The sequence below is a fragment of the Myotis myotis genome, unplaced genomic scaffold (assembly GCF_014108235.1).
Source record: "Myotis myotis isolate mMyoMyo1 unplaced genomic scaffold, mMyoMyo1.p scaffold_m19_p_8, whole genome shotgun sequence".
Classification (NCBI taxonomy): domain Eukaryota; kingdom Metazoa; phylum Chordata; class Mammalia; order Chiroptera; family Vespertilionidae; genus Myotis; species Myotis myotis.
In genome coordinates, this window is record NW_023416390.1 from 17,957,085 (window position 1) to 18,194,237 (window position 237,153).

At 37.8% G+C, this 237,153-nt stretch overlaps 2 protein-coding genes and 2 long non-coding RNA genes across 16 annotated transcripts; 1 reads left to right on the forward strand and 3 right to left on the reverse strand.

The window, feature by feature from the left end:
• Positions 1-33,272: 33,272 nt before the first annotated feature.
• IKZF2 (IKAROS family zinc finger 2) lies at positions 33,273-183,170 on the reverse strand. 13 transcript variants are annotated; one of them, XM_036320763.1, is made up of 9 exons: positions 182,867-183,005; positions 180,815-180,881; positions 179,201-179,249; positions 178,266-178,370; positions 84,003-84,191; positions 77,659-77,826; positions 52,597-52,734; positions 44,326-44,469; positions 33,273-41,637 (listed from the first exon to the last, which is right to left on the reverse strand). In XM_036320763.1, exons 2-9 carry the CDS (start codon positions 180,815-180,817, stop codon positions 40,913-40,915), a joined length of 1,521 nt encoding a protein of 506 aa, XP_036176656.1. In that variant the 5' UTR covers positions 180,818-180,881; positions 182,867-183,005; the 3' UTR covers positions 33,273-40,912. The 13 variants fall into 13 exon arrangements, with proteins under 13 accessions (XP_036176656.1, XP_036176649.1, XP_036176655.1 ...); XM_036320756.1 differs by having other exon boundaries at positions 83,925-84,191; XM_036320762.1 differs by having other exon boundaries at positions 178,266-178,373.
• LOC118662157 lies at positions 131,103-158,156 on the reverse strand. Its single transcript, XR_004969605.1, has 2 exons — positions 157,322-158,156; positions 131,103-131,889 (listed from the first exon to the last, which is right to left on the reverse strand). It is a non-coding gene; the product is annotated as an uncharacterized LOC118662157 (long non-coding RNA).
• Positions 182,572-186,658, forward strand: LOC118662158. The gene is made up of 2 exons (XR_004969606.1): positions 182,572-182,782; positions 186,472-186,658. It is a non-coding gene; the product is annotated as an uncharacterized LOC118662158 (long non-coding RNA).
• A 27,331-nt stretch (positions 186,659-213,989) lies between these two features.
• LOC118661482 (40S ribosomal protein S8-like) lies at positions 213,990-214,796 on the reverse strand. The gene has a single exon (XM_036319582.1). The coding sequence runs from the start codon at positions 214,794-214,796 to the stop codon at positions 214,074-214,076; it is 723 nt and encodes a 240-aa protein (XP_036175475.1). The 3' UTR covers positions 213,990-214,073.
• Positions 214,797-237,153: the final 22,357 nt, after the last annotated feature.

The window sequence follows — 237,153 nt, forward strand, 5'->3', positions numbered from 1 at the left end:
TCCTTTAGGATAAAAGGGTTAATTCCAAGCAGCTTATATGTATATGTATAGTACTCCTTTCATTCTGTTTTGCTTGCAAATTGTCAGCAGCAATTTGCAATTTGTTTACAAATATGTCCCCTCCTCCCTCAAAGCTGATACCAGTCTCAATCACGCCTGTACATGCTAAGTATTTTCTGTTTATTCCTGAGCTCCACCCAACGTGTTCATTTTCCTCATTACTCAAGGTTTAGAAAAAGTTGACTCACGTCAGTACCGCACCTCCTACATTGACCACAATAACTTCAAGACAATAGGATAGAAGTCTGTTCTCTATAGAAGAACCGGGAATTGCTCTTCGCCTTCCTGAGTTTGTCCTAATCTGTGTCACACTTAATAAGTTAACAACTGAATTTCTTTGTGGTTTATGTTACCACTGAGAATATGCTTCATTTTGCTTGGACAGTGGTATATGGAGACCCTAATTTTCTCCAGTCTTAGCAGAGGAGACAAAATACTCTTCAGTGATCTATTTACTCCAAACTAATTGTCATCACTGAAGTAGAAATTCATATTCAATTATCTGTTTGGGTCTCTTTAGGGAATAAAATGCAAACTTTTAACTAAAGTTTAACTATTCAATATTTAGAAAATTAGAACCAGGTGTCCTCTATTTGAAAATACACCAAAAAGCTAAATAAAGCAAATATTACATCTCTATCTTTTTTTGTGGTTGCTATTTTTTGTTTTAAATATATTTTTATTGATTTCAGAGAGGAAGGGAGAGGGAGAGAGAGAGACAGAAACATCAATACTGAGAGAGAATTATTGATTGGTTGCCTCCTGCATGTCCCCTATTGAGGATTGAACCTTCAGTCCACAGTCTGACACTGTCCACTGAGCCAAGCAGGCTAGGGCCCTCTCTTTATCTTTTATCCTTATAAGGTAAGCTTGTGAAGAAAAGACCCCAGTGGAACCTTCTTGTATGCTAATAAGTGAACAGGAAGAGACTCATCAGGTAACGTTAGCCAGAAGGCCAAATAAGCAGGTGGGCTCAAATGTATTTTTATTTGGGATTTAACTCTTAAGTTCTTTAGTTGTCTACCTGCGATTAAAATATTTAGAATGATATATGTAGTCATTGTTAATGAACCATGTTGGAACTTGAATTCTCCTCCAGCTGCTACCTCTTTAAAAATCAAGTTAAATATGTCTTTGCTCCCTTCCCCTTTCTTTAATTATCAAAGACATACAGAACCATTATCCCATCTCTATATGTCATATTTAGCAGTAATTTACATTTTTGTCAATATATTCCACTTTGACTTTTGGTGAAGTCAGAAACTGCTATAAAAGGTAGTATGCTCATCCACAGCATAGACATTTTCCCAGACAAACTCTATTTAATTTAAGAACCATCAGTTTTTCAAACCAGCAGCAATACCCTGACATTTAAAAAACAAACAAATGAAACAAAAAACAGTGGCAAGAACACCCCCCCCCCCCCCCCCCCCCCGCCCCGGCCGCTGTAGCCAAGATCCAGTGGTAAAGGGCTTAAGTCCAGAATGATCTTTAACTGGGGAGGACAAATACGTGTTTCCTTGAGCTAATATAATGGAAATGGAAGAGAGGAACTACCTTTAAATACTGAAGGTTAATTCATACACATAACAGAAACAAAAGTATAAAGGTGATGGAAATGAATTAAACCTTGTGTAGGTTGCTAGGGGGAAAAAAATGAAAAGGAAAACAGGAAGAAAGAAAGACAAGGGCTAACATAGAAGATATCAAGATATTGTGAAGCTTCTAACTTCAGGACTCATCTCCATGCCATTTAACCACACTGTAGGGGAGAGCATGCAGCTTCCAAGTTCATCCTTCTGCCCCTCAGGCGCACATCCCTGAATTCCAAGGCCACAGTCCTCACCATCCTCCCGTCTTTCCTATGTGTTGTCAGCACCTTTGCTTAAACAAAATGAGGGGCTAAATCCTGAAACAGACCCTCCTATCCCCAAATACCCACCTCCATCTCAAATGTTCTTTTCTATAGACTGTTTTCCTAGGATTTATTGTGTATCATAAAGAGGAGAACATAATGTGTGTGGTTTTTTTTCTTCTAAATTTAGATGCTTCATATTTATTGTGGGAACTTGGACATGAAGTGAAGAATAATCTCTAGGCTTGTTACAGATTCAATCCATGGCTCTGTTGGCTGCCTCTTTGTTGTTATTTAAGATGGAAAATACTAAATGCATGGGATCTTTTTAGTTTGGTAAACCGAAGAATTGAGTACACTACATCTGTTTTTAGATCTCAACCCCAATTCTGTCCTCTTTTCTCCTCTTGGGATCTCAGCTAGAAAACTCTCTGCCCCCTCCTCTCTCCTTTACACTTGCCTGGGAGTGTCTAGCAGTGTGCTGCTTTCCTCAGGGGCATTTGCATGTTAACCCCTGCATCCAGTTCTGCATTGTAAAGCCTTTTCCCTAAGACATTTCAGTTATTGCATCATGTTAACTTAAGAGACTGGCTCTGACAGTAAACTTCCTTCATTGAGTCTAAGATAGAGGAAGTGGTGGTGGAGGGTGATTTTTGCCCTCATCCCCACCTTCTCTTTTGCATTGGAGGCAACGCAAGAGGCTGCTCCCAGGGCCCGTGCTGCACACCCAGCTGCAGGACGTATAGATAACAACGGAACTTGGGGCTGGTTTGAAAGTCTTCTGGTCAAAACTGAGACATGGAACTCGTGATGAACAAGCAGGATTGTATTCTGCTTCTAAAGCAGGCCTCACCCTTCTCCTTTTCCCAAAATTTTTATTGAATTTATTGAGGTGACATTGGTTACTAAAATTATATGTTTCAAGCGTACAATTCTATAATACATCATGTTCATGTTCACCACCCAAAGTTTACTCTCCTTCTGTCATCATTTATCATCCTTTTGCCCTCTTCTAACTACCCCCGCCCCAGGCCTTGCCTCTCTTTTCTCCCTGTCTGGTACCCATGGTCATTCAGATTCTGAAGCAGCTGGGAAAGATGTGGAATATGTGTATGTCCTACCAGGCTGGTGATGCAGAGGTCATGAGCTAGTGTAAGGAACAGAAATTGCCTTTTCCTTTAGACCAATTCAGGAAAAACTCTACAGGCCACTTCAACAATTCAATATGAGAATCGCTTCATTTGGTCTTTTGTGAGAGTAGGTGTAGTCACTCAACTTAGATGACTTATTTAATGTCAGTAACAAGAATGGGAGCCACTTTCAGTTACCAGCATGTCAGTGTTTGTCATTATATGGGGCAGTTTTCTAATTGCCTACAGAAAATAGGTCCTCGATCACATGGAAAAGTCAGGAAGTTTGCAAACCTGAGTCAGGAGTTGCTCATTATTGCCCCGCAATCTGATCCTCTTGAAGGAAGTCATTCAAAAACCCAGAACAATCAATGTCAGTATTTCTATGAAGGGAGAACTCGTTCCTTTGGAAGTGAGGACAGAGTGCTTCAAGCTTGAGTCATGTGAGAAAAGTAGAAATTGAGGATGTGAACCTAACATTTAGTTTCTGACATGAGGGTAGATGTCAAGATTATCTCATTCAACCTCCCAGATTTTACAGACAAGGAACCAGATCGGTTACATAACTTCTCGAGGCATTTCTTGGCAAGTGCCTGGGAGTCAGACAACCTCAGTGTGATGACGGGCTCCAGCATTTTTCACTGGTCGGGCAGTAAGCATGTTTACCCCTCTTTGCCATATTTTTCTGCCTACAGAGTTGGGATGATTTGTTGCAAGGAATACACGAATCTACTCATATATACAAACCACTGAAATCAGTACTTGCTGCTAATCTGCACTTAAAAAAAAATGATAAACTCTTTGTGCAACTCTCCTTTTTGAGAGGCATTTTAGTTTTTCCTCGTGTCTTTTAGAATCATCTAAAGAATATAGAGATGTCTTCCATGGGTACAACATTCCTGAAAGAAAGAACACTGCTATAAATTTTAGAATTAAAATGTAAAACAAATAATATTAGTTCTTGTTTGAAATTTCAGTGGGTCTTTAGCATGAACTTAGACTTGAAAATGCAGTAACTCAGCATATTGGACAAGCATTTCAGATCTGGCTAAGCCTGGAGGAATGGGAAAAAAGGAAATGAGTTAGCCTCCCCATTCAGAGATAACACCTCCCCACCCTGCTCTTAACTCAGACAGCTCTGCACTTTGAGAAGAAGAGGACAAGGGATAAAAGGAAAGATAAAAAAAATACGACTTTTTTTTTTTTTTTTTTTTTTTTTTTAATCCCTGCCTTTCTTAGAATTCGTCTTTCCATGAATGTCTTCCTTTCTCTTTCTAGGTCCCTGACAATCATTCAGTGCCAAGCGCTTCAGAAAAATTTCCCAAGGTCCCACCCTACAGTCGCCTCTTAGTCTCATAAAGTTCTGGCATTTGTTGTCATTCCATTTGTTTGAACATTAATCCCAAGCTACATTCTGAGAACTCCTCTGCCGCTTTAATATTTTGCAATTACGTTTCCCATGTTAATATTTTGTTTCCCAAGTACATTGTAAGTAGAGTTAAGTTTTTTCTCTTTTAATTAGTTGACCAAAGAAAGAAGAGGAAAGGTAAGGCTGAAAAAGAAAGTAAACAAGGTCACTCAGAAGAATTTGCCAGAACAACTCAAATACCAGCTTTGCTCCACAAGCCCCACCCCAAAACTAAGCAGGATGGAATGGCCTAAGCACAGTCATAACAAAGCTCAGTAAATATTAAGCTTGTCTTGGAATATTGCAATAGATTCCTAACTAATCTTTTTACCTCCAGTCTCTCCTGTCCAATACATTCCCCACACGAAGGTTCAAATGATCTTAACCTATGTTAGGCACTCAATAACCAGTTGTTTTGCTGAATTGATTAAGCGTATATTTTATGCAAAGAAAGACAGATACCTTGGTGATTCAAATGGTTATATCAATCATATGCTGTAATAAGAAGGTGAAACTTTGACAATTTAAAGAGTAAGAAACTCAATTTGGAAAACAAGGTTTGAGTATGAAGTATGTAGTTTGCTCTAAATTCATCAGTATGACTGCAGAGTAGAGCATGTTTTTTATTCATAGCCAAATAATAATTATTTATCTATCTACACTATCCTATATACAACATACAATTAATTGTGTTACTGGAATTATACTGATGTTAGGAACTGTAATTCAGGAAATATTAGACATTACATAGATGCATTCCATCAATCAACAAGTAGATACTCAGTACCTACTACATTCCACACACCAAGACTGGAAAAAATGCAACAGGAGCTAAACAAATACTGGGGTGTTGTGAGAGCCTTGCTTTTTGTTAACTATGAAAAACTAAATGCTTACAGGTAAAAACCATACCTGTGGCATTAGTCAGGGTCCAAGCACAAAACGGATGGCATATTTGAGCTAGGAAGGTTTGAGAAGAGTATCATGTCCCTCTTATGAGCTGGAAGAAAGGAGACACAGGGCCAGTGCGGTGCACTAGTCCCAGAGCCCATAACCTGAGGGGCAATGGGCAGAGGGGGAGTTCTGGAACCTGGAGACAAACAGGGTGTTCAAGAAGAGGCAGCAGGGCAGAGCTGAAACCTGGGAAACCCCGTGGGGCTGGGACCTGAGTCATCCATATCCCCTCCCTCTCAGCATCCCTGCACCCTCCTGTTGAGAAGTCAGAGAAGGCGGCTCACTGATGGGGCCCACACACCTCAGCCTCCCAGGCCACAGCCAGTGCGGAGAATGGAGCAGAGACCCCGAGGGGACGTTATTCAGCTCTCCTTTAATACCTTATCATAAAACGGACAAAGGGTGAAGAGGAACGAACTACCCTAGTCCTTGTGGCTCAGTTGCTTGGGCATCACTCCAGGCACCGAAAGGTTGCCGGTTTGATTCCCTGTCAGGGCACATGTCCTGGTTGCTGGCTCAGTTCCTGGTGGGGGGCGTGCAGGAGGCAGCCGATCGATGTGCTCTCACATCAATGTTTCTCTCTCCCCCTCTCCCTCACTTAATAAAAATCAATACAAATATTTAAAAAAAGAGTACAAACTGGTAGTTACAGAGTAGTCAGGGGATTGTAAAGTATAGCATTGGGAATATTGTCAATAATATTGTATTAACTCCATATGGTGCCAGGTGGATACTGGAAATATCAGGGGAGGGGGAACGCTTTATAAAGTATACAATTGTCTAACCACTAGGCACCCTGAAGCCAATACAAAATAATATCAAGTGAAAACTTTAATTGAAAAATAAAATTTACATTAGAAATACTTTTTACCATAAGTATCTATGCAGCCAGTATGGGTTGGTGGGCAGCACAAACTCTTGAATGAGCAATTTAGAATAAGCACTTTTTAAAAACAGCACAATAATATTCTACTAAGATTCCTAAGGCAAGGTGCCAAAGAAGCTGTCAGCGTCCATGCTATTTATGGAAAATGGAAAATTAAGGAAGCACAAGGAAAAAGATCAATTCCAACTTGGTTTGGGTAAAACTTCTACTTTCAGCCATATATATGAATTGCTTACCATTTATGCCTAATTGTGTCATTAAGTGGTGAGGTCCTGGTGTGGAGGGTAGGGCAGGCTAGGAGTGCTCAATGGGGGGAAAGGGGACATGTGTAATACTTTCAACAATAAAGGTTTTAAAAAAGAAAACATGTGTCAAATTAACTTTAAATACCAACTTTGTAATGTTCATTTTATACAATTAGCTCAGTACAAGTTTAGGCAGTTTTTATAGGTTTTGACTCACGTAGGATATTTTCCTCTCTTTTCCCTCAACGACAGTATTTGCTTCAATGATATTCTGCCCAATCACATAGTCTCTAGAGTCCTAGGAAAGGAATACAACATGTTTTTGGTGGCAGATCCTCTAGCAGTAATAGGACTTAATTTAGTCGTGCCTAGAGCTAACCCAAAGCCCAGGATTGGGTTATCAACTAATTCTAGCCATGATAGAGTGCAAGGAAAGGTTCATGCCAGACCCTTTATAGCTCTGAAGTCATAGGACTCAGTATGCAGCTAACTGCCACCAGGAGGATCAGATGGGCAAGGGGTGTGCTATCTTTAGCAGATGTATCCTGATCACCAAGACCACATTCCCTTTCGCACTTGAACTAATGCTTGATAGTAGCTTCAAACTGGAACTAATTCTTGATGATAGCATAAAACTGATCCACGCTCAAACACCAGTGATTAAGGTTATCGTGATGTGTTCGCGGTGCATATTTGCATTTCCAGTAATGACTCAGAGGCCTTATTACCGAGTCTGTGCTCTCACTCTAAGGATTTATCACACATTTTATTCTTTTACCTTGATGAATTGCAAAGAGATATAGTCCACAAATTCTAGATCCTTTAACTTGCCAGGCAGCAAATGCCTAAAATGTACATCAAGTTGTTCTAAAAAGGCACAGTTCAATTATATCAAAATGCCATAATTCAGCAGTGGGCCTAATGCTATAATTAAAGTATTTCAAGGTACTATGTGGTATGCATTTAAAGGATTAATTTGCTTTAAAGAGAGGTTCCCTTTGATCCCAGAGAACAGTTGAGTTCCGATCCTTCACTCTGGTTCAGGCTCTTACACTCACAAATTTAAAAGTGTGAGCATATGCTGGGACATGAGCCATATTTCAGACCCTCACAAAATATCAAGAACTTGAGGAGTCCACTCCTCCTTAGGGATTCAACTGCTGGGATCACAGAACTCCTCACAGTTACTATCCCCTCCTCCAGAGCTTCAGTTGTAATAAGAAGGGAGAATGGTTGTAGTAAGTCTTCATATGCATCAAGAGAGAAAGCAACATGGTGACATGGAGAAAGGCCAACTGTTTGCATTGACACTTCATCCTTGTGTGCCGATGTGTTGCCTGACCTTTAGACAGTTTGCCACTGTTGTTTGGAGAGTCCTGCTAAATTAATCACGTAAAGGTCAACAGGCATTAATTGACCCTCAATGGAAGACAAATGACAGAAGACAAATGACAGCTTGGGGTATTATTTTATGGGTTCAGAACACTTACTATGTAATAGTATAAGAAATATAACTACCCTATATGGCTTGCCTGGTTTCTATTGAATATTTAAATCCAACTGGTTATTTCATTCTTTGAACAACCACGGAAGGTAAACAGTATAGCCACTATGTAGATGTAGATGAGGCAACGAGAATAATGGAAACAAAAATATGTACCCATGTGATAGCATATCTAGGAGGAAGAGGCTGATTGGAGACCAAGTCTGTCTAGTTCTAAAGTTCATATCCCTTCCACTCTCTGTAGGCCGCAGCAATGCCTTTCAGACATCCAGTAATGGCTGTGTTTTTCCTCCATGGAGATTTCCCCATCACCTTGTACATATACACCCACAGTTTATCCCAGACTGTTTTCCTGCCCTCTGTTCCTTCTAAAACATCTGACTCAGAGTAATCTTCCTGAAGTAGCAAGGCACTGAGGTTAATGAAGTAGAAGCATTATGATGTCACATGGGACAGTGACCTAAGGGCTATGGTCAGTAGATTACAGCCTGAATAGGTCACATTTTGGGGGGTCAGAGGTGATGATTAATATAATGTCTTCTTTTATTGAGATCAATTTGAAGAAATGTCAGAAAGTTCAGTCATTCATGTTTTCTAAGAAATCTGCCAGCAAAAAAAATATTTTCTCTCTCCAAGCTTAAAATAATGCACGTAGGTGCTCTGTAACCCCTCATTGTGGAGGGCTGTCAGGAGTTAACAATTACAGATTTCTTTCCAAGGCTCACTCTGGCACCTGTGCCTTAGATCCAGTCACTTCCAAATTCCTCTAGGAACTTGTTTCCACATGTTTTACCTTCATCTCTAGAATCTTCAGTTTTCTTCTTCATTCCCCTTTTATTTTTTTTCTGCCTTCAAACTTCACCCAAAAAAACTGAGTTTGTACTGCTGTCCCTTCCAGCTACTGTCTCGTTTCTCTCATTCTCATGTGCTGGCTTTTAAAACAAGTAGTTTCAATGCGCTACTGTCCTCCTTGCTTCATGCAACCTCCCTTTGGGCTCTGACATTCTGGCTTCCACACCACTACCATGTGAGGCTCAGTGATGTCCTTGTTGCCAAGTTCATTGGACAGTCTTCATCCCTGCTATAGCTGTGTCATGTTGTTCTAACTGCTCACTCCTCTTTCAAACACCGGCTTTATTCTTGGTTTCCTCTTGTCTCTTCCTACAGCTTTCAGTAGCTATCTGTCCTATTTCCCTTGTGTTGTTTTTTGTTTTTACATTTATTTTCTTCTATTTTAGAGCTTCTGTATAGTGGTGACTTAATGAGTTCATTAATCTTTTTGGCAGCTTTATTAAGATATAATTGATGTGCAATAAATGGAACACATGTAAAGTGTTCAACTTGATGTTTTGATATATGTAAACTAGAGGCCCAATGCACGAAATTTGTGCAAGAGTAGGCCTTCCTTCCCCCCAGCTGCCAGCACCAGCTTCCCTACAGCACCCAGGACCCAGGCTTCGCTCACATCCCCAGCTTCACCCGGAAGGTCGTCTGGAAGGATGTCTGGTCTAATAAGCATATTACACTTTTATTATTATATCATCACAACAGAGTGAACATTTCCATCATCCCCAAAAGACCTCTCATGACCCTTGTGATCACTCTCTTCTCTCTCTCCTCTAATCGCCACCCACTTCATCCCTAAGCAATAATTAAGAGTGAAGTGCATACATCACATGGTAGTATATTTACCTTTTAGAAAACTAGTAAACTGTCCTCCAAAGTGCAGTACATTTTACATTCCCACCAGCAGTGCATGAGTTTCAGCTCCTCCACACCCTTCCTAACACTTGCTATGGTCAGCATTTTAATTGTAACTATTCTAATGTATGTGAATTAGTATCTCATTGTAGTTTTAATTTGCATCTTTCTAATGAATAATGATGTTGAAAATCTTTTCATGCTTTTGCTATCTATATATCTTCTTTGGTGATGTGTCAATTTTACCTTTACCAGATTTTTAAAATTGTTTTTGTTTTCTTATGTTGAGTTTGAGAATCCTTTATTTATTCTGGATAAACGTCCTTTATCAGATATATGATTTTCCAATACTATTCTTCCAGTTTGTGACTTTATTCTTTAGAATTTCTTCCAAAAATTTTTTAATTTTGATGAACTCCAATTTATCAATGTTTTTTTTTTTTTTTTTTTTTTTTTTCCTGCTGGGTCATGCTTTGGTGTTGTAGCTAAGAAATCTTTGCTTAACCCAAAATAAAAATATTTTGTTTCTCTTTGGAAATTTTAATTTTAAATGTTACACCTAGGTCTGTGGTCCAATTTTTAGTTAAATTTTTTACTTAATATGTGAGGTATGAGTCAATGGTCATTTTGTGGCATATGGAATTTCAACTGTTCCAGCATCATTTGTCAAAAAGACTATCCTTTCATCATTGAAATGCCCTAGTAATTAAGTAAAAATCAGTTGCTTGTATGTGTATGGATTTCTTTCCATTTAATTGCATTTGGCTTTCTTTCTATTTAATTGCGTTGCCTTATTTGTCTATTCTTACAGCAATATCACAGCATCTTCACTAATGTAGCTTTATAATAAATCTGGAAATCAGGTACAGTTAGCTTCCAACTTTGTTCTTCTTCTCCTTCCTTTTAAAATTCCCCAACTGTGGCTATTCCTGTTGGTACTATTGTTGGCTTGAACTTTTATCTCTAAATGTGACTAGCATTAATGAATTCTGGAAACTTTCTCACAATTTCCATAAACACTTTTTTTTTTTTTTTTTTTTTTTTTTGCTAAAGCCTCTAAAAAAAAGCAGAACTACTACTAGGCTTAGCTTCTCCTTTGAGTTCTAGGCCTGTAGCTCTTCCAGTTTACAGACAACTATAGTAGAAATCTGGTTTCTTCACGCTCGGAACTTCTCATCTGACAGTCCTCATGAATTATCCCTCCCAGTGTCATATGTTAGCCCCTCCATGATTCTTCTCCTGTCACTCAAATATGAAACTTCATCTTTGACTTAGCTCTGTCCTACTTTCCTAATCTAATAAATCACCATACACTGGCCTTTTTTTTTCATTCAAAATATATTTCATGAATCATATCAAGTATCTTCTCAGACCACAATGGTATAAAACTGGAAATCAATTATAAGAAAGAAAAACTAAAAAATGCACAAACACATGGAGGCTACGTAAGATGTAACGAAATAATACATGGGTTAACAATGAGAGCGAGGAAAAAATTGAAAGATACCTTGATACAAAAGAGGATGAAAACACAGCAACATAAAATCTATGGGACACAGCAAAAGCAGTTCTAAGAGGGAAATTCATAGTCTACAACAAGAAACAAGAAAAATGTCTAAGAATCTAATTTACACTTAAAATAACTATGAAAAAGAGCAACAAACAAAGCACAGAGTAAGTAGAACAACAAACAAAGCTCAGAGTAAGTATATACAATAGAATCATATTTGGCCATAAAAATAATGAAATCTTACCATTTGCAACAGCATAGATGGACCTAGAGGTTATTATGCTAAGTGAAATAAGTCAGAGAAAGAAAAATACAATAAGATTTCACTTACAGCTGGGCTGGTGCTGCTTAGTGGTTGAGCATCGACCTGTGAACCAGGAGGTTATGGTTTGATTCCCAGTCAGGGCACATGCCCGGGTTGTGTGCTTGATCTCCAGTGTAGGGCATGCAGAAGGCAGTTGATCAATGTTCTATCTCTCCCTCCATCTCCCTTCCTCTCTGAAATCAATAAAAAAATTCACTTATATGTATAATCTATAGGGCAAAATAAATGAACAAACAAAATAGAAATGAACTCATAGATACAGAGACCGGGCTGATGGTAGTCACAGGGGATGGGATTGGGGGACTGGATGAAAAAGGTGAAGGGATTAAGGGGTTCAAATTGGTAGTTACAAAACAGTCATGGTGATGTCAATAATATGGTAATAACTATGCATGGTGACAAGTGGGTACTTGAAATATTGAGGGGACCACATTGCAAAGAATATGATTATTTAACCACTATGCTGAATACCTGAAACTAATATAAAATAATATTGAATGTAAACTATATAAAAATTATATATATATGGTTCATGCATGGTTTCTCTTCTCCATTCTCACAGTTAATGCATAGTCCCATTGCCTGAATGACTGACTGAAAGCCCAGCTGACATCCCACTTCCAGACTCGTCCTGCCCCAAGCCATTTTCTCAGACTTATCTTTCTAAAGCAAATTTGTTCTTGAGTCAAACACCTACCCAGAAGTTTCCTTTTCTAGCTTTCTTTCCACTTAACTTTCTACTTTTAACTTATTCCTGTCTAACTGGTTTTCTTTTCTTTTTCTTTTTATTTTTTGGTACTCTCATTTACAAATAAAATTGGCTAGTTTTTTAGAAAGTATTTTCTAAGTAGAAGGGGATTTTAAGTTACATTCATTTAAAGATTTTGTAGAAATGCTTTGAAAAACAGAAACTATCACAGAATTTGATTCCTGGTGCTACTGCTCTATTTATAAACTGTCTTTCATTAGACTAAAAGACACCTGACCATTTGATCATGGATAATTTTATTTTTTAAACATGCCCCTTGCCCTATAGTCATATGAGAACCTACTATTGGTTAAACAATAACAAAAAAAGGTCTAATAAAAAGCATCTCATGTCTCTAAGACAAGAAGCAGACAAGTGGTGACTAGTGTTCTGTAGCAATGAGGACAGATTCCTGTGACTGGAAGCAACTAAAGGAGACTTTTCGAAGTGAAAGGTTACTAACGATCCCCTTTCTTCATTTAAAAGTTCAACAAATGTAGTTAAGCTCAACTTAGTAAATGCCCAATTACTCTTTAGATTTCCCAGCCCTAATGGAAAGTCATGGAAGAGTAACATTTATCATAGTTGAAACGAAGCTTAAAAGTTTACTTTCTTCTGATATTTTGTTGAAGTGCTGAGAAATAAAATGTTTTCATAAGTATGATTCTCCTTTAAGAAAAGTAATATTTGATTATCAATTATTTTGAGAATAAAAGAAACATTAGAAACTTGTTTGTGGATACAGAGGCACATGAATGAAAAATGTACCCTTTCCTTGTTTCAATAACGTAGCATCCTGACCATGAAATCATTAATGTTATCAAAATGCCATCTTGCTTAGGGAAGAATATCACAGTTGGTTATTCTGGCAAAAAATTATCAAGTCTCTAAAGGCAGGTATTTATCTTTTTCCTGTTAGCACCTAACAAAATACTTTATACATGGTAAGCATACAATATGTATTTTAACATTTGAATTCAATGATACTTCCCTCCCAATATTAATAATATTGACACAGCTAAAAAAAAACCAAACAAACCTGGCTTTAAAGGCTCAATTAAATTCCTAATATGCTTGAAGAACATGAAAAATGAAAAGAGGCAGTATGTTTCCAGATCTGACCTTTTCTAAACTAAGACCTAAATCAGAGCAGCTCACCTTTGAGATAATTTTCTGATGTGTAATGTAGATATTTTATAAAGATTAAAAAGTGAAAATTAAGAAAAAGGAACCATCAGCATAGTCGAAGTAGTAGAATGACTTTCTTCCAAGATTTGCGAGTTCTTTTGGAGAGACTCCCAAGTTTTCAAGGACAGGCAGGTTCAGGTACTTGAGTCCGTGTGGGGTAAAGGTGTCATCGCCAGAACACGGTGCTTACAACACTGCGGCCCTGTATAACCTCCCACAGTGCAACTCCACAATTATTTCACACTAGAAGAACTGAGTTTCCTAGAATTCTCAGGAAGAGAAGGATACTAGCTTTTTTCTTTTTTTTTCTTCTTTCCACTTCATGTATAGAAAAAAAATAAAGGTCAAGAAGGGTAGTGCCCAGTTCAATTCACCTAGCAAGCTGGCCCAAACATCACCTGACTACTCCAGATCTATACTGCATTAACTTTCACCTGCTCAGGAAAGAGCAGGGAAGTGCAATGCTTTGTTTGGATGAAAACACAGGAATTCAGGTAAGCCAAACCAAACAGCTTAGCCAAGATGATTCAGCTTAATAGGTAAGACTCGGGCAGACAAATGGGGGGAAAAGGAAAGTAGAAAAATACCCCCACCAACTCTGCTATTCCTCTGACAATCCAACCCCCCTTCGCCAAAAAATCAACAGGAAATGTGAACTGAAATATAGATGAGATGATGTAGAGTAGGAAGAGTAAAGGTTGAAAAAGAGAGGCTTGGAGATAAATTAAATTATATGTTGTCTATGCAACCTAATTTCTGGTCATTTTAGAAAGAGAATTTGAACATGAAGAGGTTTGAACAGACTTTAAAAGGAACAGAGGGGACATAAGAGAGAGAAATTGTCCATTTAAGCATGTTTTTCCCCCAGTCCGTATTGCTCATCTGAAAACAAGAAGTAGAGCAGGTCAGGAAAGGGGTTATGGTTAACACTGCAAGATGAGAGATAAGCAGCCAGGCAGTTAGAAGCCAAAGCATTTTATCTAGAAGAGCAGGTCTGGCCTTGTTTCCATCTTGATAAGAATTAGATTGGAGAGCTTGTTTGTCTATAGACTAGGATGGGGTGACCGAGCTGAAGAAAGGGGACAGGGAAGGTGGGGGGCTTAGTTATGGAGTTGTGGCAAACCACTAATGTAGTGATAAATCCCTCGTGTGTGTTAAATATCCACCTGAACTTTGAAATTGTTAGACTTGACTGTTTAGATAACATGGCTGTGTTTCTTTCAAATATGGAGACAGATATCTAGAGAGTTTAGGTGACCTGGAAAGGCTTATTATCTTGGGCTAAAATTTTAACACAGTGACTAACTGGTTGGGTCACTGATTCAAAACTTGAAGCAAGTTACATCTGAACTTAACTCCTCTTTAAATGCTACCTTGAACTTATATTCTGAAGCACACTATATTCTGAGTTTCTTTTTAAAGTTGTTTTCATTCCACTTCAAGTCCTTTTTTATTTAAACAAATTATAATTATAGGAAATTCTACTTTCATCCTGCACTAATTTGATGATATAAATGGTTCAGACACAATTTTTAAAAAATATAATTATGAAGGCCCTGGCTGGGTAGTTCCATTGGTTAGAGTGTCGTCCTGATATGTCAAGGTTGCAGGTTCCATCTCTGGTCAGGGCACATACAAGAATCAACTAATGAATAAATGAAACAAGCAATCGATGTTTCTCTCTCTCATCAATCAATTAAAAAAACAAAAAATTAAATATAATTTTTAAAATTTACAAATTTCTAAGGTCACCAAGTTTTATTCTCGGTATTCTTGGATGAGAACCATGGCTGCAGGTTTTTCTGAGATTTTATTATTACTTTTAATATCTCAATCCAGCATACAAACCAAGAAATCAGAAATTCAAAATTATATAATTTAAAAAAAATAGGCCTTCAGAAGTATTTTAGTGGCTAATTGAAATGATTTTAATTGTATTAGGTTTATTGTGCTCATGACATTAATTGCTTAAGATGAGTTTCCTGACTATGTAAGATGGTTAGCACAGGAGGATGAATTATAGGACGGATATAATTTACAAACTGTTTAGAATCTATACTCTCTGAGAGATAAAGCAGAACATTTGTAGCCCAAGTGGTTAGATACAAAAACAAGTTTTTATAAATGGCAGGTGGGAAGAAGGATCTTAAAGCAATTTTTCCTTTCTTATCTTAGCTACTTTACAGATCGTCTGGTAACTTGGGTCTTATCTTCTCTGGTCCTGAGGCAGTCCCTATAGATAATTAGCTCTGGACACTGCCCTGACCACCAGGAACATAGTCCAGAATGCTCTACTAAAGACTTTTTCCTAGAATGCTTGCTATTTAAATTTTTCTTTTAGTTCTTGACCTTGGTGACTCAGTAGAGTTGAGTTGGTAGTCAAGTCTGAGGCTGGGAACAATTTTGATGGTGATAATAACAGTAGTAGTAATAATAGCAGTAGTAATAATAACAGGCCTCATTTATAGGAAGCCTCCCGGGTGTTGCAGGACTCTGGTAAGCATTTTATATATGCTGTTTCTACATTGGTTATAATATACTTTAGCTACTAAGCCCCTACTCTACTTCCTTTCATAGACAAGATTTACCAAAGAATAATTATCACTTGCTATTCTATATCCTGACCTCTAGCATGCTTTCAATTATTTTTCTTAAAAATAATTTCTCTCTCTCTCTCTCTCTCTCTCTCTCTCTCTCTCTCTCTCTCTCTCTCTCTCTCCCTCTCTCTTTAGCAGGGGTGGGAACTTCTTTTCTGCCAAGGGCCATTTGGATATTTATAATATATGCGAGCCATACAAAACTATCAACCTAAAAATTAGCCTGCCATATTTGGTCAAATTTTTAATTAACTCACTCCTAATGCCTTGGCAGGGCCAGACCAAATGATCCCCACCCTTGTTCTAGAGAGTCATTCCATTCAGCTGGTTTATAACTTTTTTCTAATGAAAATCTGTTACTATCTTTCCATAATGTTAAATAGTTAACTACACAATTTTTCTTGGTTGCATGCTATCACAAGGCATGAATGCATAAGTTGTTTTAATCAATCTTACCACTGAATATTGATTATTTTTGTCTGTATTTCACAAATTCTCAATATAAATACTTTATAGCATTAGCTCACTTAATTCTTATAAAACATAATTAGGCTGTCATAACATTATTGATAATAGTAAATTGTTTTACTATTTTATAGCTAAAGAAACTGAGGCACAGAGAGGTTAAGTACCTTGCTTAAGGTCACAGAGCTAGTAAATGGCAGATTGCAACTCAGGTTGTCTGACTCTGGAGTGAGTGCTCTTAGCTACTGAGATATGGTTGCTATCATAAGCAATGCTGCCATGAATGCCTCCATTTCTCATTTTTCCTTAGAAAAATCCCTGGGATGAAAATGCTGGCTTTTCAAATGCCTTGCCAATTGACCATCAAAGCACTGATACTTTCCTTTCCCACAAGTTGTATATTTCCAGGCCATAGAGCAGGGGTGGGAATGCCCAGCCTGGGGGCCATATCAGACCTGAGAACTCACTTGGGCTGGCCCTGCTAAGGCATTAAGGGTGAGTTAATTAAATGTTTGACCAAATATAGCAGGCTGATTTTTAAGTTGATAATTCTGTATGGCCTGCAAATGATGTTATAAATATCTATATGTCCCTTGGCAGAAGAAAGGTTCCCCACCCCTGCCATAGGCAATACCGGTGTTAAAATTTAAAATTAAATTTCATGCTGTTTTAACTTGTATTTCTTATTCACAGTCCTCTTAACCTAGTGGACTTTTTCAGCCATCTTCCTTGCAACCATGGAAGCAGAGATGACTTGAGTACGCCAGAGCATTTGGTACTTTTGATCACTTCCTTCTCATGCTTCCCAACTCTCTCCTGATTCAGTGGGATTCACTCTGACCTCTTGCCTTCTAACTTGTATTGCACTGATACCTCTCTGACCTCCTTTTTAATTTAGTGTTTCTTTGCTCTCCACTTGTTTCCCCTCTCATGTTACCGTTTCCTCTATTCCCATGACTTGAACTATTTAAATGCTAATGCCTCAAAAAACTATCCCCTCCCAGGCACCTCCCCTAAATTCTAGACTTATATATGTAACTATTAGACATCTTCACCAGGGGTATTCTCCAGGCTTTTAAAAACAGAAAACGTTTAAAATGGAACTCACTATTTCCCCCTAAATGTGCTCATTTTATATTTACCACCATAATTTTATTTTTACCATCATATACAACCTAACAACTAAGGTAAGATTCATTCTAGACTTGGATGCAGTAAAGGGTGATGATGAATAGTAATGACTGTGAATCAGGTAACTCTAGGTTTGAACCTTTCCTATGCACCTTAAAATGTGGATGAGCTTGGGAAATTGCTTGAATGCTCTAATCTCCAGTTTCATTGTTTACAAAACGGGGGTGAAAATACCTGCTTTGCCAGGTTGTTGAGAAGAGTAAAGGGGATGATGTAGTGTTCTCATTGGAGTTCCTGATATTCTCAAAGCATTTAATGCAGAGGATTGCTAGTTTGGGGGATCATGTCTCATCCCTCACCTCAATCAGTTTCTGAATGCTGTTGCTTCTAACTCTGCAAGGTTGCCCCAATGTCCTTTCTCTCTTTACATCCCTACTGATCATGCCTAATTAGGATCTAGTCATCTCTGCTTCCATGGTTGCAATTTTCTCTAACTTCATGATCCTCAGTTCCCCCCTGACATCATCAGGATGGATGATGTTCACATGTGAGTCACTCCCTCAGGCATAGTCAATGTTAAGTAAAATTCCAGAGGTTTAATAACTCTGCCTCTTTCTTTCCCATGCCGCTAGAAAACACACTGGAATAAAAGTAAGAGTGACATTATTGAAGAGGTAAACTTGAATCTGCTCCAACTTATGTTTTTAAGTCTCGTGTAAATTTGGGTTCCTTATTTTTAGTAGCACATTGCTTGGAGTACATCTCTGTGCCACTGCATCCTGGTCGAAAGCTTTGTGTTAACCGGCATCCATTGCCAGTTGTCTCACTCCACGCTAATCCAATCCTCCTCACTATTGGCAAAGTGAGCTTGTTTCTATTATGGAGATTTTTACCACTTGCCCAGTATCTTTGATGGGACAAAGTTCAACCTCTTTTAGTATGGCATCCAAGGCCTTCTTCAGGCATTTTTCTTTCTATACTTCACCTTAAAACAGCATGATAATGTAATTTTCATTTCCCCTTTTCCATCTCCCTCTCCATCTTCATCCCACTATAGTCTGCCCTTTGGCTCCAGACGCACCCCTGAGTGTGCCCTTCATCCTGGGACCCATGACCTACATTCTGCTAAATCTACTGCGCATTCTTCACTCAGCAGCAATGGATAATCTGAACACTCTCCTTCCTCCTAATTCTTTAGTTGCACCTTTTAAAACACACTTTTGGCTCCTTGTTTCCTGCCCATACTTCAACATTTTCCTCCAGCACTCTCTCCTATGCACTTTTCTTTTCCTCTCTTGTTCTTCTGTTCTTTCTGTATATTTTACTAGCTTGGGGAGGTTATCTCTCTGCTTTATGGTTCCAATTACTATCTGTATGCACACGCCAACAAAGCCTCAATGTCTAAGCCTTTCCTCTTTCCTGAGCCCTATCTATCCAATTGCTCACAGAACTTTTCCCACCTGATGGTGTTGTGACATCTGCACAGTGTTTTCAGAAGGGACTTCATCCTCCCCCATCCTCCCCAACCAAGCTTTTTCTTATTAAAGTCGCACATTTCTACAAATGGCACCACCCACCCAATATCTTAAACCAGAAATCTAGGAGAATCTATATTTGACCGCCTTTACTATTTTTGACCCCTAAATTTCAACCAGTTAGCCTATCTTGTTGATTATACCTCACAAACATCTCTAAAATCTGCCACATCTCCAGATCCATTACTACCACCTTAATCCAGGTTGCCATTATTTTACTTAAGAGTAATTTATCTCCTTCCTCTAACTTTGCTCCTCACCAATCCATTCTCCACGGGCAACTAGTTATTTTACCTTAATCCAAATCTGTTAAGATAGCCCCTAATTTAAAAAAGCCTTCAAGGTAAAGTTCTGACTTAACCTGATTTATAAGGCTCTCCAATACATGGGTCTGGTCCCATCTACCAGTCCACACTGCTTGCCATGTCCACTCTCACCACCCTATGATCCAGCTACATTGGACTTTATCCAGGACCTCAGGTCTCTCTTGTCCCTGTTTTGCCTGCATGGCATGCTCTTCTGTCCCTATTCCCTTTCTTTCCTAGGCTTACTCCCACTTCAGAGTTCCTATTCTCTAAGATTGATTAGTCTTCCTACTATAGATTTCTAAGATCCCAGTACTTTCCATATCATTACATCTAACTTTATTAGAAACTCTTACTTATATGATCATAATAATTAGAGTACATTAAAATTGATATAAAAATGTTACCTACATTCCTTAAACATTAATTTTAATCCAATACATTTATTTATATTTTTAAATATTTATTGTTGAAAGTATTACATATGTCCCCTTTACCCCCATTGACCTCTCCCAGCCTGCCCCTGCCCCAGGCCTTCACCGTCCTATTGTCTGGGTTATGTATATATGCATACAAGTTCATTGGTTGCATTCTTCCTACCCACTCACCCTCCTCTGCCTTTCCTCTGAGATTTGACAGTCTGTTCAGTGCTTCTATGTCTTCAGTTCAAATAACAATACCCCAATATATTTAAATACACAATTGTTAGCTTTTTTAAAAAAATGTATGGCTATGGCCTTAAATTTGGAGATGGGTTCATTGAAGATCCATCAGTCTTTCTTTACCATAATGCACTGTGTGTAAATTCTAGTTTCACTTTATTTAAAGTGGAATGAAAACTAAAAAAATAAAATGCAAACCATCTATATGTAGAATTTTCCGGATTATTAAGAATTTTTTTCTGGGACATCTCTGGTAGTAGCTCCTATATGTAATTTTGATAGAAACATTTTTAAAGACTCTCCTTTACTAAGTCTTTCTAATATATTCAACTTAATTTTCAAAGAAACAACTCTTTCATTTTGTACTCTATTTTATTAAATTATGTAAGCAATATTTAATTATTATATGGTTATAGTAATAACTTAACTGTCATAAGTTTGGGCATAAACACAACCAATTCTTGGCAAGCGTGCAACTCACCCAGTGAGAGGAGAAGTGTGTAGGCTTACTGAAGTGTAGCCTACTGGCTGTGAGGTTTCACTCAGTTCTGAATATTTCTTTCTTTCTTTCTTCTTCTTCTTCTTTCTTTCTTTCTTTCTTTCTTTCTTTCTTTCTTTCTTTCTTTCTTTCTTTCTTCTTCTTTCCTTCCTTCCTTCCTTCCTTCCTTCCTTCCTTCCTTCCTTCCTTCCTTCCTTCCTTCCTTCCTTCCTTCCTTCCTTCCTCCCTCTCTTTCTTTCTTTCTTTCTTTCTTTCTTTCTTTCTTTCTTTCTTTCTTTCTTCTTTCTTTCTTTCTTCTTCCTTCCTTCCTTCCTTCCTTCCTTCCTTCCTTCCTTCCTTCCTTCCTTCCTTCCTTCCTTCCTTCCTTCTTTCCTTCTTTCTTTCTTTCTTTCTTTCTTTCTTTCTTTCTTTCTTTCTTTCTTTCTTTCTTTCGGTTAATTTTCACCAGAAAATATTTTTTCCATTGATTTTTTTTTTTGAGAGCGGGTACAAGAGAAGGAGGGAGAAGGGGGAGAGAGAAAAAACATCATCAATGTGAGAGAGACGCGTTGATTGGTTGCCTCCTGTCTGGGTCTGGGGATGAAACTGTAACCCAGGTATGTGCCCCTGACTTGGAATTACCCATGAGACCCATTGGTGCTTGGGGCCCGAGCTCTGGCCATTTACTACACTGGCCAGGGCTGAGCTCTGAATAGTAATCAGTTTGTTTTGCAGAGGAAATAGGTAGTATTGGTTAATTTGCCAAGTTAGTTAAGTGGAGAACTGTCAAGGGTATTCTGTTAACTTTGTTCTCTCTTCCACATTGATTCTCATCATTGAAGACAGAAGAAGCATGCATGTCTTAAAAAGGACCATCTCTCTTTTTATTCACCACTGCATTCTCCACCATGTGTTAGGCACACAATAAATATTTGCTGAAGGACTGAACATATTCTTAAATATGTAGACAGTCTACCCCTCCTACTCTGTTCTTCCTCCATGACAGCTTTAGTGTCAACTGCTATAAACAGCCTGACTCTCCTGAGGGATCTCTCCATACTCCAAAGGAAAATGCTTAACTTCCCTTTTTCTGCTGCACTGTACTCTACACCTGCTGCCAGTATACCACTTTAAAGTGCTCCTACTAACACTCCTTTCTGTTTCTCTTTAATCCATTGCATATGAATGAATGAAGGCAGGAAATCATTTTTATTTGTATAGTTTGTGTTTAACATATGAATGGCATATGCTATTTGTCCAAGGAAATGAATTAATAAATAACGAATAAATAAAATAGCTCTTCCATGTAGATATTCTTGTCACCATGTAGATGAGGAAACTGAGGCCAGTAAGTCTAAGTATCTTACGTAATATTACATAGTAAATAAATCTTGGGGTCTCCGTGGTCTGTGGACCCAACTATATTATGTCTCCTTCAATCATCTGGTAAGATAAAACCTCTTTGAGTAATGGAACTAAAGCATTTCCTGGCTCCAATCAATTCTTACTTGCCAGCCATTTGTGAATATTAATATTTTCTCTGCTTGATGTTTCATAGACTCAAGTAAACAGCAAGAAGGAAGGGCAGATGAAGAATGCTTAGGAAAAAGGATACAAACCTGAGTAATAGGTTTGAATTAGAGGAATGAGGAGGCTGAGGTGGGACAGAGATTGTATAAAGCATACCAGACCCAAGTGTATAGATTTGCCCTATGGCAATACTTAACTCGTAGAATGAGAACATTTGTACAAATTGCCATGCCGTTCCTCTCAGCGGAGGATACAGTATTTCCCCTATGTGGTTTGGGAAGGCTTCCTCACGTAGATTGGTTCCAAGTGGTATCCCAAATGGTAGGGAAAAATTTAGCACAGTGTTTGCAAAAAGGGATTTAATCTGCAGGCTGAATGGCCAGTGATATTGAAGGACCTGACACAAATAAAAACTAGGTAAATTGTGAGGGTGGGCAGAGTGCAGAAAGAGCCATTGACATATTGTAGTGAGCAGTGGAGAACCTCCGTAGAGTCAAGAGAAGAACAGAACATCTTTTTATGAATGTTTTTCCTTGACATCCAACTCCATACCACAGACCCTTACAATCATCTTTGATTTTGTCCAAATAAGACTTATTTATTACACATATTAGTTCTACATAAACTGTATCTCATGCAAATGTATTTGATCCCAAACTAATAACTTCATATTTTAGAAAATTCAGACTTAAAAATCAATTTCCCAATTTTTTTTAACATTTCTATAACTGATTTTCTTTCTGCATGCTTAATAATGTAGAGGTTCAACTTTTTAGGTTTCACCACAAATTAATTCTGTTCCATCTGATGAACACACACCCAGGATATACTATTATCCTTCCTGCTTATACTTATCTTTAGTTTTGTCTGGCAAAGATATATGTCCCTGTGGTCACTGTATTTAATATCATCTCCATAGCATCATCTCTTTTATTGCTCTTGACTAGTCAAAATTCCCTTAACCTACAAGCAAGATAGGTGAGTGGTCTCTCACTTTACCAACTCCTGACTCACTTATATCATTTTACCACAAATTTTCTCCTCCTAAAACAAAATTGGCTATCTTCACTTACAAATAAAAATACAAAATCATCTGAAAACACTAAATATAACTATTATTTCAATATACTTTTAAAAATCTTCATGTCTGAATACTGGTCTGTCACTTGTTAACTTTGTAGATTTAAGCAAGCGACTATATCTTTTTAAGTCTCTTGTTACCCGTTTTTAGTAAATGGGGTTGACAATGGCAACTGTATCATGTGACTGTTTTGAAGATGACATAAGGAAAACATGGAAATCACCTCAGTGACTGTTATATGCTGTTTATGAATATAAAAGGGTAGCAGTGGTCATAATTATATAGTTGATGGATCATAAATCTGCTACTGAGCCCATAATGTACCTATAAAAACTGAGGTACACTATAAATATAAAATACAAACTGAATTTCAAAAACTTTATGAAAAATGAAGAAGGTGAAATGTATCATAAAATATTATATGCTTACATGTTGAAATGATAATAGTTTAGATATACTGGATTAAATAAAATACATTCAAATTAATTTCACTTGTTTAATGTGGCTATTAATTACATTTGTAGCTTAAATTTGTGGCATATATGACATTTCTATTGCTATAATGATAATCGCAAACTCATAAATGGGTTTAATTTTACTTAAAAGTCCTGTCCTACCCTTTCTATTTCAGGTGAAATGTCACTCACAATGAACTTTTTTTAAAAAAAATAATTTTTATTTCTTAAAGTATTACAAAGAGTATTACATATGTCTCCTTTTACTCCCCCTGCTTAACATTCCCGCGGCCTCCCCTACCCCCCAGTGTCTTGTGTCCATTGGTTATTCTTATATGCATGCATATAAGTCCTTCAGTTGATCTCTTAACACCCCCCCCCCCAAAAAAAAAAAACCCTCCCCAGGCTTCCCACTGTAGTTTGACAGTCTGTTCAATGCTGTTCTGCCTATGCATCTATTTTTGTTCATCAGTTTATATTGGTCTTTATTATCCGTTTCAACCTCACCGGGGCTGTTTCGACCTCACCGGGGCCGTTTCGGCCTGAACTTTTATTATTATTTACAATGTATATACCTTTAAAATGTTTTTGAAACCTTATATTATAAGATATATAGAAGATTATATCTTAGGACTATAGATTTTAAATGATTGATCAATAAACTATAATTTGAAATTCTTCTGATATCATATTTATCAAATGCCCTCCTTATATAGCCTATGAAAATAACATTTAAGATTTACTTGGTCATCATAGATATTTATATACCCAATAAATTGTGGCTAACTGAAATCTGCATAATAATAAGTGGGAAAACTTAGTTTATTTTATGACAAGGCATGCAGGTTACCAGAAGACCAGTAATTAAACTTGTGGTTAAAATGTGGTCCCAGGGAAGCCTATGTAAGTAAAAGAGATTCTCTAAAAGCTGTGTCAAGATATAGGGCTGTCCTATGACTGTACATCCTGCCTCTTTGTGTGACCTTGAGCTTCATCTGACTATGATGAGGCCCCAGTCCTGTCATGTGATTAACTAGTTGTGAAGAAAAAAGGCTCATATAAATAAATTCACAAGAAGATTGTAGTGCAGGCCTCAGTTTCTGTAAATAGAGGTGCTCTCCAATATCCTCTAGCTCAAAATAAGATGATACTACATGGCATATTGAAATGAGTGTGAAGAGACACCTACTTTTACATATGTATGCCACAAATTTTTAAAGAATAATTTTAAATATTACCCTGCCTTATAGATCACAAAGAGAATCAAGAAGCTCTTCAAATGCCCATGAGAGAAGAGACAGAAGACTAAACCACCATCCCCCAGCTCAGCGGCGGTACATGGGGCCTCACTCTCTGGCCAAGCAGTGCTCTCTGCTCTCTGTTTCTCTTTCTTAGACACATTCAAATTCAGAGGAACTGAAAATTGAAGTTCATTTCCCTTGAAATCCCTGTCACACAATTTCAACCTAACTTTATAGTTGCCTTTTAAAAACTTCCCAATAAAATTTCCAAAAACTCTTGCAAATACCACCTTTATTATGAGGTCATTCTTGGTCCCTAAGCCATCTCCCACTGCGATCCCCCAGGTTATCTGTACCTTTGTTTTGACGCTTGGTGATGGCTTTTCTTTATAGGCACTTTTATACTTCTATATAGTTTTATTTCTTCTACTGTTTTGTGCTTTCCTTGATAGAGTTCTTTTTATACTTTACACTTTACCCACTGTATATGAGTGTGTGTATATATATTTTTAAAATGAAATGTAAGTTTATATCCCTCTCCTGATATTAACCCAGTGTCTCCAATTTCCTATCAGACATCTCCACTTGAATGCCATACTGGTATTTCACACTCAACATGTTCAATATATTCCTCATCTCTGTACCCCTCAAATCTATTTCGCCCCCTGAGGTCAGTAAATGGCAGCATCATACATCTACTTTTCCAACTCAGAAACTAGGATATCACCCTTATATATCCCTCTCCCTTACTACCTATCTACAATCAATCGATAGTCCAGCATATTCTACCTTTTAAATACCTTTGGAATCTAACCACTTCTCTCCATTTCCAGACCCACTACCGTAGAACCATTCACCCTTATCTTTTTCCTGTATTTACTGAAGCAGCTTCTACCTCCAGTCTGCATCCCACCAAATCAATTCCATAGCACTTAGCAAAGTGGCTGCATGAACTCGGCATTGTTGTCCCTTAAATTATGGATTATTTTACCAGTGAATACTGGCACAGGAACCAAACATGTAGAGAGAGATAGTATGGAAAGTGGACCAATTTTTAATTTTGGAAACTAAATAATCTGCACATTCTATCCTCTTAAAGTCTCATCCTATAGGCTAATTCTGCAGACATTTGCTTAAACTTCTCCAAGGATACAAAGTGGCATTGCCAAGAATCCCAGAATAAATTAATGTTCACTGGGCCAGAATCCTAGAATGAAAATGTGAATATGTTGTTTCATACTTGTTTTTTTTTTTATTCTTCTAGTATTATTTACCAAGGTATTTCTCCAGGGCCCTTAATAGAAAACACAAATATACCTGTTCACCCTTCAAATGATAACAATTTACTCCACTTAGTTAGACAGAATCAGGCTTAAATTTAGGTTTTAAATTGTGTATGTTCTTTCATAACTAAATCTTCTAAAACTCTCTTTAATATTATTCAATAAAATGATCAACGATATTTTTCAGGCTCAGACTCATGTCGGCGTATTTTAGTTGCTGTGTCATAAATGAGGTGCTCCTGCATATAAATCAGACCTGCTTTGTGCATTGTGGTAAATGGGGTGGGATAAGTCATTCATTCAGACTGCCATTCGGACAGCCAGTGATGTAGCTGTCCTTGTTCTCCAAATTAGTTGTATCATGGAGTTCTGCCATAATAGCTGGACAAATGGGATGAATTCAGATCTCACTGAATAAAACAAATTCAGAAGCTGAAGCTCTCTTCTCTTCCCAGACTATTGCATTTATAATTTACATGGTCTCAACTAGTGAAAATAAGTCTAACTTAAAAATAAGAAAAGTCGCCGAAACCGGTTTGGCTCAGTGGATAGAGCGTCGGCCTGCGGACTCAAGGGTCCCAGGTTTGATTACAGAGCGTCGGCCTGCGGACTCAAGGGTCCCAGGTTCGATTCCGGTTAAGGGCATGTCCCTTGGTTGCGGGCACATCCCCAGTGTGGGGTGTGCGGGAGGCAGATCGACGTTTCTAATTCTCTATCCTTCTCCCTTCCTCTCTGTAAAAAATCAATAAAACATATTTTTTAAAAAATAAGAAAAGTAGAAAAAGTTTTTGCTTCTGAAAAATACAAGGGATATTTATAACTCCACATTCAGGGAACTAAAGAACAAATAGCAGATAAACAGGAACCAGAGACTACAGATTTAAAATGTAGCAAGTGATTACATTTTATTAGTTGCACTTTAACCCTGTGCTGGTGTAGGTCATACTCACTGTCCAATAGCAGGTTGACCGACCGCCATTGCTGACATGTGATGGCTTCAGTGCGCTGAGTTTCCATGGGGTACTAAGATTGCCCAAAGCTACTTATATATAAACTTCTATGTGGTGACTCATAATTGTAGTTGGGTTATACACACATTGGAAACATGGCTGGCAAAGCCTACTGATATTAATGAGCCATATATCACAGAAAGGAAAACACATATCCCTCATTATGTGGGTCATTTTTGCTGCCTATATTTTTGAATTGGTCTGATTGCGCCATGTTTTTCAAGTCTGATACAAGAGAATAACATAACTAATCCCAAGCATATTGCAACCAAAGAACTTGTATGCATATACGCATAAGCCATGGACACAGACAATAGGGGGTGAAGGCCTGGGGTGGGGGAGGGGGCATGTTAGAAGGGGTCCATGGGAGGAAAAGGGGGACATCTGTAATACTTTTAACAATAAAGATTTTTTTTTAAAAAAAAACATACTTCATCTTAAGAAAAGAAACCACAGCATTAAGATATTTCACATTGATGGAATGATATGTTAGTAAATTTTCACATAGCCCCAAAGCCACCACACCATATCAAGTTCTTTAATGGTAAATTTTCTGTAGGTTAGAAATTGTGAGCCACGATAAATTAATCTAAGACAGTGATTTTGAACCTTTTTCATCTCATGGCACGCATAAACTAATTACAAAAATGCTGCTGCACACCAAAAATATATTTTTTGCCAATGTAATAAAAAAAATGAGGTATAATTTTGATTCATTCACACCAGAGGACTATTGCTGTGCTGGTTGTTGGCACTTTTTACTTGACAATCTAAGAGAAAGAGGTCAGTGCCCCTGACTCAATAGTCATGTATTGCATGTTTAAAAATTCTCACCAGTTGAAAATGCTCTAGGAAGAATTCAAAATACATTAGCATAAATGAGTATTTTATTAAAGCAAAGAGATATCATATTGAGTATGATAGCTAGTCTCTCATGATGATGATTAATATTTTTTTAAAAAGCCAAACACATTTTTATAATTAAGGCAGAACATGTTTTAAGCATACTATTATTTAAATAGATAACATTGTGTCCATTTTAGAGTTTCTATTAAGAGACATTATACCATACAGTTATCTTTGTTTCAAAAGAATTAGGCCATGACCCACTTCATATCTCAAAGACCCAGGAAAGCTACTAGAATTCTTCTTGGCGAATGAAGTGATGTTGTCCCTTCCCCCAGGCCTGAAGCAGAGCTGTTCCATGCTCATTATGTGATCAAGTGACCACGGTTCTCAGCTATAATCAGACTTGTCAAAACACTGAAGAAGAAAGCAGAAGACTCTGGTAGCCTGGAAAAGGCATCAGCAGTACTGTATAGCCAAACTACCTTTTGTTAGGATGACTACAAAGTGATTTGGCTAAGAGTTTGGAAAAACATGAGTCATTTGCTGTCCCAGTTTTTCTTTTTTCCCTTGAGTGTTATCAAATGATAGTAATATCTACGCATGTTACAATCTGATATAAATAAATACATAAATAAATAAACAAACAAACAAACAAACAAACAAACAAACAGTGAAGGAAGGTGGGGCAGGGTTACAAAGAATAGACTGTGTGAAGGCCAAAATACCAGGTTACTTACATTGTTGAAGTAAGACAAGGAGAATATGATGGCCGGCGTAACTTACAGCACCCATCCCTGAAGACTGGGGGGACTTGTCAGGTCAAAGCCAAGAAATTCCAAATAGTTGTACATGTCTCAGTCCTAAGGGTAGACAACATGAGGTCAGAGTTTATTATAAACATATCACTTCACAATGGATAGAGTTGGGGCTGTGGGTTAAACTTGAAAATGCCCTTATGATACAGAAATAACAGTAAAAAGGTAAGTTAGTCCTGGTTTAAGCACGTAAGAAGAATAAGCGTACTGTCCAGGCCGCTCACTGAATTTGGAAGATATAATAAAATGACAACTTATCATTGTGAACATTTGGGATATCATGTCCAGAGCTTCCAGTACTGATAACTTCATATTACTCATGATGAGTCAGCTCAAGGTTTTGAAATAGAAAGGAATCAGAAAACAAAGTATAAACCCTGGAAATTACATTCTGCAGTAAGAAAAGAAATGAGTATGGGAATACAGATAAAGTGTTTTAGAAACGAGTAAAGAATTCCATCAATTCTGAAGGAAATATTTTGAAAAATCTGAAGTCCACACTTAGTTAAATCAAGTATAAAAAAGGAGTCTTTAGAAGATCTAGCTAGAATAACTTATCTATTTCTTAAAATTTCTGTAGAAAAACTTACAGCGGGAAGGCTGAGGAGTGTTGGGGGGTGGGAGGGGGGAGTAAGAGATCAACCGAAGGACTTGTATGCATGCATATAAGCATAACCAATGGACATAAGACACTGGGGGGTAGGGGAGGCTGGGGGAATGTCAAGGGGGAAAAAAAGGAGACATATGTAATACTCTTTGTAATACTTTAAGCAATAAAACAAAATTAAAAAAAAGAAAAACTTTAATTCCAGGTGATTTTTGCCTTGCTACTTAATGTTATATTTCTCATCCTTCCTGATTATGTAAATTCGTTTGTTGATTTGGGATCACTCTGCTTAAAAATTAGAATAAGCAAAACATTACTTATAAGTTATGTCTCTGAAACATTATTTTTTGTTATCCACTGCTTTATAATGTTTGCTGTCTCAGCGTGTTCAGCTACTATAACAAAATACCACAGGCTAGGCAGCTTGTAAACAACAGGAATTTATTTCTCACAGTTCTGGAGGCTGGAAGTCCAAGTTCAAGAGGCCATCAGGGTCATGTTCTGGTGAAGGTCCTCATGCTGGTTCATACTAGTAGCTGCTGTCTTCTCTCTGTCAAAGGTGGAGGGAACCAGGCAGCTCTGTGGGGTCTGTTTTATAAAGGCGTTAATCCCATTTATGAGGGCTCCATGCTCACAACCTACGCACCACCGAAGGCCCCGCCACCCAAGATCATCAAATTGGCATTCAGATTCCGACACATGAATTTGGGTGTGGGGGATGCAAACATTCAGACAAGAGATTTGCTGGTCCCCTGTAATAATGTGGCGTGTCAATCAAATGCTGAATACACGCCTTTAGACAATAAAACACTGGGCTAAGCATATTTGGACTTAGATTCTAGTCCCAGCCTTTTCGCTTACTTGTGGTGTTCCTGAACAAAATCACAACCAGCCTGAACCTGTTTCCTTATCAATAAAATAAAGTATCAGATATGCTACACATCCCATGAGAATTTTGAGAGTGAATTAGATAAAGCCAGTAACAATTGTGCTGACTTGTAAAGTACCCGTGAAAAAGGGCAGAGTTGAAACTCACATTTATGTTTTGGTTGCATTAAATTGCTTGTATTGAAAGAGACTGGATTTCAAATTAGTCCGTCAGAATTGTGACAGGGTGAAGAAGAACAGATAGCAAGTGGTACAACAGGTATGTAGAAAAGGGGAGGGGGAGGAGTAAAAACGGTTGATGTGGACACAGATGAGGAGGGGGTGAGAAGGGAGATGGAAAGAAATGTAGATGAGTTACATGATATGAGAAAAAAAAAAGAGAAGGAAAAATAGGGAAGAAAAGAAGGCCACTCATTCTGAGACTGGGATATTTCACTTCCAAGATATGGACCCACTTTTACTGCTTAAGTAGCCAACCACCCTAGGTCCTCTTCCCTATTTTTGAATGGGGGATGTTAGAGTTGGAAACTTCTCCACATTTACAAGAGCTATCTTGGCCATAGCCTTTTAAGTTTTTAAATCTACCAACCCAGGGCACTGACATACTGTGAATTTTTAAACTCCTACTCCACCATCAAGGTATTCCATGAAGCACTCCCAGTGCACACAGCTGATTCTGTCCCAGTCTCCATGAGTTAAGGTAAAAAGATAACACTGAATGGCTCTTTAGTTATAAGCTCATCTAGGACCCAGGAGAGCCCAACACACACACCCTTACCTTACTTCCTTTTTAACCCTCCGTTCTTCCTGAAGCACTTAAAAATCTTGCTTCTTTGCGTATGCTTCATTTGGTCAGATGATCAGAGTCCTACAGCTCTTTTAAGGGATTTTAGATTAGAACAACTGAACACCAATATGGGCAGAATCTATTTTTACTATTTGTTTTTAAAATATTTTTATTGATTTCAGAGAAGAAGGGAGAAGGAGCAAGAGATAGAAACATCACTAATGAGAGAATTAATCGGCTGCCTCCGGCATGCCCCCCACAATGGGGATGGAACCGGCAACCTTGGGCATGTTCTTTAACTGGGAATCTAACCATGACCTCCTGGTTCAGAGATCAATGTTCAACCACTGAGCCATGCCTGCAGGGCTTTTGTTTTTTGAGGGATCTGTCCTGTGCCTGACAAAATTTTAAGTTAGAGGCAGCGGGTCTGATCCAAGAATATTCTAGGACGATAGAGCAATAGTAAGGACAAAAAGAAAAAAGCTAATGTTTCCTTTTCTCAGACTGGGCTTATTTTTCCTAAGATCTCCCCCTACTTTTGCCCATTTTTTTTTTATGTGTGGATTATGGACACTCTATCTTCTTTGTTAATTCCTCCTATTTCCCTTAGGCTTGTTTATGGAAGAACTGTCCCTGCCCCCCTCAGTTTTTGTGTCCAATAGGAGAAAAGCAGCAACATTAAGTTTCATCAGTTGTATCCTAATTTGTACTTTAGTGAGAAGTTAAAAAATCATACTGGGAACTATTAGTAGGGATATTAACAAAACATGAGATTTTGTTGGACGTTTAATAGGTCCATCTTAGAAACCCCTATAGTAAGAGGTAGAGTTGCTAAAATATTAAATGAATTGCCTTCACCAGGTGTCTCACATACCAAGGACAGCCCTGTGACTTGAGCACATTGATAAAAAGTCTAACAATCATATCAAGATTTCAATTATCCCATTTCTCTGACCCTACTACAATAGAAGAGTCAAGAACATATGGCATGTTTTTTTTAACAACTTTATTTTGCTCTTGTCAATATTATAAACCAAGAAAGTTTGATAAATATTTCTTGCTGATCTTGAAAAGATCCCTCATAAAATACTAGAGAGTAATTTATTAAGCTCATCTCTTTTTTTTTTTTTTGGTTTTGTTAGTTCCTTTGTTTGCAGTTTCCCCCCACATGTTAATATTTTGAATTAAAGATGGTCAGTGAAGTAAAATTTCATTTGAATTTGTAGTATTTTTATTCTGTGTGGCTTGTAGAAGTGAAATTATTAGAAAATGTGATAAAGATCCAAGAAATTCTGTGAATACTTATTGATGAAGAAAAATTCTAACAGCTTTCTCAAATGTGATGGTAGACTTACGTAAAATTGGCATGGGATAAGCAAATAGCTAAAGCTAAAGGAAGTGAGTTTGCAAATCCTAAGTGCCCTTTTACAAACTTTTCATGTTAAAACAAACTTCCTTTGTAAAATCTGAAGTGAATATCATGACTCGCATAATTGTAGTATAACGAAGCAGGACAGACAACCACCTTTTTGCCAGTGTGATTCAACAATCTCTGTGACTTACACTTTAATCTTGGTCTGAACCTAAGAAATGCTGGTTTCTAATATGGATAGTGAATGTTACGTGGACTGCTTGTGTAATTCACTGTGTACTTTGGAGCAAGTCACAACTATCTTCCCTCAGGTCTCACTTTTTTTCTTCTATAAGTAAGGGATGGACCTGTTAGATTTGTTTAAGGGTAAAATAAGATATAAACTTTCTGAAGAGGTGAGAGATGTCATCCTTAACAAATCATGGAACCAACAACTGAACACCCATATGGGCAGAACCACTTGGTTCTCTGCTGTGGTGGGCTGCATAGTAATGATGGGGGCTGCTGAGATCACACGTATCCAAATCTCTGAGTCAGGCAATGTGACACACACACTCACAATGGCCATGATAACACCAACAAGCCAGATGCCAGTGAACATTTTAATCTTCTGCATATGCAAGATGTTTGTGAATAGAATTTTCACCAGAAAGTTTTTATAGCAAACTTTTATGCCAGAAGTTTATTTTATTGGTAAAATATTAAATAATATACAGAATTAAAAACTGCACTTACACTTCTGAGAAGAAATAAATCTTGGACAAATTATATGCTTGTTCCTGAGATTCCCTAAATTTATTCCAGTAGCTGTGCACTCAGACAGTACAAACCTTTATAATATAATCCTTTTCACAAAGTATTACAAAGTTTCTGCAGCTTTTTAGTGGTACACACATACAGACACACACTCACACATGCATATACAACACTCATACACATATACACGGTACCCACATACATATGCAGAACATGTATGTGTGTGCATTAAAAACAAAGAAAATACAAGTCCCATAATTTAATCTGCAGTGATGTCGGAGGTCTCCAAATTGGTGTGTAGCAGACTGCCTTGTCACACAGCTGCAAAGCCTGTCTCAGTATTTCCCATAGTAAACCTCATTTTCTGAGGTATGGTAATTGAGCCTTAAAAAAACTACATTACACTGAGCAAACCTGACATACAAGGTCTGGAATTTCAATTTTACATATATATTTATATATATTTCTTTTTTAAACAATAGCTTTATTTTCCCAAATTATTAGTTTGAAAAAAAATGAGGTTTACTGGTTTGACCTATTTTTATTTGTATTTTTTTTTTTTGCCTCTACAACTCAAAATATCCTAGAAACTGTCAAGCAATTAGTTTTTAAAGTAGTCTAATTACCTTTGGTATTGTTAAAGAAAAAAAATCTAAAATGGCCAAGACATATACTGTACAAATGCAGTAACTGCCTTTAAGAGAAATGCCAAAGAAATGTCATCTTTTAACAAAATATGTATTTACATTACAGCAGTTTCACTACAGGGACACAGGTGTAAAAAAAGAAAACCAACAAATGGCATATAAATATGTATGATACGAAAAATACTTCTTACTTAAATTTGTATGAAAACAGGAGTGCTCCAAATATTTCTTAAAAATTTTCTCCAATAAGTGATAGGCAAGTGTTTAAAATGGAGCGAAGTGCTTTGCTTTTATTTTAAAGTTCATTTTCAAAAGGAGAAAATCGAAATAAAAAATATTAGGTTTTTAATTTAAAACATCAAGCAAGGGCCTAAGAAGAAAGTTCAGTCAACTTGAGGACACACTTCTCAGGCAAAAGAGTTCTAATTTCAATGGGAATTTAGCCTAAATTACATGCCATGAGATTAGATCAATGGTTTGTATATCCTCTGATTTTTTTTTTTTTTGACTAAGGAGTGTTTTTCTCTTTGCTTTTTGTGTCCTTTGACTAAAATACCATGGTTTTCAAGGGTTTCTTTTTTCATTAACTAAAGAAAGAATAGTTCAGAAAACAAACAAACAAAATAACCATAGTTTTTAAGACTTTAAGGAGAGTATTGCACTTGTACAGAAAGAAAAGAAAAATATCTTTTAAACTAAAAGCAGAAGCAATCATCCTAGAATTGCAAATAACACATGGTCTAAAAGGTCTGACTAGTAAGAGCAAATGTGGAGCCTGGAGTGTCCCCTCTAAACCTGGAATAACATTAGAGTACTGTTAAAGCATTTTCTCCCAACTGGGAAAGAGTTAAGACTTTTGCTTTAAATTTTTAACATCTTCCTAAATATTTGCAAAAATTGTTTCACCTCTCATAATACACACTTTCGAAGAAAAACCAAATTAGAACACAAAATTCAACAAAAAAAGGAAGGCAAACATACTATATGATGATTACATAATCTCTGAAGTCATATTTTAGGTATCCAATATTTGAAAGGGAAAGTAACACAAAGATTATATATCTTACCATTTTTATCTCAACTACTTTTTTAAAATATAAAACTACACTTGAGTATAAAAATATGTCAGCAGATTATACAGCCAACAGAAATCACGCACAAAAGAATTAAGACTTAAGAGACCCATGAATTAGAAATAGGATTTGAGCTAATCTTCAAACTAGTAGGGGGAAAAGAAAAGAGAGGCAGAGACATCCAAAGACAATGATGGAAGCGATATGGACAGAGAAGAAAAAGGGTGGAGGACAGCAGACAAAATTTAAGAAGAGACAACAAAGAGAATTTGTTACACAGGAAGGGGACATGATTTATGTTCAAAATCTGAGGGTGCTTGGCAGTCATTTTTTTTTTTTTAATCACAGTTTCAGAAATGGAACTACTTAAAAAAATAAACACAAAAGAATAAAACAACAAAAACAAAACCCAGAATCCTTCCCTTATTACAGTGTATTCAATGTTTTAAATTCATTTCCAGTAAATTAAATTAAGTAGAATCCTGATAAGTGCATAGAAGGGGATTCAGTGACCTCCACTCATCAGAGAAGCTTTTCTTACTAGGTGTCACTTGAGGTAATTTGAAGGCCCAATTGACTGCAAACTGGCTTGTCTGTACCTATATGAAATTATATGCCATACTTTCCATGGTTTAGCAGAGGGCCCCTACATTTTATGTTATTCACAATAAAAAGGACATCATAGAAAACTAGTCATTCACATACTATTCTCTGTATGGGATAAAGGTTATTTCACAACACATTTATACAGAAAATATACAAATGCAATGTTACGGAAGAAAAACCCCATAAACAGAATTAAGAACTTATTTCTAAGAGGGCATGTGAAAAATATCCACAAACTTACAGTACAGCAAGAAAAAACTAAAAAGCCAGAAATAGAATGTTACATGAAAACCTTGTGGAAATTTCAAAATTTTAGGTTTCTGCAAAAAATGTAAAAATAGTTAAGGTGTCATTATTTGGCCTAGCAATACACCATGAGAAAAGAAACACTAGCATATCACAGCTTCTTGGTCATATGACATTTGCTTTGTATAACAAGCAGTTTATTATTACTATTTTTATTATTTTTTAAAAGCTGTCATATCCTTGCATTCCTTGCAAGTAATACACAACCATGGTAGGAAACCATTTGAGATTATGCTTTGGAGAATAGCAGTGTGATCTGACTGTTCAGTTTTGTTTTGTTCAAGGAGAATTAATTACCTGCTTCTTTACATTATTTCATTAAACATTAACAGATTAGAAGACTGAGGTTCTAAGACTACCACAATGCTAGTCCTTAGATGAAATTCCAAACAATACTCTGTTTTATTGAGCAAAAATCCCACTAATAATGCCTTGCATGATATCAGAACTTATTTTTTTCCTTAAACAAAACAAAACACATACCATAATGCAATTCACAGCTAAAACTTCCATCTACCTTATATTTTACCAGCATAGCCTTGTAATGGCATTCAGAAATACTATTTAACTAAAAAGACAAAATCTGGTTTCAAAGTTTTCTTTGAGTTTGCACAGATGAGCTGAAAGTCTCTGTATTGAAAATTCTTCTAACAGTGTTGGCCTAAAAACGTGAAGATAAATTATATAGTGCTCAATTTTAAGTGATTTTTAAAAATACATAGTAAAAGTGTTGTAGAGGTACAACAGCTAATCAACACTCTCTAAATGCATTTTAAAAAGGCACCAATATAAAAAATTTTGTTAAGTATTTAATACATTAAATTAAGGATCTTAAGAGACCAGTTACTGTATATTTTAATTATTTTGCAGAAACTGGAGGTTTAAAAACATTTCTAAGATAACTTTCCTATATACAAACTATAATTTCTCTGCCACTCTTTTTTTCCTGTGCATTTGGGGAATTCCTGTTTTAGAATAGTCTTAATAAAATAGTATTTGCTACAATAATACATCGAATGTAAGTAAAGATGACCACAAATGTAACATCCCTTTTTGTAAAAATGAACAATTTAAAGTTGAAAAATAACACAGCCAGTACCTTATAATCTAAGTTCTGTCTTGAAACTAAGGCCATACAGATTTTTGTTTGTATTTTCGCAGCCTTTTCTTTTTCTACTTTAATGAATGATTTTGGAGATAAAATGAGTTAACAGTGGAAAATAAATAAACCAATTTTCATTGAAATGCCTTCACTGGTATAAAACTTGTGACATATTAAAATATCATAAAGACTTCAGAGTGGTTGTGTGAGGTGTACAACACACACACAAAACAATACCAAAATCACTAAAATTCTCTTGTTTTTGTCCATCTGTCATTTACATAGCAGTTGGGGTGGGTTTTTTTGTTTTTTTTTTGTATCTTCCTATCCAAAAGTAATTTGTTTCCTTCTCTTTGGAGATTATATAAAATCAGCTTAAATTCTCTACTTTTTTTTGACTGTTTTGATTTCTTCTGAAATAGATAGTTGCAACTTTCAATAGTTGCCAAATAGTCCTAGCGACACACTAGCTACTTCTTTAATATTTCTTAATACAATCTGGTAAGAAGAAAGCTCAGGCATTAACAGTAGTTAGCTCTCTATATGCTCTTGCAACACAGCTGACCACTCTAATTGCTTCTTTTTATGCATTTTCTTTGAAAGACTGTATGTGTGTACACATAATTGTTTGTATGTATGTAGGAGATACCCTCCACTTTGTAGCCAAATCTAAATCCTGCTCTCTTATTCTCCCATTTTGTCCCTCTAGAATATCCTCAACGGAATGTTTCAGCAACTCGAAATCGCTTCCGATCTGCTGATTGGTCACTTCCACTGTTGTAAAAAGCCAGGGTAGAATAGCTTTTTAAGTGATTGACCACCAATAGAGAGAGGCTGCAGATTTCTCCAGCAAGAGTTGGAGAGAAAATTCTCGGCAAAATTAGGGCAATGCAATATGATGAATTTCTGAATTTTTGCCAACATGGAAAACACAGAAACTAACCCATTTTTGTGCCCCTTAAATACTCTGTATTGTAAAATCTCAGCTGAATAAACTGGGCATAAAACTGTTCTATAAAACTTGACTTATTTGGTGTCTGACCCCCATACTTATTTCTAGGTGCTACCACCTTATTTCCTTTAGTGAAGAAGAGGCATGCAAATATAGCCATCCAGATTCCCCAGAAAGTACCGTGTCCACAGAAATTCTTCCTAAACCTACACACTGGAATCGACCTTGTCCTCATTTGTCCCAGCCACACCCTGAGCCATCTTTACCTCTTTCTGTTCCTCAGATCACGAGGCTAAGAAAGTACAAGCACACACTTGTAGCAAATGCACTTGCATAAGTACCAAGTCCCTTCGATAAAATTGATCCCTAAAAAGATAAAATCAGAAAAGGAGAGTGCATGAGTCCTGTCTTCATGGGGCACTACACAACTCTTTAGATCCTCCTAAATTCAGTTTCAGCCCAGGGCAGGTACATCATTGTTCACACATTTTTTTTTTTTTTTAAATCGGAAGCAGGAAGAATATTGAGACAATGCCAGCAGAAATTCACACACAGCCAAAGTTATGAACATACTGACTGCCGTCCAAATGTTTCTTTAAATTGCGGTGAAACACAAAATCACTAATTTAAATGATTTACCTACCACCGAAAGGCAACAACGAAATCTCAATTACTTATGATTAGTTAGGGTGGAGGGGGGAGGGTCTCAAAGACATGCGTTAGCTTTGAAGGAGCTGTATATTAATGCACCAATGTACCAAAGCATGCAAGAGAAAATAAAATGACAGTTGACATCCTATTTAAAACATTTCACATCTCTGTTTTGGTGCCTTTCTTAGATTTAAGGAAACAGTTTGGACATTTCTCCAAGAATAATTACAGCAGGGGCTAGTAAAAGAGAGCCGAGTGGGGACCATTTCGCTTGGCTCTGGCTGTCGGTGCTCAGAAGTTGCTTAAATAAGCAGATGGTAAACCAGCAAATGAGCAAACAGCTGCATCGAGACCAGAGGTGCTTATCTGTCCATCGCTCTCTAGTCTTGCTAATTCTCACATCATTCTGTATTAAGAAACATCGTTTCTGCATTCTATTTAATGGTGTTTTTTTAAAGCAGCTATCAGGGACTGCTAACTGAATGTCAGTCTTCATAAATGGTTCTCAGAGGATCCAGTCACCTGCAGGCTTGCCCTCTCTGAACACGAGCAGCGAGTTCTGCCTCTAAGTGTGCCCCCCAGATGACCTGAAGCAACCTCACCAGGCTGCTTTCCTCGAATGCTGTAGGACTGCAAAGAACAGACAGAGCACCCACACACGTGACATTAAAGTCTGCGCGTGGACTACGGTGACCTGTATTGATTAAAGGAAGAGAAATTCTGTACTAAGGAGCTGAGATGCATTTCTGACAAGGACTTATACAGAGTTGAAGATTTTTGAGACCGAAAAAGTGCTGGACACAGTCACTTTCACTTGGAGGTGCTGTCACATCCTATACTCTGAGAATAAAGCTTTTAGTTTGTAAAAATAAGCTTTTTGTTTGTTTGTTTGATCTATAGTCCAATGTATAAGAGACACAGAAGTTCCCTTTCCCTGCATCAAAAGTGGTAGATGTTATTATTGAAGAAATACTAGAATAAATAGCCCTAGTTCCATAACCTTTGGGGTTTCAAGTTACACATTCAGATCAAATCGGGAATTGCTCCAAGGAGAGTTTGAAAGACACAGCCTATAGTAAGGTATATAAGGTTTGCTGCTGGAGGAGTAAAAGATGAATGGACTATGGACAGAACACTGGGCGGTCACAGCTTGAAAAACACAAGTGAAAAGAGAAATATACCAGAAAAGGGATTTGAGTGAGTTTTTTCCCCCTACTGTTAGCCTAATTATATTTTTTTCTGCTGACTGGTTAACACTGATTAAATGCTGATAAAGTGACAATCGTAAGCACACTTTTAGCAACAAATATGTATACTATGCGGCCATCACATTACAACGTTAAAAGAAAACTCCCCAAACAAATTTATGAAAGTAGAGGTCCCTTCTGGAAACTACAGACTGCCTCTTAGCCACTCTTAGACCATATGTTATTCTGAAAACTAGATAAAAATACTATTCATTAAAGGTGTTAAAAGTAAGGCTGCCAGGGTGTCTATAAAATGCCAGTCATCAAAACTATGGAAAAACAGTGCTTAAGTTTAGAAAAATAAGATCCTAGGACCTCGGATGTATTGGAGGTGTCCTTAACTAGCTGTAGTTTAAAAGTTTTGCTATATGGTACAGTGTAACATACTGTGTTATAAATTCCATAGGGGAAGTAAACATAGAACCCACGACAACAACCCACCCAAGGAGTTATCACTGAAAGTAACAATGTGTTTCTGTTCCATGATCTCTAAAGGAAAAACAAAACAGTTTACAATTTAAAACAATTTTTTCTTTGAAGCATTAAATTACTTATACCATTTTAAACTGTGAAAGTCCCACCCAGAAAACTAAACTTTCCTGCCTTCAATCACAATCCTGAACATCAGTGGCAAATCAGAATCTCTTAGGTGAATCTATAGGAATCAATCGATTTTTTTTCAAAGCACGATATGCCTTATATCTATGCATGGCAGAAAAGAACTGCTCTTAAAATCCCACAAAACAAGCCAAGTAATCAAGATCCCCTGTCCCTGTCCCTTCTGTTTCTTCCTAATTGTAATTAGGCAGAGCAAAGACACTGCGTCCACAAAATAAGAATTAATGACAGTAATAATATTAAAAAAAAAAAGGTATGTCAACATCTTAGGGAAGGTGGGACTGTAAGTGCAGTATTTCTTCATGTGCAGTTTGTTACTTCATAGGGGTCCCCTTTGGAATGAAAAGGCCTAGTGGAATGTGTGCTCCCCTCGAACAATGTGTGATGAAAACTCGTAACGGTCCTGGCTCCTGTAGCCACAGATGTTGCATTCCAGTGGGTCCCGGTAGCCATGGCAACCCATGTGAATGGTGTACATGACATGGTCTAGGAAAAGGACGCGGCAGTGCTCACACTTGAAGGCCCTAATCTGTTCTCCTTCTCCATTGAAGACTTTGTAGATGTCCTTCAGAGAGCCCTTGGGGGCCTTGGTGGTATCCAAAGCCTTGACATCCTCCTTCATGTAGGCTGGGCTTTGTTTCCTCTTGGGATTTAAGGCAGGGTTTCCTTGGTAGGACTGGTGGTCATTGTGGCTGCTTTCTGAGTCAGTAGAATCCAGGCAGCTATTGCTGGGGGAGGCCTCTCTTTCCTGGGGTCGACTCTTTGGTCTGATGAGAGAGATGGGGCCATCCATGTTGTTCTCATGACTGTCGGAGGTTTCCCTGCTAATGGGTCTTTCTATCCTGTTTGGATGATAGACCTGAGAATAAGCTGAGCTCATCACTGGGGCCACCTCAGCGATTGTGCTTGGCGGGTGCTGCATCAGCGGGTGAAGGGCCTCGGCTCCAAGGTAGGTGATTGCATTGTTGATGGCTTGGTCCATCATATGAGACTGCATCAGCTCAGCCTCCTTCTCATATGTTAAGTTCATATCAAAGTGAATGTCTGGGTAGCTGAATCGCATGAGCTTTTCCCCTGAAAGAGGGAGGGGAAGAAAAGCAACAAGGAAAAAAAAGGGACACAATAAAATTAGTGGTTGGGTTAAAAATATAAAAGTACAAAGCTAACTAATCAAATCCGTGTTCCACAATATGGTATATCTTATTCTTTAGACCAAGTATGTAGGCTCTTTAATTCTGCTGAGATTCAAAGACACTCTAAACCTGCAAAGGGGAGTAGTAATAAAAATGTCACAAGCCATTTGTATTTGTTCTAATGCCATCGTGAAAATGTGTCCAGCCTGAGAAGTATAATTGAGTGTTTAATCTTATTTTAATTCAATATTAAGATTTCCACTTGTCTAGAGCTCAGCAAATATAGGAGAAAGAAAAAATACCAGGTGAAAATAAGTTGGAGACTATGCTTGTTTTTGCATATTTTAAACATCAGTGACCAAATCACAAAGATAAAAAAAAACCCAAAAAACCTAGACTGATCTGGTTATAAAATCTGTCACCTCACTATTGTATAGGGTTAATTTGGTTGATTTAGCTATATGTTAAAAAAACAATTTTTTTTGTTAATCCTCACTTGAGAATATTTTTTTCAATGAATTTTAGGGAAAGTGGAAGAGAAAGGGAAAGACAGAGAGAAACACTGATGTGAGGGAAACACATCAATTGGTTGCCTCCTTCATGAGCCCTGACCAGGGCCCAAGCCAGGTAAAGGCCTGCAACCAAGGTACATGCCCTTGATCAGAATTGAACTTGGGACCCTTTGGTCTGCAGGCCAATGCTCTATCCACTGAGCCAAACTGGCTAGGGCATGAGATCAGTTATTCATATATTTATTGTGACACCAATTTGTAAAGCTGTGAGATTTTCCCCAAAAGTACTAGCAGTTATGTAGATATGGCTTCACTAGACAGTGTGATTTTACCAGGAGGAGGAGATAGAAGAACAACACATCAGGAGAGTCAAGAATATTGGCAAAAGAGTAGAAAAAGCGATGAGCCATGGAATTGAATCTGGATAAGAGAGGAGACTAACATATATGCAGAAAGCTCAGGGATCACTGGCTGAGAGGGCTTGGCAAGGTCAAAGAACAGTATGGAACTGAGGGACATAATAGAAAGGAATTTACATTAAGTGTGGAATGATGAAATCTTCATTTCAGATATGGAAACAGTTAGTAGGCAATTGCTATCTATTACTACTAAGGCAGACTCTAAATAAAGAAAAAAAGCCCATCAAATTCCTAATAAAAATCTGAAGTCATTACTTTAGAATCAAAATGTAAATTAAAAAACCTGTCCCTCTTTTCTAAGGAATGTAATAAAATCAAATTGAGACTAGCATTTCTAAGTCATAAAAAAAGAAAATGTTTTAAAAAGCAGAGCTAAATAAATTCAGAAGACAGAAAAAATAGTAACGTATTTCATATTTTCCCAACTACACTAGTGTCTAGTTGAGATATAGGCTTTTAATGGACATCCATCAAATCAGTCAATTTTAAAAATAGATGAACTTCCATTTAAATAAAGAGAAAGAGACAGAAAGGAAAGTCCCTGAGAGCCCATGGCAGGCCTCTGAATATACTCTCAAGGGCTTCACATCGACCTACTATGAACCGTGGTACTTAGGGCTACCCTCAGCCTTCTCTCAATAAGCTTTATCATTAATCTCTCCAGCTTCCTTAAGGCGATATTTTGGTGATTAGTTAGTTTTTCAGTTTTGGAGTGAAAGGAAACCTTCACTGTTCTTATTGGAGTCACAGAATTTTATTACCCTTTCCTCCCTGAAATAACCAAGATTTTCTGCCAATCGCCATTCAACTCACATAAGATATTCCACAATGATTTTTACAATAGAATGTGAGAATCCATTAGAGTATTTTTTATTTCTTCTAATTTCTACCCCGTATAAGGTTTATAAAAATAGATATTACGTATACAATCTATGACAATTCTTCACTTTGAATCTCTATTATTTACACGGTCTTTAAAAATTAGATGCTTTTTGTATCCTCAGAGATATTTTATGACTTACAATATGCGGAATGATGCCAACTCTGAGCACATCAAAGAATATTTATGGGCATGGAAATGTAAAGGGAAGCCTAATACATCATTTAATCTTTTCAGTTCAAAATCATAGGCTGGGTGAAAACAAAGATCCAAATATGAAACATCTTGAACGTAGGTTGCTGCATTATTTTTCTAGTGCAAAATTAAAATAACAAGAGAGGTTTCTTTTTATCCTAGATCAAATACTAAACACATTAGCATCATGTACAGAAAACAGTTTAAAGACCTGGTGCTAAAGAAAATTTTAAAATGCAATGCAAAACTGGCTAACAGCCTACATCATTTCCCTGAAACATTATTTTTAATTTAAATGAACATTTTATTTTTACATGCTGTGTCAATTTATATATCACTTCATTTTGAGACAGCAATTTACTACTATCAGTCTTTCCTTTGTTTCTCTTTCTTCAGCTCATATACTTAAGTGTGAGTGTGTGTGTGTGTGTTTGTGTGTGTGTGTGCACACATAAGTATGATACACGTGGAGTGGCATAAAGTAGAAAAGAATAATGGAGAAAAGAGACTAATGTTTATTTCATGAACGGAAATACAGCATATATACTTCCAATACATGGGAACATGTCTTTGCCCATTAAAAATCACCTTTTTAAAGAAATAAAAGCATTTGTAATGCTTACCCACAAACTTTTGTGGAGTGGAGCTTTTACGTTTTCCCATATTCCCCGTGAGCTTCTCTATGACAGCAGGTCTCTCAAAAGGCACCAGAGAAATATTGTTGTCCATAATAGGCTCTTGTTCCTTACAATCTTCTATAGGAGGTACTATATAAAACCATACAAAAATGCAATCTCATAATTTCTTCAACACTTTAAAGGTACAAAGCTGAATTTGCCATCTCACCATGTGTTATACAAACATAAGCTGGTAGGCTTGAGCAGAAGCAAGTAGAAAGGTAACCTCCAGTGTTCAAGTCCCCGGTAGTTTTACTCTCACACACAGAGGATTTCTTTTTATCTGAGTCTCTCTCAGATCAATAGCATAAACTGTTGCCACTTTTATGGGTGGCAAACATGTTCATCTTGCTTCTCATCTTATGCCCCTGAAAGTGTTTTTAACAGTGATTAAAATCAATACTACTTTAAGACTGCACTATTCTCAAGGCTTTTGGAGTTTATTTTTGTAAAACAATTTAAGTCCACTCGTTTGCAGAAAGACTTCAACAGACACACAGAATAACAGCACAATATCTGACCAGGTGTTTTGTTTTTCATCCATGTATTTTCTTGTAACAATTTTTCTATTTGATGAGCCGAGTGAGCTGGTGGCCCCATTGAGCCTCCTGAAGGAGATTCCATTCTGAACGTGCCGACTAAGCTGGCTGCTTCATGAACGTAATTTATTTTATCAAGAGATCTTCAGCAGGATAAAAGAATCTATTTCCAAACTGGCATATTTGCTCACTGAACTGCTCTAATGTATTTGGCATAAGCTTTCCAATGCTGCTCCCTCTTCATCCCATTCCGTTAGTTGCTATGGGCTAATATACTAGCTCCGTGGTCGGCAAACTGCGGCTCGCGAGCCACATGCGGCTCTTTGGCCCCTTGAGTGTGGCTCTTCCTAAGCCTTAGGAGGACCATAATTAAGTTGATAACAATGTACCTACCTATATAGTTTAAGTTTAAAAAAATTTGGCTCTCAAAAGAACTTTCAATCATTGTACTGTTGATATTTGGCTCTGTTGACTAACGAGTTTGCCGACCACTGTCTAGCTCATAGGTTATACATTGACATGCATAGTGTAGACCAGTGGTTCTCAACCTTCTGGCCCTTTAAATACAGTTCCTCATGTTGTGACCCAACCATACAATTATTTTCGTTGCTACTTCATAACTGTAATGTTGCTACTGTTATGAATCGTAATGTAAATATCTGATATGCAGGATGGTCTTAGGCAACCCCTGTGAAAGGGACATTCGACCACCAAAGGGGCCGCAACCCACAGATTGAGAACCACTGGTGTAGACAAAGAACTTGTAAAAGTTGGTTTTGAATAAAAATATTGTCAAAAAACATTTAACCAAGGACAGATTTAACTAGGTAACATCTGAGGACAGACTGAGATCAGCTGATTAAAACCATGTTCATAGGAAAGACCATAACTTATTGCTTCTTGATTACTGTTGATTTCTCCAGTTGTATCTGTGCCAATACTTTTTGGAAACCACAGGGTTTCATATCTTAGGATATCATTACTTGTTCAGCATGCTCTGTATAGTGATTTATTCTGCTCCTTGCATTTGCAAAGGATAGTTCACTGTGCGAAACACAATGCATTCTCATTTATAAGGGCGGAAGCTAAAATAAAGTGAGAAAGCAAGAGATGAAAGTTAAGAAAATCCAGTGCACAATTCAGGTGACCTAGTTAATAAGCAATATAGGTTGCATATTTTGAAAAAAATGAAAAACAGCATCATAAAATTGTTTTTCCTAAATTGGATATGTTTAAAGAGATCAACATTCAATCTAAAGTTTGGGATTAACCTAATGTAGTCTGGTAGATAGGCCAGAAAATTTTAATCTTAATTCTCTGTTTCATAACAGATCCTCCAGTTACTGATGACAAGGGATTCTAGAATTATTGGATGTTAATTTGGAAAAAAATATTCCAAGAACAGATTCAGAAACAAGGAAATGCTTTGATCATTTGTTATACTGATATAATTAATAATATTACCAGGTGGAAAAAGTATGTCCTACATTATGTATGTCCTATCTTAGAAAAAACTAAAATTAAAAAAGAAAAAAAGAACTTAAAAAGTAAAGCAAAGAGAGGATTCAAATAAGGGGGTACAGGAGGATGGAATGGCAGTGGTGATGTAGTGGGGAACCATGCAATTAGATGCAGATTATTGTCAAAATCTTAACTTGTTTTGGGTGGATTCTCAGGCACTTACTATATTATTTAAAAAGTACCTATAGACCAAATAACTATAAATCAAAGATGAAAATATGTCACAGACCAAGATCCCAAATTAAATAAGAAAAGAAAAAAAAAAGTTTGTTGTAAATTTTGCTAAAAAACGGCAAAACTGGTTAACAGGGTTTGTCCCAAAATTGAATATACTAATTAGTTTTGAAATGAGTAGTCTAAAACTTAGCAGTTTTGCTCTAAGTCTCACCTTGAATTTTCATATTTGCACACATTTAACATTCAAAACGAAACCTGGGTGTGGGAACTGTCCCACACCACATCCACCTCAATTCAGATGATTTGTCCCAAGTTCAATGAAGCTCATGTGAACTGAAAACAATGACTTTGGCAGAGCTCTGGTCTAAATTGTGCGTTGCAAAAGTCCTTTACAGATCAGATGTTGATCCTGTTTCTTCCATATTAACAACAACAATAACAACAAGAGCTGACGTGTTAAGGATTTGCATTTAATAAATTCATTTAATGCTTTCAATACCCCCTGAGATACAACTGCCTTCTCCATTTTACAGGTGGGAAAACAAAGACCCAGATATGATGGTATTCCCTCAGAGTCTACATCTAGTTAGTAAGGAATACAGTATATGAGTTGAACCTAAATGGTCTAGTTCCAGGGATTGGGCTCTTAGCCACTATGCTGTAGTATTCTTTTTAGGCATAATTTGAATTTTGACTTTATATAAACAAGATTGACATATTTTTATGGTCTGCCATTGGGGAAATATCTGATACATTTTCTCAATTATGTGACTAACCTGAACTTTTTGCTTTCACGAATCTGTGCAACTCATCAAAATGTTTCTGGATACACAGGGTGGTGGGCAAAAGTAGGTTTACACTTGTGAGTATGTTTAGTTAACTCAATGATGTGTTACTCCCATAATGAGACATTCATCTAGGCTATGAAGATACTAATATGCTAACTTCATTTGTTGGAGCAAACTTCATAACCAAATATCTTCTTTAGAGTTATTTTTAAAGATATAACCAGAAAAAAAGTAGATTTATACTTGCATTATTTTATTATCTCATCTCCTTGATTAACCATAAAAATAGAACCATGGTACTCCCAACACAGACCTACTGTATTGAACCATCCACTTAAATTTCAAACTCCAAGAATACACAATCTGAGAGACCTAGATTAGGTCATGTGTCCATCCCGTGACCAGAAGCAGGCCCGGCCCCCAGACCGACAGTCCTGCCATGGCTTCCTACAATGAGAGTTCTCTAAAGGGAAATGAAAGTCTTGTTATCAAAAGAAGAAGGAAGGTATGTAGGGCAGGCAAAAACAACAGATGTCTTCTATAGTCTCACATATTTTCTCCATGTTGTTGAAGCTAAAACAAACTTTTCAGTTATCTGAGTTATTTTCTTGAGAACATTGGACAGTGCTAATACTTGCTTTGGCTTCTGTCAAATCACTCTTTCCATTTTCAAGCCTTCTGCTCTTACTCATCTTCATGCCTTTTATTTTTTTTAATTTTTTTATTCCTGATGTGTTCTTGGCCTTCTAGATGTCTCACTATATTCTTAGCTATATAATTTATAAAACTTGTTACTTTAGGCTACTATCTATATAATGATGGCTCCCACAACTTTATTTCCTACCCACCCACATCAACGATGAGAGAAAATCACTGAATGACTGCCTCCTGCACATCCCCTCCTGGGGATCGAGCCTGCAACCCAAGCACGTGCCCTTGACTGGAATTGAACCTGGGACACTTCGGTCCACAGGCCAAGGCTCTATCCAGTGAGCCAAGCCAGATAGGGCTTTCTCCAGATCTTGATATACATGCATATATCAAGAATATATATACATATACATATACCTATACCTAATATATATATATCTATACATACAATATTTGACTTCTTCTTAGATTCACTTGGCTATCTCTAATAGGTACTTAAAGGATAATGTGTTGAAAAACTGAAATCTCCATTTCCATCCCCAAACTTTCTCTTATTTCTCTAATTTCCAACTCTGTGAATCGCACTGCTACCTACCTGATCATCCATGCTAGATAATTGTGGCAGATTCTAGATTTCTTCCTTTCACCCAGTCTCCTCTTTCCTACCAGCTCTCCATAAATATGGAGAAAGAGGAGAGGGAGAGAGAGGGAGAGAGAGAGGGGGGGAGGGGAGGGAGAGGGAAAGGGAGGGGGGGGAGAGAGAGAGAGAGAGAGAGAGAGAGAGAGAGAGAGAACGAATCAAGTGTTTAAGATTAAACATCTACAGTTGCTCCCAATTACCTGAATTTTCTGGATATTGCAGGCCTCTAAGCACAACTAATCAGTAGATTGTTGTAATGGCCCACTTGCTTCTATGTCAACTCTTCTGATCTATCTCCCATATTTCCAGCAATAAAATTTTAATGTACTAATGTTTTTTTTTAGGATAAATTACAATTCTTCACTTAGTACAGAGGCCCTTGATTCCCTGTTCATAGCCTCAATCTCTTAGCCTTACCACCCTCCAATGCTTCTTGCCCTTACACACTAGGCTCTGATTATACATGGCTGCTTCTAGGTCCGTAACCTACCCTGCTGTTCTACATTTCTATGTCTTCACACATGCTGTTCTTTCTGCATGAAACACCCTCCTCCACTTATTCAGCTGTCTATATCTCCTTTCAAAAGTCCGCTCGAACATAACTTTCCCTAGAAATTCCTCTTGGATACCCAGAGGTGTGCCCTCATAATGCTTATCACAGTGTTCTCACTGTAGGTTTACAGGTCAAATCCTTCCAAGTGTTTGTAAATGACCTTAGGGTAGAAACTGCTTTTTATTTGACTTTGTATCTGTAGTACCTTTTATGATATGAGACAAATATACTAGTCAATGGGATGTTTCCTAAGTGACTTAATGAAGGAAATGTTACCCAATGAAAATAGGGTGAAAAAATATACTAGAAGGTTTACAGGTTCCAAGTATGTCTCCATACTTGCAATAAAGAAATTCTCTTTACCAAATCATCCAAACCATACATTTAAAAAGCTATATTTTTTTCTTTAAAGTCAACTATCTTTCCAGTTTACACTTCCATTTTTGTCTTTGGGCAAGGGGAACACTAAATTATATACTTTGATTTTTAAAGCTTTTTCTTCATGCTGAATAGACTTGCAAAATGAGCATAAAATAACTTTCAAATAAGATAATGTGCCATAAAAAATTCATTATTATATTTATTTTAAAAATTATGTTATTATTTTTCCCTTTCCATCAAACTAAATAACTTTTTTATTCTACCTGCTGAATATGTATTCAGTGTTTCGCCCTGTCCTCATCTCCTGCTACTGCCTATTCCTCTTCTCTGTCGCATTCTCACTTCCCGTCTCTCCTAACATGCCAGTAAGGCATCCATCCTATATGCGACCTGGGTGCCATTTTTCTTTAGAAGACTCAAATGAAGTTAAAGAATGCTGCTCTGATTTCGGACACTTTCTCGCTAGGAGAGCCAACATGGGAAGAACATGTTCTGGGAAAGAGAGGCTAGGAAATATAACTATGCCAGATATGAAAATAAAAGAATAGTAATTAATTTCAAGGAGCTAACGGCAACCATAAGTATAGCAACTGCCATATATACCACAAGAAGACAAAAAAATAGAGAAGATGTAACAAGATAGTAAGAGAGGGAAGGGTGTACAAATGATTTCATTGTGGCTCTGTTTAAAAGGAGACACATGCCAAGCAAAGCCTATGAGACAAGGTTCATGATGAACTCTAGCAGCATTCACCCGTATTTTTCTCTCCTATGGCATTTATTAATTCCTACTTCATACATTCAATTCTCCACCAAGTATGCTAACAATTATTATTACAATACACCTAGAAAAAGTACCACAGCAAATGTAATTAATGTAACCTTAGGTGGTGAAGTCAATATCCAATATTGAACAAATATTTGGGTCTATAAATGATATCGACACCTCTCCCTCCCCCCTCCTCCTTGGCTTTGCCCCTGGTCTTCCCAGCACCTGAGGGTCTCCCTCAGCCCTCCCTCCCTTCCCCAGTCAGTTTCAGAGCCACCTGCAAAGGGCCTTTGCCATGAAGACATAAGCAAGCTGGAAAGTGGGGCTGATGCTGAGGCTGCAGCTGCTTAGAAAAAAGTCTTTCCCCTTCCCAAAACACACCTGCTCAAACTGCTCATCAGCACTTACTCTGTAACTGGTTAATCGGCCAACAGATAGTTAAATGCCGACTATATTTATGTATACCGATCTCTCTATAACAATATAAAGTCTTCTGGAGAGATCCCCTCTCATTCAGATGTGCATGCGACCTTGAGTTGCATAAATAACTATGATCAGAAAAGTGAATTAATAGAATCACTAATCCAATTAAATGTCAAAACTGAAATAAGAGACCATTAAATGGCGAAAGTAGTAGAGCATAAGGTGTCTTTGGAAATCTGTGGCAAGCTTTGGCATGGCCAAGCCTCTATAAGCTATCCTGCCTCAAGCCACCTCTATAACCAATACTTCAAACAGAAATAGCGTGCTTCGTAGGCAAATGAAACCTCCAATGCCAAAATTAATGCCAGTAAGTAACATAACTTTAAAGGGGATTGAACATTTACTACTTCTTAATATTTAATGCTCAGAAATGTACTAGTAAAAAGAACTATTTATTGGGTGTTTATTGCACACCCAATAACATTTAATTCTCATGCCAATCCGATGAGTAACACACTCAGACACCACATAGCCAGACCAGGTTTGCTGGACTCACACCTCTTTAACCTCTTTGCTCTGGAACCTATGCTACCCTCATAAGCCCAGGTAATCCAAGCTTACAATATCAAATTTGACAAGACTTAAAACAGAGAGGTTTTAAATTGTTTTAGTTAATAATGATAACAATATAATAAAAAATGGACTGGCAACCATGCACAGAACTAAATCTGATCCTTTATATTATATAAACTAGCCTCAGTGCAAAGACATGCTTCAATTATTCACGATAACAAAATGTTTTAACTAAAAAGAATTCCCAACAACATATAATCACTAACTATCCAATAAACAGTTTCATAGTATTCACCATATAAAACAAACAAAAAACACACAAATAACCTTAGGGCTATCTATAAATCACTCAATAAATATTTATACTTTAAAGGTGACTATAGTAATCTTCAATTATTCTGTTTAATATTGGCCAAATCTTTTTATATAACAGATATAAAAATACCAATAAGTTAAGATTTGTATATGTTCCTGTATGGATAATAGGATAAAAAATATAATTAATAGGACAAAACAAGATGCCTCCAAATCTAAAGAAGTGAACTTAATAACTTCCTTGTGTAAGGCTGATTTACTCACATGAATTTTAGAGTTATTAACTGATAAATCTTAGAGACTGCCTTCCATCTGCCACTGTGTATTCTGGAGACCAGGAGGACTTGCTTGGGTTTTGATTTCTGTGCATGGAAGTAGTGCCTAATTTTGATCTAGTCTGTGCCCCACACTTGCAGAAAGAAAATCAATAATTTCCAAGATAATTCACAAGACATTTTGGAGAAAATTCCAATTATATCAACAATCACTTACCTAAGAGAAATGTGCACATAGCTAATTACATCTTTCAGGAAGCCTGTAGACTTATGAGGGACCATCTCTAGCTATTTGAATAAATAATACCTTCCTTTGGTGTCTTCAAGGTCACCTGCCATTATTATGTTAATTCAAACACTTGTTATGAGAACTAATTGGGGAGTATGACAAAAATTCAATATAGTTTGTTTGCAAAGAGTCTGTCCTGAAGCTCAAGTCTTTTCAAATGCTTAAGAAGAGAACGCCATACAAAGCTAATGTGATCTAAAATTGTTTTAAACAAAGTAAGGTTTGTTTCCTTCATGCTGAAGGGTAGACAACTCTTTAACCCATACAAAACTCTAAGAGCAGTAGAGAGGAGTATGAGCATTGTGAATGCCAGTTCTACCCACCGTGGTGACTCATGACCTGGCCCGCAGCCTCCATGCTGACATTCTGGAGATAGTTGTGGCAGCGTTCCTTGTGCTCCTCCAGTGAACTGCGCTGCTTGTAGCTTCGTCCACAGTAGTTGCACTTGTGAGGTTTACCCACTGCGAAGAGACGACGAGATTAGTGTGAGGCCGGTCTCCTCCAAAGCAAAATTAATAGCTAACTTCTGGTGGTGTGGAGGGAGCGTTTAGAGGCTTTTCAGACTTAAATCTCTTCCTCCTCCACACTCTTAGATAATAAAATCTCCACGAAGACTAAAAGACAGAAAGAAGATAAGGCGGATCGTGCCTTCGGCGATAGGGGAAAGACTGAATCAAATTCATGCTCTGACTGTATGCTACATGATCAGTCTTCAAATTATCTGACTCTAACACTAACAGTGACTCTTACACAATTCTCTCAGCTTTGACTCATTCACAAGACAAATCAGGAATGCCCTAGATACATGACGAGAATTATCTTTTATTTTACTTTATTTTTTTGGGGGTGGTGGTGGTAAGGAGAGAGAATCTTACTGAAGAAAACTAGAATGTGACAACTCAAAATGTCATTGTTTAATGAGAAAATTATTCATGGGTACCAAGAAGACTAAAAGGAATTCAAGTGATGAGAAAAAGTACAGATAAAAGCAAGGTTTCTCTTTTCTTTCCACCTTGGTAATAGCTATTCACACATGCAAAACTTTACAGCAGATAAAGCATATTCTCCCACATCACCACTGTTCTTATGTTACCAAGAATTAACCTACTAGGCGCTTTCGGTCGGGATTAACAATAAGCACGGAAGCCCTCACACGGTTGGTTATACAATGATAGTAAGTAATGTTTTCCAACACACTTCACATTCAGGAAGTAACTTATTTCCTAATAGCCGGAGAGCCGTATTTCAGTATACCTGGTAAAATACTGTGATGACCACTTAAAAATAAACAAAAACACTTTACAATATTGATTAAGAAGAAAAAAACACATTTATGGAAAGAGGCATGTTTTAATGTATGACTATTCACCTGGATGTCACAGAGCACTTTGATTTTCGGTTTTGAATAGTAAGGGGTGGGGGGGACATATGCCCCCAGGTGGTCTGTGCCTCGGCCTTCCGGCCTTCCGTAGTACAGGCTGAGTCAGGTCAGGAGCGCTCTTTGACTCCCATAGCAGTTGCTTTGTTTTGCCCCCACGACACTCCTTTTCATGGCCAAATAGATCATTCCTGGGTCCAGCCACCTTAACGCACCAACGCTAGACACTGGTTATAAGTGGGGTTAAGATACTGTAACAAGGCAAGATATTCATAGGTAGATAGAAGTTGCACTGTGCTGATTTTTGTTTTAAACAAAGCCTTTAGATTGCATTTGAGATACACATAAACTAAACTAAGTTGTTTCATTATTATACTTTTTTTGGTAAACTATCTGAAATAAACAAGAGTTTCTAAGGCATGATTACTCATTTCTAAAAAAGACTAGCCAAAGTAACTTCTATTATTCAGAACCGAGGATTTCTGAGAAGTGGAAACCAGGTAGCTGTGTATATCGTGAAGAATTGGTATCACTGTGTAAGAGCTATTAAAAAATACTAGAAAACGCTTTCAGTAAAAAAATATTTCATGCAAATAATACAAATATATCTACATGTAATTATATTCCAAGACAAGGGGCTACACATAACAAATTGCCTTTGTTTGCTGTAACTAATACTCAGCTTTGGGTTCTTTAGTGCTGTTTCTTTAGAAATAAGTGAGGGATTTGTATGGAGAAAGTCTATCAAGCAATTAATATTTATTAGGCATATGCACTGAAATTAGTTGTCCACTATAAACTATTCTGTCATCTTATCCTTCCTCTTCATTATTCCTCTCGCACTGCATCCTATGACACCCGTGTTCCTGTGAACAGAACCTTCTATGCTTCCCCTTATTTATATGAGCAAACTTGATACCTTCTCAACTTAACTAAAATGTACTTCCTTTTTACTCCCCCTGGCTCACAATCCTCTATAAACTCCCAATATACCCGACAAGGAGAAAAAGATGACACTTTATACTGCTCTCAAGACTCACTTTATTACTCCCCTCATGTCTGAGGTCTACCCGTTTGCTTTACTTCATCTCCTCCCATTTTGTCTTGGGCTTTAAAATGTCTCTCTTGTGCTAGCCGGTTTGGCTCAGTGGATAGAGTGTCAGCCTGTAGACCAAAGGGTCCAGGGTTCAATTTCAGTCAAGGGCACATACATTGGTTGCAGGCTCCTCCCTGGTCCAGGCCTTGGTCAGAGTGTGTGCAGGAGGCAACCAATTGATGTGTTTCTCTCACATCGATATTTCTCTCTGTCTTTCCCTCTCTCCCTAAAAATCAATGGGAAAACATCCTCAGGTGAGGATTAAAAAAACCAAAACACACAAACTAAAACATCACTCTTGTCTGGCCAGCATGGTTCAGTGGTTGAGCATGGACTGATGAACCAGGAGGTCATGGTTCCATTCCTGGTCAGGGTACATGCCCAGGTTGCGAGTTCGATCCCCGGTATGAGACGTACCGGAGGCAGCCGATCAATGATCCTCTTTAACCATTGTTGTTTCTCTCTCTCTCTCCCGCTCTCCCTTCTTCTCTGAAATCAATAGAGGTATATTTAAAAATAAATCAAACATCTCTCATTCCTCTTCATCCCATTTTTGTTCTTGTTGAGTCCAAGGAATGAGAGCAAACTTTTCTAAAAACAGTAACCCCACGTTTCCTAATACTTCAACTGCACCCCACTCCAGCAATCCCCGTACCGGGTGACATGTTGGACTCTGACAGCCCATAACTATTTTACCTGCAGATTTGCTTTGGAAATGCTCCACCTTTCCCCTCTCATTTGCTATGCACTGATGAAGAGCTTACTGTGCACCAACACTGTGATGAGGCTGGGTTGTAAAATGGAGAACAAATCTCAAGGTGGCTATCCTCATGCAACTGACAGCTGGCTGAGGGAGGCGGGCATTTAGAAAATACACAATATATGACAAATTGCGGTAGATTCTGCAGAACAAGAGAATGCTGTGCTGGTCTAACATCAGGAACTTAATTTAGTCTGCGAAGGCTGCGCAGGGAGGTCTTCCTGAGGTAGGAGCATTTAGGCTGATAACTGAAGAACAAGCAGAAGCGAGATAGTGGGGGGAAGAGGGTGGAGTGGAGGAGAGGCCGTGTTTCAGAATTTCCCGGAACTGCCTTCATCTCTTTCTATTTGCTCTCACATTTTTAGCGCCTTCAAAGTCTAGATCATGCCCTGACAGGTCTTTTGAACACTATTTTCAAACATCATTAAGGATCCCGGCCAAATCTAATGGCACTACTACCTCCACAAGACCATTTCCTGTCATCTCTTTGATATTTCTTAAAAATCATGTCCATGAAAATATGTTTAGTATTTATTCTCTACATATGATGAGTTTATCAGTGCAATGCTTACTTATAAACTTATGAATTAACATGTAAACATGTATACTAATTGAAGAGGACCAGTATTTTGCTACTTTCATTTTTATAAATATTATTATACATTCTCCCCATCTGTAACATCTTCATTCAGATATTACCGAAGCATTTTAAAAAGTCACCAATAGCCCGAATCACTAAGTAGAGTGGACTTGAATCAATTCTAAGTCTGCCTAATTTCTTGGTCCTTATAAACTTGTGTGTGTCTTGAATCTCCTGTTTTAGTTAGTGTCTGGGATCAGATGTCATGGGCTTCTCAACCTCTTCCTTCTGGGTGTCCCCAAAAATGCATACACACACTTTGAATAATTATAAAGGCAGTGTTTATTAAAGTACCTTTCATTTTCAACACTGAGCTATCAGCTGTTAAAGTGTGTATACATATTTGGGGGACACCCTGGATATGAATCTCTAGATTTTGTTTCCAGTAGTCTCTTTTCCCTGGAGATCAACCCTTGTTACTGTGAAACATCCACATTATGCCTGGAATAATTTCCCATAGTTGTAAGCTCCCACTTGTCATTTAAACCTTTTTAAAAATGATCGTGGTGACCCCGAAGACATAGTTCTCTCCTCAGTGTTTTCACAGCATTCTGTTCATGCTCTGTTGATACATATGCTAATTACTTTGTAATTATCCATTGGGCAACTATTTATTTCCCTGATCCAAACAATGAGCTCTCATAGGCACATGGGTCATGTTTTATCCAACTGGGAATTGATAGTGCTTATGACAGTTATTAAACATAGGAGATACTCAATATGTATTTGCTGAATGACTGAACTTGAAACTCCAAATACCTTCTAAGTACTGCCTCATAAATATTCCTCTGAAATCTAAAATTCCACATATCCATTTTAAAATTGTCTTTATTGATGTATAATTTACATAGAATAAAATCCACCCACTTGAAGTGTATTTTCAAGGAGTTTAGAGTGTATAGTTGTGTAACCACCACCACAACTAAAATATAGAACCTTTCTATCACTCTATAAAAAAATCTCTCTCGCTCCTTTGCACCAATTCCCTTCCCCACACTCAGTCCATGGCAACCCCAGTTCTGCTTCTGTCACTACAGTTTTGCCTTTTAGGGATTTCACATAAACTGAATCAGGCAGTATGTAGTACTTTGTGTCTGGCTTGCTTCGCGCAACATAATGATTTTGAGATTCATCCATGGTGTTGCACGTATTGATAGTTGGTTACTCTTTCATTGCTGAGCAGTATTTCATCAAACGGATATACCACAGTTTGCTTATTTATTCATTAGCGTGGGTTGATTCTTGTTTATGGCTATTAGGAATAAAGCTTCTATTAACATTTGCAGGCAAGCCTGTGTTTTCATTTCTTTCAATTGCGGGGTCATATGGTAGGTATCTGATTAACTTCATAACGAACTGCCTGTTTTCCTAAATGGCTATATCACTGTGCATCTCCTCAAGAAATATGTATATTAGAGTTAACAATATTCCAACATGGCATTGCCAATCTTTGTATTTTATTTTACCTGTTCCAGCAGGTATATAGTAATACAAAATGGTGTTTTTGTGTTGTCCTAATATCTCATGAGACTAATCGTTTGCCATTCACATTTCACGTATTTTATTTGGTGAATTATCTGTTCAAATCTTTTGCCTTTTTTACTATGATATTTCTAATTTTATTATTAAGTTTCAAGAGTTCTTTACTTATTCTACATACAAGTCTTTCATTAGGTATATACTTTGCAAATAGTTTCTATTAAGTGTGTTTTGCTTTTTTATTTTTGAGTTTCTGTTTTAATTTTGAATAAGTCCAATTTACCAATATTTTCTTCAGTGTTTTGTCTTTCTTTGTGCTCTATGCAAGAGACCTTTGACTAACCAAATGTCAGGATATTTTCCTCCTTTGTTTTCTTCTAGAAGTTGTATGTTTAGCTCTTATATTTAGGTCTCTGACTCATTTCAACTTAATTTTTGTATATTATGTAAGGTAAAGTCGATTGTTCTAGCTCCTTTTATAGAAATTATCTTTTTTTCTTTAAATTATCTCAGTGCCTTTGTTGAAAATCAATTGATCATATATTTTTGCATATATTTCTGGACTCTCCATCCCACTTCATTAATCTCTATGTGTATTCTTTACCACAAAGTAGTCTTACAGTTAGTCCTCGTAAGTAATGTAGTCATCCAACTTTGTTTTTTTCCCCAAAATTATTTTGGCTATTTTAGGTCTTTTGTACTGCCAAAAAGTTTTTTGAATCTGTCAATTTCTACAAAAATGGCTGGCTGCTACGATTTTTATTGGGATTACACTGAACCAATAGGCCAAAATTCAGGATAATTAACATCTTAATAGTACTGAATTGTTTAAATAATGATCATGCTATTATTACAACATTCATTTAGGCCTTCTTTAATTTTTCTCAGCAGTTTTAAATTTTTTCTTACATATACAGAAATAAATATAAAGCTATTCAGAGTATTTCTATTTGAGGAAGCATCAATGATTTCTATGTTTCAATGAATTCCTATAGTATACTTCCAATGGTTACAGGTGTTTCAGTGATGCCCCATTTTCATTTCTGATATCGGTAAACTGACTGTTCCTTATTAGTATTGATTAATCCTGTCTAGAGGTTTATCCATTTTATTGAACTTTTCACAGATTCAGTTTTTTATTTCATTGTTTTTTTTCTATTATTTTGTCCTCTCTTACATTGACCTCAGCCTTTATCATTCTTATTTTACACACTCTAGATTAAATTTGCTTTCCTTTTGTAATTTCTTAAGAAGGGGGCTTAGTTAATTAGTTTGAGATCTCTGTTTTTCTAATTAAACACTTAATACTACACATTTCCATCCAAATACCACTTCTATTTTCATGTTCATGTTTTCCTTTATATTCTTAAACATATGGAGTATATTTACAATAGCTGTTTTATCAACTTTGTGTGCTATTTTCATCATTTGGTAATTTCTAGGTCTGTGTCTATTGACTTATTTTTTTGCTGATTATGGGTAATATTTTCCACCTTCTTTGCATATTTGTTAATTTTTAAATGAGATTCTGGATATTGTGAATTTTACTTCAGTGGGTTCTAAATTTCTTTAATTTGTTGTATCTCTTTAAAGTGTATTTTTTCTGCTATGCTGTTACATTTCTTGCAATCATTTTGATCCTTTTGATATTTGCTTTTATGCTTTAAGACAGATCCAGAGCATGCTTTAATATAAAGGTTAATTTAGCCCCAGTACTAAGATAATAACTTCTGAAGACTTTACTCGATGCCCTACATGTTACAAAATCTTTCCATACTGGCTGGTGATAATTAACTATTCCTAGTCCTGCACAAACTCCAGGAATTGTTTGACCTTATGCTTTCTGGTGTTTCTTTTCCTAAGCAGTTTCCTCATACATGTAAGTACATAACTGCCTTGCGAAAGACTTAAGGGGCACTCTGCAAAACTCCGGAGCTTTTTCTGTGCAGCTACTTCCTGTCTGATACTCTGCCTCCCACTCTCTAAGCAGATAGGTCTCCCTGGATTCCTCAAGTCAGCAAGACTGCCTCCTCTGTTTGGGTTTGCTGGTCCTGAACTGTGGCCTGGAAACTGCCTCCCAGAAGGAAGCTGGGGGTCATCATAGAACTCACCAGCTTTGCTTTCTTCTCTCCTGGGTCACAGTCCCACAGTGGCTATTGTTCGATGTCTAAATGTCACTGAATATACTTTGTCTGGTATTCTAGTTGTTCAAGGCAGGAGGGTTAATCTGATCCCAAATATTTCATTATGATTGGAAGCAAAAGCTATATTGTTTAATTATTTAATACCAAGAAAGTCACACTAAATTTGTAAGTTATCCACACAGTTCAGGTAACTGAAATAAAGTTTCTTAAAAATAGAATTCTAAGAATATGTAACACTAAAGATTCTAAGACATAGAAGATAACAGGGTCAGGGTTCCCAATTATCTCAAAGTTAACTTACAGTCTCTTCTTTGACATATTGTACCTCACAAAATCCAACATCTGAACCCCACTAAAAAAGGAAGAACTACCAGCATAATCTGTCAGAGATGTAGTTGCAGATTGCTGACCTGAGTAATGAATTGTACATTGAAGATGACATAAAGAAAATGTGACAATCCTGAAGACTATTCAATTAAAAAGATTTGCTAGCATTAACTAGGATTATCTCCATCCGTCATTATAAGGAATTAAAAAATATGAAATACCTGCCCCTATACGCCTAAGAACTCCATATACCTACCCAAAAGGAAAAATATATTTAAAAAGCCATAAAGAATTTTAAAGTAGGAATGTTTACCATAAATTCATAGGGAGTTATGAAGATAAATAGCACAACCATGTCTTGTTCACTTATATTTTCTTGAAATATTTGACTTCAAGAGTTATCCTAGTGAAACCTACAAAACAAATTACAATTGCACTAATATCGGTGGTAAATGTTTTATCCTTTATATAGATATATAAAGCACATCTATATAAAGACAATATATTTACCATTTACATATTTACCGTAACACATATAGAATCAGCAACAGAGCAGTATACATATATCACATTCATTTTCCTTTAGTACCATTAAATGCACTCACTTTCCTTTATATACTTACTAGAAGCCCAATGCATGAAAATTCATGCACTGGGTGGGGGGGGGGGGGGCACAATGCAGGTCCCTCAGCCCGGCCTGCACCTGCCGGGAGCCGGTCCATGCTTGCTGTTTCAAGGGACCTGGCATATATGGCATACTGTTCTTAATATGTTTGCTCACCTTCTTGGCACTATGTGTTTTAACCAAGGTCTCTGAGAAAGGTTGTTTCCCCAGGTAGGGATTTTCCCCTGAAGTTAGGGAGGGAATAAAACCTCTTAACTAAGTGCCAGGCGGGTAGTTAATCACTTTAACTACAAACAATCATGCTTAAGCTACAAATCTTTACTCCCTGGAATGGAGATAAGAAATGCCCTAACCTTTGTAATAGAAATTGACAGGATTAAAATCAACTGGTATAAATACGGATGTAACAAGACAATAAACAGCAGAACTTCGCTGAAGATCCAGACCAGAACTTGGCTGGAGATCCTGGCTAGAGATCCTGGCTAGGCTGCTGATCAACTGAACGCTATCTCCGTGTCATTCCTTCTTCGCCAACTCCGTCCACACCTTTGGGGACCCCTGGACCTGCTGGGGTAGGACCCCAGCATGCACCCTCTTGGGGAATGGGCCTAAGCTGCAGTCTGGCCTCCCTCTGTGGGGAGGCAACCGGCGACCGGGCAGGCCTGAGCCCCTGCAAGTGGCCGCCCCTCCTCCCCCACCACCAACACTGGGGGCCTCCCTCTGAGGGAAGTGACCCTGGTGGACTGATCTGGGGATGGTGCTGGCTAGTGAGTGGCCAGCCCTGCTCACTCCCCCAGGCTCCTCCACCGCTGGTCGCCAGCTGGTCACCACCACCCCGATTGCCATCCCCTCCCTATGCCCACTGGCATGTGCCTTGGCTGGCCTGGTGCCACCTGCTTGCCAGCCCTGCCCCTGCCAACTGGTCGTTCCACCATTTGGTTGATTTGCATATTATGCTTTTATTATATAGGATAATGCAAAAAATGGAAACTTGGATATCTGATAGTACTTGGCAGTTGCTTACAGAATTATAAATTAATCTGAAGAAAGATGAGCACTGAAATGTGTAAACGACATTTAACTTTTTGCTGTTTTTAGTACCCATAAGTCATACTTTGTCTTGAGTTAGTGATCTGTTGTTTTATTGTATGAACCCACTATATAATTTTGATGTTCTTGACCACTATTGTTATACTGCTGCCTCAAAAAAGGTTTTGCCAATTCATATTCATCCCATTAGCATTCACCACCTTCTAACACACTACACAATTTACTTACTTATTATGTTTGCTGTTGATTGCCTATCTCCCTTCATTAGAATGTAAGTTCTATAGAGCAGGATCTTTTTTCCCCTCACTGCTATATCTCAAGTGCCTAGAAAAATGCCTGGCATGAAGATACTCAAGAAATATGTGTTGAGTGAATAAATGTCGCTTCATTACTAGAGCTTTTTCAGGCTTCTCCACCTGGTACCAAGAATTTTCAACTGGAAGAGGCCATCACCCATGGATGCTATGCCTACTTTCCAGGAGTGAGTGAAAAGAGCACTTGGAGTTACATCTAAATTCACACAAAAAATACCCAAATGTATTATTTATTTTTTGTGATTCGCAAACTTGGAAAATATGCATGAGCTGACCTTATAGAAATGAGAACAGCTCAGTGACTTTCTTCCCTTTCCTACTATGGAATTTTTTTAGAACAAGTACATTATACCATAAGACCTGCCTCATTCAATTAATCAACATTTTTTTTTATTAACGAATATGTGCCAAGCACCATTCAAGGAGTTGGGGAGTACATTAATAATACAGAGGAGGCCCACATTTCATGGAGCCTACATTAGAATGGTAGGGGTTAGGGGGTGACAGGGTAGAGACAAGCAACAGATGCATGGACAAGGAGCCATGATAACCGCAGATTGGGATGGAAGCTTTACAAGACCTTATGATAGGACCAGAAAGCCCTAGCCAATTTGGCTCAGTGGATAGAGCATCAGCCTACGAATTAAGGGTCCCAGGTTTGATTTTGGTCAGGGCATAAAGCTCAGTTGTAGGCTCAATCCCCAGCCCTGGTTGAGGTGCATGCAGGAGTATGCAGGAGGCAACCGATTGATGTGTCTCTCTCTTACATGGATGTTTCTCTCTGTGTCTCTCCCTTCCCTTCCACTCTCTCTAAAAACATCAATGGAAAATATCCTCTGGTGAGGATAAAAAAAAAAGAGTCAGGAAAATAGTAACTTAGAGAATGGTTTATAGAAGGACACTATCTCCAAGGAGATGGCATTTAAAGCAAATATCTGAAGGATAAGGAGGCAATCATGACAAACACTGGGGAAAGAGCTGAAGGGAAATACTTTTAGGATCATGAGTGCAAGATCCCAAGGGTTGGCAAAGAATAAAAGAACCTGGGTGGCAAAGAAAGCAGAGTGAGGGTAGAGTGGTATATGACTGGACAGGTGAGCAGAACTTCCATTGGCCATGATAAACAGTTCGATGTTTTTCATGAGAGTGATGGAAAGCCATTAAGATATTTTAAGAGGAGGAACCACATTTTATTTATTTATTTATCCTCACCTGAGGATATTTTTCCATTGATTTTTAGAGAGAGTGGAAGAGAGAGAGAAAGGCAGAGAGAAATATGGATGTGAGAGAAACACATCGATTGGTTGCCTCCTTCACGAGCCCTGACTAGGACCCACGCCAGGGAGGAACCTGCAACTGTGCATGTCCTTGACCAGAGTCAAACCCAGGACCCTTCCATCTGCAGGCTGACGCTCTATTCACTGAGCCAAACCAGCTAGGGTAGAACCACATGTTTTAAAATGGGTTTTTAAATAACTTTCTGGCAGCTATATAATGAATAAATTGGAAAGTAAGAGTATGGTGACTGACAGCACAGGCTATAGAGTCAGGCAAAGCGGAGTTTATATCACAGCTTTTCCTGAGTATATTGGAAATTGTATATAATACACATATATGGTTATAATAGAAAGTTTTACTCTATCAGAGCATAATTTTTAAAAAGTACTCTCACAAGGATAATTCATACTACTCTTTTTAGTTTTTATTTTATTCTAAATTTCTATATGTGATCAAGCATTATGGCACATTTGTATATTTGAGCATGATATGATCTTTAGTTTTATTATTCTGAGCACTTGTGTGTGTATGCGCGCGCGCATGTGTTTAAAATCTAATCCAAATAATACATTGTTGGAACAATATAAACAAAGAAATGAGGTGAAAATATAATCTATATATATAAAACCCTAATATGCAAATAGACCAAACAGCGAAACAACTGAACAACCGAACCGGTCACTATGACATGCGCTGACCACCAGAGAGTGTGCACGGAACATGGTGGGCGTCAGCAGTAGGTGGCAGAGCATGGAACATGGTGGGCACTGGCTGTGGCAGGATGGTGGAGCAGGTGAGGGGGGGCACCAGACCAAGGCAGGGTGCCAGTTGCTGTCATTGAGCCAAGCCTCTGGTGGTTACTGAAAATTCTTTTCTCCCACATACCGTGGTCCCGCCCGGCGCTTGCACCTACTGCCAGGGCTCACACCTGCTGCAGGTGCTGGAGCCACAGTTTGCACCCACTGCTGGTGCCCAGTGCTGGCCCCGACTGCTCAGCGCTGTCAGTGGGTGCAAGCCGCGGCTACTGGCCCCGATTGTCCCTCAGGGCTTCTCCACCTCCCCCTGCTCCTGAGGGGCGATCAGAGCTGGCAGCCACCGCTTGCATCCACTGCTGGCGCCGACCCTGCTTGTAGCTGGTGCCAGAGCTGCTTGCACCCACTGCTGGCGCCTGGTGCCGGTCCTGATCACTCAGTGCCTTCAGTGGGTGCAAGCGGCTGCTGGCCCCGATCATCTCTGAGGGCTTTTCCACCTGTCCCTGCTCCTGAGGGGTGATCAGGGCAGCCACCGCCACTTGCACCTGCTGACAGCGCTGGCCCTGCTTGCACCTGCTGCTGGTGCTGGCCCCAATGGCTCTGCACCTTCAGTGTGTGGGAGCAGCGGCTGAGGTGGGGGCTGCCAGCAGACAGGGGACTGAGGGCCTCGGCGGGAGGGGCTGGGCAGGGGTGAAGAGGATGGGCCGAGATCTGCCCCTGTGCCCACTGCAGCCTCGCAGTCCACAGTTCCTTTCAAGGTGCACAAATTCATGCACTGGGCCCCTAGTAACCTTAATAAGATAAAGATTTAAATATAGGACCATACACATAATATTTAAAACTCTAGGTTGTGGATATGTTAGGTACCACTTTCCTCTTTTAATCTGCTTTAAAAATAGTGCTTGTCACAGAACAAGGGACTATTAAGTGTTAGCCATTAACTTTTATTTTTATAATGAATTGAAATTTATCATCTACTAGAAAATACATATAACCACCACTGACCTCCACTAATATTAAAAAACTAACTTTCTAGTTAATGCAAACATGTTCAACTGAAAGCATCCACAGATTCATCATTCATTCAATTGATACAGCATAAGGGATGTTGATGCAAAATATAATAAGATCTCTTATTTCAAAATGCTGGATTTAGGATCTTTCATTATCTATTTGCTTATTATCATAATATTTCTGCACAATGTAAAGGGATACCACTCTGATAGATATATACACCTTAAATAAAAATTTAATTTCTCTCTATATATTTTATATTCTTATAATGAATGATATGGGTTTTTATGTACCTCCCTTGTATGACTTTCTAACACTTGGGAGTTTACTTACAAGATCTGGCAAGATAGTACAGGTTGTGGATGAACAGGTTTCCTTGACTCACATACAAGGATCAAGTAGGGAAACAGGAGGGTGGAGGTTAGCTCACCCCCATCCCCCACCACAAAAACCAGTATGATGTGCCCTTTTGGACACTGAGTGAGTAATGAAGTTGGCATGCTGCCCTTCCACTTCTGACCTAGAGTTTCAAAGAAGCCAGGCCCGCAGGCTCAGCGATGTGAAAGGGAAAATGTGAACTGGCCACAAGTTCAGACTGTCCACCCCAACACCCACGTAGGGTGTAAAACAGTGACAGCCAACTTGGGAATGAGAACCATGTCTGCAGAAGACTGAGGAGGAGGAGAAACAGGGCCACGATTCTTGCCCTTTTCTTTAGAACTCGTGAGAACAGGAAAAAGTAAGGACGAAAGTTTCCAGCAGTAACCTGATCTAATGAATGTAGCCAAAAGTGAAGAGCTACCTCAGATGAATACATGTTACAGAAGAAAGGCTTACCTTCAGTAACTCCTTCTAGAAATAAGTGTCTGAAATTTGAAGGAGTTTGACTACTGTTATTGAAAAAAATTCCATTTAAAATATACTACCATATGTTATTTTAAAGTTTTAATTTTTTAAATAAGGAACATAGGGTAGACTGTAAAATGATTATTTGTTTGGGAAAAAAATAAAGTGTTCTACTGGGTGCAAATCCCATGGGTTGTTTTACTTGTTGACCTGACTGACAGTGGCTCTTCCCTTCTGATCACAGTCCAATGGCAGGGCCTTAAGTGTGAGCTTTAAGAGTCAGGAATGAAGATACTAATTCCATTTCCTCTCTTCGGTATTTATTGCAAAGCATATAGAGAAGGCACCATGGGCATCTATTGGGACTCGAAGGGTGAAATCAGCATAGCACAGTTATGTAAATCATGTGTGCAACTAACACAGCTCGTGTAATTATCAGTGTAATCCACTTCCAGGAAGCAAAGGAGAGGGTAGAGGGTGGGGCAAGTTCACACTTGGGAGATCATCCAGAAAGTGGGCCAGGTGCCAGGTCTACAATCAGGTGAGAACAGTTCCTTCCCCTGGGAAGCCTACACTTAATGCACCATCACTATCATGAATGACTTGCACTAGATTCAATTTCTGAACCTGCATCATATAATCCAGTATGTCTATCACTATACACTGGCCCATGAATTAGTTATTTTTTAAGTGGATCTCTTTGGCAAATCTGGTAGAAAAGTCAAGGAGATCAGGTTTTAAAATACTATCAATATGAATATAACTGATGATAATCTTTTGGCCAAATACCTAATTTTCAGACATTTTTTTTTTTTGCTCCCCACTCATTTCACAAAATAATCAGTACTGTTAGTATCTAGAACCTGTAGTAATTTCATGTTATACAAATAATTTTGTATGTAATATAAACTAAAGGTACTTTTTAATGTACTTTTATTCTGGCCAGCTCCTTAAAAAATAAAGTGAAGTGAACCTTGAAGGATGGGGGAAAAATCTATGAGAAAGATGAAAGAGTAGAAGGCAAAAGTAGAGACAAGAAGGAAGATAATTTAAATAAAACAAGATGGAAAGAGGGGGTGTTAGGAAACAAGAGTGAGTGATTACAAATGCTCCATGCACTTTAGAACACCTTTTAGTTTAATGGAATTCCTGATCAGCATCAGTCAGCAACTTAAGGAAGCGAAGTGGCTGTGGTAGTGAAGCTTTAGTAAGAAGCCACAGTATATTTGAGGGTACTTCATTCTCATGAGGAATTAACAGACTTGCCCACATGAGACTTAAAACTAAAACATTTGCCATTAAATTGCTTCTTTAACAATGTAGTCAAAGATTGGTCCTTTCTCAATCCCAGTTAGATGCTACTTTTAACTTTATTTTCAAGAAATTTGAATATGAGGTGAAAGCTATCTCTTCTTACTGGCTTCCTTAAGAGCATGTAGTTTATACTTTTAAAATGCCTGTTGGTTGAACATTCTACTAAAAGTGAACATCCACTCAAGGGGAGGTGAGTCATAATATTTTATTTTATGGTTAAGGGCATAAGTGAACAAGGCAAACTAGGGTTTAAAATAAAATGGAAACTTTTAAGTGAGTTTGCAGCAGTGCACTATTTAACTGACACATTTTTTAAAGAATCAATATTAGCAACAAATACAAGCAATCAATATTTCTGAGCTCTTTTTTATGGATAAAATAAAGTCCTTGGAATTATAGGGTCTTGAAAAATAAAAAGACAGTCCTTATAAAGAGAACTAAAAATGAACAATGAGTAGAGAGTTGTTGTTTTAACAGATGGACATTTACGTGGTACATCTGGCCCAGTCCCTTTTTATAGGACAAAATAGCTTTAAACCAACAATCAGACATACAGAACAAACTTCTTACGCCGAGAACTATCAAACACTGCACAGGTTATAAAGCAGTGTTGTAAAATTCAACATTCCTGAGGTGTTTGAAAATAAACTAGATATTTGTTCAGAAATGTAGACTTAGTGACCCTAAGTCAAGAAAGTTCCTCAAGTATACTCCAGGGTTTTCTGATACAGACACAGAGTCCTGCACACCATGATGTTCCAGTCAATGATGGGCCACATGTATGACTTAAGATTATAATGGAGCTGAAAAATTCCAATCACCTAGTGATGTAGCGACCGTCATTTTGCAGTGCAATGCATTCCTCACAGGTTTGATGTGGTGTAAATGAACGTGTGCTGCCAGTGGTATAAAAGGATGGACATAAATTTAGAGGTAGGCTATACCTTCTAGGTTTGTGGAAGTGCACTCTGTGATGTTCGCACAACTCCTCAATGGCCTAATGACACATTTCTCAGGATGCATCCCTTGTTGTTAAGCAGCACAAGACTGTATAAGATAAACTATTTTTACAAAGTATTTATTTTTAAGTGACATCCAAATAAAAAATTACATCATGTACCAGTTTCATGGAAAGTAAAGGTTTTACTTTGAATTTTATAGCAAATCTTATTAAAAACAGGAAGCAATTCTTATTTTCTTAAAATGAGATAAACAAAAATATATATGAAAAAAATTCCTGAACTGAACTGCTTATGCAAGGATATTTTATTTATATACTAGAGGCCCAGTGCACAAAATTCGTGCATTCGAGGGGGTCCCTCAGCCCGGCCTGCACACTCTCCCAGTCCGGGAGCCCTCAGGGGAATGTCCGACTGATGGCTCTGTGCTCGCCAGCTGTGAGCCTGGCTCAGGGCTTCTGGCTGAGTGGCGCTCCCCCTTGGGAGCACACTGACCACCAGGGGGCAGCTCCTGCTTTGTTCGTCTGTGCCCTGGTGGTCAGTGTGCATCATAGGGACCGGTTGTTCTGCTATTTGGTCAATTTGCATATTAGCCTTTTATTATATAGGATCTTAGTACAATATATTAGTGATAAAACAAACAAGCATCTTAAAAGTATGCCAGTGTTAAGGAATATTTGGTTTTTGTTGAATATGAGACAATGAACAAATTTCTCTGAAGCATTAGGACTTTTCATTTTTAAATGTTTCTAAAAGATTTCATTTTTATGCAATACTCTTTTTTTTATAATAATCTGAATCCAGTACAATTCAATGACCACAACTGAATTTTAGATATGGCATAACAACATTTGAAACTGTGTGAGAAGCATACTTACTGTTTCTTTTTATAATGTACACAAAGGAATTTATAACACATGTATATTATGTAAATTTTCATATATTAAAAATACATACTCATCTATGCTGTTTTAAATATTGAATTTGGGCACAGCATTAGTATATGTGAGAAAAACCTGAAATGCTAATTAGGAAGAAATATTCAATTCTAGTTCTTCCTAGATTTAAAAGATAAGGAGTGTGTTAATATTGCTTTGATTAATAGGAGTCCAGGGCTGCATGGAAAAACCATGTCCCCAGTGCACTGCGTATAATGAAGACAAAAGGAATACCATATCATATGAAGCAAACTAATCCAACTTTTAGGAATGAAAAAACTATAGTTACTTGTTAAACTAAAAATCTAAGAGACAAAACTTATTGAAAATCATTTTTAGCAGGCACACTGATTCAATGATTCATCATTAAAACCTCTAAAATACTATGCTAGGTTATAAATTTATATAAAGCAAATTAGATGATTTGTGTTGTAAATCTTAAGATTAAGGAACAGAGAGTTTAAAATAGACACCAGTACATTTTACTTTCTCACAGCCTTATATAATGTACAAAGTTGGGACATGTTTATAAAAGTGTAGTTTATTTTCTCACCAGACTAAAATTCTCCAGCAGATATACTGTTGATGATACATTTCAATTCTTTATTTCTCTTGCCTTTCCCTCTCCTCCCACTCTCTCTTAAAATGTCATTTAAATTTCACATATAAAAAAATCTTTTTTCCCTCTTTCTCAGCCATTTATTTTGTTCTGAGTGTTGCAAAGGAGAAAGAAGGTTGCAATTTCCAGGTATGTTTAAATTTAGCCAACACAATTGCAATATAACAAAGGAATTCTAATAAAATGCCAAGCATCAAGACAAATAAATAGCTCTAAATAACCTATAAGAAATGAAAATACTTTAAAAATCAAATACTGATGATCATTGTACAAATAAAACAGATTGTATCATTTTATATTTTTTATTTCCTGAAGGGAAAATATTACAGAATTAAGATACAGCCAAGCCATAACCAAAGCTGGAAAGGTTACGATATCTTCCGTCATGATAGTAAAGAAATGGGGAATAAAATATAGGAGTTGTTGTCAGGAATTATCTGCTACTGAAAAAAATCATCTGCTATTGGTTTGATATATTTCCAGAAATAATAAAATTATACTCTTAAAAATTATTGCCAGAAAACAAACTTTTCCATGGCAAATACTGGGACATACTATCAAAGATTGTTTGCTCTTTGAAGGCCTCTGCTTTATTATTTGTAAAATTGGGCTTCCTTTCAAAATTTAAAAATGTTATCAATGAAAATCTAAAACATGCAAACAAATCAAGTAATCAAGATTTGTACACTTAAACCCATTTTCTATGAGAGAAGGAAAATTCAACACTGTTTTATACTTCTGTTGGTTTTCAACAAGACAAAGGGAGCCTTAACCATTTATTAAAAGGGAATATATTTTGAGTGAACAAACTATGCCTGGAACCACAAGTGGAAAATCAGAAACTCTCTGTATCAAGGAATCTCTTAGATTTAGGTTAGCAGATAGTAGTGGAGAAATCATATTGGCCCTGGGAAGATCATCTGAAAACATCGACTTATTACGTGTAAAGCAAATCTATTTTAAAAGCTAAAACAAACTACAGCGGATAAAAAAGTGGGGCATGGGGACTACTCTCTTTAAGGTTTGCTCACAGAGACTGATCAGCAAAGTCATGGGGGAAAAGATAATACATTGTATTAGCGTCATATAATATTAGTTGCACAGGGAGATTAAAGATTAAATTAAGTGATTTCTCAAAGTCACAGAGCTCATTTGCAGCGAGCCCATTCTACAGCCTAGAAGTCAACATCTTGACTTCCAGATAGTACTTTTTGTTTCTTTACCATTTGAGTTGATTAAATCGAGTTAGAGTTTTATAGAATAAGCATGGAGCTGTTATTTATCCTGTAGCATAAAGTTCAGAATTTGGAGTGTGAATCCAGGCTCTGCCTGCATGACCTATGAAACAGGAGTAGTAATAGCGAGAATCTCTCTTGACAGATGTCTCTCCATTCCCTTTGAGAAGCACAAAGATGGGGGGCCTGAGACACTGATTTCCTGACGCTCAGAGGCGCCTCTGTGGTGTGCCCACATAAATACTTCAGGCAGTTGAACTGGATACTAAGGGTCGGTCATGATTCTACCCACACCTATTCATGCCAGCTGAATCTGTTATTACAATTATGTTAATTATTAAAATATCCATATTCTGATAAAATAAGTATAAAAAGAAAGTTATTTCTATAAAAACTAATTTTATCACTTTAGAAAGATTCAATAAAGGTGAGTTGATAAAAACAAGTACTAAAAGACTTGGAGGTGGGCAAAGATAATAAAAAAAATTATATAGAATGCCATATATTTTTTTTTCTAAGTGTCTTCTTATTGTTAAACTGGTAAGTATAAAATCTTATAGAAACTTAAGTGCACATCAACTCTGGGCTAATTGATACCAACCTACCAGATGTAAAATTTTCAAATCTAAAATACAGGTTACAGAGATGCAGTAATAATACTATACAACACCGTAGCTAAATAAAACGAAATAATGAACCAGTGAACAGTCATTACCCATAGTAAGGGGGGTAGAGAAAAATACCTTCTACTAATAATAATATTCACAAAAAGTTAAAATCATTACATTACACTTAGTACTCTATACTAGCTATTTTAAGCACTAGTTCTTAAAGTTGAGTAAACCTGTGGCATATTCTCTGTCTTGCCTCCATAGCGATTTTCACTCTTCTTTGCTCTGCTCTGCTCCTGCAGAAAGCTCATTTCTATTGGATCCTTCAATGGGATCCTTTGTCCTCTGGCTTTTGTTTAGGGTCAGTTAATGTGAGGCATCAGCAAGAGTTAATGTGGAAAGAGTGAGGCTAAGGTGTTTATTCCTCAGTCACAGGTTAACAGATGTGCACTCCCCTATTGAAGGTCAGTGTTCAGGACGTGTCCTACCTCGCTTAATTCCAGGGACCTCTCTATTCCCTTGCCTTTTCAGACATGGGGCTGCTATTTACTTCCTGCTATTGCTAGCCTCAGAGCGCTTCAACCAGCCCTTGTTGGTTTCCTTTATGCCTAACCATTCTCTTGTAAATATTAGTCCTTTCAAGGATGTCTTCAAATTTTTCCCATTTGAGTGTCTGGCTGCTTTGCTGTCAGAACCCTGATTGATAGCTTTGGGTAGCAGGAGTGGCCCAAGGCCAAAGTCCATCAAAATGACAGTCTGCCAGTGGGTGGTTTAGGTTTGAAGAGAACACGATGGTCTCCTTACCAGGGAAATAATAGAATCCTGGTACATAAGTCTAGGTATGTGTTGGCAGCATGATTACTCAGATTACCACTGGTGGTGGCATGGCATGCAGTACAGGGGCAAGGCAAAGCATTAGGTGCTGTGGCCTTCACTTGTTGAAGTGTGAAGATTGTAGTGTGGCATAACTACGATGACCCTAAGAAAAATATAGAGGAGAAAAGAACAAAACGAAGGCCTTGAATGCTCAAATCAGACCAGAGGTAAAATATCAGAAAGTTTCTCAGTCAGCTCTAAGCCCCTATTTACTTAAGCCTCAGGGCAAATAAAGCTGCAGGTCAACTCCAGAATCTGATTTGAAAGCTTACGGAATTGCCATGCTAAATAAAATGGATAGAACCAATACCACTGGTCTTGGTAATGAGATACTGATAGGGAAAGGGTGGAACAGGGGATGGTACCATCTGACCAAATACTGAGGGACTTACTCCTATTACCTCTCTTAACCCCAGGCTCACAACAAGTCAGATCCTAATATAGCCAAAAACTAAAGCATGATCCATAAGATGATGGCCTATACACTGAAGATTTAGGAAACTCCTCTGATTTGTATCAGCAGGAGTCTAGCTAGCATGTAAGGGAATGCCATGGATTGATTCTAAGGGTTTTATACCAAGAAGGTGAACTAAGATGCTAGATCAGGCCAAACCAATCAAAAGATGAGCATTCATCTGGGATTTGGGATTCAGCATATTGCCTTGAGCAGGTGGGAGTGACTGATTAATTGATCCTTGATTCAATGATGGCTTACATAGAAAAATGTTGAAATGCCAAAATTTTCCTGGCAGACCAAACTGGAAGAAGTCCAAAAGCTCAAGTAAGTAAGAATATTGAAAAGGATCTATTATGAATCATCCTGCTCAGCCTGTCCTTTACCATATCCCTGGAAGGGCATGTGGGACACTCCCTTCACCAAATAATTACCTGGGTGAGGAAAGAACCTGCATGCTTGAAAAGCTGGATGGTAACCGTCTTCTCTGGCTGGAGAGAACAGCAATAGATGTGCAAATAGATCTGGGCACCCTGATTTAAATGTGCAGGGGTGGGCAAATGTAGGTTTTCAGATGTCCAGATGGAAAAAGGTACCCAGGTTCTGATTATTACAACAGCTTTATTAACTGTTTCCCATACTCACAACTGTAAACCTACTTTTGGCAACCCCTGTATTTAATTTAAGCAAAGCGATTTCGGCATGTGGCACCAGTATATTTAGGTGTGTAATAGCCATGTGTGGCTGGTGGCTAACACATCGGAGAGCATAGCCCGAGAACTACCACATCTCCCAAGGAAGTCACTAAAACTGAAAGGTTGGGGTGGCGATCCCTACCATATACCCATGGAAGCTGTGTTTTTAGGCTAATGTGAGACCTAGATGGTTCTGTGGGTGGATGCAGACTTAATCACCTCACGAATGCCAACTGCAAGTGCATTTCTAGGTGTAGTATCTTCACTGGATCATACTAAAATAGCCCCTGACACCAGGTATGAAGGTATGAACAATTTTTCAAAAAAATAATTCCTTATCAACAAAGATAATCGGAAGCAGTTTGCCTTCACATTGCAGGAGCAGCATACTTTCACTATCTTACCTGAAGGTCAGGTCAACTCTCCTCTCTTTGTCATAATATAGTCCACAGAAATCTTGTTCATCTTGACATCCCACAGAACATCAAGCTGGAACATTACATTCATGGTGTTATACTGATTGGACTTGATGAGCAGGAAGTAGTAAATACCTAAGATACCTGAATGAGATATATGCTAGAGGGTAGGAGATAATCTCCGTTAAAAGTTCAGAGACTTGTCGCCTTGGTGAAATGGTACGGGCCCGGTGGTCTGGACGTGTTGGAATGGATCCTCTATAGCAAATGACAAATTGCGGCATCTCGCATGTGTCATCATGAAGAAGGCGCAAACCTGGCACTCTCTTGGATTTTGGAAAAATAAATTCCACATTGGATACGCTGCTCTGAGGCATGTACCAGGAATTCACGGGGCTGTTGGTGTTGAGAGAGGACTGGGGCAGGAAAAGGATCTGCAGCATACCTCTGCTGTGAGGAAAGCTGCCCTATACCTTTGGCTCTAAGCTCCAGCAATGCAATGACTTTTTCGAAATGGCTGTGGCTTTAAAACATCTCTGTCATTAGGAGTATGAAAGTACAGAGTTTTTTTAAAGTAAAGACATGGAATCTTGTATCAATAACTATTCTTATTTTAAGAACTCCTCCTATCTTAGTACTGGACTCTGTTTAAGACTGAGAGTACTGGGCCACTAGACTCTAAAAGACTACGTGGCACAAACTACACAAAATGAACCAGGTGTTATCTGACTCAATACAACATTGAATCGGAGGTACATAAGAGCATTTCGTTGTTAAATGAAACTGGGACCATGCAGGTTTGGGAAGCCAGGTGTATTTCATGAGCAATAGCCCAGGTGTCCCTGATACCTGCTACTACTGCTTCACAATCTCTCCTCAAGCCACATGTATGGCTTCATGGGGTGTCTTTAGAGCCAAGTAAAAATGGAGGATGATACTGTGAATCTAGTTTGTGAATGGATTTCATGGTATTTGGTATGAGCTGTGACCACTGTATCACAGGCCCACGAAAGGGGGCTAGCCCTGAAAGACCATAGTGACAGGATATTTCCCTAGCAGAATTTCAGACTGTGCACTTTGCATGGAAGGAGATAAATCAGAGGTAATGATACATGGTATGGTCACGGACTTGGAAGAACAAGACTGGAAAATTGGTGATAGAAGGTCTGGGGGAATTTTGTGTGAATAAACCTCTCAGAATTGGTACAAAGTGGGACGACCTGCCCTATGTGAATTCTCTCTAGAAGGTATCCACTGTGCAGAAGGCTCTTAGTAATCTTGACAAGAGTATCTGATGGGTGACCCAAACCAATCAGACAATCTATTTTGTGAATGTCGATCAGACTCTTTACCTAGCTACTCTTGTGCCTGTACAAAGTGGCAGGACCATCAGTGTTGTGAACTTCTAGAAACAAGGTTTGGGTCACCCATCAGATAATGAAACCTGTCCAGCCCAGGTGCTAAAAAAGGGTGAGGAAAAGATAGAATTGGTACTGGAAGAACACTATGATGATCAACTTGAGCTTTCTGACTATTTAGAAGCATGGACTTTAGCAGTTTTGCTTCAGGTTTCCTCTATTATGAAAAGCATTGGTGATGACTAATATTTTAGAGTCCAGTCGGAAGATGACTGAATTATAATACCCCTTGATGATGCAGTAACATCACTCCATTAAACTCTCTTTTATTAGCCAGTTGGAGTATGCTATAAGTATAGCTGCAAAAATGATGCCTTGATATAGCAACATCAACATGATTGTAGTTAGTGAAACCACAGTTCTGGTTTCTTTGGAACCTCAAAGTAGCAATATATTTATTTGTAAATACAGAGTTTCACAGAAACAGCTTCAACTTATACACACAAACTTTACAATTACACAGAACCATGTAAATAATGTTAAGGGTCTGGCCTGGCCCAAGCTAATGAGTGGCCTATTTCTGGAGTGACATCTTTCCCTCCCCTCACTTTATCACCCACCAACCAGGTGCATCAGATGGACCATGCCTAATTTGCATAAATAAGCTAAGTGCAGATGCCCAGCTCAGTCTAACACAAAAAACAAGATGACTTGAGTTGTGAGACACCAGCTACAGGGATAGAGTTGTTAATAGAACAAACATGAAATCAAGGAAACAGGAATTGAGATGAATATTGAATGTCTTCCAGAGGTGTCTCCAGGCATCAAACCTTCTGAGAATATAGCACATGCCAGGTAAAGAAACATGTGTACACTAAACCACAGTATTAAAAGCAACACAATTTTATAAAGAATAAAACAGGTGTTTAAAATTATTTTTGCTTCAATTTCATGCAATAGATATGTTCATGAAAAGCTATGTCTTATATAACCCTTGGTCAACTTAACAACAGTTTAATAAGCCAGAATATGTGGCTAGCTTAAGAAAATAACTCAAGTCTTAAAAATATTTCCATAAAGAATATTTATAATAAAAATACCACTTTAAGATATAGTTTTCATAGCATAATTTCAAAATAAAATAAAAGTGTCATAGTGGAAATAAGTGATTTACTTTGAGTCAGGAGGAAACTAAAATATATAAAGTATGTTGTTTTAATGTTTGCATTAATTTAATTTTTCTATAGCTGCCCAACTTTGAGTTAATATCTAAATAGTTTTACATATTTCAGACACATGTTAAAAAACTAGGTAAAGCCTGAAGACTTAACAGGAAAAAATGTAAAGAAAGATAATACAAACATTACCTCACAATCCACAGCATTCTCTAATACAATTTGTCAAAGTAGATGAAAATATCACTTCCATCTTATCTTTATATTAAAATTAAATTTTAATATGTCACTAGGGATAGAAGGAGCATCTAAAACTTACTTGAGAGTATCTATACTAATTTTTCACCTTTAACTTCTTGGTTATGGCAATTCATGCTAATAGTCAAATGAGATTCATTCAGATTTCTAAGCATTCCTTTCCTACAGAACTACATTCTAGCATTTAAAAAAAATAAAATTTCTTCAAGATTTTTAATGCTGATTTATGAAGTCGAGAAAAGTTCTAGAGAACATCCAATGACTATAGTTTGAGAGATAAACAGGAGCTAACAGGAAATAAAATATACTCCAATAGCCAATTTTCTAATGAGCACAGTTTCAAGTTTAAAAATAGCAATATTTGACTTCCCACTGAGGCCCCCCAGCCTGGGTGTTGTAATCAGAAAAAAAAAAAAAATCAGAACTTTCATCTCTTTTCTGATAACATCAGCATGTAACTATAACATTTCACATTATCCTGGATTAACCATAATTATTGTGTTAATAATTATAAAATTGAAAAATTATTGAAAACTTGTGTAACAGCTGTTTTTTTACTTTGGCGACTTAAAATAAGAGACTTCAGTTAACAGTGCTCCTTTTAGTCAATTCTATAAGAAGGGCAAGATTTATCAGTTATTCAATGCACACTAATAACAATACTGTCTGGGTCATTGCTAGCTATGGACCAAAGCTGTAAGTTACTCTGCATTATTTATGGCCCTCTCCTGAAGTCTGTTTTTGCTTTCTTCTCAAAGAGCTGCTGACACTTACCAGAGTGGGTCCTGAGGTGTCCTGTGAGGGCGTCCCTTCTTCTACACGCATAGCTACAGAAAGGACATTTGAAGGGCTTCTCTCCAGAGTGTAGCTTTATGTGTCTCAGAAGATTGCCCTTCTGAGTAAAAGAAGCTCCACACTGGTTACAGTGGAAGGGCCGTTCACCTGCGGGAAGGAAAAGAGAAGAGAAAGGTCAGGCAGGTTATGTGCAAGTGACTAATTCGCCATATACTGTTAGCTAGAGCCAGTCCCCATGCAGAGAATATTCATCTCCCTTCTGAGCCTTCTAAACTCTTACCTCCCTAAAGTCTCAAACTTTAGGTCAAGTGTCCCCCTTCATATAACCTTTACAGGATTTCTGTCATTGACTCAAAAGAATAACAGTCATGGGATTGACAACTGGTTGAACAACTAGGTGTCATCACTTTATTGATGTTACTGGTCGTTTTACATAGACTATGTCAGTCCTCATAAGGACATAACCAGGCATTTTAAAATTTACAAATGAAGAAACTAAAGTGCAAGAATCAAAGTATCTGATGAGAGTCACAGAGCTAATAAGTACTCCAGCTGATAACTGAATCTCGGTCAGTGTGACTATATCTTGCTCTCTTTACTGTACCACGCTTTCTTTAAAAATCACATCAGTTTTGAATTGCAAGCCATCTTTAGTCTACTCTCTCCTTTAGCTGATCATTTTCTTAACGGGGGACAAGAGACTTGCAGTGAATGAACCAGGTTACGAAGCTCATTACCACAAAATCTCCAAAGATAGCTCAGGTCTCTCAATTCTCCTACTCACTAACAGTAAAAGCTTTGGCAAAACTTCCTCACATAATGAGAGCAAGTCCAAGAAAATTATTCATTCAGACATTTCTTATCTATTCTCTTTCTATTATGAAAATCATTTGTTTGATAGGAGTCTTTTATTCTATTACTGATATTGCTATAAGACCATTTAAGCCGTAATTATCAGTTCAGTCTGTTACCATCAACTGGCTGTCATCAATGTCATCAAACATAAAGACATAAAGTTGATGAAGTAAAAGGGGCAAGTGGATCAAACTCGTATCATTAATTAAACCATGAAGAAAATGTTATTTTAATACCATTATTTTAAGCTTGTCTATTTTCTAAAGATATACATAAAACATACACATTAATACATAAAAGTATAACTACATCATATTAAAGCTCAAAGTTTAGAATAAAATTAAAAAAAAACTCCTTTTGGATAAACTGGGCCATTTCTGTGGTTGAAGTTAGATAATGATTAAAATTTTAATAGTTAAAAAATTTTTTGAACTGAATCATCATGTTTCATAACTTTAACTGAAACATTCATAATAATAAAACCTCAACATTTGGGGATGCCTTTAACATAATGCAAATTGTGATTCTTTTAATTTAAATCATCTAGAAAGCATAAAAAATAAACTGGCCCTTTCTAGCAGCTGCCACTGAACATTCTATCATACAGATTTTATATAAATGCTAAAGATACCGAGAAATTGATAGATCAAGTCTATCTTGAATTCATAGTACCTGCTCATTTTGAAATTTAATAAAATGTATACCAAAAATGTGTAATCTGTGGCTGTGTGTAGCAAGGGTTAAGGTTTTTTCTTAAGAATTCTGGAGATCTGATGAGCTATGTTTACAAAATGTCCTATACTGCTGCATTAGGTTAAAAAAGCTAAAGTTGCCTTATATTTAATTTTAGTTACCTTTTTTATTCATTTGCTAAAACTAACAAATTCAATCAACACTAAATAGAGTTTAAAAGAGAAATACTTGACCTAAAACCTCTCATATGCAGTCTTAAAAAATAGTCAACAATTTAAATCTAATTTGGTAATACTTGTTTATTTTACACACACACATGCACACACTTGCACACACACATATAAACTTAACTTGATTCCTTGATACTTTTTTCAATTGAATGGCATTCTACAATTTTTTAAAACCAGGGTTTTCTATTACCCACCCCTACCATGGAATCATAATAAAAAGGTAGAAGGAGGCACTTGCTTCATGAAGTTAACTTTTCAGACAGTAGGAAAATAGCAAATTATTTTAAATCATATTTTTTACTCCAAATATTTCATTTTTACATTTGAAAGCTGTCTATGTAGAATTTCCCAAGCAAGTAACAAATCAGTATGCGATAACTTTAAAATTAATTAAATTAGGGTGGTGAACAAAAACATCAGAAATCATGTTTGCCTTTGGACAACACTCCACGAGCATGTTAATTAAATTTTTCTTAAAGCCACCTACAATTGAAGTATTTTTAAATCCTGATTTTAGAGATTTAAATTGATCATTTACTATCATGCTTATTGAAAAACTAAAAATAATATGGTAACTGTTTTCAAAATAATTTTTAAATTCATCTAATTGAGTTCACGGGTCTTAAAGCAGGGTTATTTAGTTTTGTTTTTTTTTTTAAGATTTTAAAATTTATTTTTAGAGAGAGAGGTGGGGAGAGGGAGAAGAAGAGAGAGAGAGAAATACTGATATGAGAGCAAAACATCCATTGGTTGCCTCCGGCACAATCCCTACTAGGGATCTAGTCTGCAACCCAGGCAGGCACCCTGACTGGGAATTGAACCAGAAACTTTGGTTAACGGGACAGTGCCCAACCAACTGAGCCACACCAGCCTTAAAGGAGTAGGAGAAACAAAAAGCGACCTAGGCATATCGGGAAATACCGCCATATTGCTGAGTGCGTAAGGCTTAGTGTGGAGGTGTTTGCTATGCTCCCACAGCCATGAGAAGTGAAGAAAGAGGCATCATGAAAGTGAGTAGTCATGCTCCCATTTGGGATAAGAGGGAAGAGGCAATGTCAATAATGCACACTGATTTCAATCACATGAACCTTTGAGGAATACAGATCTGTTTTACATGAATTATCTTGATTTTCTTTTTAATTATCGGATACTAATCATCCTGCATGTGGTTACAAAAGTCTGGATGAACAACTCGGGATCCATTCTGGGTCCATTCTCATTATGTTTTGTTTTTGTTTTTAATCTACTGATCTATTCAAGGACCATATTTAGTTATTCACTGGATGAAGTTATCATTCTTATGGAATAGATTATATTTCAATATTTTAGGTACTTTCATAAATATATTTCTAGTTCTCTGTTTAAATATTCAATTAAACTGCAAGTGTACATGCATCGATTTGCTTTGGTGCATCAAAGACAGAGGGTGTTCCTGTGTTGTATGGCACAATAACCCATGAATATGAAAAATCAGCACCTGGAGACAGGGCCTTAGAGCAGGAGAAGGGCTCCACGAAGCTGCAATGCACAAAATATTGTGCGGAAAACTTGAAGGTACAAAGATGAGAGCACTTTCCCGCAAAGAGGGGCAAGATGAAAGATATTCTGTATTTATAATGCTTACATGAGAACATGTTTATGCATGAATTTATTTACTGCCCCTACTTCTTTTCTTCTCCTTATATTCCCAATGAAGAGTGCCTGGTGTATCCGATGACAATATTACCTGATTACCTACTACAGTAGAAATGCCAAAGAAATAACACCAACCCATTAATAAGATATTGGAATTGGCACTTTAATAGAGCATGAAAGAGAAAGAAGTGAATTTGATCTGGTGCTCCATGTCATTTACTGAGTTGGGTGGTTGTATCTTTTTTCACTATCAATTTTGTATTAGATGTTTTATAAGCTAAAACACAGAAACATATGTTTCCCAAAAGCTGTATAAAGATTTAAGGCAGTACATGTTACACTAGCGCCAAATTATTGGTAAGAGGTAGACGTTCTAAAATGAATATAGTTGTTTGTGGTATCAAGGGGAAAACCTTTGGTGAATTGCTAGATTTTGACTGCATTTTTTTCAATCAACTTTAAATTAAAGACATTCAAGTAGACATTCTATTCTAGTACTAAAATGGAATAGAAAATGTCATGACCCACTCGGATGCATAAACCGGGTCAGCAGAAATACAAACAAAAAGAACTATTTTACAAATATATCATAATTTCAAGGTCAACAATGGGGCAGGTATCCCAGGCTCCTCCATGAATGACTATTACTTTAACAAAACCTTCCCTGTCTCAGGAAAGTGTAAGAAGTTTTACAGTACTCTGATAAACATTCATTAACAGTGAAAGTTCATACAATTGCAGAGTACTTTAAACGGTTTATTTAGTCCATTCTCCTTGCCTTTTCTAGCTGAGTGAATCTCCTATTTCTAGGACTTGTGGAAATCTACATAACTATTTAGAAACATTATCCAAGTCAATTAGAAGATTTCAGAATCAAAATAACTCTACTACAGCAGTAAATATCAAATGGACAGAATAGGTATGTAATTATTACTGTTAACAAACCCAACAATCATCATGAAAATCACTGCAGAAGTGAAACATTGATTAACCTACATTTTCAAGAGAGCATATTCTGCGAATTTTAACTCAGACCATAAAAGATTTATTAAAACTTTCCAAAAAAATGATTTTAGTATCCTTTTCAGTCTTAAAATGAACACTATAGGCAATTTAACTGAAAATTCCTTATGTGGGGTTTTGTTTTGTTTCTATATTGCTAGAAATTTGAATGAGTGTCATGTTCTTAAACATGATCAATCTGAGATAATGAATCCATTATAACTTTGTGCAACTCGTCTTTTAGAACTGCAGTTAGAATTATTTCATGAGCATAGAAGGTAAGTGGACCCATTATTTTATAGACTTTCCCTTTTTTATCTTATCAAATATGGAATCCAAGCTTGATCTTTTAATTTTTCCATGAGATTTTTTTTAATTAAAGGGAAAAAAAACATGTGCCCTAATAATATAAATATTACTATAAAATTTTAAAGATAAATATTTAAAATATAATGATATTTGAAGGAAAATTCAAAACAAAACATAATGTAAAAATGTTACTGTCTGTATGTTTGGAACAATCTTAAATCCTTATAAAGTTGATGATATTAACCTAACACTGATTTTAACATTTTAAATTCTCACTATAATTAAAAAATATCAGACATATTATAGTAGTACTTTAACATAAAATGTAGGCATCCTGATATACCAAGCATTGTATATTTGAACAAAACCACTCTGGGCATCACGAAACCTTGGCTCTGGCCTCATAATGCCGTTAACTACATGAGGGATAATGGATAAGTCACAACTGTTTTGGGCTTCAGTTTCTTCCTGTGTAAATGAGAGGTTTAGACTAAAAACTTCAATGTACCTTGTATCTATCATGTTTTAAGCACCTACAAGTGATTTACAAATCAGTATTTTAAATCAATTTTTTTATTATAATTTATCTCTCTTCTAGAAGACTGTCATATTTAAAGTTCTGATTGTATTAGTTATTGGTATTTTATTAAATAATACTAGTTTGCCTTATAGTTAAAGCTATCATTACCTTTAAGTAAATTTTTATGTGAATTGGAAACTTTTCTTAAGAGTCAACTATCTGCCACAATCACATTTCTGTGTTTTTTGTTGTTGTTGTATTTTTGCCAAAAGATTTGAAGAAATTTCAATAAGGCCTTTTCATTTGGCTGGTGTTTCACAATACTCAAAACTCTAAAAGTATATATTAAATTAATCTAAGGTCTTTTTCCTCATCCTATTTCACAATTACAGATTCCTACCTCCACACCCACCACCCTTAACTATACTCACCCTACATATTTCCTTGTAGGATTTATGGTAAAAAAAATAACATGAAGTTGGTAAAATCCTCAAACTGGGGAAAATAAATATCTGCCTACTATAGTGACCCATGGTATGCAAAGATTGATTGGAAATTGTATTCCAAGAAATTAATTAGATAATGTGAAAATGATCTGCCCCTATATAAATGCATGAATACCATTTTAGAGTATCAACTCTTTGCTAGCAAACTGTATTACCTGCCCATGGGTATGGCAAAAATGTATAGAAATACAAAAAGATTAAGTTACACAATGAAATTCTCCTCTACCTTTTGAACCCTTATCATATTATTGCTATATTAAGAACTGTGGAAACTGAATCCCAAACTTCTTTTCTGATATGCTATTCAGATTTGAAGGCTGGAAGTCAAGACCCAGGCTACTCTCTGCTGCTTTTCAGCAATCCAATACTAGCGGAATTCTGAAAAGGTAGTTTCACCATTGCCACCCCTGAATAAAAAGGAAAGAGAATAGATGTCAGGTAATATCAACATCAGATGTCACAGGCAGTCATCAGGGTATTCTTTCAGCTGCTTACCAGTGTGACTCCTTTTATGTACCATAAGCACATTGGGCCCAATGCAAACCATGCCACAGACGTCACATTTCAGTTTACCATTCGGAAGCCGGATTCCTCCCTCGCCTTGAAGCTCCTGGACTTTCCTGTTGTCGGCCACCTCGCTGCTCTCAATTAGGGGTTCTTCTAGGCTGCTACCCTCATCATGGCCCCTGATCTCGTCTTCGCGGCTCAGGGGTTTCCTGTCACATTCTTCATCACTCTGCATTTCTAGCTTTACTGAATTTGCTGTAATTTAAAGAGAAGCAAGAAGATATTTTAGATACATGTTATGTGTTGTCACCTACTTCTCTCTCCTACCTACTTCCATTCTATTACCATGGTTGGAAATGCTGTATTAAGTAGAATACAATCCATCACCAATGCAATGTTAGCACACACCGTACTCTATGATATTTTCATAAAGCTTTGGCATGAAAGTGAAGATGGCTCAGGAAAGCTCTAAGAGTCCAGAATGACACTTTATTTCTGCACACATTTCTTTCTCTTTTTAAAAAATTTAAGTGTATTGGGGTGACACTGGTTAATAAGATTACATAGGTTTCAAATATATAATTCTCTGATACATAATCTGTACATCGCATTTTGTGCCTACCACCCAAAGTCTAACCTTCTTCCGTCACCATACATTTGACCCCGTTACCCTTTTGTATCCCTGATTCTTCTTTCCTCTTAGAACCACCATATTATTGTTTGTGTCTATAAGTTTTCATTTGTTTGTTTTTCTTGTTTATTTGTTGCTTTCAGTTTTAGATTCCACATATGAATGAAATAAGTTTTATACTTTTAAAGCAAGTTTCTAAATAATTCTGATATTGGCTGTTGAGTATGTCATTAAGGCTCCTGAGACTGAGGTAGGATAATGGAAAAGATTAGATACTGTTTAATCCACTGAGACATACCTCTTCTTAATTTAACAATCATTACACACACACACACACACACACACACACACACACACACACACACACACACAATCTTCATGGTCTGTGTTTCACATCTGAGTACTTGTGTAAATCTGCTTGTGAACTGAGCAAGAGAAACAACTCAGGATATTAATCCAGCAAATGTCTTAGACATATGAAGGCACACTGTCAAGGCCAATACCCTAAAATCAGACTAAACACATACATTCAGTTAAGACCTGTGTAAATGTGGTGTAGAGTACACAGACCTCACATGCTCTTAAGCTACTCTGCTTTTTTTTTTCCTATATGAAAAAATTTCTCCATGGAACACATTAGCCTGCAAATCAAAGTGTTCCAACTTGAAAATGTGCACACTGAAAAGCAATGAATGACAGAAATGGCATCGCCTGCATGTACACACTTGTGACTGTTAAGAAATGCAATGCCTTCTGTTTGCTGGGTTTGGATCACCCCACAGAAAAGTTGGAATTTTGTTAGCATGGCCCTCATTCTGGAATGCTGACAGAGTCTTTTCACAGAGCAGAAGCAAGATTTAAATAAATACCAGTTATTTATCTAGTAATCTTGAACATTTCTTAAGAAATCATATCCAAGTTACTGAGCAAAACAAATCATTTGGTATTACTTGAATAGAGGAAATCTTTTCACAAAAAGGAAGTTTTCTGCACTGTAATTATTTTCTTAGAGAAACCACACATTCTGTGATTTGTCATTAGTACTGATGATGGGTAGTGCTATCAAATGGCTCCTCCCCTGTTCTCTACTCAGGACTCCCCTACAACTAGAGGTGGACTGGCACACCCAGGAGATCACTGGATTTAGTCAGGAAAACGTGGCTCTAGCACTGGCTTTGACCTTTAATAGCAGTGTAATCTTGAATTAATTATTTAACCTTTGAATCTTATGTCTTTTGTTTGCAAAGACAAGATAAATTCAGACTACAGAATAAAGTTTGAACAGAATGGTTGAGCTATTCAGACTCTGGGTCCTGTAACCTGGATTTGAACACTAGCAATGTCACTTAGTTCAAGGAGTGACAACTTTTGCAAGTTACTTAGTTCTCTCCGTCCTCTGTTAAGCTGGGATGATAGTGGTACTCACTTCCTAGTACTGATATGAGCATTCAATGAGTAAATATACTAGTAAAAATGGGCTTGGCTGTTGTTTTTCTCTGGACAGTGTTCTATTCCAAGAGGTTTTGTGCAGATTAATTAACTTATAGGATGTAAAACTACACTGAGGTCTAAAAGGGATATATATATATATATAGCCTTTCCGGCCCATGTCTAATAGAAAATCTACTATGTTGACTTTTACCCTATTTACAAATTAGTTCTACTTTACTGATTTTTCAGAAGAATAGGGACAATATTTTATCCACCTTAATATCCCCAACAAAATCAAGAAAGTTGTGGCATATAGGAGGTATTTCAGACAGTATTCAGTTAGGTGTTTTACTTAATTTGATTAAAAATTTCTTTCTTTTTACTTGTTTTATATGTTTATAGAAACCATGAACATAGGAAGAAAATGTAAACATAAAGAATAAAAAATGAAGTCCCTTTTTACCCATCCTTTAGTTCCAGTCTAAATGCAACCATTATCCTCATTTTCTGATTCAGTATTATGTATACATGTGTGAATGTACAGTCTCTTTCGTAAAAAATCAGAATGTATAATTCACGTCATTTTAAGTTTGCTTTTTTCATTTAACAATATCTTTTTAATATTCCCCATATTAGTACTCAGAAACCTACATTATTCTTTTTCAATACCTACATTTATTAGTTACAAATGCAATTTATTCATCTGCATTCTATCAATAGAAATGTAAGATTATTGCTTATTAATTACTGTTATAGATATTATTGTATAATACCTATAGGATCTAGCAATCTGATAAATAACCATTGGCATTTTTACTCTAGTAGTTAATCTGCATTTTTTATTATGAGTTGTGCAACTTTTCCTATGTTTAAATTTTGGTGTCATTGTTTTTAGAACTATTAAAGTTCTTGGCCCATTTTTCTAGGTTGTCAGCCTTATCTGACTGTATTTAAATGCTATATATACTAAGAACTTAGCTCTGTTTGATATGTCTTGAAAATATTTTGGCTCATCTTTTTACTCAAGGGTATATTTTAGCATGTATGCTAATTGTAAATTTTGAATTTTTAGGGTTTCAATTATGGCTTCTGGATTCTATATCCTGCTTTAATAGGTTTTTTCATACTCCAATAAATTCTTCTATGATACCTTTTTCTGATTAGTGCAAAACATTATTTGGTTACCATATGTAATCCCATATTTTACTCATAATTGTCATTTAAAGAAAAAACAGAAGAAAACAAATGAAGAGTATGAGTTTATATAGCCTTACTTCATATACCAACCTATGAACAAACTTCCCATAATTCATTTTAAGTGATATATTAAAGATTACAAATGTCACAGAATTGGCATCATTTATATTTCTGAACTAGTCAACATCTGATAAGATGTATTTAATGAGTATAAAGTCTATCAGCATTCCAGTTCACAAACTGAAGAAATGTATATCTTAAGGAATAGCTTTTGAATCTAAAACTATGGGCTTTTTAAAATTTCAAAACAACATATAATTATTAAGAATATGACTTGAGGCCCTGGCCAGATAACTCAGTTGATTAGAGTATCATTTGGATACACCAAAGTTGTAGGTTCGAGCTCCAGTTAGGGCACATACAGAATCAACCAATTAATGCATAAATAAGTGGAACAACAAATCAATATCTGTCTGTCTATCTCTGTTTCTCTCTCAGATAAAAAAAATGAAAATATATGACTTGATCTTACATTAAATTATCGTATTTTCCCTAATGAAAATACTAAAATATGAACACCATTATATAATATCAAACCTAAGTAAAAATGTCATTTTAAAAATTATTGGATATTATACTTAGGATTTTTTTTATCAACAGAATAAACTTGAAATGAATATTCAAAAAAGTATATATTTGCTGGAACTGAAATAGAGGAAATGGGAAGCTATAGTCATCTTTAACAATGTTATACTCTAAGAAACTATACATTTATCAAGTATGAATGTACACACTATTGCTGTATTATATCGTAAATCAATAAACTGAAACATTATTTTCTATTGATTTTAGAGAGTGAGGAAGGGGGGGGAGAGAGAGAGAGAGAGAGAGAGAGAGAGAGAGAGAGGAGAACATTGATCAATTGCCTCTAAGCACCCTGAACCCTCCACCTAGGTATGTGCCCAGACAGGGAATCAGACCCACAACTTTTTGGTGGACAGGCTGACGTTCAAACCACTGAGCACACTGGCCAGGGCAGGACTGCAACATATTTTTATATATGCATCTCATATATTAAAGTTTGCATAGATATGGTGGCCTATGTACAAACAAAATCCCATCCTAATTAAATTTCAACCCATCTCTCTAAAATTAGGTTGAAATTCTAGGATAAAAAAGAATTAATTAAAGTAGTCTTTCAATTTTAACAATGAAATAGAAAGAAACGTTCCCTATGCAAAGAATATAAAAGAAATTTTGGCACAATTTATTTTTAATACTTAAGATGTTTCTGATTAAAGCAGAGAACCTATATTTTAACTAATGATTAGATTCAAGTGCTTGGTAAACTTAAGTATACTCTAAACTATAATTTATATATTCATACAAGAGTTTTATTATGATTTTTATAGCTATAATATATAAACCTGTTATAATAATTAGTCATTATGTAATCATTAAGTACATTAACTATGAAACCTTTGAAATTAAATTCTTACTCTTCATTATATGGTATTTCTTTTATAATTTGGTAAAAAAGGAAGACATTTTCATAACTGGGCTAATGTCTATAAAGATTAAAACTTATTAGTGTGAGTGAAATTACAAATCTCCATCCTAAGATTTATTTTTAAGTTTGTTTCCTTAATATGAAATGAAAAATGTAAAATTCAGGTATATCTGTGGGAATTTACAGTTATTTTGTACTATCAAGCTATACAGCTTAATAAAAACAACAAATTATTAGAGTGAAAAGAAAATAAGATTTTAATTAAATAATCAATTTGTTATCCATAGTATATCAATATTTAAATATTTTCAAAATAAAGTAAAGATTGTTAATATAGGTATCTTTTCCCTTAACTTAAAGGAGATATGGCTTACAGTTTGAAACAAAAGTTCTTTTAAAACAAAGGATCATTAATTTTACAGCATTTATAATCAAGAAAATGTTAAGTAATTGTTATATTGATTTTTTAGTAGATTTAAGAGGTTTGTGAACAAGTGGAAAGAATAATAGTGAATAGAAAGATGTTATGATCAATTTTTCATAGAACAAGCTTTGAATATATTTCAGGATAAAAAGTTTTACATACATATTGGTACAAAAAATTTCTTCTTAATGAAAAAACTTTTATGAATTAAAGTTTCCTCCCGCCTCTGTTTATGCTTTCAAAATACTATTCGTAAACATTAGAAATAGCATATAGATGCCATAGAAACACGTAGTTTAATTATTTCCATTTACAAATGAGCATTACCAATGCTGAGAAGTAAAAAGAAACTTAGAAGCTCTTGTTTTGAGTGACTCTCACATCAAACTATTTTCAATTTAAAAGTTTCCTCAGTAGCCATAGTGGGTTCTCAGACTCAAAGGATTCACAATAATCATAGTTTCGAGATACATGATACTGAATGGGTAAAGTTACACTAGACTTGCCTTTAATTCACTATTATGGTATTAAATAAAGAGATAACGCAATAAAGGTATTTAAACAGGCAAACAGATATACATCGCTGTAAAAAAATGAGCTAAGAGTGTGGAAACCAAATGGTGAAAAAATGTTATTTTGTGAAGCTGTTAAAAACAAATTATTTTAATTCAGTCTACTTTTATTGTTGTCATTCTTAATCCTCACCCAAGGATATTTTTCTATTGATTTTTAGAAAGAGTGGAAAAGAGAGGGAAAGACAGAGAGAAACATATATGTAAGAGAGACACATTGATTGGTTGCCTCCTGCAGGAGCCCAGACCAGGGCCCAGGCTGGGGAGGAGCCTGCAACCGAGGTATGTGTCCTTGACCAGAATCAAACCCTGGACCCTTTGGTCCGCAGGCCGACGCTCTGCCCACTGAGCCAAACCAGCTAGGGCTAATTCAGTTTACATTTTAATGAAAATTGTATTTATTATTATTATACTTGGAAAAATAATTTAAAACCCAAATGTATACCATTTTAAAATAAAACGAAAAATAAAATATATAATGTTGTTGAATACAGTCATAGACCTCACACTTGTAAAAGTCGTCTACCTCAACCAATAAGCAACAAAGACCCAAACTGAATTTGCTTAATAAATATCGGCTGGCTCGGTGATTTTTAAAGCCCCTGCTGCTCCTGTAATACTTTGCTGTGATTAAGAAGGTTGAAGGCAAAAAGCTGAAGATTACATTAAATAAGGAATCCATATTAACAGGATAGTATATACGCAGGTAAAGGTCATAACACAATTCATGAATAAGAAGAGTACAGGAAATATTTCAATAACATATATAATTTGGTTACATCATAAATTTATTGACCTGAACAGTACTTAAAAGTAAAACGATTTTTCCTTAGAAATTTGGCATTTACTCCTTTTACTCTATACCTTCACCAAGTTATCTATCTATGTGCTACAGCAAAGATTTTGCAATGTCTGTCAAATGATGTCATCAAATAATGAAAGTCTTAACTTCTATGATTTGGGAGGAAAAGGTAATTTTTATATGCATGATAAAATACAGTCAATTAATTCTAAGTGATCAAACTAAAGGAATAAATTCTAGCCTCATCCTTAGCATTTGGTTTTCATAGATAACCTTATCATTTCTAAATGTCAAGTATTATAAATATCATAGTAACCAGATCCTAAAATATCATTATTAAAATATTTTTAATATCTAAACTAAACTTTCTACAACTTGAAATTTTATTTTTAGTATGACTTGATTCTTTTAACCCTTAAACAGACTATTCAAATTTCCTAGCCAAGAGAATAATACAAAAGTATTATGATTTGTTTGTTATATTAAAAGGATGCAATATTGATTAATCTTATAGAATATAAAAAAGGCTTTCTAGATTAGTTATTATCAATTTAGTGATTTATTTTTGTGTAGTTTCCAAAATAGTTTATTTTTTAATTTTTAAAGGGAATTAATAAAATATTGGTTTCACAGTACTGAATAAAAGATAACTGAAATACCATTCTTTACTTACCAAATTGTGTGTGTGTGTGTGGGGGGGGGGTGGGATGGGGGGAAGGGGATCTTTCAGGTGTGATGTTTAAGTGGACTTTTATTTGCTTGGTTTCTGTTGTGTGAGAATTCAAGAGGACACTTACGGGTAGTTATTACTTACCAGCATCAATTTCTCCCTGTCTATGTCAGATACTTGAAATGGTTTTATACACACTAACTGAATCAATATGTCTATCTAATAATCTGTTGAAGTTGCTTCTAAGCTAATATATCTTTCTCTCATTTAAACTTTCAAAACAGAAACACTAAACATGATGAAATCCATGTTAACAGCCAGCAGCTGTTTAAATAATGTGTTAGAAAAACAAACTGCCTTCAAAACTCTTACGGAAAACACAATCATTTACTAAGAACTTATGGACAGTCTAAACAATTAGAACAAAATCGCCACAACCAGAACTATTTTAAGATATGTGCGGTTTTTTTAATTTCCTCAAATTTCACACAATATAAAACCTTTATTTAACTGTGAATAAAGAAATAAATGGGCAAGTCTCGCAAAATGGCTCTATCACAACATCCTTGACATTTTCATTTTATAAATGGTTGCACAAGTCCAGACACTGACTGTTACTGAACTGCAGTTGAGCCACTTGTGGGTAGCATTCTACGTCTGTACATCACCTCGCCTCACCTCATCTATTTCCTCTCCACTCTCTTCTCTCTCCAGTGTAGTTAGATCATGTATTTTTAAAACCCATTAGAAAAGCTAGATTAAGAGAGTGCTGATTTCTGAAATACTATCATTATTCTGAGAACAGTGTAGAAAGTTGCCCTGAACCTAAAGGCAGGATACCAGGGTCTTGACCTCTTATTCTACCACTTAACTCAGTAAGGAACTTGGGAAATTTATTTTGACTTAGCTGCATCATCTAATATATGAAAAATAACAATTGATGTTCCTAAAAATATTAGGTTAGATAAAATAGTCTTTTCACACTAAGGATTTAGAATCCTAATAATAATAACAGTGATAATAGAAAATAGCAAATTATATTATTACTAGAGGCCTGGTGCACAAAAATTTGTGCACTCGGGGGGGAGGGAGGGTTCCTCAGCCCGGCCTGCGCCCTCTCGCAGTCTGGGACCCCTCGGGAGATAACGACCTGCTGGCTTAGGCCTGCTCCCCGGTGTCAGAGGGCAGGCCCAATCCCTAGGTGCAGCCCCTGGTCCAGCTCAGAGCAGGGCCGATTGGGGAGTTGGGGTGCCGCACCCTGTCATGCACAGAGCAGGGTGGATTGGGAGGTTGCGATGCCACCCTCAGTCACGCTCAGGGTAGGGCCAATTGGGGGGTTGGGGCACCGCCCCCTGTCACATTCAAGGCAGGGGCGATGGGGAGGTTGCAGCGCCACCCCCTGTCACGCAGAGAGCAGGGCCAATCAGGGGTTTGGGGCGCTGCCCCCTGTCACACACAGAGCAGGGCTGATCAGGGGCTTGGGGAGCTCCCCTATGTCACTCACAGAGCAGGGCCCATCAGGGGGTTGGGGAGCTCCCCCCTGTCACGCACAGAGCAGGGCCGATAGGGGAGTTGGGGCACCGCCCCCTGTCACACACAGAGCAGGGTGGATCAGGGGGTTGGGGCGCCGCCACTGTCACACTCAAGGCAGGGTCGATGGGGAGGTTGAGGCGCCACCCCCTGTCATGCACAGAGCAGGGCGGATCAGGGGGTTGGGGCGCTGCCCCCTATCACACACAGAGCAGGGCCCATCAGGGGGGTTGGGGCTCCGTACCCTGTCACGCACAGGCAGGGTCAATCAGCGGGTTGGGGAGCTCCCCCGTCACTCACACAGTAGGGCCAATAGGGGAGTTGGGGCACCGCCCCCTGTCACACACAGAGCAGGTCCGATCAGGGGGTTGGGGGGCCGCAAGCTGTCACACAAAGAGCCGCAGGGTGATCAGGGTGTTGGGGAGCTCCCCCCTATCAGGCACAGAGCAGGGCCGATCAGGGGGCTGGGGCGCCGCCCCCTGTCACACACAGAGCAGGGCCAATCAGGGGGTTGGGGAGCTCTCCCCTATCAGGCACAGAGCAGGGCTGATCAGGGGGTTGGGGCGCCTTCCCCTGTCACGAACAGAGCAGGGTGGATAGGGAGGTTGTGGCCCCGCCCCCTGTCACACACAGAGCCGCAGGCCGATCAGGGGGTTTGGGCGCTGCCCCTGTCATGCTGATCCTGGTGCCAGGAGGCCTCGTGGCTCCGCTGATCCTGGTGCTGGCAGGCATATTACCCTTTTACTATATAGGATAGAGGCCTGGTGCATGGGTGGGGCCCAGCTGGTTTGCCCTGAAGGGTGTCCTGGATCAGGGTGGGGGTCCCCACTGGGGTGCCTGGCCAACCTGGGTGAGGGGATGATGTCTGTTTGCAGCTGATCACACACCCTTCAGGGTGGGGGTCCCCACTGGGGTTCCTGGCCAGCCTGGGTGAGGGGCTGAAGGCTGTTTTCAGGCTGGCGGGTGACTGAAGCTCCGAACTGCTCCTTTTTTTCTTTTTTTTATTCTGGGCCAGCTTTAGCTCTGACTCCAGCTCTGAGGCCTCCGCTGCTAAAAGCAGGTATCTGGTTTGTTTGGGTTCTATAATCAAAACACTGTATCAACTCCAGCTCTGAGATCCAGGCTCACTGAAAGCAGGTTTCTGGGGTTTTGTTTAGCTTCTATATTTGTAACTATGTTTCAAACTGCAGTCTCAGAGGCCGGCAAGGCAGGCGGAGAACGTGGAGTCCTCCGTCACTGAAGCAAGCAAGCCTCATGTTAGTTTCAAGCTGCCTGGCTGCCGGCCACCATCTTGGCTGGCAGTTAATTTGCATATCGCCCTGATTAGCCAATGGGAAGGGTAGCGGATGTACGCTAATTACCATGTTTCTCTTTTATTATATAGGATATACTAGAGGTCTGGTGCACGAATTTGTGCATGGGTGTGGTCCCTCGGCCTGGCTAGCAATTGGAGGCCCAGTCCCGACCAGGGCAGATCAAGGCCGGCTGGCTAGGGGGAGGGACAGCGGGAGGTTGGCTGTGGGAGTCCACTGACCACCAGGGGGCAGCTCCTGCAATGAGCGACTACAGGTTGTTGGGTCGACGGGTTGTAATGGTCACTTAGGCTTTTATATATATAGATTTTATAATTTAAAAAATACATATTCTGTCTTATTTGATAATCAAATTACAGTGAATTGTAGGTAGGGCTGGCACAAATAAATAGAGTCATGGTTGTTAAGTGACTTTCCCAAGTACACAAAGTTAGTAAATGTGCCTGATATCAACTCAAGATCTGCCTCTTAGCCTAACCATCTTTCTATGACATGATAATGGCTCTCCAATTAAACAAGTAATTAATATTAGTATTACAGTTAGGATAAATATCAGTCATGGGCAAATAGATCTCTCAGGTGCTATAAAACTATGTCCATCAGTTGAAGAGGATAATAGGGGTTCCAGTCCACAGGGGTCACAAAGAATAAAGATACTGAAAGTTTCCATAAACTGACCTACTGAATTAATACTTTATATTAAGTCTGAAGTACATATACCCACTCAAAGTAACCACCTCTTAGTTTGAAAATCTGCTTTGGTCTTAAGGAAGCGATAGGTCCATGTAGCACGACTAGTTCCTGATGAATTAGTCAATAGTCAATCCTCTCCCTCCCCCCCCCCCCACTTTTTTTATATTCTTTTGTCAGACTATGACTTATCCGTGGTAGGTTAAGACAGCTATATGAAGAATACGTCAATATTATCCATTTTAATCTCTAAACCAACAGTATATGAAGTATGACATTTTAGGACTTCCTTTGTAGTCAAGTTTGACAGTCTTATGTCAATTATTTTTAGAAAGATAAAATCTTTATAACATAGGTATAACAATCATACCTATGAGCAGCTCATGTAGCATTTCATTTGCATTTAAAGAGATCTTCACAACAAAATAAATCCAAAAAATTGTCCTTTCCATCTCCTTAAATAAAAGTGGAATAAAGAAGGGCATAACATCCGATTTCCTGGTGGTCTCCCACAATATATGAAACCGTATACAGCATGCTCATCAGCAGACACAAACACAGAGCAGCCCAAGAATGAAGTTTCTATTATTTTGGCAGACAACTACTTCATGAGAAATGTACAATTTGTAGAAAAGAAGCCTAGTTTAAATAGAAATGCCACAGGCAAAAAATAGGCTATCCCTTTTTTCATCCTTTAAATGAATGATTTTATTTGCCGAGTACTAAAGATTCAATAACTCTTGAATATCCAACTCCTTTTAGCACCTTCATGGGCAACACAGACCTTTAAGATTCCTCATGACCTCTTACCTGGAACAATCCTAACGGCTTTCTAACTAGTCCCTTTCTTTGGTCTTTGGCCACATTCCACTCCCTCAAACCATCCTATGTTCAGGTGTTAGCTTACTATTCCTAAAGCAAAGCTATTACTTTTTTTTTTTTAAATCCTGAATGACTGCCTGCTATCAACAAATTAAATCCGAAGGTCTTGGTGTGGAATTTAGGGTCATCCACAGTGCAGCTCCATCATATCCCCTGGCCATATGTCTTACCAGTCCCTTCGTTATTCATACCTTTTCCAGTCACTTTTTCTAGTCATCCTTCCTGGAACTCATCCTGTACATCTCTACTTACTCTTTATCCTTGGTTCTTATTATTATTTATTGGAATCCTTCCTGTTTCTATCACCATTAGCATATTATTCAAGGCTCACTTATCTGCTCCCTTTTTTCATGAAGTGTTTCCTGAGCATAGACGCATTACAGTGATTTTATTAGTATATTTGCCTTAACACACGACTCCCTACAGTATAAGGCCCTTACTCCCTAGAGTGTAAGATCCTGGAAAGGAAATATCTTTATTCACAGCTGTAAAAGCATCTCACCTTTACATCTCACCTGGGTGCTCAATATGTGTTTGTTGAACTGCTGTCACTAATTTTCTATTACACTTCTCTTTTTAGGTTACAGAGACTGTGCATAAAATAACAACAGGTGACAAATAAATGTAACAACACAGAGTTAGGTTTTAATCACAAAGCATTATCAACATAATGCCAAGTAAAGGACTACTAGATGACACATTATTAGGTACATTTTCTGTGTTGCCTGACATAATAATGACAGCCACTCTGTGAGGAAAATACTATCCTCAGTTTACAGATGAGAAAACTAAAGCTCAGAATGGGTGACACCAGTTACATGTCCAAGTCACACATCTGTTCCGAGCCAGATGTGAGACTGGAACCCAGAAGTAACCTATGACCAAATTATTGCTACTCACTCTTTGTCACCAAAAGCACTTCTTAAGGTACAAATAAAGAAAAAAAAATAATATGCTAAAGAAAAATAACTTTGAATCAATGTGTGTCATCCGACATGTGTTTTATTGCGTGGCTAATACAGGTGTAGTAGTGTGCCAGCTTTGAGTAAAGAGAAATTTGTCTGAGAGCCTGTCTTGGAAGAAGACCAGCTTACACTGCCAGGTTTTCTGCGCATGGATTTTATTTCATATAAGAGCAATCTACTTTGAACTGGTGTTTGGAAACCATCTCCTTAATATTACTGTGGGAAGTTTATGAAGCAAATTACATTGTGAAATTATCTCTTTAATACGGGAAGTGTAAAAATGTTAACCAAACTTCTCTAAGAAGTAAAATCATTACTATACAATCCAGCTGAGTGGGCATACTCCCGAAGGGACCCACACACTGCATTGCCAGAGGTCACTAAGGACGCTCAAACCAGGTCAGAAGGCAGTGCTGCCGGCACGCTGAAGAGAAAGAGATAAGAAATAGAGCAGGGTTTCTATTACTGGGCAACAGCAACGGAGGGAAGAACCGAAGCCCTGAGAAGCATTTCAGCAGCTTTACTGAGTCTCTGAACTAAAGTGACAGGGAACTCAACAGCTTCACATACCCTGGGTTCAAATGTGGCAATGCTGGTTGCCAAATCTGGACCATGCTCCCTGACAATCAAGTCTACAGACCTTCCTTCCCTGGTGTTCTCCCATGCTTCTCTGATTGTATGAAACAGTCAACATCTGGCCCCAGGATGCAGGATTGGTCAGTTAAAAACGTATAACCAATAGCCCAGCCAGCATAGCTCAGTGATTGAGCATGGACCTATGAAACAGGAGGTCAACCCTGACCGGTTTGGCTCAGTGGATAGAGCGTCAGCCTGCGGACTGAAGGGTCCCAGGTTCGATTCCGGTCAAGGGCATGTACCTTGGTTGCGGGCACACCCCCAGTAGGGAGCATGCAGGAGGCAGCTGATTGATGTTTCTCTCTCATCGATGTTTCTAACTCTCTATTCCTCTCCCTTCTTCTCTGTAAAAAATCAATAAAATATTTTTTAAAAAAAGAAACAGGAGGTCAAGGTTCAATGCCCAGTCCGGCATATGCCTGAGTTGCTGGTTTGATCCCCAGTGTTGGGTGTATAGGAGGCAGACAGTCAATGATTCTCTCTCATCATTAATGTAATGTTTCTATCTCTCTCCCTTTCCTTTCCTCTCTGATATCAATACAATATGTATTTTAAAAATGTATAAAATGTACGAAGTAGTAACAAAGAAGAAAAAACTTTTGGTGATAATTAAGGAAAATAAAGCTGGACAATCACCCAGTAAATTTTAAGAGATCAGTGCCAGATATTTCTTTTCTACAATGTAGTAGCTGCATTTTTTATTTCAATGCTCATATCTAGTTTCCTACCGCTACTGAATAGACACTTCAGAGAGTCATATAGAATACATATTAAATGGTGGAAAATAGCCTTGTTCGGTTTGGCTTAGTGCAGTGGTTCTCAACCTGTGGGTCGCGACCCCTTTGGGGGTCGAATGACCCTTTCACAGGGGTCGCCTAAGACCATTGGAAAACACATATATAATTACATATTGTTTTTGTGATTAATCACTATGCTTTAGTTATGTTCAATTTGTAACAATGAAATTGGGGGTCACCACAACATGAGGAACTGTATTAAAGGGTCGCGGCCTTAGGAAGGTTGAGAACCACTGGCTTAGTGGATAGAGCATTGGCCTGTGAACTGAAAGGTCCCAGGTTTGAGTCCGGTCAAGGGCATATGCCTGGGTTGTGGGCTTGATCCCCAGTGGGGGGCTTGCAGGAGGCAGCCGATCAATGATTCTCTCTCATCATTGATGTTTCTATCTCTCTCTCCCTCTTCCTTTCTCTCTGAAATCAATAAAAATATACTTAAAAAAATAAATAAATGGTAGAAAAAAATTACAAAGCACCTAGATGAATAATAGAAACAGTGGGTTAGAATACCTGTGTTTAAGTTCTTTCCATGTGCAAGTATTAAGAAGTCACTTAATATTTACCTGATTCCTACTAGGTAAAGTGAGGATAATATTTTTTTCATAACAATCTTAAGGTTGGGAAAGCATGCAGTCACTTAGCACTGGCAGGGTAGCTTACGGTTAAGAATAATGTTTAAGGCCAGGTTCTTTCATTCATTAGCCACCTGATCTTACAAAACCTCTCTAAGCCTCATTTTTCTCCTATAAAATCAAGATAATGATAACACCTCCCTCCTAAGTGGGGGGTGGGGGGGGGAGGAGGAAGCAAAGCAAACACAACAATCTCAAAACTTTAAAAATCAAACAAACAAAACGAGTGCTAGAACAATCTTCACAAAAACTATAAAGTCTTTAACTCAATATTATGAAGACTCTTGAATTTTACCTTTTTTCTATGCTTCCCCTGTAAGGATGTGCACCCTGGCGTTATGTATGGATTGTGATGCTTGCCAGTTTCCTCCCCATCTGGGACTAAGAGGTCCTGTGATAGTAGAGATTGTCTCAGCTCCTCACATGGATTATTCCAAGCCCAGGGATACCAGCTACCTCGCTGCTGTGACAACCGGCCGCCAGGTTTTGTGCTTTAAGTGACTGAAAATGTATAAGTTGTACATCTCAGAAGCCCAGAATTTCCTTTGTTTGAAGACAATAAATACATGAACCAATAAGAGTCATTTTACTTCTTTTCCACTTTCAAAATTAATTTAATTATCTCAGGGGCACCAGAATGCCCCAATCTACACTTTTGTCACATTCGTCTCAGGAAGCTCACTGTCCTTGTCCAGGCTCCTGGAAGACTGCCTTTCTTCAAGGCAGCACCTGGTTACTAAAGGCTCCTCATTCTGTGGAAGCTGTCAGCAATTACTGCAATGAACTCAAATCTTTTTTCTCTAACTACTGTGGTATTCTAGAAATAATGACACACCTTCTTCCTGCTTTAAAATGTCAAGCTGACCACTCCGAAATTCAAACGAGGTTTCTGCAGGAAGGCCCAAATGATAAGACATTTGATGAGCCTTCCGTTTTAGTTCCTGTCCCATTACTACGCTGGCTGCCTAACACCTTCACAGGGTAGCAACACCTGCTGGCACAAGCTAAAGCTAAAACAAACCACAAAAACTACCACCTGAAAACAGTTAACAATATCTGCCTGGGAAGCATTAGCCGTAGATACATTTTTTTTTTAATCTGAAACTATCATTTGAATTAATTTTATTTTTTTTCCTTGTGGTGCCATTTGTAAGTAGTTTAAACACGTTGCATGACTAATTTACCTAATGGCCAGGGAGCCTTCCTTTAATTGTGCAACAAGATTTTTTAAATTATATGCCCAGAACATTCTATTATTTTCACACATTTCGGGATAAATTTACTTTCAAATGTCTGGTTCAACTCTTATATTCTGAGAGAAAAATAAAATACGTCTCCAAAATTTGAACTACCTTAAACTCATAAAGCTACACACTCCTAGCTGACCCCAGAATTGCAGATTTACAGGCCAATAAGAACACGATAAAAATCTTGATAGAGTTTTTCAGATAATATAGACAGCATATGACTTAAAATTTTAACTGTGCTCAATTTTGGCAATGAGACACATTAAAAAAAGAGATGTGTATAGATCAGGTAAAGTTTGAATTGCATATCTTCAACTGTACAAAGCAAAAACAAATTAAGACACAAGGTCCTGATGAGTAGATTTTACAGACAGAAAAGGTAGCTTCTTTCTTCAGTTACTAAAACTCTTGTTATTGCTTTCTAATACATAGGGTGTGCTTGGGATCGCACTGGGTTGTACTCAAGATCAGGGAATTCACTGGCTTTCATGATGCCTCCTCCACATCCTCCATTTCCCATAAAAATTGAGAGACAAATAAGCAAATGTATTGGTTCCCTCCGTATGTATTTACAGCGTACAATCTATACACTAGACTGCTGAGTGCTGGTGATACAAGGGTTAACAAGACAAGCTTGGCTTCTAGTCTGGTTGGAGACAGAGAGGATCTCAACAATGGAAATAGTTCTCTGGCAGAAATAGAGTGGCAGGGGAACACAGGTCTCAGTGACAAAATATATGGAGCTCCAGAGGAAGGAAAGACAGAAGAGCCAATGATGGTGTCCAGACCTCTCAAAATAGGAACACTGGAAAATAATGATTTTAAGGTTAAATCCACTGCCCCTGGGGCCACAGGGGTTCATTCATTCATGTGGGCCAGTTTGAAATGACTAGAAATGGAAGGAGTAGATGAAAGACAGGGAGAAGAGCTAACATTTAGTGAAGCTCATTTTGTTGGTGTTCTTCAATATTAGCCATTTAATTTCCAAACAAATCTTTTCTTCATCATAATGCTGAATAATACTGTGCCTCTGAACCAGCCAAATACCCTCATAATGTAAATAGTTGCTTACAAAGAGAACCAAATGGGGGTGGGACCCAATTTCCACAAACAGGAGAATTCAACATTCATTTCCTATTGATGGTGCCATCGTAAGATATTCATATATTACTAGGCACCAAACAAATAGTTATTAGTAACTCAGTAACATGCAAATAAATGAAATGCAACATAATAAAGGTGAAAGTGCAAAAAATGTGCAGAGAAAAGGAACTAAATGAAATAAGCGGATCCATTTTTTTTATTGTTACTTTCTTTTTTTAATTTTGTTTTATTTCTTAAAGTATTACAAAGAGTATTACATATGTCTCCTTTTTTAATGCCTGCTTTGAATGTGGCAAAAGTGTGAGTGTTCATTCAGACTGCAAATACATCTGGAGTACCCTTTTGTACCAGATATTCTGCTATACACTAAAGACACATGGGAATCAAATCAGACATAGTCTTTGCTCATTATTCTGCTCATATCAGGAGCAATCAAGGAGACGACAAGGAGAGACAGCAATCCTGCAAGAGCCTGTTTTTTGTTGTTGTTTTGTGGAGAGGGGAGGTAGTGAATTTGGAACAAGAACGGCTCAGAGCAAGTCACTAAAGTTCCTGGAACTAAGGACTGATAGCCCTACCACAGATCCTTTTATCAGAAATAACTTGGTTTCATTACTGTTTTACTGATGTGAATTTTTGTTTGAGTATGTAAAAACCTAACACAGCAATTGACATTTTTCACTAATTCCTGCACTGTCTCCACCACAGATATAAACAAATTATCTAATTGTCTTTTTTTTTTTTCACCATGAAGGTAACCCTACAATGTGAGCAAACACCCCCAAACTAAAATAAAACATACACACACACAAAATTTGAAAGAGAACTTCAAATGAAACCTCTTCAATCCATTCTATTCACCATCATTACATACAAGATTACTCTGACAATAGAATATTTGGTCAAAAAGTAATAGCTTGTTTAAAATGTCTACAGGCTGGTAACATTGCAAGCTTTCACTGAGCTGCCATATTATTAGTCTTAATGAAATTCACTTGTCATTTCCACTTTGAAACAGTGAATTCTTGCTCTGCATGCAGAGGGTAAAGTTAAAATTTCCTTTCTTTTCCTAATCAAATCAAATAATGATAAAAAATACAAAAGAAACTTCTGTCACTGATTGATAAAAAAATTAGTTTTAGATTCCTTTCCTTTGCTTTTTTTTTTCTTGTTATCACAGGTGACCTCTTAAAATATTACCAGTGAGCTGCTGCTTTTTTTTTTTTTTAACTCATCCATCCCCAGCAAAACTGGCTGAAATATGTTGAACTATATAATCTTAAGGAATAATGCAGTAGATAGTCTAAAATTTGTTTCTACCCCAGATGCAGGTTTTATTTCATTATAATTCATTCGTTATTGAATCTGACCTATTGTGGAATATGTCACCAAGCAGCTCATTCTGAAATGCAGAAGGCAAATATGCCTGTTTACATATCTTAACTTTAATTCTGAACTTCTATAAGCCTCAGTGAATTTCAACACTCTTAAAGAAAGCCCAGTGAGAGAGGAGTAATATTTATTTATTTTCTATCCCATTTATAGGGTACCTTTGCAAGCCCAGTATATTAGGCACATTACACTTTATATTTCCTAGTATTCTTATTTTAAACCTTTGCTGAAAAGTGTTAAACACAGCAAATCAATGAAAATTAAATGTGGTCTAGAAGATAAGAAAATTCAACTGAAATGACACATGAACCTGATAAAGTCTATCATACTAAATCATCCAGTTGGATCCTGAATTTATGCTGTATTCTATACATTTTATTCTACTTAACGGTCTTCTATCCTCTCAAATGATGTCCAGTCAATGTTTCACTTATTCATTCATTTAATAATGCATAAATTTAACAAATACTAGAACACTTATCATTGAGTACAAGTACAGTATTACCCTTGTGCAAGAAGGCAGAAGATTTAAAGAGTTGGATATAAATAATTTCCTTAAAAACCTTAAAACCTACTTAAACAATAATATGTCATAAGTCCATACTTTTCATGATTTGAGGGACGAGGAAAGTGAAAACCATTTTTTTCCATTTCTTGAGAAACATCACAAATAAAGGTTAATAAAGGAAACTAATGTAATAGTAGGAAGTGATACACAATAAACCAACCACAGAAATAGAGGCAAGATGCCTAAACTTTACTGCTAGTTACTAATGATTTAAATGAGTAAAAATGAAGGTAAACATTATGTATCTCAGTTTCCCAATGAGTAAATGGAAATAAAGTAACTCCATATTTACCATAGAAGAACTTTACCGAAGTCAAGCAGAAAACAATTCTAGGGAAGTATAATACAAATGTTTTCTCATAACCATTAAGTGCTTTTGAATTATGACAAAGAATTCATTATTCAACACTGGATGGGCAATTGATAGAGAGCATGTTACACCCTTGAAGGATGTACCTCTCATACCACAAAAAAAGCAGCAGAAAATCAACTTACTCTTTTATCTTTCCAAAATGCAAAGGTCAAATTAAATATATAAAATTCAAATCAGGGAAGTGAAAACCACATTAGCTTCTAAAGAACCAGAGGTAGGTACAAACTTATAAATAACATAAATTACAGAAATTCAGAATGATATAAACTATCTCTAAAACAAACAAAATCTAGAGGTTGAGGAAAAGTGAACTTCAATTTCATTTATTAATTCTAGGGGATCTGAAACTTGTACCTATTTAATTCAATTTCTATAATCACATTTCTTCAGTTTTTTGAATGTACGTGTTTTAACATCCTCTCAAACTTGATAAAATAACAGTTTTTATTACTTTGTTGCAGGTGTCTAGAGCATGGATCTAAATATCAGACTAATTATGACAATAGCAAAAAGTAATTAAAAAGATAACTTTAATGAGACAGATCCATCTCGAATTAAAAACAGGAGAGCAATAATTATTTCTCATGGTTTCTTCCCTAGCAATGAAATAGAAAACTAAATAAAAAGAAATACATTTATTCTGACATGCTTGTAAGTCTTATAAACAAATATTTATGTAAAACATTAAAATTCAGACTGAACACTACTTAGAATTGGCAAAAGCACAACAAACCTTGTTTTTTAAAAGACTACCACAGCATTAATCACCGCGTAAGCTAACATTAAACTTCACCTGGAATCTTGATTCTGTGGTATACTTCAATATCTACTAAGTTTCGCTAGAGAAATAGAACAAATTTTATGAAACTATTCCAACTAGAAAAAAAAATTCCCTTAGATAATTGGTAAATTTTCACTCATCAAAAGTTTTAGCCTAATAATAGAGTGATATAGAAAACTATTTTTATAACTTTATTTAAAGGCTCACAAGTTTAAGCCTAATTTACTCAGTCCAGATTGCCAGGCATGAGTCCGGATCATAAAACAGCAGTTTGTTTTCTTAAAACTAACTTTTAGTGATTTCAGATTTAACTATGTGTATACTTTTCTAGGGAACAATTCTAAAATGGCATACAAATTAACTGTTTCTCAGTCATTTACCATACAGATACCTTGTCATTAACATGATATAGAACAGTCATTCCATACAACAGATTTTAAAACACATAAACACACTAATAATTACATTTTTAAATCATTATTTGTAAAAATTGACATAGGTTTTCTTTTTCCCAAGACTTTTCTACGCATGAAATCATTTAAACTAAAACTAGACTTTTGTAAACAGTCAGGAAAAATAATCAATGAAGCCTCATAAAGCCTCATTACTAAACTTAAAATATTTCCAAGGATGAAGTTGTCAAAATGATTACGGCATAGTTTATCACTTATATAGGGAAAAAACCTCCTTGCAGATATTCTAGTTCTTCCAAAACATTGAAACAGTATATAGTTCCCACTGTTTAAAGTTATTTCTAAAAATAATATTTACTCTAAATAGAAGATATAACTAAGATACAAATAAGACAGAGAACTACTTGAAGGCAAATAATGTGTATCAGGCACATAATGCTAATATGGAAATTAAATATAATGGTTTGCAATGTAATTATACTGTCATAGCATCCACCTATGGATCAGGCATTTGTACTTTCTCCCTTACTTAAATTAAATGAAATAATGTGTATGTGGTGATTTTTAACTCTAAAGTTAAATGCCTGTGTTAACTACAATTATTATGTTTTAGAATTAAATATTTAATATGTAAATGAGAGTAAACTGGATATCCATTTGCTTGTATTCAACACTATGGAATAATAATTCATTTTCAATTGTTCAGGAAATTTTCTATATGTTATCTTAAATTAGAAGAAGCCTGAGAGACTTTTACAAACAAATTCTGCAATTTACTATGAAAAATCAAAGCATATGAACTTAGAAAATCAGAAAGTATAAAGCTAATATAAAATACTAGAGGCCCAATGCATGAAATTCATGCACAGGAGGGGGGGTGTCTTCAGACCAGCTTGCACCCTCTCCAATCCGGGACCCCTCGGGGATGTCCAACTGCCGGTTTAGGCCAGATCCCGGGGATTGGGCCTAAACCGGCAGTTGGACATCCCTCTCACAATCCTGGACCACTGGCTTCTAACTGCTCATCTGCCTGCCTGATCACCCCTAACTGCCCCCCCCCGCCAGCCTGGTTGTCCCAACTGCCCCCCCCCTCTGCCAGCCTGGTCACCCCTAACTGCCCCCTCCAACCGGTGTGGTCGCCCCTTACTGACTCCCGTGCCAGTCTGGTTGCCCCACACAGCCTGCTGTTCGGTCGTTTGGTCGTCCTTCACTAATTCCCCTGCCAGCCTGGTCACCCCATGCAGCCTGCTGTTCAGTCATTTGGTCATCCCTCACTAACTCCCCTGCCGGCCTGGTCGCCCCACACAGCCTGCTGTTTGGTCATTACTGTTACAGCATCCTGGAAAATTTGCATATTCCTCTATTATTAGTATAGCTTGTCTCAAGGAAAATATGGTTACCTTAAAATAAAATATTGTTATACATGGGTAGGAATTTACCAAAAGGTCTCTGAAACATCTTTAGATAGGTTGCTTAAGAATGATAGAAATGTCCATCTTACATATTTAAAGTCACCAAATCTCATGTACAAAAGTCTTGTTTTAATGATTTCCTAGTGACTTAATTTTCCAATATCAGATTTCTAACATCAGATGAATATCATAATGGAGGAAAAATATGTATACTAATTTGTCATTTGTTGATATTAATTTCTTATGAAGTACTGAAAAGCACAGTTTCCATCATATGCTAAGTCGAAGTATTCCACAACTAAAGTAAAGTAATATTGGTCTTTCCTATCATAAAAAGTCAATTTCTAGAACTTTCCAATTTTAAATTTTTATAAGAATTTATATTAAACCACTGCTACTAACTACATTTTATCTAAAGTGAATGTAGTAAACACAAAATATATGAAAACAACAATGAATGACAAAATGAGACAATGTCTAGCATCTTTAGATTGTCAGGGTTTTGTTGTTGTTGTTGTTGTTTTAATTGACCTGTGGGTTTCTGCTTGCAATTTCCTCCTTTGTATTTATAGAAAAGAAAAAAGTCATGTCCACAGCTACTTTGAATGATAGAGTTATTCCTTATTTTTTTTTTCTGAAATCTAGTTTGTTTTTGTTTTTATCTATACTGTGTGCTGGAGGAGGACATCTAATATTCCGTTTTAGCTTAAAAGCTTTCTGATCCCAGGAGGAATCCCACTGGTACATCTACATATTCTTGTATCCTCAAATCTTTAACTGTAAACAGACTACCCATGTGTCCTTTAAAAAAGTAATTCATGAATACATGAATTTATGTTTAGTTGTTTGAATTTTAGAAATTGCTAAGGAAATTTGAATATATGGATAGCAATATTTTACAATGTTAAAACATTAAAAGAAAAATACACTTTAAAAAAAACACACAGAAGATTCCTGCCCCCCCCCCCTTTATGTTACATTAGTTCATCGATCCACAGCAACAACTATTATGTTCTTTTCAGAAACAAATTTGGCTTACAGAGAATGAGTCTACTATGTCTGAGTTTATATTATGATGTAACTCATACTTAGGAAGTTCCATATAGTTCCCAAGCATTGTCAAATCTGTCATCGCATTAGCTCTTCACACTACAATATAAGGTACTATATGTATTTCCTGTACATATAAAAAGAGTGAACCCCGAAACACTCAAATGACATGCTTAAAAACGCATAAATAGTAAGTCGAAGAACTGGGCTTTGATTTTGTTAGTTTGGTGTTTTTGTTTTTAGTGCAAATGCTGTACTTTTTCTTCCCTTTGAAATGTGAGGCCAGAGAAGGAATTTTACATTTTGGTGAAATAAAGTGAGTGGCTACCTAATTTTGACCATTAAATTCTCAATTATCTGCCTCATAAACATGGAACAGACAAACAACCTGCCAAACAGAAGGAACTCAGAGACACCAAGTTCATTCTTCTCTCTTATGTCAACCTCACAGCCAAAGAGTCTTCTCTGAGAGTTTTCTGTTTCCAGATCTATGAGGACACAGCTGCATGGAGGGTACTAATTTCTGAAATATCAGTTGGCATGAAATGACTAGCCCACCATAATAAGGTTTAACTCTATTAAAAAACTGAAAATACTGCATTTATTGTGTTTGTTTCCTATAATTTTCTTTATTTTGAGGGTGAAAATGTCTATCGATAAACCACCATCCTAACTTTCTTGCACATTACCAATGGAGGAATCTTATATTGCCTCACCAGAATTGGGCAGAATATGTTTGCCTGTCCACGTAAAACTGTGTAAAGTGTGAATAAAAAAGGCAAAGTTATGTCATTTCCTCCATTTTTATTTTTGCAGCCACTTCCATTTTTCCCAAAGTTCTAACACCTTTAAGGCATCTAATTAGTGTCCATATGTTTTTCCACTCTCTAGTCTGTCCTTTCCATAACATATTCTGAAAGAACTCTCTGTATATGCTTTCCTATGACCAGTGAAAATCAAAATTCACCTATCATTTTCCCTATTCTTTGGAACCCTTCCAAAAGCTCCTGAGAAACCAATTACCTAATTTGATAAACTGATGAGCTATTTCTAACATAAAACTTAATTAACACTTATAAAGCATGTGCATGCCAATTCCACATCATATAACTTACAAATAAAAAGTTCAAAGGAACAAAAGGAAATAAAAATAGGAGAAAAAGTAATAAGCATCAAGCCTGGGCTACTATATACCCTCAAGTATGTGGTGTGTGTGTGTGTGTATGTGTGTGTACATATATGCACACACAAACATAAATATATATGGTATATTCAGTTCTGACATGGAACAGAAAGTCTTTTGCTCACCCAGTGACTTATAAACTTTGTATTAGTGAACTTCCAAAGGAGTTGGAGATTTGCTTTAAAATAATCTGTGAGGGAAAGTGGCTTGGGGTATAGCTAAAAGAAGACTAACAATGAATTAGTAAGTACTAAATCTGTGTGATGGCTACATGAGAGTTCACTAAACATTGACTTCTTCACATATTCAAATTTTCCCCACTAAAAGTAAAAAAAAAAAAGAAAAATTCAATCAATTGATCAATCAGTCCAGATATAACAGTTATGAAAAGAACCTTACAAATTGTTGAAATACAAAAAAAAGTGATAAAAAAGTATTATGGGGTAAAATCCAAGTAATTAAGGCTATACATAAAATCTAAGAGAACTCAATGTTTAGAAAATGTTTTCAAAGAATTTCTTAAAGCTAGTAAATTTTCATAGATCTGATGAATACTTTTTAAACAGCATTAATTTTCAAAACAGTGACAACATTCAAGATGAAATATATGCATTAGGGATGAAAAGAAATGGTTTGAAACTATATGGTAGCAAACATATCAATGACTCAAAATCCTAACTCTAATAAATAGCCTTAGTAATTGCAACACATAGGGGGTGGAAAGGCCACTTACTAAGTTCTCTCCAAATCTATTTAAATAAGAGATGGGATGTTTGGCACAGTCTTGACTTATTCTTAAATTAGTTCTAATCATTAAAAATCCTTTTTATAAACAATGATTTTAGTGTTAGAATGGGATTTGTTTTAGTTTAAATCTATTAAAGCTGATAAAAAGCAATTAGAGTTTTGTTGATTTGCTCAACATTTATTGAGTAAGGCAGAGTCATAATCCCATAAGCTAGAAAGATGTATAAAGAGAACCACTGCCCATAAAACTCAAGTAGAGACATATCAGGCCTGGGAAGAGCACAAGGGGTAGTTCAGAAAGACACCCAGCCCAGGGAGCTAGCTGTCCAGTGGTTGACCTAGCAATCAACAAACTGCAACATGGACCAAAGGTACACTGAATTCAAGATAGTATCCAGAACGGAAGGAAAAAAGGACAGGTGTATGAGCATGTCATTATTAGATTCAACTCAGCTAGTATCCACGCTACCCTCAAAACAGATGCAAGGCAGGAGACTGGCAAGGTTCCAAAATGAAGTAATAGAAGTCATTCATTCTTTTACATATTTATTGAACTACAAAGTCCAGTAGAGACAGAAAGTGAACAAATAATGAGACTATGGAGGGATTAGGACATTAAGAGAGGCATGGGCGTAGGTATAGGAAGAAGTATAAAGGAGGGGATGACTAAAGAAGTTTAGGTGGATTAAGGAAGGCTTCAAACTCTAACTTTTTAAAAAAAAAAATTGATTTGAGAGAGAAGGAGGGAGGCAGAGAGAGAGAAGCATCGATTCCTTGTTCCACTTATTTGTGCACTCAGTGTTGGTTCTTGTATGTGTCCAGACTGGGGATGGAACCCACAACCATGGCACATCCGGATGATGTTCTAACTAACCAAGCTACCCAGCCAGGAAGCATTTTTCCTTTCAACAGCTATTTTAAAATGCCCTCCAAAAAGGTTCTGCCGGTTTATACTTCCACCCAGCCAGAGCCCAAACTTCAACTTAAGTTGGCCAGTAAACTGGGTGGAAGACACCCAGGCACAGGGAATAACATCTCTAAGAGCAGTGACTATGACAAAAAGGAGTGCAAACAGTGGTGGTCAGGAACTAGTCATAGGGAAAGTGGGGTTTAAGGGCAACAAACTCAAACCCTAGCAGCAAACCACAAACTAAGGCCCTGACTACACAGCTTCTAAATTCTCTCTGCTTCAGTGGTTCTCAACCTTCTGGCCCTTTAGATACAGTTCCTCATGTTGTGACCCAACCATAAAATTATTTTCGTTGCTACTTCATAACTGTAAATGTTGCTGCTGTTATGAATCGTAATGTAAATATCTGATATGCAGGATGGTCTTAGGCGACCCCTGTGAAAGGGTCTTTTGACCGCCAAAGGGGTTGCAACCCACAGGTTGAGAACCGCTGGCTTAGAGTCAGGGAGTCAGGAATCTAAGTCCATTAAGGATATTCAGCTGTTGAGGTCAGAGGCCAGGATGCCAAGTTAGGCAGATCACTAAATATATTTTTAAAAAGAACTAAAGCAAAAATAAATTAGAGAGATAATAAAGGTCTATAAAGAACCAGTGAAACACATGATAAGGTAACAGGTAAATGAAGCTGATTACAAGTTACCCAGTAATTATGAGAAATGTAGGATTTTGGGCAACATGTCAAATGGGATTTAACTTTTCTAGTTTTATTCTACTCATTGTTGTGCACTATATTGAAACAATTTACCATGAGCTCCAGGAAAAATAACTATAGACTAAAGGCTTACTATATAAAAATTATTGTGCTAAGTTTAGAGAATAAAAGAAATGATAATGAATGATCCTTACACTCAAAAATTTTATAGCCAAATTAAAGAAATAAAGCAGCTGCCTAAACATATGAACACACACACACACACACACACACACACACACACACACACATATACACTTCTTTTATTTGCCAGTGTACTTTTTAACAGCTTATCCTGTAATGTTATATCCATGTGATAAATGATAAGATTTATAATAACAATATTGAAAAAAAGGTTTAGAATCTTGGTAATGATGGCGATAAAGCAAATCCTCTGACCAGTCAGTTCTAAAACTGTAAGTCTATAGGGTTGGCTCTTATACACATTTGGTCAACATCCCAAGGTAATTCAAATTACTCAAAGCCCTCAGTATATGAGATGTGAAGGAATATTTAGACCATTTGAATTTACCTATTATGAAGCAAAAGTTAAAAATGTCCTTCTTCAAAGTTGGGTGAATACGTGAATAAGAAATATCTGCTGTAAATTCTGCACTAATACTAAAAGGACTCATAAATTTTAGTGACAATTGTTTTGGATGAGATTTTCAGCAAATTAAGTTAATATGTCCATAAAAGCTGGGGACATTTTCGCTACCTTTGATTATTCAAGTTTTCCGTTTTCATTCTAATATATGTTTGCAAAATACAATTTGAAAGGAGAGATTTTGTTTTGTTTTGTAAGGTTTTTAGCAATTCATTTAAAGTCCCAGAAAAGCGTTTTACATTTTCTTTCATGTATCTGCTTATAGCATAATAATTTTATACCTTTGATACAAGACAAGGAATTTTCTACTTTGGTTAAAATGAGTCATATAGGTGAAAAATGATTAAAAACTATGGCATAGAAGGCAAAACACAGTAAAATTAAGTAATGAAAACGTTCTGCTTTTACAATGTTTGAAGTTTAAATAACTTGTATAAACTCTAGTGGAAAGATTAAGTTTTGGAGTAAGTTAGGCTTTGGTTTAAATACCCAAATGGATACTTATCATTTACTAATTATACAAGTCTGTCTAAGCCATAACAAAGTGAGAACCAGCTGTGGAACCCAACCATCTTGATTTCAAATCCAAAGGCCACTTATCAGCTATGTATCATAGAGCAAATTAGTTGGCCTCAGTTTCCCTCTTCCAGACTGTTTTCCTTGTCTGAAAAATTGACATAACAGCTGCTTCCCAGAGGTACTTTAAGCATTAAATGGCATAAACTATATGACATTTTCTCATATAGGGTCTAGCACACAGTGGTCCTCAATAAATGTTAATTCTGTTCCTCACTCTTCCTCCAAAGGTTTCTCCTAAACTACAGTTTGCTCACACAATATTAGTTTAGTTCCTTTGGTCAGTGTTAGGAAAATGCTTTGTAATTCATCTTATTATAGCTTGGGACAAGGAAGTGAATATACATGAGATCTTATAGACGTAACAAAGTATATGAAAAATGTTTTCTGAAACAATCATAAAATGATAAAATGGATGAATAAAAAAATAATTTAGGTCACACTAAACCAGGAATATAATTGAGCAGAGAAAAATCATGACATTTCTCAAACCTTAAAGTTCTAGGATAGCAGGTAACAGGTCTATTTCAGTCACCTGGTATCTTCCTAACACCATGGACTGTGCTAGGCTCATAGTAAGACGTATGCCTAGCAATGATGGCGAACCTTTTGAACTCGGCATGTCAGCATTTTGAAAAACCTTAACTTAACTCTGGTACCGTGTTACATATAGAAATTTTTTGATATTTGCAACCATAGTAAAACAAAGATTTATATTTTTGATATTTATTTTATATATTTAAATGCCATTTAACAAAGAAAAATCAACCAAAAAAGTGAGTTCACATGTCAGAGGTTTGCCATCATTGGCTAGAGAAATGACTAAATGAATGGGCAAATGACATTATAATACACTTTCCCATCAAAAATTGAGAGGCTTCAATCTCAGGAAATTCTCTTTGCTACTCATTTAAAACCTCTGCCATTTATATCTTTTAAAGTAAAACAAGTACCCTCAAATGTCTCTTTAAGTATTTTCTAAGGTGCTACAAACTCCCAAGATCGTGTTGGGATGGACATTATTAGAAGGCATTTTGCACAAGAAAAATATTATGTGACTTCCATAATTTCAAAGTATACACATTAAACTTTGCCGAGTCCTCTCGCAATCTTTGCAGCTCTTCCCAGTTCCCCCACCACACACTGTGACAGCATCGTTTGCTCATGGGGTGCATACTGCTTTTCCTTGAATGTCCTTGTTGTCCTCATTTTCCTGTTTTCATCATTCCAGGTCCAACCCCAACATTATTTCCTGAAAGAAACCCCTTTCTGGAGCAGTTTTGACAAAATTATTGGCTGCTATCAGCATAGTGAATCTACACCCTGTCTGTTCTATTAAACTGTGTACTGTGCCCACAGAACAAACGCATTCATTTCTGCAGCCCAAGCACTAACACAGTTGCAGGCACATAATATTCAGAAAACGTTCACTGAATCCCTTCCAACATTATCTTTCTGATTTGTTATAAGAACATTTAAAAGCAGGTGATGTTAAAAGCAATTTTTAGTAAGCATCTGAAAAATTAAAAATAAGTGAGCTCCTTTTATATTATTAAAAGGTGTTAAAGAGCAACTAAATATTTTCCAGATTATGTGTTATCAAATAGAAAGGCTTTTGGACACATGCTCATGTTACCAGCCAAATTCGCCAGTCAGTGTAGTGACAAGTTTGACATCTTAGAGGATGAATGGCATGCATATGAGAATATCAACATTAAATATGCACACACTTCCATGGGATTTCATTGAAATGGGGCTTTGTTTTCAAAATCTGGTTTAGAAATTTTTTCATCAAATTCTGATTCCAGAAACTCTTCTTAAGCTTATTTACAAAAGCCAGTAAAACTGGAGTTTATTCATCAGCCCATGGGAGTCCGCGTGCTGGTTTCACTGTGGTGTAATGAAAGAATGAGAGAGTGGATATCTGCTCGCAAAGGTGTTGCAGCATTAATGACAGGGAAACCGACCTGAGAAAAACACCTGAAACCCACAACATAATCGTAGAATGAAGGAGGTGACATGATGTTGGGTCAGCCTGCCCGTTAATGCTGTGCACTCTGTTTAAGAATTACCCCGATGTATAACTTTATGTTTTGTGAAATATACAGAAGAGCAGGTCGCAGTTCTTGATATCCTGAAGGAGGTTGCCGTCTTGTTAATGATAGGTGTCAAGATCTCCAAAAGAGATGGACTTTACTCACTGGAAAATGTTGAGACTTTCCGGGATCGCGCTGGCCAAGTTCTTAAACTTGAGAAGGTGGTGATTAAAAGTTAGCAAGTGGCTCTGTAGTGGTGAGATGTGAGGTGAAGAATAACTGCTAACCCAAACTGCAGGCAACACCAAATATGAACTTCACTGAATTATAGAATGCAAGATGCTCAGTATAGGAATCATTGCCCGCTAAGCACGGGAATTACTTGGACTTAGGGAAACTTTTGAACTTTTACTTAAACACTAGTCTAATGAATCTTGCCTGCTTCGGTATTCGGCAATACTCAGTGCTTAAATATAACTCTGAAACGTAAGCATGTTGAATCCAGGGAAAGAATCTCTGGAATGCTGTAACTGTTTGAATAGCTTCTATCCTGCAAATACCTGCGTCCAGAAAAAAAAAAATAAAGGCTGGAAGAAAGCTGCAAATGTTACTAACCTACTCGAGGCACTAAGCTCCTCGAATATATAGTTTTAACAAACTAAAATAATATGTGACCCGAGGTGTGATTCACCAAAAAAAGGGATGAAAATAGCTCTAAATTTCCATAGACAAGAATGTCACCTGAGACTGCGGGGGGCAGGAATGATCTTGATGTGGTATTAAGTTAGTCCAGGTGACTGACAGGAGTGCAGTTATTTTTCACACATAAACACTAGCCACAGCGGGGGCAGCTCCCCTTTCTTCCATGTCCCTACAGATGTTGAGAGATTTCTGGACTTCCTCAGCAGAAACCACTGAGACTAAGGATTCTTTCAGAGAGACACCCCCACCCCTTATACAATAAGGCACCAGTCCAGCAGCCCCTGGCTGTGCTCAAGCAAGGAATTTTAGGAATGGGGAAAGGAATGGCATATTCCCTAGAGAGGTTAGGCTGGAATGGGGATGGAGGGGGAGGAAAAGAGGGCACCCTTCACATCCCTGTCAGTCAACTATTATTAACTATTATGCTGATGGAATGGAATCTAACCTTAGACTAGCCACGCCTGGGTTTCTTCCAGGTTCAACAGGATGGCCAAAGAAGAGACTAGTTGTATTAAGTGATCTAGCCTTTGCTCCTTAAGGATGGCTTTGTTAACACAATAGGAAGAGTCTAAAGGTAATATTCGCCAGTATGCATTTACTCTTTAAAAAAAAATTTCGTAACACCAGGACACTTAAAATAGTAATCTTAGGTTTTAAAACAAAGAGTAGGGGAGGTGAAATCAACAGAAAACCTGAGCAAATAGAAGGCTTTGGTACACAACGTATGATAACGTTAATACGAGCAGAACAGAGAGAAAATGTGATCTAAACACTGCCTGTGACTCATTCTTCTGTGTGAATTTTGATTTGCATAAAATTATGGCAGTTCTTATGAGGCACCAAATACTAACTTACATCACTAAACATTATTTACAATTCAGACAATCCCCTACATGTGCTTATAAAATTCAAGATACTGAATTTAATATTTTATTAAAAATACAACTCATTTAAATAAGAAAAAAATTACTATGTGTGTGTAAAATGATGATCCACTAGAGGCCCAGTGCAAGAAATTTGTGCACTTGGGGGGGGGGTGTCCCTCAGCCCGGCCTGAGCCCTCTTGCAGTCCGGGAGCCCTTGGGGAAGAGGCTCCCACCACTGCTGCTGTGCTCTCCAGCTGTGAGCCCAGCTCAGGGCTTCTGGCTGAGCAGTACTCCCCCTGTGGGAGTGCACTGACCACCAGGGGGAAGCTCCTGTGTTGAGCATCTGCCCCCTGACGATCAGTGTGTGTCATAGTGACCGGATGTTCCACCATTCGGTTGTATGCATATTAGCCTTTTATTATATAGGATATGCTACCTCATTCGAAATTAGTTAAAATTGGCTTTAATAATAATATTCATTTTGCAAAAAAACAAAAACAAAACAATAACTGAAGATATTTAATAGTATCTAATTACATGCCAGGCACTGTTGTAAGAGTTCACAAACATTATATAATGTAATCAGCAAACAACCCACTGTAATATGTAACATTATCTCCATTTACAGATAAAGACACTTAAGTCTTAAAAAATTAAGTAACTTAGGCAATTTTTATAATTAGTAAGTAGCCAACTCTTGGAGAGTAAAGATTTGGAAAGAAGAAAAACATAAAGGTGGGGGAAGGGGGGAAAGTATCACACATAAAAGATCTGCCATATATGTCAGCAGGAAAGTTCATACATGCTGTTCAAATGTCTGGCAACTTGGACCTCGATTACACTGTAAGGAGGTTCATAATTGCACTACCCGAGCCTTCTGGCTCTCCAGTCCTTTTGGTTAAGAGTCAAGATCTCTATCTGCATGTCATAGAAAAGAATCTCAAACTTCAGCTGTTCAAAGGAGAGCTCTTCACTTCAATCCCCAAATCCACTCTTCCCCCAAGCCTTCCTATGTCAGGAAATGACATGCTTATTCACTGTGTTGCTTATGCCAAAGACCAGGAAGCACTCTTGACACCTCTTTTCCCTCAATGCCACTTCTAATCCATCAGCAGATCCGACAGGTTCTACTTACACAACACATCTGAGCCTTCCCACCATCTCCACGGCTCCTGCTCTGGTTGGATCCACCACCACCCTTCACACAGATCACGTCTACACAGGCTTCCTTAACACCACTTTGCTTCTGCTACGGCTCCCTTTGTCTACACGCCAGAGTATTCAGAGTGGCCTGCTTCAATATAGCTCCCTCCTACTATTCTTCTCATTCACACCACTATAATCACACTTGCTATTTCTCAAATACACCAAATTTGCAAAGTTTTACAATTCTCAAGAATGATGCATCTTAATTTAGTAAACTCATCTTAATTTAGTAAATCTAGCGCTTAATGTAACAGAACATTTTTGGCTAACAGATATGGGGCCCAAAAGTAATCTCCACTCTTCAGCTCCAAATCTGTTTGTGACTGTACACATTCATGAGAACCTTTATTCTGTAAAGGGCAGACGAGGTAGGAAAATGAACTAAAGTAACATAATTATAGAGGTGAAAGGACAATCTGGTATCTGTTTGTCATGGGACAACTTACCTGAGATTAAATGCTTATAATACAGGGTCGAAATATGAGAAGAGACTAGTTTATTAAGTGATCTAGCCTTTGCTCCTTAAAGATGTCTCTGTTAATGCAATAGGAAGAGTCTAAACGTAATATTTTCCAGTATGCACTTATTTTTTTTTCAAAAACAACTTCATAATACCAGTACACTTAAAGTAGTAATCTTAGGTTTTAAAACAAAGGGTAAGGGAAGTGAAATCAACGGAAAACCTGAGCAAATAAAAGGTCTTGGTACACAACATATGGGTGGAATTGTGTTTCACAAGATGGAACTGTGTTTCACAAGAAATGAAATTCTGGAAAAGCGATTATGGTCTGAAATGGCATTCTGGCGCTATCAGAGTTTCGTTAAGACCCAGATGAGCCCTAGCCAGTTGACTCAGCGGGTAGAGCGTCAGCCTGTGGACCAAAGGGTCCCAGGTTTGATTCCGGTCAAGGGCAAGTAGTTCAGCTGCAGGTTCCTCCCCAGCCTGGGCCCTTCCACTCTCTCTAAAATCAGTGGAAATATCCTCAGGTGAGGATTTTAAAAAAAGACCCAGATGATATGGCATGGCACAGAAAAGTCTCAGAAGCCACATATGGCATCCTTGATATGAGCACTGGCTTTCTCCTTACAGGTAATGATAACAGAGGGTCTTTGTCAAGGACCTTCTTGAGCTGTAGATGTGAGAATCTGGGAGTAAGAGGAGGAATGGCAGGCAGTTTGTCCCAGTGTCACCTGAGAGAATGACTTCCAGACATATGTGAGGTGATACAGACTTCCAGGGACAACTAGAAACCGTGAAAACTAAGAGAGCTAATTTCCTTGTAGGGCTGCTATTAGGGATCATGAACTACCTTCATCTGCTCACTAGAATATACGTGTCTGTGTATGGAAGTCACAGGCTTGTGAGGTAAAAGTACATGAGTTCACTTATAGTCATTTAGGTTCTGCCTAGAGGTGACGTCCATCTTTCTCATTCATTCTAAGCTTTCTAAACAAGCATGACCTACTGTGTCACCAGCCCTAGGCTAATTTGCTTTGACATTCATACTTTTATTCGATGCTCTGGCCACACACAGAGAGAATTTTACAATGAAATAGTTTTATATCATACTTCATTTATACCAAGAAACAAACTAATTTAAAAATTAAATATTCTTTAAAATTGCAGATGCAATCAGTTTATATAAGGTACGAATGGTATCCGTCTAAAGAGGGGATAGAGGGGAGACTTGAATGCAGATATGCACATAGGAAGAAAGATGTGAACATGAAGGCAAAGATCAGGGTGATGCACCTACAAGCCAAAGGATGGCAAAGATGACCAGCAAACCACCAGCAGCTAGTGAGGAGGCATGGGAGAGTCTCCTGACAGGCCTCAGAAGGAAGCAACACTGCTTACACCTTGACCCGAGAGTTCTAGCCTCCAGACTGTGAAACAATAAACTCTCAGGGTTTAATCATCCCAGTCTGTGGTACTCCAGCTCAGATGACATATATCCCATTGGCTTAAAAGGATATGTAGAAATGATCAAGAAACTACTTCAAGAACCCGTTGAAATACTTCAGAGAAGAAGAAAGGTGCCAGAGGTGGATTAATGTTATAATTTTTAAAGGCAAAGGGTGTGAACTCTGCAAATCTCAGATAAGTAAGCTAATATGAACCCCTTAAAATTAGTAGGCAAATGTTTGTGCAACAACTTTAATAAAGGTTCCAATAGGGGTTCACTAAGAATATTATTATTGTTGATTCAACTATTAGATTGGGAGATAAAGAAAATGTGAACATTGTTCATCCTGAACTTAATTACACATTTGAAGACACCTCTCATGATATTCCTGAGGTCAAAATGGTGAAATATGTAGGAAATAATATGAATTAGGTACATTCATAACAAGTTGAACAACCACACCCAAAGAGTGTTGATTCATGAGAAGATATTAACTTGTAAGAGAGGTCTCAAGTTGTAAACCATAGGACTACTTTAACAAGATTGGGGGAAAAAGCATGCAAGGCACGTTTATCAAACCTGTGGATGACACATAGCTGATAAGGAAACCTGATCCTTTAAATAGCTGAGTCTGGATTCTAGAAATCATCTGAGGAATCAATGGAGAAATTACAGATGTTTAACTTGGAGAGAAAGAACAGGAAAGTAGACATGGAAGCTCAAGGCTAGATCTGTGGAAGATGTCAAATCAATGAAGGTCTTGATGAAAAGACCTGAGATCTTAACAAAAGAAACAATACTTCATTTATATCTATCACTATCACTCTAGTTCGAATCAATCTGTTTTACTTAACTAATACTGTCTTCCTCATGTCCACTAGTTTCCCCATTTTCCCCTTGCATTTCTAATCTATTCTAAAAAAGCAGGTCGAGCCATCTTCTATAAACTATAACCTTCATGACATGATCCATCATTTCAAGGTGCAATTGTGGTCATATTTAAATGTTTACTTTAAATATAACTGGTTGCAGCCCTCATTTGCCCTAGAAGTACATTCTACGTGCCATACTTCCAGAAGGAGTAGGAAGCATTAATTAGTATGCTACTCCCAAGGCTACTGGTCCCTTACCACCCATCACTGTTGTCCTATTTGGCTCCCTGTTCAAGCCACACAAGCTTGATGATCTGGTTTCACTTGGTGCCTCGCTCAGGCATGGGTTCTCTAACTCTACAGTTTGCACTATTTCCAGATGCTCTTCCCCAGCACACAAACTACCCTGATGATATCTATACAACTTTCCAGCATCAGCCCCAAGCGCTCAAAAACTATTCTGAATGTTGGTCCTGCCCTGAGGTCCCCCCTTTCGTCCTCAAGGACATTTTTCCTAAGTTAATTTTTTTTCAGCACTCTCATTGCTTTTTTCCAAGACTGTTTTTGTGGGGATTTTTTGGTCAGGGCCACAAGGCTCCATCAAAACAAAACAAAAACAAGCACAACAACAAACAAAAAGAAAAACACAACGGGTATTAGTTTCTCCTCTCCCCAAAAAACCCTGGGCATCTTATGTAAAGTGTGGCCTCCTCCTCCCCAGGAACCGGCTTCCCTGAGTGGAACACACCTGCATTCTCAGGGAGTGGCAGCCTTTTATTAATGAAGTCAGAAAACTTTCTACTGAAAAAAAAAAAAAGGCTGTGTAGTTGCTCTACATTTCCACAGCTAAGAAAGTCATTCAAGAAGTACAGAAAATCAGCCTTTCTGTATTTAATGACCTGCCCCCCACCAGGAAAAAATAAATTCAGCCAAGTCAGTGTTCAAAATTTTCCAATAGCTGCTCAGTGCATTGAGATAAAAAGTCAAACTTCCTTCTATGATCTACAAGAAAATATATATCATATGGCTCCTTCTGACATTTTCAGTCACATGTTCAAATCTTCATCTTTTTCTCATATACAAGGCCCACCTGCCTTCTTTCACTTTAAGAAAGAAAACATTGTCCTAACTTAGGGCCCTTGAACAGATACATATATTAGTCTCTCATACACCAGGGCTCTGTGAGTTTCACCTCCTTCCTTACTCTTCAGATTAAACATTACCTCTTCTAAATAGTCACTATATACTAAGGCCCTAATGTTCTTTTGCTTTGTCCTCTGTTCTTTTTCTTCAGAGCACTTACCATAAGTCATTACTACACATTCCTAAGTTAGAAAGAAACATCAATTACATTAACTTTCTCTTTCTGGAATACTTCATAAGAGATAGGTTGCTATTTGGATTCTAAGAAGAAAAGGTCATTATAATGTGGGATGTTGGCAGACGTTCATGAGGAATTATCTCAAGATAGAACTGACAGACCTTAAAGGAAATGTTTGACTTGGAATGGCACAAGACAGAGAATCCAAAGGCGTGAAAATGAGCAAAGGTAAACTTAAAAATGGAAAGGAGAACATCTTGTATGAGAAGATCAATCTGACTTCACTTGAGAGAGGCATGGAACAACAGGTGAAGCAGCAATGGTAAGGTGAGTGATAAAGGATCTGAATTGAGATCCATCTCTTAGTCAGAGGCATAATGGCATTAGGAAGGGTCATCTAGATATGATGAATATGTTAGAGGAAAAGGTAGCTTAAAAGGTCAGTAGGAGGTTACTTTACTAATCTACCATAATAATTATGAAGCTTGAAGTCAAGTCAGGAGAGATATTCTACATATTTAATTATTACATAAATTGCTGCACTACAGAGAGGCTACAGTTCCCACGGGCAACAACAGGGGAGGGCTGGCAAAGGAAGCCCATTGTTTCAGGAGCCCAGATGGGTACTCCGTGTTTGCTGGTGAAGAAGGGTTACTCAAGGGTCTTGGGGAAAGGCTATTTCTTGACCCTTTTTTAAAAAAAATAAAAAAAGCATTTTAAGTATTTTAGTAACCAGTACAACTATACCTGTGAGTGCTGGGTGGATATCAGCACAAGGTAAAGGAAGCCGAGATGAGACAAGGAGCAGTCAGATGGAAGAGAACAGATCTAATTGAAAGAAATCTTATGGAAAAAAAAAATACAAGAAACCAGAGAAGTGACTACATATGAGAAACAAAGAATATTAAGTAAGCAATGATGTCAAGATTTCAAGCCTGAAGAGCCATAGGAGTAGAGTTATATTAATAACAAAGATAAGATATTTTGGAACCAGAATAAGTTTGAGCGAAGTGGCATGTGAGAATTCTGAATTTTTAATCTGCTGAGCCTAAAATGTGTAGTTATAATCATTTCTAAACATTCTAAAGGCAGCTACAAATATACATTTTAAATTTAGAACTGAACTCTAAGTTGCAGACTTTGGGGAAAATCATATAAATGTGATTAGTGTAAATAAGCTCTTTAAGTAAGTGAACATTATAATAAATGACTGAGAGAGTTCGTTTTTAGGATAAATTAAAATTGACCAAATTATACCATTAGCTTAAAAAGTAGAATGTTATATAATACTGCAATATACAAAACATTCAATAAACCCAAGATTTGCTTAGAACAGTGATCCTCAATCCAGGATGCACAGTAGAATCATTTGGGTAATTTAAAAACGTACAGTGATTGCTATGGACTGAATTGCATCTGCCCCCAATTTTTTTGGTCAAAGTCTTAACCCCCAATGTAATGGCATTTGAAGATGGGGCCTATTGAAGATCATTAGGATTAGATGAGGTCATGAGGGTAGGGCCCTCATATTGAGGTTAAGTGTCCTCTTAAGAAGGGACACCAAGGAGTTCACATGCACAGCTACCTAGCTTGTGTGTCCGGCCTCACAACTCACCTCCCCGCCCCGACCCGCTCCTTCCCTCCATTGTGAGGGCACGGTGAGAAGGTGGCTGTGTGCAGCTTAAAGAGTCCTCAGCAGACCCAACCATGCTGGCAGCATGACCACAAACTTCCAGCCTCCAGAATTTTGAGAAAATAATTTACTGTTATTCAAGTCAACCAGCTTATGGTGTTTTGTTATGGCAGCCCGAGCAGACTAATACATTGATGCTTGATCAATTAAATGATTAGAAATGGATTAAACATAATCTAATTTTGCAAAAATAACTATATCCAATTTAGTCACCCAACTAATTTCACTGAAATATTCTACCAGAAAGATTTGTGACCTAAGTCCTTTATATAGTAAACACCCTATAAATGTTGTTGCATGAACAAACATGTGAATGAAAAATGCATGCATATCTGACTGAATGAAATTTTGTCAGAGAACATATAAAGTCAACAGAACAAGCTGAGAAAATATAAAAACTTAAGTATTCTTCAATAAAGATTTATCTAGATAATAAATATACTTTAAATAATGAAGAGTCAAAAATGCTAAACCATGCTTATATTACTTATTTCCATTATACAATGAACTCTTTAGCTGTTAAATGGTGTACAATAAACCCTTCAAACATTAAATCTTGCCAAAACCGGTTTGGCTCAGTGGATAGAGCGTCAGCCTGCGGACTGAAAGGTCCCAGGTTCGATTCCGGTCAAGGGCATGTACCTGGGTTGCGGGCACATCCCCAGTAGGAGATGTGCAGGAGGCGGCTGATCGATGTTTCTCTCTCATTGATGTTTCTAACTCTCTATCTCTCTCCCTTCCTCTCTGTAAAAAATCAATAAAATATATATAAAAAAAACACATTAAATCTTTAAACATCTTTTAATAAAAATTAATACAACATAGAAACTGCTTTTTATTTAGTTTTACTGAATTGTCTTATGATAAAAATATGTTTATGAAAGGGGAAGAACAAAGTATATTTTGTTATTTCACCAAATCTAAAGAAAAATAAGTTATTGCATGTATTTCAGGAGAAGCAAAACTCAGGAAAAAAATCCTAATTTAGTATGTCTAGCTCATCTAAAGATATTGTTTCTATTTACTAAAGAGAAAATTATAGATTTTAAAGTAAAATGCAAATTAGATTAAAAGAATACCATTTGCAGTTTTCTTAATAATTAGCTGATATTTGTAAGGAACCCATCTCTGGGTTACAATGAAATATTAGACAGTTTATGAGAAGATAATCTGAAAAACAGGCCCAAAATAGCCTAGAAGATGTATTGGAGAGGAATGTATAGCTGAAATCTCCAAAAAAACAGAATCCGTTCTCTGAGGGTGGGTAATCATACTCTATACTTGACAAAATTTCACAAACAAGAGCAAATCAAGCTTGCGCCCCCCCCCCCCAAATAAAACAGCTGAAAATTATATGTAAACTTTAACATTTTTCTCATGATTATCAAAGCAATAAGTCCTTATTAAATAAAACTAGTATATATCTGTGGAATCTTTTTTTTTTTAAGTCTTTGCCCTGGGGGGGGGGGGGAGAGAGAGAGAGAGAGAGAGAGAGAGAGAGAGAGAGAGAGAGAGAGATCATTGTGAGAAACATTGATCAGTTGCCTCCCATAGGCACCCTGACCAGGAATCAAACCTGAGACCCTTTGGGACACAGGCCTAAGCTCTAACCAACTGAGCCACCCTGACCAGGGCAACTGTGGAATTGTTTTAGATATTCAAGTTAACTATGGTAGTTCTAAAACTATGCAATAGTTCAAAATAATCAGATTCATAAAATTGATACACAATGTTTTAAAACATCTTAATAGTGGTGAATAATCATATCTAAAGAGTTAAAGTAAAATTCCATCTCTGCTATAATTACCAAATAAACTCTAAAAAAGACCACAACTAAAACAAACAAATTCTACAATTAAGCAAATAGTTACACCAAATAAGCTGAATGGTACCAATTCTTTCTCAAGACATTTTTTTTTCTTTTACTATGTTTACTTTTGCCTACAGAAAATGTTTTAAATCACAAGGTTCATCCCTGATTTCATATTTTTATGAAACTTCCATATTTAGCCTTTATGTACAATAAATGACTTACTTAGATTACATTTGTATCAATCATATCAATGATATTCTATGAGTTAATGAACCATAATTAAATCTAACTAGCAAACGCTTTAAGTCCTGATTTCTTCATGTACAAGTGGGTTATTGTATTATAGAACATGGCACAGAGCACACAGATATGCTCAGTTAACATTATTTCCTCTCCCTTCACTCGCTTTCCCATCCTTCCCTCTATCAGTATAGAGCTGCTGGAAAATCAATTATTTATTTGTAATTAAACATGTGATACAATATGATAAGAATTTTTAACAAAGTGCACTAACAAGCAAAACAGAGACAGACTCATAGGTAGAGAGCAGGCTGACAGATGTGGAAGGGCATTGAGTGCCTAGGTGATGGGGTTGGAGGAGGACATAGGAGGGATACATGGTGATAGAAAGAGGCTTGATTGGGGTGGTCAGCGATGTGGGTGAAATGATGCCCCTGAAACCTGTATAATTTTGTTAACCAGTGTCAGCCCAGTAAATTCAATAAAAATGAAAAAGGAAAAAAGAGCCCTGGCTAGTGTGGCTTGGTTGGTAGGAGTATTATTCCATACACCGAAAGGTCGTGGGTTGGTTTCCTGGTCAGGGCACATACCTAGGTTGTGGTTACCGTATATCCCCAACCCAATCAGGGTGTGTGCAGGAGGCAGCTGATCAACGTTTCTCTTTCGCATTGATGTTCATTTCTGTCTCTCTCTCTCTCCTTTTCCCTCTCTAAACAAATCAATCAAAATGTCCTCCAGTGAGGATTTTTTTTAAAGGAAAAATATATATATAATTACATATTTATGATACCCATCACAAAACATGTTTACACCTTCTTTTGGTTAAATGTAATCTGCCCAAATATAGGACCATATCAAAAGACTCTTTTCCAATTCAATATTGGAAAACAAAAGACACTATATTTTACAGAGTTCTTTTTGCAAAGGCACAGTTAATATGTATTCATTAACTTCAGAAAATCCTAAAAGATAGGTCAGCTATATCATTCTATATCTGTGGTTCTATACCTTCACTGTGCAGCAAATTTACTTAGGGGAATTAAAGAATCATTACAGATGCCTGAGCCCCACTCCTGAAGATTTTGATTAATTTGGTCTGAGGTGGAAGCCAGTGACGAAGCTGAGACTAGAATCCAAATCTCCACTTTTAGAAAAGATAAGACTCTAGAGTCAACAGAGGTTTCAGTGTATGATATTAGATAACCTGGAAATATTTAAACACAATATTGAGCACATTTAATCTGCATTCAACCTTCCACCAAATTCTGATAGTCAACAAAAGGTCACCCTTCCAACTGCCACAAATGGCCTTTCCATCATAATTCCTAATTACAAAACTAGTATTTCCCTTGCTTCTTCCTCTGAAGAAAATAAAAAAACCTCAAAGTCTAACGTGAAAATGAGCAATTACTTTTGCTACATAAAGAGAAAAAAGTCTTTGTAACTAATCTATTTGATGTATAAATGAACAGAAGCAGAAAAAGATGTGAACAGAATCACTGCCTCAGGTGATGTGCAAAGTCCCTAAAGCAAAGCGCTCTCTGTGTCCTGGTTAAAACCTGTTTGTCTGGGGATTGGCTCAGCTGCTCCAGTTCCAGCTTCCCAGCCTTCCAAGGTGTTGACATGACCTCAGTTGTCTCTTTGCTGGAGCTGGATCCAATTAACAAAATCCAACACATGCAGGCACTTGTTTCTCCTTTATCCAGTGCCTTCGAGGGCAGCAGAGAATCAGAGTCAGTCACCTCATCTAGTCTTGCCCTTGATAGTTTTATCCTTAATCTTTCAACACTGTCTAAAGGCTATCAGGCCGATGGACACATCAATGATCAGTGGGAGACCTGACTAAATGAAGACAAACAAGATATAAACCCGAATGAATATTAGCTGGTTGAATTATAGTATTTTAGAGAAGGAAAAAAATCAAGTAAAACAACTGAGTGTACTCAACAACTAATGAAGATCTGAAGGCTTACTTGGTTGTGGACTCTACATAAGTAAGGGAAGTCACCCTTCCTCTCTTTACCACCAGCCCTCTCACCCTCCCTTCCTTCCTTTCTTCCTTTTTCCCATTTGCCAATATAAAAAGAAAACAGATTATCAAAGAAGCTTGAGGAGAAAAATATCATAAGTATTACTTTATTAGCTGCAAATATTATATACATGATTCCTAAGAGTTGAGTAGGAATAAAGAGTAGGAATGCATTCAAAAATCAAATATCTTCTCCTTTTTGGAAAGAAGGATTCCACCTTACACACAGTATCAACTATAACTTGAGCGCATTATTCCTAAAAGTTTGCATTTATCCATAAATGCAACAGACTCTGTAACAGACTCTGAGGTCAAAATCATCATGTGTGATGAAGTGTCACCTTAATCTCTCTACCAACTTCCCACTGAAGATTTGCAAATACTTCAATCTTCCTCTTCTACCTCCAACTAGCTCCTGATTTTAGAGAGTAGTACATATAAAACTACTAAAATCTACTCAAATATAATATTTTCCCTCCTTCTATTACTAAAACAAAATAAACTCCTAAAAAATCTAGAATGAAAATTAGAAAACACCATCTCCTATCCTAACATAAAAGGACAGGCTGGGAGAGGTCAATGGGGGTAAAAAGAGGACCTATGTAATACTTTCGAAAATAAAAATTAAAAAAATGTACAAGTATAACAAACCCTCCCCATCTCATCTTTAAAAAAGGCTAAGACAGAACCAACCCAACCCCCTTGCACTTTTATAGCAATAAGTGAGATAAAGTCAACCCGTTGTACCTGGCACTTAATAAATGACATTTACGCATAGGAGTAAAAGCTCTGCTGCTTTAGAGAATATGAAGAGTTGGCTTTCATTTTCACTTTAGTTTCCTTTATAAAAATCATATGGTTATTTATGTAAATGTAAGTTGGGTAGTAATGTAAGTTGGCTTGGGATATGTTTATATTATAAGGTGCAGCAGTTAAGACACTGAGCACATAGCTGACTCTCCTTAGGTCTTCTAAAGCAGTGCTTGTCAACTGTGAAAAACAATCTGTGAAAAAAAATCACATTTTAGTCTAATTTCCAATTTGTTAAAAAATAACCTTTGTACAATACAATAAAAGTGAACTTTGAAAAACATAAAACACAAGCTCCCAATTTTCATTACTGTCAAATTTTTATAAAAGTTTTAAATATGTGCCTGGCCGGTGTGGCTCAGTGGTTGAGCATCAATCCAGGAACCAAGAGGTCACTCGTTCGAGTCCTGCTCAGGGCACAAGCCCAGGGTGCAGGCTTGATCCCCAGTAGGGGGTGTGCAGGAGTCAGCAGATCAACTATTCTCTCTCATCATTGATGTTTCTTTCTCTCTCTCCCACTCTCCCTTCCCCTCTCTGAAATTAAAAAAAACACATTTTTTTAAGTTTTAAATACTTCCTAAATTTCTATCTTTATCTCAAGGCAGACAGGTAATAGAACACTATGCAGTCCACAGACATTTTTAACACTGTTACAAAGAATGCTTGATTTTAGAAATGAATGGAGAGTGGCTGTTTGTAATAAAATAAACTGAAATTAAAAACTAAAAATCATTCTCTTACTAATGATGTTCCACTTACATTGATCTCAGCTCAAATTAGATATTAATTTAAAAATATCAGGAGTCCTGCTAGGTGGCTCAGTTGGTTGGAGCATTATCCCTTACACCAAAAGGTTGCAGGTTTGATTCTTGGTCAGGGCACATAACTAGGTTGCAGGTTCAATCTCCAGTGAGGATATAAATGGGAGACAGCCTCTCTCTCTCTCTCCCCCCTTTTGGTGAGGATAAAAATATAGACAGAAAAATAGCCAGTATACCATATTAACCCCTCATAAAAGCCACATATTTGATACACTATGTTAAAAGGTTATTGAATGTAGTGACTGGATTTTAACTTAATACTGATTTAGTACAGAATAACTTCTATACTGTAGAGCAGTCACTAAATAAACTATGAAAACCAAACAATAAAAGTAACCTCCCAGGTTTACATTTAAATTATTAATGAATTTCGTTACACTAATAAAACTATTTTGGAACACTTGGCTACTTTAACAGAACCTTTTCCTACTTCAGGTAGTATTAAAAACACTTCTATGTTCCTGTATAGAGTTATTAAAGAGAAACCTCAATAGCATAAAGCCAACAAAGAATAAAAATGCTTATTATGCATTTTCTTTTATGGTTTCAACACAACTTCTTATCAGTTTTGGCATTAATGCAATAATTCAACAATACAGACCCTACCTACACAGTTGAACTTTATTGGGGATATATATATCTCCCTAATAATGCATTTACTAGTGTAAAGAAGAATAAGAAGAGAGTAATACAATAAAAAAAAGTGAGATGGAACAAAAACATTCCTGTGTTTATAGTGATAAAGTTTGGTATATTAGTAAATCACTTCATACCTTTCAAGACTCCCTTAAAAGAAATCTCAGAAACCATGAAATGTTTTCATTGGTTATTTATAACACCATATAGTGACTGAAATGGAGAGAAAGGTAAGGGGCAGTCTCTAAAGTAGCATTACTCATTACTAGAGGCCTGGTGCATGAAATTTGTGCATGGGTATGGTCCCTAGGCCTGGCTGGCAATTGAAGTACGAGCATCTGGCATGGAAGGGCAGGTCCCAGCTGACCTCTGGGCCCTGGGCAGCACCTGGGCCCCCACATGCCCCCCTTCGCCTGAGTCACGGTGCCTGGGTCCCCAGCAGAGATGTGGTGAGTACAGCCAGATGCCATGGGCTGGGGCACAGCGTGGGTCTCTGGGCCACCCAGAGGCACTGCACACAAGCAGGACGGGCAGCGCGCTCTCTCCTGACTGGCCTTGCAGACTGGCTCCTGCGCGAACCCAGGGGGAGTCAGACTAGCCCCAGAGGTTCCAGCGGCTGCGGCCCAGCTCAACAAGAAGCCACTGCGCACGGGTGTGGGGTGGGCTCCTCGCGGGCACCTGGCACCTGAGCATGGGTGGGGGGGGGGTGGCTTCCCCGGCAGGTGAGCCCTGGCGTCCCGGGGGAGGGTAGCAGGGAAAGTTAGAGCAAGCTTGGTGGACACCCCACATTCTCACTGCACCTCCATCCCCATCACCCCCCCGCCCCTGCTCCCAAGTAGCTTGGCGAGAGGTCTCAGTATATCCCCAACGCCCACCATGTTCTGCACCATCCCCTGGTGGTCAGCACACATCATAGCAGCACATATCATAGCAAGCAATCAAGCCACCAACTGAGGGGAGAATTTGCATATTAGGCTTTTATTATATAGGATTCCTTCAATCTAAAAGAGTTTTGTGTGTTTTTTTCTTCCAGATGTCAAGTTAAAACTGTCTTTACCCAAGTTAGTCTAGGAAAGGCACTAGAAATGAAATGAGTGGATTCCTTCACTCCAATCTGCCTTAAAAATGCACTAGGAAAAGGACTTACAATATATAAATAAGCTCTCTTCACATTGAGGTTTTTCTGGTGATAGGCACGACCTACTATAGAAATTATTCTGAGATTACAAAAACAAATTAGTTTTAAATGGAGAAAAGTCTTTCCCAGGCCCAAATTAAATTTATATTTCATTTCAAAGGCAAGGACTAAAAATGTTTAATGGACACAAATGAAAATAACTATAAGACCCCCATATTTAGTAAGGCCATAGTCAGCTATCAAATGAATAATCTGGTGCCTTTCACAGTATTTTAAACAGTCTCTGTATTCCAACTTACATGAAATTCAGCACAGTGTGTTCCATGTTTGGTCCAAGATGCTAATGATAGTAGCTGTTGCAATCAAATCAGTAGCACAAATGGTAGTACATTCACACCTAAGGTGCAGAGGAACATTCATACCACTATTCTCACTTCAGCTCTGTGTAAAGGACAGGAAATAATGTCATTCCTCCTTCAACAAATAAACCTGCCATTTCAGATAACTGATCCATGACCAGTTGCTAGTATTCAAACTGGCACTTAGAAGAACAGTGTCACCCTGCAAACCAACAGGAAGTGATTCCCAGCCTTAGACCTGAACCTGCTATCTAGATTTTTTCTTTTCTTTTTTAGCACACAATTGGGAAAGAAGCATATACAGTGCATACATACATACATACTTTGAAGGTTGTGACAACTTCATTGTTTCAATTACAACATATTTTATTGGAATCTGTGAGTGGCATCTTTCAGATGGGACAGGTGTTTCACCCCAGAAATAAGTGACTACTTTCTGTGCCTCGGAAAGCCAAGGTGTGGTACTGTTAGCAGTTGTCAAGGTGTCTGTTTACCCAACTTTTATCCAGCAGGAGCAAAGGTATTCAGCTCTTGAGGCATAAAGGGAAAGTGGAAAAGGACAAAAATTTAGAACTGAACTTTCAATAGTGAATTAAAATGTACAGGGTAGCACAGCACTTGACCATTCAATGCAGTACAAAAATAACTAAACCAGAGCAGCTCACAACTCACCAGGACAAGTTTGGAAGCTGTTTTTTGTGCCTTTTCTTTGTTTCCGACATACAAACAATAAGGGATTGCAAAAATAAACAAGATGTCAATCTCTCAAGATTTCAATAACTGAGTCTCGGAACCTAAGAAAATACTGGAGTCTTTCACTCTTTCTGCCCCACGCCCAGCCATCAGGAGGAAGGGAGGGGAACAGCAGCGCCTCCCTAGCATGGCTCCGCTGCTGTGCAAGAGCATGAAGGCATCGCGATGGAATCAAGTGTGAAAATGTTTTATTCTAGAATATTGTAAGGTGGCCAGTAGTGAAAACAGAGACAGAGAAAACAGCACGGAGGCAAGGAATCATGGGAGGCTTGAGTCCATACAGTGATCACAATAATGATAATATAGATAATAACATTAAGTAACTGAGCGATCATAATGTTTAAAGAAACTGAGCCCCTCTATATTCCAAATATATAGGGGGCTTAAACATACATGTAATTATAACAATCTTCACAACTATCAGTGTTATCACTTCTGTTATATAGGTATGACAACTGAGGCTCAGACATACTGACTGTTCACACAGGGTCACTCAGCATGCAGTTACTCTTTTGGGTAAATAACAAGAGATCATATTAAATGATGATGGCTAGACATATAGACATGTTTGTCACAGCTAACCAAACTCATGGGGTTTTAACCTAAGACTGCCTCCAAAGCCTGACTAATAATTTAAAAAATTATATTGTACCAGCTTTACTAATAAAAATATTTTATTAATGATTACAAAAGATAATCTTATGATTTATCAAATCAACAGACTAAAAAGGAAACAATATAAGTTTAATGGACACTTAATATTATGCACTCCATTGACTTAAAGAATGAATGACTATGAGTACAAGATGACAAAGGATAAATAGGCTTTTTTTTTTTTAAGGAAAGAATGGGAAATCTCTTTAACCTTTTTTTATTGCTGCATCCATCCCATGAAAGGAACTTTCTTCTTATAATAAAATTACATCTTGATCTTCAATAAATGTTTGTTTTGTAAACTCTGGACAATTAGTAAAAATAAAAATGTAATACAATATTATATTTTTGTATTAATATTACTTTTTGAAGAGAGCTTAATAATAAGCTGTTTTACAATGTATGGATTCTCTAAAAATGTTAATTATTATAAATTACAATAAATATTACAGAAATACTTTAAAATTTAAAAATACTACATAATTATTTATTAATCACAAATATAGTCATATTTATAAGGGGAAAAAATTAAAATTACTTTGAATTTTCTAAGACTACAGTATTCTGAAATGTACTGACCAAAATGAATGATAATTATGTATGGCACATTCAGAAGGTGCATATATTTTCTGCATAAAAATTATGCTATTTTCTTTATTTTCATGCTCACACACTTCAGATCCTATTTATAATATAGATAAAATGGGAAGAAAAAGAGAGAGTGAACTATTCCACAGATACTGCAAACTCTCAGAAAAATATTATTTTACTGTTAAAACAGAACCTGTTGGTCTCTTCGGCTACCACACGTGTTTTAAAAGTTTTGTTTTGCTGTGGTTTTAAAGCTCAGTGCAATCTCTCTACCGCCGCTTCCAACGGGCGAAAAAACAAAGAGTTAAAACTCAAATGCAACAGTAAACCACAGGGCAGAGACCAGGCTCTCTCAGCCCATTCCTTAACAAACTTGTTGCCAGTCCTGTCTGCACCATCCTAACTCCTATGTTTCTCTGGCCTCAAGCCAAGAGTATCATTTTACTGCGAGTAAAGAAAAAGACTTTCATTCTTCCAATCTTGTACTACTTTCACCCCGACCTTGTAATCTTGTTTTTCCACATTTCTAACTGCTCAAACAAAAGCCTTCCCCCCTGAAATATTCATAAATGACAGGGAAAAGAAGAGAATGGGAAGGAGATGTTCTCTGTACAGATAGCACTCCTAGTCCTGGGCGCTATTTTAAACACCGATAAGGACAAGCTTGGAAGCAGGGACTCTGCTCACACCCAGTGAATTCAGGTAAAGTCTCCATTGTTCCACATTGCCATGGTCTGGTGACAGGAACCCCAACTAGAGCAAGCTTGCCCTGCATTTTCCTCGGCATTTAGATGCCAACTCTGATAAAGTCACGCCTTAAAATATCCACACAGCATGCAGCATACAGATAGCAACGAAGCCTTCAGCCATTCCCAGACACAGATGAGACGGTAAAAAGGGGAGGAAATCGGAACAAGACTTACAGACACAAGTAGACACACACAGCCAACCCATTTGTAACTACGGCTGTCGAGATCCTTCCTCACACTAGGGACCTACGTGGATCCAACAACAAAAATAGTGGAGAGAGTCCATCCCTCCCCCACCCCTGCTTCAGATTTTCTCAGAGGAGCCCATTGCTTTCTGTCACTAGTCTCCTTGGAGGGGTGTCCAAATGCATTCTTCATTGCTCTTTTTCTTTCAATTCCAGTGACTCCCTGAAATGTCTAATTCCTCACTCTTTATTCTCCTGAACCTCCCACAAGATTTGACTTCTCTCCTAGGGCAGAGATCTCTCCCCTGAGCTACCCATAGAAACCAATTCCCCCACTGCCTTCCCTCCCAACATTCCCCAAAGATCCAATCCTCTCCTCTCCTGCTATTTTCCTTTCCAGCTGTTCCCTAAAGAACCTGACATCACTATGAGTGAAAATACAGAAGAGGTCTGGGAAGGAGAGGAGAGAATACCACTGTAACAACACACACACACGCATACACACACTGAAGGAATGATACTTAATTCCTGAACTGTCTGTTATCTGTAAGTTTTGTTTATACACATTACATCCTACCACCTCTAATAGACTCAAATTTTCCCAAATGCCTTGATGAAATAATTGTATCTACAAAAACAACAACACAACTTACAGAAAGCTTTACCAACTTATAAAACTGTAACCAAAGTCCAAAGAATAAAGTGCAAAGATCATTTTTTACCTCCAATCAAACATTGGAAATCAGAATTCTGGGGTGGGGAGTGGGAGGAGGAGGAAGCTTTAACCAAACCGTGGACAGATTGGCACCATGCTCAAAAACTCTGTTGCTCACAATTTAACTAAATTCTATTTCAGGAAACTATTTTGCTGAAAAGTTTGTATTAAGATTTAAGAGTCTTGAAACAACTTTTACACTGTTTAATTTTCGCCTTTTCAGATAATAAAACATCTCTGGGGCAAAAGATAAATATGTATAATATTTTCTTTTTTAAAAAATATATTTTATTGATTTTTTACAGAGAGGAAGGGAGAGGGACAGAGAGCTAGAAACATCGATGAGAGAGAAACATCGATCAGCTGCCTCCTGCACACCCCACATTGGGGATGTGCCCGCAACCAAGGTACATGCCCTTGACCGGAATCAAACTTGGGACCTTTCAGTCTGCAGGCCGACGCTCTATCCACTGAGCCAAACCGGTTACGGCAAATAATATTTTCAATAACACTTTCTTCATTCTATATATTTTTACAACCAGAAATACAATTATAAGAATTATTTTTTTTCTTTTTAAGATATAAAATCCCTAAATGTACTTTATTGATAAATTGATAAACTTCACAATTAGCTATTTCTGTTGGCGGGGGGGGGGGGGGGGGCGAAGGCATTATTATGACTGAAAATAATGAACCAAGTAATTAGTATTTAAGTATTTTTGACACTGACCCTATTTCCTCTGTGGTTTCTAAACAAGTAAGATACAAAAAGAGAGAATCAAACTCTTTTCCTGTTTAACTTAGGACACCCTTGTTTTTCTAAATGAAAAGAGGGTCTAACAACTTTTAAGAAAAAAAAAATCTGTTCTTTGTAGATTTTCCATTTGATGCAAAGTATCTAACAGCCCGTTGACACTAAGAAAAATCTAAAAGTGAAGTACATCAAGTCTCACTTTCATATATCTTGTTCATATTTAGTACTATGATGAACATATTAAATAATTCATGTATTTAAGATGTAATTCATATGTAATACTTAGACGACAACAGTACTAAAAAGTGTCTCTCCAATTTAAATGCTTTAGAAGTAAAAGATTTTAAAATTTTTAATGTAATTCCTATTCCAAGTACCTATCATTGCACCTATCAGCTCATCATATGGTAAAGAATGGATATGTCCTACACCTTTCTTGACAATATATTAGAGAATTTTTTTAAAATAACTGCGACATCCTAAATTGGAAGTGAAAAGACTCGAAGTTAATCTATCTATTACCTGTGTGGCCTTGGACAATTCCTTAACTTTTCTTTGTTTGTTTCACACCTCTAAGATGAAAGGGGCTGAAATATCTCTTAAAAGCTCTGATTAAATGAAATGAAAGTAATCAGGGGCATAATCCTAAATTTGACAAAAGGTAGCATAAAAACAACAGAGACACTAAATTGAATTTTCAGGAGGATGGACTGGCTATAAATCAAGGAAAAATGATTGAAATTACTAAGTAGAAACCAACAAGACATCATTTTCAGTATTTAGGTCACTGACTATTCTCCAAAGTATTTAAAATGGGTGTTATGCTTGATGTCAACTAGAACATATCACCAGCTGCTAAGAAACGAAAAAATGAAGACTATAAGATGTACAATTATTTCATAGGGGATTTTTCTTAAAGTAAACAGACGTATAGAAGAACTTTACACATTTCTTTTACATTTTTCTTCCATTTACATAGCACAAAGAAACTTCCTTACAGTAGCCTAATGGGCTACTTTCACCAATACCCTGTGATCTGTATTTGATCTCAATAAGCACAATGTCATGCATGAAAGAAAGAGGGAACCTCTTCTAAAAACCCCTAGTGTGTTGACTTGGGGAGGGGGTTAACATACAATACAATATACAGATGATGTATTATAGAACTGTACACCCAAAACCTATATAATTTTATTAGCCAATGTCACCCCAATGAAGTCAATAAAATAAAAATAAAAAAAAAACACACACCTTAGTGTGGCCCACAACCTCAGAGAGCTGAGCTCCGGGCTGAGCTAATGAACTGATGTGACCTGAGATCTGATCCCACTGCAGTAGCCATCAGGCTCCAGTGGTAGTGTTACTTTACCAAAATAAACCCCTCCTCAACGCGCAAGAGTGCCAAGAGCACTCCCAGGTGCCAACTTCTACTCTTCTGGAAGAAGATTCAACTAGCAAAGTTAGAAGGGCTTTGAACTGTTTTTCTGTAGTAGGTACATATACTTAGATTCTACTCATCCTAAAATCCATTTTCAAAGTATAAACGCACTGCATTACATGCTCATTGTAGAAAATTTGGAAATCTAGAAAATAACATAGAACCCATATTATAATTCCAACACTCAAAGATGACCACTGCATTTGATGTATATTCTTCCTATCTTTTCTCTATGAAATACTCATACAGTAGTGAGTTTTTATTTACCAATTTGAGATTCTACCAAATGAAATTGTGCAGCCTTTTAAATTTATTTTGTAAAATTCCTATGCCATCATAACGTTTGTGCACCTAATTTTTAATAACTGCATCTTATTTCTCCCAGTGGGCATGCCATTTAAAAAAACAACAAAAAACAATCAGCCATACTCTAAAGCATTTTTAAAAACTTAAATGTGAAAGTTAATTTTCTGTATCAAATATTCAAGCTGAGATTATTTTAAAGGTGATTTTTAAAAATATATTTTTATTGATTTCAGAGAGGAAGGAAGAGGGAGAGAGAGATAGAAAAATCAATGATGAGAGAGAATCATTGATTGGCTGCCTCCTGAACACCCCCACAGGGATGGAGCCTACAACCTGGACATGTGGCCTTGACCTCCTGGTTCATAGGTCAATGCTCAACCGTTGAGCCATGCAGGTCTGGCAAAAAGTGATTTTAACAGTTGATTTATCAGGCTCTTGGTAAACAAAAAATACAAGCAGACCCAAACTTACACCACTGAAAATTTTGTGATCAACTCCCCCTTTATTTTATTCAAATACTAGGGGCCCAGTGCACAAATTTGTGCACCTTGAAAGGAACTGTGGGCTGCGAGGCTGCAGTGGGTACAGAGGCGGGTCTCAGCCCATCCTTCTGCACCCCTGCCAGGCCCCTCCCGCCGTGGCCCCCCGGAACCCTGTCTGCCACCGCTGCTCCCATGCACTGATGGTGCCAGCCCCTCTAGCACCTGCTGATGGCGCAGAGCGATTGGGGCCGGTGCCAGCAGCGGGTGTGAGCAGCGGCTGCTGCCCCAATCGCCCCTCAGAAGCAGGAGGAGGTGGAGAAGCCCTGAGGGGCAATTGGGGCCAGCAGCCACCAGTCATACCCACTGACAGCATCAGCTCTGGCGCCAGCTGCAGGTGTGAGCGGGAGCAAAGAATTTTCAGTAACCACCAGAGGCTCATCCCGATGGCAGCGACCGGGGCCCCACCTTGGTCTGGTGCCTCTGCTCACCTGCTCCACAATCCCACCATGGCCAATGCCCGCCATGTTCTGCACATGCACCCTGGTGGTCAGCGCATGTCATAGCGACTGGCTGTTCGGTTGTTCCACCATTCGGTCTATTTGCATATTAGACTTTTATTATATAGGATGTCAAATATTGTAAGTAGTGCAAGCTGTGCTTTTTGGCTTGTCAACACTCACCTTAGAACTTTAAGGTTGCACATCATAATTAACATAATCACTGGCATAATACATGCTTGTATTCAGTATTCACTATGCTAAGTGTTTTATAAAGACTTTCACTCTAATCTTGACCACAACTCTATAAGGTAATTATTGGTATCTTTTTTACAAATTAAGAGATCAACTTTCTGAAATGTTAAATAATTCATAGAACTAATAAATAAATCCCACCAAAACATACGATGTCACTCTTGAATCTCACAATGAACAGATGTCCCATGTTCTCATTTGTGTTCATATACTATACATTTCTATTTATTAACTAATTTTAACACTAATGAAAACAAACACCTAACACTACCACTATTACTATCATGTTATAGCATGGCAATTTGACAATGTTATATACTACAAGGAGATTAGCATAAGCAAAGTAAAATATAATACAGATATTTTTAATATTATAATTTTCAGAGGTGCATGTTATATAAAAATGTCCAGTAATTTTTAAAATGAATTCCAATCCTAATTTTTGTCCAACTGTTTATTAACATTGAGTGGTGTGGTTCATTTGTTACTTTTAGTGTCTATCTTTTTTTTTTCCTTTCTGGGCTGTTGAATAGATATATATTTACATGTTTTTAAAAAATTAAGGTATATAATGAAAATTCTTGCTTTAATAAAGTATATAATGAAAAGTCTTGCCTGTATCCCAACCCCCTATCTGCTCAGCTATGAACCCTCAACCTACATACCCCCAAAATAAATAACCAGTTTATTGCTTTCTTGTATGTTTCCCAATATTTTTAACACAAGTACCAATAATTTATCCTTTTTTTGCACAAATGTATCTTATTTTATTCTGCCTTTGCCTTTTTAAACTTAGCAATATATTTTGGAAATATTTTCATATTCATAAGGTTCCTCAATTTTTTATATGTCTATATACATTCCATTATCGATGTACCTAATTTATTTCATCAGATTTCTAAAATGTTTCCCATGTTCTTCTATTGAAGACAATTTCAGAGGGAAGGGCAGGGGGGGGAGAGATTAACCAAAGAACTTATATACATACATGTATAACCCATGGACAGAAAATAGTGCAGTGAAGACCTGGGGAGGAGGCAGGAGTAGGGTAGAGGGAGTCAATGGGAGTAAAAGGGGGCATCTGCAATACTTTAAACAGTAAAGATAAATTTAAAAAACAATAATGTGGTCATGAATAATTTTGTATGCTTAACATTTTACAAATATACTGTAAGATAAATTTGCAGCAATAGGACTACTAAATCAAAGCTCATATGCATTTGTTCCAATTTACATTTATAACAACTCCTACTCCCCTCAACAATGTATGAAAATCCTAGTTTCCTTGTAGCCTTGCCAACAGAGTATGCCATTACACATTTTGATTTTTGCTAATGTACTGCATTAAAAAAAATTAACTGATTTTAGAGAGAGGAAGGGGGGGGAGAGAGAGAGAAAACATCAACTGGCTGCCTCTCACATGCACCCCAACAAAGGACAGAACCACAACCTGGGTATGTGCCCTGTCCAGGAATCAATACCCACCACCTTTCGGTGCACTGAGTGACAATTCAAGCAACCAAGCCACACCAGCCAGGGCTAATGCACTACACTTTTTAAAAATACTGTCTGTGTACTCTTAGATTTCTTCTATTTGGAAAGAAGTTGAGGAACTCTTTATATGTGTAAAAGTCAGTGGTAATTTTCTGTGACCTATGTGTTAATATAACCAGATTTACATTAGGTCTTCTTTATAAATTACTTGGAGTTCCTATGTATTAGGGAGATACAGCTTATTCATAATGAGTTGTAATTTATACCACCAACCTATTTATATTTTGTTTTTGCTCATATTTGTTGTCATGTAAAAGTTTTAAAGTTTTATAAATTTAAATACATTAATCATTTTAAATGGACTTTTGGAATGATGAGTCTACCTGCCAAAGAATATGGTATCTCTTCCCATTTTATGTATTCTTCTGTATATTCTTTAATCAAATATTATGCAATTAAATAAAACATACATTAATTTTGAGCTTCCCTATTACTGAACTAATATGTTGTGTGTGATCATTTTTCAACTGATCCTATGAGGGTTGTGGATATAAAATCTTATAAAATAATAACAATTATTTTACCACTTCCTTTCTAATTTTTATCCCCTATTCCAGTGATGGCGAACCTATGACACACGTGTCAGAGGTGACACGCGAACTCATTTTTTTGGTTGATTTTTCTTTGTTAAATGGCATTTAAATATATAAAATAGATATCAAAACTATAAATCTTTGTTTTACTATGGTTGTAAGTATCAAAAAAATTCTATATGTGACACGGCACCAGAGTTAAGTTAGGGTTTTTCAAAATGCTGACACGCTGAGCTCAAAAGGTTCGCCATCACTGTCCTATTCTCTTCCTTTTATCTAATGACACTGGCAATTTCCTCCAGCACAACAGTAAATAACAGTGAAGGAAATAAGCCAAATTTGTTCTTATTTCTGATGTTAATGAGTATGCCTCATGTGTTTTCCCATCAATCATAATAGCTTTGGGATGATGTAAGTATATATTTATCCCATTGAAGAAGTCTCCTTTAAATACTATTTTATTAAGTGTGTAGAATGGCTGTTAATTTTTATCATATGTCTTTTCAATGTCCTTAGAAATAATGCTATGATTTTTATACTTAGGTTAATATGATAACTATTAGGAAGGTGCCTACTATTGAACCATCTTTGCACTGCTGAAATAAACACCACTTGTTAATAATGTATCATTATTTTAATGGAATCCAGATTGTTAAGTTATTTTTAGAAATTGCTGTTTATTTGGACTATTATTATTATTTGATAGTATTAAACTACAAGAGGCCAAGTCTTAAAGCAATAAAGCATTACCAACCAGAAAATTTGGGGGAGGAAGACTTGAATTTAGATTGGGACTGAGATATAAACTAATTGATTATCAGGCAGCTACAGTTCCATTGATAAGAACTATGAGGCTATTATTTTGGGTGCTATATCACAGGGAAATTATACATTCAGCAGAAACCTTTTAGCCTAACACTGTATGAGGGTTTCTTTAAATTCAATAATACATTCATTCAACATAATAAAGATTTATTGAACTCTTATTTTCAAGGCACTGAATGGCTGTTTAGTGTAGTTCAGTGACTTGCAAATGTTTTTGACCTAGATACACAATCAGAAATACATTTTTATTGCAACTCAATATATATGTGACCTATGTGCTAATATAATATGTACATCTATGTGTATCTAAAAATAGATGCATGTTTATAAAATGGTTTCATAAAACAATACTATACTACACATAATATATACACACAATGATCTATTTTTATTCCATATCATTTTTTATTAAAAGCTAGTTGAAACACACTATGTTTACTTCCAGCCCAGAATAAATGACAATATGTACTTTAGGAAATATTGTCATACTGGCTAAGAACAAAGATTCTGGAGTGACACAACCTAGGTTTGAATATCAGCTCCGCCTTTTAATGGCTTTTGTACATCCATGTCTCATCTATAAGACGAGGGCAACAGTGTCCACCTCATAGGATTTTATGAAGATTAAATAAGTCAATACTTACAAATGCATGTTTCAATAGATTTGACTGGTTTAATAAAATATTTCCCTTGACCCTACAGTTGCCAAAAGAAAAACAGTATCCCTATAATGCAGAAACTGAGGGGAAAATCACTAACAATATAAACTTTCTATCATCTATTAGAAATGATTATGAACATTTCAATATGATCTAAATGTCTGATCTGGGCCATGTCTTCCCTTCCAAAACCTTAGAGATAATTAATAAATATGCACTAAGGCCTTCATTTTATTCTCTCTTTATATACAGATGCACATAAGGGAAACCCCTAAAAGTCCTTTTAGTGACTTTATGAAACCAATAAGTATGCTAAAAAATAATTTATCAATATATTACAAAGAAGTCACTATATGTATGACTCTCAATTATGTACTTTTAAAATATTTCACAATAACATAAATATCTCTGGCAGATGTCATATGCTCCAGATTTTCATATCTGTAAACTGGATAAAAAACATTTTTATATCACATTTCTTAAAGATAATTATGAAAAATTTCTGGCTTATTGCCTATCCCCTACTCTTTACTGCTTCTGATTGAGTAGTGAAAGAGGAAACAGTGCACGCAACATAACTACAGATATGACATAAGGACCAAGTCCTGGAATCCATGGCCACAATGTCCTTTATCCAGAACTTCTGGGGAAGTTGGTGGCACTAAGAGGGTTGGTGTGAACAAACATCCTCCTGAGGAATACAGAGAGCCTTTACCTTCAGATTTATGTGCAAATTCTTTTATAAGTTTCATTTTTCAATTACAGTTTACATTCAGTATTATTTTGTATTAGTTTCAGGTGTACAGCATAGTGATTAGAAAATCATACTTACATGGTGATGCCCCTGATATTTCCAGTACTCACCTGGCACCATATGTAATTATTACAATATTACTGATTCTACTAGAGGCCTGGTGCACAACATTCATGCACTGGCGGGGGGTGCTCAGCCTGGCCTATGCCCTTTCGCAGTCCAGGAGCCCTCAGGGATGTCCAACTGATGGTTAAGCCTCAGACATCCTTAGCCCTGCTGCAGGGGCGGGAGAGACTCCCACCACCAACTGCTGCACTCACCAGTCCTCAGCCCGGCTTCTGGCTGAGCGGCGCTCTCTCTGTGGGAGTGCACTAACCACCAGGGGGCAGCTCCTGTATTGAGCATCTGCCCACTGGTGGTCAGTGCATGTCATAGCGACTGGTCTTTCTGATGTTTGGTCAATTTGCATATTAGCCTTTTATTATATAGAATTCCTTACTTTGCATCCCAGGCCCATTTTGTGACTACCAATTTACAGTTTTTAATCCTCTGGCAACCATCTATCTATCTATCAGTCTATTTCTATTGTATTTTTGCTTATTTTATATTCAAATTCTTAGGGGATTCAAGATGAAGTGGAGATAGGTATGTGATAAAGATCTATTTGTATGAAGGGCATAGATATTCAGTGATCATTCCCACAATAATAATAAAAAAATGAATCTTCCTATCTGATCCACCAAGACTATTCTACACCCACAATGGCTCTTGGTACAGCTGTAGAAGGGACAATCCAGGAAATATATGAAAGTACAACTCTAAATCAGTCTTAAATGGTAGGCAGAAAGTACCCTAATATTTACAGTACTCAGGTGTATAAACATCTTAAGGCCAGCCTGGAGGAAAGAGTAAGCTCTTTCCCCCTTTAACTCCCAGTATTGCAGGGCCTGTCCAAGGTGAACTTGTGAGCTAATAGAGAATAGATATTTATTAGACATACTTTCACTGTTCCATCTACTTTTAGAATCTATCCACTATACATATCAAACAATATTAATATTTAGGCTCCTGCTGGTAAACATGCTACATTAATTTCAAGTACAATCTCAAGAAACCCCCTAACTATGCAAGTGTCTGTTTAGAAAAAAAAAAAAAAAAAGAGAGTCATGTTTGAAAGTTCGTTTACTACTGAAGTAAGAAGATTTGTTTTTTCTCTTCTCTCTTTCTCCATTTTATCTAGTGACATTGGCTACATTTTTTTTTTCTAATTGTGGTAGTAGGATGGATAGCGGTGTGTGTTTTGTTTAGTTTTAGCATCCTCCCCAAATCTTACTAGGATTATATACTTAAATTTGGCACTTATTCAGCAAGGAGGAGCAGGATGCATGAGTTTGATAGAAATAAAGCTAAATGGATAATTTTATGCTTATCACATGGATGGCAAGTGCTAGCAGGCTAACAGAACACCTATCTCCCACTGAAACTACACCACCACCCTCTTCCCAATAGACCTACAGCAATCAGTCCTGATTAACGCAGCCTGTTCTCTGCCCTTGAATGGCTTCCTGAATTCCTTCCACATCGATAACCAACTCCAAAGTTGTTTCAAATGACAGCTGATTGAAAATGTTAAATATGTCTTCAGTGCTTGTCTTTGCTAATGATGACAATAAGGTTTCTTGAAAAACAACTGTATCTTTAGTTTCTTCAGAGAAATCTAATCTTCCTCTAAAATAAAAAGGTGTGTGTGTGTCCATGTGTATTTTAAGGACAAAGGTGTTTTTTTAGTCTGATAAGTACACTGATAGTTTTACTTTGACAGATCCTAAATATAATTGCTACAGGAAAATGTAAAGGAGTATTTTGATAAAATAAAATATTAAGTGAGAAAAACTAGGTGTTGTTTTCTTTTTTTCCTTTTTTTTTTGTTTTTTCTTTCATGTTTACCCACTGATTCACTGTTGGATGGAATTGAGAAATGTAATTTTTTAAAAAATATATATTTTATTGATTTTTTACAGAGAGGAAGGGAGAGAGATAGAGAGCTAGAAACATCGACGAGAGAGAAACATCGATCAGCTGCCTCCTGCACATCTCCTACTGGGGATGTGCCCGCAACCCAGGTACATGCCCCTGACCGGAATCGAACCTGGGACCCTTCAGTCCGCAGGCCGACGCTCCATCCACTAAGCCAAACCGGTTTCGGCGAGAAATGTAATTATTGATGATCAGATTACTTAACTATGTGATGTACATCACTATACAAAATGAACACACTCATAATATAAAGTATATGAAAGAATATGTAAAAAACGGGTAAGAAATTCCTCATAAGGTCCCCCCGAAGTGTGAAGATCTGATCCCCCCAAAGGAATCCAGTGTAATGGCTTTGATCAAAGCATAAGCCTCTTAAGAAACAGAAACATAAACCTATTCAGAGAATGCTTTCTAGAATTAAAGCAAATGCACATTAATTCTTGAAAACTGTAAAAGAGCAGTTTCAATCACGTTCTGAAAAGGCAAAATCACAGCCAAATTAGATAATGCTGCTCTCAGTAGCTGTGAAAAAGCTGTATAATAAATATATACAATCACTTGCTATTCAATAAACGTATTGAACTTTTAGTTTTCGCAAGACACTAGCCTAGGAAAATGAGATTATACATGTTTATGCATTACATATGAACTGCCCCTAATTTGAAGTAGGAGGAAGGGAATGGTCACTGGAGAGGAAAATAAGACTTCTAGAAAACTCCTGTATAAACATGCTATCCTATTAGTTAAATAAAATTCTATAGGCTTGAAACAATAGAAGAATTAAACCTCTGATGGAATACTTCCTTTAACTTCTCAGCCACCCTGGGAAAACGTCTGTGTTCACAGTGAGGTCTCTGAATATGATAGCAGACTAATCGGTACAGGTTCTTGAGATAATAGAAGCTCACCTGGCGAAGCAGGCAGCCTGCCCATCAACTTCAGATCCACATATCTCCCAAATTACAATCAGAGACTGTGTTCACACCCTGAAACCAATCCATCACTCTCATCTCCTGCCTTAAAAATAAATTAAAGGGATAGGTGAGGGCACTGCATGACTCAAACCACATGGATCTCAACAAGTATGTCCTATTTACTATTAGGGAATAGTCATAATTGGCATTAGACCAAGTTTTTTTTCCATCAAAACTAAAAGGTAAATTTCTATACTACATGCCAACGGTCAGTAACCCAAAACGTCTCAGCATTTACACAGTATAATAAATACTTAGATTTTTGGGGTTTTTTTTTACTTTAAAACATTTTAGAACAGAAAAAGCTATCTCAGAATCACATAGTTTGGATATATGATAGAGAAGAAATAGCTGTGTAACATCAGAGCTTTCTTATTTTTCAGAGCAGGTACACAGAAGCAGGGTAAAACTCTTAGATACACCAAAGCTCTGCCTGAAACTCTTTTAATATTAAAGAAAGAATAACAGAAGATACTTTGTTGACTTCCTGCTTAAAAACACTATTTGTAGGAAAAATAAATCGTATTATCAACATCTTACATGACAAACTCTCCTTTGGTGACAGGAACACAAAGAGATGAGCCAGTAGGTTCATTACCACAGATTATAATACTCTGTAGCTATTAAAAAATACACACACACACACACACACACACACACACTTAGTGACATAAAACAGTGTTTAGAAGTATAATATTGTGAAAAATAACCTTATAATGAACAATTTTTTTTCAGGTTGGTAATTTACCAATTTATGTACAATTAGATACAAATGCCCTCGAATATGTTAGTGACCCCCACAAGGCAACGCCCATTCACTTCTTCCTCATGACACAAACCCCTAAAGACCCTCCTGAAGTAACATGTTTTCCTATTTTTTTCTCTTTTTTAAAAATTATCTTTATTGTTGAAAGCAGTACAGATGTCCCCTTTCTCCCCATTGACACCCCTGCCCCCTCCCAGGCCTTCACCACACTATTACCTCTGTCCATGGGTAATGCATATATGCATATGAATTCTTTGGTTAATCTCTCCCCATCTCCCACCCCCACCCCGCCTTCAGTCTCTTCCATGCTTGTGTCTCTGGATGTATCTTGTTCATTCATTAGTTTATTAGATTCCATGTATGAGTGAGAGCATGTGAGACAGCATGGAGGGACCTGGAGATTATTATGCTAAACAATGTTTATTATAAGATCCAAGCCATTCCTGTGTTTACATGGGAATAGAAAATGACCTGGACAGAAATCCTTTGAACTGCTAAATAAATTGTATACAAAGTACTTAGAACAATGCCTGATACACAGTAAATGCTATATAAGAATCTCTGGTATTATTTTTTGCGTAGTAATTGGCTCTGATTGTGAGATTATGAATGCTTCTCCTTTTGTTTTTACTTATGCATATTTCCTTTTCCCCCTTAATTAACCTGTATTCATTCAATTAAAATCATTTGCAATAAAATATGTGTAATTAAAATATTCTTTATTAAAATTATTATCTTCACATCCAATAATCACAATCCAGGAAGACTTACACATATTATAATTCCTTCAAATAACTGGGATACCCAATCATTTTTACACAATGGCATTTAAGGTACAATTCATTATGAAAAGAAGCTCAGAATAAAAGGTACAGAGGAAAGGAGAGAAACATTAAAAGTGTAGACATCTGAGTTTTCTGTCCTCTACTATGAAAAAATGTAATTTCACAAAAGCTCCGACCCCAACAAAGAAACCAAAGTGTAAAACAAGCCATCCATCGTTATTCAGTACTGTCTGCCTAACTCAGAAGCAGCAGGAGCTGCTGCCACTCACCCAACAGTTACTGGTATTTAATAACCACATTTCACATGTACGGGATCACTTACAAGGTGCCCCAAATTACGCCAAGAGTTTCATACTTCATCTCATTGAATCCTCCCAACAGCCTTATGAGAGGTGCTTTTCCCAATCTTTAAGGCAGAGGGAGATGAAGCACAGAGAGGTTAAGTAACTTATCAAGGTCACACAGCTGGTTAAGTGAAGCCTAGGCAGATCCTAGGTCCCAGCTTCCAGCACTAATCATTGAGTATCTACTATGAGCAAAATGATAGGCACATCAAGGAATTCATAACTGCCCACAAGTCTAGACTCCTGATCTGCTAAAGCCAGGGCCTCTTAACAATCACTCTCAATCAACCCTCTTCCAACTTTCAACCTGAGCCCCTACAGAAACGCAGTCACTGTAATTGCAATGATCATGACTACCAACAAAACTCTAATTGCCAAAGCTCTGTTCCCACTCCCGGCTCTATAAGAAAAAATGTGTTCCTCGACTTCTGATTTGTAATTTAAAATGTATTTCCTCATAAAAGGTAGTGTGCATAATGCTCTTAATATTACCCATCACATAGCCCTAGCTTGTTTGGCTCAGTGGATAGAGCATCGGCCTGCAGACTGAAGGGTCCCGGGTTTGATTCCAGTCAAGGGCACATACCCTGGTTGCAGGCTCAATCCCCAGTAGGGGATGTGTAGGAGGCAGCTGATCAATGATTCTTTCACCACTGATGTTTCTATCTCTCTCTCCCTTCTTCTCTGAAATCAATAAAAATATATTTAAAAAAACAAACAACAAACAAAAAAATCAGATAGATGTTACATTAACTGAGGCTTTTCATTCGTTATTCAGAAAATTTAACCACAATTTTACCATAGTTTTAAATAAAAAGTGCATTCCTTTACTGCATCATTTTATGTTTAATATTAGCATACAGAAAAATTGAGCTTTTCTCCCCAGTGTCCAGTTCTACAAGTATAGATTCATGTGACCATCACCATATTCAGGACATGAAACAAAAATATAATCTTAACAAAAAAGAAAAGAGGCTTATCAATGAACTTAAAGGCAACCCCTGAAACATTACATGTAGTTCTCGCCTTGTGTCTCCAACTGATCAGGTTTTCCCCCCTCCCTAGGACAAATGCAGTGAATACCGAAATAGAAAGGCTTGGTATATTTTTACAAAACATAGTTTTCCAGCTGTAGCATTTTATTCTTTGCAGATATTTAGCAGCTGAGGTTTTTATAGGGGATTTATCAAAACAGTTGCAATTCTTTCCATGGCAGAGTTTCGACAAGAGTGGAAATTATGAAAGAGCACACCTTGCCCACACTGTGCATGCCTGGACACTGCTGATCCACAGACAAGGGCTGGGTGGAGGTCTCGGGGCTGAGATGATCAAGTGTGTATTTATACAGTATTCAAAGACACTGGGAAATGTGTTCTTTATTTATACAACTAAAACTAGAAGTTCCTCAATATTAAAACTAAAGTAAATAATACCAACTCCAACAAACTAAAAAAGGTAGTTTTGAATCTTATAATTAGCTCAAGCTTTGTATGGGTTATAAATGCCACTTAAGACTTTCTCCCTCTCCACAAAAAAATTATTTGGCATGGGGCCAAAAAATGGCAAAAGCGTCACTTCCAGATCCTAATATTCTCTTTTCTAACCACAAAGTTAGTGCTAATATTCTGTACTCATGAAAAAATAAGTATTAGCTCAGGTCTGGTACCACTTGTGGGCTGAGAGCAGTTACTTCAATGTTATTAATTTGATAGAAAGTAAATAATACACGTGGCCCTAACCTTCTCCATAACCTCCGGTGTGATCTGGTGCTTGAAATTCCCATTATTAGGAATGTATTGCAATGACTTGAGACTTTTTCTATTTCTAGAAAAACCTCAACTAAAGCATATATGCTGCTCTAAAACAACAATAAACTATTAAACTAGGTCACTCTAAAAAATATCAGCTTTACATTTACTTGAATTGTTCTTTGATAAAACAGAATGTAAAAGCCCGTAGTGGCATAGACAGGTATTGATTGATTTGGATGAAGAGGGATTGTGAAGACATACAGAATCACGCAACCCTGAAGGGAAGCCAGGACTGAGAGGAACAGCGAAGCAGCAAGAATGTACCACAAGGGAAGTGGGTTTCTAAAGGGGAGTGTGAAGAAAGAAGAAAGAATAGCAAAAGGGGCCCAAGACAATTCATGCACTTCACGAAAGCTAGCCTTATCTACATAACCTTTGCTGGGGCATTGATGGCATGCCCCTTCCTGCGTTCTAAGTACTCTTCACACCACAACCTCATTTTTTTTTAATGAAATAGGTCAACTTGACAAAGGGCAAATGACGGAGCTGAAACAAATTTCCCTAGGTTTAGCCAGAGGAAGTTTCATTAGAAGACTAAAACCATGAGCCAGCACAAACAGGACTGATGAAAGTGTGGGAGAGAAGAAATATGAGAAGGACAAAGAAAGGGTGCACCACTGTTATTATTCTGTTGCATATGACACATATAAGGAAGTCTATAGGAATTTGTTTATTAATAGCCCAGCCTACTATAAGGCCCAGCTACAGACGTTCCATCTTGGCTGGCTCCAAGTTACAAGAATAACCATGAAGCAAGACCTGAACAGGCTTGAGTGCTTGGTATATGACTATCTCTAAGCTCTGGATTCACAGGTCGCCATCCTGTATGGATCTCTACTGCATCCTGTTCACCAATGGACAGGTGAAATCAGATCAAAGTTGGCCTTTACTGCTTGATCTCTCCCCCTGCCCAGCGAAAGGAGACACCTCCACCTGTCTTTCTTCAAAGGCAGCCCCCACTCCAATCTACTTCATCCAAGGCCATTTACTCTCCCTACTTATCCTATCTAATAAAGAGGGAATATGCTAATTGACCCTCACACCATCGCAAAGATGGCAGTGCCCACAGCCAATAAGGAGGGAATATGCTAATTGTTGTCCCACCCTCAAAGATGGCGGCACCAACAGCCAATAAGGAGGGCATATGCTAATTGACTGTCCCACCCTCAAAGATGGCGGTGTCCTCAGCCACAAGATGGCGGTGCCCAGTCCCCTCAGCCCCGCTGGAGAGGCAGGCCCAGCCTTGCCATGCACCTGCCTCCAGAGTCCCCCAGTCCCCACAGTCCCCCAGCTGCCCAGGGCCATCCGAGGCTCAGGTAACCAGGGCCGGCCAAGGCTTGCACTGCTGGCAGTGGCAGCAGCAGAGGTGTGACGGGGCATCGCCTTCCCCTGATGGCCAGGTCGCCTCCCGCCCCTGAGGGCTCCCGGACTGTGAGAGGGAGCAGGTAGGGATGAGGAACCCCCCACTCCAGTGCATGAATTTTCATGCACTGGGCCTCTAGAATGGTCATAAAACACTGGGGAGAGGTGTACCTACTCTGTTGCAGATACAGCAAGATTACAGGTATAGAGCTGAACAAGACACAGTCTCTGCCCTGGAGGATGTTAAAGTCTAACATGGGAGACAGTTATAAAACAATAACGACAGAATGTGGCAAATACTATAATAGAAATATGTACTTAATCAGTGCTACTAGAATGCAGGGGAGTAACTAAAGTTTTAAAGAAACAGTAACATTTGGTCTTTAAGACGGATTGGGAGCTTGCCTGATGGAGAAAATGGGACAGAAATTCAAGGAAAAGGATTATGCAAAGGCAAAGATCAAGACATGACAAGTGGCTGTGGTTGAAACATAGTATATGTGGCCCTAACCGGTTTGGCTCAGTGGATAGAGCGTCGGCCTGGGGACTGAAAGGTCCCGGGTTCGATTCCGGTCAAGGGCACGTACCTTGGTTGCGGGCACATCCCCAGTAGGGGATATGCAGGAGGCAGCTGGTCGATGTTTCTCTCTCATCGATGTTTCTAACTCTATCCCTCTCCCTTCCTCTCTGTAAAAAATCAATAAAATATATTAAAAAAAAAAGAAACATAGTATATGTGAAAGGGAATTTAAGGAGTTGAAAATAAAAAGATAGATTGTATTGTTTAATAAAGGGTGTAGCATAAAATCCTAAAGAGCTTATTAGTTCTTTATAGGTAATATAACTTTTTGTAGCTCTGCATAGGTAAGGGAGTCATGAAGGTTTTTAGGAATGGGAATGACAAATTTATATTATAGAAATAAGTGACAAGACACGGAAAAGAAATTATTAATTATATGAATATAACTAGAAGGTAGATGACCTCCATACCTTCCTAAGAAACTGGTGTACCTTCTGCCTTAATCATATGGATATAATTGGAACACTCTGTTTTGTTTGCCTGGATGTATCAAACTTCCATCTAAAATATCTGATATTTGATTTTTTAATTTACTTGATTTCTCTATGCTAAACTTCATCTCCATAAAGAAAGCATACATTCCAAAGTATTCAATAAACGCTCACTAACTGATATTTAGATAATTATCCTATAGGGTCTATTCTATAAATCAATTTTCTGCTTTCTTATTCTATTTCTACCTATTCTATTATTTCTATCGACTCTATGGGGTCCTCTGATTCTATTTCTCCTCTATTTCCACAGACTATTAGAGAAATATAAGGTCAGCCAGGTAAATGTTTGCACAAGCACATTTAAAACGCACATCTCTTCTTTCCTTCTGGCTCCAGCTCCTGGGGATATGGCTTCCTATCTTATAGGCAAATCAGGACTTGGGTGCCACACTGATACCATTAGCTATATTTCTTACATTCGGTAGTAATTCAATGTGGAAGCTGGAGTCTCTGGAAAATTGTTTAGCAGATCATATAGGTCAGTCCTGGAATTCCACCAATATCTCTCTAACTTTCAGGGTTGCTTTAAGTGAAAGGAACCTAAGGAAAGTTTTGTGATTACTCTTGGAATAACTGCTCTTGGCAGACTGGTCACTAAATGTTTTGATAGTTTCTCTGAGGCACAATGAAGAAAAATATAACTATAGCAAAAGCTTTTCATAACCAGAGTATGGCTTAAATGTGATCATTAGTACATTTTTGCTCAAGCTTAGTCCAGTAACATGTTAACATTCTGAAGAGTTCCTTCTCAGTTTGGTTAGAACTGAGCACTAATCAGCTGTTGAAATCTAAACTGATTATTTCTGAAGTGTCAACAGATGCACCAGTTCCCTGGCTGAAACAGGAACATGCCCCTATTTTTTGTAAACAGCCGAAGGAACACGACTGGGAGAGAGGTGGAGAGAGAAAATATCCAGTCCCATAGAATTCAGTGTGAAAATGTTGCACATGGTTTTTATAAAACGTCCCGAACAAAATAACCTGGAAGGCCAAGAAAAAGGAAAATGACCCAATGTGGGTAGAGGAAAAGTAATGAGAAGAGGAGTAAAGAACTCTTACCTACTGCAATAAAAAAATGTAATGTATCTTTACGTATTAGATTTGGGGTGTTTTGTTTGTTTGTTTGTTTTGTTTTAAGAGCAAACTCTGCCTTCCCTCCATCCCCTGCAGACTCTCAAGACACAGATCAGTCATATGTTTACACCATCACTGAAAAGAAAGGGACATTTCACAGTTTGCTGGTTCATGGTGCAATTCCGTAGTTCCTTAGGTCCTTGAAGCAACCACTTTTATCTACCCCAATGCAGTCCTTCCCAATCCCCTGCACATACACCACAAGCACATGTCGGAGATGTTGCAGGTTCAGTTCCAGACCACAGCGATAAAGGGAGTCCCATAATAATGACAGTCATCATCTTTTTGCTGGCCAAGTGCCTTCCCTCAGTGTGCAAAAGATGCCACATCTGTGAAGTGCATTAAAGCGAAGCCCAATAAAATGAGGTATGCCTGTATTTCAGTGTTTCCTAAATCTGCCTGATGATCAAAATCACAGGTTCCTTCCTTGAAGATTTGGGCTCTGTACCCCTGGGGTGAGGTGTGTTACAAGCATCCCAGAATGATTCTTATGATCAAGCAAGTTTTGGAAACAAGGCTCTATGACATAACCATTTTTACAATAATTTGGTTGTAAAGACTACCCTTTTCTGAGAATTCCATAAATCCCTTGCAATAATGGTACTCTGTGGACTTATTGAAGTACCCTGATCAAATCTGCAGTGACATAAATGATTGTGCTAACACCTCTCCTATAAAGATATCCACTCATTTACTAGCCAGTGAATCCCCTAGTTAGATGATTCTCCAACATACAGCAAAAAGTGTCTGATAAAACCCAGCCTGGCTAAATCAAGAGACTCCCGCCCTGCCACAGGTGATCTGGAACACTGGTATATCTCTGCAACCAGTGAGTGTCAGCTCCTCCGCAAATGTTCACACAAGACAAAGCCAGCTAATTTCCCTGTTAAATGTGAGTCACCATCCTAATGATTTAGATTGCTTAGGTGCACATATTGAAATATATGCTTCCCGGCACCATTCCATATCCAATTACAATAGTAAATCCAATAAAGGCACAGTTAAACTGCCACTTGGGCAAAAGAGAAATACAAAGTTATAAGCCAGAGCAAACGTTCCCAGGGGAAGCAATGTGGATGCCCAGAACCCTTCTCAGAGAGCTCCATATAATCACTTTCGTCTAGGAATTTTTTATAAGAAATTTCAGCTGGAAAATTTTGGTAAGTTTCCACATCCTGAACTAAATTGATCCCTGAAAGATTAGTCCATTTCCTTCATGTGAATTTCAACACCTCTCTATGTCCCTCTTCACTTTTAAATCCACTTTTGTCCCAAAGCATCAAAGAAGAAAAACAAAATTTTGCATTGCATTTGAAATGGAAACTTTTAAATTTTTATTTATTGATGAGAGAGAGAGAGAGAGAGAGAGAGAGAGAGAGAGAGAGAGAGAGAGATCAATTTATTGTTCCACTTATTTATGCAGTCATTGGTTGATTCCTGTATGTACCCTGACTGGAGATGGAGTCCCAACTTTGGTATATCAGGATGATGCCCTAACCAACTGAGCTACCCAGTTAGGGCCTGAAATGGAAACTTAATGGATTTCAAAAAATGCATAGTTGCCAGGCAAATCAGCATTTTAACTATAATTCAATCTGAACTGTTAAATAAAAGAAAGTTATTTGAGAGTAAAATAACAAAGTAACATTAGTAAGATGTAAATTACTGAAAATAAAGTCAGAGTTTTTGTTGTGATTTTTGTTTGTTTGTTATTTAACCACATTTAGATGGTTTACTTGTTCTGTCTGGGTAAAGATGTAAAGAGACAGGATATGTATGTTAAGCACAACACCTGTTGCATTATCCTGGAAAAGAAATTATGATAATCTTTTGAAGACAAGGGCCAATACAAAACCCTAAAAAACCGACATGAAATCCTAATCCACAAGCATGAATATAGAACAAAGCATCTGAAACTCCTCTTAGGTATTTAGTTCGTGTCTTCGTAAAAGCAGAAACATTCCAGAGAGGCAGGTCAGGGCTCAATATAAAGAAGAACCTTCTAAGAATTAGAGCAGATCAACAATGCACCAGTGAGCTTCCTTCCTCCGGCCCTGAACCTGCGGATCACCATCCCGGAGACCACCTGCCATGTGTGCTGCCAGGGATGGGCCAGCTTTGTTTAGGAAGTTGCTCTAATCGACCTCTGGGGTCACTTCCAAGTTGTGTTTTGATTCATCGGGGTTATTCTCGGCGGTGAGAAGCATGATGTGAGTACACACACACACACACACACAGCACCAGAAGGGAACCGGGAAGTCTAATATTTTCAAATGTGATTTTATAGGCAAAAAGCAAAGGATGAATCAGCTACAGCCTCACACTGACATTTCAGAGAAGCGAGAAAGGGAAAGAGATACAATTTTGTTCGACCTCAGAATTCTCTTTGAGTCAAAGAACGAGCCCAGTCCTTAGTGGCCTCAAGCATACTCTTTAACAGGCCCCGACAACCTAGTTCTCGGAGAGACTGGGAGCTGCGAAACTGCAGAACGGACCCAGGTGCATAATTTCTCAGGAAAAACATGTTTGTCATGCAAAGAACCTTCTCTGCTCTCCAGCCTATTTCAGTTTCCCGTGTGAGTAAAACACTGGGCAAGTCCCAACCTAGTACTTTCCTGAAAAAGTATACAAGAAAACAAACAAAAAGAGGACTGACTAGATGTCAGCTTCTCTCAGGAGTAGGCCCAGCCTGGGAGTTTCCAGGCAGTCCAACTCGCTTATCAATTGACAGCTTATCAATCTACAGCTTATCAATCTACCAGTCTTGAAATAGGAAAGAGACATCAGTCCGACACAGGCAGCTCCCTTACACCTTCTATAAGGAATCCCCTTGAATCTCACCTAGCCCTTAAATGTAATCAATCAAATATTTTTTTTTTTAACGTAGAGCCTTATTTTTCTTTCTGTATTCTTTGCTTGCTACTCTACTCTTTAAACACATTCTTCTCTCCTTAAAAGAGTTGCTGCTACATGGATAGTCAGTTTTCATAATATAAAAATTAAGATTTCATTAACCTCTGAACTTTATTGAAGTTCTATGCTAAACACCTCGGAAGTGTTTGTTATGGGATGTACCAAAATGAACCAGAAAATAAAAGCAGGTACATCTTCTGCTGCAGAGTAGTTAACACTTGGAAGTTTTTACTTAACATTGAACAATCAGTGCCCTCCCATTTAATTTTCCTCAGTAGATAGACCCCCAACTAAAACTTTTTCTTCCTTTTCCTAGTTCTTAGTAAGGTTTTTAAGTATAATTTCTCCTGTATGCCGAAGTAGATATGTTCTTCCGGGACAGAAAGTAAACACAGACATTTCTGCCAATTCAACATATGAACTAATGTTTAAGTAACCATAGTTAAGAAATGTCAAATATACCTAGATACTATTTCCCCCGCTCTCAGGTGAACCAAAATTGATAAAATGAAGTGTTGTCAAAGGTAACAGAACAGGGACTCACAAACTACTTGGAGTGGGAATTGGTAAGCTTTTCAAAGGGCAATGTGACCAGACTTTATCCATCAAAAATGGTCACCACACACATTTCTTGGCAGAGTGAATATGCAGCCACGTTATCCTAAGGATATGTGCTAAGGTTAATGGACAGACAAGGACATTCCAGCTAAACACCCAATAATAGCAAAAACCTAGAAACTAAATGCTTCTCAGTGAAAGACTAGCTAAATAAACACAATGTATCCTCAACATATGATGGAATTATATGTGCTGATATTTTTTAAAAAATTGAAAATTCAAGCCATAAGTCTGTGTGCACAGTGTAATCCTATGTACTAGCTGAACTGGCACTATACCGAACCTGCGGGTAAAAACAGAATTAAGTATTGAAGGACAATTAAGAAACTGGTCACGGGAGAAACTGAGGACAGGGATTACCTGGCCAGTAGACCTTTTACTTTTCATCTTACATCTATCTCTACTGTTTTAACTTCATACTCTGTTCCTACACCATTTTTATTTCTAATCTCCCCGTAGGCTACTTTCCAACCCAGGCCATGGCAGACTTTTGTAACACTGGCCACATCCCCTGTGGGGTGAGGCTCACCGCCCACATCCCATCATCCCCAGCGCTATCACCCCGTAACACCGAAGTTCCAGATGGGAACTTGCGTAACGGATGGTTTCAGAGCCCACATTTCTCCCCACCACTTTTCTTCTTTCTTCACATCCTTATGTTACTTGTGCTGATTTCTGTCTCTAAAACATAAACTCATCTGAGAGCGGGATCAAGGTTATCATAACCTTTCTTCCCCCAATGGCATCTAGCACAGTGCTTAGTAGGTACCAGAAATAAATACATGTTACATTTGTGTGTGTGTGTGTTTATGAGATTATAGCTTTAAGGTTAAGATTTTATTTTGAAAGGAAGAACCTACCACTCTCCCAATCATGTAGATTTAGTAAAAAAAAAAAAAAAAAAGTCGCCTCCATTGAACAGGGGGAAAAAAAAAAGACTGAGATACTTAAAACTTTTAAGTGATTTGCCATTAAACAACTAATTAAAAGACAGAGAAAAGTAGACAAAAACATTAAAAGAGGTCTTGAACTTATATGCATATATGCATAGCCCACAGACAGACAATAATGCAGAGGCTTCAGGAAGAGGCAGGAGCAGGGGGGAAGAGGTCATTGGGGAAGGGGATGGAGAAGGGGGACATGTGTAATATTTTCAACCATAAAGATAAATTTTTTAATTAAAAAAAGATTTAAATAAAATTTGTTAATGTTAAGAAAATACACAGCTTTTTATTAGGTATGCCATATGGGGCAAGAGAAAACAGACACACACAAAAAGAATCTGATTGAAGAAAAAAAAAATGTTATAAGTCCCTTCATTTCCAATAGTGTCAACTACAGTTTTTTTAAAAAGGCCTTGGTTTCAGCTCTGGGTACACATTTATAACAGTGAATAGGAACTACACATCAGAATGGAATGATTATTGATTTCTTAATGGATTACTGCTGCACAAATTTACACTCACCAAGAAACCATCAATCTTTGGGTAATAATTATAAACCTATCACAGTACATACAGCATTCTGACTGAATTGAAACTTACTGCTATCTGCCGGGAAATGACCAATTTTCTATTTCTCCAGCTCCAACCACAATACAGAATGGTGAGCAGCTACTTACATCAAATGCTATTATAGGACATGGTCTGAAACGGCCACAGCATGCACCATCTGTAAATTGCTATTAGAGAGGTAAACAATCAGATCCTAGTGGACATATGTCTTATTATTCATTAGCTATGAAAACTGTAAATAAAATGGGCATAAGGCAGTTGCCCTTGTCAAAGCCCTATCGTTACTGGCAGGTTGTGGAGCAGAGTCAAGGGCAAACAGTACATGAGCTGAAGTCATGCTGTTCTGACTTTACATTCTAATTTCAAACCGCTCCCAAAATGTGCATCAGAAGTGCCAAACCACTAAGCTACAGAGGTTCGGCCTCTTTCTAAACCCATGTATGTTCTCAGTGAACTGCATTTTTACCAAGTGGAACGCCATTACAATTAAGATATCATTTTCCAAAAAGAAAATTGCGTTCCATAAGTTCTACCTAGTAGTCTTTCATCACTGGGCAGTAGTGTGATCCAGTATTAATCAATTTAGTTTTTAATCCTCAAGTTTTCCAGCTGTAGGCTTTAGATTGCACCATTTCCTTCCAGATAGTTAACCCCATTCTGAACACCTAATTGATCTTTATTATGCCTATGGAGTCATGGAATGAAGACAATTAGTCCATCCAAATAAAGGTAATCTGGAATGGATAGTATATTTGTTTTCCCTTTTTCTTTGGTTATATCTAACCCAAAAAAATCTATCATCAGATTTTTTTGCTTAGATATATCAATTTGCTTTTCTAAAAAGTTATAACTTGCAATTTTTCCACACAATTAACAACTTAAAAAAATATGTATTTCCAAAACATCCCAGGAAATAAAGAAATGAGATATGATTGGCTTTATAAAGTGTTCTCTTTCTTAAGTACTAAGAGAGTATTAAATTACAAGGATAATCAGTCATAATAATTAAAATACTATTAAGTATAATATAAAATTAAATGGAAAAGCTAAATAAAGCTACCATTATAAAATAAAATAGATTTGTGAAGCACCATAATGGATTTGTGAAACAGTCAAATTTGCAGATGGTAAATTTGGTGGTTTTCATTTGTTTAATGGAAAAGACTATTCTCTATGTATAACAATCAAATCAGAAAAATAAACATTCTCTAGAAGTCAAGAGATAACTGTAGACTGAGTTGACTTTACTTATATTTCAAATAGAAACCATATATAATAAGTATAAAAACCATATGTAAATATTTATAATCTACAAACTATAACAATTGTGCAAGAAAATGAGCTAAGTGTTTTATGCTAGTTATTGCATTTATTTCTTAAAACCTTCTGATAGGCATTATTATTTATAGATGAAGGAACTGAATGTAAAAAGCCCAAGGAACATTCCCAAGGTCACATAGTTGAAAAACAATTCCCTAAAATTCAACCTTAACATAAAAGAGCAGAACCAGTACTTGACCCCAGGTCTAGGTACATTGAAAGTCAGTACTCTTAACCACTTCCACTGGATTCTACGCTAAAACCTGAGAACAGCTTCACTCACAGGTATGTTCCAGAGCAGACAGATGCCCATATTTTCAATAAGTGAAGTAAATAACAATTGTACAGAAAAGATGAATGAGCATATTATGTAAGTAAAGTAACATCAGGTCAAGAGCCACAAGACAAGATTTTAAGTCATTGTTCTGCTACACTCTCCCCATGTGTCCTTGAGCCTCAATATGCAGATTTCTAAAATAGAGGCTTTGGAATGGATATTACAGCATAAACTACTATGTTGAATATACAGGTACACACACACACACCACACACACACACACACACACACACACACACACACACACAATTCTATTGTTAGAAGGGAAAGGATGGGGATTTAATGGATCTTTGGATCCACATTTATTATCTACCATGTTTCTGGGTGTTGGGGCTGCATCAGTGACCAAGACAAATGTTCTTCAAGTGTATGTTGGAAGAAGAGATAAATAAATAAATGATTAATTTCAGATACTATTAAGTATAACAAAGAAAAGAAAATAGGGTAATTTAATAGAATGCTTAAGAGAGGCTTATTTACATAGGGTGCGTGGGAGAAGCTTATCTAAGGGTCTACAATTGAGTTGACATAAAAAAAGAAGGAGGCTTTCATGAAATTTTATGAAGGAAGAGTGTTGCAACCAGAAGGAACGGAAAGTACAAACACCCTCAAATGGACATGAACTTGCCATGTCCAAGGAGAAGAGAGATGGAAGATGTTTTGAGAGTTTAGTGAACAAGAAGAATGTTGGAAGGGGAGGTCAGAGATGGAGGCAGCAGCCACATCCTTTAGGATGTTGTAGACTTTAGAAAGGGATTTTAATTTTATTCGTTTTAACAGAAAACTTTTGTGTTTAAGAAATGGATTGTTAAGATCTGATTTAGAGTTTAGAAAATCGAGCTCTGCCTTATGGGTGGATTACTTACGGGGGATGGAGAGGGAAGACTGAAGGAAGGAAGACCAGGTGTAAGTTTTTATAATAAGTTAGGCTTAGGGGACCAAAAAACAATGGTAGCTCATAAAGTTGTAGGAGTGAACATGGTGAGAATTATAAATTCAGGTTGTATTTTAGAAGTGGAGCCAAAGGTATCTTATGGACTGGACGTGGAGTTTGAAGAAAGAAAAAGTACCAAACAGTCCTTTTAAATAGATTTAAAAGTCAAAGCATCAGCTGTATCTAAAGAAATAAAATAACAAAGAGAGGAAAGGATCTGTAGATCTCCAGATATAAGGGCTGCTAATAGATGAAGGGGATTTCCTTTAACTCAATAGCCAGCAATTCTAGATTCAAAACCTGTGGTAAAAAGAGACACTTGGAAATAAATACTAATTAACAAGTCCAGGGTCCCTCAAGCAACAAAGAAATTAAAATTCCAAATTCAAAGCCTGAGGACATTTTATTTTTTTATGTTTTAATATATATTTTATTCATTTCAGAGATAAAGGGAGAGAGAGAAACATCAATGGCGAGAGAGAATCACTGATTGGCTGCCTCCTGCACACCCCACACTGGGGATGGAGCCTGCAATCAGGGCATGTGCCCTGACTCGGAATTAAACCATAACCTCCTGGTTCCTAGGTGAACACTCAACCACTGAGCCATGCTGGCTGGGCGCATGAGAGCATTTTAAAGCAATAAAGTGCTTTATTATAAATTAAGTATGATTAGTAGGCATCAATCACCAGAGTTGTACCTAACCAGGTACATGATCCTGAAGATATATTCATATCCAAAATATCCATGAACTCTACACTTAAAAAGCAAGTATTAAGGGGAGTGTGAAAGTTCCCTACCATCTTGAAGAACCACCAGAGTAGGTAACAATGCACTTTGATTATTTAAAAACACCTTATTAGTAGCTAAAAGTTTTTTACAGTAATTCAACTCCAACCACTCACCCAATAAAGAAGAAAATGGCAAACAGAAAATTACAGATTACCACAAAAGGTTCTTTTCCACATAAAAATGCAGACGACCTATTATTATTAAATGCTACTATACAGACACAAGCACTTTCAGTTCAGTAAGGATTTAGGTGCAGTGCTTTCCTACATATGTCAGTTAAATATTATGGGCTTAATTTATAGGATCTTATGCTAAGCAAACTACATTTCATTAGTTTCCAAATAACATACAATTCTGTAGTAACATTAAAAATAATAAAGGGAAACCAAAGAAGAGAAGCAATAAAAAGATTACTTCTTAAGAAGATGATCTCTTAACTGTGTCAACAATAAAAATATTTTGTATTCTCCAAGCTATTAAATACACTGCCTTATTTCTTGTAGCTATAGGAATGACTACAAAAAAAATGTTTGTATAACTAGATAACGATTGCTGATCTAAAATTTCTTGGAGACATTTAAACAATATTTCAAGAAAATATTCAGATAAAACCTTGGTGAGGGGTGGGAACCTTTGTAAAGGCTGCGTATCAGATTCTTTTTATCATTATAATAGTTATACCATGGACAAATGTGATAATTATCACAATTGCTCTAAGAAAACTGAGGTCTGGTCTCCCAATCTGGCATAAGCAGAACTGTGTACAATTTCAAAGAAGAGCCATTTGATTGGTGAGCTTCGGGATTTAGCTACCGGATAAGAGTTAACTAAAAGCAAAAGCAGTATTACATCCCATTTTCATGTGTCTCTATTATGTGGCCAGGTTATGATTTGAGAGATCTTGAATCATAAAGATTAGAAATCTTCATTAGTCAAAATAATAATAAATTTAAAATTGTAAACTTTCTGAATGACAGCTCTTGCCTCATACTTCTTAGCAACAAATAATAAAAATGATCAAAGTGAATTTCAATTATATATGTACATGTATATATAATCAAAATTCTCTATACTCTCTTTAAAGTTTTCTATAAAATCTCCCTCTATATTCTAGAGTGGCAATGGCCTGAAAAAATCTATTTTTATGAAGCCATGTGCCATTCTAAGCACTTGAAGCTTTTAGTGCAGCAAAGCATTCTGCTTGAATGAGTGTTGAGAACAGTTAAGAGTCTAAGCTAGCACTAACTTTAGAGCATTTACTTTGTAACGGCTTTGTGGGTAAAAAGACTAGCTGGACTTGGACTGGGGTATCCTCAGCACACATAGTGCTGAAATGATCACATCCATGGGGTTAATCTGAGCAGTAACATCCTGGAATACTGAGATACGTCTCCAATGTGTCCAGTCAAATAACGAACACAGGACAACTCAAAATATATTTAAGCTCAATAGGCAACCTTTTTAAAAAAATATATTTTATTGATTTTTTACAGAGAGGAAGGGAGAGGGATAGAGAGTTAGAAACATCGATAAGAAACACCGATCAGCTGCCTTCTGCACACCTCCCACTGGGGATGCGCTCGCAACCAAGGTACATGCCCTTGACTGGACCTGAACCTGGGACCTTTCAGTCTGCAGGCTGACACTCTATCCACTGAGCCAAACCGGTTAGGGCAATAGGCAACCTTCCTAATTGAGAGACTAGTATGTTGAAGGCACTGTGCTAGCTAGCTTCTGTGGAAAAGAGAAACCAATGTTTATTGAAGTATTTCTTGAAATGTATTAGGCACTGTGATAGAAGGTTCATTCAAGTTATTTCATTAATCCTCACAACAACCCTAAGAGAAAACCACTGACATCCCTTGCTTTACAAATGAGGAAATGAAGTCTCATACTGTACATGACACAGCCAAGGTATAAATCCAAGTCTGGTCAACTCTCAGGTCAAGCTCTGCCTGCTACTACCCTCGGGCTGCAGAGACTAGAGTCACTTTCCCTGCCCTCAGGAGATCCCAGTCCTACAGGGGAGATAAGGCGCACACAGGTCAAGGAGTCGTGGTAAATTAGGATAGGAAGTAATAAAGGTTTCCCAGATTTTTAGAGAAGAAACTACTCCTAGATAAAAAGGACCATTTGGTTTTAAAGACCCATTGCACCGTCACCATGTTAATAGTAATGCTGACCAACAAAACGTAAATTTCAGACATGCAAAGCAAAATGTGAGTCTTTAAATGATCTCACTGAGATTTACAAAGATTTCTGCCCTTTGAACCAAATGACCTGTGGGAGGCCTGTTTATATCCAGTCTGCTGTGAAATCTTTTTAAACCAATATTCACTTTCTCCTTGACTGTTCATAGGGTAAAAGGAAAAAATGGACATCAGTGTGGTCTAATTCATACTTCTCAGAATTCAGATATTAAACGGAGAAATGCATTACGATGTGGGCGAAAAGCATGTCTTTCTGAGGACAACATGTCGGTGAGATGTTTCTTAGTTGCTTGATTCAAGTTTTTTTCTCATACTCTTTTTAGCTAACAAAATAATAATAATAATAATAATAATAATAATAATAATAATAATGGCTACTGCCCTGGCCGGTTTGGCTCAGTGGCTATAGCATTGGCCCTCAGGCCAACAGTTCGTGAGTTTGATTCCGGGTCAAGGGCATGGGCCTCTGTTGCAAATTCCCCAGCCCTGGTAGAGACGCTTGCCAGAGGCAACTAATTGATGTGTCTCTGACATGGATGTTCCTCTCTCTCTCCTCCCCTCCTCCCGTTCTTCTTCCTTCTCTTGAAATCAATAGAAAAATATCCTCTGGTGAGGATTTAAATAATAGTAACAATAATAATAATAACAGCTGCCATCTGGTTAAATCACCACATGCTAGTCACCCTTCCAGAGACTATGCATATATTATTTCCAGTTCTTGCCACTCTTCTGACAAGGCCAGTATTAATGTCTCTTCTACAAACAGAGACTCCAAGAGATGAAGTGTCTAAGTGTCACACACTTGATATATATCAAGGACTCACTTTTTTATACTGCAGAGGGCAGGGAAGAGGAAAATGCAATTATTTAATATTTAAAAATATATCTATTTATTATTTTCTAGTAACAAATAAAATGTGTTTGTAATGCTAGGCAGAGTAGATTCCTCTGAGACTATTTAATAAATATCAAGGTTAAGCTGTGATGCGCACATTGTATGTTAGATATGAAAGCATTTCAAATAATATAAAGTAGCTTGCAAATAAAATGCTACTTTTAACAAGCTGATAAAAAGTTTGTTTTCTTAAGCAAGTTAAACATATTCTCTGATCTTGTTTTTATTATTTATGGGCTTTCCTTTAACAATGATGCATATGTAAACTTCACCTCATGTCTGATAAATGTTTCCTACAGTATCATCACAAGGTTAATTGTGAAGAGTGTTCTAATGGGAAAGGCCAACTGGGAATTCTAAATCTTTGACAGAGCAGGACCTCCAGAAAGTCTTTTGCAACACTCAGGGCTCAGGGCTCCTGTGTCAGATACTTCAGAAGGAAAATGAAAAAAAACCAACAGACCAGAGAACAAAAACTGGATGCAAAACCTCTTCTCATCTGCTCAATCTCAAGTTCCTTTTTCATTGCCACCTCCCAAGAGGAAAAAAAAAAGAAGGCAGAGAAAGTTCTTACTGTGTCTGGCAGACTTATGGTCTCCTAACTTCCCAACACTCTTTCCCACTGAAATGAAGTAAAAAGCCAGTTGAAGAACAAGACCCAAGTTTACTGCATTAGTGATAATTAGGATCACAACCAGTTAGGACAGTGGTTCTCAACCTTGGCTGCACATTAGTATCACCTGGGAATCTTTTTAAAATCCTGATTTCTGGGCCTCATCCTCCAGAACTTCTGTTTCTTTGTTATGGGCTGGGGCTACAACATTAGTAACAAAGAACAGAAGTTCCAGAGGATGAGGCCCAGAAATCAGGATTTTAAAAAGATTCCCAGGTGATTCTAAAGTGCAGCCAAGGTTGAGCACCACTGAGTTAGGATATCTCTCCCACACTGCATGTATTTCACAGTAACTTTCAAACAGTATAAGAGCAACAGATTAGCCCGAGGGGGACATCAGCAGCACCATTATTTCCGACAGCAAACAATCTATTCTTGATACAACAACTTTTATACAGCTCCAGTCTTCTAGTCTCTCTAGTCTGGAAGCCTTAGGACTCCCGTTTTTTCACCGGTCTACCCCCAACGTCCACTCCCTGGCTTTCACATATCTGAAGAAGTTCGCTTCTCTCTATTGAACCTCAATATTTACCATTTGTTTTCTACCAGAAACCATTCTAATCTTGCTGCCACATTCCTCACCACTGAACCAGGTAAGCTTCTTTAATTAACTTAAAAATTAAGATTTTTCTTACTCAGCTGGTGTGGCTTAGTGGTTTTAAAGGTTTTTGAGTGTTGACCTATGATACTCATGGTTCTATTCTTGGTCAGGGCATGTGCCTGGGTTGTGGGCTCAATCCCCATTGATGTCTCTATCTCTCCTTCTCCCAACCTCTCAGAAATCAATAAAAAATATATTTTTAAAAAATTCAGATTTTTATTTATTTATGCTTTCTAAAAGAAGAAAAAGGATGAGGGAAAGATCCTATTATTCATGTGCCCTACTCCTGCCTCCACATCTACTAACTTTAGTGGATTCTGTGGCTTATCCCTCATTTTTTGACTCATCCTTTTTATCCTTTCTTTCTTTTTGAGCTAGGTCTCTTCTATGTTCTCTATACTTCACACTCCTACTCTTTCCTTTCAAATTAACTTATTTTCACAGGTCCTCCCATTACCATTAGCAACATACCATAACTGTCTTGCTAAAGACAATGTATCTTTATAAGTTTTAACAAAAATAATTAGCAATACTGAGTGGAGTTTTAAATGAATGATCATGAAAAAGAGACTAAATCTCTTCTTAAAAAGTAAACATGATTTCCTTCTTTAGTATTATTTTTTTTTTACAGCTGAGTAGTATGCCATTGTGTAAATGTACTATAGCTTTTTGATCCACTCATCTACTGATGGACACTGGATGGACTTGGAAAGCATTATACTAAGTGAAATTAGCCAGTCAGAGAAAGACAAGTACAATATGATTTCACTTACATAGAATCTATTAAACAAATTAAACGAACAAACAAAATAGAACAAGTTCATAGACAGAGAACAGACTGACAGCTGTCAGAGGAGAGGTGGGTTGTGGGGCTGGGCTAAAAAGGTAAAGGGATTAAGCAAAACAGCAACGAACAAACAAAAACTCATAGACACAAGACAAAAGTATGATGATTATCAGAGGGGTGAGGGAGAAGAGGTTATAGGGGGATAAATGGTGAGGGAAGGAGATTTGACTTGGGGTGGTGACCACACAATACAATATACAGATAATATATTATAGAATTGTAGCCCTGAAACCTATAAACTTTTTTAAAAATATATTTTATTGATTTTTTACAGAGAGGAAGGAAGAGGGATAGAGAGTTAGAAACATCAATGAGAGAGAAACATGGATCAGCTGCCTCCTGCACACCCCCTACTGGGGATGTGCCCGCAACCAAGGTACATGCCCTTGACCGGAATCGAACCTGGGACCCTTGAGTCTGCAGGCCGATGCTCTATCCACTGAGCCAAACCGGTTACGGCAATATAAACTTTTATTAACCAATGTCACCCCAGTAAATTCAATAAAAGAAAAAAGTAAACATTATTATCATAGACAATGTAGAACAGAGAATCTAAATGTAAGTTTTAACTTATTCTACTCAGATTTCTCCTGGCATCATAATGCTATAGTGTTTCCTTACCACCGCCAGAGATACACATATGTATATTGTTTACAACATCTCATGATACCAATGAATATCACTCAAAAAATAGTGTCTAACTTTATTATAGCCATTAAGAAAATACCTTATATTCAGACTAAATCTAAAATAATATTGAGGAATTCTGCAGACAGCATTGGTATGTGACAATACCCTGACCAGTATTTATCACCAATGGCAGCAATCCATTTTGATGAATCTGTAATATCACTGAAATTTCAAGGTTAGACATATATTATCAGAGATATCATCATCGGCTCTCTTACAGAATAATTCCATACTTTATTTATTTGAGATGGTTGACTATTACAGGTTTTTTTTTTTTAATTACATAAGTAAAAGATCTTTTTGGGGAAAAAAGATAATGCAGATCTCTTTGGATTAAGCAATTAAGTACCTGGTTTACCCTCACATACCTCAAAGTAAACTCTATCAATAGTTCAACATTTTCTTCTTGTACCTACTTATTCTTTGCATTTATAAACATATACAACACACACACACACGCTTTTGAAACATAAATGGCACTTTCTCCATAGATCCAGTTGTACGAAAGCAACTGTTCAGTCAACTATAACTTCTCTAATTTGCTGAAAATATATCTCTACAAATTTGTTACCACCTATTAGATTCAATCTGTGAGACCAACTAAAACTACTCAAAATCATCAAAAATGTTTTATGCCAATAGCCTTACTGTAATAACAATTTATGTGTAATAATTTATTTAAATTGTGTTTAGTTGGGGGACAGAGGGTGTTTCCTTTTTGTTTGTTTTTGTTTTGAAGAAACTGAATCCAAAAGCTGTCATTAGGTCATTAATCTGTCACAGTTCAGACAGATGGTGATGTGTAATTCATATTTTCAGAGTTTAAAAACGGCAGACTCTCAAAAATATCTCAGATTTCTTCTTCTAGTTCTCAGTTATATCCAAACAAAATCTATTACTCCTTTCAAATATTTTGCAAACATAATACAATTTCTTTTATATTTCAAAATATTATATTAGAATCAGTGTTTTTAAAGCTTTTGTAATTTTAAAGCAGTACCTAAAATGATCATGTACTATTTCCTATTTTAAATATCTAAAAATGTTTAGTCCAATTTCTAATGATCTAAGTAATTGTTTCTAATAGGAACAAATGTACCTATTTTAATTAGTAATTAAACATATATCTTCAAGCCTAAAAGGTATAGATAAAAATGGTTCTTTTCTCAGTCAAAAAGGTAACATATATTGAAAATAAGGCAATCTATGCCTGACTATCCACATGTTAAAGGTATTTACACTTCTGACTAAAAGACTTGTAAGACATGTCTTACAAAAGAAATACATTTCCATATGTAAATATTACTTGTTAATGTTTGTTTTAAACAACAAAAACATAGCATTAAACGTCTTCAGGAAACATGACCGTAATGGAAAATGTTTTACATAGTTGTAGAAGTGACAGCTCTTTAGAACTAAACCAAAATTTCTTAAAGTTAATTCAAGGGAAACAGAGCAATGCAGGACCCCAGCACTTCAAAATAGGACCAAGCCCTGCATACTGATGTCTTAGTAAGAAGTATATAAAGTTGATATAGTCAGGGGTAAGAAGAGTTACAGCTACCATGATAATATGAGAGCAATGACAAAAACATCAAAGGTGCAGACACCCGGAATGTTAATTTATTAGAACGTGACTTTACACTGATTAATTATGTGCTCCTCAAAATATCTGCAGTGCATGATAAAAGTTAATTGAAGCATTTCATTTTGTACATGCTACTAAAAGTAGTTTAAGAAAGTGATAAAGAACTGATTTTAAAATTATAAGCATACGGATTATAAACTCTAAATTTGCTATATAAAGTTATTAGTAATGAGATGATGATAATAACTATAAAATATTCATGGAAACATTTACATTAACTTGGATTCTATTGAATATGATTGTATAGAATCAGAAAACTTAAGAGCTGTTCAGAATCTTAGAGATCATTTTTGGGGGCTGATCTGCTTAAAATAAATGCATACCCAGAGAAAATAACAAGTAAATTAGGATGTCAGAATTATTTCAACATCAAAGAAATCAAGTTTCTAAATGTCCTCAAATGGCCAGAAGCACATTATTTAAATACATATGTGCAGCATGTAATCATAAATAGTTCCTTAATTCAATAAATAAAGACTGGGTTTCTACAATACACCAATATGACATTGTATACTAGGGATGAAGTGAGAAATGACACATGAACATCTTCCCCAAAGGCACACCTCTGCGAAATCTCCAATGAACTTCTTTGTAATCAATGTGTGGCCAAAAATAAAGCTGTATGCGTTGAAAAATATTAAGTTCACCGTCGTCAAGATAGCCTTCCCTATTCGCTAACCTAAAATACTATAATTTTCTATAAAATCTCTTTGTTGTAGTCAGACTACTTCAATGATTTCATGAAACTGGTGAGACGTTTGCTCCGGCTGACCTATAAACTAACTCTTCGGAATCCCCAGCCAACTTCAAGTGTCTTTCTCAGGTGGCAGTGCTATTTTCCACCTTCATCTATAATAGATATTAATGCCTCTTAAACCACATCACCCATCAACATTTCTGTGAATGGAAGTCTGACGCTATGGTAATATTCTTTATAGGTGTTATAAGATTGCTTTCATATGTGTTATAAGATTGCTTTCATAAAGTTAAGCTATGAAATCAACATTTAATAAGTATAAAATTACATTAAAGAAAATGAATAGGCCTGCAAGAATTTGTTGTAACCTGATTACATATAGTAATATAAGTTAAAGACTGAAATTAGAGGATTTAGCCAAGGAAGCCAAGAAAAAAAAAAAAAGAAGTATTTTGTCTGAGCTTCTCTAGGGGATCTAAATCCATGTCCATCCAGGGAAGAAGGAATGGGACAAAGGACTTGATCCAAATGGTAAGGTACATCTAATGTGATGCTGAACATATTAGGCTCTTTTAGTTTGATGCCATTAAACATTTGAATTATATAACTAACTTCCTTTGTACTGATTTCTTGCTACCAAATGACCTTCACTGATTACCAATATAGATGGGTTCGCAATAACAAACTGATCTGGTCAAGCCAACTGGAGTGATTGGCTGGGGTTAATTGGTTGGGGTGTTTTGTTTGTTGTTGTTTATTTGTAGTCAAAATATAGACACAAATTGGAATTCTGATTTTAAAGATCAATTTTATAGAGTTGTCTAATGCAAGCCAACCCTGAGATATAGGTCTACTCTAAATGTGCTGCCGATCAAGGTGAGGAACTTGCACAACTGAGCACCAAATCTTGCATTACAAAAACGTTCTGAGGGAAATGCTATCCTGTGCGAGCCTTTCTTAAAAGCTCGTTGTATTTTTGTCTGTTTCATTGTGTATTTTCAAATTTATTCATTTTTTAAGAACTCTTGATGGTGAAAGGCAAAAAGGAACTCATTCATCTATAATGGATATGAATCATGATGAGCACATCACACTTACTTGCTTCTAAATGCAAAAGGGTTATCTCAAATACATATCTCCAAAGAAATCTTTAAAAACATCTCAAATAAAAAATGAATTCATTTGAACCCTGAAAGATAATGTCCTTTTCTACCAAACACACTTACATATTTCTTGTGCCCCAGCATCAGCAGTGCATCACACAAAGTAAGTGCTTAATAAATGTTGGTCGGATCAATGTTTGCAAGATGAAAAATACCTCTCTAGAGATTTCTGAATCTCCACATACAGGAAATCTCAGACGAAGTATTTCCATCATTAACATTCATTTGGAATCCCATGGTGTCACAGGTAATCAAAGCTTACATTTTTAAGATGAAGTTCTATAATAGATATTTTTTGAGGCATATAAGTATGTTAGTTACAATGTTTTTAAAATATATATATTTTATTGATTTTTTTACAGAGAGGAAGGGAGAGGGATAGAGAGTTAGAAACATCGATGAGAGAGAAACATCGATCAGCTGCCTCCTGCACAACCCCCACTGGGGGTGTGCCTGCAACCAAGGTACATGCCCTTGACTGGAATCCAACCTGGACCTTTCAGTCTGCAGGCCGATGCTCTATCCACTGAGCCAAACCGGTCAGGGCACGATGTTTTTTGGGGTTTTTTTATATTACACTTTTCCCTCTAGACAATTTTATCCCAGGAGGGCACAGTATCATAAGTTTTCTTTTAATTAAGTATATAGCAAACCATTTTCAAATATATATCACGCATGCATAATTTATCTCAAAGTTTTCAACAAAGCTCTGAATAAAATTATTAAATTCCTTGACAACTAATATGGTAGATGTCTTTGTATTTAGTTAACAAATCATTCCTTACACATTTGAAATTATGTACTTATTTATAAAGAATAAGGTCACAGAATAAAGAGAAATCATTACAGTAGAGGCATTGAAGTATGTGTCATATATTAGCCTTATATTTTAAAATGTATAACCATAAAAGGTATGACATTTAATATATCATAAAATTTTAAGGAGAAGGGCTGGCATATTTTGTTTAAAAATTATTAAGTCAATCACATCAACTAATCCAACTTCTAAGACCAGCATAAAAGGACTCCATTAAGCAAAGAGAGTTCATTAAAACCTGTGCTCATACATTTCAATATAGAATTTTGATTTAATGGGGCAGTGAGGGAAGTAAGGTCACTGATCAAATGCTAAGAATTACTTAGGATAGAATTTTTAGGAAATACTAAACTATTGTTAAAGTAATAGAGGAGAGAAAGAAACCAAGCCACAAGATACATATTAGGTTTCTCTAATTAGGAAAATTCACACTTGAGTCTAATCTATCCACCTGCCTGATTGCTATCCTCTCCCAAATTCTACAGGTACTTCAAACTCTCTGTATCCAGAACAACTAAACTCAACTAAATATTTTCCTGGAAACCTGCTCCAATATTTCCTGTCTCCCCTGATGGACCTATCACTATCTATCTGATACTTTAGAGGTCATGAACTTCCTCCTCTCCTTTATCCTACTATCCAAGTCCAGTCCACTTTACGCTATTATGCACTTCCCAAATCCTTCTCTTTCTTATTATCCCATTACCACTAGCTCTCATGACTTCTCACTCAATCACTACCACAGCCTGCTAAAGAAGCCCTGCCTCTAGACCAGTGGTTCTCAACCTTCCTAATGCCGCGACCCTTCAATACAGTTCCTCATGTTGTGGTGACCCCCAATTTCATTGTTACAAATTGAACATAATTAAAGCATAGTGATTAATCACAAAAACAATCTGTAATTATATATGTGTTTTCCGATGGTCTTAGGCGACCCCTGTGAAAGGGTCGTTCGATCCCCCAAAGGGGTCTCAAACCCCAGGTTGACAACCGCTGCTCTAGACGGTCCCCATGCAAATCTTTTCCCCCACATTGCAGTCAGTGTAATCTATGTCAATCAAAAGGCAAGTCATCTGCTTTGGCTTTCTTGAAAATGAAATCCAAGTTTCTTCTTATACAAGATTATCTTGCCCTGATTCATTCTCCAGAGTTATCTCTAGCTTCTGATACCTAGACTCCAACTTTACAAACCTAGACATACCAACCTGCTTGTATTTCCCAGAACATGTCTGTTATTTCTCAGCTACCATTGTGGGTGAGTTCCCTGAAAAGCCTTCTGCTTCTCTCCTAACTCTTATTCATTTAATAAGTCTCAGCTCAAGCGGCCTCTCCTTCTAGGAAGTCTTCAGGACTAGTGCCCTCCCCGCTCCATTCCCCATAATAAATAGGACACTGGCTTACCACAGTATAATGCCCTGTTTAGATGACTATCTTTCAAACTAGAGTGTGGGCTCCTGGAGGACAAGGATGGTGTACTATTCACCTTTGGATTCACCTTACAGTGCCTGGCACATAAAAGGCAGCCTATCAGTACTTGTTGAATTAGTCAACTAGAACAACACAGCAACATGTCAAATGCATAGAAGTGATCTTTACCTGCTAAGCTGACTTCAAATTTAAAACACCTAAACCATTACTCCCAACATGCACCATTAGCAACAATCAGGCCTACCACTTGATTAGTATTATCAAACTGAGAATGTATGGTACTACCAGAGGCATCAATAAAGTGAAATGTTAGATGCAAACTTTCTAAGAAAGAATTGCCTCTAGATATGGATAGGTTACTCGATTAAGAGGACTTTTTCTTTTTCCATTCTTAATTGCTGGTGACTTTGGAGCACCGACAGTAAATAATGCTTTTTCTTTACATATAATCAAAAACGTAAAACTAAGAAACATTGAAATCCAATAAAAACAGTTTCTAATATAAAGACAAACTCTACTTCTTTCCTAACCAAAGTCTTCATAAATGCTTTAAATAAAATAAGGGGTTTTTTTTCCTTCAATTTTTACCCTAAATTATTAGCAATGCCTGCATCTGTTCCACAGTTCTATGTAGTAAAAAGGAAAGAACAAAAGACCTGAATTTCAAACAGATCTGGATTTGACAACACTCTTTTCTTTATGAGTCATGGGACAATGAAAAAGTAATGCGACTGCTCTGATAGCAGCAGTGATTATTTATTGGATAAGCTAGAAACTGTGCTAAGCATTTTGAATATATTGACTTATTCCAACCTCACAAAAGCCCACTGAGGTAGGGATTGCTTATCCCCATTCTCCAGATAAGGAAACTGGAGCTCAGAGATGTGAAGTATCATGTCTAAGGTCACACAGTAAGCTCTTTGGCAAACTAAGAATTCTAGCACAGGTCCATATAATTCCAAAGCCTATATTTTTAGCCTCTTAAAATCTGCTGCTACTGAGCCTCAGTTTTCTGTATTATAAAACAGAGGAACTATTAATCTCACAGAGCTGTTGTGGAAACTAAGTGAAATAGTATGGATGCACATAGCGTAATGCTAGGAGCATCCTAGGTATACTCAGAAATCATGCTCCCTTCCCTTCTCTCACTCCAGTAGTGATTAAACATTTGTAATAAGGGAAATAGTTCCAAAATACTCCTTACCTATTTCAAAGCAGAAATATTCTCTATATTGATTAATTCACAAAGGAAAAGATTACCAGATCAATAAGCATATTTGATATAAACAGATACAAAGGGAAAAGCAAAGAAAAACAACATATTTTACTCATGTTAGGACTGTGACGCTACTATTGATCTTTCAGAATAAGGTCAACATATATCAATATTCAAAGTTAGGGGAGAAGGGCATTAGACCCAGTGATCCCAAAACACTAGGGCTAGAAGGAAGGCTCCCAATAAATCCTAATTAATCTGGTTCCATTTTTAAAAAACTGTTCTTCCAGTGGGGAAGACCGATTTGGAAAAATATAGAGGCGATATGGATAATGCTCCTATAATAAGTTGTTTTGTTTCTCAAAGACAGATCTTTATCCTTACTCTGAAACAGCCTAAAAATGGGGGGAAGGAAGAAATTAGGTACAAAGAAAAAAATACAGCATTTTTGCTGTTAATTCCTTGCATATACTTCCCTTGGTTCCTTTTCCATTTTTTTTTTCTTTTAGTACATAGCCATAACACTTAGCTCTCATGAGGTGTAAAGAAATAAAATCAAACTTTAAAAATTTTTCCTAACAAGTAAAAACTAAGATACGTTTTTAACACAAACTTCAGTACTACACAATTCAAAACAGTGAGTTTTTACATTAAGTCCACCTGATGTTATATTAGGGTGTATCCTCGGGAAATCCAACCAAGAGTGACTGCCAAACTAAGCTACAGAAGACAACTTGGAAAGCTGGTGAGCCCCCCAAATAAGTTACTTTTTAAAAGAGCACTAGAGCAAGATTATCTGATGTTACTCCACCCTCATAATAACCCTCTTCTACTTCTACTTCTGTAATACTGCTTTTGTCACTAAAACCTGGGTCAGTATTGGACATGGTGGGCATCCTGAGATAATGACATTACAGAGAAATAGCAGTTAAGTAATCCAACTAACCTACAAGATACTATCACAGTTTTATGTCCCAATCCTGATAACTTCTTCCTTTTGCCAAGGGACCTAAAAGGCCGACTGATTTCTTTAGCTTCCATTTCCACATATGAAAAGTGGAAATCATAATACACTTCTGCTGCTAAAAATGGAAACTAGCTAAGAAAAAATAAATAATTGTGAAGCACTCTGAAAAGGATAAACTAGATTCCGTAACCTGATTATTGGTCAGAGTAAAACTAGAATTACTAGAATGACTACTTCTTCCAATTCCATACATGCCATCTGGCCATCAAACTGATAAATAATATTGACTATGAACTTGATCCATGTAATGATTTTAAAGTCATAGAAACAAAGTTTGTATCAGGCTGTATTTCATACCATTAACTAAATCCAAATAAAATTTATTCACTGGCATTATAATAGTAGATGATAAGAAAAATATAATTAATGACAATTTCTTGAACCTTAAAACTGTTTTTCAGTATAGCCAGCAGCAGGTATAGACCAGTTGGAAACCAATACTGAAGCGACTTTGCAAGAATTGGAAATGCACTAACCCAGAAACAGAAGGAATCACAAAGCAAGACTCATCTGAGAGGCCGAAATACAATATGGATTATTTTTATATTGTTCTGTCTGAGTTGTCTGTCTCAGATTCTTAACTTCCAGAAGCTATTTTTAAAATAACTTAACACTGTGTATTTCCAGTAGCCATCAAGGCATATACTGTCATCCCTGACACCGAAGGTTGTCAGCAGACTCGACATGTACACTAATGATCTCAGGCAACAATGCTCATCTTCCTATCAAAGTGATCCTTATTCCATAAGAAAAAGTCTAAAGTTCTCTAAGAAAACCCATTCTAAAACAGAGGACGCAGTCATTAGGAAATGTTAAGATCAACTAAGACTTCTGACTTCTTTTTAAGATTATCTTATTTGCTGAATTTTAAAACCCAAAACTGTCAGGCATGGTAACATTTTTAGTTCTCTCCCAAGTCGCCGATGCTCTCTTCTAGCCCTGTCAAATAATGATAGCTGCTGTCATTATTTATTATACAATAGCTGGCAGCAAGTTGTACATATACTCTTCATCTCAGAGTAGTCATCAAATAGCCAAAACAAATGACTACGACCATATCGTCCAACTGGCCACTTTCCTAAAGCCAGAATAAGGTGGCTATCACATCTTATCAATACTTTACTGCCAGAATAGAAGTTATTTTATTAAAAATCAAAGGTTTTAATTCTTTTATTTTTTTTCTAAACTGTTTTAAAATAACTTTCCCTCTTCCACGTACACTCCTGTCCTCTCCTGTTTGCTCCTGGAGGCTGTCTCTCTGAAAGATTTCCACATTTACTTTTGGCTTTAATACTTTCAATCAAAATTGCAAATCTGTTTTTGGGAGCAACAGCCCTTCAGGAAGTATACATGAAGATATTAAAAAATGCAGAAAATAAATTAAGTTCTTCTCACTTAATAAAGACAAGAATGTGTGTAAAGGCATTCACAAAAACCAGGGGTCTCAGACACAAGTGATTTGACAGGTCACACACACACACACACACACAAATTATTTCAGGTGATAGAAAAATATGAGTGACAGATTCTAAGTCTCTTGTTCAAATTAGACAAGAGCCTCTCTCTCTCTACCACTTTTTGCTTTGGCAATCTCAAATGCTGATATTCCCCTAGATCTAACAGAAAGGAAAAAATGGGTATCTTCTCCATCTAACACCTAAGTGGGTAACCTAGATACTGTAAATAGAGGCTACATAAAGGATGCAAGACAGCTCTGAAGTGCGAGCCAACATATTTAACCTGCAACGCTTTGGAAAAGGACTCGAAAACACGTGCAGCTTAGCCAAAAACCATACTAACGTGAAATTGCCACGGGCTAGTAAGTTAAAAAGACAACAGCAAAAAACCTCTTTACCAAACATAATTTAACTGTTAATGGGTGTGAAAAGCCCAAACTTCGAAAGCACAACTCTTATTTGTTCAAATGGATCATGTCTGCACTCTGCACTGTATATTTAAAATAAGTGGGTGAACTACCTTTTTGAAGCCAGTACTTGCTAAACCAGAATCAAATGCACAAATAAAGGAGGCAATTAACCAATCCAAAAAAAAAAAAAAGGCATTTTTCCTGCTGATATTATAGTGGTGGCTAGGGGATATCAGTAAAGTCTTATGATTTATATTAATATATATCCCTATATTCAATGCTTCTAAAGCCAACCGTTAAATAGCTGGCTAACCGAAATTGCAAATGCATCTGTCTTTACCCTTTAGGAAATCATACAAAGATAATCTGAGAAGTAAAAATCTATTCTACCAAAGAACTAGTAAGATTGTAAAAATGTTAAAATGTAAAAATTGTACTGCCTACATTACATTAATAGTGTAACTTTTATCAAATCAATAGCCAACTAGCAAAAAATAAGTTAATGCTACAAGATCCATTATAAGACATTAGCACTATAATTTAATATACATTCACTTACTACCTATTAATTTTTCTTTCTACATGATAAAGGAATTTCAATGACTGCTTCTAGAATGAAATCTTCCTAGGAAGTGTTTCTCATTAATAAAAAGAAAGAAAACTATTAAATAAGTAAGTTCACATAGTTTAATAAAAAATTCAATAGCTAGAATCACTTAAAGTTAATGAGTTGCAAAATGTATTCAATAGTACTCTATATACTTTTGCTTATAATTCAGTAGTCTTTACCACTTACAAAGCTAGTAGATTTATAGTAACCTTAAGTTTGAGAACTGAAAGAGGGACTTGGAAAGGAAATTTTGTTCTGTTCAGATAATGAGAATTAACTTAGAGATATGCTCATAATTCTGTCGATGATTCAGTTTTCTTTAGTTATTAAACCTTCACTTTTTTACAAAGGAAAGAAAATGCCTTTCCTTCACATATCAACCAAATAGAAAACGTCTAATTAAATAAAGTTAAATATAAGTCAGGCATCATTTCTGTACGAGAATATAACATATACCAAAACTGTAAGGGAAACACAAGATTTCAAATAACGTTTGAGTAGGAATAATAGAGCATTTGCACTTGATAACTAAACTGATAAAACATTATAAGAGAAAAGAAACCACATTCTTAAAGTGTTTTGTCTCTGTCCCTGATAGCATATAAGTTGTTCTCTCATTACACAAAAGTGTTTACTACATCAATGAATGACTCTTCATCAAAAACAGTAACCAAAACTGTCTATGCCTATAAGTTCAAAACATCCTTCCAAAGTCTCTCAGTTCTTCTCTGGACAATCCTAAACAAAAAGCTCTCACTTTGTTAGAGAAATGGCTGTAAATGATTTCTACAAATTTTCAATTACACTTCACTACCAACACTTGGGAGGAAAAACTTTCACGTTAAAAAAAAAAAAAAAGCAACACTGCAATTCTACCACTGATGGATTAGCTTTGTACCAAAACAATATAAAATTATTTCATTTTTTTACTGTGAAGAGTCCTTTGGAAGTGACGTGTTTCCATCTTTTTTTAAAATCCAACAACAACAACAAATCTAGTCATAAACCTGACAAGTCAAAACAATAACCAGAAAAGCCTAACATTTCTTACCTGATACAGGTAAGCACCAGCTCCCAAATGCCACCTTGGGATAGTTCAGACTAGTAAGCAGACTCATGTTTTATGATACTGGAATGAACAGGAATAAATCTCTGTTGTTCTTTCTTTAGGAAAATCTATAACAGCAGCTACACCACAATGTGAGAGGACCCCACAGACCTAACAAATTCAAGGCTGTTGCTAGAGAAATAGGGGGAAAAACATAAAAAGAAGACTTACTGCTTGTCATGTGACTTGGTGAGGCATGCTGTCCATTGGGTGTGCTTGAGGTGAGGTCAATTGCCATATCGGAGTGCTCCCTTTCAGGTGAAAGCTCATTGTCACCTGCTTTCACAAAATAAAATCTTTTGGTCTCTGCTCATTGTCACATAAAATCTAATTACCAACTTTGTCTCATGCAGTGGCACGAATAGCCTTGAAATTGTAATGTAATATGTTTTTCCTTAAAAGAAACTGTAAGGCAATATAATTTAGAAATATATAGTAAATGAATGAAATGACAAAAAGCAACAACCAGCCCACACACACAAAAAAAAAGACAAAATTTCACTATCACAATAATTGTAACTGTAACGTAAGAGGAATTGGGAGGAGTTGATTTCTAAAGTATACTTTAGTTTAAAAAACTAAATTTCTTTTAAAACCTAATTTAATCATTGAACATACATTATTTATAATGAGCATTTTCTAAAATGCTGGCTATCAGAAAGTTGGATGTTTGAAAGGAGAGTTGGCTAAAAACATGTCAACTTGTTCGTTTTTAACCAAACAAGTTGAGAATTTAGAAGCTAATTCTCTTTCAGAATATGAGTCCGATAACGTAGGCTATACAATGCAATAAATATTTAGTACACGCCATATTAGTAGACATGTATGTAACCTGACCAATTGTAAACTTAGGTAATCAACCAGGAAAGTGTGGATCTGCTAAGCTCTACTGATTTCCATGTTATCTTTAATATAGTAAAGTATATTTCTATTTCACTGTATGTTGCTATTTTACCAAACTCACTTTAAGGGTGAAGTTGTGAACAGATAGAAAATGAGAGCATAGAATCTGTGATAAAGACTTACAATTGAGGAGTTCAAGTACAGGTAACACAGAAGCATAACTTTATTAGCAATAAAGAAAATTAATGGGAATGAATACTTACACGTTATATAGCCATCGATAGCCTCTGTTTCCATAGTCAAAGTGCAGTGCTGCAATACAAAAGATTAGACCCTTAACACAATGATTCCTTTCAGTTCTGCGCTGAAATGCTTAACTTATTTGAAGCTTCAAGCAGTTAGCCCATGTTGCTGCTGCTGCAACCTGTGCCCAGGAAACATACTACAGTGTACTGTATGTGCTCATTTGCAAGTCACTGAACTCTTTCTGCAAATGATCTGATTCCTGCTGGAGATAGGATAGGAAAGATAAGTGTGCTGTGAGATGGGCTGTAGCACGAAAGGAATGACTCTCTTAATCAGAATTTACTTGGTTCAAAGAAGAAGAAAAAAAAAACAAAACAAAAAACTAGGGGGCCACATCTCCAACATGCCAGCTTCACCCCTCACTACTCCCCACAATCGCACTGCAGTTTGAGGACTCCCCTAGTATACAGATAGCTCTATTCACAATTGTTGCAAGTTGGTTCATCATGTTCTGGGGGGGGGTTGGGGGGGGGGGGTGGAGGACAAACAAACATAAGAAAACAAAACAAAAACTTCGTGCCCAAGTGTGTCTCTAAGATTTCTGCAGCCGTTACCCAACTCCTGAACTTGTATTGGCGTTTTAGCCTAACCCCAAGTTCTGGGTGAGCACCTGTTCGATGGAACCTTACTTTCCTGCCAGACCAGGGTTGGATACAAATGCCAAGCTTACTTAATACAGTCCGATTTTGAAAATTTCATAAACTTTTCGCTGTTGGGAAGGGAATCGCTTTTTTAAAGTTTGGGGAATTATTCTCATGCACCCATGACGCAAAACAAGAACTTAATTCTCAGAAACAAAAGTTGTATGAGATGACACCCCCTAGCTTTGATTCCACATAATGAAAGGATCGATAAGCTGACTGTATTCTTTGAAAGACAAAGTTTAAAGAATTGACATGTCCTGAGGAGATTTTTTTACTTATTTTCCCCCCCTTTGGCCCTGGTCCTTTTTGCCTTTAGTTTCAAAACTCTCACTGCACCAGCAGCTAAATTATTCACAATGAGCCATTTCTGTATTGATCGCCAAGTATATTTAGCCCTGGCTCCTGGAATTCCTCCATTACTTACTGGAAAACAGGCAGCTTCACTTGTCTCCAAAACCACTTCCCTTCTCCCTCCCCTCCCCTTCTTCACCACCACCCTCCCTACCCGCCCCCCCCCCAAAAAAAAAAACACACACAAAACTTTTCTTTCTTTATGGAATAATCAGATCAAATTCCCAGCTCAGCCACTACATAGCACTTAAATTTCAACCTGCTGTACTGTTATCAAATTCTTTCAAATTATGATTACATAAGACGTTAAAGAAAGGCATCCACAAAGTTTAAAAGGGGCGCAGTTTCTTCAGCTATTTTACAAATGAGTTTATCTCTTTAAAAATGTGCACATTTAAACACACACACACACATATTAAAAAAGAAAGAAACGTCAGGGAGAAGCGAAAGAAGTCTGCCCCATCAATGAAATGGTTATTAACCCTCAGAGAAGGAAAGCCAGAGAAAGAAAAGGAGAAAGAGAAACGAAATGTACATACAAAAGGAACTGTCCCTTGATTAAAAAAGATTCATCACCATTTCCAGCTCTGTCGGGAGGTCTCAGCTTCTTCTAACCCCTCCAAGAGGAGGTGACAATGTCGGGCTGAAGATACACGGAGAGGGAGAGAAAGAAGTTTTCTGTGTTCCCCCTCCTTCTCTCTTCCCCTCCCTGGCCCCCTCCAAGCCAAGCCCCCTGCAGAGTTCAAGGCGAGGAGGAAGGAAAAGCACTTTACAGGTGGGTCATTCCGAGCCCAAATCCAGCAAACAGATCGGCTGATAAACAAAACCAAGAAATGAGAGAGAAGGAACACCCCCCTTCTCCTCCTCCTCCTCCTCCACCTCCTCCTCCTCCTCCTCCCTCCCTCCCCTCCCCCTCGTCCCTTTGGGATGGTCTAGTAGGAAAAGTCACTCAGGAATGGCACCACGTACTTTCAGGAAAGAGGAAAAAAAAGAGAGAGAGAGAGAAAGAGAGAGAGAGAGAGAGGTCAGTCAGTGCCACAGCAATGCGATTAACAAGAAGAGAAAAAACTTGATCCACCGGTTCTTTAAGAATCGACCAAAAGCTAAGACAAGAAAACTGAAAGAAAAGGTGGGGGGGTTAGAGGGGAGGGACAGTCAGGCAGAACCCAGCAAGGAACCTAGGTCCTAGGCCAACTTCCCAAGACTGTGTTTTTGGCAAACAGAGAAAGAAAGAAATCTTAATTCCATCTCTTTCGCCCATCCTAGATGGAACCTGTCAAAGTGACTTAGCTGCTGCCTTTTTGCATGTGTCATACCTGTTTTGTTTTGTTTGTTTGCTTGTTTGTTTTTATTAAATTCCAACAGGATCTGGCTATTACCTTCTCTCTGGACAGCTGCAATCTATGCCAAGCTACCCGATCTTTCTTGGAATTCAAGTTAAAACAAAGCCAAACAAGTCCGAATCCATGACAGCTAGAGAGGCGAGAACTGATTAATCGATTAACATCCCAGAAACAGATCTCAAGGAGGGGACGACACGTGAAGGCAGAGGACACCGTCGCCAGCCCGGCTCCCTGGGCGCCCTTTACAGACATTAGGACCCTACTCATCCCCACCAGCCATCGCTCCCGGAGAAAAACACCCACATTATCATCCTCCTCCTCCTCCCTGCTTAACAGCAACAAGTCATTTGATCACATTACCGTGCAAAACGAGGTGCCAGATAATTACACTTAACTTTGAAAACGCTCCCCGCCCCCCCGACCTTTGCAAATCAAGACACACACACATTTATCTCGACAACCTCGGAACCAGAAGACAAATAAAACAAGAGCTGCTCTTCCCCACGCCAAAGCCAAACGGAGATTTACCTCAGCAGCGCATGCAGTACCACACTCCCATCACCCTTTTGTGTGTGTTTACTGTTAGTGTGTCCTCTCTCGGGCTGTCTGTCCTGTGCCTAACGTGTGTTTGTGCACTGCGGCGGGTGGTGGGAACTAAGGCGGTGGAGCCGTAGCTAAGGGTAATCCTGTTTTTACTTCCTCCATCTTCAGCGAGGAGCAGGGTTAGCCCGGGACAGCTGGTCAAACCCCGAGAAACCGATCCGCCGCCGCCGGAGCACATCTCCCCCGCCGGCCGGCCGGGCTCGCGCAGACGCCCGCGGGCGGAGGGCGGGCTGGCGGCGGCGGCGGCGGCGGCGGCGGGCAGGGGGCGCGGGCCGGCGGGCGGCCGTGCGTGCGCGCGCGCGTGCGTGCGTGTGTGCGGGCCGGCGGGGGCGCGCGCGCGCGTGGGGGAGGGTGGGAGTGAGCGCGCGCGCGCGCGCGCGGGGGCCGGGGAGGGCGCGAGGGCGCGGGTCTGCGCGCCGGGCCGCTCGGCGCGCTCGGCAATCGATTACAGGACAAGTGCGGCCCCGGCGGCGCGGCGGCGCGCGCCTGGCCTCGCGCGTCCCCCCCACCCCAACCCCCGCGCGCGCCCGGGCTCGTCGCTCCCCGCACCCCCGCACTCCCGCCCCCGGCGGACCCCGCCCCCCCCAGGGGCCACCAGGTAACCAGCGTTCCTAGAGTCCCACCGCGACCCCGAGCCACTCATTCTACCCGTCCCCCGCCCCCCGCTCATCATAAATCTCACGTTTTCTGCCGGCCGGGAAGGAAGGATCGCCGGGGAGAGGGGAGGCTCATTTCGGCCGCGTGAAGTTTTCTTTCCAAATGGGAGCCGTGGCGAGGCCGGGCCACGGGAGCGGCGGCGATCCCGGCGCCCGGCGCGGAGCTCGGGGCTGGCCGTCCTGGCCCGAGTCGGGCGGTGCGCGTGGACCCACCCACTTGGGCTTCGCAATAAACTCCGCGGCGCGATCCCGGTGAACGGCACCGACGGACCGGGGCGCGGACCGGGATGCGGGGGTCCTCGGGAGTGGATGGGAAGGGCAAGTCGGGTCTGAGATGCAGCTCAGCGCGTACTATTTTGGAAGTGCTTCCCGGGGCAAGTTTTAAAATTAGAGCGTGTGCTGGCGTCTTCGTCCCCGGGCGGCTGCCACATCCACCCCAGTCCCAGGGACGCGTGAGGGTCCAGAAAGTTGTTAGAGCCCAGTGCTGCCCATCAGTAGCCACCATTCGTTATCGCACAGCTTTTTAAAATTGATTTGGGAACAACTGAAATAGATCAAGTTAAATGTGTGCTCTTGCTACACATAGTAGCATTTGGCTTTTTTTTTTTTTTTTTTTTTCTTGGCCACATTTGCAAAAAGAGGGAATAGAGACTTCTGTAATGAAAGGGAAAAGGAAAATGAAAGGATCTGAAAATACTGAACTGTGGAGTCTGGGTGGCTTAAGTTTGAAAAAACACACGAAATTAGTAGGACTACCCTACAGCGTTTCTGAGAAACCGTATCACAGGTTGTGAGGAAAATCAATGCTGAAAGAGGAGGCGCGGGCACCGAGCTCCTCCTTCCAAGAATCCCAGAAATAGTTGCTGAGTTGCTTTTTATTTTTTTTTTTCCTGCTGAGGATAGAAAATGACACATTGAAAATAAAATCATTAACTATTAACTATATCTTAAGCACTACTCTGTATGTCTGGGAAATTTTGGATAATGTCTTTTCCTTTAGATTTTGTGTTGGAGGAATTCATTCACGTTGATGCACACTATGTAATGGATACCGTATATAACTTGTCTATACTAAATTTACATTTTATAATGAATTACTTTTTAAAGGTTTATTAGACAAGTGAAACCAGTAGGCTGGTTACTGAATTAGGAAAAATTATAGTTGGTGCCATACTGAAAACAAGATGAACCAATATTTATTGGAGAGCAAATTATTTGGGCTCAGGCTACCAATGACTTTAGTAGGACAATTTTAAGAGAAATTGCAGTTCTGATGAGTTATATGTTGTTGTTGTTTTAACCTGTCAATTAGGTAAATACAAGTAATTTTCTTGATGACATATTTTAGGAAAGACAACAGAATTCCACAAATCATTTTAATCATCCCAATAGATAGCAAATATTTTAACCTTAAATTATCTTAGAAAAGTGGAATTTGATTCCCAGTATATAAATGGTAACATAACTTCTCTAAATTGCCATAAATCCCTCCTAAAAACTCAGCCTGACTGTTTAAGTATCTACAAAGTTATGGAGGTCCTTAGGAAAGATGACTTAAAACTGAAAATGAAATGTCTGGCTAGTTTATGCATTTTAATTCTTTAATAGAAGAGGAACCAATATGAAGTTTTAAGGAATTATCCTAAAGTTACCCAGCGTTACCACAGTTGATAAAGTCCTTGCCCCCTGGCTGATTAGAGCTTAATTTAGCTCCCTTGAAAGACTATCCTTTTCAGGAGTTGCTTTCTTTGACTTCCTAATCACCAGAGGCACACTCTCTCCCTCTAGTGGCTAAGCATTCAGACACTTTACATTTGGTGACTCTGTCTCCCCAGGAATTGGGGGTGGGGTTTGGGGGGAGGGTGTATTAGCTCCCAGAATTTAGGATAGTAAATGATCACTTGTGAGAATTAGACCATTAGTGGAAACTTGCTCCTCTTTTTAACATCCTATGTTCCTTTCTAATTTGCAGATCCTGGCATATCCAATGTATCCCAAAGAAGTCAAGATTATGTTTACATACTACAGCTAAGGGTTCTGTTTCATCCTCTGCAGTTGAATAGTCCTGGCTCTGAGACTCAGGGTTCCACTTGCGGGAAGTAACCTTTTATGAACTGCAGTAATTCACTTTGTTCAGAGCTTTTCTCAACAGTATTTTTATGCTGGTTAGAAAGCATATTTTCACTTTTTACCCTAACTACACTGCACACATTTTTAAAGTACACGTATAGTTAGCCTGTGCATAAAAATGCACTACCAGGGAAGTACAGTACCCTCCTATTCGCCCATTGTATCCAGTTGGATAGTTCAATTTTCACTTTGGGGATGGGGGTGAGGAGGTGGGGAGAAAACATACCTGACCCCCACCTCACTTCACACAGTGGGTTCTTCCTGATCCTGTCAGCCCCATTCCGCTGAAACCATGCCTTCCCAGCTCCAACTCATATAGTAGTGCCTTGCACATCTCCTTCACTATACAATTTGTAAATATTTTAGTCACTATAATGTCATCTTTTTAAGGGCAGGGATGATGTATATCCTGCTAGCAACTGTTTTCTTAGAACTAGCAAAATGTTTGGCCTGAGTTGTTACTCAAAAAACATTTGCTGAATGGATGAATATAGAGCTAATCACATACCTAGTTCCCATGTGTTAAACTGTTTTCAAGGGACAAAATGCATAGATATCAAAGATACATTCTTATCCCATCAATAATGTGGTCACTGGACAATGTGGCTCAGTTGGTGATTGTCCAGTACATCAAAAGTTTGCTGGTTCAATTCCTGGTCAGGGTACATACCTGGGTTGCAGCTCAATCCCTGTAGGGGGCATGCAGGAGGTAGTTTCGCTCTCATATCGATGTTTCTCCCTCTCCCTTCCTCTCGTCCTCTAAAAATCAATAAAAAATATTTTAAAAAAGGAACTTGTTCAAATCTTAGATCCTAAATCACGTTATAAATACAATATACTTAGCTCTGGCTTATGGTTCATGTGAAGAGTGTGATATAAATTGGTAGATATACAACTTACAAGTATAAATAGTAAAAGTGATTAAAACTGTATATCAAATGTAATTTGGTTAAGTACATATGTGTCCCCTCTGTTTCATAAATAAATTATTTCATGTTAATACCTGATTACTCATGAACGAGATTGACCATCAAGAAATGCGACAGATGTAATTCTATAACCACTAGGTGCAATTAGCAAAACAAAAATTTTTAAAGGTAGTGTAGCTAAAAGGGACATTATGGAGTATTACTTTTGTTTTCTTTGGATGGTTTATTTTATCTGTTTTGTATTTAAAAGCCCTAGTACCCTTTAAAGGAATTTGGATAAAAGTGCATTTTTGTTTGTTCAAGGAATTAACTCTGTTTTTTAAGTTTGGGTTTTGTTTTTAGCAGAGGGTAGGAAGGTGCAATTCAAAACATTACAGTACTTTGCTAATATTAAGGGGGGAAATTTGGAAATTGATTATATATTGAAGTTTTCTTTAGATGGTTCTATTGTTCTAGCTGTAGGAACATAGTCATTCAGAGTAGGTGCCCTAAAATAACTTGAATCCCTGGAAAAGTTGAGATCAACACAGGCACAATGCTTTAAAACTGATAACGTGTTTGATTTTTGTCAGGCGGTGGTGATCTTCGCTTTGAAGTGGTGTTCTCTTAAGTGAGATGTGGAACAATGGGCTCACTTTCTCCTGTCGACCTAGATCGGCACTGTGAAGAAGCAAGGAAGCCCGAATGGGAAACATAGTTTCAAAGAAAACATTCTAAGATACCACATCCAGGTCATAAATAAAGCATATTAATACCTCACAACTTTGCCTTCCTGGTCCATTTTACCGTCTGGGGTCCGTCTGGGGTCCGTCTGGGGGGTAAGGGTCTTCTCTTTCTCTCCATCCTGAACAACAGTTTCTTTTAGCAACCCTGAGGAGTGTCACTTTGCAATTCGAGATAAGGCTCTTGTACCTAGAAAAGGTAACATTATGACTTAAATTCACGCTTTGATAGGATAATATCAGATTTCTTCTGGAGAACACGTTTTGGTATTGATGTAGAACAGATGATAGGCTATCTCTATCACAAATGAGAATTATAAGTTGTGCGAGTTAGACCAAGGGGGTGAAGACTAGAGAGGTTTCTGAATAAAAAGGAAAGCGCACATTTTTAAAGATGTCACTAAAAGCTGCCATAGTTGCTTTAAAATGTGGATGTAAAAAAAAATTAAAAAAATAAAATAAAATGTAGATGTAGTTCAGCATTTGAGGAAATGAGTTCCATTAATTGCAGAAATGAAAGAACTTTGAGCTGGGTCAAGTGCAGACAGTTGATGCTCACAAAACAACTCTAAAAGGCATTGGGAAGAACGTTCTTAGAAGCCCTAAAATCATTAAATGCAAAAAACAAAAGAGTAATAAGGTTATTGAAACCTCCAAGAAAGTGTTAGTACAAGGGAAGAAAAAAGCTAACAGTAAAAGGAGAATGCACTGTCTAGAGTGCGTTAATTTAGATCCAATATAATAACACGAGAAAAAGAAGGAAAACCAAAAATGGTTATTTGACTTTGGAATTGGGAGGTGAAAATAGGGCAGACTAGCCTAAAAATCTGTAATGCCAACGTTTGGACTTTGCTGGAGATAACTATAGTCTAAAGCCAGGTGATGGCTAGTTGCATCTCAAGGAGAATATTTGGGATATAAGCTAGTGCCAGTAGGTGTATGATCCTATTTTTTTTTAATCCCGTGAAAAACTCATGGAATTACATGTCCAGTGTTTGTAAGAAGCCTCGATTCTTTGTAAACCGAAATCCTTTCACAGTACAGCAGAGTCTGATCACATGTTTAAACAATTCTGTACAGACTGAGAAAAATAGAAGGAAGCATTACAAACAGAAAGCAGCAACCTAGGGAATTAGAAGCTACACAGGGATAGAAATGGAGAACCATTTCCTGCTTGACAACTCTGAGAGGGGGCCTGCGGTGCGGCAGAGGGGGACGAATCAAAGAAAGGTCATTTACAGGTAGTGAAGTCAAATGTCACCTCCTCCAATTCTCATGACTTGTGGTTTAGAGAAAGGTTAGCTTAATATAGAGACTAGTGTGGCATTCTGAACTGTCTTAAGACAAGATGTGTGAATATGATATAACACCATCAGTATCTCTCCCCCTAGCAGTTATGTTCAAAAAGGTACTTAAAACACACACACACAAAAAAAAACTTAACATCGTGGTGAGGTAATAGACACCTGGGAAAGTCCCACTTGGTAGACTAAGGCTATCATCAAAAGTCCTATAAACTATATTCCAGAAATGGCTTCACTGGAATATTATTTTATATGACTGGGAGAGTCGTATATATCATCATCATTATAGGCACTTATTTTATGCCAGGTGTCATGACAAGCACGTTTCATACATTACCTCTTTTAGCCCTCACAGTTATTTTTAAGAGGTAATATTAACACCATTTTCACATGAAAAAAATTGAAGCTTGGAGATATTAAAATCTTTTTTATTATTTTATTTTTTCTTTATTGATTAAGGTATTACATATGTGTGGAGATATTATTATCTTGCCCAAGGTCTCACAATGTCAGAGCTGGACTCAAAGGCATGGGTTACACTCTAGAAAGCCCATAAAATCACCACCATGTTATGCTGTCTCCTTAATAGCCAAATATATTTGTTAATCATATGAACCTGTTACTGTAGTTAACTCCAGCACTTTGATTAACAACCTGGTGGGTAACATACCAATATTAAACCACTTGAAAAGAAAACTGAATGTCCACGGTCTTCTAGAAGGTTCATCGAATGCGTTATCAACACAGAACTCTGCCAAATCCAGTGCCTGTCTGTGTGGGGAACATGACCTATTTGACATTTAATGCTTTAACATCAGATATTCATCTGTAGCTTCTATGACCTGGTCCATCAAGTGAGTGACATGAGAGAACCACTGAGAATTAAATGATAACCTTCCTATAAAGAATTGAGTAATCATTAATGGTGACAAAGGAATCTAGACAAGAACTTAAATTGAAATTCTGGATACCCAAACATAATTGCACATTTTGTTCGAAGGGGATCATTTCTGATTCATTGCTCTCAGACACAGGTGCATCACACTTCTCCCTTTTGTAAACTTCATCTATATGTCATTCAAAGAATGAATTACTGATTTTCTGTGGTGAACATTGTGATTAAATGGTATTCTTAAGTGACGTTTTGGATTTCAAGAAACAGAATTTTTTTCTAGTGGAGAGTAGCTCTCAGTTGTAGTGAAGGTCAATGTGTACATTTTTCTAGGATCTATTAAGTGAAGCCTGGGCTGTTAGGACTTTTCTCTCCATTTTAATCTACAAATACAGTGAATACTGGAGTAGAGAAGTAAAACTGTACTATTTTAGTTTTTTTTCTGTCCCCGTTTGGATAGATATGGAAGTTACATATTTATTCTCTCATGGCAGTTGTTTTCTCTAGAAACAAAAATAAGTAATATTTTTATTTAATACCAGAAATACTATTTATGAAATTGATCAATGGCTTTGGGGGAACTTTGCTTTAGAGCATTTGAATAGCCTTCCCCAAGAGAGAAGAGCTTCCCCAGAGATTAGGAAATAGTCAACAGATAAAATGAACATGGGAACTGGTGTACTTATAATCTTAAAAAATAACATCCCGATATTATGTTAGAGAGTGAATGCTGAACAGAAGACCACTTAAGTATTTAAACAGCAGTCATCTTTCTCCCTAATCTAACATAGATGAGGGAGGGCACCTCTCTCCCAAGTCTTTAGGATTATTGCTTTGAGAGGTCCCTCGTGATGTGGAGGTGGCCTGGCACCATTAGACAGTCTGTCATGCATAGAACCCCTTGACAGACTCAAATCCAACAGGAGCAACTTTGTGATAGTTTTACTTCCCATGTTATTTTCCTATATGGAGAGAATATACTTGAAAATTATGTTTCTTTATAAATGAAAGGTGTTTGGGGGTTTTGTACAGCTATTTCTTATGAGTTTAGACATTTTTCCTTGTCCTTTTTAAGAACAATAATGAATCTGTGAACTTGAGTTTCTTTCCAGGAGTGGGGAACACCTGGCCCGAGGGCCATATATGGCCCAGGAAATCATTGGTCTGGCCCTGCCAAGGCATTAGGGATGAGTTAATGAAATGTTTGACCAAATATAGCAGGGTAATTTTTAAGTAGATAATTTTGTATGGCCCGCAAATGATGTTATAAATATCCAAGTGGCCACTGACAGAAAAAAGGTCCCCCCCCCCTTTGCACCCTACAAGGCTAAAGGCCAGGATCTGGACAGTGAAGCTCACTAAGGTCATGCCATTCTGTGTATGACCCTTGTCATCTGGCCAGACTTCTCTTTTGACTCTGGAGAGTATCATGAACTCATTCTTTCGCCTTCTTTAGAACTTCAGTGACTCATTCAACCTCAGTCAAGCCAGCCAGCTTAAGGAGATTCATTGGGACAGCAGTACTTTTCAGATAGGCTGTCTAAGGGAGACATTCAGAGGTCTGAGGGAAAACCAGGAAGTCTGAGGAGGAGAAGAGATTAACAGCAACAGATACTGCCTGTAGAGATAGCATAAAACCAATTAGAGTTGTTGAGGAGAGAATAAGAAGTGAGGAAGTAAAGACTGTATATACAGACACTAATTTCAATTTTATCTATACTAATAAAAGGGTAATATGCTAATTAGACCGAATAGACCAGATATCTTCTGGACGTCCTTCCAGACATCCTTCAGGACAAAGCCACAGTGGTGGGGGCCGAGGCAGAGGTGGTTAGGGGCAATCAGGCCAGCAGGGAAAAATGGTTAGAGGCGGTCAGCCAGGCAGAGGCGGTTAGGGGCAATCAGGCAGGAAGGCAGAGTGGTTAGGGGTGATCAGGCAGGAAGGCAGAGTGGTTAGGGGTGATCAGGCAGGAAGGCAGGTGAGCGGTTAGGAGCCAGCAGTCCTGGATTGCAAGAGGGATGTCCAACTGCCAGTTTAGGCCTGATCCTATCTAAACTGGCAGTTGGACATCCCCCGAGGTGTCCCTGATTGGAGAGGGTGCAGGCCGGGCTGAGGGACCCTGCCGCCCCCCCCCCACACACACACACACAAATTTCATGCACCAGGCCTCTAGTTTAGCTATAAAAGGAACGGCAGAAGCTAGAAGCTGGAGGAGGATATGGGAGTGGGGGCTTGAGGGAATTTTTGTTTCTAAGTAAAATTTTAGGATGTTCCAATGCTGATAAGAAGGTGTCAAGAGCAAGTAAAATATTGAGGATGGAAGAAAATTGGTCCCTGAGGGGACAAAAGGATCTGGAGCACAAGTGAAATAACTATGTTCAGATAGGAGAGGAGATACCTCTTGTACTAAGGAGAAGCAAGAAAGGATGGGTACAAATGCAAGTAAGTACTTGACATGATGGGAAATTGAGGAGGGTTTGAAGACAGTGTCAGTGTTATTTCTGAGAGTAAAGGGGAAAATGACTGCATCGAACATTTAAGAAGAGTGAATAAACCCGGCCAGCGTGGCTCAGTAGTTGAATGTCGACCTATGAACCAGGAGGTCTCGGTTGATTCCTGGTCAGGGCACATACCCAGGTTGAGGGCTCAATTCCCAATAGAGGGCCTGCAGGGAACAGCTGATCTATGATTCTTTCTCATCAATGATGCTTCTATCTCTCCTTTCTTCTCCCTTCCTCTCTGAAATCAGTAATTTGTTTTTTAAAAAAGAAGAGCAATTAAGCTTGAAATAGTTTCTATGAAGAAATGTGAAAGAATCTAAAAAAAAAAAAAGAAAGAAAAGTTGATGGGCAGAATAGAAATACCATTTGAGGCTGGTGACCAGATATAATCCATCAATATTCTCAATACTATAACTGAATTCACAGTCCAGCTTTAGTCTTGGAAAATATGAAAGGATTGATCCAATATAGAAAGTGGGGAGCTGGAAAACAAGGATCAAAGTTTAGTTTAATTGAAGGAAATAAATTTCAGTAATGGGCAATTGAGTAAGCTACACAGAGAAGGATACAGTACTGATGGATGGATACCAATGGGTGGGAGAATGTAGAGGGCTATAGAGGCCTTGGATCACAGTCAGGTTGAAGAACTTGTCTAAGAAGGAATACTGAGTGAGAGATATGAACAGATAGAGGACTGTGAGAAAAAAACTTGATATTTCTGATGGAGTACAAGATGCCAGGATCCAGAATAGAGGGCAAGAAATTATGGCTTCTAGGAGTTGGATTACCAGGAGAATGATAGGTTAATCAGGAGATAATCTTGTGTCTTGGAAAACAGAGGAAAATACTGAACTAGTTGCTGAAGCCTTTGAAGAATGATTCCCTGATAAACTGATAAATAATAGCTAGGAGGAAGGGTAGTAACAGGTAGCAGGAAACAAGGAGCATCAGAAGAGTTTCATACAAAAGTGTAAATCTTGTGAAAAAATGGTTTGGGATTGTAAGGGTGATGCTGACCCCATTTTCTCACCTGAACTAGGTGAATCATAGGAAAACAAGTTGCCTTCACCTGTATAAGTAGGGTGACCGTATCATCAGATTTGCCAATAACAACCCTGCCTGACATAATTATTATTTATTTTTATTTCCTTGTTTGTGTGTGTGTGTGTTTTTTGCTGCAGAAAGCTTTACTGTTTCATTTGGCCCAATGCATGGAGAGGGCTTCAGGTTGGTTAAAAGAATGGCTAGTAGTTTCAGGGAGAGGCTTAGGTAAAAGCCAAACACCAGGGGATGCAGAGGGCCTCTCAAAGGCTTCTGGCCTCCACAGGCTCCTGGTCGAGCCTTTAGAAGAGATACTCGCCCAGCCCTGCCTGGGAGCCAGCCAGCCTGCGGATGCTTGTCAGGTGTTGCCCATCTTCTTGATGAGTTTCACCTCCTCACCCTGGAAGTGGTTCTTTAGGAAGTCACGGAGCTGAGGGTCTGTGTGGGTAGAACCCAGGGCAGGCAGCTCCAAAAGGGCCTGCTTCAGGCTCCTCTCCAAGGCCAGGGCGGCCTCCATGGCGGCTTCCATGGCATCCTGAGGTTTGCCCACTCGGCTTGGGGAGGCTTCAGCAGGTCCTGGAGAGAATGCGGCCACCGCACTGGTTTTGCATCTTTAACAGACGCTCAGTGCCCTCCCGCTTCTTCTCCACCACCTCTTGGAAGAAGTAGCCCACGTCCTGGAGAGTCCCCGTCAAGGTTGAAGTAGAAGCCCAGAGAGAGGTAGGTGTGGGAGCCCGCAGATGCAGGTTGGCTAGGTGGAATAATTCTGAGGAATTTGGGAGCTCATGGTTGCTCCACAATAAAGAGATAAGGTAGAAAAAAAAACCCCAAAAACAAAAACCCATATGTTGGCTGGTCCCGGAAGTGGTTCTGAAGGTGGTGACTGGATAAGATGCTGTAGAGTGTCTGGAGGCTGGAAGAAGGGGCATCCCTGGGTCTGTTCTATCCAAACACTGTTGAAGCAAGAGACAGTTCGGGACCGCCGAGGGCACTGCCCTGACATAAGTATGAATAGTACCCCCATTTACTCTTAAAAGTGTTCTTGTTTCTTTAAGTTATAGGCTCATCCGACTTTAAAGGGGAGTGGCCTCAAGGAAGAGCTCTTTAATTAAGAAATGTTTTTGTTTGTTTGTTTTTAAGTGAGAGAAGACAGGATGCATTTGCTTGCTCATTTGTTTTACCTGAGAGAGGAATTTCAAGGACTATAGTAAGAAATGTTTGGGAAGAGAAGGAGCAGTGGGATACTGGATAAGTGGAGAGGAGACAGCAAGTAATGTTTGAATTGAGAGTATGGAAGAGCCCTGGTCAGTTTTGCTCAGTAAATAGAGTGCTGGCCCATGGACTGAAGGGTCTTGGGTTCCATTTCTGTCAAGGGTACCTTGATTGTAGGCCCAATTCCTGGGCAGAAGTCAACCAATCCATGTATCTCTATCACAAAAATGTTTCTCTCTGTCTTTTCCCCTCCCTTCCACTCTCTCTAAAAATCAATGGACAAATATCCTTGGGTGAAGATTAACCAAAAAAAAAAAAAAAATTTGTGAGTGTGGAAGAGGTGAGTGACTTCACCTGGAGCTCCAGTCTGTGATTTCAATCTTTCTGTCAAACTTGCTGCCTCCTTTAATCAGGAAACAGATGGATAGTCATGATTTCAGAGGTCAAAAATGCCTATTATTATTTATACCTTTACACTGTAGCCAGAGATTGCAGCAGTTGCTGTATTACAAGGTGAAAGATTCAAGGGTCCAGTTCCTGCAGATCCGTTGCCATAAAAAGGCTCCTAACTGGGGTGATAGACTCCTGACACTTTCTTCCCCTTCACTTAGGTTTTGAGTGTTCTTTCTTCCGAACTTTGGCAGATTTGGCCTTCTTGCTGCCAACTCAACTCCAGTACTTCCTTCAAAATCAGGGTAAGAAAACAAGGCAGCTTCAGCGACTGGGTCATATGAAGACTGGTTTATTCATGGAAGTCACTAGCTATTGCCAAGCATTGTACACGGAGAGCTGTTGAATAAAGGAAGAGTGAAGTCAGATGATAATTCCCAAAAGCAAATAGAAATTGACAACCTTGCTAAAAGCAAACTACTCTTATGTCTCTAGTCATGGCCATAAGGCTAAAATGCACCTTCAGAGACCAATATAACATGCAGCCATATTGGAACTGATGATTCTTTTTTTAAAAAAAGAAATAATCCCACTTCCATTAAACATAGAAATTCTCATTACAGCATCTTCATAGACCTTTATGTCAATGAGTCATTTGTATTTAAGTCTGCAAATATATACTGCAATACAACTGAGTCATAAAGTTTACTGATGTAGTTTATGGAAATATAGATAAAGCCATTTTCCAGAGCTATGGACATTCATCTATCGTCATGACAAATAAATGTATAAGTTAAAATGAGTGGTTTTCAGTCACGTTCTAAAAATATTCAATCCTACTTACAAATAGATTGTTCATAGGGATACTAAAAGTAGTAACCTTGCAGCATCAATTAAACATATGAATCATTTATTTTAAAATCTATACACAATTTTTCAGAATGACTTCATTACAAGAAATCACCTTCCCTGCCTAAAACAGTGGTTCACAAACTTCTTTTTTGTACCTAAGCTCTCCACATATTTAATATACTCCTATTTAGTTACATATTTCATTGCCTAAAAACCTTCTAAGCTGGACTCACTCATCTGTTCCTAGATTCCCACTCCATCCTAGGGAATATCAGTGTTGGGAGTGTTGTAGCAGTTTGAAAACTATTCTGTAGAACAGTGTTTTTCAAATGTCAGGTTGTAATTCATCAGCAGACTATATACTTAGTGTGTCATAACCAGTATTTTTTAAAAATGAAATAGAATGGAATAAAGTATGTCACATATAAAAGGGATAAATAAAAAGGTAAACTTTGATTTCACAGATACACATATCTACTGGGTCACACATAAAATGTGAGCATTGACCTATGAACCAAGAGGTCATGGTTGGATTCTTGGTCAGGGCTCGATCCCCAGGTGGGTGTCAGGGGGCATGCAGGAGGCAGCCAATCAATGATTCTCTCTCATCATCGATGTTTCTATCTCTCTTTTCCTTCCCCTCTTTGAAATAAAAATTAAATTAAATTACTGTAAATTAAAGGTTGAAAGCCACTATTTAAGAAAATAGATAAATCTGGCTGGTGTGGCCCAGTGGTTCAGCATTGACCCATGAACCAGGAGGTCACTGGTTCAATTCCAGGTCAGGGTGCAGGCTTGGGTTGTGGGCTCAATTCCCAATAGGGGGCATGCAAGAGACAGCCAACCTATGATATTTCTCTCTCATTGATGTTTCTATCTCTCTAATCCTCTCCCTGCCCCTCTCTCTAAAAAATCAATAAAAGCATATTTTTTACAAAGAAAATGAATAAACAAATTGAGGTGAATCACTTCACTGAAATATTTTATAGCAGTTATATATTACTACATAAGTCAAGATGGATAAACTTAAAAATATTTATGTTGGGTGAAATAAGCCAATTGTAACACGATTCTTACATTTATTGTTAAAAACATTGAAAACAATAACAATATTATGTATTATTTACATACATATGTATATGTAGTAAAGGTATAATAAAATGGAAAAGAAAGACACCTCTTTCAGAATAGCCCTAACCTCTGGGATGAGAGGGAGAAGGATGAAATGTACCTGCAATGCTTGATTTCTTAATAATCAACAAAACAACAAGAAAGCCCACTGCATGGGAGAACATACCTGTTATCTCCAATAAGGACTTAAACTCCAAAATTTACAGGGAACTTGTACAACTTAACAAAAGGAAGATAAACAATCCAATTAAAAAATGGGCAAAGGACCTAAATAGACACTTTTGGAAAGAGGGCATACAGAAGGCCAAGAGACATATGAAAACATGTTCAAAGTCACTAATCATCCGAGAGATGCCAATTAAAACGACAATGAGGCACCATCTCACACCTGGCAGAATGGCTACCATCAACAAATCAACAAATGACAAGTGCTGGAGAGGATGCGGAGAAAAAGGAACCCTCTTGCACTGCTGGTGGAAATGCAGACTGGTTCAACCATTGTGGAAAACAGTATGGAGTTTCCTCAAAAAATTAAAAATGGAACTCCTATTTGACCCAGTAATCCCACTTCTGGGAATATATCCAAAGAAATCAGAAACACCAATTAGAAAGAACATATACACCCCTATGTTCATAGCAGCCCAATTTACAATAGCTAAGATTTGGAAACAGCTTAAGTGCACATCAGCAGGTGAGTAGATTAAAAAACTGTGGCACATCTACACAACAGAATACTATGCTGCTGTAAAAAAGAAGGCACTCTTAGCATTTGCAACAGCATGGCTGGACCTGCTAAGTGAAATGAGCCAGTTGGAGAAAGATAAATATCACATGATCTCACTCATCTGTGGAATATAATGAACAACATAAAGTGATCAACAAAAATAGAGCCAGAAGCATCCAACAGACCATCCAACCTAAGAGGGAAGGCAAGGGAAGGGTGGGTGGGTAAGACATCAACCAAAGGACTTGTATGCATGCATATGAGCATAACCAATGGACAAAAACAGTAGGGGGGTGAGGGAATGTGCTGGGGTGGTGGGAGCCACCGGGGAGAGGTCAATGGGGAGGGGGGGAAGGAGACTTATGTAATACTTTAAACAATAAATAACTTAAGTAAAAAATAAAATAAAAAATTATAGAAGTCATGCATCTGTGATTCTGATTTACTCTGATTGATCCACCTCATTTTTCTGGTTCTTATTTCTTCATATATGGAACTAGAGGTCTGGTGCACAAAATTCATGCATGGGTGTGGTCCCTAGACCTGGATGGAGATCAAAGTGCTAGCCTCTGGCATGGAAGGGCAGGTCCCAGCTGACCCCCAGGTCCTCATGCACCCCATCCACCTGAGTTACGGTGCCCAATTCCCCATGTGGAGATGTGGTGAGCACAGCAGGACTCCGTGGGCCTGGGCACAGCGTGGGCCTCTGGGCCACCCAGCGGCGCTGCACAGAAGCTGGGCAGGTGGTGTGCTCTCTCCTGGCCAGCCTCGCAAATAGGCTCCTGCTCAAACCCATGGGAACCTGACCGGCTCCTGCAGTCCCAGGAGCTGCGGCCCAGCTCACCTGGAAGAGGCTGGGCTGGTGTGTGGTGGGCTCCTCGCAGGCACCTGAGTGCAGGGGCTTCCTGGGTGCATGATCCCTGGCATCCTGGGGGAGGGTAGCAGGAGGAGTGAGAGCAAGTTCAGCAGACACTCCACATTCTCACTGCACCTCCGTCCCTGTCACCCCCTGCCCACGTAGCTGGCAAGTGGTCACAGTCCCCCTCCCCGGACACTAGGAGTTTGGTTACCAGCACCCATCCCCAGTTCCCTGTCCCAGCCCGGAGTCCGGCCCCAGTGGGCGATCAGGGCCTGCCAGCTGCTGGTCGCAGTCTGCAGAGTGATCGGTTGGGGTGCACCCCCTGCCCAGTTCCCTCAGTGCCTGGGAGCCAGGCGGCGGCCCCACCCTCCCCACCCTCCTGCAGCCACTGCTGCTTGCTGTCTGTGGGGCAACTGGGCCCTCCACTCGCACCCACCTAGACCTGGTGCTGCCTGCTCAACTGCTCCACCGTCCTGCTGTGGTCCCACTCTCGTCGTGGCCATTGGGGCCAGCAGCACCTCCACTGTCGCCTGCTGCCAGTGCAGCATCGCTGATGCCCGCCATGTTCCACGCTGCCCCCTGGTGGTCAACACACATCATAGTGAGCGGTCGAACTCCTGGTCAAATGACCGCCCAGGGGGACAATTTGCATATTAGGTTTTTATTATGTAGGATAAAAGGATAATATCAGGGAGTGATCAGTGTCTATTTACTAGTAGAAGGAGGGGTGAAATTGTGTAATGAAGATGTATTTTAATCATATAATACTCAACCCATAAAATTTAAATGATTTCTTAATGTTAACTAGCTCCTTGGTGGTAGAAGTCAGACTAGATAACAGCAAGTCATCTAGAATCACAGGTTTTATTCTCTATCATTTAACTTTGCTTTTGATGAAAGATAGAAGGACATGGCATCATTTTATCTCTAATGATAACGTAACGAGGTCACCATTATCATTATGTTCACCATATAAAGTGGGCCTCGTAAACAATGGTTCTGCTAGTGCCACTGAAGGAAAGAATGAACCCTTTGAAAAGGCCAAATTTAGTTAAATAGTGCATGTTTTTATTGTTAAATATTAAAAGAAGTTAAGACCACTGGTTTCAGGTGACCTTCCAATTGAGTTTAGCCATGCCTTATCTTAAATGATTGATAGTAGCCATGTCTGGTTTCCTGTAGCTCTTTTATTTATAAATTGGAAAACAGGCTGGTGCTCTCTTCAAAACTGATTTGTGGTTACTCTTAGAAGTGATTATTGGTACTTCCTAAAAGAGTTTGCAGTCCCAGCAAATTCAGAGAACAATAAGGTGAAAAACTATGTGTAACATAAGAGAGGCCAAGAAGCAAAGGAGAAAGAGAAAGCACCAAGAAATTCTAGTTATGAAAAAGCGACACTTGAACACATGCTCAGTTCTGAACTCACAACCACCTGGCAGAAGACTAATTGAACTAGTTGTCTAGGGAGCCTGCAAAACCATCAGCCCAAACACAGACACAACATTTCCCAGTTCAGAGGTCCAAGAGGAATTTGCCCCAGGTCATACTGAGAGAAGTGTCCTTGTTCCCCTGGTGACTAAAAGCCTTCAGCCCAGAAGGCCAGTGGGTCAAATCCCAGTTATACCACTTAATTGTTACTTCACAGTTGGGCAAATTTGTTACTCTCTCAGTTTCCTCACCTGCTAAATGAATAGAGTAATAATAGAATTTACCTCATAAGGTTTATTAATTAAATAAAGATTAAATGAGTTAATATTTGTAACTGATCTAATCAAGGCTGAGAACAGCTCTGTACCTGGTTAGGGTTATATTGTGTTTCTTTAATAAATTTAGCAACCAAATATCCTGAAAAGCAGTTTTGCAAAGGACATTCTTAAATTAGTGTGATTGTAGTTGTACAGTTAGTTTTCATAGTGTCATAAAAGCAGAGCATTGGCCCTAACTGGTTTGGTTCAGTGGATAGAGCGTCTGCCTGTGGACTGAAGGGCCCTGGGTTCGATTCCAGTGCAGGACACATGCCCGGGTTGCAGACTCGATCCCCAGTGGGGTTGGGGGCGTGCAGGAGGCAGCCGATTAGTGGTTCTCTCTCATCATTGATGTTTCTCTCTCTCTCTCTCTCTCTCTTCCTCTCTGAAAAAAATATATATATTTTAAAAGCAGACTATTGCTTCATACTTAATTTTTTCTTTTTATTCCCTTTCTAATTTTTAAAATATTTCCCCATTTTTAAAAAAGAAATACATATTCTCTCCTACATGGATTGGATACCCATTCCTCATGCTTGCTCTTCAAAATGTTATCCTCCTAATACAATAGATCAGACTTAGATTTTTTTAAACAGATAGCCAACTGTAAGTTACAGCATCTGTGTCACTGACAAGAAAAACCTTACATAGCAGCAAAAGCTAAATTAACCGTCTGTCATGTAGGGGTGCAAGGTGTATAGTAATTTGCAAAATGAGATATCTCTCCCAGTATTTGTTCACCCTCATTGGGAGTTCTTAAAATAAAAAAACATTGATTTAAACATTTTTAATGAAAGTTACAAAAAAACCCACCTAATTATAAACAGAAACCTTTGTATATAAAAAGACATTTTCTTTCACCATTATAAGTAGCTTTTGTTCTGTTGATTCATTAAATCATGTTTTATGATATTTGTACCTCTGAACTATGTTGCTACCAAGTATTATAAATGCATACTTTGTAATTCCACTTAGGTTAACTTAGTATATACTATCTACATGTTTTTATTTAGCTCACAATAAAATATATGTTTTCATGTGTCTTAACTCCCTTATAATCTTAGAGCAATTTTAGAGAAAAACTGGGTCATTATTTTTTATAAGGTTCTTATTTCTTAACACAGTGACTTACACAGATTTACTATAATCTCTGCTAATAAAAATTATTATACAGATGGAATCCTTCATCAATAAAGTAGTGCAAAATATTCCAATGCTGTGTAGTCGTTCATTCATTAAAAAGCCCATTAATGCATTTCCCTTTCTCTCTTTTTTTTTTTCAAATATCTATGCTATTTTTTTATTTAGGTCTTCACAATTTATCTAAATCAACTAAACTATTATTGTCTTTTTCACTTATTAAACACACATTTGGTTTCTCCTAAATCTTTTTTAAAGTGTTTCTGTTTTTAGACCTCTTTTTTAGAAGTTATATTATCATAGTATTTCAGTTCTCACTATACAATTCAAACATTGGTGTCCATTTAGAGTACTATATTCATATCATGTACTTTAAAAAGAAAGTTAGTTTGAGGAGAGAGCTGTGGGAAGTGGAGGAAAGTATAGGGGGGATAAATACTGATGGAAGGAGATTTGACTTGGGGTAGTGAACATACAATCCAGTGTAAAGATGATGTGTTGTGGAGTTGTGCACCTGAAACCTGTATATTTTGTTAACCAGTGTCACCCCAATAAGTTCAATAAAAAGGGGGAGAAAGAATTTGACATTAGAAACAATCCATCTGGGCTCCAGCCTTGAATTCTTTTTAAAAAGAAAATTTTAAATAGGATAACAAAGGAGCAGAATGAGACAAAGGATTGTCCAGATGCTCCCATAAATCACTAGTCCCTTCATTGTTTATTTCCAAGGACTGCAGTGGTCTAACTTATGTAATCTTTTGCCCCAAGAACTTTTCATCAGGTAAACTGAATTCTTCCACCCTCCAAAAATAAAAGTGTATAACTTCAATATGATCACAGAACTAAAACTAAGGTTAAAGTCTATGTTTCAAAAATACATGTTACTTAATTTCAAATTTTTTTAAGTCAGGTTAGAGAACTTAGTGAACTTTTAATTTTTATTCCTTATTTTTATTTGTTTTTATTTTATGTAATTCTAGCATTTTGCACTTCTCAATGATATTAATGAATTCAATTTTTATTTTAATAAAAATAAATTTTCAATTTGGACATCAAATTGAAAGTAAAATTAAATGTATATGCTACTACTTAATAGTAATGCAGAATTCTAGCCCAATGTATCTTACACTTATTTTTATGTTTTCATTTAAAATATTGTTCAATAAAATCTATTGATTTCTTTAGAAATTGTCAGAATTGTTAGTTTTTCTCCTTTCCACTCAGTTCATTTAGCTATATAAGATTTCTAAATTTTTATTGACAAACTAGAGGCCCAGGGCACGAATTTGTAAACCAGTGGGGTCCCTCAGCCTGGTCTGCACCCTCTCGCAATCCGGGACCCCTCAGGGGATGTTGGACTGTCAGTTTCAGCCCAATCCCTGCAGGCTGGGCCAAGGGACCCCACTGGTGCATGAATCCATGCACTGGGCCTCTAGTATGCATATAAGATCTTTGGTTAATCTCTTCCCACTCTCTCCTCTTCCCCCTTTCCCTTTCGCCCTTCCCCCTTCCCTCTGAGATTCATCCGTCTGTTCCATGTTTCCATGCCAGTGTGTTGAGCGTCTACCTCCTGGTTGTCAGTGAGCATCATAGGTATTGTTTGAACGGTCAAATGGTCAGATGGTCACTTAGGCTTTTATAGATACAGACGTATATTACAAATTAGATGGAGGTTTCTTTTTTGTTTTGTTTTGTTTTTCTGCAGGAAGTGAGAATTTTATTATAATTAATTTTATTATTTAACTTTAATAAATTCTAAGAAATATTTGAGGTTTTGGTGGGTGCTATTTGAGAATCTGAAGACTTACCGTAGGAGGGTATCATCAAATGAGCATCAAAGCATAGGATTAAGTTTAACGTGATGTAGGAAGCGTTGTAATATATTTTGACACAACCCATTCGTTTGATATATTGTTTATCCTATCTATGCATTTCAGAAGATCAGAGTCATAAACTTTGACTATCCTCTTTAAAAATCTCCAATAATTTTAGTAAAATTAATTGTGGTATGAAATAATAAAATTGTAAAAAGAAATACTGTAGCTTGCAGATTATTAATTGTTACTGAGCTTTTGATTCTTTACTAAAAGTTGATATGTTGCTACCCATCTCTATGGACAGAATAATGTGTTTTCAAAAAATTATCCAATGCATCTTATAATAAAAGCCAAAAGATCTTTTCAATGGAATTAATAAATTATTGCTTAGATTTACTTTTAACAAAGCAATTTTATCAAGCTTTATCTAGCTCAGTACAATAACAACAATGGAAGGAAAATCAGAATCTCTCTCATTACCTGCTTCTGTAATTGGGCATGCATAAAGTATGCTTGGAGCCTTTGAAAGGAGAGATTGTGCAACCTGAATACTAATTTTGTGAGTACTGTAATTTCACGTCTGCTATCCATGTTCAAGCTGGTTGTGCTTTGAGGAGCAGCTGAGTCTTTATGGAAAACGTTGTAAAACATTCTATTTAGAAGCAATTCTTTTTTTTTTTTTTTTACAATATGTGCTCAGGGTATTTTTCTTCTTTTGTGTTTTATTTTGAGAACATTTGTATGAAAACAAGTTCATTGTTTCTTACAAGCACATCTGCTCCTGCTTCTTGTAGATGATGAGAAGTCATCATCCTCTGTGACATCATAGTCGTTTCCATGGCAACCAGTTTGGCTTACTTTTCTTGAAACTGTAATAGAAAGTTACAGAATGTCAGCAGCGGCAAAGTGTTTTTCTCAAAACAGAAACATAATCACTTCCCAGTTTTCTGCACCCACCGTGTGTGGCCTGTTCATTTCAAAGCCTGAAATTTTTAGCCTAATGCATTTAAGTCCCTTAAAATTCATGAGACCATCAATTCCAATTACCCACAATTTAGAGAAAGGATAGAATTCTTGAGGACACAAATTCTGAGTGACCAACCTTATGCCCTGTCACATAGCTTGCCTAGTGTTAAGTTCAATGAGGGAAGAAATATATGAGGCCTTGGTGTTTTATGTTTTACAGTAAATGATGATATAGATTTGAATAACAGCTGAAAGGATCTTGAAGCCTTTTACTTGAAATGATTTTATGAACAGGCACTACATTTACTCAGCCACTTCAATGCTGTCACAACTGTGATGAAATGTGGCTATGAGAGACCTCAGAACACAATCATTTGGATGGTGAGCCAGGGCTGCTAAAGAGAACTGGAACTTGAGACAGACTTGGTGGCATGTTCTACTACATCAATATTTGTATGACGTTTTAGTCACAACAACCGAATAGCCCATAAAGAAATATTTATTGAATACTTGCTATGCATCACATATTGGGGGTTGTGTGTGATATAAGGTAGTACACACACAATCCCTGATCTCCCAAGTTCTTCCTTGATATTAATGCCTCATTATTGGTATCACTGTTTACTTCAGCATTAAAATATTTTATTTAAATCACTTTCCTTGTGCTTAAACTTTTATTTTTTATTATTTGTTTTAAAATATATTTTATTGATTTTCTACAGAGAGGAAGGGAGAGGGATAAAGAGTTAGAAACATCGATGGGAGAGAATTGGTCAGCTGCCTCCTGCACAACCCCCACTGGGGATGTGTCTGCAACCAAGGTACATGCCCTTGACCGGAATCGAACCTGGGACCCTTCAGTCCGCAGGCCAATGCTCTATCCACTGAGCCAAACCTGTCAGGGCTATTTTATTTTTGAAGATGTGCATATTTATCCTAGCTGGTTTGGCTCAGTGGATAGAGCGTCAGCCTGCAGACTGAAGGGTCCTGGGTTTGATTCCCATCAAGGGCACATGCCCAGGTTGCGGGCTCAATCCCCAGTAGGGGGCATGTAGGAGGCAGCCAATCAATGATTCTCTTTCATCATTGGTGTTTCTATATCTCTTTCCCTTTCCCTTCCTCTCTGAGATCAATAAACACACACACACACACACACACACACACACATATATATAATTTTTTTAATGTGCATGTTTGGCCCAGCAGGAGTGGCTTAGTTGGTTGAGTGTCCTGTGTGCTGAAAGGTCACCCGTTCCACTCTTCACTCCCAGCCACCATGGCCCACCAACTTTAAAACTATAGCTATTTAACATAAACATCCATGATTAGCCTTATTCTCAAGTTTTGTAATCAACCCGTGGGCTCCTTGGAACCAGTGATTGCCACCAACAAAATCTTCACATCCCTGAATTGTGCCATATGTCTGTCCAGTCTCTAAGACCAGCTGACATCCTTAACTTGATTTGTCTTGTTGCCACTTAAGCCCCCATGATGCTAAATCCCTGAATTAAAAATAGCTTATTATGAGGCTAGCAGTTTCTTCTATTTGTAAAAGGCCAACATTTGTAATAAACAAGCCCAAATATCACATTAGAAGCTTGTGTGTTGTTCAAAACATTTGGTGAGATTCAGGACCTCTCTGAACTAGCTCAGCCATCCCTTTGGGAGACTGGAGTCTTCTGCTGGCTTTACAGCATTCGCCTGGCAGACCAGGGAAGGAAGAGAGGGAGGATCATGGGAAAAGTTTTTACTGTCCAGGCACAGACCTGCTGTACATCCTTCTGCCCACATTCCCCTGGACAGGACTCAGTCATATGGCATACCAAACTGAGAGGATAGTCTTTTTTTTTTTTTTTTTTTTTCCCGTGAAGGAAGAAATAACAGGCTTTGGTGAGTACAATAATGTATCCTTTTATTCACCCAAAACTCCATCTCTTTTTCCCCCAACAAAGGCCTTATTCATCCTCTCCCCAACTGAGATCACCCAAGGCCCCATCCCTGTCACAGAATGGAGCTCAAAGTCCAGGATCTCCAGGCTTCTATCTGCTGTGGCCTCTCACGTCCAGGCAGGACTGGCCTCACGGGTGTGTGACCTGTGTAGTTGCACAGGTTCCCACACTCAGATGGGGCCCTGCAATTGGTTTAATGCTCTGCGCTCACCGTCATGAAATGACTAATCATTTGAGGTTTAAACTTGTGTTTTGGAAGTGAAGAACAATGGGATAATGGAGCATGCGCATAAGCAGAACAGATATGTGCAATATGAGTGTACTCCATCCCTTGCTACCCCAATCTCATACAGTATTTGTGTTGAAATAGGAACATAGAACCTAGTTGATTTGTGATGCTTGGGAATTTAGCAAAAGTCGGTGTGAGTACAGGTACGCACGTTGTGTCTGTGGTTGAGGAAGCAGGGCCCTGACAGCCCTGAGAGGTCATACTTTCCATTTGGACCAAAAATTTGCTTCAAACACAGAAAGAAGGAAATGGTCTTTTAAGAAACACAAAAGACCAGGAAACTTTATTATACCCTTTTTTCTCTTGTGCTCTCTTTCCCTGGATTAGTCAACCACTACAGGCAGTCCGCGGGTTACGGCGGACTCGATGTACTTCATCTTGTGGTTACATCACCATCATCTATCTATTTATCTATCTATCTATCTATCTATCTATCTATCTATCTATCTATCTATCATCTATCTAATTTCGACGTATGTACATATGTGCTTTATGTTTTTTATTATTTATTTACCACAAGTAAAGGTCAGGAAATGTTATCTTTTAATTTTTTTTTACTGTTCACTTCATTGCTGCTGTGTATGGGCTCCATGTGAGTGACGTAGGTGCTTATGTAGGTGGGTTCCAACTTATGGCGAAAATCGCATTACGTTGCATTACGTAGGAACGGATATCCGATGTCACCGGAGGACCTACTGTATACTGAAATGATGTCATAGTTGGCAAGGGAAAGATAGAGCAACCATAGTTCCTTCTTTCATTCCTCCCTTACTCATCTGTAAGCCGAAGGTAGAGAGTATTTAAAAGATGTGCACACATTGAGAGACAAAATAAAAACAGTGAAATTAGTTGTATGTCACAATTCCACTGTTTTGGTAACAACAAATGATGTTCAAGTCACAAAGCAAGAATTGTGTAATTTCAGCAACTCCACATTTGAGTTCAATGCTGTTGTATTTCAATTAAAACTGGCAATGAACAATAAAAACATGCATAGTAAGATTAAATATTTATTTAGAGTGACATTAAGTAGCAAATATAAAATACCATGATAAGTCAAACATACTTATCGTAAAAGAAAGGCCAATGCTTGATATTTTAGTGTCTTTACTGGCACATTTTCCCTACTTACTGAACAAGGGGTCCCCCATTTTGCATTGGTCCCACAAATTATGTAGCCTTCCCTGGGTCCGATATTCTATGTCCATTCCCCAGCATTACTGCAATAAAAGCTTCCAGTCAAAAGAGGGAAGGATGAAATACACAGCCACTTAGCCATAGAAATTATTAAATCTTTCTGGGAAGACACAGTGAAGGGTGACTACCCAAGATGTAGACAGTTTCTTGTTCTGTCTCTGATTCTTCTTTCTGTGGTTCTTGGCTCCTCTCTCTGAATTTCTTCCTTCACCATGATCCTCCCTAGAAATATAGAATGATTGTTGAGGAATAGTCTCTCCTTGAGGACTGTGCAGCATTCATATCTTCCTGACCAAGGGTAGTTATAAGCCGTCACCCTCCCCCCCACCCCCTTTTAAGCCCTGGCTTATGGTTTCTTTGGCACTACTATTTCTTTTAAACTTTTTTTTTTAAAATAAGTTCCTGATCTATTTACTTTCAATCAGTTTCATGTGCCAAGGTGTTGTTTTTTGTTTGTTTGTTTGTTTGTTTTTTAATGGTTATTAAACTTGCCTTATTCTTTGTTTCCTGTTCCCCATGTTTTCCCTTCAGTTTAATGGCAGGTACCTTGAGGCAATATGAAACAGTATGTTAAGGTGGAAGAGTATCTCTCCTAATCTGATAGTTACTGAAGGGCTGAGTTGTTTGAGAAATATCAGTGGCCCTTTTGTCATTCAGGTCCCAAAGCTATCATCTTTTCAACCACAAGAGGCCCTTGATCCTTGAACTTCCTAGTTTCTGCTTGAAAAGCCTCCCAAACTTATCTGAGTGCGTCTTTCTTGCTCAAGTGTGGCCAGCACACTATTGCACTAACAGTTCCAATGACTTCCCCTAGACCCATGGTCGGCAAACTGTGGCTCACAAGCCACATGCGGCTCTTTGGCCCCTTGAGTGTGGCTCTTCCTAAGCCTTAGGAGTACCCTAATTAAGTTAATAACAATGTACATACCTATATAGTTTAAGTTTAAAAAATTTGGCTCTCAAAAGAAATTTCAATCATTGTACTGTTGATATTTGGCTCTGTTGACTAATGAGGTTGCCGACCATTGCCCTAGAGCTACAGACTCGGTAGATATGTGGTCTGCCTTGCAGATTCTCCCAGGGCAGCTTTACTGAAAATTCACTGAGGAACAGAAGAACTCTCCAGACGGCCAACTGCTATATTGTATTTTCACCTTCTGCTGAAAATACGCTTATTTCAGGGTTTTGTTACAACTGCAGGTCATGTGAAAGTATCAGCTTCTGTACTTATCAAGGTAGGATAAGTAAACACTGAAATCTAAGTGCCTTAATATACTAAGACTTACTTTTATTTGCATAATATATTACTGGGGGCTTATGGTGAGTGACATACCATGCAGTGATTAAGAGAACCATCTAGGTTCCTTCCATCTTTATTTTGCATTACCAAAACTTATATTTTTAAAGTCTTGGTTTAAATTTTTTAATGTATTTTTATTGATTTCAGAGAGGAAGGGAGGAGACAGAGATAGAAACATCAATGATGAGAGAGAATCATTGATTGTCTGCCTCCTACACACCCCACACTGGGGACTGAGTCTGCAACACAGGCATATGCCCTGATCAGGAATCGAACCATGACCTCCTGGTTCATAGGTCTAAGCTCAACCACTGAGGCACACCAGCCGGGCTTGGTTTAAATTTTTTATTGAAGCAATTAAAAGTTCTGTTTAGAAGTTCAGTTTATTTTAATACTTGCATTTAGTAGTTGTCACTATTTGAAAATGAGCCCTCACAACCAGAGGTAGAATCAAATGAAAGAAATGTTTATTTGCCTGCACTAAAAAAAATACTGAGCCCTGGCATTGTCCCATGCACCAAAAGGTTGCTGGTTCTATTCCCAGTCAGAGCACATGCCCAGGTTGTGGGCTTGATCCCCAGTAGGGAGCCTGCAAGAGGAGGCAGATCAATGTTTCACTCTCACATTAATGTTTCTCTCTCTCCCTCTCCCTTCTTCTCTCTCTATAAATCAATTTTAAAATATTTAAAAAATAATAGTGATACTGAATTTTCAATCCTGTTTACAAATTTACACAAAAATGTAGTTAAATTTTGCTTTTTTGTAAATTTTAATTTCCATGTTCCTGGATACCAATTAGTAGTTATTTCAAAGCAATAAAAAATTTGACTATTTCATTTTTGACAAATACACTTCAAACCCACTGAAATAATCTTAAGCATGTCAGAAAATTATGCTTTTAATTTTTCTAGATATCAGTATATGAGAGTTAATTTTATAGATGACAGTTACTTCCCTGCCTGTGTAGCTCAGTCCCTGTATGGCTAAGGTTGCAGGTTTAATCCCCTCAGGGCACATACAAGAATCAACCAATTAGCACATTAACCCAGTTGAGGCATTGCTAGATTGGATAAGACTGACAGCATTGGGTTGAGTGGTAGAGAGACCAAGCGTTTGACTTGGAAAGTCCCTTCTCATAGAGGCAAAGTATGAAAAAACAATGTGCCCTTCTACCATAAAGATTCTTAACAAATAGTCAAATAGTTCTGGTGAGGATACCAGGGTTAACTGATATATTAAGTATCAGTGCATTTTAATGTATTTCTTTTTAGATTATATATATATTAGAGGCCCGGTGCATGAATTCGTGCATGGGTGGGGTCCCTTGGCCTGGCCTGCAGGGGGTGGGGTGGGGGAGGGGCCACAGGAGGTTGGCAGTGGGAGACCACCAGGGGGCAACTCCTGCATTGATAGTCTTCCCCCTGGTGGTCAGTGCATGTCATGCAACCGGTCGTTTGGTTGACCAGTCCTAATGGTTGCTTAGGCATATACACACATACATACATACATATACACAAGTTCTAATGCTTTGTTACTTTAAACTCGAAATATTTTCCTCTAGAACCCTTTTGACACTATTGGGCTAAAAAAAATGTTCACTATTGGACCACTATTAGACTGATGGACCTAGCTAGCATGGTTAGTCCTAGTTCCCAGTAAACATCCTGGCCAAAGGCAGAAAGCATTTCATATCTTGTGCTTAGTTTTCCCAAAATGATGTTGACTGTCATCAAGGTGTACCAGAATCAGCTTAGCCCAGTCCCCTCCCAGCCAAACTTCCGGCCCATCTTCCACTGACCATGTTCTCTGGGTCTTTGTAGATAGCTCAGCATCCACCTGTCACCACTGCTAAGCTCTAAGCTGAGTGGTAGTGACAGTATGTCAGCCTTATAGTTATATATGAAGTCCAATGCATTATGTCAATGCACTTAGGTCTTTCCTTTATGTGGAATGAAGGTTAGAATGACTTTTATTTATTTTATATCTGTTTAACTCTCAGCAAAACGGGCAACTGATTTTAAAAAGATATAGAAGGAACATTTTGTAATGTAGTTTATACAATGAATAGGAGTTTATGTTTATATCCAATGGTTTCATCATAAAGAGATCTGAAGTAAAAGAAAGACTAAATTGAGAACCCAAATGACATCTACATGCTCTTTCACCTATATATTTTTTGGCCATAAACCATTTTAAAAATAACTTTCATTTTAGAATAGTTTTAGATTTATGGAAAAATAGTTGTAAAGATAGTATGAGTGGATTTAGAATTTGCACTCAGTTCTGAACCCTATTTTAAAATATCATGTTTGTTTATTTGGTTGGATCAGTTTGCCTTTCATTTTTTAAAATTATGTGCACTTAATGTTACTTTAACAGCTCAGGGCCAATAATTCCAAGATTTGAGTGAAACAGAGCTACATTTCAGAAACTTAGTTAAGAATTCTGCTTAATTAGAATAAGAATTCAGAGCTATGGCCTCTGGCCATCTTAACTAGATTTAGCAGTTTAAAACTGTCCCTCTGGGGAAATGTTTTAGGAGCTGATAAACACCCAGCTTCATTTAAGGTACAGCTTGTCATCAATATACCCCAGAGACTGACAATGTCTATTTATTTTCTAATGAGTGTGAACCTGGAGTCCACTGGAGTTCCTTGTCAGCCCCAGAAGAAGAAAGGCTAGGTAAGCCATCAGTTTTTTGATAAGTCTGAAGTAGCTTAGGAGCTTTCTGCCCCAAAACCCAAAGAAGAGAATGAATGGACTCAAAATGAGGGAGTGTGACCACCCCTTTGCCACTCAAACTGATGCCATTATAATTATCTAGTTATTAATAATAGAAAAGGAATGAAGGGAGGCCAGACATTATAGACATACCACTTGGGCATATTCACCAGGAAGCTGCAATTTCACACTCCCCAGGGAACCACTGGCCCATTCCCCACAGATCACTGAGCTCCAACAAAGGAGAGATTGATGCAGGCCCACTGAAGTTGGGGTAAATAAGAAAGATAGTTGCCTGTCAATCTAGCTTGGGGAACTATGGATTGGCCAGAATGAGTGTGCCACTGCAAGCCCACTAAAATCTTTAAAACATGCAATACCTGAGTATTTAGTTAGGGTCACAAACCTCTTTTCCTTAGATTGTCAAATTAAAAAATGACAATAGGCAACACAATAATAGCTGTCTGGTGTGACTGAATCAAAATTATACCTACTTTTTTGTCAGATATATATATATATATATATATATATATATATATATATACACACATATATATATAATTTTAGTAGTTAGTTTATGTGTGCCATGACATGAAAAAGGTTGAAAAATCACTGCCTTAGAGAGTGAGTAAATTTGTGTAAATATAGAAGTATAAATTGCCTACTTCTCACCTACTTCTTCCAATAGGAAAGAGAGTGAACAAGATTAAAAGGTACTAATAATCACTGATGTATCTGTGGGGTAACAAACCAGTTTAACTAGAATATATAATTTGAATTGGGCAACAGTGAGAGAGAAACTGAAAATTAGAAATATGTAAGGCAAGTCTTGAAGGTCCAGCCAAATCTTAACCCTTGTGGGACAGGGAAGGGAGCTGGGATTTAGAAGGTTGTAGCAAGAAGGGCCTACTAGATTACAAGGGACCAAATCTATTTACAAATAATCATGTGCTTCTGATGGGAATTTCCCTAAGCAACACTCATTAACAGATACATTTGACTGTATTTTTGAAAATATTCATAAATTTCTCTAACATCTCCACATTTTTACTTTTCTGTCCGTAATAGAATTGAGAGTACAAGAACTCATTCATTTATTTACATCACACTCAATTGTCTTTTATTTGAACTATAGGGATCTAGTCAATATTATTAACCTCAAACCAATAAACTTTGCAATCTGGTTTAACCAACCTAAACTCTTATGTCAATTTTTATGCACAGCATTTTATCCATGTTTATCAGATATACATGACATTAAAGTCCATTTACAGAAAATATCAAAATACGAATTCATGCTATCTTTTTTGTATTTTAAATAGAAAAAGATGTTTCATGTATTTTAACATAAAGTATTAAAAGTAAAAATTATACCAGATGATCATTATCCTTTAAGAGCAAAATTATAATCAGAAATACCTATAGATCAATAAATACATTGATCAGGTGTGAGAAAAGATAGGACCCTTGAAATTTATGGCAGCAAGAGGGATGTATAGGCAGATGAACTAAGATGGTGTGCTGTGAACCCTGTAAATGACTTCAGTGCAAAGAGACGAGGCATTCAGGAACACTTTGGAGAATGCCTGGCCGTGTTCCCTCCAGTCATCGGTCTGTTAGCTGAGGCAATCTCTAGAGACGTTTTCACCAGGAAGTGGAAATAAGCCCATTATTTGTAAGAGATTAAATATTGATCATAATTTTATATTTATTTCATATTAAAATCTATATGTAAGTACTTCATTATTCAGTTCACTTTCTGTATGATTGTTCAATTCAAAAACTAACACAAAAGAATTTGCTTCTCCTGCCATCATAAAAAATATTACTACTGAATCACAAAATGATAGACATAACATTCTGTGTCATTTTGGACAGAGGTTTAGCTCTCATCAGAAAATAATGATATGTGAATGGTCAACACGATGAAATACTGGAGGGAAAATAATGGAAACGAGCCTGGGTGCCACGGTGAGGCTGCCAGAGTTCCTGGCTCTGCCACAGAACAAACAAAACTCAAACCCTCGGTGCCTCAGTTTCCTCATTTGTAAAATAGCAATGATAACAACAACAACAATAATAAAAGTAATAAAATCTACTTAAAGAGTTTTGTGCAGGTTCAATTAGTTGACACATGTACAGCACTTCCAAGTATATATTAATCGCTCAACAAATGAGCTGTGACTAAACAAGACATATTTATAAAAGTAATCTCAGCTTTTATTCTGAGTTTCTTAATTATGTAAAATGATACTGAAAATGGTGTTTATAATTGTTAAGAGCCCAATCTCAGAGATCTTGCAATAGTACCCTGAAATAATCATTGAGAATTAGCTGATTTTGCTATTAGAATTACTACTTTATTGCCAGAAAACCCAATTAAATTTTCCTCATTCTCCTCCAAATGTTGCTAAGGAGAAATCTCCAGAGATTTCAGCGTATTGCAAAATTTTACAAGTAAACAATGAGTGTAGTAGGAACATTGTGTTAGAATGAGTAGATAGGCTGTTAGCCTTGGTATGATATTTCATTTCTCTTTATTTCCTCTGTCATTTCTCTACTAGACATTTCCCAGCACCTTGCTAAACGTTATTGCTTATTTATCATATACCGTATTTAATACCACGCATGACATTGTATTGATCAACCCATTATGTCTTTCCAGCTGGTCCATTTACCCTGTTCTGATGGTTTTACACATATTTTTTTGAATGATGGTGTAATTTGATTCAAAGTCTCCTGGTACATACTACTTCTTGAGAACATATTAAGCACTTCTAAACCACTAGGCTAGTCCTATCAGTGAACTTATGATAATTCCTTATGGATGTCCTACAAAAATTAAACTTAGCATGGCTACACTGAATTAATTACCCCCTAAACCAACCTATTGCAGAAAATGATAAAACATATAAATTATCCTTAGCTTCTCACTTCACTGGATTCTCACAGCTAATCAGTCACCAGGGCCCAATGACTCCATCTTATAAAAACTGTCTAATTAGTCCCTTTCTCTCCATCTCTATTGCCACTACCCTATTCCAGGCCACCAGCTTAAATTATTGCAAATCTTCCCAAATGGTTTTCTTCCACCCAAATATTCTTCGGGAATGCTCTCAGGTAATCTGCCTTATGTATAAATCTAATGATGTCATCCTTCCATTTTAAACCTTTCAATAACTTTTTAAATATAATTGAAATTATTTGTTTGACTCCTAAGGCCCTTCGTGACCTGACACATATAGGAGTCAAGATGTTTAATGGTAAAAGCATAAGCTTCAAGCCCTGCACAGTGGCTAAGTGGTTAGAGCATCGCCCGCACACCTAAGGGTCTTGATTTTTTTTTTTTTTTTTTTTTTTTTTTTTTTTTTTTTAGAATAAACACCTTTATTCCACGGGCTAAGATAGGAAGGAAGAGGACTTATTTGCCTTTCCGGGCCTTGATTTTCCTCAGATAGAACCCCAGCTCCTTGCCCTCGGGCACATAGCCATCTGCTTGGCCGCACTGGCCTGGTCTTGAAGCGATGCATGCAAGCAGCTTGCCCTGCTGGAACTGCTCCTCGAGAAGATTGCTGATTTGGGCATTCTTTTTCCTTTCATCATATTTCTTCTGAATTTTCTTTGATCGTTTTTTGTTCAAAATCTTTTCCTCTTCATGAGTCAGCTTGGCCTCCTTGCGGCCCAGGGGCAGTGCGCAGTGGGACTCGTACCGCTGTCGGAACGGTGTGCTGTCAACCAGCACGATGCAGTTCTTCACTAGGGTCTTGGTGCGGACCTGCTCGTTGTTGGATGCGTTGTGGACAACATCAATAGTCCTCGTTTTGCGCGTACAACACTCTGAGCCCCAGGAGAAGTTGCCCACGCCCAGCCTCAAGGCCGGGTACTTGTTGTTGCCGCTGCGCACACGGACTGTGTGTATGCGGCGGGGTCCAAGCTTAGCGTTGGCAGCAGGGCGTCCCAGCCCATATTTCCGCTTCTTGTGGTAGGGCTTCCTCTTGCCCCCGGTCTTGCGGCGCTTGTGCCAGTTGTCCCGAGATACCCATGGCTCGGCGCCGGCTCGAAACAGCAAGGGTCTTGATTTTGATTCCTGGTCAAGAGCACCTACCTGGGTTGGAGGTTCACCGTGGCCCCAGTTGGTGTGCATGCAGAATGCAACCAATTGATGTGTCTCTCTCACATTGATGTTTCTCTCTCTTTCTCCCTCTTCCTTCTTCCCACTCCATCTAAAAAGATCAATAGAAAAATATCCTCAGGTGAAGATCGACAAACAAAACAAGCAGGCAAACAAAAAAAGCTTAAGCTTTGGGATTATATGCCTGGATTTGGATTTTAACTATTCCTTTATCCATCCATCCATCCATCCATCCATCCATCCATCCATCCATCCATTATTGAGAAATCACCTAGTGAGTAGTACAGTTTTTGCCTCTGTGAATACAGCAGTGAAGAAATCAGACAAAGCCAGGCCATCTAGAGCTTTCATTCTAGAGGCATAAGGTAAATAATTAACAAGAGAAGGAGTAGTGGAGTGCTGGAGTGCTCCAGAGCAGTGGTTGTGATGAGATTGATGCACATATTTAGTGGCATTCAGAAATGAAAGAAAGGAGGCACATCTCCAAGGTAGAGGAGCATTGAACACAGACAGTCATGTGCCTCTTAACAACACCACATTCTGAGAAATGCTTTGTTAAGCAATTTTGCCATGGTGCAAATATCACAGAGTGCATTTACACAAACCTAGATGATGTGGGCGGCGTAGCCTACTGCACGCCATGGCTAAATGATAGCCCATTGCTCCCGAGCTACAAGCCTTTATAGCATGTTACTGTGCAAACATCATAAGATTAAGCCAAACACAAGAAAAAAATGGTGCACAAGAGAAATCAATGGGTGGTAAATATGAGCTATATGGAGCATCGCTGTGAATAATATACTGTCTTACAGCAAACATCTATAATAATAAAAGTGTAATATGCTAATTAGACCAGACAGCCGAATGACCTTCTGGACATCCTTCCGGACAAAGCCGCTGTGGTGGGGGCTGAGGCAGAGGCGGTTAGGGGTGATCAGGCAGGCAGGCAAGAGGTTAGAGGCCATCAGGCAGGCAGGCGAACGGCAGGCAGGCAGGCAGGCAGGCAGGTGAGTGGTTAGGAGTCAGTGGTCCCAGATTGCAAGAGGGATGTCTGATGAGAGGGATGTCTGACTGCCAGTTTAGGCCCAATCCCATAGGGTAGTCAGACATCCCCTGAGGGGTCCTGGATTGTGAAAGGGTGCAGGCTGGGCTGAGGGAACACTCCCCATGCACGAATTTCATGCACCTGGCCTCTAGTTTTTTATAAGTAAAAAGAGTACATTATAAGATAAAAATAAAATGTAGTGTAATAGATGCATAAACCAGTAATATAGTTGTTTATTATTACCAAGTATTATATTCTATACATAATTGTATGTGCTATACTTGTATATGACTGGCACACAATTGGTTTCTTTATACCGGCATCACCGCAAACATGTGGATAATGCATTTCTTTATGACATTATGTGTCACAATATTACAGCTATGCCATCACAAGGTGGTAGGACTTTTTCAGCCCCATTGTAACATTATGGGACCACTGTGCTGTATGCAGTTCATTTTTTAAAAAATATTTTATTGATTTTCTTACAGAGAGGAGGGGAGAGGGATAGAGAGCTAGAAACATCGATGAGAGAGAAACATCGATCAGCTGCCTCCTACACACCTCCCACTGAGGATGTGCCCACAACCAAGGTACATGCCCTTGACCGGAATCGAACCTGGGACCTTTCAGTCTGCAGGCTGACGCTCTATCTACAGAGCCAAACCAGTTAGGGCTATGCAGCTCATTTTGACTGAAACATTATGTGGTACATGGATGTAGACCTTTTTTCCCAACGAAGATTATCTTGAGGTTAAATGTCTTGGGGGCACTTTAAATTTTATTTATTTTAGTGGCTGTATGGAAAAGAGACTATGAGGAGGAAATGAGAATGGAAGTAGGGAAATGGTTAAGGAACAATTTGCAGTTGTCCAGGACACAGAAAATTAGAGTGTGATGATGGGCATTAGGAGTGGTCTGGCTCTGAACATATTTCTAAAGTAAAGCCCACAGGACACAATGGGTTGGATTTAAGGCTAGGAAAAGAGAGAAAAGCATCACGGATTACTTAATGGTTTTGACTTGAGAAACTACAAGTAGTGGAGCCATTCACTGAGGTGGCAAAGAATAAGAAATATCTTATTTCAGAGGAGAAAATCGAGGATAAAGAATTTGTTAAGGTACCTGGTACACGTCCAAGTGGAGATGTTAAATAGGCAGCTGGACATGACAAGGTGGAGTTCAGGTGAATAGTTTGGACTGGAATATAACATTGGCTGTCATTTGCATATTTGGTTTTAAAGCCATGGCACTGAATGAGGTTATGGGGGAATGAGTGTTTATCAGGAGTGTGCTAAGGAATGTTTAATGAATGCTTCTGAATGAAAAGGAAAGTGTCTATCAGCAGATTAGTCTGCCCCTTTAGACAGGACTTGCTCTCTAATTTGCCACAGTTCCCACTACCACTTGGCTATGCCTATGTGCTTATCTAAGCCCTATTCATTCTTCTACATTTTCTGTCAGGACTTTTTGACATTGGCGTTTTTGTTAAAAAGGGATAGTCCTTTTTCCTGGGTCCTTTTTTTGTTGTTGTTTATTTACTCCATGATTTACCTGCTATTTGTCTTTAATGTCACATTGGTGGTAAAATCATATCATTAGTCCCAGCTTCCTTAGATCCAGACCCGTGTCAGCTGTGGTAGAAAAAGGACAAGTTAGAAATGTTACACTTTCTAAGTATGTTTTTCAATGCATGTGAAGGTTATTTTTCATTGCCTTGAAATTCCTTAATTTCTTCGTGTTGAACTTAAAGTTGGTACACTGTATGTATTGGGGTATGGGTGGTTCAGGAGTTATGTTTTCAAGAGAAATTACCAGGCTGCCTTGTATAAATAATATACATGTTTTGGGTTATCTTCTTGGGGAGGACACTAATGATTTATAAGGAATATCAATACATTAATTTTGATAAGTTCTCAAAGTTGAGACCAATAGGTTGAAAGAGATATCTAAAAATCCTTTTCAAAATATGGTAAAGACTAATTTTACCTTAAATTTTTAAGTAAAGCAATAATTTCAGATATAATAAAATGAGCCACAAAGGTAATTCATTATGGAAATGATTCAGTGTAGAAAACTTATATTCCAAATTGTCATAAACTGGATTTGTCAGTAGGTGAATGAAAGGATCACAGGGTTACAATCAGATGCTAAGCACTGCCTGAATTAATTGCTCTCTTAGCCATAGGCCATAATTTTTTAAAGTGATTTTTTTCTTGTCTGGACGATGTATAACTAGAAAGCAATGGAAAATACTTCACATTAAAACCAGAATCATTACTCTATATCAAATAGAGACCATAATTTTCTCTTTTTACATTTTTATCCCTCTGTCTTGTTCTCTCTGTTCCACCTACTTTTCCTTTTATGGATTGACATGTATTGTAATATTTTTCTTTTTCTTGCAGAGCATAGATATAATTTCCCATGTGGCACTCAATATCTCTAAGACTTAGATGTTCCCTGAGAGGTATGGTACTATTTTGAGATAAGTTGTAGCATAAAACTGCATTAGCTACCTCATTTGTGAAAATCACACAATTCCCAGATATGTGGTAAGCAACTGCTGGTAGAAACCCAATCCTAATGGTTTTCATAATTGATGTTTTCAAAACCAGAAATAATTCTGACTATATTGCATCTCCTTTTAGGACTTTGGTGGTTAGAAAGAATTCTGTTTTATGAGTTTTAGTAGTTTGATATTTAGACATTTTTGCTGCTACATTTTTATAGCAGAACAACTTACGTTTATTTTCTTGGACTAGTTTGTGAAACACGGGTGGACCATACCTGTGTTTGTGCGTCTGTATATTTCTGCTTTTTTGTTTTTTTAAATCCTCACCTAAGGATATTTTTCCTTTGATTTTTAGAGTGGAAGGGAGGGGAAGAGACACAAAGAGAGAAACATCAATGTGAGAAAGACACATCAATTGGCTGCCTCCTGCACGGGCCCCAACCAGGGCTGGGGCTCGAGCCTGCAACTGAGGTACATGCTCTTGACTGGAATTGAACTCAGGACCCTTCAAGTCCATGGGCCGATGCTTTATCCACTGAGCCAATGTGGCTAGGGCAATATTTCTACTATTATTAGTAAACACCGGGAATTTTTTTTTTTTTTTTTGTAGCAGATCAGCCCACATAGAGTAGGAGAATTTTTGTAGCCAATACTTTATAACATCTTTAAAAGAAGACATCATTGCCCTGACTGGTTTGGCTCAATGGATAGAGCGTCGGCCTGTGGACTCAAGGGTTCCAGGTTTGATTCTGGTCAAGGGCACGTACCTTGGTTGCAGGCACATACCCAGTAGGGGGTGTGCAGGAGGCAGTTGATTGATGTTTCTCTCTCATCGATGTTTCTAACTCTCTATTCCTCTCCCTTCCTCTCTGTAAGAAATCAATAAAATATATTTTTTAAAAACGACATCATTACACCATTCTATTTACATTTTTCAATAAAATGTAAGATTCAATGAGAGTTCTCCCAGTTAATTTTAAAATTATTTTTCTCCCACTTGAGAATAACCTTTGGAATTAAACTTTCTGCTGTGCTTATTGGTCTACACATTAATTATAAACTGCTTGACCTTAATCAATTTCTCTTCTATCTATTAGTCCAAATTCATGCTTAGTTTTTAAATAACTTAAGGAACATGATCTGATTCATGCAAAACTTCCATCGACATTTACTGGAGTTAGTGAAATTTTGTCAGACATCCAGAATCTAATTCGTTGCTACATCCCAGAATACAAACTACAAACGAGAAACTGGTGAACTTTGTGCCATAGAGCAGGTTAATGTTCTTTTAATGTTTTTCCTGGTCTCAATGGGATTTTTTGATAAATACATAACATTTATAATGACATTTAGGTTCCTGGTAGATAAGGATTAATTTATAATATACATATATACATATACTTAATGATTGTATTATATAAAATATTAACATTACCATTTATTATCATCATCATTGTTATTTTTTAGCATTCGTTCCTAGGCACTCTAGTTAAATGGAGACTGGGTACAGAAACAATTAATTCTTGATGGTTCATTCCTAAAATATTTAGGCATAATTTTAATGATGATACTGGGTAGCTGAGACTTGTTCTTCATGTAGATGGAAATGAATTAAAGATGACCTCAAGGAGGATGAGTCAAAAGGAAGTTAACGATTCTACGATGATTGTTGGCATAAGAGCACCCATTCCACCCCATTCCAAAAAGGACCTCTGTGACCGAAGTAAAGCGCCCACAGGGGTAAGGTGGAGCGGGAAGGGGAGTGGGGAATCCTTATTTTGGAAATGATAGCAAACACAGACCACAGAAGTCAAAGAACTGCTTCATAACAGAGTGGAGTTTAGAAGCCAATGGGAGGAAGATGCCATTTCTTAAGAGAGTATAGCGGTCTATGAGAAGTGGAGGAAAGTCTGTCCAGCCCTGCCAGCATTTGAGGGACCCGGACGGGAGCTGCCGGCCACTCTGAGGAAGGATGGGGACTGAGAACTCTTCCCCACCACAGCTCAGCAGCATTCCTAGGCCAGGCTGGCATCCCTGGAATGTAAAGCAGCATCCAGCTCCTCCTTGCTTTGTTTCTCTGATCTGGCTTCTTGAAAGTCTCCTGAGTTCCCTCAGATGAAAGAGGGGATCTCCCTCATAGGAAGGGGTAGGTCTCAGATGGAGAGGGACAGGAATAAGGGGACCAGTGGAAGTGGTGAAGTATTGATCACAGGGTTAAAAACTAAAAAGAAAAAAAAGAAAAAAAAAGAGGAAGCAGTGTAAACTACAGAAAACTGAAACTTAGATGCCAGAAAAAAGCTTGCTGTACAGTCAGCTACCCCAGTTCCAATCCTGAACCACTGATTACTAGGTGTGTGCTATTGAGCAAGTTTCTTACCCTTTGTGTGCCTCAGTTTCCTCCTCTCGTATATGAAGATAATACACACCCTACATGTAAGGATTCAATGATAACATATCACTTATATAAAGTATCTATAACAGTACCTAGCACATATTAAATGTCCCATAAATGCTGATTGCTTGTATGGAATAATTTAATACACTTAGTTTGAAGTATTACATTAAATATTGCTATTATTAAATGAAAATGGGCTAAAATAATCCTTTATTTAAAAGATGAACCTTCAAATTAGGTTGAAAACAGTCTCTGGGGCCCTGCCAATGTGGCTCAGTGGTTGAGCTTTGATCTATGAACCAGGAGGTCATGATTCAATTCCCAATTAGGGCACATGCCCAGGTTGTGGGCTAGATCCCCAGTGAGGGGCGTGTAGGAGGCAGCCGAATGATGATTCTCTCTCATCATTGATGTTTCTATCTCTCTCTCTCTCCCCTTTCGTCTCTGAAATCAATAAAAATATATTTGAAAAATAAGAAAACAGTTTCTCAGGTGTTTAAAAGAGAGACAACTAAAACAAGTGACTCAAAGCGAAAAGTGAAAGGACAGTAGGACAGAGAAGCTCATTGCTGTGACCCAGGCTCATTCGCTCTGTGGAATAGTATCCCAACCACAGGATAAAGGCCATACTCCTCATTTCATCTCTTGACTTTACCCGCCCTCCTCCCCTCCGCCCTCCTCCCCTCCGCCCTTCCACTACAGGTCTGGCTAGTGGCCTGTGCTTTGTGTCCTGGCTGAAAGACTATGGATGGGATCAGATTCATTTTTTTTTTAATTTATTTTTTTTACAGAGAATAAGGTAGAGGGATAGAAAGTTAGAAACATCGATGAGAGAGAAACATCGATTCAGCTGCCTCCTGCACACCCCCTACTGGGGATGTGACCGCAACCAAGGTACATGCCCTTGACTGGAATCGAACCTGGGACCCTTCAGTCCGCAGGCTGATGCTCTATTCACTGAACCAAACCGATTAGGGCCAGATTCATTTCTTAAATTGGGGAGATTAGAGCTGAGTGGAAGGGTACTGATGGAGTCCATTGGTAAATCTTTGTGCCTTAAACGAAGTAGGGAGGGAAAGGGGCACAGAAAAGGCCTCGTGTCCTCCTGGGAAACGCAGGATAGTGTGTCCCTGCTGCAGAAAGTGGTGGCTGCCCCTGCTTCCGGCTCTGAGACCACCAAGCGATGCCTCAGAGTTCCCTGTCGCCCTGTTTCTTTGGCTATGGTTGGCTCCTGACAGGGAATAATGTCATCCTGGAGAATGAGGGAGCTGGGGATTTTTGGCACCCAGGCCTCCCTGAGTCACTTGCCAGTGCTGGTCCCCTCCCAGGTGTGATGAGAGTTCCTTTTATCAATCTATCCTGTGACCAAAGCTTGGAATGCAGGAGGGGCTTTTGGAAGTAAGTGAAGGCAGATTAAGGAAGAAAGGCCCTTCACTGCGACTTCTGTGTTTTCTTCAGGGCCCTGAGGCTTAAGCCTTTATTTCTAGAAGAATGGGGAGAGGAGGAGCTCGTTCCATTTGTTGCTAAGCAACAGAAGCTTTGCCAGCCCTGTTCTCAGGTCACGTTTGCAGCTATTGAGAATCAGTGACAAGGTGATGTAGCAGAGCAGGGAGAAGCCTCTCCTTTCTAAATTTCTGGCTCTGTATTTTGTTCTCAGAACAAAATGGATTGAAAGCCTATCAAAGTTTTTCTTAATGGTATTTTAAGAAATAAGCCAGTCCCCAGGAGGAGGGATACATTTCAGGCTCAAACCAACACAACAAGGCATCTTATCTTCTCATGCAAAGTGCGGGCCCAGGACAAAGACTACCAAGACTAAACTTAACAAGAAATATATACAATCTGTATGAAGAAAAAAAGACAAACCAATCAACCAAATGAAGGACAGGAAAGGATGTCAGGATGACTGAAGAGACATTGTATGTTCGTGTTGGGAAGACGGGTATTATAAAGTGTAGGTTTTCTATAAATGTATTTGTAAATATAACAGAGAGTTCCCTCTTTTTTGACATGACAATAGAATCCTCATTTATTTGGAAAACTACATACATGGGGATGTTTAGAAACATTCTGAGAAAGAAGAGTAATGAGTAGGAATTTACCAAAAATATAAACCAAACCATATTGTTAAGGTGTGACAATTGGAACAGTGTAATACTGTGTGTGATACCAGCACAGAAATAAACAGGCAGATCAATGGAAGAGATCAGAGTCCAGGAACAGATACAAGTGTGGATTTAGCAAACACTATAGGTGACATTTCAAATCAGTGTATTGAATGTATTTTCAACAAATATATTTTGGAACAAATGGCTTAGCATTTGCAAAAATGTAAAGTTGAGATTCTACCTCCTATTTGCACCAAAATAAATCCTAATTTTATTTTGAGATGTAAAATTAGAGATTTAATTGAAAAAAAAACCCGTCATAAATTATGAGAAAATTTGGATTAATAATTTTATAAACACATGGTGGGGAAGTTTATTGGTCAGTTTAAGCTACAGTAACAGAACACCACAGACGGTGTGGCTTAAACTACAGACATTTATTTCTCACCGTACTGGAGGCTGGAAATCCAAAAGCAAGTTGTCAGCAGGGTTTGTTCCTTTGGAGGCTTCTTGGCTTGCAGATGGCCCCCTTTTCCCTGTGTCCTCAAAACTCACATGTTGAAACCCTAACTCCCAATGTGACTAGATTTGAAGACAAGATCTTTAAAAAGATACTTAAGTTGAGGATATGAGGGTGGGGCTCTTATGCAAACTGATTCGTGTCCTTATAAGAAGAGAGACGCCAGAAATGTGTGTGCACAGAGAAAGGCATGTGAGGAAACAACAGAAAATACTTTCTAAGTATTATCTCAAAGGCAGATAAGAATCATTAACTTCACTAGAAAAATAATAATAAAAATCTCATTTTTCATTGATTTGATTTGTTTTTGAAAATTGGTAAGTCCCAGGACTAGTGAGAGTATGGGAATGTAAATACTCTACAACTAGGAGCCCACAGTGTTGATGGTAGAATAATGTGATGGTAGAATAACTGCAGAGCAGGGCAATTTGGCAATTTGCAACATATGAAAAGAACATGTATGCTTCTCCATATCTTAGACTTTATCTTAAAGACTTCATCCCAAGAAGTATTGGCCCCAAGGGTTCCCAGAAATCTCCAGTCCGATGGTTGAGTAAAAATGTATGTGCAGGAATGTACGATTGTTTCAGGTAATGAAAACAGAGAACAAATTTGATGTTAGTTAATAGGGAATTGGGTGAACCAATTAAGATACCAGTCATACAATGGCATACTCTTCCGTCATTAAGGCATATGTAGTGGATCAGTTGTCTGGATGTGGACCTGTACTCTCTATGCAATGCTAAGTGAAAAAAAAAAAGCAGTTTATAGTATGTTTCCATTTGTGTAAAAAATATAAATGGTAGTACATATGATGAAAAGTGGCAAATAGTCTGAATTGTTTACACTGGAGGCAATGACACATTTCAAGGGCCGGTCTTACATCACCTGGAAAGACACCAGCCTCAGGGTGCATCTGACATCACCTTGAAAGATGGCGGCCTCAGGTGAGCTCCTTGCAGTTTCTCCATGCAAGGGAAGTGCCCTCTGTTTTGGCAAAGAGATTGTTTCAGCAAAATGGTGAGTTCAGGAGAATGTGAGGATCAGTGATTCTCAAGCATTTCCATCCAAATGGTCTCATTTCAGGTCTCAGGTACAATTCTTTGCCAACATGGGCCCTGACTCTGATATGGAAGATATGCCCAGATACTACCTCATAATCCCATGTAAGCTCTGCCACTCTTACAATGGTATCTTGAGCCTGACACTCAGCCACCTGGGCCCTGTAGCTGGAGGAGATGAGATTGTCCATCAAAGCGGCAGAATTTTAGTTTGTGAGCATTGAGACTTCATTTTATTTTTTTTCAAGGTTTCCAACACAGTTAACAAAAGGTAGCTCATACCACAATCCTTATAATTATAATAATTATAGTTGCCCTTACCCCATTCAAATGTCTTACTTCTTCTACTTTTACCTCAATCAACCAAAGGAGGAAGGCTTAGTAATTGTGATGCCATTGCATAACAGGGTTGTTGTTTTTTTACCGTGTGTGTGTGTGTGTGTGTGTGTGTGTGTGTGTGTGTCCTCATTAATGTCTGAGTAATCCAACTCCAAGTTCCCATTTTGAGAATATGATTTCTAAGATTATTCCCAATACCATCTTTCTTGATTTGTTTTCCAGAGAGCATAACCTAAAACAAAGGCTAATGTATATGTGCTTTACTTGGAGAAGCTTGGTGAAGGGAAGCAAAGGAAAAAGAAGAAAAGAAAAGAAAAGGAAAGAAAAGAAAAGGAAAGAAAAGAAAAGGAAAGAAAAGAAAAGAAAAGAAGAGAAAAGAAAAGAAAAGAAAAGAAAAGAAAAGAAAAGAAAAGAAAAGAAAAGAAAACAATAGAGAAAAATCACTATGGACATCTGGTTGCTAAATCCTGTAGGGCCATCTGAGAAACCTTATAAAATGTTTATCAGATCTGTTCATCATACGGGAGAAGGATGATAAGCATATATTCCCAATTTTAATTTCTATTGGTTAAAACTTCATCCCAGGAAGTGTGGGCCCCAAGGGGTTCCCAGAAATCTCCTGCCTTAGAGCCAATGAAGAATCCCTGAAGTGGGAGGTGAGACTCATCACAGGTACCTGAGGCAAATGCTATCTGCTCACACCTGTGTGAAGCTGGCCAGAGCCTGTGTAGCACTGACTGCCACAGAAGTGTCTGGAATAAAGACAGGTCAGAATGAAATGATCTAAAGTAGCGTGTAAGAGGTGTCCAACACTATAGCCAGGACATTCTTCATATCATTAAAGAAGCTAAAGCAATATAAATTTTCAGATTTGTTAAATAAACGGTGGCATGGACATTTAATGAAACACTGAGTCCCTAACAAAAAACACAATAATAGCAGTATACTAGTATGTGATAATGTGAAAATATTCACAATAAACTTTAAATGGGAAAATCTGGTTATAGTAACAATACATATGACCTGATTTAATAAAACAAATTGTTTTGTTTAATTTTCTCATTTTTGGGAATGACTAAGATTTACAAACTTTTGTGGTACACAAAATTTGTGCACTTGCGGGGGGCAGGGGGGGGGCGTCCCTCAGCCTTCTTGCAGTCCGGGAGCCCTTGGGGAATATCTGACTAAGCCATCAGTCAGACATCCTTAGCACTGCCGCAGAGGTGGGAGAAGCTCCTGCCACTGCGGCTGTTCTCACCAGCCGTGAGCCCAGCTTCTGGCTGAGTGGCACTCCCTCTGTGGGATCGGGCCAAAACTGGCTCTCTGACATCCTCTGAGGGGTCCCAGATTGCAAGAAGGCTCAGGCCAGGCCAAGGGACCCCACCAGTGTAGGATTGGGGCTGGGGAGGGATGCCAGAAGTTGGACACCTGGGTAGGGACTGCAGGAGGACTCCAGGGTGTGTCTGGCCCCTCTTGTTCAGTCCTGATTGGCCGGACCCCAGCAGCAAATTAACCTACAGGTCGGAGCATATGCCCCCTGGTGGTCAATGCATGTCATAGCGAGCAGTTGAGTAGCCTTAGCATATCATTAGCATATTATGCTTTGATTGGTTGATCGGCTGACCAGTCAACCGGACACTTAACATATTAGGCTTTTATTATATAGGATATCTTGCTATATATCCTGTGGGATCTACTCAAGCTATAGTAGGTCTTACTTCCTCCTTATAAATTATTTCTAACTTCCTACAAATAGAGAATTTTAATAATAATAATAATAATAATAATAATAATAATAATAATAATGGTTTTTCTTCTCTTCTATTTCTCCCCATTCTTCTGCAACTGCAGGATAGAGGATATTTAATTAATGTTTCTTTTGGACAAAAGTTTCCTTTTCTGAAATTTCAGTTACTTTACCCATATTATTCAGCTTGGGTCGACAAAACAAAATATCATAGTCTGGGTGGACTAAACAATAGGAATTTATTTCTCACAATTCTGGAGGCTGGGAAGTCCAAGATTAAATTAGATTTGCCATTCAATTAGATTCCCTAGGCAGGGCTCTCTTCCTGGCTTGCAGATGGACACTTTCTTGCTGTGTCCTCCAATGGTAGGGAGAGACTGAGGAAGCAAGCTCTCTGGTGTCTCCTTATAAGGCCACTAGTCCTAAACCTAATTACCTCTCAAAGGCCCCATCTCCAATGTCATCACATCAATATATAAATTTTGGGGCGAGAGAGTTCATTCCGTAGCACCTATTACAATTGATTTTATACAATCATAGACTCTTAGACTGCAATGGAATTTAGAGGGAACTCAAATCAAACTTTTACTCAAAAGTAGGAATCCTGGCCATAACATTTCTGAGAAATGATGATGGTACTTTATATTTTAGTTATTAGTCCTTAGGCTAATAAATAGACCAGAAGATTCTTTTCAAATGGAATATTTGTCTCTTAGATTGAGAATAATCCTGAAGAAAAATAATTTTAAAATCTTTTTTAAATATATATTTTTATTAATTTCAGAGAAGAAGGGAGAGGGAGGGAGAGATAGAAACATCAATGATAAGAGAGAATCATTGATTGAGTGGCTGCCTCCTGCATGTCCCCCACTGGGGATCAAGTCCACAACCTTGGCATGTGCCCTGACCGGGAATCGAACCGTGGCCTCCTGGTTCATAGGTTGATGCTTAACCACTGAGCCATGCTGGCCAGGCTTATTTTAAAACCTTAATACTAAAAATAATATTGAGCACTTACATTGTTCTCACAAAGTACCGTGCACAGTTCCAAGCACTTTCAAATATCAACACACTTAATCCTCACCATCACCCTGTAATATAAATGCTGGTAGTATCCTCATCTTACAGATGAAGAAACTGAGGCACATACTGTTTAAATAACTTGTCCAAGGTCACATGGTGTGTAAGTGGTGGAACTGGGATTTTAAATCTAGCCACCTGGCTCCCGAGTCTGTACTCTCGAACGTTACATAAAGAAAATTATTTCCAAAGCTTCCACTGTTATTTCCTTCCATCTCATTTCCCATTGCTCCTTTATTTTTCATAAGGTTTCTCTGATCTCTAGGCCAAATGAGATTCCAAAAATAACAATTTTAATTTTCAAATCGAGGGCATGATTTGTAAATGGACCAAGTTATTTTTGTGAACCCTACATAAAATTCAGGAGCAGAACTTCGGGAAGGAACTTCCAGATGGCAGTAAATCTTCACAGTTCAGTAATTAAGCCTTTTGAGAATGTAACTCGGTTATGGAGCCACTGCCTGATTAACTGTACAATATCAATTATATCAAATGGTGCTACTTTAATTCTGTCAAAATTTAGAGAAACCTGACATGCTGACTGGAGACTCTGTGAAGTGTGATAATGAGCTGCCAAGTGTCATAAAGTGCCACGGGAGGGGGGAAACACCCTTGCTTTCAGACTAAAGATTTCTTCCCCCCTTTGTTCATTTTAGAGCGTGCTTTATTAAACAGCATGGACAACCAGGTACCTACACTTCTCCTGTTTGAAATGAACAGCCTAATCTCTTTTAGTTTTCTGAATGAAGTTTAAGTGATATAAGCCAATCTTATAGAAGAAAATACATATAACATTTCTTTTTGGCTCAGAATAATTATCTACCTAGAAAATCAGAGCCTTAAACCTTTATTGCCCGGTTCCTGTGAGAAATGGTTCTCAGAAAGTTAACTTGAACTTTCCAAAAGTGAAAAGTTTGACTTGCCTAATTTTACAGCGGCAGACACTTGTCTGGTCATTAAGGACAAATCCAGTCTGTTTAAATAGCAAAGCTGGATTTGTTAAGTGACAGTCTCTTTCACCAAAGTTTGGCATTCTTTAAAAGGAAGGTATGCCCTTTCACACAAAAAGATAGAAGAGAAATTATTAGAGAAACACAATATCATCCAATGGAAGAGCTTAAGGTTTCATCAATAAAGTAATGTGTAGTTAAGAAGCACAAGCCACTCAGTTGTGATTTTTCCATCATTACTTTAGTGCAATGTTCAAATATTTAAATTTTCTCCTTGTGTCCTGAAGTAGACAAAAGAAGCTCTTCAGTATGACTCGGAGAGATGGCCTTAACGAGCACTCTACCACGGAAAATTCAGTCCCTTTCATGTAGGTGGTGATCATCTCTTTCTGAACAACTACCATATATGCACTTCTTGGCCTCCTTTTTACCTTCATTTACAGTTAATTTCTGGATATTTCCATTCAGAAATACCAGCACCCCAAATCCTACATTTAACTGAAATGTCTAAAACCCAATCCATCAGATTGTCCACCCCTTCCCAACTGGTTGTCTCCCTCTCTTTCCTTTAGTCAGGAGGATCATCATTTTCCAAGTTGCCCAACGTTGAAACATCACAGTCTTCTTTATTTCTTCTTGTCTTACCCCACTCTTGGTATCCTACAGATTTGTAGCCTATTTATTGAAACTTTTGAATTCAATAGGATACAAACCTAAAGAAAGGATTTATTTTTCTTGAATCATTGTTTTCAACCAGTCAAAACTTTGCCATCGCTTAATGACATTTGGAGAAGATTCCAGTCTCCTGGAGCTCCCTACCATCATTGTTTTGGTCTCTCCTCTTTCAGAGCTCTTCATCTCCTGTGTTTATCCTTTCTGCCACTCTCTGCTGATCATCTCCTCCCCTGGCAGCCTTTCTCCTTAGGTACTGGCAAGATGGATTGAACCTTTCATTTGTGGATCTTGGCTCACGAGAAACATAGGCAGTCCTGCAAGGACAAATGGTAGAGTACTTGAATGATGCATTACCTTCCTGTCTTTGTCCTGTTATCATTTTCCAAGTATATATTTTTCTTGGCTCTGGTAGGCTCAGGCTAAAGCAAAAAAAATCCATTGGCTGAACTGAATGATGTTACTCTCCACTACATTTTTTATGAGTGATTTTCTTGAAGTTCTTCTCCTGTTGGTTTTTGGTAAGGAAAGCACCCTCCCATCCCACTGTCTTCTTCCATCTATGGTGGGTCAGGGGCTGGGCGGGGGCGGGGGGGGAGGGTATATGGTAAATAAAAATCACAGCACTTCACATCTCCTGTGTATTCTGTTTATGTAGTCAGTAAGGCAAGGTACAGCTGAGATAATAGCTGTCTATTAGGTAATTGTACCTACTTATATTTGACACCTCAAGATCTCATCATATTCCTAGAAATCAGGAAGTCTCTTAGAGCGATGGCACTTACCAACTTCCCTGGCCTACATGGGTCAGATTTTACAGACCTATTCAAAGATGCTAGTGGCCTCTTCTCATGAATTTCTCAATATTTTAAAGAAAGAAGTGGACTCTGAGCCCTCCTGTGAGACATGATAAAAAGGACATATATGATATATACAGTTTGACATTTCCATCTTCCTAAGCTTTTGGATTTTTTCCTCTACATTATGCAAGGAAAATTCTGGACTCATACCTTCATTAGCCATCATCCACCACTGAATCCATGTTTCAGTTAAGCAAATAAACCAACTTAGATTCATGTACTGGAGCTTTCACATTGAACTCAAAATTTTTGACGAACACATCATATTGATAACTTTGTTCTGATCCAAAGTCTATTCCATCCACTTGATCTAATTTTGATAACATTCACATTCTTCAGAAATTTGTCTTTATCCATTAGCAAAATCTCACAGTTCATTAGGTATGGTCAGATTTTGTACATTAGGTATGTTTGGATTTGACTCTGGTTATAGCTATGGAATCAGTGAAGTGTTTTGGAGGGTGTTTAGAAGGGTAAGCTTTACTTTGCAAGGTAACTATGTTAGTGAAGTTGGTTGTACCGAGTCCTTATGTGAGGAAATGATTGTCTTCTCAGATAGCAGAGAAATAACTACTTCTGCTGGCAAGAGAGGTTCAGGGGGATTTGACAGCTCCATGTTTTTATACTTGTCAGAGCACACTCAGATTTGCTCATTCCTTATTTTAATGTCCATTTATTTCCAATCAATCAAATTCTAAGTTTCATACAAAAAGTTTGGCAAGGCTGTGAATCCAAGTTATTCTATATAATAAAAGGCTAATATGCAAATTGACCGAATGGCAGAATGACCGGTCGCTATGATGCACACTGACCACCAGGGGACAGATGCTAAACACAGGGGTTGCCGCTCAGCCAGAAGCTGGGCTTATGGCTGGCAAGCACAGCAGTGGTGGTGGGAGCCTCTCCCACCTCCATGGCAGTGCTAAGGATGTCCAACTGTGGGGAGCGGGCCTAAGCCATCAGCCGGACATCCCCCGAGGGCTCCCACTGTGAGAGGGCTCAGGCCCGGCTGAGGGACCCCACTGAGTGCACGAATTTCATGCATCGGTCCTCTAGTATTTTAATATGTTACAATACTCAGTTGTATTGCAAGAATGCAAATAATATCCTTTGTCTTGACTTTTAGTAAACTTCCTGTGTTTTGCTGTATAAAATAAATATGCTGTATTGGCTTGAGGTCACTATCTCTGTCCCTGTCTTTGTCAGAGGACAGTGTCCCACCTGGCCCCAGCTTTTTTCTTCCATCTCTGTGTCTGTCTCTTTCTTTCATTTTCTCAATCCACCCCTACTCAGGAACCAGACCACTCTCTAGCTGCGCTGGATGCGGAGGAGAGACACATTTACAGCTGAGTTATCATTCAATACACATTTCTAAACAAAGACAATGAATGTTTAATCTTTGAGGACCTTGCTGAGAGAACCATGTACTAAGATATCAATTGTTAATGACTAGTAAGTATGAAAGAATAAAATGCAAGGAACAATGTTGGGTGAATAAATTGGTACAGACTTAAGCAAATCAAATTAAATACTGAGAATTAAAGAGAGACTAATTTGAGGGACTTTCAAAGTAAAGAAGAGATAAAATATTAGGTGTGACAGGTTTTATGATTATTCAACAAATATTCACGTACTACTCTCCATCCTCCACATGCATGAGAGGAATATACTTCTCCACCAAATTGATGTTGGTCTTAGATTTGAAACATTTTAAAAAATATATTTTTATTGATTTCAGAGAGGAAGGGAGAGGGAGAGGAAGATAGAAACATCAATGATGAGAGGGAATCATCCATCTGCTGCCTCCTGCACCCCCCCCCCCCCCCCCCCCCCCACTGGGGATGGAGCCTGAAACCCGGGCATGTGCCCTTGGCCAGAATCAAATCCAAGACTCTTCAGTCCACAGGCCAATGCTCTGTCCACTGGGACAAACCAGATAGGGTGAAACTTCTCTTGGTCAATGAAATGCCAACAGTCATAATGACAAAAAAGGCTTGAAATGTGCATTCCTCTTATTTTTGTTCTCCTGCCTTTTGCAATGACAAGAGTTTGCTTTCAGGTAGTCACAGGTTCAAGGAAGATGAGAGATACCTGGAGCAGATATGGATCCACTGCCCAGTATGGACCTAGGGTCCAGTCCAGCCTAGCTCAGCCATACCCAGATGACCCAGATACTTCAGTGAGAAATAATTTCTTATTGTTGAGGATTCCTGGGATTTAGTAGATGTCCATTAAAAAGCAATACCTGATACATTAGATACTAACAGATATGTTAGATATAAAAGCAGGAAAAATTGAATTTAAACTATTCTTAGTTCCTTGCATTCTTTGGGAGAAGAGGTATTGGCTTACATATTTCAAATTATTACTGTTTTTTTTAATGTGATATATGGATATACAAAATTTAAAAATGTACAAAGGTTATTCAGTGAAAAGTATTTTTCTTCCCTCAGTTATTTCACATGTGCCTATTTCTTCTTTCCAGAGTCAACCACTGTTACCAGTTTCTTAGGTATGCTTCCAGAAATATTTTGTACATGTTCATTTATTTGCCTACCTGTGTATGCAAAAATAGCAACATGTCATAAACACACATAACTATCCCTTGTATTTTCTTATTAAACTGCATAGTTGGGGATTGTTCTGTATCAGTAAACATAAGAATGACTTTTTTGAATGCCTGTTTTTAAAAAACAATCTTTAGTATAACCTATTGCTTAAAGTAAATAATTATTTAATTAGTTCCCTTTATATAGTGATTACCTTTAAATTTTGTTAATCAAGATAGTGTGTTTTATAGTAAGAATGATCACTAAAAGTGTAAAACTAGAACACATAAATTTCTAAATTAGTTAAGAAAAAAAGGGAGGAAAGAAAAATTATCTTCCCATTAGAAAGAAGAAACAGTGGCAAAAATATATTTTTTAAAAAGCATGGTAGCCGAAACCGGTTTGGCTCAGTGGATAGAGCGTCGGCCTGCGGACTGAAGGGTCCCAGGTTTGATTCCGGTCAAGGGCATGTACCAGGGTTGCGGGCACATCCCCAGTGGGAGATGCGCAGGAGGCAGCTGATCGATGTTTCTGACTCTCTATCTCTCTCCCTTCCTCTCTGTAAAAAATCAATAAAAATATATATATATTTTTTTAAAAAAAAAAAAGCATGGTAAATGCAAAGTTCAAATAATATCGTAGAAACAATCCAAATACTCCAGAGACCATCAGCACAATTTATTTATATTATTAGTAAGACTAGTTAAAATACAAAGATTTTCAAACAAAGTTTATACATCGCACAGCACATTCACTTAAAACGTGATTGAATGTATAAAGATAGAAGAAGAAATATCACAAAATAATTACAAAAAGTAGTCTGGCACAAGTATTAATACAATAAAAAAGCAGACCTTAAGAAAATAATTATTAGTATCAATAGAGTATGTATTTAATCATAAAGCTTCAATTCACCAGAAAGATAAAACATTTCTGAGAGTGTAGCATATAAGATGTCTCAAATATATAAAGCAAATGCACAGAATAATAAGACATTTTTAAATCCATCATATTTGAATAATTTAGCACCTTGCTCAAAAGGTAATAAATTCAAACTAAGCAAAAAGTGGTAATGGTTTTAATAACACATTTAAAACTCAATTTATTGGTCAATAGACCTTCAAAACAAGTAGAATATACATTCTTTCCAATAGGATATGAGTTACTTATAAAAATAAACCATATATTAGGCTCAGAGAAAACCTCTATAAATTATATAAATTTATAAAATAGATAAGGAAATAAAGCTCCTAGTCCTATCTTGGAAAACCAGGAGACTAAATTCGAAATAACTGTGAGTCAAAAAATAAATAATAATGTAAACTATGAGTTTAGAACTGGATATCAGTAAATGCATTATAATACACATTTGTGGGACACAGTTATAGAAGTTCTTAGACTTTTTAAACTTTACATATATCTAAGGGAAAACAAGAAAGATAAAAAATAATGAGGTAAACATTGAACTTAGGGAGTTAGAATAAGAGCAACAGAATCAAAGCAAGAAAGTAGAAAATAATAAGCAAATGCAGAGATTAGTAAAATAAAATATAAACAAAGAAGATCAATAAAATAAAAACTAGTTAAGACTGACAGAATTTATTGAGAACAAAAAGAGATGGTACAAATAACCCATATTAGGAAGGAAAATGGATACATAACTACAATAAATTAATGATGTATATTTCTTGGTCTACATAAGGTACAGTTGAAAAATAATCTTTTGTCTTATACTAGATTCTTCTGTGCTATTCATTTGATTCATGCTGGGTTTGAAGCTATGAAGAACTATCAGATTCTTTTTAAACAGCACTGTATCAGTGGGCCTGACAATCACAGAGGTTTTTTTTGCATGCACACATTAGTGCTGATTTCTGCTATACCTTCAAATACAACTTTAATGTAGTATAGCTGTGTGGGATTCTGTAATGGCCTACGGACAATTGTGAGAGGATTGATTTTCCTGTGTGTGTGTGTGCAGCAGGTCCTACTTATCCTTTGGGGTCTATATAATCTTTCATGATTCCATTTTTCTAGTGTTGAAAGACTAATTCATTGACAGTCATTCTCAGATAATTGTTTTTGCTTTCAATCTTTTTCTCCATTTACCAAAGACTTATCTTGAAGAATTTCATAGTTGGAAAGAAAACAATAAGCTAAGTTGTTTAAGACTCAAATTATATTTTAATGGAATTATAGGCATCAAACATAGCAAAATGGGCAAAGTATTTTTTTTTTATTTTTTGAATTCTTTATTGTTTAAAATACCAGGTGTACCGGTTAATAATGCAGATTTCATAATCGAAGAAAACACGATAATTTCAAGAGAAACATCAAAAGTGCTTTATTCAAAGTAATGTCCATCACTAGCTACACATTTCTCCCATCTTTCAGATAATTTGTGGATACCGTCCCAATAGAACTTTTCTTGTTTTGAGGCAAACCATTCAGAGACCCAATTTTCCACTTCTTCGTACATTTTGAAGTGCTGCTCAGAAAGTGCATGTGCCATCGATCGGAACAAGTGGTAATCTGAAAAGAGCAAGGTCTGGTGAATACAGCGTGTGGGTTAATACTTCCCAGGCAAGGTCTTAACGTGTCTTTAACTGGTTTTGAAGTGTGTGATGGTGTGTTATCATGAAGCAAAATTACTTTGCCATGTCTTCTGGAACATTCTGGTCGCTTTATGATCAAAGCATGGTTCAGATTGATTATTTGTTGTCAGTGGCGATCAGTATTAACTATTTCACTTGGTTTTAGAAGCTCATAATACACCACACCTTCCTGATCCCACCAAACGCAGAGCATTGTCTTCTTCCTGAAGCGATTTGGCCTTGCAGTTGATGTTGATGGTTGACCTGGATCAACCCATGACTTTGTGCATTTGGGATTCTCAAAATAAATCCACTTTTCATTGCCAGTCACAGTTTGATGCAAAAAAGACTTTCTTTCCTGCCGCTGAAACAACATTTTACTGGTGACTTTTCTGTTTTCTGTTTGTCTTTTGTTCAGTTGATGTAGCACCCATTTTCCTTCCTTTAAAATCATTCCCATTTCTTGTAAACCATTGGAAATTGTTTGCTGAGAAACATTTAATCTTTCTGCAAGTTGTTTTTGAGTTTGACACGCAACTTCATCCAGTAATGCTTGTCATTGTTGGTCTTCAAACTTTTTCAGTTGACCTGGATGTTCTTTGTCTTTCACATCGAAAGCATCACTTTTAAACGGTTTAAACCAGTGTTCACAAGTATCTTGAAATGGAGCATGTTCACCATAAGCTTCCCGAAGTACACGGTAGCTCTCAGCAGCACTTTTCTTCAAAATAAAGTAATGAATTAAAACTTCCCGCAAATGCTCTCTTTTTGGCACGAAATTCGACATTTTTAAGGATAAAAATATCTATGATGTTAATACCTTCAGCAAATTTGACATATGAAGTTTTGAAGCTTGCTGTTAATACAGCAAAATAGCATAGATATCAAATTATATATATATATCAACATATGTATAACTCCATCTATTGAAAAAAATTCGTATTATTAATCAGTACACCTGGTATTACATATGTCTCCTTTTCCCCCCATTGACCTCTCCCTGGCCACTCCCACCCCCAGCACATGCCCTCACTCCCCTACTGTCTATGTTCATGGGTTATGCATTCAAGTCCTTTGGTTGATCTCTCACCCTCCCCACCGCCTGCCAATGAAGTTGGATGGTCTGTTTGATGCTTCTATGTCTCTGGATCTATTTTAGTTCATCAGTTTATGTTCATTATATTCCACAAATGAGTGAGATCATGTGATATTTATCTTTCTCTGACTGGCTTATTTCACTTAGCATAATGCTCTCCAGGTCCATCCATGCCGCTGCAAATGGTCAGAGTTCCTTCTTTTTCACAGCAGCATAGTATTCCATTGTGTAAATATACCATAGTTTTGTGGGTTGTTTTTTTTAGATTCCATGCAATGCCCATTAAAATACCAATGGCATATTTTAAAGACCTAAAACAAACTCTCCAAAAATTCATATGAAATAAAAAAGACCCTGAATAGCTACAGTAATCCTGAGAAAGAACAAAGTTGGAGGGATCACAATACCAGATATCAAGCTATATTACAAAGCCACTATTCTCAGAACTGCCTAATACTGGCACAATAACAGACAGAGACCAATGGAACAGAACAGAGGACTCAGAAGTTGACTCAAGCAATTATGCTCAATTAATATTTGACAAAGGATGCAATGGAGTCAAGACAGTCTCTTCAATGGTATTGGGACAGATACATGGAAAAAAAATGAAAATAGACCACTAACTTACACCATTCACAGAAATAAGCTCAGAATGGATAAAGGACTTAAACATAAGACAGGAAACCATAAAAATCTTAGAAGAATCCATAGGCAGCAAAATATCAGACATACTATATGTCTTAGCAATATCTCTACCAATACAGCTCCTAGGGCAATGGAAACTAAGGAGAAAATAAAAAATGGGACTACATCAAAATAAAAAGCTTCTGCACAGCAA

Excerpts from the sequence above, each read along its gene's own strand:
- IKZF2 (XM_036320755.1), bottom strand. Across the intron at positions 52,735-77,658 it reads ACACCTCAGGACCCACTCTG|TGGGTAAACCTCACAAGTGC; the intron begins GTAAGTGTCAGC and ends GTCTCTTCGCAG. Across the intron at positions 41,638-44,325 it reads CACTCCACAAAAGTTTGTGG|GGGAAAAGCTCATGCGATTC; the intron begins GTAAGCATTACA and ends TCCCTCTTTCAG.
- LOC118661482 (XM_036319582.1), bottom strand. The coding sequence starts at position 214,796 with ATGCACACCAACTGGGGCCACGGTGAACCTCCAACCCAGGTAGGTGCT.